The sequence below is a fragment of the Pantherophis guttatus genome, chromosome 2 (genome assembly GCF_059756535.1).
Source record: "Pantherophis guttatus breed Tessera chromosome 2, ASM5975653v1, whole genome shotgun sequence".
NCBI lineage: Eukaryota > Metazoa > Chordata > Lepidosauria > Squamata > Colubridae > Pantherophis > Pantherophis guttatus.
In genome coordinates, this window is record NC_142064.1 from 223,302,356 (window position 1) to 223,546,148 (window position 243,793).

The window sequence follows — 243,793 nt, forward strand, 5'->3', positions numbered from 1 at the left end:
TATGTTTATACTTTTACCTGGTATCTTATATATGCTTGACAAATAAACTTAAACAAACTCCCTGGGAAAGTGCTATAACTGGTCCAGAGTGCTTCAGGGCTGCTGCTGCTGCTAGTGGCCTGTGCAATGTTTGTCCAGCGCGAGTGGAAATGGTCCCAAGCAATTTCTCCTTTACAGCTGCCACCTTGCCTGATTTGGCCAGCACAAGCACCGGGGAGAGACCATTCAGTAGAAACATGACTGCAGCTTTGCACAGCCTGTGATCCTGATGGGGCTAATTAAAGCTTCCAGCCTCTCTCTTGACTCGGCTGGCTGGCAAGGCTGAGCAGGGTAGTTCAGGAATCTGCCTCATTATTCAGGGATTGAACCTGGTCATATATTTCCATGCAATTGTTTTGAAATTAATCTTGGAGATCACTGTGGTGGTGGTATGTAAGAGCAAAAACAATCTCCCAATCCACACATGAATGAATGTGCTCTCTGGATATGGGAGGCCTCCAAAGGAAAGAAAATCAATTGAAGAGCCACAATTGGAGCTACCGATTTATTTTTCCGTATTTTGTGTTTTCGCGAGAAAATTATGTAAAAAAAAAAACGTGATTTCTGTTGATGCAGAAGGCTGCTCTTCGTAGGGACACCTTTTGTCATCTGCTGCACAACTGAAATCTGTTTTCCATTTTCCTGGATACTCTTTAATACGTGTGCAAGGAAGCTACAAGAAAATATGTGCAGGGACATTTATTTGAAAAACCAGAAAGGTCATATGTGAGCATGAGATATAGAAATGGTGACAAGGGATGCTGAGATTTGCAAGGCACTATATGATCAAATGTAGAGAGAGAGAGAGATGGAGTTAGCTTATGATCAAACTAAAACCTGGGTCACAGATGTTTTTATATTTCTTGATAATTCACCGTTAAAGGTGTGAATGGAATCCACCAGAAGGCAATGCTTTGGGGAGTATAATTTTATTTTATAATAACTTATTCTTACTTGCAAATCAACATTTAGTGCCAATGTTGGATGGCTATCCTATGTAAATTGAACCCAAATAAACTTTGCCCTATAATCTAGAGAAACAAACAGAAGGAGTTTTGTTTAATAGGTAGCAATAACACATAAAAATCAGACATGGGGATAGCATAATATTGGTTATAATTAATAGAAAGACAGTATTACTCTTTTTATTCATAAAAAAACTATGTGCAAAAGCAAAACATTTGTAAGATCTCACGTTGTGAACTACAACCAGTAAATATAATCATTATATCAGTGGTGGGTTCCTCCCGGTTCGGTCCGGTTCGGCCTAGCCGGTAGCGGTGATGATATGACATCACCGAACCGGTTCTCCCCCCCGCCCTCCCACCTCCCCCCACCCACGTTATTCTTACCTTTTATTTGGTCCCACCCCCAATCTATTGCTGCCTCCTGAGTCCCAGCTGATGACTAGAGGGAAAAAAACTGTTTAAACTCTTGCCCCGGGGCTTCAAAGGGCCATCCTACAGCTGATCAGTGTTAAAAGCAAACAAATTGCTTAATGCATTGTAAGCTGCCCTGAGTCTCCAGGAGAAGGGCGGCATATAAATCAAACCAAATAAATAAAATAAATAAATGAGTCAGGTCGTAAGTGCGAGGACTGGTCGTAAATGTGAGGACCTTTCAGAAATGACTCTGCCCAGCTAGCCACGCCCATCTAGTCACATGACCCCCCCAGCCACACCCACAAAATAAGCCACACCCACAGAGCCGGTAGTAAAAAAATTTAGAACCCACCCCTGCATTATATGATTCTGAAGATAATAAATCGCCGTGGCTTGGTTTATGCATCATGCTAAGCTGTGGTTAGTTTAACCATGATTTATTGAATAAACCACAAATAGGGAGTTCACTCATGCTGAGCCATAATGTATGCTAAACCATAACTCCTGGTTTGCAAAGCACAATAGTAAATGACAAGAAAGCCATCGCATCTGGTCCAATCTGTGCCCCACAAACGTTTTATTTTAGTCACCAAGCCCTGATCAGTTTGCTTGTCACTAACAACTGATATAGCTGATATGAAAGTTTCACATGATCCATATCTATAGATCATTTCTTAAGACGGAAAGAGGAAAGATGACCATATTGTACTTCTCACACATTCTTTAAAGATAAAAAAAAAAACAAGCACAGGGCCACTGAAGGCAGCTGACAGCAAAGGGCGATATGGCAGAACCACATAACACTTTGGTCATTTTAAGTATTGTAAACTTCCTATTTCTAGGTGATTGTTTATGCGTTGCCACTATGAAAAAGTTAAATAAACCATTAACATTTTTTTTAAAAAAAAAGGCTGACACAGAGTAGAGGCATCTAAATGTTTTTGGCTCTGGAAAAAGCAGATGAGAACAGAGATTTCGGTAACTTGAGAAAGAGTAAAGTCGATGTCAAACTGCAACAACATGCCACCGTTAAACCAAGAAGCAAAAAAAATTAATCTAACTTTTGCTGTCCCCAGAGCCCGCCAGAGCAGACAGTGGCCTTGTGTGTACAGAGAATTTTAGGAGCAAAATGGTTAATCATGCCTGCTAAGATTAAAAAAGATGGATTCATATGTGTTTTTTGTGGTCTACATATGTTTTTTGGTCACTTTTCCAAAAGCAAACTAATCAAAATGGAATTTTAATATCTTCCTTGCTTGGCTCAGTGTTTTGACTGAGAAGATTATGGATTTGAGTGTTTCTCAAACAAAAATCCTAGCTCAGAGCACATTCACATTTTTAATTTCCCCTGAAACTTTATAATTCCTATTAAATAGGAGCCAATCAATCTAATTTTTCTCATAAGTCCTACTATGCACTATTGATCCAAGGAGATAAATCTCTGAGATACTTTACTCCTCCCCCTATAAGCTGAATAATTCCAATTCATTCTGAATGTCAGAATGCAATATGCAAGAAAATAGACTGATAACCCTACACTCTCACCACAAGGGTCACCGACGAGTAGTCTTGTCAATAAAATTGATTTTAATTCTTAATTCTATTTTTGGAATAGAATTAGAATGAAAACATGAACATTTAAAATGGCCCAGCTTTTCTTTAAAATCTGTTGTTGTTTTTCTTGAAATAAGGCTATTTTGCCACTTTATCTTATATATGGAATACAGCTTGAACATTTGATTTCATGAAAGCATGCTTGTTGGTTACTTTCAATGATAAGTTTATAGATACCATAATTTTAAAATTCTGGAAGAATAGGTGGGCAAGACAACTTCAGCAAAGACCAGGAATAAATTCTATAGCGGTATAAAGAAGTAGCAACTGTAAAAGAACGGAGAGGGACATAGGAAACTTTGACTTCCACTGTAATCTTGAGACCCGCCAACTCTCAAGTAATCTGTCTCAAACACAGAGCATAATTACTGAGTGACCAACACTGTCTGCTTGGCCCTAAAGTGAAGCATCCCACAGGCACCTGTTACGTTCCAGCTAGACTATAGAGTCACAATTGTGATCTCAAAACCAATTACCCCAATCAGCTTGTGCATTTGGCATGGAAGTTGTACAACCTATCTCCCCTTTTCCTGCTTCTGTAATTACTCATGCTGGTGGCTCTTTCTCTTCCATATTAAGTCATTACTTGATTATGTCTAGCCTTTTCCTCAGATTCATTGATCCGAGAATGAATTTGCCTCTTTTGCTGGTTAACCCAGATGACTGGTTTTGCTGGTTAACCCAGATGTATATTGACTTTTAGAAATATGGTTTATTTTTTATATTTTGGGCTTTGTATTTTGCATGAGTATTAAGCATGGAGTTAAATGTTCGTTAAAGATTTTTAAAATAATGCTAATTATCGTAATGTTTTACATTATTGTCTTTTAATACTGTATTTCCTATAATGATATATGTTGTGTTTTGTAGATTATTTTAGAATAGAATAGAATAGAATAGAATAGAATAGAATAGAATAGAATAGAATAGAATAGAATAGAATAGAATAGAATTTTTTATTGGCCAAGTGTGATTGGACACACAAGGAATTTTTTTAAAGGAAAAAGCAGGGAATAATAACTGAAGACAATTATTTTTTGTAGAGATTAGCAAAGATCTTAGAGATTAATACTTAGAGTATTAATTTATAATGTAATAGTCAGCCCTCATCTGGATCACTGAAATATGTTCTACATGAAGCTGTAAAGATCTCTCAGAAAAATATATCTGGTTCAGAAAGCAGTGGTGCAAATAGGTTATGAGGTGACACTTCTATTTTGCATGTTGCCCCAGTTACCAATTAGTCTCTAGGAGCTGAGTTTAGGGCCTGGGTATTTGCAGGACTATTTTTCTTCAATTGTTTCTGCAATCTTATAAGATCAAGCAGGGTTGATATGTTCCAGGTGCCATCAACCAAATGGTGTCATCTTATGGGACCAGAAGCAGCCCTGCTATCTGGAACAGCGTCCCTCATCTCTTTCCCTAAAGCCTATATAACCCTAATCTTACTACCATTCGGCTTTTAGAATCTGGTTCTTCTGACAGGCACTCAGACAGGCACTCAGACAGGCACTCAGGTGATTTGTGAAGCAATGGTAACATCATGTTCTTGGAGTATCAACCTTCCTCCATGTGGTTATCTGCTTGATTATTTGTCATTATATGTTTACACCATCTTATATTAATTTGCAACTTGGCAGCCTAGAAATCAAATGAATGAAAAAATAAATGAATGATACTCTTGTTTAAAATTGCTACCATCCATCCATCCATCCATTATCTATCATCCATCCATCCATCCATCCATCCATCCATGTATCTATCTATCTATCTATCTATCTATCTATCTATCTATCTATCTATCTATCTATCCAGTGGTGGGATTCAGCCAGTTTGCACCACTTCGGGAGAACCGGTTGTTAACTTTCTGAGCATTTTGGAAAACTGGTTGTTGGAAGAAATAATTGGGGCAGAGAACCGGTTGTTAAATTACTTGAATCCCACCACTGTATCTATCTATCTATCATCTATCTACCAGTACTTATCTATCTATCGACTTGTATGTGACTTCAGTAAACAAAGTAACTCTTGGTTAGGATTTAAAAATAGCAAAAGGCTAAGAAAGAAAACAAGAGCCAAGAAAACAATAATACACAGGAACATTTTGGGGAAAGTGTAAGTCAAAGTTGATAAAGGAAAAACAAGATTTACTATCAAGGAGTAATCACCTCATTCTATCCCAAGCGTGATAAAGTTGAATAAATATTTTCTAAACTGTTCTTTAGTGTGCTGGGTAGAAAACAGCTTTCTACAACATTCTATATTTCTGATACATTTTTAGAGACAACATGGTGAAGTTCTCAGTAGAGATGTACATTCCACCATCAGTGATAAACATGCTTGACCAGCACAATGAGAGCAGAATAAGCAATGGAGTATTGGTGGAACCCACAGCATTGATTATGATAAAATCAGTTTTCCAGGAGCTGTACAAATTGGCAAATTTCAGAATGCAAGGGAGCCAGGATTAAGGATGAAATATCTGGCTTCAAGTTAGGAGTGTAGCATATGCCTATAGCTTTTATCACTGTCCTTCAAGAATTGCCTTCCTTCTCTGCCTCATAGTTCTGGTGGCAGCTTAAAACAGAGATGATAACTGTACACTTTTATGCTGTCTTGTGACTGGTATATTAAACTGATTAAACAAAGGACAGAAACCAATAGAACGTTGCCATTCTAAAGACATGAGTTCCTCCCACCCTCACTCAGAGACTAAGTGAATTGGCCATCTGAAACATTCAAAGGCTGCTGGTGTCTCCTGTCTATTCTTAGTTGGTATCTTGATTTGAACAGAAGCAAGGCAATGGATGGTGGCATCTGTCATTTTGAATGGCGTGTAGAGAGAGATTTTTATCTTGGATGGCTCCTTCTTATTACAGGGTGCAGACACTGCAAACACCCAGGGCGAAATAATTTATACATATATATTAAACACACACACACACACACACATATTGGGAAAAAGTTTTTTTCTATGTTTATTTTCTCCGATACAGTAGACTTTCCTGCTCACTCTATTTTATTCTCATTTATCTATCAAACTGTATTAACCTCAGAGCCTGTTTTCCATCAAGGTCTCCATTCCACGAACATTGAAAGATAAGGCTTATCTTATTACTGGTACATTAACCACAGAAATCTGAAGGGCTCCTGCCAATCATTTGTGTTTCACAGGTTCTTTCCTTCTCAGGAACGATTTTGCATGGTGCAGACCTCCCAGGAATGGAGATGGGATTACCCGTGTACTGAGTGGGTTACCAATTCTGGTGAGAATAAATATTACTGGAAGGGCACAAACTTCATGGAAAGCAGCCGTCCTCTTGCTTCTCTCCCCCACACTCCTCCCTCCCAAGCACAGGGCGGCAATGGAGGAGCTGGATATACAGTATTTTTATTTGAATTCCTGCTTTGCTTTTATATCTGAGAGCTGAGAACCAGGCATTAGACTTACCTATTTCAGAAGGTTGTTGTAGAGACAAAACAACTGCAATTCCCTGAAATTCATGATGAAAGAGTAAAAAGCAATTGCAATTAGATAAGAGTCTCTCTGTGTTTTTTTTTCTTTGTGCCATGTGTGTTTTATTAATCTCTATGTAAGAAAGACTTGGGTCTGACTCTGACCATGAAAACATGCTGGTTAAATCAAATCAGTTCCTGAAATAGGAATAATGATATTATGAGTCAAGTAAAAAAAGAAATTATAGATGCTTTCAGCTGAGGTACACAGACAAATATATCAAATTATGCCATACTTTTTAAAGTTATCTGCCAATTGTCCATGGAAACAATTCAAATTCCAATCAGAAATCAGGGCAATACACATTGTTCTGCAGAGAATCAATTCAACAGTTACCCTGTTAGGATTTTAAAATTAAAGCAGAAGGTGGTCAAAATGTAGCGCAAGAAATATATAGGCATTCAGATCAGGATAAAGCCTAGGATTAGCTATATAAAATAAAATCATCAATCAGGAGAAGCACTCCAGGTTTAATAGCCAGGGAGAGGAATTAAAATAGACCTGAACTCTAGCCTTTTCTCATGTAGATCTGAAAGCAGTAAAATCCTATATAAGCATATGTATAGCAGGTGTTTATTTTTCAGTGGGATATTTATGTCCAGATAATGACAGAATGTTTGAAAAGAGTATGTCAGGCCTTTGCACACTGCTTATATTCGTGTCACTCACTATCAGAAGATAAACAGATAAATGGGAGATGAGGAAGAATCTCAGTTCTGAGGCACTTTTACGCTGTGTTTATTTTCAGCTTCCTTTAGAAAAGCATTCATAAGTTAAGGGTGAATGAATGGATAGATATGGGGAGGGGCTGATCTGCCTGGAAACAATAGGTGATAAATATAGGGACTTCCCACCGAGCCACCCACCTCTCAAAAGGGTCTTGGAAATGGGACAATAAAAATTCCGTGGCAGAATAGTTCATGCTATTTTTCACAGCTTAAGAATGACAGCCACACAAAGTAATTGAAGCTGCTTAGGCCAAAAAAGGACAGATGATCCACTTACCTGGCAGGCAATGTGGAGGAAGCCTGCCAGAGAATTTCGAACTCAAGGGATTGTTGGACCGCCAAATCCTCTCTAATGTCCTCATCATTGGACTTGCACTCTATAAACACATTGGAAGACAGAAGCCAAAAGGTAACCGAGGACCTACATAGAAGAAGCTGGGAAAGGCAGGCTAAAAGGACAATATATGTTCTTTCACATCAGTTTTTAGCATTACAGTTCCACTGAGCATCATAAACATTTAACACCTCAGTATGGTAATACGTATCTCTGGGATACCGTATGTCCTACAATATGCTGTGCCACCTCATCATTGGGAGTGGGGTCTGAGCATCATTGGGAGGGATGACAAAGAATGTCAGGAGTCGATAGTTCCTTCAGGGCCACCCCAGATGTGAATAGCAATAGCACTTAGATTTATCTATTGCCCCATAGTCTTTACAGTACTTTCTGAGTGGTTTATAAAGTCAGCATATTGCCCTCAAAATCTGGCTACTCATTTTACTGCCCTCACAATAATGAAAGGCTGAGTCAATCTCGAGCCCTGTCAGGATCGAACTCCAGGCTGTGGGCAAAGTTTGCCTGCAATACTGCATTCTAACCACTGTGCCACCAGGGCCCCTGTGAAGTCAACACAACTGTCCAGTTTAGGCAAATAGGCACCTACAGTAGGCAGTAGCAATATAGGAAGATGCTGAAGGTGGGTGATCATATTATGGACAAGGGCAAATATTTTATTACATAATACTCAGGAGAAGGCAATGATAAATGACCCTTGTATTTTACCAGAAAATCAGTTGTATAGACAGTATGAAGCAATTGATGATATAGTGCTAGGTAATGGGGCCCTCAGGTCAGAGAGCAATCAATATGCTAGTGAGAAAGAGCTGAGGATCTTTGGGAGTACTGATGGTATATAACACATGGCTTGATTAAAGTTTTCTAGATGTCTAGTTCCTGATGATGTTGGACAGGAAAAGCGGCAAAGATAGAATTACAGTGGAACATCATTGCTTGAAAACTCAACACAGTGAAAGATGAAATGAATCAACTATATATCGACATTTTAGGCATCAGTAAATTTAGATGGATTAGAATTGGACAGTTCCAGTCAGAAGATCACAGTGATTTTTTCTCAGGTCACAAAATCGAAAAGATAATAGTTTTCATAACCAAAAAAGACATAGCAAAGGCAGTACTTAAGTACCATGCAATTAATGGCTGAATAATATCAATTAGACTTTATGAACAACCTTTTAATATGACATTAATATCCATATCTATACTGCATAGAGGAAGTTGACAAATTATATGGTGAAATTGACAACATGCAAATGGCATGTGCTGTTTGTAGTTGGAGACTAGAACAGCAAAAGAAATAAGAAGGAAGGAAAGGTTGTTGAACTGTATGACCTGAGAAACAAAAAATGAATCAGGAGAATGAATTGTCAGTTTCTGCCAATCCAAGGATATCTTCATTGCTAATACAGTCTTTGAAGAACAAAAACTATGCATATATATGGACGTCATCAGATGGAGTAGTACAAAGAAATCAAATGCACAGGAATATGAAAAAAAATATAACAGCAAGTGTCACCCAAAATCACTCCGTGAGTGAGATAGGTGAACTTTAAATTGGATAAATAAATAACTAAATGGTCAGCAGCTGACTCTGGAATAGATCAAAAACTGCTCATGTATAAATTCCAAGGCTAGCAAAAGTGGAAGAACAAAGCTAACCAGTTTTCACAATATGATCTTAAGCATATACCTTTTATTTTCAAGGAGAACAACAGGAATTTAATTTAAAGCCCTGAACCTCATGAATAAGAAATGGGAATGTGGAATGAAATCCAAGAAGTTGTTAAAGTCAATGTGAAAAGTGACTAACAAAGACCAAGAAACAGAAGGAAGTAAAGTGAAACAGTGGAAATTGCCAAACAGAGGAATAAAAGCCAAGATAAATAAAGATCTCAGGAAGATACTTATCCAAAAATTTCAGAAAACTGTTAGAAGAGACAAGAAGCAGTATAACAAGGATTTCTGTAAAGACATCAAAGATGGAAACAGACATATCAAAAGAAAGGAAAGTCTTCCAAAATAACTCCAATCTCTGAACTCAAATTGGTATGCTGAAGGACACAGATGGTGAGATAGCAATTGATTAAAAAACAAAAATGGAAGGAGTATTCTGAAATTCGGTACAGTAAAGATGTTAATTAGAAAAACCTCTAGTATAGATGATGCAGAAAATCAGTACTATGGGGAAAATTAAGTAAAAGGTTTTAATGAAACTATGCCAGTAAATCTGGAGAATGAGAAAATGGCCAGTAAATTGAAAGAGGTCAGCTTACATAAGAATACTAAAAAAGGTAGACTTAATTGGCTGTACAAACTGGCATACAGGCACCTTAATTTCACATCCTAGCAAAATAATCATTAACCAGCACATATTATATGGAAAGGAATATGCCATGCACTGCAGATGGTTTTAGAAAAAGGTGAGGAACAAGGGATATTATTATTGCTGCTTGTGGGATAATTAAGAAAGCCAAAGGCAGCTTTGGTTATGTTTGTTGATGTAGGAGCCTCTAGTCAAAAGAGGAATCATCCTAGAGTCACTATGTAGCAACAAACGGACTAAGTGCAACCCTTCTTGAATTGTGTTAACTCTTATCTAGCTCCAAAACAGTGCTACCTGTTAGTTAATTAGATTCCTGTGCATAGGCAATGAATCAGTTTAATTGGAAATTAACATGTGGTCCTGATCTTTCACATCTGACATTTGATGACTTGTAGCAGAGCTGAGATGCCAGTGGTGCATCCATTCTCCTCCTTGACCTCCTAGTGACAGACACGATATCCTTCTGAGCTGGCTGGGTGGGTTGGGGGCACCTTTTTATGACGTCTCTCTTCCTTTCTCCAGGGCTGGTTCCAGTCAGGGTTGGCTGGCAGGGAGAGATAGTTCCCCAGTCCGTTCCTTTGTAGGGTGCTTCAGGGTTCTAATTCTTTCTCCCCTCCTATACAATAACAGAGACGGATGCGGTGGCTCAGTGGCTAAGACGCTGAGGTCAGCAGTTCAGCAGTTCAAATCCCTAGTGCCGCGTAATGGGGTGAGCTCCCATTACTTGTCCCAGCTTCTGCCTGGGACCTAGCAATTCGAAAGCACATAAAAAATGCAAGTAGAAAAATAAGGACCACCTTTGGTGGGAAAGTAACAGCATTCCTTGCGCCTTCAGCATTTAGTCATGCCGGCCACATGACCACGGAGATGTCTTTGGACAGACTGGCTCTTCGGCTTTGAAACGGAGATGAGCACCGCCCCCTAGAGTCGGGAACGACTAGCACATATGTGTGAGGGGAATCTTTACCTTTATACAACAATCACATGAAACTGCTGGCTGATGTCATTTGTGGTTTGGGATTAATAATACTATTAGTCAACGTAATAATATTTATAAAATTATTTTATAATTTTATAAAATTGACTGATGGGGTAGTATATTTTAAATTTTTTTTAAAAAAACTTTCTTGATTTTTTTATGTATATTCGTTGTTTTTAACAGTCGCTTGGTCGACTGTCGTTGTGAGCCGCCCTGGGTCCTTGGAGATAGGGCGGCATACAAATTTTATAAAATAAATAAACAAATAAATTTTCATATACTAACAAAATATTCGGGGGTCAATGAACAATCTAAAACTTCATGAAGAGATTGATGAGTGGAAGAGTTTGGGTTACTCTGGCCTAGAATGTCAACAGTTTCCCAACTGAAATTAGAACTGAATTTGACTATATTTAGAGAAATTATGGAATTTTCAAAATATCATCTGACAGGGAGTTGATGTTCATGGGTGAATTCTTCTACCTATCTATTCTAATGGGTCCTTACTTTGATTCTGTAGATTACTCCTGTTTTTTCTTCTTTGCTTATTTAGCTTGCGAGTTTGTTTAAAATGTTCGGAAGGAATTTTGTTGATTTGTGTGCTATTACACACAATACCAAAATGTTGTAGTAGTCTGTTGGATGTTTCCCAACAGCTTTTGATGTGAAGGAAAGTTCTCCTTTTAATAGGTTGTGATGATTGTGTTCCCATAGCTTCTGTAGCTAAACACTGTTTAATAAAGCTGTGTGGATATTTATTGCATTGGAAGTAATCTGTCTGTCTCCTTGGTATTCTGATCTTGCAGCTCCTCTTGTGGGCAGTTGGATTGTTGCTTTGGTAGTAAAGCATGTAGTGTGGGTTGTTTTCTACAAATTTAGTTTTGTAGTCTTATCGTTATATCTTCTGCTGATTAGAATAACCAGGAAATATAGTTTTTTCTTCTTTCTTTGTATGTTGTGTTCTTATTTCTTACAAGCAAGATGTTGGTTGTCTTATTTGTCTTCTCCAACAGTTCCCCTTTTATTGTGACAGTGGTATTATCTATGTAACAGAGCCATATTTTGGCTGTATGTGGAGGAGTGCTGTTATTTCTAGAGTTGATTCACTGTCTCAACTATGGATCCTGGCATGGATGTTCCTGTGATCGGTTTGTATATTAATCATCCTTAATATTAATAAACCTTGCTTTATTCTAAATTTTTAATTTTTACATACTATTTTTATATTTTAAGCTTCATTGTACATCCCTCTGTGAGGGAAATTGGTGGTTTAAAAATGTAATAAATAAATAAATAAATAAATAAATAAATAAATAAAATTTGTCCTTTGAATTGGAAATAAGTACTGAGGCAAAGCTCAATAGGTTCCATAAGCCTGAGTATTTCAATGTTTGGTCTGGTGGGTTGTGTAGTACTTTTGCAAAGGATTATTTTCCTAATTTTGGATCTAAGGATGAGAAAAGATGCTGGAACATCAACTGAAACTATAATTTCACTTTCAATTGTTAGATCTTCTGGTAGTCTTGAATTGATAGTGTCTTGAGCTTGCCATCTATGAAGTATCCACAATTTTTGACAAATTCTTTGGCTAGATTGTAAAATTGTAACATTTATAATAGTTCTCACCCAAAGCAACCTTGATATGACAAGTGAATAAGGCAATGGTGAAATCCATTTTTTTTTACTACTGGTTCGGTGGGCGTGGCTTGGTGGGTGTGGTGTGGCTTGGTGGGCGTGGCTTGGTGGGCGTGGCAGGGGGAGGATATTGCAAAATCTCCATTCCCACCCCACTCTGGGACCAGCCAGAGGTGGTATTTGCTGGTTCTCCGAACAACTCAAAATTTCCGCTACCGGTTCTCCGAACTGCTCAAAATTTCTGCTACCAGTTCTCCATAACCTGTCAGAACCTGCTGGATTTCATCCCTGGAATAAGGTGACAAATGCAAAAAAGAAAGTAAGCAGCAGGATTAGTACTGTTGTGTGAGAAATCTCACATCCAGTGCCTTGCTTCCTTGCAAAGATATCCCAGTTCAGATCACCTGATATGCAACCCCATATGGCATGTCAGCTGTACGGTATATGCCCCTGGCTTCATGGAATCATTTAGTTGGCAATCAGAGTGATACAGTGTATAGCATAGCCTGACATTTTAATTTTAACTGAAAGTACCTCAAAAAGTGAGGGAACACAGTTCAAATTCTAAAAATAAGTTTTTCATAAACAGCAAGCCTGTATAATTCTATAGAAAACAGTTGGATGCTAATATGGTAAGTATACTCCTATAGTAAAGAAATGATGAACAGTAATTAATTTACTGAAGGTCATTACAGACTATATAAAAAAATAATAACTTCATTGAGACCGGAAAATTGAAAGCCCACATGTTCATTGCATTAATAGAACAGCAACACAAATATGCCAGCTTCCCAACATTACTTGTAAAATTAAGTTTACCTAAGAGCACACACTGACCTTCATAACTAGGCAGGGATTTGAATAACCTTCGGTGTCCCTGTTTCAAATTTGAGGCCATTTTGCTACATGTGAATTATCATAATTGTTTATGATAATTCACACAATTGCAGAAAATTGCTACTACCAATATATCTAAGTGAATGTTGATGGTATAGCATCATATATTGAATGTGTTCTATTCAGTTATTTTAACTACTAAGATACCTCTTTAGCAGGCTGTGTAATTAAATAAGTAAATCATAACTCAAATTACTATGTTTACAGTCAGACATACAGCATTGATAGGATGTCAAGTTAAATAGGACAAGCCGATCGCCTGAACTCAAGCCATGATATCCGTACAGTACTCTATTCAGATACTAGTACAAGGAAGGAAAAATGTTTTTGTTTTTTTGGCTAGGTTTGAATGCTGTGGGGTCCTTGGTACACTCTGAGCTTGGTTGTTTCTTACAGATGTTTCATTACCCAACTAAGTAACATCATCATCAGAATGCTGCCTTCTCACCCCTTTTAAATAATAATTATTAGCCCTTCATCTGCTAGCAGTCGGGAGCTGGGGGGAAGTCTGGGGAGAAACAGGCTGCCTGGTTTTTTTAGTGCAATTGCAAAAAATACCCAGTGTTACATGCATTGTCTGCTTGTACTTTTACACTGCTAACAAAGGACTTTGTGAATGCACAGATCTTTTTCTCATTAGCACAACAGGTGTAGGATGCTAGGAACAAGTCCAACTTTCAAGGAGTTTTTTTCCCCCCAGCCTTGTCATTTGTTCCCTATGACTTGGAATGGGGGGATGGGCATTGAATAGGAAAGATTCAGTCTGTCAATCTCATGAACAACCTCTGTTCACAAAGGGCCTTCAGAAACAGAGGGCAAGGAGCTTTAATGGAGTGCTCAGGTTTCCTTCAATGCTAGTTGCAGATAGAGTAGCCTGGTTGCAAACAAACTCTGGTCCCCAAAGATTGCTCAGATTTTCTTCTCATTTGTTAGTTGATGTGTAAAATATAGCCAGGCTAATTCCTGCTTTGAGATATGGCTTTCCAGCTTATGGGTTTCATAAAAAGGAGGCAGGATTATTAATGGCTATTTTCCAAGTCTTGGATAGCATATCCTACCGAGATTCCTCAGACAGAACAGCCATTAAGATGAACTTGTATGTAAGATGTAAAAATAATTGGACAAACCCTTTAAATATTATGATCGCATGGAGAGGAATGTGCTTAGAATAGTAGGTACATTCAACATCTTATGGATAGTTTTTAAGGTTCTTGAACCTTATTTGAATACTGTGTTTCCTGTTTATTGAAATTACCGTGGAAACAAAATAATCATCATCTTGTGATTTCCCGTGCGGTAGTGCTGCTAAAATTTGACCACCACTATCCTGATCTTAATGTCATACTTCTAAAAAGAGTCAGCAATGGGTACCACAACTTGGTAAGTGGGGAGAAGGACGAAAAGAACCGGGAGAAAAGAGGTGGCAAAAGGAAGGATAAGAGGACAGAAATTAAGCAGTGGAGCACTGGGAGGGCTGACTCCCATCCTCAAAAAGCATCTTTCCCTGGACCACCTCAACACTGTTTTCAGCAACACTGTTGTTTCCATCACATGACAAGGGAGAAATGAAGGGGAAAAAAGGAATAAAATATTTAATAGAAACATCAACTTTAATAAAAAAAAACAACCTCCTACCTAGCATATCATTGGACATCTCATTGAGGTCTACTGGAGTCTTTCACAGTTGCCTGACCACAGAGAAGGAATGAGAAAGACTCTTTCTCACAGGCACATTAAGATACATACATCTTTCCAGTCCATGAATCAGCAGAAAAGCACTAAACTTCATTGTCATTGCCTATTTTGCCAGAGGAGGATGGGGCTTTCTTTATAATTTTAATATAAAGGGAAACTTTAGGTAATATTTGCAGATTCCCCTGACTGCCTTTCTCCACCCACCTTCCAGCACCACTGGAAGGAGAAACCCCAATTGTTGTCTTTAAGTGTGGAGGGGCAATTGGGCCATCGTGGGAGGTTGCCTACAAGCTGCCCCAGTGCAAGTAACCTAAGGGGTGATGAGGTTCATTGGACAATCTCTTTCCCATTCATCCTATACCCCTCCACATTGCTTTTGACCTGACTTCAGGTAAAAGTGAAACAGAACAGACTCTCAGTTTTATTCCCACTCTCATATATTGCAAGTTCGTAAGGGCTGTCTGGAATGGTGGTGCCTGCTTAAATTCCTTTTCCAAGCACAAGACTCACAGAGTCCATTTTGTAAGGATTTGCTAAGGAAGGGATAAGGTCAGAATTTCAGCAACTGCAATATTTATCATAGGACTGACAATGTCTTCAATGTGTTAAGGCATTGTTTGAGAGAGCTGGTGCCCATGTAGGGAAACTGGTTTGATGGACTGAAGCAGCAGTTTCCCGGAAAAAGGGAGCACATTCCAGAAAGTGGGAGTGGGGGGATAAGAAGCAGCATAACCCTGAGATGGATAGGAGATAGACAAAGAAAGTTCAAACAGCCACTTCTTAGAATCTCCCAAGGAAAATCCACTAGGGTGAGAGTAGTAAGGGTTTAGTCTGGCAAGATTCTGTCTCTTGTGTGTAATAATAAAGAACTGAACTGGTTGAATAGTGCTCTTCATTGTTCTTGGCTTAGCCTGATAGTATTTTCCTCTTTTTCTTTTTTAACTGCTTTTCTATGAACCTACAAATTGGTGAATCTCTTCACTGATTTTTTTAAAAAAAGATAAGCTGTCTCTTGAATCCTCATCAGTCTTGAGGACATTACAGTACTGTATGTGGCTGTGGCTGGCAGCATCCGAAAGTAGCAAATGGAACATGCAAAATGTGTAATAGTAGGCAAAATACCTCTCCCACAAAGTGAGAGCCAAAAGAATAGATGTAAGAATTCTTTTGTCAACAGAAGCAGTTAATAGCAATAGCACTTAGACTTATATACTTTACTTTGCACCTTGCCCTAAGCCATTTGCAGAGTCAGCCTATTGTCCCCAACAATCTCATTTTACTGATCTTGGGAGGATGGAAGGCTGAGTCAACCGTGAGCCAGTCAAAACTGAACTGCTGGCAGTTGGCAGAGTTAGCCTGTAATGCTGCTTTCTAACCGCTGCACCACCATGGCTAAGGAATTGTAATGCATTTATTTGGGACAGAATAATCAACATAGAGTTGGCAGAATCCAGCTGTCTTTCTTATTTTAAATCATCTGTCTATGCAGGACTAGGGCTCTTTTTAAAAATACAGATTTATCCCTCTGCGTGAATCAGAGGTTTGGTCTCTCCAGCAGTCCAAGCCAAAATTTCTGTGGAAGACAATGCCCAGCAGCTAGCAGAATGGGGGCATATCTGAAATACTTCAAGTAGCCAAAAACAGCTGGACAGATTCCAGCCCCTGACCACATGGCCACCCACATTGCCAATGAGGAAATGCACGTCATTGATATGGCAAGGCTTGTGTTGAGAAGGGAAGGAAAACATTACTTTAAAACTGGAATAATTAAGAATGAATTTATACTGCATGTTTGACTAGGGATAAAATGAAGATGATGGGGATTTGGATTTGGTCTTTTCAAGTGTTTAGTGGACATTTTCATGAGTGGAATAATTCCAGATTTTGAGAAGCTACAATCGGTAACCAAGTACCATGCATTTAGGTATAGAGTTTCCTGTCTGAGCAGGGGGTTGAACTAGAAGACCTCCAAGGTCCCTTCCAACTCTAGTTATTCTATTCTATTTACTAAGTTACTAAGAATGCATTACTATTAATCTTCTCATCGTTCCTATCACCCATCTCCTCCCACTTATGACTGTATGACTGTAACCTTGTTGCTGGTATCCTTAAGATTTATATTGACTGTTTCCCTATGACTATCATTAAGTGTTGTACCTTATGATTCTTGATTAACGTATCTTTTCTTTTATGTACACCGAGAGCGTATGCACCAAGACAAATTCCTTGTGTGTCCAATCACACTTGGCCAATAAAAAATTCTATTTTATTCTATTCTATTTGTAAGTATCAACTCTTTTCTCATCATAAGTTTATACATCAGCTGCTCAATTTCTGTTCTAGAAATAAAGCTTTCTCTCATTATGATGCCAAGGCAGATCCCAGCGATGGAATTTTAGTCATTTGCACTGAAAAATGACTAAATGAGGACCAGGATTGTGAGGGCAATAAGCTGACTTTGTATAAAAAAAAGAACACCACTTGGGGGGGGGGCGAAAGCCCTACTAAGCAGGTATATACAAAAGTATAAAGGCTATTGCTTAATGCATTGTAAGCCTCCCTGAGTCTCTGGAGAAGGGCGGCATATAAATTGAACTAATAAATAAAATAATAAATAAATAAATAAATAAATAAAAGCCCACCTTCCCAGCCAGGGAACAAGGGAAGACAAGGATGTAAGAATTTGACCTCAGCTTGCTAGGTTTGTAGTGTCCAACTTTCCAGTTTCTCATTAATCCGTCTTTCCTAGCAAAGTAGAAAATGGGAGATGGCAAGAATTATTGTTTTCTTTGGTTTTTATAAATGACACTTTTATATAACATGACCAAAGAAAACAAAGGTTTGTGGCTCTTGTTTCTGCCTTACTAGGAAGAACCACGGGAAACATATGGCGGCAGGTGGGGCGGGGGAGAAGTGATACGCATGGAGCAAGACGTGGCTCCCCTTCCCAGGCATGACAGGGCTCCTGCCCCTTGCTTAGCCACCCCCCCTTCTCCCCCCCCTTGCTGGGCATGACAGGGCTCCTGCCCCTCGCTTAGCCACCCGTCTCCTTTAGGGATGCAATTTGAGGGTGGCAGGTAGGTGGGTGAGAAGCGGGACGCACGTCTTACCTTTCCAGTTCTGTCGCGTTTCTCGCCATTGTGTCCAGGGAAACATGCTGTAAAAGAAAGCCTTCTCATGAGTTCATCAAACTTCTCGAACTCGCAAGGTTTTCTTTTACAGCGTGTTTCCCTGGACACAACGGTGAGGAAAGCGATGGAGCTTGAAAGGTAAGATGCGCGTCTTGCAGCCCAACACATCCCAACCCACCCCAATGGCAACAGCAGCCTGGCTGCTTCCCTTCCCCACCGTCTTTTTATCAAAGGGGGGGGAGCAGCAAGATGCGTGGAGCGAGACGTGGCTCCTCTTGCCTTCTCACAAGTTCAATCAAACCTCTCAAACAATGTACAAAGTCTTCCTTGCTTAAATTGCCAAAGTGTGCCATAATGTTTGGATTTAGGGAGGTGGGGTTATGTTGAATTTTAATGGTGTAAACCAATCAGAGTCACCGTGTGTGAGTTGGGCAGCCACATAAATGTGTTTAACAAATAAATTTCCAGTTTAAGTTGTCATTCTCAGGCAGTCAATGTGTCCAGCATTCTGAACAATTTGTATTCATTCTCTCTGCTTTCAGATTGATGTGCCATGTAATAAAGGCTTAGGTGTCCATTTTCATCTTATGTATGCTAACTTCAAGTAATAAAAATAATGTGGAACAGAAAGAAAATTCTCCTTACTGTTTCTAATCTAAAATCCACCAATCAAGCTAGAAGAGATTTATATTCATTATTCAGAGAATAGATGATCTGGCAGAGAGAATGAAAGATGCCCACAGGTAGAAGGGACATGCCAAAGCCCAGTGAAGGGGCAGGCCTGGAGAGAGATAGATGATCCTTCCATCACTACAGTTCCAACATCTTAATATACAGCATGTCCTGATTAAAATTCCTAATTAAAGAAAGACAACTAGCCAGCAAAACTAATGCTGTAAATTAGCAAGCTTTATGTACCAACTGAAGAAGTCTTTGTTGCTTTTTCAAAGAGCATGCTGTGTTAGCATTTGAAGTAAATGATTCTGGACAAAGCTACTGTGCCTCCCACTCCCAGTACCCATTTCAGTAATATGAGACAGATAGTTCTTTCCGAACAAATCTCTTTTGTCAGAGGGCAAGGTATCTCATAAAGCCTCCTCTTTCAGGCTGCCTAAAAACAACTCAACCACACATCAAATCAATCAGGAACAAAACCTGGATACCAGACATATTGCCCTCACTTCTAGCTTTCACTGGCTAACCATTAGTAGTCAGTTTGTGTGTGTGTGTGAAATCTAGCCAGGTATCTACTTGTAAGATTTATTATACACATTTTTCCAGTCTCCCATTGCCCCACATTTTTGACCAGGAATGAGTTCATGATAACAATTATCCCAATATCACACACCACACACACACTTTCTCAGAGTGACATTTATGTCTTCAAATGCAACAATTAAGTCAGATTTCTAGAAATTGTGACTTTATCTTGGAGCTACTTCATAGTCCCTGCTCCTGCTTGGCTTTTTTTAGAAAGGAGCAATTAAACACATTATGTTTGCTCAAACTGCAGTTCACTTAAACTGTAGGAGATGGCCAAGCTGAGCCCGAGGTAGGAGTCAAACACATCATCAGTCATGAGTCCCTTTGCTCTTGCAAGAGATCTAAGTCCTTCCCACCTTGAATGCCTTCTTAATTCCCATTTATTTCCCTTGACCGCTAGTAGTTCAGATTTTGTAGAGAGGTTAAACTTGCAATAAATCTTTATACTCATTTGAACTGCCCGAATCTCCTGGTTTCTCCAGCATTTGACATAGACATGGATAAGAAATTCTGGTTTGTTTCTCTTTTAATAAACCAATTTGAGAGAAATTTCATACATTCAAGGTCTTCCTTTATTCATTTTGAAGTTTGTCAGTGGTTTCCAATGTTCCCAGAACATAGGCAAATATTATTGATTCAATACAGTTACCTCATTAATACATAAATTTGTTATTAATTTTTGCTGGATTTTTTTGAATATAAGTGTTATGATAGGAAATCATACTGCAAAGATTTTCCCTAAATCGACAACTGGGATCACAAAATGTGATCTTCCAAAGACTGAACATTATTTTTAAGATATCCTTTGAGAGAGATGGGTGATTCAGAAATGCAATATATTTCTGCAATATATATGTGTGTGTGTGTGTGTGTGTGTGTGTGTTAATGACATTGTAATATCACTATATTAAATAAATAATAGGGGCCAATGCACCAATGTTTATATTGTTAAAAATAATCAATATTCATATTAATATAAATATTGGAATCTGATGACGTGCTTCAGCTTTCATTACATGCCCTCTATGCACTTATTTGAAAGAATAGTTGCCATTATTTGCTTTATGAATAGAAACATTTCTTCTCCTTCATTTCAGACTTGCACTCAAGCATTTCATGCAAATAATACCAAACACTTAAGATGGTGCCTCCAAGAGAAAGAATATAACACCTAGAGTTTCTAATGTTTCTAATATTACAGTACTCAGTTTAATCCATTCTTTTGTAAAAACAGACTCTTCAATGTTTTTAATTGTATTGTAGGAAAGAGAGAAACAGAGAAATATGGACATAATGACATGAGCTCCATTTCTCTCAAAAATGGGTAAATGAGTTCCTCAGTATAATCCCCAGGACATAGTTCCCCATCTAACTAGGCAAATATCAACTGTGCTTTACATTCAGAACTTCTTCATTTATGGCTCGTGCTCAAGGAATAGAAATATTGGCAAAGGGGAAAAAATAATCCTAGATTATGCATTAAATGGGAACTTCAGGAACAGTTAGTATTTGCATCATAACTTGCTATTAGAATAATTTTTAAAATAACATTTTCCATTTCAAAAGAGAGAAAAACTTTAGCAATCATCATGAACAAAAACAATAGAATAAGGACAAGCCCCTTATTCTCTTATTTTTTTCACTATAAATTCACAAATGTATGGTCATAGCATGGCATCTACAGGAGGAACAAGGGGAAAAATGACAAAATGTGTATCATGGTGTTGGCAGTGTAAACTCCATTCATTTTGTAATTGCATGTAACATCCAAGTAGTGTGAATACCCATAGTCATAATATAAAGTGAGTTCTATTTATAGAACTCTATAAACCTAGTGAAAATTGGTCAAGAGGAAGATTTTTAAACATGTTCAGAACTATTATTGTCACAGGCTGCCCAGAGCTATTGAGTGTCAGGTAGTGTGCAACTGTAAATAAATCTATATATTACTAAAACTCACCTGGTTGATTGTTTGTAACTTTCAATTGAGAAAAAAGTTGCATCATAGGGCAACAATTTTTGAATCAATTTACCTTAAATGGACTAATTTACAGAAAATCATCCAAAATCCTGGATCCTTGACTCCCACAGGATTGAAGTTTGGCAAAGCTGTGGCCGCTTAGTGCTGTCCACATTGTCATGTCACCACAGTCAGCCATGGTCATGTGATCATCATTTCGAACACTCCCTGCCAGCTTGATACAAGGAAAGTCAGTGGGGAAGCTGTCGGAAAGTTGGTAGTTCCTCCCACTCCTCTTTTGCCCACCCATGATCGTTCTATTTCTCTGTTTAGGTCAGGAAATACCTCTGAAATGATGACCAACAGGTAATGGGGTTGTCTATTATTATTAAACAATAATACATATGGCATTAAACACAGTAAAGAGGTTAACAGTGGATTCACTTCAGCATGCCCCATCGGAAATGGATAAATAGTGAAAACTTCTCCATCGGTTTGAGGCTTCTTCCTAATGTAGGGGTCTGCAACCTTAAACACTCAAAGAGCCATTTGGACCCATTTCCCACAGAAAAGAAAACATCGGGAGCCACAAAATCTGGGTGGGCGTGGCCAACTCGATGTCACTCACTTCCACAAGTCACATGACCCCCCCCAGCCACGCCTACCCAGCCGGTCATTAGGGCAGAGAACCAGTTGTTAAAAACACCAGAAACCACAAAATCCTTTTGACATCTCTCTCTCTCCCCTCCCTTCCCCCTCCCTCTCTCTATATCTCTCTGTCTCTGCCCTGGCAGCTTCTCCCATCCCCCGCCATAGCCCTTCTCAGGCCAGGAGTGACTGGAAGAGGAGGACGAGGGGCAGGGGCAGCCAGTGGTGCGATCATCTGACAGGGAGCCACAGCAGAGGGCCCAAAGAGCCGCATGCTGCTCCGGAGCCACAGGTTGCTGACCCCTGTCCTAATGTATAATGCTTGCAACAACATTAATTTTTGTATTTGGTTCTGCTTATGTTTTGAGGAAAAAAACTTGTTTTTTTGCTTGCTTGCATTTGACAACCATATATGCACAGTGCATATTTCTGCATTGAGTAACTCACCTGAAAAGAAAAAGATGGGGGAATACATGCAATGTTCTGTTACATCTCATGAACTCTAATTTTCCTTTAGCAAAGATGACTATAAACATATCTGTCAGCATTCTTCTTATCTCCTGTATAGTTCCCAGTCTTTGATTTTCCTTCAGCCCCAGCAAGAATTACAAGAAGAATAGAATTTTTCCTTGCTCTTTTATTGGCCCATTACTGTAGATCCATTGTTTAGGGGCAAGTTCTTTGACATTTCCTTGTCCCCAATCTACATTTTTCTGGCACTGCGTGGGGATACCAAAAAAACTTTCTGTACAGGATTGGAATTGATTGGCAGTTCTTGCCTAGAGATTCCAAATTTGCCTCTCTTCTGCTTGACAGAACATGGATACCCGCTCTGTTCTAGAGTAGGATAAACTCCCACGAGATGTGGGCATTTTCCTTGTGTTGCTGGGATCTGTTTATTACACCTCAGAATTTAATTCTTGGAGTAGTGATTTCATTATCTGTTGATTGTATGGGAGGGAGAAACATTTACTGTAAATAAATAAGTAAGTAAGTAAGTAAGTGTTTATTTGGATGGTTGCTACCCAAATGTAGCACTCATTCCATATTCCACATGGAAAAGAACATGAAAATGAGAATCCCAATTACCCTCCACCTTAGAACAACCAAGCCCCCATGATTGTTTTATTTATATTAGAGAGTTTGCTCCACAGAAAAGAAGAGTTTTTTTATGTGAATAAATTAATTGTGATTGGAGGGACAAGATTTCATCATTTATTTATTTTGTTCTTTTAGATGGGGAAGGTCCAAAAAGCTAGACAACAATGTACTGGAGGAAGGAACAATTTAACATAAATAAATTAGTTACACATTTTGAAAGCAAGGAGGAGGGTGTGATTTTTCTTGTATTTAATTTGAGAGGTTGGTGGGTAAGAGGAATCACTTTTTAATAAGGTGGAGGAAGGTGGGGGGTTTTTTGCAGTGGGTGTACAAGAATAAAATGCAATAATAAGATAACTGAATGCAGCACCAGTTTCTGTATGGCAAATTTTCTCTCTGACTCCCAAGTCTTTGGAGCTAACAATGCACCTGTGACAAATACACTGTACACATATTCAGGCTTGGAAAAATTAAAAAAACAAGAAGGTAAGCAGTTGAGACATGCTAGAACAGCACATTTTGAAATATTCAATTTTCCTAAGTTTGGAGAACATTTTAGAACCCAAAGTGTGTAGCTCTGTGCTCAGAACCCTTCAAATAGCCACTTCAGTTCATACACCCCCTTCTGAATGGCTTTAAGAGTGACAATTAGGAGTCTGCTCTCATACCACTGTCAGTGATAACCAACACCTGACCACTCCAGCCTTTCCTTTTCCCTCACAAGTACAACCCAAGACTTGGGTTTTGTTACAAACGCAGTGCCGCCCCCCCCCCCCCCAGGCACCATGTTAATCACATCTTGTTTTCCAAGTGCAATTGTGGTGGCTCAGATATGGAAGAGGCATCTTGCCTGGGCAGAAGGGAACTGCCACATCCTATCCTTTGATCTAACTGTATTACACTTTCAGCTGATAAAGAGAACAATTTGTCCCTTGAGGATCTTGAAGGGATCCTAGATGAGGAAGCAACTCTGCTAACAGACTTGCTGTTAAATATTTAAACTAAAGGAGCTGGGCATAAAAGGTCACAAAATGGTAGATTTGGATTTCCTTTCCATCCCGATGCTTCACTGGTAAAACTGTGGCAAAACAAACACAATTCCTGGCTGTGTTGTTAAAAGTCCCATTCTATTTGCTGCAAATTACTCAGTGTTACAAACACAACTGCAGCTCCAGCTTAAACTTGACTACCATGATTGCCATCAACCAGCTGGGACAAAGAGAGCTGGCAACCGAACTCTTTGGGATCAAGCTCTAAATGAAGCCAAAATAAATTCCACCAGAAGGGAGAAACTCCCTTCCTAGAAGTCTATGGAGATTCTCAGTCATCCAGGTCATGGTTGTCACAAAGGTGATTTTTTTTTAAAGTGGCAACTGGACTTTCTGGTTTTTCTTTGAAGACGTTTCGCTTCTCATCCAAGAAGCTTCTTCAACTCTGACTGGGTGGTGGGAATGGAAGGATTTATACTCCTTGCAGGCAGCTGGTCATTTGCATTCTTTTAAAGAGTTGTTGAGGGCAACACAAAAAATACCATTAAAACCGGAAACATACTTATTAGGTATATTTACACGTAACTATGAAAAAGAAACTATATATTTAATTACACACATTCTGACTGTGGCAAGGATTATGTATGCACAACATTGGAAACTGGCAGAAGTCCCAACACAAGAGAAAATAATATCCAAAGTCATGGAATGTGCCGAGATGGACAAACTCACCAAGGAAATCCAAGAAAAGTCTGGTTTGGCAAAAGTGGTATCAATGGCTGGAGACAAGGAACACCAAACAAAAGAGGATCTTAAAAGAATGAAACAAAATTCTGTACCAAATGAGACATAACAACAAATAACTAAATTTTAATTAAAAATAATATCGTTATATAAGGCGAGAGGAGGATGTATATAGAGAGGAATATAGGTCACCGATGTCGTAAGAAATCAGACATTACACTTAAATGTTTTTAAAGTTGTGTATTGTTTTATGTGTACTTGTATGTGTATGTATATGTGTACTTTGTGTGAATAAAAGTTTTAAAAAAATAGTTGAGTATTAGTAGAGATTAGTAGAATAGTAGAGTTGTTGAGGGCACTTGGAGGTCTGTCTGTGCCCTCAGGGTCACCCTACCCGACCCCATTCAACAGGCACCTTCTGCAACCAAGATGCTGCATTAAGCCCTGGATATCGGCATCAATTTCTCATTTTCTGGCTTTGCTTAGTGTCTGCTTCAAACCTTTTACTTTTGCAGTAATTACGGGTATTGTCTCCTGCAGCAGATGCTAGCGGTACGACATGTTCCACAACATTTAATCCTTTCCCTTGCTGCCATTCTGGAGCTTCACGGCTTAATGAAACAGAGTCAGTAGATCACAATATGACCCTGTTAATATTTTTAATGCCATTTTTACAAATTACACCATAATGCACCGATTACCAGGATGAAAGCAAAATCTCAGCTGCGTCTGTCTGGAGCCCAAATAAAAGAACATTTGAACATCTGTTCATTCTACAAATGTCTTTAAAAGCTTTGATTTTCTTGTAATCATTTGGTTCCACCATTTCACTTATTTTCTGAATGTATATCCAACAGCCTCAGGACAGTAGCCAGAGATCAGGGTAATAGTACATTATAATCAAAGTTCCTGGGTGCACTTCTGTTTTTCTTTCAGAATTAACTACTGTAGATGGGGGCAGGGGGGCTTGGGGGGGAAGAGAGAAACGGCTTCCTCTCCTTTATTAATTCAGAGTTCATAGTGAAATACTGAAAGAATTCAAAAGCAAAGCTGTCTTTTTAAGGTAATTTAATGTATACTGTTTGTCTAGAACTATTCCTGTTGCCCACAGTCCATTCTAAATGAGATTAGGTAGGGAGACACTACAAATAATAAATTGAAATATGCCTAAAATGCCTTCTTTCCAGAAGTTTGCACCATAGTACCAAATATGGCGTTTTAAACATTGTCAGTTACAGGGTCTTCATTCGTATTGGGAGAAAAGTTTCCAACAGAGCCAAACAAAGCAGCGATTATTAAATCCCAGACCATCTAGAAGAGCAAAGGAGTGTGATGAAAGCAAGAAAGAAAAGTAAGGGAAATAGAAAAAAAGGTTTTGTACCTTCAGCACAAAATGATCTTGAACATCACATGCTATAAAATGAGAGGAAGCAAACCTGAATTAACTGTTTTAACCTGCATTCATATGCATAGTTAAATAAAAACATTTGACTTCCTGAGGCCAACTCACCACAGGGCAACTCGCTATGGGACAAGAGTTACACTCTAATATTAAAGAAATGGTGGAATAGAATAATTAAACTTGACTGAAAAAATACAACTTTTGTAATAGAGTTGTCGAAGTCTGGAATGTTCTACCTGATTCAGTTGTCTCAGCTACAAATTTTCACAGTTTTAGTCACAAATTGACTTCCGTGGACCTCACTTCATACTTCGGAACAGAACAGAAAAGAATAACAGAGGTCTGTTATTCAGAACAGAGAGTGTGCATAAGTGCACTAATGTGCCTATTGTCCCTGTCATTGTATTTTTATATTATTCCTATTTTTGTTTCTGTTTGACAAATTATAATAAATAAAAAATAAATAAAATTTTAAAAAGGATGCCAAAGGAAGGACAAAATGAAACGTGAATGACAAAATTAAAATATTTTTCAAAATATTTTAAATAATTAAATTGAATTATTGATTTGTTGCGCAGCAAGCTGTCCATGGAGAGTTGGCCATGTCGATTTTTCCCGTGGTAAGTTGGCAGCGGCGAATTGGCCGTGACAGCTTGACCATGGCAAGTTGGCCATGGTGAGTTGGCTGTGGTGAGTTGTCCCATTCTGCTTTTGTTATGTGTGAGCATCCATTCATGTTCGGAAATGTTTGATACATTTTCTCTAGAACTGGTCCACTTTTAAACATATACAAAAGTGAGAGGAATATAACTTTAGACCTTTTGGACTTTGAAAGCAAATATAGCAGTAAGAAAAGAAGTGGCATGCAAAACAATTTAACTTTCTTGATGGAGTAGCTGAATACCTTTGTAGGCCCAATCCAACAACTGGAGAGAAACTGAGAGGTCTCAGGAAAGGGTTAGCTGTTTTGAAACCAGAGGCTTTTCTTTTGGGACTGACTGATAAAAACATTGGAAAAAATTCATGGGGTTTTTTTGTGGGGGGAACAAGATTACTTCAGCAAAATTATTGCAGGCACAATGATGGAAAGATTCAGCATTACCTATAATAGAGGAATGGATGGTGAAAATGATGGACAAAATGAGATCATTGAACAGAGAAAAGATATTATCTAAAGTTCCTCTAATGCAATGTTCTGCAATTTAATTGCTCAGTGGTTTCTTTTTCAGCACTCTGTTTATGTTCAAGAGCACATCTTTTAACAAGAGCTCCTGCTTAATTCAAATCTCCAACATTTATAAACAATAGCAACTAATGGATTCATATCTACTTAGCTGAATGGTGAACAGTAAATGAAAAAAACAGCCTACTTTTATATTTTTATGTAGTTTGTTTTTCAGGGCCCTGAATGGCAAATCAAGCACCTATTATTGAGATTTTTACTGAAAATTGTACCATTTCATATTGTCATTTTTGTATAAATGTTATGGATGAACATACATGTGTCAGATCTTCTCTCTCCTACACTTGAAGGGGCTGCTAAGCAGGAATCCAAATTAAAGCTTCCTGACAGTCTCCATTTGAGCACATTCCAGGAAGAGCAGTCCACCATCTCTCTCAGCAATTCTGTAATCGTTTTTCTATTATTCGTACATTGGAAGCACTGTAAAACATACTAAGCAAATAAATTGCAAATAATAACTGAGACTGTAGTAGGGAGATTACAGTTTTAATGAAACACTGGGGGTCAGTAGAGTGTAACACACTAATTATAAATAAAGGCTGGATGTCCAGAGTTCACATTCAGATCAGCTCATTTATGTTGCACAGTTTATGCTACTATTTATTTTGGAATCTGTACCTGGAATACTTGATTCTCTTCAGTTCCTTCTATCCTTATTTTATAATTGCCAGGTAGGTTAGCAACTATTTTCCACAACTAGGCTACAATTGGATAAGGGTTTCCATGGTCAGAGACTTACATTAGGAGATTTAAACGATTGTTGCCCCAGAACATGTTTTAAAATATATACTTTACCGCCCACTAACATGTGTTCTCTGAGCAACATATAATGAAATACTGTATAAGTAGTCTTCAACTTACAACAGGTTGTTTAGTGATTATTCAAATTACAACGGCACTGAAAAAAGTGACTTATGACTATTTTCACACCTATGACTCTCCATGGGTCACATGATCGAAAGCCAGATGCTTGGCGACTAACTCATATTTATGACGGTTGCAGTGCCCTAGGGACATGTAATCGCTTTTTGCGATCGTCTGACAGACAAAGTCAATGGGGAAGCCAGATTCGCTTAACAACCACGTTACTAACTTAACAATTGCAGTGATTCACTTAAGAGCTGTGGGAACAAAGGTCATAAAATGGGGGAAAACTCACTTAATAACTCTCTTGCTTAGCAACAATAATTTTGGGCTCATTTGTGGTCATAAATCAAGGACAACTTTTTTATGATTTAATATGTAAATAAAGATACTGCCATGGAGAAAAAAAAGGTTGCAGGTATTATTGACAATACATGCACATGCTCACTTTTCTATGCTCATGGATATGCATGTATGAAAACTTTATTACAAAGACTATTTATGCATTTTGGGGAAAAAAAGATTAGAAGTCGTGGGGTGATGGAAATTATACTCTCATAATCCCATCTGGATCACCTGCTAAACAATGAAGATTGCTAGGAAAACTTCTGACATGAAAATAAAATGTCTATTTTCCTCTACAATCTTTTTTCCTGTGCATCTGAATAGCAGAAGTTACTCATTCAATAACTAAATGTTGAATTACTTATAGTTTATCCTGAAAGTAATCCTAGGAGTTGTAACTAAAGCTTCAGCAGAAAGCACCCAAGTTTATCACTCAAGCTCTAGGAAATGATTTAAAGGTGCTCACTGCTTTAAAGGAATCAAATCCAAGCTAAGTTAGATAGCAAATCTGTCATGCTATAAGGCTACTGTTACGTTCGAAGCGCGGGAAAAGAAGAGACGGACTCCAGAACCTTTTCTTATCGTTTAATCAGGTCATCACAGAATAAGAACTGCGGGCTCGGCAGCCGCGGCTCGACTTTTAAAGCCATTCGGCTTGCCAGCTGGCCACTGACAGCTATTCATTTTTCCCGCCGCGAATTTCACCCAATCCGCGGCAGGCATGCAAATTCCTACATACGTCCATACGTAACACCCCTCCCCTCCTAGCTGAATGATTGTCCAATCGGTGACCTATGAAGGTGACATAGTCACACAAGTAGGCGGGGCGCCGTATTATCCTACTGGGCCTGTGCAGCTCATTTTGTGCTGGGATTTCAGCTGACTCGGTCGGCCCTACTGTTGCTCCGGCTGGCTGAGATGGAACCTCCTGGAACTCTTTGCTGCTCGTGGTGGTTTCTGGCCTCATGTCCCCGGCGGGCATGCAAATTCCTACGTCCGTCCGTATGTAACAGCTACAATAGGGAAATCCTTATTTCAAGATTTTTTTTCCTATAGAACTCCCTACCAAATCTTTCATCATGTACATCATGTACATCAATACTAGACAACACAGTATCAACAGTAGAGACCTTCACATTTCTAGGTTCTTTCATATCTCAAGACTTAAAATGGACGCCTAACATCAAAAACGTCATCAAAAAAGCACAACAAAGAATGTTCTTTCTGCGCCAACTCAGAAAGCTCAAACTGCCCCAAGAGCTGCTGATTCAGTTCTACAGAGGAATTATTGAGTCTGTCATCTACACTTCCATAACTGTCTGGTTTGGCTCTGCAACCAAATAAGACAGACACAGACTTCAACGGATAATTAGAACTGCAGAAAAAACAATTGCTAGCAACCTGCCTTCCATTGAGGACCTGTATACTGCACTAGTCAAAAAGAGGGCTGTGAAAATATCTACAGACCCATCACATCCTGGACATAAATTGTTTCAACTTCTACCCTCAAAACGACGCTATAGTGCACTGCACATCAGAACAACTAGACACAAAGACAGTTTTTCCCTCAAATGCCATCACTCTGCTAACACTGTCAAACTATTTACTAAGACTGTATTACTATTATTATTCTCATCCTTCCTATTATCTATCTCCTCCAACTTATGACTATAACCATGTTGCTTGTATTTTTATGATTTATATTGTTCTGTTTGTTTCCTAGTATGACTTGATTGCTTATTAGTAACCTATGACTATCACTAAGTGTTGTATCTTATGATTCTTGATTAATGTATTTTTTTCTTTTTTTCCTTTTATGTACACTGAGAGCATATGCACCAAAGACAAATTCCTTGTGTGTCCAATCACACTTGGCCAATAAAGAATTCTATTTGAGCAATTGAAAATAGAATAGTTCTTAAGATTCGCGAGCACTTTATTTTATCTGAAATTCATCCTTGTCTCTATTAATATTTTATTTATGTATTATATTTATACCTTACTTTACTTTTTGAAACAGTCCAGTCAACTTATGACAATATCTTATATAATTTTAAGTTTAGGTTAAGTTTTTAAGATTATGTCATCAGAGGAATAAATACAGGATTGTGACCTTTTGAATAAAAGGTGGAGTAAAAGTGGAAAAAAAGACCACTCTATACATTCCTCCCCCCCCCAAAAAAAACCCCAGAAAAAAAATCACAATAAATAGCAACCATACAAACATTCCCAAACTGTCTTTATTGCTCCTAGGAAATTTTATCTGTTTATTGGCACCAGGCACAGAGGAAAAAGAAATTGGGAATTTATTTCCTGACCATTATGCTCATTTGCAAAATTTGTTCAACAAATAATGGTTAGAAAGAAAATTTGCTTAAGGTCTGTGACACAAATCTCCATTCATCAAGTAAAATTATTTTTGAACAAACATGAAAGAAACACCAACCTTGCTCCACTTCCTAAATATGGTTGATTTTGGGTTTACCCTTCCGATTTTTGGTTTTGCTAGAGAATGAGTGATTTTGTATGGGGAGAGAAAAAGATGCTGAAACTGGGCCTTAATAAGTTTTAGAAATACAGTTTACTATTGTTTCACCAAAATAAAATTAATAAACAACTAAAAAAACTTTTAATAAATTGTTATTTTGGTAATAAAAGTGAAGATGTTTTTGTGATGTTGAATAGTATTTATTTTATTCAGGGAAATGAGCAGGGAGATTTTATTCTTTTTCTAGAATGGTGGAGAGAAAAAAAGAAAGATTCATTTCACATTTAGATAGGTGTACACGCAAAAATTATACGAAAGCCATTATAAACATGAAACAGCAAAGTTAATAATATGCCATGAAAATTATGTACATCCCTGAACATGTTTTGAAACTGAAGCCAGTTAAAATGATACTCAAAATACAAACCTCACTCACAAAATAATCCCTGCCCTATAACTAGTGTATTTGTATTCTTGAACATATAAGAATGTAAACAATTTAATTTCAGATGTATTTGCATTTCACTTTTCATCAAATTTTCCAATAGTTTTGTTTATTGATTCAATTATAATATCTGATTATCAAAAATATGAAAAAGTTTAAATTGTATATATTAATATGGAAACATTTCTACTACTGGCAAAAAAATATCATGTATCTGTATCTATATCACAGCAGGCTGGAACTGGAAGGGGGAGGGAGGGAGGGAGGGAGGGAGAGAGAGAGAGAGAGAGAGGGAGGGAGGGAGGGAGAGAGAGAGAAGACAATGTGAACAGTTTATGGAACCCGCCATCAAGTCATTTTGGTGTTCAGTCTTTTAAGACTTCAAACATGGCTCAAGACTGAATCATTTTCTTCTGTGAATCAAAGACATATCTTTTAAAAAGAAGAGTGATATGAACAGGTTGGGCAGAGTCCATCTTGTTACTTTCATCCTCTTTTGCTGAATCTCCCTTCCCTGCCTTTGGCTTCTTCTTAGAAATGGCAGTCAGAAGTCCCTTTGTTTCTGGCTTCACCCCATCTGAAAAGATATTTTTTAAAAAAAACTATTAGAAAGGAAACATCTCCAGGCAACCATCTCCAAATCTTGTAGACTATAACCTACTACTAGATAAAATAGAAAAATGTGGGTTAGACAGCATCACCACCGGATGGATTCGTAACTGGCTGACCAACCGCAGTCAACATATAGTCCTCAATGGAACTGCATCTACATGGGGAACTCATCAAATTTGGAGACAACACCAAGCTAGCAGGAATAGCCAACACTCCGGAACATAGGCTTAAGATACAGAAGGCTCTTGACAGACCTGAACATTGGGCGCTATCTAACAAAATGAAATTTAATGGTGAAAAAAGTAAGGTTCTACATTTAGGGAAGAAAAACAAAATGCACAGGTACCGTATATGTGGTACCTTGCTCAATAGTAGTAACTGTGAGAGGGATCTTAGAGTCCTAGTGGACAACCATTTAGATATGAGCCAGCAGTGTGCAGCAGCTGCCAAACAAGCCAACACAGTTCTAGGCTGCATAAACAGAGGGATAGAATCAAGATCTCGTGAAGTGTTAATACCACTTTATATGCCTTGGAAAGGCCACACTTGGAATACTTGGCATTCAGTTTTGATCGCCACAATGTAAAAAAGATGTTGAGACTCTAGAATGACTGCAGAGAAGAGTAACAAAGATGATTAGAGGACTGGAGGCTAAAACATATGAAGAACGGTTGCAGGAACTGGGTATGTCTCGTTTAATGAAAAGAAGGACCAGGGGTGACATGATAGCAGTGTTCCAATATCTCAGGGGCTGCCACAAAGAAGAGGGAGTCAAGCTATTCTCCAAAGCACCTGATGGCAGGACAAGAAGCAATGGGTGGAAACTAATCAAGGAGAGAAGCAACCTAGAACTAAGGAGAAATTTCCTGACAGTTAGAACAATTAATCAGTGGAACAACTTTCCTCCAGAAGTTGTGAATGTTCTAACACTGGAAGTGTTTAAGAAGATATTGGATAATCATTTGTCTGAAGTGGTATAGGGTTTCCTGCCTAAGCAGGAGGTTGGACTAGAAGACCTCCAAGGTCCCTTCCAACTCTGTTAATCTGTACTGTTCTGGATATGAGCTCCATATCCAAATTGTTTGCAGGGTTCCACAGCAAGAACAGCACTGCAGAAAACCCAGCAAAATAGGCAAATCTACCATCTATTACCATGGACCTGTAGGATAAATATATCAATTTCCTGAATACAGGTTACCTATCTTGTATATGGGATAGGTTATATTTAAGCGGTGACAATAAGGAGAATTAATTTTTTAAGTTCAAATGTTTTATTGGCAAATAAAAATTAAAATAACATATATTACTCAAGAACCTTTCTTTTATATGTCTTTATTTAACTTGTTACATATGAGATTAATATGTGAGGACCCTGGGTAATCTAAATCAAAACAAAAACAGTAACTGCTATTCAGGGCTCAGCAATGTTTTGGCAAAGTTGCTAGCAGAGATCTCCTTAAAAGCATATTCAGTCCCACCTAGCTGAATATTCTGCAAATGTAGGTATTGGGCAATAAGCCAATTTCAGCTCAGGTATTTCTAACCTGTGGTGTCACATAACCTTATCTCAAACACTTAATCAGTTTCTCTCCTCTCATATTGAAATACAGAGACAGATTCTTATATCATGGCCCAACAATAAGATTGAGATGTTTATGATTTACTGGAGACAGGTCGTCTACAAGCACAGGTGATCTGTTCCATTGCAGACAAACTAAAGGGCCATTCACAGTTAATTGTGTTGATTCAGCACCAGAATATATATATTCAAGAAAAGATATGTCCACCATGAGGTGGAAGAAGAAACAGAACAAGAAATGTAGTTCCTTTTCTTCCTAATATTTAAGTCATTTTTTCAGATATAATCCAACACTTACTCATAGTTCCCCTATCCTATGAAATATGATAATGTAAGTCAAACTCCCACCTCTTTCAAGCATGATCTTGCAATAGGAAAAGTAAACATTACTAGAAAAGTTGAATAGCCAATCAACATAGTGAGTTTTAATGTGGACATCTAAGATATGGTTCTGAGTTAATTTGAAAAAAGGCAAAACTAATTATTGAAAATGTAAAATGTGAATACAGCAAGCTTAGTACAGTATAAGGAATTATTGGTCTGATCACTATAAATGGCTGCTGCTCTAGTTTGTGGGTATTATCAGTGTAACTTGTGAAAGAATTTTCAAATCAGCTGTTAAGTAAGATCCTTTTTTTTTCATTTTTACAAGCTTTTTCAAATTCCAGTATTTCAAAGTCACCAAGTTTTTTTAAAATCATATCAGATTCAATATGTTTACTGATGAAAATGAGGTAAACAATTCTATATGTACCATGTTTTTCTGTCAAGAGGACAGATAATGCGTTATGTCCATATTCAGAAGTGTGAAAGCTAAAAAATACATGTTTATAAGAGTTGGGAAAAATATTTCATCCCAACAATGTAAGAGATAATGTTTTTATAGATTGTTGTATACTCCAAAGAAGTTGTTCAATATTTGAACAGGGTTTCATAATCATGCATACTCTTATTTTGACTATCCAAAAGTTTTCTCCGGGCATTTTAACACTTCAACTGTAATATTTATCGATAATGTTTTGTAGGTTTCTTTTTGTATTTTTTAAAGAACAAACAGTAGAGATTTTAGCGCTTAGCTCAGAGATTTAAATTATTAGTAAGTAATTTAATATATTTAGATGTAATTTAATGTTTTGTAAGGCTAATTTCTAATCAAAAATACACTGAACGCTAACTCTTGGTAAACTCCTCTGTCCACTTATAAATACCATATTTCTCCCTTTAGATGTTTGTTCAATCTTTTTTCTCTGTTTTAGAAATTCATCCATCCATTAATTCATCCATCCATCCATCCATTAATAATTATTAGTATAACGAAATTATAATGTTTGCTTGAAATGTGAACAGTTATGTACATTACTGACACTAATCTGATTGTGATGGGGAGAATTTGACTGAATAAATAAATAAATGTATATGGTGATGTTTATATACTTTTTGCTTTTCCAGTTATTCAAAGCAGTTTGCAACAAAATCTATTGATCAAATCCTCCCTAAAGTAAACCTGCTCTTTCTTAACAGTAAATTAAAAAAACTAATTGCCCCAGTTTATACCTCCATTATACTGTATTTATTTTTGTCTAATATGATTCCTGGCTATTGACTTACACTGGTGAATATTTTTTGTGTGAAGAAAAACCTTTATAGGAAGGAGATGCTCAGCTTTGTAAGGATGGTTACAAGGAAGCTCTGTAAGCCTTAAAATAGGACTGGCAGAGTACTTTCTACTCAGTTCCAAACAAGTGCTTCAGAGCATGCAAAAGCACAAACATAGCACCTGCCTCCATCTCATTAAAGCAGCAGTGTCTTCTCACAGAACTGTAGAACAATTTGGGAAAAAGACAGTGGTGCATTAAAGAACTATGCAGAGGCATTACATTCCTGCCTTGTGCACCCTAATGCAACTTTTGGAAACAGAAACTAAAGCACTGTACCACCGTATTTAAACTTTAAAAAACAGAAACTGGAATTGTTCCCAGCAGTAACCATTGCAGCAGCATCAGAACAATTATACAATTATAATCACTCATTCAACACTGCTTTTACATGGAGAAGGAGCAGACAGAGCAAAGAAAAAGAAGAAGAAAAAAAGTCAGGGAACTAAGCTTTACAAAAGCATAATCATATTAAACTTTGGAGGGGGAAAAAAGGGAAGAAATAGAAGCTAAAGAGCATTTTGCTTGCAAATTTGTATCGTTTTTAGCAGAGAATTATCTCCAAGGCATTTTGAAGCTGGGAAATAGGGGGGAAAAAGGGGTAGGTAGTTAACCAAGTGGAATCATGGGCTGCCAGCCAAAAGCAGCTCAGGTATTACAGCTAGGTATTTAAATTACTTAATCAAATCCCAAGGCCCTTATTCTGCAAACTGATTAGCTAGTTGCTGGCATCACACCCTGACAAATGGCATGGTGGGTTTTTTTTCACTCTGGTGCCAGGAGGTCTATGGGCTGAAGAGGCTCTGTGACACAGGCAGCACAAAGAGGGAAAGCACAAGCAGACAGGTTGGGAGCCACAATCTAGGTTTCATCTACCTCGGTGGATTTCTCGTATTACACACAATGCATACTTTACATTTTACAAGACCAAGGAAATGAAGGAAAATATATCTTTCACCAAATAAGACATCAGCCACTTAATAACTGAAATGTCTGATATTTTTAGATGGAGGTCTAGTTTAACTTACTTACATTAAGAGTCTAATCTCTTCTGAACAATGACTGTGTAAGCTTGAATAAATAGTAAGAAATCTGTTCCATTAATTAAGTGCTGCCTGTACTACTCGGATTTGTAACAAATGTTAATAGATTTCTCTCCCTTTTCTCTGTTGGACAATTACTTTATTTTGCCAACTTGCTAATGGATTAAATTGAAAAGGTCCGTGTGTTTAAAAAGAAAGGGATTGTGTGTGAGAAAGAGAAGACATTAGCTTCAAAGTTACAATAGGCAAGTGGCCCAGTGGCCCACTTTGCTCAGAAATACCTACACTTTGTGTGTGTGTGTGTGTGTGTGTGTGTGTGTGTGTGTGTGTGTAATGGGTAGCACTCTAGGGCCAAGGGAAGAACAGGAGGTTTAACTAATTCAATTTGTGCCATCCATCACCTACATCTCACTTAACAGGTTTATTGTAGTGTTCCCCATTCTTTTATTAACTAGATATAAAAACAAAAAGAATACACAAAATTATAAAAGGAAAAATAAATTTTATTCTAGCTTTATGGCATAAATTGTTTATACATAGATAGAAATGTTAATACCTGTCACTCCTAACATCAACCTACTTGCTCATGGTCTGCTCACTTATAATGTTTTCCTCACATTAGTTGTGCATTAGCTTTGAACTAATTTGCAAATACAAATATACTTTTAAATTGAAGTAATATTTATGTTTCCTACAAGCCATCGTTTATATTTTGCAATGATCCTCCTACCATTGTATTGTATCCAAAGCAACTAAACATAATGGCTTTGTGCGGTAAATACCATTTGTAGTTTGAACATCTGAAAGCAGAAGAACCCACCTAAGATACCAATTAGTATATATTATTACATAGTCTATTTCAGTGTAAGATTTACTTATTTCAATGGGAAAAGCAAACCTCCACAGAAAAAAATAATGCCAATCAGGGGATTAATGTAAGAAAATAGTTCAAGTTGTATAACTTTTTCCCAATACCAGCAAACTAAATTTAATTCAACAGTTAATTTCTTCTCTGAAAATCAGTTGAAGCATAGATTTTTATAGTGGCAATTCCAATTTTCTTCTCTAACTTGACTGTACAACTGAACATAAACATATGCAATCAGTAATTTGGTATTCAAATAACACACAACAAAGAATAGGCTTTTATTTCTTTGGGGGAACAAACTGAAAGAAAGGCAGAGGTAAAATTTTAATAATTTTACTGTTCTACCTGCTACAACCTACTGCCAATTTGTTCATATCTTCCGAATCAAGTCTAGAAAAAAAATCCAACATCAGCTAACATTGGGCATCAATTGAGTCTTGATACTTTACTGGGCAGGGAATCTTTCATCCAGAATCTAAACATGTGCGCAAGTGTATATATACACACACACAAACACAAAGTTTATTTAAGCAAATAGATTTTATCTGTAACATGGGGAAGGCAACCTTTTGGCAATCAGGGATCTGAAGATCACTGATAGCATCAGAAAAGGCTATAACCAAATTTTTCTGGGGTTTTTTTTCACCCTTACTGTCGCAGAGAAGAAGAATTGGAGAATTGAATTTTATAAGCACATTCCCAATTGCTTAAATAGGATGCAAAGCTACTTTTTAAAAAGTAGCTTGTAAGGTTTGTGACTTGCCAAGTGCCTGATGACTCATTATAATTTTACACAACCTATGGCAAGCTGCAAAACACTTATACCCATCAAGGGATAGCCTAGCCATCCAACTGAAGAGCAACTGGGCTGTGCATGCTTCAAAACTGATTTGAAAGAGGTGTTTTGCATTGCCTGCAAGTGGAAGCAGTGCTGTAGATACATTTTTTCCCCAGCCTCTTGTAGAGTCCTGAGAAAAAGAGTGTTGGTATGGGTGAGTTTCAGGGGTGAAATCCAGCAGGTTCTGACAGGTTCTGGAGAACCGGTAGTGGAAATTTTGAGCAGTTCGGAAAATCGGCAAATACCACTTCTGACTGGCCCCAGAGTGGGGTGGGAATGGAGATTTTGCAATATCTTTTCCCCAGGAGTGGGGTGGGAATGGGGATTTTGCAGTATCCTTCCCCTGCCACGCCCACCAAGCCACACCACGCCCACCAAGCCATGCCCACAGAACTGTTAGTAAAAAAAATTGGATTTCATCACTGGTGAGGATTAACATATACAACTGAATTCTACAAAAAACTGTTAGAAAAACAGCTCTTTGCATTGGCCATATCATGTATCGGAGAATAAAAAACACTATTTTTAAATGTGATAATTCAGATTCAATGCTACTCGTTTAAGAAAAGGTTTTTCATATCTAATGACTCCAAGCAAATGTGTAAGTACAAAATTCCATGAACTTTGTTGCATTCATACACCCAGGGGTGGGTTGTAAAAATTTTTACTACCGGTTCTGTGGGCGTGGCTTACTTTGTGGGCGTGGTTTGATGGTCATGTGACAATTCCTTAGGATTTAGCAGAGGTACTGGTCTACCAGGCTTTTAACTGCTTGCAGAGCTGTACCGGTCTACCCATTTGTTTTTGGAGGGTTCCGGTCTACCCATTTGTTTTTGGAGCGCACTGGTCCACACTGCCTTTTACCGCTGATCAGCTGTAGGGCGGCCTTTTGAAGTGCCAGAGTTTAAACAGTTTTTTTTCTTCTAGCCAATCAGCTGGGACTCGGGAGGCAGTGAATAGATTGGGGGCGGGGCCAGGCAGAGGTGGTATTTACCGGTTTTCCAAACTACTCAAAATTTCCACTACCGGCTCGCAAGAACCGAGGAGAACTGGTAGCAACCAACCACTGCATACACTCCACTTATAGAAACAACAAAACGATATGTGGAACTATAGAAAACCAACAAAAGAACCAAGTTGTAAATTGCAAAATGCAAATGGCGGACAGATGTATGAACCAAAAGAGGAAACAGAGATAAAATCTTAATACAGATGGGGATGCTATTTTTTAACCATTTATCTTGAAAAGCTGCATGTGTAAATACAGGGTTTTTTTTGTACAGAGCACTTATGTTCAGTCTTGATGATTTGTTGAAAAACCACAGAATCTATTGAAAGATATCTAGTCCATCTCCTTCTTTCTTGTTTAACATGACGGCATTATCAAATGTCACCTAGGCTTTTGAAAACCTCTAGTTTCCTTATGATCTATTTATATTCAGCTTATTATACTGGTGTTTGCATGATCTACAGATGCTAGTTTGCCACAGCAAAACAACACTGAAGACATGGACTGCAGGACAGATGTGCAAAATGTTCAAACTCCATGGTTTCAAGTTTGAAATGGCTGTTTCATATGTCCCATGACTGAAAATGGAATATAGCATGCTTTATTCTGTTATGTTTCATTCCATTTTCAAAATAGCCATTTCAAGCACTTCAAAATCCAAGCATTTATTTATTATTATTATTATTTATTATTATTATTTTATTATTCCAATTTATATACCGCCCTTCTCCTGAAGGACTCAGGGCGGTGTACAGCCAAAAGTAAAAGCACACAAATATAAAATTTAAAAACGATTTAAAAGCATATTAAATAATTTGGCCCAGCTATTCAAATAAAACACGCGTTTGAAATTTAAAATTTAAAATTTAAATGCACATTTTTCTTCACTAATGCTACTCTCTCAAAGGAGATCTGCTTGCTTATTTGAAATTTTTAATTTTTCCAGTTAGGTGATATGTATGTATTACTACTCCCATTGCATACTAGTTATGCAAATATTTTCTTTTTCCTTTGCTTTTAAGCTTTTCTGCTGCTTCTCCAGAGGTGATATTCAGCAGGTTCTGACCAGTTCTGGAGAACTGGTAGCGGAAATTTTGAGTAGATTGGAGAACTGGTAAATACCACTTCTGACTGGCCCCACCCCCATCTATTCTCTGCTTCCCGTGTCCCAGCTGATCGGGAGGAAATGGGGATTTTGCAGTAACTTTCCCCTGGAGTGGGGTGGGATGGAGATTTTATAGTATCCTTCCCCTGCCACACCCACCAAGCCATGCCATGCCCACCAAGCCATGCCCACAGAATCGGTAGTAAAAAAAATTAATCCCACCACTGTGCTTCCAGTTTAGGGCTAGCTGCATCTATCCTAGTCCACTATTAAAACCCTCTTCCAGAATAAACTAGGCTATGGCTAAATTTAGGCTAGACTATGACTAGGAAAGGTAGTGAAATTGTTAGAGAAAAGTAAGGTAAAGGCCTACTAGCTAATAGTGGAAGGGTAACTTCTGTAGAAAGTTAAATTGTAGAAATATTTCTACTTGTCCTGCAAAAGCAGTGAGGTATAACCCAGCAATGCAGTAAAATGAAGCTGAGGCCAGGCCCACTGCTGAGAAAAAAGGACTCTTCTCTACCTAAAGAGAAGTGATGGGGCTCCTTTTCATTTAGTCAGCCAACTCCTCTCGAGGACCTAAGAGTAATGGAAAAGAGCTGATCTTGAACTTCCGGTTGGCACCGCGGGGACACAGACGGGGAAATGGCAAGCTCCGCTGAGCCCTGCCAAATCCCCTCTGCTAAGCTGCCGCCGATAGGTCTGCGGACCTCCCCTGTCTTGTAGGGACAGGGGGACAAGAAGGAACGCCTTGGGCAGCCGAGAGGAACAGGCAGGTTCCTCGGGGCCGGAGGCTTCTCCTTCACGCCGGCGGCAGCGGGACAGCAGCCATGGTGGCTGCCCTGAAACTGCGGCAACTGGGAACAAGGATTGTGCTGGAGGAAGAAGATGAAGAAAAAGCAAAAATCAAGAAACCGGGTGAGTGACACCAACCCAGGCAATAACGTACCTATTTGGAATTATTGGAAAATAAGACCCCAAAATTAAAAGCGGCTGTTGGACTGCAGGGCTTAAAGATTGAAAAGGAAAAAAAAAATGGGTAAAAGACCCAATTTGAATTTTGTTGCAGTAAACTTAAACTGGATGATTTGGTATTAATAAATTTCTGAAATTTGACTGTGCCTTTAACTGGAGTGGAGAGGAGAAATGGATATTCCTGAGAATTAATGCCTCTAAAAGAAAATGAAGCTAATGAAGATAGAGAAATAGCCATGGAGTCTGCAGTGATTAAGCAGGGAAGTGGATTGAAGAGATTTCCCTTTCTGGGTGGAAAAGAAACAAGTTAATTGGCTTTTTACCTTGGATTACTTGAAATTAATATTGGATATAAGGATTTTGGAGATTCCTACTCTGTCCCAGATGATTTTAAGAAGAAAGAAAGAACATTTTGGATTTTAACAATGGAGACTGACAAAAACTAGGTGTGACGTAGTTACAAAAACAGGAAGCTGATGCACTACGCTTGGATCAGATATTTTAAAAGTTTTAAAGGGACATACAGAAATTCTTTACTTTGAACTGATGAAGCTTGAAATAGAGCACTTTGGACAGAGAGGAAAAGGAAGAAAAGGAAGAATTAAAGTGGATAAATTTAAATGTGACTAACTGAAATGTAAAGTTTAAAAGCCTATGTATATATGATAAAGTTTAAAAGCCTAGGTATATATGATTTTTGGATAAAAACAGGAAGGGTTGTGAAATAATAAAAATAGAAAATAAGAGGTGGCTATTAAAATAGTGGATGATATCAAGGGGATAAAAATAATAAAGAAGAATATATTTTGAGACAGGAAAATTTTAAGAAAATGTACTGTTTGATGTAATACGTTTTAATTTTAATTTGCAAACATGTTAAACTGATGAATAAGGATTGATTGAACAAAATACAAGATACACAGATGCTAGTGATTAGTCTTGAATTAAGGTAATACAAGTTGGAAATGATGACTATTATGAAATATACTGAGACTTAAATTGAAAGAGCAGGATGGAAAAATGATATAAAACAGATAATTATATTACAGTTAAAATGTGTGGGATGGATACCAACTAGATAAGAGTTTGAGACTCGGTGGAAATACATTAGAATTTAATTCAAAATGCTGGAAACAGCCAAACAAATAGGAGGAGAGTTGGAGGAGACTATGCTGGTAATCAGCCAAACAATGGAGGGAGTCAAGGAGGAGACTATGCTGGAAATCAGCCCATAAAATGCTGGAAACAGCCAAACAAATAGGAGGAGAGTTGGAGGAGACTATGCTGGAAATCAGCCAAACAATGGAGGGAGTTAAGGAGGAGACTATCCTAGAAATCAGCCCACAAAATGCTGGAAACAGTCAAACAAATAGGAGGAGAGTTGGAGGAGATTGAGGAACTATTCTAAAATCAACTAAATAGTTGGTGTTTTGGAGGGGATCAAGCTGAGAATTAATTAAATAGAACAAGCTGGAAGATAGTTAAATATTAGAGGGAGATATAGTGGAAAATATATTAGAAATTGGAGTATATAAAATATGCCTTTGAGAGAAATCTGTGTAATATGTAAACTGGGAGAAAAAAAAAACCTAAGTAAACTGATTTGAGGATAAGGGTTAAAGGATTAAAATTAGATAAAATGTTGTTTTATAAAATATAATAAAAATGGAGTGGTATTGAATTGAAACTAAGAATAAATGGTGATAAAATTGTAAGGTAATCACTTAACAAGAGGTTAGAATATTGTAAAAATTATTTTGATATGACTTGTATAAGATATAAGGTAAAGAAGAATAAAGATATGTTTAGAATTGTTATGCAGATGTAAAAATAAGTGAAAGTGAATTTGAAACTAATTTTGGATAGATATAATGGATTTATATAGATGAAAATGTGAAATTTGAGGTAAAATAGTTTTTTTCTTAAGTTTTGAATTTCTTTTTTATCTTCTTTTTTTTCTTTTTTTGTTTATTTATAAAAGATGTAATGGAAATTGTGAATTGAGCTTATGAAAGGAATGTAAGCATGGTAACCATCTATGACCGGATCGAGATTTTTGCTCTTGAAAGTTATGTTTTTATGTTTAAATTTTAAAAAAAAAATAAAAAATATTTACAAAAAAAAAAAGAAAAAAAGAAAAGAGCTGATCTCTTTTGAATCTGAGTCCAATGGATAGTAGACCCAGAATAATCAGCAGATAACCCATGACTATTAACACTGACATGTTGTGACCTAAGAGCAGCATATTATGGGAACACTACACACTGTACTTTAATGAGCCATGTTATTTGCCAACAACTACTATATTTGACATGGATAGCCTAGAGAGCATCTTCCTATAAAATCGCCAAGAGTTCGACAGACTGAACAGTTAAAACTAACTAATTATAATATATAAGTAGCAGGGGTGAAATTCAGCAGGTTCTGACAGATTCTGGAGAACCGGTAGCGGAAATTTTGGACTGTTCGGAGAACTGGCAAATACCATCTCTGGCTGGCCCCAGAGTGGGGTGGGAATAGAGATTTTGCAATATCCTTCCCCCAGGAGTGGGGAGGGAATGGGGATTTTGCAGTATCCTTCCCCTGGAGTGGGGTGGAAATGGAGATTTTGTAGTATCCTGCCCCTGTCATGCCCACCAAGCCACGCCTACCACGCCACACCATGCCCAAGCACGCCCACAAAACTGGTAGTAAAAATTTTTGAATTCCACCACTGATAAGTAGTAATGAAAGAATAGCAAGAATCTTTCAGCAGCAAGGTGCATACTCTCATATGGAATGAACTGCCTGCACAATGGTTGAACCAGGCTGAGAATCAGCTGCCTTGTCAACTACTCTTTTCGGATGTCCTCATTCATTAGAACTCCACCTCCCTACAGTTTAAACACCTGCTTGAAAGCAAATAACCATGCATGGCATGACAAGACATGTGACTGCATATCTTCTTGATCCTTGAGACAAGAATTCATGACCAAGGCAATTCTTGTGCCTGACCCATTTTTGTCATGAGAAACTTCTTCAGTTGCATAGTCAGCTGCACTGAGTCAGGTTCTGCCCTTGGTTCTTTTTGTACAGGAAAATTCCAACTTTTACAAGAATAATTTTGATATATGTACACTAGCTGCAAAAAAAAATGCTACTTATCCCTATGGTAGAGACTATGTTGATTAAAATTGACATGTACCAGCTTTGTGCACTGCTATTCATTCTATTAATTGTAATAACAGGGATAAGTATACCCTGATTTCTGTAAAAGCCCTGGAGTCCACCACATATAGATCTTAGGTCTTTATCACAATATGGCAATCTGCCACACAGCAGTCTTCTTTACCTTAACTGCTTACACTCACTATGCATAAAGACTTGGCTGAAATGAGGCCACTGTTCTTTCTATCTTAGACCTACTCAACAGTGTAAAAATATATATATATCTGAAGCCCACTCTTAATTCCCTGCAAGCCTCCGCATGTGCGTTATCTGACTCGTTTCTGGAATACAAACTTGTAATACTTAAAGTACTAGAGGTCCATGAAGACTGTCACTATCTGTTGCTATTGTAACTGGGACGCCCAATTAACTTCTTTTGTATACCTTGGCTGGAAGAACTCTGTCAAAAGCAGCTTCTTGCTTCCCATCTCCATTTACACATGACAGGAAACAAACTAGAAAGCATAAAACTCATTAATAAGTAATGATTATATGAGGCAATTGTATTGCATTTCAAATGGGAAAATGGACTTTCATTTTTTTCTCTCTCTCTCTACCTAGGAGCAGTAAAACTGATCAGTCCCATCACCCCCAAGGAAAATGTTAGACAACATCTCTTCATTTATTCATTTATAATAGAGCATTCACTGCAATTTTCTGTAAGATATAAGATTTCCAGTCATAAATGACTATACTAAGCCTAGAAAATATGAAACTATAACTACCGTAAGTGGGAATATTCATTCTATTCCTGAAGGGAGAGAGCAAATGTTAAAAAAACTAGGAAAACTTTTATTTAGGATATCTTAATTCAAAAATACCTGTAACTTAGCATAACTGTAACTCAAGGTTGGGGAAGGTATAGTTATTGATATGTTACAGGACTCCAAACCTCATCGTCCTGAACTACCAATGACTGCCATGTCCAATCATATTAGGAAGGCTACAGAGTCCACATCCTTCTCTTAAGGATTCAGAATAATCCACCAGTTTTAGAATCCAACTATTATAACATTAGATATGGACCTCATTTAGATGTTGGAAAAATTCTGAAGGAGTTAAAATTCTAATGAATATTCTATTATGATTCAGGTACTGATTCTGTTCAGGTATCAAATTTCATAATTTAAATAGCTCAAAGATAGATTGTTGATCTCCATCCATCAATGAATGAATGTGAACTATATATTGGTATATATTACAACACAGTTATCTAACCCAGAGAGGTTTAGAACTGGAAGAGTTTTTTTTCTCAATTCACTGTCAGCATTTAATCTGAGCTTTTCCCAAGCAGTGGAGTAGGATTTTCCCCATTTGCCTTTTTGTTAAGATAAAAATGGGAACTATCATTCCCAGCCTGAGAAATTCAGTATCTAAACTCAATATCTAAATTTAGTGTTGTGAGTATATAACTTAGTGTCTGGATCTTTGATATATTTTTACCTCAGATTCAAGTCATGTTTTTTAAATAAACCATAATATTTAGATACTGCAAATATCAACTTCTTGCTGTATTTTGATGAAAAAAATTTGCACACGTTTAAAATAAATTTGAGACTGCTTCAAGATTGATTTGGGGATGTACATATATTAGGAGTGCTAAAACATTGCTGCAATATTAAGATTCTTATAAGAATAGTTTAAATTCTGAAGGTTGCCTTTATGCGAGTGACAATAAGGAAAGAAAAGGATGGCTTCTTGTATAATACCTCACTCTGTGGAAGTTGTAGAGGCATTAATAGTACTTACGTGCTTCTTACTAAGCGTGATATAGATACAGAATAAAACAATTGAAACATAATATATTAAGAGATATAATATACTGATAGATGCTAATGCCACAACTTGAGGATTTTTTGTTGTTGTTATTCCAGAACAACAACAAAAAACACTTTAATATTCAACAACACAAGGTAATATCGCTATTGTTATTACTGGGTGAATATTAATTCATCTTAGCCATAATGGATATACGAAACAACGTTTCAACTTATTTTAAATTATAGTAATAGCTGGTAATATATATCTGAAAAGGCATCTCTGAAAGTCTTTCACAAATTTAAAAAGCAGACAGAACTCATAGAGAAGTCCTGTGCAATGATCAGCTTCCTCCACTCCAGCTGAAGACAATGGAAGTTTTTCCTCCATTTTGTGTGTGTTGTCCGTGTGTGTCTGTGTGACAATGAGGCATCTGCATGTATATAGAATGTGCATCTACACAAGCAAGAGACCATATTCCAAAAAAGCAGAACTAGGAAAAATAATATTAGCCTTACAGAGTTAATAGCTACTAATTAAAATTACTCTCTATAAGAGTCCTTCTTGTAAAATATACTGTCACCCATCTGTGTTTGTGTGTGTGTGTGTGTGTATATACATACACACAAACATAATTATCTCTTCTGCACAAACCTTCTCTGTCAGACACAAATGCAGGCACCTTCTTTCCTCCTTCCAAGAAAAACGGAGAAGAAGAAATAATATGATGAAGGATAGCTGCACTTGGAAGGGAAAGGAAGAAAAGCATGAAGCATAATGAAAAATGGGCAGGAATACTTTATCCACCATAAACTCTACATAGCCAGACTAGGTAAGAAATCTGAAAAAACTCTTAAAGGCAATGGCAAAATGTCCATATTGTTGCCAATACTGTATGCAGTCTAGGAAAATACCATATTGGCTTAAGCTAAAGAAGAGAGATGCTTTTCCACAAGATTCCGTCTTAGGCCCAGTACTCTTTAATATTTTCATAAATGACTTAGATGAGGGAATAGAAGGGGAACTCATTAAATTTGTAGATGATACAAAGCTGGCAGGAATAGCTAACACCTTAGAAGATAGGCTCAAGGTCCAGATAGATCTCGACAGACTTGAACATTGGGCTCTATCTAACAAAATGAAATTCAATGTAAAGTAAAGTCTTATACTTAGGCAAGAAAAACCAAAAGCACACATATACTGTAGACTGGGTGAAACCAGGCTTAATAGCAGTTAACTGTGAGAGGGATCTTGGAGTCTTAGTGGACAATCAATTAAATATGAGTCAGCAGTGTGCGGCGGCAGCCAAAAAATCCAACGCAATCCTAAATTGCATTAACAGAAGGTTCAATCAAGATCACATGAGGTACTAATACCACTCTATAAAGCCTTGATAAGACCACACCTAGAATACTGCATCCAGTTTTGGTCACCACACTATAAAAAAGATGTTGAGACTCTAGAAAGAGTGCAGAGAAGAGCAACAAAGATGATTAGGGGGCTGGAGGCTAAAACATACAATGAATGGTTGCAGGAACTGGCCACGGCTAGTCTAGTGAAGAAAAGCACCAGGGGTGACCAGAGGTGACATGATAGCAGTGTCCCAATATTTGAGGGGCTGTCACAGAGAGCAAGCACCTATTTTCCAAAGCACCTGAAGGCCAGACAAAGAATAATGGATGGAAAGTGATCAAGGAGATATTCAACCTAGAAATAAGGAGAAATTTTCTGACAGTGAGAAAATCAACCAATGGAACTGCTTGCCTCCAGAAGTTGCAGGTGCTTCATCACTGGAAACTTTCAAGAAGAGACTGGACAGCCATCTGTCAGAAGTGATATAGTCCAACTCCTGCTTAAGCAGGGAGTTGGACTAGATGACCTACAAGGTCCCTTATAGAGTATATATTTGACAGAGTATGGTGATAGATGTAGGGTTAGTTTTTGAAATTAAGCATGCTGTCCCGAGACACTCTTCTGAAATTTTCATTCCAAAATCTCAACAATCAAAGGCAATATTGTACTCATTTTTTAAAAAAGTATCTTCTTGGATTTTTGAAAACAGGTGCAGAGGATGATATTGGTTTTGTCTTTAAAAATACAGAAATTTATCTGAGTATTTATTATTCTACCTCAAAACAACCTTACATGTTTTTCTAGTTTGTGCGCACATATCTGTGAGCATGAAGTTGGAGTTTCCTTTTTTAATTTCAGCCAGTTGACCTGAATAGGTAAACCTAACTTTCATTCCAATGCCATTCAAACACAAAAGGAAGAATTGTATCCTGAATGAATGGCTACCAAATTTCATTCCAGTATCTCAATGCTCGACAGAGTTATCAGATGACAAGCTGACAAATCAAAATGGAATAGGCAGTAGTTAAACCAAGAGCCTTATTTTTCTTTGTCAAATATGACTAAGTCAATAGTAAATTAGAGGAGCTTAGGGGCAAGGCAAAAAAGGTATTAAAACAATGTTTGCTTGAAAATTTATGAAAACAAAATGTGAAATAGCACCATAAGAAATGTGTTTAAAAACCACAAAGCTGCTAGAAAGGAAAGTGTGAAAGATTTTCCTCTGCTTAGAAGGAATATGAGAGAAAGCTATTTCTATTTTTGTCTACATCAAATTATATGAGCTGAATAGGATTGTGTTGTTGTTGTTGGAGGGGAAAGAACAAGGACTTGTTTTAAAATGTCTTCACAGCAGAAGTAGATGTAGCTATTGTTATTAATTTATAACAGACAGTCTCTTAGAAAACATATTTTCAGTAATTAAAATTACACTTCACATACTGTATACCTAACTCAATATAAATTCTGATGCCTTGCTAAGCAGAAAATTAAAGAAAAATCTGTTATATATTCTACACATCTTATATAATGTTCTACATAGGTCTACTTTAATATTATGGCTAGTATGGAATCTACTCTAAGTTTCAGGCTACCAAGGGATAACAGAACCTATTTGAGAGCAAGAACAAAAGAACAGGTAGATTCAGGCTGAAGCTGTCTGGCGTATCCTCACATCAAGAAGGGAAATAACTCTTTCATGCACCCTGCCAATTTTAAACAATAACACTTTCTGGTAGTCCTGAAATGGACATTTGTATCTTGGCTTTCAGTGCTAGCAATCCAGAAAGAATGCAAGAAAACAAAACTGTTTCCCAAAGTCCTGTTTGCTGGTGCCATAATTAATGTAATCAAACAATTCCACAAATTGCTTCCAATTGCTGGCGTCACTTTCATGTGCAAAGCCAGACGTTCAAAAAAAGGGACCTTCTTTCCCTAAACCTTTTCAGTGAGAACAAATCTTTGTTAAACAGTTTAGGATAATTTGTACTGTAACAGGTCCCCAGGCACTCTTGACACAATTTCAATTGCCATCTAATGTTTCTGTGTAATTGAAAGGCAGCAACTAGTACTTAAATAATTACAACACTAAACAGTTCAGAAGGGTCAGTTCAGAAGTTCTCACAACCGAAATAGAAAATTTGGGGGAAAGTAATTTTAAAGGAGTTTAACAGCCGATAATGTAATATCCTTCTTTTCAATTAAATCCTCTACTTTCATCTACTGCACATAACAGAGTTTAAATTTCAAAGCTAAAGGAGCCTGAAGACTATAAACATGTAAAAGTTTACTAATACACTGTTTCTGCTTGGCTCAAACAATGCAAAGCAGCAGTGAGCAAAAAGATTCTTTCTTCCTGATACCGTAAATTTCCTTATGGAGAGAAATTTATTTGAATAAGAGTTGCCGTTAGTAACTATCCTGTACCTTACTTCTGGATTATACAAAGTGTATATAATGGGACTAAAGTAAAAAGATATAAGGCATATACACTTATGGAATCAATGGCACATTCGCCACCATCTCAGACTAATATTAGAGTAGCATGGACAGAGATACACCGTATAGCCAAACTAGCCTTGAGGCATTGTAGCTTAGTAACTCTGGTATCCATTCATCTTTCACAGCCATCAAATACTATTTTCATTCTTTCAAGTATCATAATGCTTTGACAACTGTTACTAATAGTGTATCATTTCCAGCAGAAGTCATTATTCCAACATTGCTATCCCTCACCTGCTTAGCAACTGTTTCTATAGCATATACTGTAGATACACATTTTGGTAATCCTTCAGATTAAAAAGCTAGGCTACGCACACTTTGAAAATAATTCAGAACTGCTTTGGACCGCACACAAGCAGAAGGCACCGCTCTTCCTTTCATTAAAACCACCCACCATTTTGCAAGCTTCTATGCAAGCCTGAATAAAAAAGATGTAAACTCAGTTAATACAACTCATAAAGCAACTGCTTCTTTTTCACTCTCATGTGAGAGTCTGAAATGCAACTTTAAAGTGAAAGGCCACCAATGGTGAAAAATGGTTTCCCCAGCTGGCTGGGGAATTCTGGGAGTTGAAGTCCACAAGTCTTAAAGGTTCCAAGTTTGGCGATCCCTGCCCTAAACGTAAGCAGCTATAGCCATAACTGTGCCTATAACCTTCAATGAGTTTGTGTGTGTAAGTACTTCTAGTTGGTGGATGCCAGGAATAAAATGTTAGCTTACAATTCATTCACCACTACATCCATCGAACAATACATAGTCTCCTGCAAAGCCCTGACCAACCGGGAGGAAAGGATTTAAAACACAAGTAGCAAAGCTCAAAGACTCTGACAAGACTAACAGGCTCAATGACTTTGCAGATAACCGAACACAATGGGGTCTGTCAGTTCCATGGGATCTGTAGAAGTGAAATCCAAATTCCAAGTGCCTAAAATAATATTTTTGGACTTCTCCTGTAACAGTTCCTCTGGCCCCTCTTTACCCAAAAAGTTACCTTAAAATTGCCAACTATCTGCAGATGTGATGAATAATTATGTGTTGCCATTCTTATTGACACAAGTATCTGCAGATGTGATAAATAATTATGTGTTGCCATTTTTATTTACACAAGTAATCCTTCATAAAGGGTCTTACTTTTATTAAGTTCTAGTATTCTCTGAGAGAAAGGACTGTGACTGATCTCCAACTTCCTGATAAGATGACAAGAGCAAAGGTTGCCTGATGTTGATGATGATGACAACGACAATTTGTATGGCTGCCCACCTCATCTAAGTGATTCTGGGTGGGCTCACAAGTAAAGAATAAAGAAGAAGAGTCAGAATAGTCATCATTTACTTTTGAAAGACGAGACATAGATTGCCTTGAGTAGATGGAATATGTGGAGATCTAACATCAGAATCTGACAGGTTTCCTTTCTGAACTAGAGGTGTATTAGGCTTTTGCAAAGGTGGCCATTGACACAGAGAAATGGATCTGTAGAGACCTTTATCCTTTTAATATATAAAGTAATGCTGTTTTCAGTAGATATTTACAACATATATATAAAATACTGTGTTTACCTGGTGTCAAGTTATCTACCAAGTCCAATAAGACAGGTAGGTTATGGGTTTCATTTGCTAAGGAGTTCTTTCTAATGGACCTAGGAGATTCTTTTCTTTTGTGGCATCCATCCTTTGGAACATCATCCACCTGAGATGAGGCTACTCCAAACCTTAATGACCTTCTAAAAATCCCTCTTAAAAGTGTTTTCTTAACAAATCTGAGGATCCCCTGGCAACAAGAAGCCCACATGATAGTTGCATCACATATAGCATTCTCTCTTGCAATCCTTTTTTTAATGTTTGTTAAGCAGTTCTGTAGAATGTTTTAACTCTTATTTATTGTATGCCACTCAGAATCACTTTGTATGAGATGGGCTGCCATATAAAATGCATTCATTCATTCATTCATTCATTCATTCATTCATTCATTCATACATACATACATACATACACAAACAAATGGACTGGGATTTACTTCAGTGTGCTCAGGGTGGATTGACCTCCTCCTGGAACTGTTCTGCCAAATACTTCAATGCTTCTCTGCTCAGGAACTTCTGCCCAGTCTTTCCTTAGAGTCCACAGCTTCTCCTCTGACAGTTGATCCTCTCCTCCCCCTCTGGAGTCTTGAATGAAGCTGCCAGCCAGTTTTGTCCTTCTTACTCTTGGCCCCGTTGGAGCTCTTGCCCCTTTGGGTCTCTTCTTCTTCCATGGAAGCTATCTCTGGACTGTTCTTCTTTCTTCTGGACCAGGATTTGACAATTGTTCTTCATACTTAACTTCTCTCTCCAACCTTTATCTCCAGCCACTCCTCTCCTTTGCTCTCTCTTCAGAAGCTTTTTATCTCCTCTCCTTTGCTCTCTCTTCAAATTTTAGGTTAGATTAGCAGCATGTCCCCAGCTGCTGAGAAAGATGGTGTTGCCCCCCCCACCCCCACCCCCAGATCCTAATCCTTATCACCTATATACCAGTCTTGACCAATAGGGCTGCTGCTTAAAAATTTCATGGTCACATGAGTCCTAGCTAACAACCAGGTTATCTCATCAGCACTTGTGACAGCACAGGTGCTCTTCAAGCCCAAAAGTCAGCTTTTTTTCCCTTTACCTTACTCCAGTGGTTGGTTCATGCCACCAGAACAGCAGCCATGCCAAGCCATTAAAACTCATATCCTGCACCTAGAAAGACATTGAATTTGCTGGAATCAGGGCGGGTATTGATAAGGAAGCCATGAGAGGAACGATTTCTAAGGTAAAATTGAAAGTGGCACTAGCACTAATTGTTCAGGATGTGATTCCTAGTCCAAGAACTAGGATGCTATAATGTATCAGTGTATTTATATGTGTGGATCCAAACAGTGTAGCTTTTTATAATCAACAAATGGAATGCAAAGATTTTCCAAATGTCATCCAAGGCATTTTGGTAAGGTATCCAGTATGTTGATAATGACTAAGATCACCACTGCTGCAAAGGTGCTATTGCTTAGCACATTGTAAGCCGCCCTGAGTCTCCAGAGAAGGGCGGCATATAAATCAAATTTAAAAAAAAAAAAAAGTGGGCTTCATATAATTTAACAACCGGTTTGCCTAGTGCAGAATTGAAAAAGTGAGCGTGTGTGCGGGGCTTCAAACACACGCCAATTTTATGTGTGCGGCTTCCAGCATACTTTCTCAGGCAGCCGCACTGAGTAGAGTGGGCAAGGCAGGGAAATCAGCTGGGCTGTGTGGGCGGGGCAAGCGAGCCAGAGAGTGAGATATATAGGACAGGGGAAGGTGGGTGGGCTCAGCTGGTGGTCAGAACTACCGATATGGGTGAAACGGTCCGAACCGGCAGCAGCCCACCTCTGCACTGCTGGTTTATTATTATTATAGTTGGTCACATTGTCAGCCAAATGTTTAGACTTGGTTTAGCCTTTTTATTCACCTAGCAAATCTTTTCCAAGGATCTGGCATAAGTAGATCTTGATGTTTGATGGTATTAAAGATACTGTTGCAGGATGTAAGCTGTTGCCTTTTGCAGTTGACTGATGGTGATTTTGTCAATGCCAATGGTATACAAGTTATGATTATGATTATTTCTAGGCATTTCATTAGAAAGGAAGAGATACTGGATAGAAGACTTTTATGTTATGAAAATTATGTGTAAACAAATGTGTAATTTGCTTTAAAAAGATAAGGCGATTAAATTTTTATCAGACTTGTACTCTGCCGTCACCACAACAAAGGGAATTAGGGAGAGAAAAGAAAGGGCTTTTAATTTGAATTGTGCTCTTAGCAGAGGTTCTCTACCACACAGCTGTAAAGCCACTCAATGTTCTCCAAATAGGCCCTTTGATTACATTTTATTCAACATGTTTTTATTTGGAGCATCCAGAGGAGGAAAAAAAAAGAGTGTTCTACATTTTGATGTCTTAATGTTCCTTAATACCTTCTTTAATTTATATTAAGCTTCTTAACTACAGTAAGGAATTCTTCAAAAACAATAAAGACCTAGTGTAGAAATCTTTCACACTATGAAAATTGAAATTATAATATATTCATGGCTTTTGTCATTAAAAAATCCCTTACTTTAAATAAAGACTGAAAGAAAAAAATAAAGCAATCCTAAAGACTCTTGGAAATGCTTTGTTCCATATAAGTACACAAAAATTTAAACATAACTTCAGCGAAAGCATTGGGAAAGAACAATGTTTATGTAATAACACATTGAATACTGCAAAATTTTGTGTTTCAAAATTCTATAAATTCCTTCTCTATATCTTTCTAGCCCAATAAGGCTATTTAGCACCTGAAGTAGCTTCTTCACTTGCTGAAATAATCTCACAAAATAGTTTTGCCTTCTGCGCCTCTATTCCTATTTTATGTTTTCATAACATAATGGCCTATTTATAACATATAGAGCATGCCAACCCAAGGACATGCATATTGATGCTGGAATACTTAGCAACATATTCAATTCTTTCTTTCAATTTCAGCCATTGTAATGTGGTTAAGATTTTTGAAGTCATTTTTCCAAAATAAGTAGCCATGCACAATGATGTTCAGACAAAAAGCAACCTAAATCACATGCAACACAGGTAATGAACCCCTACCTTTCTACTGTATCTTGTCTACATATTGGAATTATCTAATTGTCTGCCAATTGTTTACTACAGATATATTATAATAGCAAAAATATTTATAGGTAATATTTTCCTTGATTTGAGCAAAACTCCTGATGATAGCATGGACGCAAACATACTGTTTTCTAGGTCACAACATGGAAATGGTTTGGCAGGGCTTTCTTTAGAGAGTGTGTGTGTGTGTGTGTGTGTGTGTGTGTGTGTGTGTGTGTGTGATAATTGAATCTAGCTGCAACTAATCTTCCTTCCATCCAATAACCAAATATGATATTGTCTCATCTTTCTTTCAGCCAATTTAGTTAGGTGCTGCCACCTGCTATGAAAGAGTACATATTTTTTTCACAAAAGTAAGTTCTGTTTAACAAATTAAACAAGGGCTTACATTATGAAAGGAATAATGTATGCACCTTTCTTCCATCATTTATTGAATACACTAAACGTATTTTTGGGAAAATATATTTTAGTTATAATTATCAGTTTTAAAAGTGCTCACAGAACCTTAAGAGCAGCCTACTGACTTGCCATAAAGGTAAGTATGCTTAGCAATTTTGAATTAAAATAGAAAGACTATCCCATTCTTACCTTTTGTTGTGGCCTATTTTAATATTTCAAATGTACCCTGCCTAAATTTGTATACTCTTTAACAGTAGTTAATCTTCAATTAAAATACTTAGAGCAGAAACTAAGATAACTGGTTTAAAGGGTAAAGGCTTATTGACAAGGAAAAAAGTATTTTTCATATTGCCTTTTTTTAATTCTACATATTAAGAATGTCATTTTTGTGACTTAAAAATCTTCAGGAATAATGAAGGTTAACAAAGAAGTGAGGAGCAGTAATTTAAAAAGCTCCATATGTAGCATCCTGATTACTCTATCAGTCTTATTTCCATAACGAAGGGAGAAGTCACTGAACTGCCACTCGTCCTTTCTAGTGGCAAGAAAAGGGCAAAAAGGACAGTGTGTTCCTCAAAAATCATTCTTTATTCTAGAAGTAGTAGTTGCCTGCCTCTACGCGACTATAATATATGAGGCTTGGTATCTAAGACTTCTAAACTATACAGAAAGTCCCAGCTCTGATAGTCCTCACACATGCACTTACTGTAGTTCAAAAATGACCAAGTTCAAAAGTTTATCCTCCCTTTTTGCTGAAAGGGTTTAGGATGTGGTTAGGCATACCACACACAATCTTTTGGATTATGGAACCTCAGATATATATCTGGAGATCCAGCATTTAATACTTCTCCATTGTGGCACCCATTCCAATTTTGTGAAAGGTTCCATTATCTATTTGACTACTTCCGTTAATGACACATAGAACTTCTGGAAGAAATAATAAAACAGACATGGAAAAAATTCCACACGGACATCCTTAATTTACCAGCTATGATAATTTAAGTATCATTGGTCATTAGATATATTGGACATATAAGCTATATACCTATAGTGAAAGAAAGCATACCACAAAAGACAATTACAATGAAGCTCAAATAACTAAGGGACTTCCACTAGACTAGCGAATAGAGAGAGAACCTCCTCAGATACACTGAACTGAATCTCAAGATTTTTTTACATAAATTCTTCTCCAGTACGATGAAAGTTTAACAATGAAAAGGTAGCCTCTGAACTGTGGAATATCCATCCTAAAGAGTTACTTGCCCCTCCGAATTACTTCAGCAGCAAGCAGACCTATCCCTTAATTCATTTTCAGTGTTTATGTAATGCTACCATTATGTATCTGTAGTGAGTTTATAAATGAGAATATAAAAATATGAATATTATAGCAAATCTCAAAAACAATAAATTTAAATAGTATTATACTAGTATTAGAATAGTGTTTTTATTATTACAGATATTATAGAACCAGCCAGAGATTGGTTCCTTTAATGCTCCTGCAAGAGTCTCAAAATATCATTTTATTTCTGAAAATATTTAGTGTTTAATTCATTTTAGTTTCATACTTCTGTTTTTGAGTTTTAGGCTATCTTATAATTCACTGCAAACTTTAAGCTATTTTGATAATTTCCTGTTAAGAATAGCCTGCAAGTGTGGCTGTATGGAATAAACAAAAACTTTGCCATTGTTCATAATACAGCATAAACTCAGTAAAAACAGTAATTATTAGGTTTCAAATCTTTTAGTCTATTACATAGCAAAGTTATATTTTACTACCTCAAATATAAAATTAAACAGATAATACAATTAGTTATAGTGCGAAGTATAATAAATTGCCCTAAAACCAACAAAATGGTACAAGAAGGAAAGTTGTTTAATAAAATAGCCCATACATTAGCAACTAAACAAATAGCAATTAAGACACTAGCTGGTATCCTGGGAAAAAGCAATCTGCACAAAGACACTACAGAAGACAAATCTATGAAAACCAGACTATTTGATTGATGTAAAAAAAAATGCAAGAAAAAAAAGTGCAAGTCTTGACCCTTATAAGTCTGGGCCATACAGAATAATGTTATTGATCATTAATGTCTATGAACATCTTAGCTCTGTGAAAGAAGTTTCAAAGAGAAACATTTTACTTCTGTCAATACTACAAATAAATTATTATTTGCTTTTAAGCAACAGGATGATTTTATGTACTTGCAAACAAGGGGGAAAAAGAAATTTAAAAAATAATTAAGTGTAGTTCTAACTATGATAATGATCAACATGATCAACTGTATTCATGGAAATTCTTTTGGGCACCAAGACTTCAGAATAACTATGGACTGGAAATATTCAGATAACTACTATACTATCATCTGCTCAGGTTGGGGCGTGTGTGTGTGTGTGTGTGTGTGTGTACACAATGAATTCATCAAGTGCTTATGGACAAGTTCCTGTTTACCATCATTAGTTAACCATCAGTAAAGTAGGCAGTAGTAATATCTTACTAAGTGGAATAAATTGATTATTATAAATAAAGCAGTCTCTCATCTTGATATGAGGACAAATTTGTTCTTCTATGGTTACTACTTCAGATTGTGTGGCTATAGTAGTTCTATTATGACAGAAATTGTTTTTGCATGTGATATAATAGGATATTGATTCTGCCTTTGCACTAATTTAACACTAACAGCACACTAGCAAAAATATTATTTTCTAACGAATCAGCACAAATATATGCTGCAGAAAAGTTATAGGATTATAGGGGGCAAAACAGCATTAGTTTGTACATTTACATCATTCTTTTGGTACATTGAGAGATTTATTGTTCATCCCCACCTGTTTTTTCAAGAACAGAAAAGTTTCCTTTCCAGCATAAGAAAAATAATTTAGGGACCACACTCCAGAGAACTCTTCATTCTGACAGGGTATTTTATTTTCATTGCAAGGAGAAAAGAATAATAGTGAAATCTTTCTGTGTGATGCTTTTTTGTCATGCTACTTTTAAAGTTAAGACCGTCATGTCTCCATTGATGTCGTTTAATTTCTAGATTTAACAATATATTAAAGGAACATTTTGTTCTTGGAGGGGGATTTGAAAGTCTAATGTTACATCAAATGTGCTTTTGTTAAGTGCTGTCAAACAAGAACATAGCTCAAGGTCATAACAAACTTTAAAGTCAAATCATAGGCAGCCTGTGCAGCTCATGCCCTCTTTCTGAGGCCTCCATGCATGCTACAGAAGGTCAATTATGCTAGAACAAGATGTAAAGAACATTCTCTTCCCTGAAGCCATATTTGCATTCATTAATTTGCTTCTGTTTGTGCTTCCTGAGTCTCAATTATTTTCAACAGTTTTTATATTCCCACCACAAACTGGAACTTGTATAGCGACATCCCACCCCATATTAATATAGCACCAAATTAGATGTGTGGGTAGTTCCTGTTTAATTATAGTAATTGAGACCAGAATACGAGCAATGTGATCGTAAAGTTCAATGTCACATGACCACACTACTTAACGATGCCCTCCTAGCAGCCCTTGTTCCTATCATTAAGTGAGGATCACAGGTCATTAAACAAGGACCTCACGTGACTGCGACTTGCAACTTCCTGCGGACTTCCCACAAATCAAGTCAATGTTTTCTGGAAGGTGCAAGCATGTGGGCTGGGGAGAGGTGCTGCTGCAAGATGCAAGCATGGCTGCACAGCGCTGTGCTCCAGACTACAAGATTCCTGGGATCTCATACTCCATAATCGAGCTCTTTGAGAGAAAAACTGGCAGGAGAGACTTGCAAACCTTCCCTGCTGGCTTCCCCACTGATTTTGCTAGTGGGACCGGTTGTAAGCACCATTCATTCAGCATCATTGTAACTTCAAATGGTTGCTGAATGAGTGGTCACTACCCAAGGACTCCCTGCACTTAGATAGGCCCTCGAGACCATTCTTTTTGGGGGCAAGTAACATTATGGAATCTTCAGCAAAGAGTAAAAAATATTAAAACAAAGAAATGAAAGGCATGAAATAGGAAAAGAAAACATAGCTGACCGTTCCAGTCAGGTTTCAGACCTGGATACAGCACAGAAACGGCATTGGTCGCATTGGTTGATGATCTCTGGAGGGCTCGGGCAGGGGTTTTACCTCTGTCCTGGTCCTATTAGATCGCTCAGCGGCTTTTGATACCATCGACCATGGTATCATGCTGCGCCGGTTAGAGGGGTTAGGAGTGGGAGGCACCGTGTTGCGGTGATTCTCCTCCTTTCTCTCTGACCGGTCGCAGTTTGTGTTGACAGGGGCCAGAGGTCGACCTCAAGGCACCTCATGTGTGGGGTGCCACAAGGGTCAGTCCTCTAGCCCCTTCTGTTCAACATTTATGTGAAGCCGCTGGGTGAGATCATCCGTGGTTTCGGGGTGCAGTTCCACCAGTATGCTGATGACACCCAGCTGTACATCTCCACCTTGGACCACCCCAATGATGCCCTTGACGTGATGTCCCGGTGTCTGGAGGCCGTGCAGATCTGGATGGGGAGAAACAGGCTCAAGCTCAACCCGTCCAGGACTGAGTGGCTGTGGCTTCCGGTGTCCCGATATAGTCAGTTGGTGCCATCGCTGGCTATTGGGGGCGAGTCACTGGCCCCCACAGAGAGGGCTTGCAACTTAGGTGTCCTCCTGGATGCACAGCTGTCCTTGGAAGAACATGTGACGGCCGTGGCCAGGGGGGCTTTTTATCAGGTTTGCCTGATCCGCCAGTTGCGTCCATTTCTGGATCGGGACTCCCTACGCACGGTCACTCATGCCCTCGTCACTTCGCACCTAGACTATTGTAATGCTCTCTACATGGGGCTCCCCTTGAGGAGCACCAGGAGGCTCCAACTGGTCCAGAATGCGGCTGCACGGGTGGTTATGGGAGCGTCATGGCGCTCCCATGTAACACCTCTCCTGTGCGAGCTGCGCTGGCTGCCGGTGGTCCTCCGGGTGCGATTCAAGGTATTGGTTACCACCTTCAGAGCGCTCCATGGCTTAGGACCTGGGTATTTACAAGACTGTCTCCTGCTACCTATAGCCTCCCACTGGCCAATTCGCTCCCACAGAGAAGGGCTCCTCTGGGTGCCGTCAGCCAAGCAATGTCAGCTGGCGACCCCCAGGGGGAGACCCTTCTCTGTGGGGGCTCCTGCCCTCTGGAACGAATTGCCCGCCGAGATGCGGAGGATTCCTGATTTACGCACCTTCCACCGGGCCCTCAAGATGCTTTTATTTCAACAAGCCGGGCTGGTCTAATTTTAATTTTTTAATCGTTAATTCTTAATTTTAAATGTCTAAATTGGGTATTTTAATTAGATATGGGCCGAACTATTTAATATTTTTAAATTGTTTTTAAATTTTATGTTTGTGTGTTTTATGCTGGCTGTACACCGCCCTGAGTCCCTTTGGGAGAAGGGCGGTATATAAATTTAATTAATTAATTAATTAATTAATTAATTAATTAATTAATTAATTAATTGCTAAAACTAATTTACACTAGTATCATTTATTATGCCTTTCCATAATTATCTTTTCACAACCATCCTTCGGGTTGTTCATGAATACCAGAATGGGGTTCTGTTACAATCCCTGTGACCTATGGAAAAACAATATCTGTACACATATCTGAGCCTATTGTGCAGTTTCTGTTATATATACATACTTATCAGTGGTGGGTTGTTCCCGGTTCACACCAGTTCTATAGAACCAGTAGTAAAACCGGTGGGAGGCTCTGCCCACCGACCCAGACATCATCAAAATGCTTCTGCATTCCCTACAGGAACTTGATAAGATCTTGTTGGGGAAGGATGAGAAGGTATTATCCAAACTGTATCAATTCCTCTTAATGGATTGGATTGGAGAGGAGGTTATCAAGGATTAATGATTGCCTGGGGGAGAAATTTGGGATATTCGATTGAACTTGAAAAATGGGAAGAAATTTGGGGGAAAACCTTAAAATTAACAATGTCGGTTTCCTATAAGGAAAATATATACAAAATGCTGTATAAATGGCACTGCCTCCGGCTAGATTATCGAAGATGTTCCCGGGAACCTCTCTGGTTTGTTGGAAATGCAACGCCGCGATGGGAACTTATTTTCATAGTTGGTGGACCTGTCCCAGAGCAAAAGAATATTGGTCTAGAATTCAAAAATGGATTTTAGAAATCATAGGATGTAGGATAGAATTGAACCCGGAAACGTTTTTATTAGGCATGAAACCAGAGAACTTAAACAAATCTAATTGGTATCTCGCTCTCCACATCATCATTGCAGCCAGGATCTCGTTTGTGCAAGAATGGAAATCCAAAAATACGCCATCGGAGGCTACGTTAACCGCAAAGATCTAGGATTGTGCAGAAGCAGACAAGCTTACTGGACTTTTGCGAGATAGACAAGAATCGGGGTTATATAGGAGCTGAGACAGGTGGTATGCTTGGCTGCAAAAAAAGAAATCTTAAGAAAAATGGAAATATTAACCTTAGTGTGAACGTGGGTAAATATTTATAGGAGTATTGCATGGCAATTGAGAATCTTTTTTTTTCTGGATAAACTTTTCTTTCTTCTGATGAGTGGGTTTAATGGAGCTTTGTACTATCTCTAGGCGAAAATTGATACTTTAAAACTCTATATGTATTATATTACTCTCTGCAATTCTATCCATATTGTTATGCTTTTTTTTCTGTAAATTTTAATAATTTTCAATAAAAAACTTTTTTTAAAAAAAATGCTTCTGCGCATGCGCAGAAGAGCATGCACACAAGTGAGCGAAGCGCGTGCGCGCGGCCCAGTTGCAGACCAATAGTAAAGGTAAGTAGAATCCACCCCTGATACATATGTACATTCCAATCACACTATTCTCCTTTGGGGTGCAGAGTGTTGAACATGAGTAAGAAATAATCATAATAATGTATCAAAGAAATTAAAGGCATGCAATAGGAAAGGAAATGCAGTTTAACTTAGTTTACACAACAGCACTCACTGTACATCTCTGTGGATTTCAATCATAGTAAATCATCTTTGCTTCCATATTTACACATCATTGCATGCACTGCACTTCATTCCTGAGAATTCTCACTTCTCTCTTTTTTAGGATGTCATCAATTTCACCCAAACATAACTTTATTTCCCTCCATTTCAACCCTTCACTTTTTCTTCATATATTTGTTTTGCAATCTGACCCTCATTCATTCTCTCCATATGACAAACTATCTTAATATATTTCTTTCATATTTGCTAGTCACTTGTGTATTCAATTCAATCATTCATCACTCACTCATTCTTGTTCCTATTTTTTCTTGTTTTATGACACATACTTACGTATCTGATTTCAATTACATGCTTCTTATTTTTATGTTTCTTTTGACCTGCACTAAACTTCTTCCATATAAAAATGTGTGCAGAAGCACACTATTATATGCACCATTTTTATTTAAAAACAAAAACAACTCATTCCTTGCAACCACATAATACAACCTTCTAGCTTTTTGCTAGCATGTACAAGTTTTAAAATTTCTCCATGTATTTTCAGATCTTTACTAAGCATTCTACCAAAGTACACAAATTTACTACTTGGTCTAGGTTTTTTCTATTTATTATAACTTGTTATTGTTTATGCAATTTCCCTACCAAATATAAGAACCTTGGACTTTGATATATTAATGCAAATATTCAGAGCCGTACTCTTTGTTGCATACAGTCTATCTCTGCAAATCATTTGGGTTCTCAGCCGATAGCCAGAATCATTTACCTACAAAAGTACACATAAATTCATTCATTTTATTTATTTATTTTCTGCCTTTATGTTCCTAGTCAAATCACCTCAAACGTCACCAGAGGAATTACTTATACATTTATCCATAAATACATTAACCACCCAACAGAACATCACACTTCTTACTCCCTGCTCAATAGTGAACCATTCATTAAGCATTCTACTCTAATGTTGCCTACCATTCTTATTGTTATTCTGGAATCAATCCTCAATGTTATATTCATGCAAACTGTTCCAAAATTCAACCCTACTCACTTTACTTTATTCTATCTCTAAAAGGAACAAGCATGCAATAAATGTTCTCATATTTATACATTTCTCAATGAACCACACTGAAATATTTTAATTACATTGTAAAGTATTAAGCTTTTAGTCAAGGCCCAAACATGAGGTATCAGTCAAAATAAACTTATGTTCAATTATTTATGCATGTCTAAAATGTGAATATATTTTTTTGTTTTGAAAAGATAATGATCTGTCTACATAAGTTAAAAACATATACAATGATAGTTAACAATTCTAATTCATTTTGTATCATCTTCATTGATCATAGGTAGGTGGTAAATTATCTCACATGCCTCCTTTTATTAACTAACAAATTAAATTCACCTCTGTGTCCCAATTATATAATTTCAGGAATGAAGCTGTGACTACATTAATTAAGTAAAGTACTGTTTTGTAATTTCATATACATAAAATTGGACACTTGATCCTGGATCCAGAGTGATTACAATTTAATGGGGTAAATTCATATCAAGAATTTTAAATGATAAACTTGTAATATGAAACCTACAATTGAAAAAACTGTATCAAATGGATAAGAAAATATATATATAACATTATCCAAAAATAAGCTAATGTAACGTAAATCACTAAAGTTTGAATATCTTGGATGATATAATGCAGATCTGCCCTGCATTTTACCACAAGCATAAAACATAATGCCCAGATATTTAAAGATTTTAACATATTCTTGGATGTCCATTCAGCTGCTAAGAACTCTAGGATGCTTAGCAAAAAAAGAAGCTTTTAGTGTTACTCTGGTTGATTTTCAGAATCTCCTCATTACAATATGCAGCTAAGGCAATTTATTGTTGTCCAAGATATCAAATCAGTGTCATCTGCATACAAAAGGATCACAATATGTTTATTTGTCAACTTTTGGGAATACATAAATTAAATAACAAAGGGACCTATCAATCTCCTATTCAAATTGAAATTAAATTTAAATATAATAAAATAATTACAATCAAGAAGGGAGAAGTGTCTAGTACAGAGAAAAATGGCAGACTTTTGGTTTTACCACAGTTAAATTTAAATAAATTGTATCTTCTTTGCCTTTTTATATGAAATTTGTATGCATCTTCTTTAGCAAAAAGACAGTCATTTTAATGTATTCTCCATGTATCATTGAACATAATATTTTAATGTATTAAAATATGTATGTTCAATAATAAGTCTAATCAAGAAATTATTTTTATAAAGCTAGATAAGAATAAAGAATAATATTACAACCAGAGTATATTTATTAGAACTTTACTGTTTATTGGCTTCATTTCCTATTCAACTTTTATCCAAATCATGTCACACAGGTGCTTAGAAACCCAAAACATCACCCATTGCTTCAGGCCAACAAAGATGGCACTGTCATTCATTTTTGTTCCATAGTAGGAATAACAGTGTATTGGGAAGAGGAAAGGTTCACTATAAAACACTCTAACACTCTGGTCTTTAGAAAAACCCATAGACATAAAAGACAGATTTCGGCCATCCTATTGATCAAGAGAGGCAATATCAATACTGGAATATAATATTCCAGGATTTATTTATTTTATTTATTAAATTTGTTTGCCATCCATCTTGCCGCAATGTATAAAATCACATTAAAATTGCAATAAAATAAAAGTCATAAATAAAGATGGGGAGGAGGGGAGCAGCATTCAGGATTTAGGAATACAGAATATTTAAACTCTTCATGCCATCGTAAATCAGAAGTCAGTATTTTCTACTTCAAGGATTTTTTATCAAATGAATAGCCAATTTATATACTGTATAATCCTGGAAGAGAAAATGATGCCATATAACAGTGATGGAGAACCTATGGCACACATACCACAGGTGGTACACGGAGCCCTCTCTGCAGGCACGCAAGCCATCACCTAGCTCAGCTCCACTGTGCATGCGCATCCCACCGGCCAGCTGATTTTCGGGTCTGCCCTGCAAGCGGCATACTGGGGGAGTCCTACCTTTCTCCTCACTTTCTGATGCCTGTGCCTTCCCAGATCTCCGGAGATTCCCCTCCCAGCGATGTTTTGGGAGGCGAGGCTTTTTTCCCTCCCTCCCCAGCTGTTTTGGGAGGCAAAGGCTTTTTTTCCCCCTTCCCAGCCGTTTTGGAAGCTTCCCCCCTCCCACTCCCAGCCGTTTTGGGAGGCAAAGGCTTTTTTCCCTCCTCCCAGCCATTTTTGAAGCTTCCCCCCCCACTCCCAGCCATTTTGGGAGGCAAAGGCTTTTCCCCCTCCCTCCCAGCCGTTTTGGAAGCTTCCCCCCCCACTCCCAGCCGTTTTGGGAGGCAAAGGCTTTTTTCCCCTCTCCCAGCCGTTTTGGAAGTTCCCCCCCCCACTCCCAGCCGTTTTGGGAGGCAAAGGCTTTTCCCCCCCTCCCAGCCATTTTGGAAGCGTACCCCCCCCAGCTGTTTTGGGAGGCAAAGGCTTTTTTTTCCTCCCCCCCCCCATCCGTTTTGGGAGGCAAAGGCTTTTTTTTCCTCTCCCAGTCATTTTGGAAGCTCCCCCCCCACTCCCAGCCATTTAAGAAGCTTTCTCCCCCCACAGCCGTTTTGGGAGGCAAATGCTTTTTTTCCCCTCCCAGCCGTTTGGAAGCTTTCTCCCCCCACCCCAGCCGTTTTGGGAGGTAAAGGCTTTCCCCCCCAGTGCTGTTTTGGGATGTGAGGCCAAAAGGGGGGGTTGTGCATGCATGTAGGGGTCGCGTGCGCATGTGGGGGGTCACGTGCATGTGCAGAGGGTGGGGCATGCGGGAGGGGCATTGCATTATAGGTGTGGGCATGTGCGTGCGCACGATAGTGTGCGCGCGCACGCTTTTGGCACCAAAGGAAAAAAGGTTAGCCATCACTGCCATATAAGGTAGAAATGTGCAGAAAAAAAGGATTTCTCTACAGATTCTCCCAGTGGTCAGACCCTCAATAGCAAAGCACAAATTCTCCAAGTACAAAAAAGGAACAATGTGGAAGCTTGCTTGGCTGACACTGATATAAAATTTCTAATAAAAAAATTAATACACGAATTGTTTGAGAGCACACCTGAGGAAATGCTACTTGCAGAGGCCACAAAAATTGAGAGAGTCATAGACAAATACAACACGTTCCAGAAATCAGAAAACACCCACTGAAAGTTTTACTATCCAAAAAAGAAGTTCAGTGATGCCGACTCAACATTTGCCTGTCAGATAAGGAATTACCCCTAGAACAGTGATGGTGAACCGGAACGTGGGTGTGGGCGTGCACACACGAGTCAGAAACCGGATGACCAGCTGGTCTTTGGGTTTCAGGTGCGCGCATGCATGCCAACCAGCTGGCCTTTGTGTGCACCAGAGCGCCAGAAACCCGAAGACCACCTGGCGACAGCACGCGTGCCCACAGAGAGGACTCTGTGTGCCACCTCTGGCACGCGTGCCATAGGTTCACCATCACAGCCCTAGAAGATATTTCTTCCAAGGGAAAACTGAAAATAGGGTGCAAAGCACAGGTCAGTCCACCGTAGGTTTGCATATCTTCTGTGGGACAAGGAGAACCCAATCCATAAGCAGCTGCACCTATGAGAAGTGAACATAGGGCTTCCAGAGTTTCTGACTACAATTCTTTCTGATCTGTGAGAGCAACTGTGGTGAAGCCACTTCATAACTCCTCTAGAACCAGATCAGATTTTGAGACAGATTGACAAGAAAGCTGAGATGCTGCTGCAGTAAGGAAACCTTCTAGGAGGTACATGAGCTACTCACAACCTAGTAACTGGAAGAAAGTGACTGCTAACACCCAGAAGCTGCAAATGTGAGACCAATCCATATTGGTTTATATTGTCTGATAGCCAGAATTAGTGGTTCAGAGCCAGATGGATACCGCTTGGATGAATCAGAACTTAATGAATCTGTTCATTAGGGTAAGGTGGTTAACAGAAGTTTTCACAGATCCTGGCATGAAATTCACATCAAGGTGTTAAGTATTTGATATCTGTCCATCTCCTACAACACATGGACTACTGAAAAGTCTGAACTTCAAGAACTTTGATTGAGAAATGTGTTAATGAAGAATCTAACAACTGGGACTTGGTATTGCTTCAGTTCCTGTTGTCTATCAGGTAGTATCACCTCCAAGTCTCTGAGATGCAATCATAGCACTGAAACCGTATCATTCGAAAAGAAAAGGGCTTCTTGGCAAAATGAATATCATGTACTTTGCAGATCAACTTCATGTGCAGCTTGCCTATGAAATTGTATGTAGGGCACAAAGCAAACAGAAGGTATTGTTCAATGATCACACTAGGGATTAGGGTGGTATAGTCAGGGAGTCCATTTTCAGCCCTCCAGCCTTGTCTATAAGATCAGGCAGAACGACAATTGCCAACCTACCACAAGGAGAAACTGGGGCATGTAAATTATGTAGTGAAACTTCCAAGAAAAAACCCTCTACCCTAGCTTTTCTGAAACCTTATTATATCCATGAAAAGGTGGCTCATCCAGAGTCCATTATATTATCTATTTGATTCCATGCAGACCATTTTATTTTACAATGTCTTTTAAAACAGTAATTAAGATAATTTTATTTTGCCTCTCTGAACCTTATCTTGTTACTATTCTGTTTTATTGTAATGCTTCATTATATCTCTTAAGTAATTTGTTGTTAATTAAGCATTACTAAATAGCAGCTACATGAATACATACATACACACACACAGAGTACATGCATATAATTTACAATAAACATATATAGAAAGGAAGTTTGTACTCAAAATCAAACTGATTTTATTATCAAAGCACAAATAATTTACAGCCTGCATATGCTGCTTCTTCATACTTTACACCTTATATTTATCACTCCAGAGCTTCTTATTAAAGAAGGTATGAACTGGGTATGTTTTAAACAAGATTTCCATTCTATTGCAACTTAATTAACATATTCTGTACTCTCTTTTCAGTAAGTTCACAATTCTATGAAAAAGCTTCAATGCTTTTAAATCCATTTTATCATTAAAATATTTCACAGAATATCGGCAACTGGTGTACATTTCCACCTATCATGTAATACTTCATTTCAATCACTGCTCTCAACACTTGGCTGCATATGAATAGCACAAGCTGCTATAAGGCTGTAGATATGTGTATCATTATATTAGGTATTGTCAATATAGAACATCAATGGAACAGTTCTGATAATACTTCTAAAACACTATTCAATTCATTGACAACTAAAATGAAGCAAATAGGAAGTCTGAGACATCTTACCTGTCATAGCCAGCATTCTACATTGTTATAGAATCATAGATTTGGAAGCAACCACAGTCAAACTCTCCGCACAAAATTTAAGATCCACTTTGCTGAACACCTAATTGTCACAGTGCTGTCTAATATCTATGTATACTTACCCATGTAGTATGGCTGTATTATTTATCCTTATTATCTTCTTTACTATCCCTCTTATTGGTATGATTATGATTATGATTACACTGAGAGCTTCTGCACCGGACATAAATTCCCTGTGTGCCTAATCACGTTTGGCCAAATAAAGTATTCAATTTTAGAACATCACAGACAGATTATCATCCAGCCTCTATTACAACAAAGGAGAATTTACTACTGCACGTAGCAGTCTGTTCTATTAACTGACAGCTCATACAGTCAGGAAATTCCTCCTGAAGTCTAGCCGGAAACTACTTGCATGTAGCTTTAACTAAATGGTTTTGGTCCTGGCCTTAGGGGCAATAGAGAATAAGTCCTCTCCTGTATGAAACCTCTTCAGATATTTGAAAATGAGATTATTCATCTAGTCTCTAGACTAAATATATCCAGGAAGTTTAATAATCCTTGTAGAGCTTGGTTTCTAGATACCTGACTAAATTTGGTAACCCACCTCTGAACTTATTCCAGTGTGGTTGTCCTTTTTCAGGTGTGGACTGAGATGAAGAGTAACGTAAAACAATTATTTTTTGTGGCCTGAACTTTATATTCCTATTATTGTACCTCAAGATAGCACTTCTCTTTTAAGCAGCTATATCACTGCTGACTCATATTTAATTTGTGACTCACAGGGATATCTTGATTCTTTTTCATACACACTAACATGCTAATTTGGAATTCTGGAGCCTGTAGTCTCAATCTGAAAATTGTTTCAAGATATAATTACATTGGAAGCAGCAAAACAACCAACATTAAATGAATAATGGCCCTAGCAGCTGCATCACACTACTAGCTCATGTTTAACTTGGGATCAACAAGGAGATCCTGTCCTTTTCAGATGCATTACAGGCCTTCCCTGTCTTAAATCTTTTATTTTTGCTATTCAGATGTAAAACTTTTTTGCTTTACAATTCCATCCTATTTGATTTAGACTAAGCTTGTCTAGATCTTTTTAAATCTTCTCTTACATGTAAGTTATTATTTACTCCTCCTAATTTAGTATTATCTACAAACATGATGTACCTCCTCAACTCTCTCAGGAAAGCCCTGTGGCACTCCATTCAATACTTTCCTCCTAACTAAAATCTACCCTTTGGATATGGTATTCAGTCAATTGTGAGACAACCATAACATCATTAGCCATATTTAATCATTTTATTAAAGAGACTATTATGAGAAACTTGTTAAAAGTTTTGCTGATGTCCAAGTACACAAAGTCTACGTCATTCCCCTGATCTGCTAAGCTAATATGCAGCTTCAACCATATTGCAGCATTCAACAGTGAAGGATGTCAACTGATAGCTCGAAGTCTCTAGTTTTAATTTCACATGGCAACCGTCTGTTCTATTCCTTTTAAACAGACCTTCACTACCCCAGACAGATTGAGACAATCACAGAAGGCTCCATCTATTTTCACTGTAATTAGACACTATTACTAGCAAACTGCGCTTACAAAAAAAAAACTCTGGTATTATGTGAGATTAAGTAAGAATAAGACTACAAATGAATCACTCCCTTGCAGAAATGGATTGAACAAAATGTAAGAAAACTAAAGGCCCATTCAGTTTTTATTGTTGAATCTGGTTGATATTTTTAATTTCTTCCTCAGGTTTATCATGGGACAAGTGATTTTGTATGGAAGGCACAAAGTTTTCTTCATCACAACTGTTGCCTTCTATTGATGTTTGACAGAAGTGGGTGATTATTTCTGCTCTAGCTTTTTTGGTTGTTGTTGTTTTTTGCCTGATCTTGCTAATGAAAGGCATACTGTACTATTGGATATTTTATAATAATTAGTTATTTTGCTTTAGTTAAAAATGTATAGCATAGAGTTCTGAAAATTGCTAATTTTGCTAAAGATTGAAGTCAGTCAACTCCCATTAAGGTTTATGTTATTAATACTTTCAGTAAGAAACTTAAGACCTACAGATGTCACAAAACTTAATTAATTTAGATTTTCTGCATGGTATGTATTCATGGTTGGAGGCTGAAGCATTCTGATTAGTAATGCAGGTTTTATAACTATAACAGAGAAGAGATTTACAGGAAATACATCACAGAGACAAGGAAAGCCTAATAACTAGCTAGCTACTCCTATTAGGAGGAGAGTCCAAGTACTCTGTGTGTGTCTGTCTCTGTCTGTTGGTATTCTTGGGAAGAAATGCAGAAAGAAGGGATCTTTGATTAGCAAAGTCTTAGACCAAGAATAGGCAGAGTAAAAGGGGTAAATCTCTAATTCTTTATCTACACCTTACTGCCCCCTTGTGGCCTGTAGGTCAGGAAGTATTAAAGTGTTATGTACTTAGGATATGGGCATTCACAAAAGTAGCCAATGAAATCTATGTTCCTATATTTTAATGAGTTTTGTGTAGTACAGTTTTTGTGCAATAATGAATCAGTGGATGCATTATGGACTACAAACAAATCCTGGATTTTGCATTTACGGGGACATAACCAACAACAATAGAATTTTCATCTAAACGAACAATTATCATCATAGATAGAGTAGAAAGGATATTTATTTATTTTCTTGAAAAGCTTTCAAAATCAAACAGAAAATAGCAATCCACATTAATATTCGTATAAAAAAGTGGCAGGTGTGTTAGAGAAGGAAGGGATTTAAGACTTTTCTAAACATCAGACTTAAGGCCATCACAATTGTCTCCAGGTGTGTTTAAGATGTTGTTTGTCACTTTTTAAAGGCCTACATCAGGGCTGTCAAACTCCCTGCCTGCAGACTGGATGCGTCATGTGCTGGCCACACCCACAACCAATTTAGCAAAGGGGAAAAAAGTCCCGATACATCAGGTGATGCCGCTGTGACAACATGAGTTTGACACTTCTGGCCTACATGGCTCAGAGCCTGGGTATCAGTAGCAATACCTTATATCAGTAACCTATCTGCCTGCCTCATAAAATTTAGTTGGGCACCTCTTCAAGTGTCCCCTTGATCAGAGACTGCTATTTTCATCGTCCACAGAAGCATGTCCTTTCAGTTGCTGCCCCCTTTCCACAAAATAGTAACCTGACATTGAAATAAACACCTCCCTCCCAGCCTTCAGGAAATTGGTGAAAACTTGGTGATTTCATCGAAGTATGCAAACTATGTAAAATAAACATAAACTTAACTCCCTGGACTAAAATTCTGTTTTGAATTTTTTGAATAGAGTACTAGAGAATCTAATTTTTATTTTACTGTACTTCTATTTATTTCACAGATAATGTGGTTGAACAGTGTATTTTTTTTAAAAGAAGGAAGCTAGATGGCTTATTTCAGTGGAAGACATACTGTTTCCAATTTCACCAAAAGCGTTTTAAAAAGGGAGATCTATGTTCACAAAGTATAACCAAGGAGATCATGATGATAATAAGCATATTATTACATTTCTTCTGAACAAATATGAAAGTTAACAGTAATGTGTAACACTAAATACTTCCTTGAGTAGATCCTGATGATTAATACAGAGCATATCCATGGAGTTTTCTTCAGAAATCATACTTTTGTTTTTGCCTTCTTTTGCCATTTTTTAAAAAAGTTTCCTGCCTAGGTTACAGCTCTAGGATTTCCCGATGGTCTCCCATTCAATATATAAGTATGTCTGATTCTGCTTAGCTTTTGGAGATTAGTAAAACAACAAAAACTCTAAATTCCGAGGGATTCGCTGAAGAGGCTATTCTCTTGTCCTACTAATCTCTTTTAACTTTTTTTTTTTTTGTAACATGTTTTATTTCATTTTGAAAACAAATTTGTCTTCAGTCCAGCTGGACTTGTGAGGGAGCAGAAATTGAAACCCAACAGAAACACAACAGTAAGTAAGGAGCATAAAGATTTAGAGGGGACTAACCCCAGCTACAGAAGGAATGGTCAATTTGTTAAGACAACAAGAATACAGAATATAGAATAACAGAGTTGGAAGGAACCTTGGAGATCTTCTAGTCCAATCCCCTACCTAGGCAGGAAACCCTACACCACTTCAGACAAATGGTTATCTAATCTCTTCTTAAAAACTTCCAGTGTTGGAGCATTTACAACTTCTGGAGGCAAGTTGTTCCACTGATTAATTGTTCTGTCAGGAAATTTCTCCTTAGTTCTAGGTTGCTTCTCTCCTTGATTAGTTTCCACCCATTGCTTCTTGTCTTGCCCTCAGGTGCTTTGGAGAATAGCTTGACTCCCTCTTCTTTGTGGCAGCCCCTGAGATATTGGAACACTGCTATCATGTCACCCCTGGTCCTTCTTTTCATTAAACTAGACATACTCAGTTCCTGCAACCATTCTTCATATGTTTTAGCCTCCAGTCCCCTAATCATCTTTGTTGCTCTTCTCTGCACTCTTTCTAGAGTCTCAACATCTTTTTTACATCGTGGCAACCAAAACTGGATGCCAAGTATTCCAAGTGTGGCCTTACCAAGGCATTATAAAGTGGTATTAACACTTCACGTGATCTTGATTCTATCCCTCTGTTTATGCAGCCTAGAACTGTGTTGGCTTTTTTGGCAGCTGCTGCACACTGCTGGCTCATGACTCCACTAGGACTCCAAAATCCCTCTCACAGTTACTACTATTGAGCCACCTGTGCATTTTGTTTTTCTGGCCTAAATGTAGAATCTTACTTTTTCCCTCATTCAATTTCATTTTGTTAGATAGCGCCCAATGTTCAAGTCTGTCAAGATCCTTCTGTATCTTAAGCCTATCTTCCAGCGTGTTAGCTATTCCTGCTAGCTTGGTGTTGTCTACAAATCTGATAAGTTTCCCATCTGTCCCCTCGTCCAAATCATTGATGAAGATGTTGAAGAGTACTGGGCCTAAAACAGAGCCCTGGGGTACCCCATTGCATACTTCCCTCCATGTAGATGTAGTTCCATTGAGGATACACGTTGAGTGCATTTGGTCAGTATGTTATGAATCCATCTGGTGGTGATGCTGTCTAACGCACATTTTTCTACTTTATCTAGTAGTAGGTCATGCTCTACTTTATCAAATGCCTTACTGAAGTCCAAGTAAATTATATCGATTGCATTTCTCTGGTCCACTAATTTTGTCACTTTGTAAAGGAATGCAATAAGATTAGTCTGGCATGATCTGTTTTTGACAAACACATGTTGGCTTTTGGTTATTACTTTGTTTGCTTCTAGGTGTTCGCTGATTCGTTGCTTGATTATATTTTCCAGAATCTTCCCTGGTATTAAGGTCAGGCTGATAGGTCTGTAGTTTCCTGGATCTATGTTTTTCCTTTTCTGAAGATGGGAACTACATCAGCTCTACATCATCAGAATGTTATTTCATATCTCCACAATCAGAGATGATTATCTTCTTGGTTTGCCATTCTTTGAGCCAAAACTCTCTGTTTTCCTCCCAACGTCCATTCCCACTCTGACTTGGCCAAAGACCACATGTTTCCCATCCAACCATTCAGTTTTCTCAGTGCAGATGAAGAACTGAGACCCATTTGTATTGGGACAAGCATTCACCATAGATAAACTGCCAGAGCCTGTGTGTTTGAGCATGAAAATCTCATCAACAAACTTCTCACCATAAATAGATTTACCGCTTGTTCCATTATGGCGGGTAAAGTCACCACCCTGACACATGAATCCAGGAATGACTTTGTGAAAGCATGATCCCTTGTAACCGAATCTTTTCCCCCCAATGCTCAACACACGGAAATTTTCTGCTGTCTTTGGAACTGTGTCTGCAAACAGCTCTAAGTTGATGCACCCAAGGGGCTGTCTGTCAGCAGTAACATCGAAAAACACGAGAGGGTTAGGCATAGCTGAGGGAAATGCACTGTGTGAATGAAATGTAAGAGTTTTTTAAAAAAAGTGTGGCACTAGCCACAGACAAGGACCAGCAACCACAGCTCCACACCAGCTAATGCGGTGCAGCGGGAAACTCTTTTAACTCTTATTCAAACCTGAATATTGGAGATTCACCAACTACTGCTTTATGTTCTGCTTAAAAAAGAGCTGCCAGAGAAAAACCCCACCCACTTGATATTTATTTATATCCTCCCTTTATTATTTTTATAAATAACTCCAGGCAGCGAACATACCTAATACTCTATCTTCCTTCTATTTCCCCATGACAACAATCGTATAAGGGTAAAAAGTCACCCAGTTTTCCTCATGCCGAAGATGGGACCACAACTCAGAGTCCCTTGATTTCTAGCCAGATGCCTTAACCACTAAATCAAACTGGTTATACACTAGACCAAGCTATATTAACTTATAAAACTGTGTATACACTAGACCAAAACACATTATGTATATAATTCTTTATTTCTTAAAAAGTAAAGATTTCTCCAATATAGTACTGCAGCAAGGGTCATTCTTGGTAATTTATTGTCAAGACAGATGCTTCCCATCTACAATCTTGCATTAAACAACAGATATTTTAACATATTGCATTACACTATCTATCTTAGTGAACTGCCCATCTTGTAAAATCATTTTAATTATGTTATTTTCTCTGTGCAATCTTCCACATCTACAATTATTTATAGTATTATTGTCTTGGTTCCTTTTTAGTCACAGCTTTTAACATTGTTGCAACAGTTCCTAAATGGAGAGATTTATTTGATTTATTGTTTAATGACTAGATGGAAATGCTTCAATGGAGGTCCCCCCCACTTCCCGCGCTTTCATAAAGTTCCCTCCCTTTGCTTTCTTCCAAAAGTTTAGGACATTAGTTTGGTCAAGGAACAGGACTGATTTTTTCTAGTCAATGGTGAATTTTTGTTCTGAAACTGCCACTTATTTCTGGATAATCACATTAGTATAATCTCTGAATTCTGCAAGATTCAATTTCAGCATCAATAAAGTGCACCAGGAGGGTAAAATGCCAACCTATCAAGATGGATGATTTCTTTTTATTTTCATAGAGATTTCCTCAACTTTAACTTTGCCCTTGCTCTCCCCTTCATCTCAGCCTTTCCTGCTCTCTTCCACAGCTACCTCCAAATGCCCATCTGTCAGTTTCATTTAATAGAAACCTATAATTCCAAGGTAATGGATGCACTTGGCTAAGGAAAGATAATCTCTTTGGGCTCGCTTCAGTTGTTTCATCCCTGTTATCATATTAATACTGATTAAATGCAAAGCACAACATTTAAGTGAGACTGCACATATTATTTAAGGACGACAAAAGCAGACAATGTTGGGCCCGCACACTGATTTGCATAAAGAAACAGTCCGTTTCAAAAAATGACTGAGTCGTACTTGAAGGATGCATGAGACCAACACTATACATTATCAACTTCAGCAACCATAATACACTGCTTCAAAAGGCATGGGTCTCTATAAAGTAACATGAATGGACAGAGTATGATTACATGTTGTTGCTGCAGATCGCATTGCCTGTTCAGACTTAATGATTGGCTCAAGCTGATATTTCAACTAAAATCTGTGTCATTAATAAACCTCTAATATGTATGGAGTCCAAGGGGCCACCAGGATTTCTTTTAATTGGAATAGTTTTTTGAAGTAATACAAAGATGTATCTTGGGTTTCATCATTCAGAAAAATGAATAAAATGGGCATGAGGCTAGATTTTGAAATAAAGCTTATACTTAAATGGAAAACACTATTCTCAAATAAAACACAAAACAAGGCATGCTATTAAACTTTAAAAAATCCATTTATCCTAAGCAAAATAATATATGTTTTAAGAAATATGTGAATTTGTTATACTGAAGTAATGAAGTTATCATAACTTTTTAACTGTAAAAAGTCAACAGCAAAATTCAGAAAATATATTAAAATTGTTTGTGATTCAGAATATTGGTAGGAGAATTATTAAAGACTCCTGCCACGTTAACTTTTAATTGTAATGGGAGAATTTGGAAAACTAAGAACTGATCCTAAAGGCATCAGAGCTATAACAGGCAACAGTTTTACTAAGGACAAATAGAAAGGGAAAGGGTTCAAACTGCTACATTCAACAAATGGGAAGTTCATGGAAAAGAAAAACATAGCGTTATGTGAAAGTGTCACAGATGAGTCTGGTGAAACACAACTAACACAACTACCTCTCAGTTTTTGACGCCTTAGGAAGAGATTTCCCAAAGCTTTATTGCACAATGCCCACCACTGGATCATGTCTTAAACTTATACCCTTGCCTGAAGATGTGACGCTCCAGAACAATGGAACAAATAAGACAGACACCTACCCACAAACACACCTGGGGGGAAAAACTGGGTTATTACCCCAATTCCTTGGCAACAGCATCTTTTCTAGACTGTAGCATAGTAAAGGGAAGAAACCAGGTCAAAAAAATTCATAGTTATGTCAGATTTTCTCCTTCAACTAACCATGCTACCTCCTTAAATGCCAAGTTATTTGCATTTAACTCACCCTTCTAAATAGAGCAGAATAAGCTACAAATTATGGATGTAATCATTTCATCCTCCTGTTCCCAAATATTTGCAGGGTATCATTCAGGAAACAGCAAGTTAACATTAACACCCATAACACAAAAATCTACTCAGTTTACCCAATTTCAGATATCAAATACATCAAGAGAAAGAAATTGAAAAACAATATTCACAATCTACAGCCTGAGCTCTAGTCAACCTGATAGAATGATTCCTGCATTTATATTTGTAAAATGGGGATTACAAGCCAGTTTAAAAATGGAAGGATATGAATCTTAAAAGAGAATACAATAAATAGTACCTAAAATTATGTGCGGGCTTACACACACACTCACATACTTAGTAGAAATGAGCAAAATTACAACACAATTACTGCAAACAATATGTATACATTAGGAAAAGTTACAATAAATATATTTTAGCACATTTTGGCATATGTACAAAAACAGCTAAAGGGTTTATGGTATGATACCTACACAAAACTATTACAAGTAGCAAATACAGGCCACTGCACTTTAAATCAAATCAAGCTAACCACAGTTCATATTTAATTTAATTAACTAAAAATTACAATGAATTCCTGAGTTAATCAAGTAAAGCAAATGAGATTTGCCCATTCTCACTGTTAGGATTAAAGCACGCATGTTCGATATAACACCTCTTTTTAAAGAAGTTAAATATATCTTTTTAAAAAAAAAAAACACCTGACATGTTTCTGAGTTCCAGCCAGGCATGAGGATGCTATTCTAATTTATTTTATTATGTTTTATACCTCTATTGCTACTATTATCATTTTGTCATTTGGGAATACTCTTAGGATAGCATACAACACAATAATGGAAAAAGATCATTCCTGCAGGGAATAGTAATGATCATGCATACAATTTCAAAATAAATAAAAAGATGTGCACTACAACAACACCCAAAAGGGAGGGCCTCTTCAAGCTGATCTGGGGTGAGAAGGCAGCCACGGAAGGCTGTGTGCGGGCTTTCGGGGCTGTTTTCTCGGTGCCGGAATGGATCTGGGGTGAAAAAGCAGCTGTGGAAGCCGTACGCGGCCTAACAGGGCTGCTTTCTCAGCGCCAGAGGTCTCATCAAACTGATCTGGGGCGAGAAAGCAGCTGCGGAAGACCATATGCGGCCTTACAGGGCTGCTTTCTCGGTGCTGGAGGCCTCATCAAGCCCTTTGCTGATGAGAAAGGAGGGAGCAGGCAAAGAAACAGGCTGGAGAGGAGACAGATCTTTGGCGTGGCAGGATGGGGGGGAAGCAATTGTGGGGACCCCAGGGGAGGGAGAATGATGTATCTGTGGGTTGGGGGAGGCCTTGGGTGGTCTAAAGTAGTTGGCCTGTTCCCTCACTAGGCTCCCCCATGGCCTTCCCCACCCCAAGATACCTCATGTGCACTGAACGAGCCACACATTAGATTAGTGAATGCATGGGCGAAAGGAGGAAATGATGTCGTTCAAGGTATGAGATTCACTCCCACTAATTCTCGAATTACAGATGGAATGGGCAGGCTCCATTGCATTCGTAACCCAAGGACTACCTGTAAGGTACTACCTTGTAATACCTGTAAGGTATTACAAGATGCAAAAGGGAAAAAAAAGAATTGAATTTACCTTGTTTGATAATCCAATAGCTGTCATCTTGTGTTTTTTTTTTAGAGAAGGATATCGGAAATGTTGTCTGCTTGCAGCTCCAGTGGGCCCCAAAAGAAAAGGATTGTTCAGATCCCTTTCAGTTGGTTTAAAGCCAGGATGTAGTACTCAGAACTCCATTGATTGTGACTTCCAGGGAAGAAATGGCAGACTGAAGACACCTCTGTGAGAAGCAAAGCTGATGATTGTGGCTAAGAACAAGGAACTAATGAGTAAATTTGCTCCTTCGTCCCTCTCTGGAAAAAGAGAGCATGTGAGATTAAGCACATGATGTTCTATATGTAGAGGTTGCTCCTCACAAAGAGGCTGCAAGGCAGTGGTTGCCAAAGGATGGGAGAATCAGGAGCCAAGGGAATTTGTCATTCTTGCTCCAGCTATAGTCAAAGCTATGAAAGGACATTAAGTTCATACTTCCTTTCCTAAGGAAGCTTTGCAAAATTGCCTGACTGCTTTAAAAAAGCTAGACACCTTCAAAATGACAAGGCTGGAAACAGGTTAGTGCCTTCAATTCTTAATATATAAAAAAATGAAACTGTATCTTCATAAACTTTAGGAATTCAAAATAAACAGCAAAAAGCAAGACAAAGTTTTGGCTATAAAAAAACTTAAATGGATTAAGGAAGGGCTCAAAAATATTAGAATATTTAATTTTCAATATTAATACTTTGAAGTTAATGTTTAAAAATGTATTTTCACAGGAAAGAAAAATGTATTTTCTATATTGGAGACATAACAAGATAAGCAACTTAAAATGGATTCAGAGATATTGTTGAGGAATGGGGACTCTGAATCAACAATATCATGTACATAATGTGTTTTTAAGAACACCCTGTTCCCAGAAGAAACTGTTATACCAGAAGACGAATGCTTATATATTTAAATCTTTAAAGTCTGTTTGATCATTGTAATTAGCATTTAAACCTTCCTAAACAAAAATGCTGGGAGTTTACTGTGAATTGTAAGTTGTAGGGGAGTTTAACCTAACCTTCTGAGATCCCTACAGACAAGTAACTGAACATGGAAACCAGTGAAGCATGGGGCTCTTGTTTACCTAACCTCTGCACTGTAAGAGACATCAATCCCTGCCTTATTAAAGAAATGCATACACCAACCTGGCATGCTGGCTGAAACAGCTCTCTCAAATTCACAGTTTCTCAGAGGTCGAAGGAAGTTCTGGAGAGGCCTGTTCCATAAATAAAATCCTTCTGCTTGGCGATAACTAAATTGTATTAAGGCTGGCTCAGACAGCTCCAATTAAAACTCTTTGGTGGGGTTGGACTAAAAAACTCTACCCTAGATTGCTCACAGATAGGAGCTTTCTCTTTATTTTCTTCTTTACCTTGTTTGTAAAAGAGAAATAGAAGAAAATCTGCAACCTATGCCCCCAAGTGCACTAATAACCTTAAGCACAGCAACTTGCTTTCAAAACTGAACTTTTGCCCAAAACGTGTAGGAGACATAGACGGTTATTAAATCACACAGGTTTCAAACAGTCCTCAATAAATCAAGTCCATCATTAGATTTGAGGGATCTTAGCTCCACACGTTATATTTTTAATAAAAGAAAGGGCAGAATACAAACAGGAGAGGTACAGCCAGCATATTGCTTGCAGCAATATTGCTATTGCAACTTCAAAGTTCTGTATATCATGAATTTTTTTTAAGGATCACAAATAGACAAATTCATAAGCAATGACCAGCTTGCTGACTTTAGTATCTAAAGTTACCAAGCATAGCTGAGATCAATCTTGGAGAGGCTCTCACTTCAATAAATGTGACACAATCACATATGCATACACATAGTTATGTGTGTATATATTAGATACCAATAAATTCTCAAAGACTTTCTTGCTAACTTTATGCAGGACGTTCAACTATACTGAAGAGTGAAAGAAATTCTGTAATGTTACCTGCAATCTCTGCTAAAATGAAGATTTTGAATAAAAAGTTTTCTATATAAATTAGTATGTTCTATTACCTTCCACTTGTCCATGAAGATGTTGTTTTAAAATGAAATAGTCTGTCATGATATTAGGGAAAATATTGCCAGCAGCTTGAGACAGCAATGTAATAAGCTGTCATAACAAATGAGGGTTGAATTTGAGAAATCTACTGTCTATTACCAAAACAAAGAAAAGTTCAGAAAAATATGTTACATTTCATATTGGTATGGAAGAAGATAAAATTGATATACTAAGATGTCAATGGAAATGAGGCTATCGTTGAACAGGTGATTTGCAACAAGCAGTGAATACAGAGAAATCCCACTTCAACAGGTTCAGATGCCGAAAGAAGTAAAGAATAGCAGTGACCTGTCAAGGTAATAGGAACAGAAAATTAAAGCTCCAGGAAATTAAATATAAGGAGTCAGTCAAGAAAGTGAATACTTGCTCTTAGGCAAGTTTTACACAAACGGAAGACATTTTGCCTTTGCCTTTTGTTTTGATTTGATGTTTTCTCTTTTCCAATTGTCATGGAAAAAGTCTAGCTATGAGGTCACTAAAAACTGATACCAACTTGATGGCACATGATCAAGCAATGAATCTTCTCCAATGTTGATTGGAAGCCAGTATGAGTAAAATCACAGCTAACACGACAGGGTTGGGAGCTAGCAATTTGGATAGCAAGCTATAGTTAGTGAAGGTACTTGAAGTACAGATCATGTTGTATTTTATGGGCTGATATCTGAGCCATATAAGTATGTTCTGTGGTTGTGCTTAGATCCTTTACTAGCAGGAGTAGCTGACTGAGATCAACCTGCTCAGAACAACTGTTCATTTCTTTTCTCTTATCGTATTCAACTGTCTTCTAATGTCTGACTTGGCTACATATAAAAGGTTTAGAATTCTTAATGAACCAGTCAATATTCATTTTGAGAAGGACCTAGCCTTAAACGTATACTTTCACCAGCAAAAGCTATAGAGGAAGAGTGTGCCATTTCTTTCTAGTAAAAAGGTACTAGTGGAGTTGTGGGGAAGGTGCCACAAGATTGTAAAAGAAAAATCTGAAGCCCTCTCATGAGCATCCGGGAGGCCCAAGCAATCACATCCTGTCTTTTACATCCATGCCCCGTTACACCTCAGCTCCTTAATCTCTGCTCCTGAAAATAACAGTTCATGCAACAATACCTACACTGAAAGGTATCTGCAGTAAAGATGGATATTAAGGGATTAATTTAGCTTCTTTGCAATCTCTTTCTCCTCTTTGTCATATAGTGCTTCAAGTTCTCCCCCAGCTATTTTCCTGTTTCTGATATAACAAATTTTAAACTATAACTAGCTGATTTAATGTCATAAACAACATACTCTTCAAAAACTACACCACCTACCGTATTTTTTTGTTTGCAACTTGAGTTTTTTTCCTTGTTTGTATCATTTAAGCAAGCTTTTCATTTCCTAAAAAAAGTATTTTTTTACTCTTCTTCTTAAATATGTTGCTGGTCAGGTAATGGTGTTTTTGTTGATTTTTCCACAGACTTTCTAGCTGTGTTTTTAGTGTTTTTGGTACTTTCCAAACATTTTGGAGAGTTCCGATTATTATTCTTATGATGGCTCAATGTTTAGAATGCAGTATTGCAGGCTAACTCACTGCTTACTGCCAGAAGTTCAATTCTGACTGGCTCAAGGTTGACTCAGCCTTCCATCTTTCCGAGGTCGGTAAAATGGGGACCCCGATCACTGGGGGCAATAGGCTGACTCTGTAAACCACTTAGAGAGAGCTGTAAAGCACTGTAAAGCAGTATATAAGTGTAAGTACTATTGCTATTATTCTCTCCAACTCCTTAACTCTTTTATATAAAGTTCTTCTTTTGAACAATACAGAGGATTTAATACATTTTCATTTATGCTTTTGGTTAACACAGTTTATTTACTTTTGGGAACATCCCTCTCTTTCCCACTGGTTAATGATGGCTAATTTAAAGCAAGCTGAATTGCTTTAAAAGCCATGTTTTTCTAGAGAAAGCTAGTTTAAAATTATCATTGTTATATTAATCAGTTCTCAATATGGGCAATACAGTAGTTATCTCAGAGCAAACAGGGATTAGATAAAAGAGGCAGCAAAAACTATTTTCCTAGCTATGAAGAAATAACACAGAGAAACACGGACATGTCAACATAGAAGGAAACTCATATTATACATCTCCTGTAACTAAGACCTAAATGCTGCTAGAGAAAAATAAGATATACGTATTTCACATAATTTTCCAGTTTTAGGAAACTTTCTGGGTTTTCTAAAACAGCAGAGCAGCTTGGTATTCCAAAACAGAAATGCACATACATGTGCTGTTTGAAGAGCACAAAAAATAAACCTTGATCCAGAAATCAAGAAAATAAGTCTTGATGTGGAAATCAAGTCAGCTAATCACCTGAAAATGTTATAAAGCCAACTCACCACCTACTTATAAAACAGACATTTTTATTATATGTGCTGCTGAAGTGAGCACAAGACTCTGGTTCCTCTTCAGATCGTATAAATCTTTTGCCTTTTACTAGAAGGCAGACTTTTTTCTTTGGGTGAGTGCTACCATAATCAATATAATCCAGATTTCCCCATATTATCCTTCCATAGTTTAATTTGTTCAAAAAAGATTTATAAAAGGAAAGTGATGCATCCCTAGTTATCACCCTTTGATGGCTTTTGTCTATAATATAGCAAAAAAAAAAAAAAAAGGTTTATGCTTCAAATACATAAGGATTTTCATTTTTGTTTATTTCAGAGAATGGGAATTATAAAAGAGCCTTGGTAGTACAGTGATTTAATGCACCCTGTTATTAACACAGCTGCCTGCAATTTCTGCAGGTTCGAATCTTACCAGGCTCAAGGTCGACTCAGCCTTCCATCCTTTCTAAGGTAGGTTAAATGATGACTCAGTTTGTGGGGGCAATAAGCTGACTTTGTATAAATATACAAAAATATGAAGGCTTTTGCTTAATGCATTGTAAGCCGCCCTGAGTCTCCGGAGAAGGGCGGCATATAAATCAAAATTAAAATAAATAAATAAATAAAAAATAAAAAAAAATTTAAAAAAAGTTTATCTACACCTTTTTAAATAAAATACAATTTACTGGCTTACAGTTATAGCAATTTGCCCTTGGAATTTTTCATTCATTTCTTGCTGAAATCCAGCTCAGTTCAGCTTCAGCTTCAGTTCAACATAGCAAACCTATATTGGCCACTGGTTCTGATTTTTCTTCAAATAAATGGAAGGCAAGATGCTAGGAAACTCACCTAAATTCCATTTGCCCTAAAGACTAAGATTATCCTGTCTTATTGCAACACACAAGCAAAAATTGCAAACAGTAGGAAGTCTCACAAAATTTCGGTGATAAGCCATTCTCTGTTGGATTCTTTGAACATGTCAACTCATCTCTGGAGAACCAAAACAATCTAATTCTACTTACTTAACTGAAATTGCACTGTCTCATTAACCTTAGAAACCACCATATGTTATTAATTGTGAATAGAAAGATCAACTTACCTGTTGCTATTGATTTGGCAGCAGATCAACAATTGATTAAAAATCTCAATAGAATTTCCTTCATATAAAACTCTCTAATTATAACAAGCATCTTCACCCACATTAACATAATTATGTACTTCTTTGTCTTCCAAACTATTTTTTCTATATAAATTTATATTAAAAAATCAAATTGCATGATCCATTGAGCAGTAATAAAACAGAAAAATCAACTTGCTAGGGTCTCTGCTCAGCAGAGTAAACCCATATAGAAAAGGTTTTCTTGTCCTCTTTGAGAAAGCAGTCCAAAATAGATTTCTGCATCTCATGCACAGAATATGACTTCACCTGGGAAAGTTAATCATAGAATTTTAGTAATTTACAACTAAATGTAGAGAAAATAGGGGGAAATAATGGGGAAAATTATGAATGGATGTGTAATTCTTGGATCAATTGACACCTTTATCTGAAGTCTTGAGTAGGGTATTAGCATCCAAAGCTGAAAAAAGTTGAATGTTTCATAATATCCAATGGAACCACATGACTTTTGAAATGGGTATTTAGAACTATGGATTCCCTGATTCATCTGCTTATCTCAAACGTCTTTCCTATGTCCCATAATATAGGGTACAAATACATAATTAGACCAGTTGATGTTCGAAGACTTTATGAACACTGGTCCTAAGAGCCAAATGAATATTGAACACAGAAGGATTGGTATAAAAACTGGTCTAATTATGTATTGGTATAAAAAGGATAACCTGTGATCATGACAGGCAACATTCACCTTTGGGATAAAAGCTAGATCTGGACAAAAATTCCTCTATTCAGATGGAACTAGCAAACTGGCAAAAAATAATCAAGTTTAATCTATTTTCTCAGACAAGATAATCATCTACTGGAGAACAACTTTCAAAATCAGTTCCCAAAGACAACCAGAAGGATTCAAAATTGGGTTAAAAAGCATTTGTTTTGGTTGACAGTGAAGTTTGTGGTATATAATACATAATTTCTCCTTCTATTGCACCTAGAAAGCATTCTAAATTTCACAGCAATCATCAATTTGATGTAAACTCAGGAGTTTGGAAAGAAGAAGGGCACAAATTTCAAATTGTACTGTGACAGATTGTAAGAGAATTCCTGGAAATTTCTGTGAGATGCCCAAATGGATATAAGACAGATTTCTAAGCTGAATAACTGCCATGGGCTTCAACATCTCCATTCTAAATGTTTTCTTCTGATTTATTGACTCATGCAGCTTATAAGAACTGTCCTACGTCTTTGTTCAAAACCAAAAGAAATATTAGGTGGTACTCTGACAATTGAATTATCTGGATATGGAAATAATTCAGATTGAAGCCATTGTCATAACAAGTCTTTAAACTTCTAGTTACCAGATCTTCATCTTCTTCCGTGTTTAGATCAAATTTTAAACTGACAGAATGAAACCACCTTCTTGGGTTTGTCGTTAGCCAAAAATAAGTAATTATTGGTACATGTCTCTGGTAATAGCCGACATATCAGCAGATGGGCTAGGCTCTGTATCTCTCCACTTGCACATAGTGTGTTGTTATCCAATAAGAGCCTCCACTTGAGTATATTGGTTTTACATTTAGGCACTCCAACTCCCAACCTATTTGGGATCCTCCAAGTAGTATAATGGAGGTCAGATATCTGGTTAGTTACCAGATGTCCTCTTGGGTTAGTAGATGAATAAAAAGATAGCAGTAGCTGTAATCAGCCAGGCAAACATTTGCATGTACTGCATCTTCTACTCCTTTTCAATGCTAGAAGTACATGAATAAGTAAACTGTTATGTCTCTGCATTTTTCTGTGGCATTATTCTTAGCAGTCATCTAATCAGCTCTGCAGGGTTTTTTCCTGACAAAATGCTAAAGGAAACCAAGGTATAAGGTACAACTGCATACAAATAAGGAGTGTACACATACAAAAAGTCAGCAAGACAATATTAGATACAATCGGAGTCTTCATTTTTAGGCAGCAGTTGGAGTGCTTTAAAAAACAGCAGAACACACATATGTGCATTTAAATTCCTGGTGTTTAAAGCAACTCCTTCTGGATTTATAGATGCCAAATAGCTTGTTCCCATGCATGTAAATGCACACACATGGGCTCAAAATGTAAGTGCTCTGCTTCCATTTCCCCCCATAATTGCCTTTCCAGATAGCAAGTGTTGCTGAATGTGTTTGAACTGCATATTTTCTATAACTAGATCCATCCAGAGATTATACCATCTATTAAGCATTTTTTTTTTAAAAAAAACATTCTTAAGAGCTATGATGCTAAATTTTAGGAATGGGCAAGAGTCTGAGCTCTATTAAGCCCTCAAAGGCCTATATTTCTGTTGAACGTAGTGAACATGGGATAATGATGAAGCATTCAGAAATAGGTGAACTTTAATAAAGATAGGTAGCTTTTCTTAGCAGAAAATTTTAGTTAGGCTATGCAAATGAACTCCAAAGACCATGATGCCTAGTAATACACTCAAAGGTGTTATCCATCAGAAGAAAAATCCTCAGCTACATGTTTGTTTGTAAAATACCTAATCTCAGAAATCAGGGCTGAACAAACTATTTCTGAATAAATGTTTCTTTTACCACTTTAGAGTAAGTTTACTTTGAAAAATCATACCTGTATCTTGAGTCTAGAAGCAAAATATCCTCTCCCATCTCTCTCTGTGTGTACTTTGTGTTGAGAGCAATGGCAAACATTTTCATTTTAAAAAGAAGAGGGTGCTTTAACTTTTTAAAGATTGAACAAAATAATAGTAATAATACCTTATTGAGAGAAAGTAAATATGCAAATAAAATATAGCACTGGAAAATCAAAGATAATGCATAATGAAAAATAACCATATTTTTGGTTTGTCTAGCTCCCCCAAGAAAATGGCGTAGACTACTGGAATTAATACCAAACCATAGCTGATATTCCTCTCGGTGCATCTCATTTGTTCTTGCATAGTAAAAGAAAGATGTTTTATGTTTAAAGTCAGACTAACTCAGAAGCATTCACGGAATAGTTAAGAATATGTTGGATATGCATGGCTTCTTCTGAATGAAAAACACTGCTGGCTTTAAACAACACATACATACAGCAATATCTCATTATTCAGTTCAGAAAGAGTAGAGAAAACCCCTGCAGACAAAAGGGCCACAGAGCAACAGGAAGGACAAATCTTTTCCTAACAGCTACCTGATTAGGTCCATTTCAGGACAATGAAAACCAGCTTGAAACCTGGGAAGTATAACAAAATCAAAACATAAAGAAGTGTGTTTGTGTGTGAATTTAGATAAAATATGCAATCATTCTATGGCAAATAGCAGTAATTGATACAATAAGAAAAATGAAATGAAAGTAAACCTGATTATTAATTTCTTAACTACAAAAGAGAGGGCTCTGTTTCTCAATTGCTCCATAAGAGAAGCACAAATAATGGAATTTTCCCCCCCATCCAAACATTTATCTTCCTCCTGACTGGATAGACATTTGCACAGAAGTGAGTCTTGTCTCTGATTAAGCATGTTGAAGATTACTGCAAAACTGAAAGAGAAGAGGCTACTGGCAAGTCTAAATGAATACAATTATGTCAAATTATGGATGTTATACACACTGGCTGTGAAAAGCTTGCTCTACGAACTTACTTGTGCATCAAAATGAATGTTGTCATACTTTTTTGGATGACTGAATTTGTATATGCATAATAATGCCTAATTTTAAAATTCAGAGTTTTCCACCATGCAAAAAACTATACCTATTTTTATCTTTCCAAAACAAAACAATTCTTAGTCCTTTCAACCTTTTTCTAGTCCTCTTTTCATTTTCTTAGGCACAATTACATGGATGTTAAATGTTAAGAGGAAAGCAGAAGAAATAGGAAATGCCATAAAGAAAAAGCAGGAAGCCAAAGACATTCTTTGACAACCAAAGGATCTATCCAATTCTCTGCAAATTTTTAAAATTGCCAGCCATTGCTCACACAGTACAAAATTTCTCTTTCCAGCATTAAGATTCCAGTATTTTGAAAATGCAAGTTTTAGAAAAATTATATATGTCCACTCAGAAATAAACTCTGTAAAATAAAATAGGACTCACCCAGTAAAGCATACTTAAGATTACAATCTGACTATGTGAATAGGCTAGCTGAAAGCAAATATAGTCCTAATATTATTAGGACTAATTATCCAAAACATCTTCATAACAAGTTGAATGTAACTTTTTCTATTTACAGACACTGTAGGAGGAAAGCTGTATTAGTCTATGGTGGCAAAAAAAAAAAGGAGTCCACTTAACACCTTTTTCAAGTAGCAAGTTTTATTAAAAAGCACAAGCTTTCATAAGCATATGCCTTTTAATTAATCTGTTAGTTGGAAAAGGTACTATTGGATTCCTCCTGATTTTTTGCTTCCTTTTTGTGCATTCTATTCACATATAGCAAGTAATTTATTCATATTGCCTCAATTTCTTCCTTCCTTCCTTCCTTCCTTCCTTCCTTCCTTCCTTCCTTCCTTCCTTCCTTCCTTTCTTTTTCTTTTTTGCCACTGCCTCTAAGAACTCAAATACACACATATATCCAGGTGGCTTTTGTTTTTGTATCTCTTATTGTTAGGTCACTTTTAACAAATTACACTTTCCAGTTGTCTCAGAAATAAGAGGTGTATTACATAGGCATCCTTAGTATCTTTAGGAGTCCTTAAGAATTTTCTAAACTAGCTTTTAATGGCTACGTGAGTACATTTTTATGAAATTTAACTTTTATGAAATAACAAAACAAAAGAGGTAAGAATAGACAAAAAGAAAATGGAATAAGACTAGCTAGACTTAATTAAAGAACTTTTTAAAAAACCCACAAACAGAATAAGGTAAAGGCTCCCCTCGCACATATGTGCTAGTCGTTCCCGACTCTAGGGGCGGTGCTCATCTCCGTTTCAAAGCTGAAGAGCCAGCGCTGTCCGAAGACGTCTCCATGGTCATTTGGCCAGCATGACTAAATGCCAAAATCTTCCCACCAAAGGTAGTCCCTATTTTTCTACTTGCATTTTTTACATACTTTCAAACTGCTAGGTTGGCAGAAGCTGGGACAAGTAACGGGAGCTCACCCCATTACGCAGCACTAGAAATTCAAACCGCTGAACTGCCGACCTTTCGATCTTAGTCACTGAGTCACTGAGTCCCTATACAAACAGGATACAAACATATAAAAAAGCAACACTGGTCTAACACTGGAATGTGAACTATATTTGACTTAAACAACGTCAAATACATTACTATTCTCTGTATGAAATGTTGGTTGCTCTTAAAAAAACAGACATTTAGCAATCTTCTTAACCTGCTTTTTATTTTCCACAGAACATAATGTTTTGATTCTACAAACTGTCTTATTTATGTTACCGTTGCTATATAATGGGGAGAAAAACATGTAAGCTTGTTTTCAGCAAGAAGATGGGTGAGAAGAAATTTGTTGTACAAAATTATTATTCATTTCACAAGCCATTTAATGAAAAGAGAAAGGCTAATGTATATTTTATTGTTTAACCTCTAATGTAATATTGAACAATCCTACCAAACTGAGGGGAAGGGAGAGGGGAGGGGAGGGAAGGAGACAAGAGGAGAGGAAAAAAGTTTAGTATAAGTTATAGATACAATCATAGTACATTATCAGATAATGTCAAGGATCATTTGGTATGAGAACATGCCACCTCCAATATAATAAAACTCAAATACAACATTACTGTTTCTGTTATTTGAAAAATATTTGTTTTGGCTAAGGTTCCACTGAACGAGATATTAACTGCCAATATAAAATCTCTTTATTAAAACCAAAGTACGTTTAGATGTTAATTCTCATAATCTACATAAAACTGCACAGCTCACTGACTGGAATGTTAAATCTCCTTATTAATTGGAATTCCTAAAGGTTATCTCCCACATAAAATAAGCTATCCTCTTTTTTGCTGCCCAATTAAAAGAAAATCAGTACAAATGTCGACAAAAACATTTATCAACAACTGTTACAAGCTAGGCATAGATTTGTCATTGCAATGTTGTATAATAATTATCTCCCATTGCTAAGTATCCCTAGTAGCAGATACATTAATATTTTCTATATTATAGACTTCTTTTAATTTTTTTCTGAAAACAATATTGCATGAATTTCAGACTAACATGTTGCAACAGTATGAAAACCCAAGCTCTGAGAATTAATATACTGATTACTAAATTAAGTTTCTATCATCAAGGAAACTGAAAGCATTTATTATAAAATATGACCTGAGAAGTCTAGTAAATTATTTTCTGTTACTATATTAAATGCATCTTAAAGTCAAAAGAAATTTCTTTTAGTTTTTAAAACAATTTGACATTAATTTAAAAGAGTACAAAATTCAACCTAATTATCCCAAAAGTTTGAGGTACATTAATTAGTCCCCTACTCTGAGGATAAAAGGCAGGGGGTGGAGATGAATAGGTGTGGCAGACAACTATTTATCTCCCTGCTGGACAGACCTGTTAGTTTGCAGTGAGAGAGAGAGAGACTTTTTGCCAGGGCTGTTGGCGCTCCTAATAAAGGAATCATTTATTTAACTACCGAGGGTTTGTCGTGTTTGGGAGCCGGGTCAGAACATGTCCATAGTGGAAGGGGGACAAATTACCTTCTTCCCTATATAATCATGACAATTGTGTGATTACATAATTGAGTGTGTGCTATCAATTTGGTGTCAATTTGGTTTTTTGCACATGTATCTGTCTGAAGTCTTTAAATCATGCCCTGCAGTATGTAAATGGAGTAATATCTTCTTCCTGAAATAAACTACACTGAGAAATTGTACCAGGCTGTTTTTCACTGTATTAGGTAAGTGGTATTGAAGTACCTGATATAAGCTTACTAAGCTAGAAGTTTCTTTTGAAGTTAATCACATGCTATCTACTATATTATATTCCTACATGCACAGGAATCTAAATTCCTTCTTCTCGATGTAGAAAAGTGGCAAAAATAAATACTTACCCAAAATGCGGACTTTAAATTTTCCACTTTGTCCAAAGCCTCCTTCTATTACACCTTCTTCTCCTGTAGACAGCTTGACCTTCAAACCCACAAACATTTGGATGTTTGTTTCTTTTTTAAATAATGAACGACCAATCACGCTATAATCATCACACAGCTGCAAATTAAACAAATGAAAAAATGGAAACAAAATTATTTTGTATAATATATATATATATATATATATATATATATATATATATATATATATATATATATATATATGTTAGTTCTACATTGCATTCCTATGCTATCAGTAGCATTATAATTTTCTAAACTACATATAAAAACAATTCAGCATTTAGTACATTATGATAATTACTCTAAAGATTATGCACCATTATTCTAGCATCATTTTTTTAAATAAATCAATATATCTGATATATCAGCTGAAGGGAATAAAAAGAATCTCTAACCACTGGTTTATCTGAGATACAGAGCATGTCTTGAATGAAGAAACAGTTCAAAACTGCATAATTTTTCCATCTACAGAAAAATAGCTCTATCTAGAACAAAATATCTACCATGTCTCTAAATTTATTACCCTTCACACTCAGCAAACACTTCAATCTTGTTTAAATTCCATTTCAGTTTATTAACCATCATTCAGCCCATTATCACTTACAGGCAGGCTTTCAGGAGAACTAATTTGGGGTATCATCCGCATATTGATATTGCCCAGCACCAAATTCCCAATTCATTCACATATTGGAATTGTGTTTTAAGATGTTAAATAGTAAAGAAGACGGGATGAAATCTTCAGATATGCCACCAAAAGCTCCCACTTTGAATAGTAAGTGTCTATAAGGATGCCATCCTCAGACAAGATACAAGTTCATAGCAGTAAAAAAAAAAAAAAAAATCACAGCAGCTCTAACAATCAACCGTAACAATTTCTAAATGAACACTGTTTATGAGTTTACAGAGCGATTGTCAAACTGAAAACAAGGAGTCCAGATAATGACCTTCTTCCAGGGGCTGTGTGAATTAGAAAGGCCAGAACTTTCTAAACCATCTTGTTTAATCAAGTTTACATGTCACTTTAGCAGTTGACAATCTGAGAGATGTAACACATGCTAAAAGGTGTAATAATTGCCTCTTTAAATGAGTTTTTTCTGGCAACATTAAAACTTCAGTCAGATTCAACTAATGGTGACTAAATTCATATGGCAACCATATATAAGTGGTATGACATCTTCCAAGTTTGCCTGCAACTCTGGAACGTCTTGGCCATTTTGTATCCAAGTAACTAGTAACAAGCCTTGACGTCTCTTAGTTGTTTTGGGATCAGAACAGTATAGTCTTCGATGTATGACCCTATTGAGGCCAAAATTTATGTTGCTAAGTGAGACATTTGTTATGTGAGTTTTGGCCCATTTTATAACCTTTCTTGCCCCTGTTGTTAAGTGAATTTGTTAAGTTATTCACACAGTTGTTAAGTGAATCTGGCTTCCCCCACTGACTGCTTGTGAGAAGGTCACAAAGGGTGATCACATGATCCAAGAACACTGTAACCGTCAGAATTTTAGTCAGTTGCCAAGCATCTGGATTTTGATCATGTGACCATGGGAATGCAGCAATGGTCGTAAGTGTGAAAAACCTTTTTCAGTGCAACTGTAATTTTGAATGGTCACTAAACAAACAGTTGTCTGTCGAGGATTACCTGTACAATGTGTGGAGGGGTAAGAGAAACACCTGAAGCGCTATCTCCAGCCTTACTGTGTAGCATTTGTGAACATCCTACTGAGTTTCTTATTCCCAACGTCTAATAGAAAAGAATAACAAGATCGCTGACAGTGCCAACATTAGAGCTTCTCCAAAGCTTCTAGGACACTACAGACTCTATCAGCCTTTTCGATTGAAATATTTAATTATTTAAATCCAACCATTGGTAGCTGGTAGTCTATCCATGAGAGGGGAAAAAGCCTCACAGGAATCCCCAAGCTTGGAATGTCTCATGAAACCAAAAGCTAAATTACTGTATATTTATGGCAAGAAACATATGTTGCTCCTAATTGGAATATGCCCACAGCTGTCCTAGTTAGATTGAATGTCTAAGCCATACCCAACAGACCAACCCTGAACTAAAATCAAACACCAAAGGATTGGAATACCGTGTCATAATTGGTCTGTCAATTCTGTTAGTTAGTCTGTTGGTAGTGAGGTCTTAATAAGACATGCCAGGTTGGCACCCTCCTCCAAGATAATCATAAATTAGGGTAACCTAATACTGACCTAGTATTCAAAAGCAGAAGCCAAATGTTCAAGGATCTGGGTGCCTGGCAGAGAGGGTAGATTGCAAGAGCTGGACAGCAGGACTTCTTTGAAACAGAAGACCTGGTATGGCAGAGTGCAGCCTGCATCAGATTCCCACCATATCTCCCTCTGCCTGTCACCATTGATGTGGTCCAGGCGGTTCCCTCAGCACCCCCAGTCCACTCCCACAGCTGACATCCTTCTCCCAGGCCCAAAGACACATAATCAATGTACCCAACCACCAGACACTAAACCAAATCCAAAGCCCTCCAAGCCCACCCCGACCAACACACAAGGGGCTCAATACCCTGGCCCTAAGCGCTCCATGGCTTAGGGCCAGGGTATTTGCGAGACCGCCTGCTGCTACCGATAACCTCCCACCGGCCAATACGCTCTCACAGAGAGGGCCTCCTCGGGGTGCCGTCGGTCGGGCAATGTCGGCTGGCGGCCCCCAGGGGGCGAGCCTTCTCTGTGGGGGCACCCGCCCTGTGGAATGAGCTGCCTCCTGGAATACAATTGATCCCGGACCTCCGGACCTTCCGTAAAGCCCTGAAGACGTTTTTATTTCATCAAGCCGGCCTAGCCTAAATGGTTTTTAATTGGGATTTTAAATTTTATGGATTTGGGGTTTTAAATTTGGGTAGCCAATGATTTAATTCTTTTAATTATCTTAACTTTTGCATTTGTATGTTTTTTAATTTTGGCTGTTCACCGCCCTGAGTCCCTTCTGGGAGAAGGGCGGTATACAAATTAAATTAATAAAAATAATAATAATAATTATCTCTAACTATGGACTCAGTTGAAACAAGCTCTGCAGAGCTCTGCAGAGGAAGAAAAAAAGAAAGAAGAAAACACTCCGGTCCTACTTACCTCCTCCCAGTTAAGTAGTAGGGCAAATAACCCTCTAGGTTAAGAAAAGGTTCAGCACCTGTGAACCTCCACTCTACCCAAAACATCCAGAGGGCTGGAGTTAGCCACCCTTCCATAAGTTGAATTGTTGGTGAGCTGAAAACTTTGCTGCTTTGAGCCTTCACATGGGTGTGTCTCAGGCCTCCACAGCCTTCACAAGCCCCAAGGCCAACACCATGATCTTCTAGGCTTCCAAGGTCACTACTATGATCACTGTGGCTTCTGTAGCCCTCCAGGCTCCATAGCCAGAATTCCTGTGTCTCCATGCCCTCCGCATTTCTGCCAAATGAAATCCCTGTACCTATCCTTTGTCAATTTTATCCTGTCTCTATTCATATTGACACATTTATCTCCACCCCACCTTCATATTTTGAAAATATTTTGCCTGCATGAATAAGACAAAATATTTCAGTCCAACTTTCAAAACTTTAAGTTTGAAGTTAAAATATAATCATGTTTATTTCAGTTAATGTTTTAAAGCAGCTGCATTGAATTTAATTTAAAGATTATTAAACCAGTGGGAGTCAAGTTTGGATTCATAATTAAGTAATCATATATAAGAGGCAGCAAGCTTGTTGCACAGGGAAAGATAAACATGCTTCCTTGGGCATTGGCAAAGCAAAGATGCAACCAAGTGAGCCTAATTCCCAAGGTATGAATATTTCTGATTACCACTAACCCCTGAAGATACTAGGTCTTCGTGTTATGTCAAAGAGTTCTGATATGAAAAAGAAAAGAAAATGTTGAAAAAATAAGAGCAAGTGTTGTTTGCTTTAAAGAAAATTGGTTTTTGATTCTTCATTAAAATAAGTATACATCACACTGATCAATTGGAATAAAAAGCAGACCAAACCTTGTATGTATGACAGTGTTTTTCAAACTTGGCAAGTTTAAGATGTGTGGACTTCAAATTGCAAAATTCTCCAGCCAGCATGTTGAACTCCATACAATTTAAACTTGCCAAGTTTGAAAAACCCTGATGCACATCAAGACTACTATTTAAAATGCGAGCCACAAATTTTAAGATTGCACAGAATTACTCTTAGAATTTCTGTAACTATTTCAGAATTTTGTTAGCATTAGTCTTAAAACATGTTATGGAAGTCATCAAACAATAATGGCTTTGGATCCAAGAAGCCTTTTTAAAGTGCTGATTTAGCAACTAGGTAATGCTATCATATATTGTGATTATTACAATATAATCTTCTAACAGAATTATCAACAATATACAGTCAGCCGCCTAGAAGGTAGCTGCTTATAATCTAGCAGTTGAGAATTTTTTTTCCAGAATATCATTTTGCCTATCCATAACATTACCAAGCTAATGATCAATAGTCATTCTTATTTCTGTTCTAAATGTGTACATTTGTTAAACGGATCCCAGCTTTTCCTGAAGAAGCTCAAGGCCACATATATAGTACTTTCTCCTGTAATATTTCCCACAATAATTACCATGTGAGGTAGGTTGGACTGAGAGAGCACAATTGCCCCAAATTGTGCCCTCTGTGACTGAAGGTAGACTTGAACCAGGGTTTCTCTGGTACCAATCCAGTATCTTAACCAATATGCCACACACTGGCTGTAAATATCCTTTTAAAATATGTTCGTTAGTTATTATACCTGATTTAGTAGAGACAGCTATACTTGATGACAGTGGTCAGGCAGCACTATTTCATTCAAAATGCCTTTTTTTTTTACATACCCTCCCATACACTTCTTTAATGTTTATAAAATGTTATTCTTTACTCATACTGACATTCAATTCTAATTATTTTATCAGCAATTAAGGATTCTGCCTTAAATCCTGCGTTCTCAGAACTTCTACCAGGGCTATCATTTTGCCATTAGCTGAAAAGTCTTTGGGGCTTTGCTTCTCTCTCAGATTCTCATTTCTACTGGTTATAAAATATGAAGTTGAAAAATACTGCGGACAACAACGGATACACACTCTTCTTCTGATCCTGTAGACAGAGGCCTCACAGTGAGGGCAGACTAATTTTATTAACTTCAGGGGAACTTCAAAAAGCTTAAGGCCTTTAATGCCAGACAGAGACGACCCCAAAAGTCAGTTTAAGTGCTGCGTAAACAAAGGATTAGGTCAAGAAAAAGCTAAAGGCTCCTTGCATTTCTTGTTTATATTGTCATATGACCTAGTGGGAGTGGAAGCGGGTTGACTTTCTGATTTTAATCCGCCATGGTGTACAGTGGCGCTTCAGTTCATTGACCTACATTATAATAATATTTTTTTTAAATTTATGGGCAGAGTTGCAGCATCAAACTCGCTTAAGGAGTTAAAATAGGAAAATGGAAAGGGGGCAAAGAACAAATGTTTCTGACTAGTAAATTCTCCTTCTCTTGCTTAGGTTAGATCAGCAGCTTAGAAAGGGATTTCCAGTTCAAAGAGACTGTTTCTGCTGCTCTTGTTTTATGGCTTAGAGTAAAGGGCACACTAGCATTGCATTTTATTAAATATTCCCTCCCTCTTGACTTTTCTGTTTGCAGAGGAAAAATATTATTGTATTAACACAGGTGAAGCATCAGTCATCTCTCTCTCTCTCTCCTCCTTGCACAAACTTTAATATAAAGTACACAGTTTTAAAATCCTTTTGATTTAATTTAATTTATTTGCACTGCATTATTATGTTTGCAAAGAGCTGCCTTTTGTGTTGTGACATTCAACACAAACACATGGTTTAATTCTGCATGAAAAAAGGACATTTAAACAGAATTTGATTTGATTTTGATTTTGATTTTATTTTATTAGATTGTTATTAGATTGTTATATCTCCTGAAGGACTCAGGGCAGGGAACAGCCATAATAAAACAATAAACAAGAGAAATTTAAAAACCATATTAAAAAAATTCAATTTTTGGCTGAATTTAAAATTCCCATTCTATAACCCTTATAAAACCATGTTAAAAACCCATATTTAAAACCCGATTAAAATTATTGTCCCATCAGACCGGCTTGCTGGAATAACAGGGTCTTTGGAACGACACGACGGAAGGCACGGAGGTCGGGGATCCTTCGTATATCCGGGGGCAATTTGTTCCATAAGGCAAGAGCCCCCACAGACAAGGCTCTCCCCCTGGGAGTCGCCAGTCGACATTGTTTGGCCGACAGCACCCTGAGGAGGCCCTCTCTGTGGGAGCGTATCGGTCGGTGGGAGGCAGTCAGTGGCAGCAGGCGGTCCTATAAATATCCAGGCCCTAAGCCATGGAGCGCTTTAAAGGTAGTAACCAACACCTTGAAACGCACCTGGAAGACCACCGGGAGCCAGTGCAGCCCGCGCAAGAGAGGTGTTACATGGGAGCGACAAGTTGCCCCCATTATCACTCACGCGGCTGCATTCTGGACCAGTTGGAGCCTCCGGGTGCTTCTCAAGGGGAGCCCCATGTAGAGAGCATTGCAGTAGTCCAGACGGGAAGTGACGAGGGCGTGGGTGACTATGAAAGGGACGCAACTGGGAGATCAGGCAAACCTGATAAAAAGCCCCCTGGCTACGGCCATCATATGATCATCCAACGACAGCCGTGAGTCCAGGAGGACGCCAAAGTTGCAAACCCTCTCTGAGGGGGGTAAGATCTCATCCCCAATAGCCAGTGATGGTTCTAGCTGGCTATATCGGGACGTCGGAAACCACAGCCACTCAGTCTTGGAGGGGATGAGTCTGAGCCTGTTCCTCCCCATCCAGATCCACACGGCCTCCAGGCAACGGGACATCACGTCAAGGGCATCATTGGGGTGGCCTGGGGTTGAAATGTACAACTGCATGTCATCGGCATACAGTTGACACTTCACTCCAAAGCCACGGATGATCTCACCCAGCGGCTTCACATAAATATTGAACAGAAGATGCGAGAGGACTGACCCTTGCAGCACCCCACAAGTGAGGGGCCTCAAGGTTGACATCTGTCCCCCCCGTCAACACAGACTGTGTACGGTCAGAGAGGAAGGAGGAGAACCACCGCAACACGGTACCCACCCCACTCCCATCCCCTCCAGCCGACGCAGCATGATACCATAATCGATGGTATCAAAAGCCGCTGAGAGGACCAGGAGGACCAGGACAGAGGAACAACCCCTGTCCCGAGCCCTCCAGAGATCATCAACCAATGCGATCAATGCCGTTTCCGTGCTGTAGCCTGTCCTGAAGCCCGACTGGCACGGATCTAGATAGACAGCTTCATCCAGGAATCGAGGAAGTTGTTGCACCACCACACTCTCAACAACCTTCGCCGCGAAGCGGAGATTGGAGACAGGACGGTAATTAGGTAATACAGCCGGGTCCAGGGAAGGCTTCTTGAGGAGGGGCCTCACCATTGCCTCTTTCAAGGCGGATGGGAAGACACTCTCACTCAACGAAGCGTTAATAATCTCCTGAAACCAGCCTCGTATAACCTCCCGGGAGGCCAGCACCAACCAGGAGGGACACGGGTCCAATAAACATGTGGTAGCGTTGAGCCTCCCCAAAATCTTGTCCACGTCCTCAGGAGCCACAGGGTCAAACTCCTCCCAGATAACACTCTCAAGACTCACCCCCATCATCCCGTCCGAAGCTACCCAGTCGGAGTCCAGGCCATCATGAATCTGAGCGATTTTATCATGCAGATATTGCACAAAATCCTCAGCTCTACCCTGCAAAGGGTCCTCCCTCGCTCCCACCTGAAGTAGGGAGAGGGTCACCCTAAACTGGGCGGCTGGGCGGTTCTCTGCAGATGCAATAAGAGTGGAAAAATAATTAATTTTGCCACTCTTATTGCCACTAGGTAGGTCTTGATATAAGACCTCACCAGTGTTCGGTCAGATTCAGTGCGGCTGGCTCTCCAATCGCTGTCTAGGCTTCTTTTCCGGCGCTTCATCTCCCTCAGCTCCTTGGAGAACCAAGGAGCTGATTGAGGTTGGCACCAAGTCAGAGGCCGCAAAGGCGCGATGTGGTCCAAGGCTCCAGCGGCCGCCCTATCCCAGGCGGCCACCAGTTCCTCAGCCGAGTCATGAGTCAGAGCCTCTGGGAATGGGCCAAGCTCCGTCAGGAACCTCTCAGGGTCCATCAGGCGCCTGGGACGGAACCACCTGGTTCCGTCCACATTTAAACAGAACTTCATCCTCTACCTTCTCCAAGTTTTTACGAGTCAGTTCTTACTTAGTGTTGCTCACTTTGTTTATTAACTGATTGGGTTTCTATGCCTCCAAATCCTGTTTTATAGTATGTTGCCAAAAAACTAATACAGATAGTCTTCGATTTACAACAGTTCACTTAGTAACTGTTAAAAGTAACAATGGCATTGAAAAAAAGTGACTTATGATCATTTTTCACACTTTATGACCATTTGGGGCGTTCATAAATTGGGCATTTCACTCCTAACAGACTAGGTATAAAGTTGTTTCATTAGAAACCATTCATTATAATGTCCTGGCTTGAATAAAAGAAAAAAAATATAGTAATTGAAGAATTTATTTTTTAGTGGCAGTTCAAAGGGAGTTCAAGTCAACTTTCTGCATCTAAAAGGATTTTTAATATAATTGTCAAAAACCAGCTCAAACTTGATAGCTATTTTAATCAACTGTCATTAAGTTTAAAGCCAGGATTCCTAAACTTTTTGCCATTACACCTCCCTTTACTGTTAGCTCAATGTATATTCCCCCCACCAAAAAAAATAAATAAATTCCAAACACCAAAAGAAATGGAAATGAAGAATGAAAACAATGAAATTCTTGGAAAAGTCTGGATTCATGGTAACAATGTAACAAACATTCCTCATGCCTTCCCTGGAGGAACGCCTCACAGTTTGAGAAACCCTGGTTTAGAGCTTAAATAAATTATTGTTAATTTGGCTATGTCATGAAGGTTTAAAAGCATAGAAGCATATAAACCCAAGGCTCATATCCTTGCAGCAAGTTTCAGCTAGTTGCTGTGTTGGAATGAGATTGATAAACGTAGAAGACATACGAACAATTTGCCTCAACTCACTCCTTTCAGAGAAGCCAGGAAGTTCCCTATAGTGCTAGGTCAGAGGTTGGGGGCGAACTGAAGGGATATGTAGACACCACACTCTGTAGGCATATTTATCTTGAAAGCTCTCTCGGAGATTTAAAAGATTTCCAAAGAGGGCTCTGCAGAGACACAGAAAAGCACTGTGATCCTAAGAGCCCACGAAGAACACAACTTTAGTGCCTAGGAATAACTGTATTTCCTAAAAGGTGACACAGGAAGTTGTATGCTGACCATATGTGGAATCTGTGGTAATTTCAACTTTGTTTCACTGAGGGCAATTCATGCTCATATACTGTTTCATTTCCCACTAGTACAGTTACTTCAAGCATGCATATTGCAGCCACGAATGGAATCATGGCATGAAATGAAGTTTATAAGGGCCTTATAAGCAGAGTTGTCAAACTCGCAGCCGCCGGGCCAGATGCGTCACATGCTGGCCACACCCATGCCCAGTTTAGTGGAAGGGAAAAAAATCCCGATACATCACGTGATGCTGCCGTAATGACGCAAGTTTGACACCCCTGGCCTACAGCTAAGCTAAGAAAGTTTGTTTTCTAAAAACCAAGTTGTTGCAATTACAACTTCATTAAAAGGTATTGTAAATATATGAGCAACCTTCAGAATTGACTAATTATTACCTTTGTTTATGCTACTGGTATATTTATACCGGTATAAAACATTTAATAACTTTTTATTATTTAACTTATTATTATTTCTTATCACATTTTACAGAAAGAAATGAATCCCACCAAAAACAAGCTGCCTCCACAGGAAAGAACCACATGAAAAACTACAAAAACAAAGCAAAACTCACAAGGAAACAAATTACCAGTATATTTCTAATTTTAAGTTACTAAGAAAGAATCAAACAAAAAGAAATTTACTGGCGTTAAATTACTATTTTGCCATCTGGCAGGATATTTAGGCTTGATGAGATTTACAGAGACATTTAATATTAGGAAAATGCTGGACAACCACACTCTTTCTCAATCTTTGTTAATTATCCTACTTTGCAAATGTTATGTTTGTGAGAGCAGAAAACCTAAGCTCACAGAGATAAAATGTTAAAAATACTGTGAGAATTACCAGAAGCTTTGGGGGGAGGGGGGAGTCTGTGGATATTCATTTTTTACCTGTATCTGGAATTCATCAACAGACATTTCCATCTACTTTAATTTGAAATTATGTTTGTTGCACATATCCATTAATTCCTTGCATGAGTCTAAACTGAAATTGATTTGATAAAAGCGTTTCTCAAGCAATTATATTTTCTCTGGATATATGTGGAAAATAATACAGAATTTTCTTTTCCAATTCTTCAGGTTGCTTGGCAATTAATGGTTGGACTACATTATTGTTGATTGAAGCACATTTGGGGATCATGTCCACATTGTCCACCTTCACTTTTACAGTCCAAGTTGAAAATCATTAATTTAATCTGAACAAAAAACAGGAGGACTGAGACATGGAGGACAAATGAACAAACAAAATGTTAAAAAGTAATGATATTTATATAGTTACTTACCAAGCATATCTAAATTATATTAAATTAACCAACTATCTTTACAACCCCCAAGGCATGTCACAACTTTTGAGCATCCCTAATGTTTGGAAATTGAAAGTTGAAAATTTTTGACACATCCTAACATTGGGAAATGACCTTAAAGGTCATAAGGAAGAGCTACAACCCAGGAATCAGTCAGATAAGTGGTACTTGAGCCCAGGCTACAAAATTAATTTGAGAAAACATCTCAGACAAGCTCTTTTATTGTCAAGTTTACGTGACAATAAAAGAGACAATATTCAGTTTTGTACGATTCTGTTACTGAGGCTATTACAGTAAAAATTGTCCTTGCATATATGGCACTGGTTTCTAAGTCTGGTCTCCCAGATAGGGCTGATACTGGGGAAGAAAAACAAGGCAGTGTATTGGCCAATACTTTCAGTAACTATACCCCAAATTCCATAATCTCAGGTGTCCTCCAGATCAGGGGTCTCAGCAAAGATGGCTGGGAAATTCTGGGAGTTGAAGTCCTCCAGGCTTAAAGTTGCCATGGTTGGAGACCCTTGCTCCAGATGACTAGTTTTCAAATCTGCATCTTGCATGGCTATTGAAGAAAATTCTGAGAACTGAAGCTCAATCTTGACAACACTAAGCAATTAAGACAACACTTAGCAATTAAGATGCAAAATATAGAATAAAAGCAAGCAAAGAAGATATCTTTTCCCAGACTTTCATGGCTACTTTACCAGGTACTAGTCTGAGGCATATTTCTTGACTGTTTGTGTTTTTAATGTTGATTATTGATCCTAAAAGGCAGAAGTTATCTACATCTCTGATATTTTCATTGTCAATTCCAAGGTTAGTTGTTCTACATGTTTTTAATTTGAGCTTCTTTATATTTATATCATATTTTTAGTCCTGTTTGTTCACTGTGCTTCTTTTTATTACTAGAGCTTGGAGATCCTTTGCATTTTTACCTATCGGAAGGTTATTGACATTTTTTCTTCCAATTTTAAAACCATGCTCATCTTCTAATCTAGCTTCCCTTTATATATATTCAGCATATAGGTAGAATAAATAAACGGAGAATATACAGTCTTGTCACATCCCTTTGCCAACATAGAGCCAGTCCATTTTTCCATGTTTTCTCCATATTGTGTCTCCCTTCCTTCTACATAGATTTCTCATTAAGGTATTGAGATGTACTAGTATTCCCATTTTCTAAGCATATTCCACAGATTGACATGATTGACACAATTAAACTTTCTCTAGTTAATGGAGCCCATACTGACATATTTCTTTTAGTATTCCTTGACTCTCTAATTTCACAGCATTTCTCAGTCTTTTCTAAAGCCAGCTTGAACATCTGGCATCTCCCTTTCCAGTAGGGTTTTTATTTTGCCAGCTTGTAAAGTTAAGGATATTATACAATAGTTCGTAGGCTAAGTTCTTTTTGGTGCCAGATGGCGATACACACCTGCACAGGGATCACTTTGGTTGTTTGAACACAATTTTAGCTATGAGGAAATAATTAGAGTGGCAGAAATTCTAAGTCATTCTCCTGCTTCATTTTCCTAAGTCATAAAACCTTATTATCCGCAACATTTCCAATTTTGTCATGCCAGTCTCCAATGACAAACAGGACATCTTGTTTACATATTTAATTGATTTCAGACTGAACTTGCTCATAAAACTCAAAAGCCTCCTCTTCTTCTGTATCAGTAGCTGGAACATAAACATGAATGATCATTATGTTAAATGATTGTCCACAAAGTCAACTGACTGCATTGTAGCCAAACACCGTTCTCAGTATATACTTCCTAACTATAAAAGCAATGCCACTTCTTCTTTGGTTTTCATGTCCTTAGTAAATAATGTGATCTTTTCACTGAAAGTACTCCTAGTCCATCTGATGCCTAAGGTCAATTTGTAGACCTTTCATTTCACCTTTTACTGTGTTGGGCTTTCCTGTGTTCATGCTTCTTATGTTCCATGTTCCCAATGTAATTCTGTCTTTGTAGCTTTGGATTTTCTTTTCCTGTATATCAACATCAGCAACTAGATATCCCAGAGCTTTTTTTTTTTTTAATTTTTAAACTTTTATTAATTTAAGAAACCACATAATACATTAGCCATGCATTAACACTATTTTGTACTTCAAAAGATCCTCAGCTCTTCCTCAGTAGTATATTAAAGCCCTCTGACCTATATTGTCAATTATTTTATATTTTCTATACAGGTGGTTTTCTCGGGAAAAATATAGGATTGGTTGCTTCTTCCAATGCAATATGAAGTGATGTTTTCAGTTGTCATTGTCACCGAAGTGATCATCTATCTCCAACATTTTTCTATATCGTTTCTGCCCAATATAGCTGCTATTTCTCCCCAATATTGCTTCAGCTGGGTGACTTCATGTTTTGGGTAACCCTGATGGGAAAATATACTCTTGACAAATACTCCCAGTATTCTTTGTTCATTCCTCCCAGAAACATCTCCTCCTCCTACCATAATGAAGCAGCACAGCAGAACCTGAAGTACTATTACATATGAACTAAGTGACTATTACATTATTTCGTTACTTAATACAACTGTCCAAACAGTTCTGCAAACCAAAATTTGGAAGAGTATATAAATAGCCTTATAATAATCCCAACAATGTTTATACAACAATTTTGATACGCCAAATTCAGTCTTGCCATCCAAAGAAGCAATTTTAATACTACTATTTTTTTAAAAAATGTGGCATTTTTATTTTCTTACAGCTACTTTATTAGAAAATTTGGTGACAGATTAGCCAAAGCCATATTAATGCATGTTTGTTAATGCCTATATCTTTTATTCTTCTACCGGTACAGCTGAAATTTCCCCATGTTGTCTGCATTTTTAAATACAATGGTATTTCAAATGAGAATACAATTATCTCCACATTCCTAAGCTGTACAAAATTGCTCAATTGCAAACAAAATAGCAGCCAAAAAATAAATATCTCTCTTATGTTCTTACTTTACTGTGGGTTTTAACTAGTGAAAGCATTGTGCATTCAGTGATTGCCCTCATTGAAGTGTTATCATCATTATTTAGCATGCCATCAGCAGCCAAGCACAACCAGGCAAACCTGTGTTCAGATTTTAAAGCAGCTGAAACATAATTGTGGCAAAAGCAGATTCTGCCAAGCATTGAGTTTACTGTTAAAGTGTTGACATCACAGTGGCACATACATACTAGATGGCACAAAGTAAATACATATATGTTTGTTCATATACATAGAGTAAATTTTATAATTCTAAAATGTTAAAACAAAGAAAGAATCAGATAATTCTACAATTCATTGTACAATGTCCAAAGTAAGATACTGAGATGAGAGGTGAGAAAGCCAGTTTGGTCTACAGGTTAAGGCACCAAACCAGAAACCAAAAAAACTCTGCGAGTTCTAGTCCTGCCTTAGGCATGAAAGCCAACTGTGTTACTCCTCTCAGCCAGTTACTCTCTCTCAGCCCAACCCAATTTACAAACTTTTTGTGGGAAAAATAGGAGGGGGAAGGAATATTAGGTATGTTTGCCTTCTTGAGTTATCTATAAAAATAATAAAAGTGGAATAAAAATACATAAGGCATAGATAATACAAATTCTACAAGGATAATTGTGTTGCCTAGAGACCATTTTTAAAATGACAACTCCCTCTTTTTACTAAAAAACCGAAACTGTATGATTACCGATGTGTATGATAGCAATGTATTCAGAAAATAACTATAGAGATCAGAGGTACAGCGGTGGTTTATGAGCTGTGCATTATGATGAATGCCTGAGCATTTCTAAACATTATCTATATGCAGACTATAATGTTAAACCTAGAATAACTCGGTTGTTTGTTTTTTTAAAAAAAAATCTTACTAAGAATTTAAGTTCAGCCAGAGTACAGTAACTACTGTTGCCAAGAAATGCAGTTCTTTATGTTTTAGCCAGGTAAAGTCATTACAACTGGAGCGGCATATAAGCCAGAATAAATAAATACTGCACTCAAAGTTGCCTATTAAAATAATACCTTGCTGACCAATGGACTTTGAGCAAGTCTTTCACATGTCAAAGCCTTTGCCTATGGTTTCACTAGGAAGCAATTCTCCTTGAGGCATTGAACAGGCCCCAAACAACAAAGAAGCAGTGATGTTTTCACTTCACAAATAAAACTAAGAAAAGTTTCTTCCTCTTCTTATTCTACTATCATATTACTTATTAACCAGGATCCCCCCTCACCAAAACATTTTGAGGATTTAAAGTTCTTTGTGCAGACATCTGTAAAATAGAGGCATGCAAGAAGTCCACAATTCAATTGCTAGAGTCCATCTTTGGGGAGGTGTTTATAATTCGTAGATCATATTTCGACTGACGCGGTCAAGGAAGAGGACCTTCTCTGCTGTTGTCTCTGAGGAAAGCCATCAATCTCTTCACCTTCTGCAAAGGGGTCGAAACGTGGGTGTGCAGTTTTGCATAGGGACACATAGGGGGCCATAGGGCTGCTTGGTTCCATGAGAACTACTTTCCTCCCTGTATTAACAACTCCTAGTCTTCGGAACTTTTCATTTTTTGTAATTTTATAATGTTAATGTAATAACATTACAAAATGTTAATCCTAAATTATTCGGTTTTAGAGAACTCATTGACAAAGAAATATATGAAATTATATTGTTCTTCCATGGTTAATTGATGATTCCCACTTCAAGGGGGACAAAATCAGGAAGAAGAGAATTTACATTTGTTTATTATATTTAAACACCATTCTTGATGACTTTATCCATAAAAAAATAAACATTTAAAACCAATACATAATCATAAAACTGTAATCCCTTTCAAGTCCCTAACGACAGCTTTACCAAGGAAGCAACACAGAATCCCATTAGTCAGGTTTAAGGCAAGAAAAAGGGGTTAGGTTATAGAAGTGTAATTATATTCCAGTTCTCAGTTATTATTATGTACCTCGAAGTACTGTTATCTGTGAGCCATTTAAATTTCTTTCTTTCAATTATTCTAAGGGATGGACTAATTCTTAAGAGGAGCTTAGACATGGTCTTATGAAGTTATCTGGGATGAGCCTGAGTCTTCCAGACTGTGAGTTTGGTCATCTACCTATTAGATTCAGGTCCCTCTTGAGTTGTTAACCCTGCTCAGCAAAGAACGTATCAATGATTCCATGCAGTGGTGTTAGCTTCATTGAGTGATGGGGTGGTTTCTTCTGCCTTGAAGAAGATGGTGGTGCACTGTCTCCTCAGGAAGCCATACTTGGGTCTAATGATTTTGAATAATAGTCAACACATCTCCAACTTTCCCTTTTTAGGAAGATCAATTGATAAAGTGGTTGGACAGCTATTTCAGGGGATCCTGAAGGAAATGTATCATCATTTCACTCAAATGTTAGGCCAGGATCCAGTACTGGAGATAGCATTGGTAGTACTTGATGACTTCTGTCAGTCAGGATGGGGATGGGGTGTCCAGCTTTGTGCACCTTGATGTCACAATGACTTTTATACCAATCATGGATCAGCTGCAGGGTTGGAAGTTGGGAGCAGTTATATTCTAGTGGTTCTCCCCATTTCTCAGTGACTGTTTTCAGTTGATGTTTGGCAGGGGGATGGCTAGTACACTTAGTCCTTTAAGTGCACAGTACCTCAGGGCTCTACACTCTCTTCTTCCTGATTAATATCTACAGGAAATCACATCTATCAGTTCAGGATCCACTATCACCAATATACAAATGATGCCCAGTTGTACATCTTGACCCTGGGCCAGCCAAGTGATACTGTTGATGTCCAATCTTAGAATCCAGAAGCTGCATGGATTGGGATGGAGAGAAATAAATTCAGGCTCAATCCTACCATAATTAAGTGGCTGTGGATTTTTTTACCACCATCCTGCCCCCCCCCCCCATCTGAGGACTTTCTATCATTAGTCTTAGATGGAGTTGCATTTCCCACTCAAAACTATACAATCTATGGGTCATCTTGGACTCACTTCTCTTGCTGAAGGAACAGGTGATAGCCGTGCCAAAAGGGCCTTTGATCAGCTATACCTGCTGTATCAGTCGTAGCTGTTCCTAAGTTAGAAGGTCACTCAAGTTCTAGTCACCTTTCAGTTGGACTATTGAAAAGCAATCTATATGGGGCCAGGGTCACTTATTCCAAATAAAATCATAACTGTCACACTAACTGAAGCTGAGTAATGATTGTCTGCCTATCAGTAACTAGGAATCTAGAAGGATATCTTAGTTACATACCTGCTCTCTTTCTGGGGAGTGTCAACTCATCCTGTATTATCAGTGGAGCTGACAGAAAGCCCTTCCGAACAATGAAAAATACATTTTTTCCACAGTTCAACCTCAAGTTTGTTCCCCTCACCCAGTCCTCAACATCTTCTAAATTATGTCAAGACTTGTACAACTCCAGCTTGTCTGGAGTGGGAATATAAACCTGTATATCATCTGCATCCGGATACCTTATACTAACAGATAATTTCTCCCAGCAATTTCAAATATATTAAACAGCATGAGGGAAAACACTGACTCCTGTTGCACATCAAATTAATGCTCACTGGGCTGACTCCTTTTCCTCTATCATCCCAGCTAAACTGCTCACATAGGGCACTGCAACAAACCACCCTCATTTCCAACCCAAGAAGGCTACTATGGCCAATGGTATAAACCAGGGGTGTCAAACCCGCGGCATATAGGCCAGATTCATCACACGCTAGCCACGCCCACCCCCATTTTAGCAAAGGGGGGGAAAGTTGTGATACGTCACATGATGACGTGTCGTCACGAGTTTGACACCCCTGGTATAAACTATTGCTGCTGAGAAGCCCAATAGGACCAGGAGAAGTATCTCAATGACTTCTAGGCCTTGAAAATAGAAGCCTTGATAGTACAGTGGTTTAGTGTACCCTGTTATTAACACAGCTGCCTGCAATTTCTGCTGGTTCGAATCTCTCCAAGGCTCAAGGTTGACTCAGCCTTCCATCCTTTCTAAGGTGGGTAAATTGAGGACCCAGTTTGTGGGGGCAATAAGCTGACTTTGTATAAAATATACAAAAGAATGAAGGCTATTGCTTAACGCATTGTAAGCCGCCCTGAGTCTCCGGAGAAGGGCGGCATATAAATCAAATTTTAAAAAAAAATGGTTATCCACCAGAGCAATCAATGCTAATTTATGTCCAGATCTCAATTCAGACTGAAATTATTCAGCTAGTCTTCCAGCGCATTCTGTAAAGACTCCCTATCAGTTTAGCAATGGCTTTCTTAATAAAAGGGAAGATTGGGGACAGGGCAAGTTCAAAACAGCTAAGTTTTTTTGAAAATGTGGCACAATAGTCTCTCTTTTAAGGCAGACAATAAAGATTTGTCCCCAAAGGATTAAACCCAACTTTTCATGATGCCCCAACAATTTGAAGGAGCCAGAAAGAGCAAGAATGATTTTTTTTTCATTTCATGGAGTTCAGAGGCTAAAGAGAGTCCCAGATAATGCTTCAACACATTGTGCAGATTCTGCCCATGATGAGTATACCTACTGAATATGAGCAATTTCATCAGCAAAAGCCCCAGTAGCCAGGTAACAACACTTCCTGCCTATCTTTTTCAAAAAAGCAATCTTAAACAAAGCTGATGGACAACATGACAAAATGAGAAAGGAGAAGTATGAATGCTTTACTCTTTTACCAGCCATGGTATAGGTTCAAATAAAAATTCATTCCCATGTTCAGGCAGATTACAACCCACGCTCACAGACTGTTACCATATTCCATCCTAGAAGAAAGCACTGACAGATTATTGGCATACTGTTACCAAGTAATTTATAAAGGTGTAAAATATATGTAACCATCAAGTTTAATGCAAAGGAATCTTTGCTCCTTTATGTGAAGATACATATGCAGTAATATGTGGAAAACAGATTACCGTATTTTCCGGCGTATAAGACGACTTTTTAACCCAGGAAAATCATCTCAAAAGTCGGGGGTCGTCTTATACGCCGGGTACCCGAATCTGAGTTGCTGGCGCTGACTGATGACACTTTGGGAGCGCCGGCAACATTGAGGGGAAGCTGTACTCTGAATTAGTTCCAACCTACAAGAGGTGCCAGGCAGTGCGCGGCCCACGAGAAAGGAACGCGTCCCCACTCTACCCCGGAATTCGGGTCACCTTCCTTCCTTTCCCAGCAGTCCACGGTGAAAGCGGCGGCGCGGTCGACCTGGGCCAGCGCCTTGCACACCTGGCTCTGCGTCTCCATTATGAGAAGCTCCATGCGACTTCGCATGTCTCCGCCCCAGTCGCGCAGCTCTCGCAATCCGCTCACCGGAGGAGCCATGAAGTGCTCGCACCGCCTTGCCAGATCTTCCTCGTCCTCCTTTCCCCACGGCTTTTCCCGTTGTAATTGCTGCTGCTGCTGCCGCCGAGGCTGCTCCTTCATCTCCGCCCACCGCACCAGACCCAGCCCGGCCAGCACCGCCGTGGCTCCCGCAGTCCAAGAAGATCGGCACCTGGGCTCGCAGGCGAAGGGTGGGAGTGCGCAGCGATCGACGCTGATCGCAGCCACCCACCATCGCCCCAACGGGAAGAACCGCCCGGCAGCGATTCCAAGGAGCCCGAAGCGAACATCCTGGAGCAGCACGGGCTGGCCCAGAGGCTTAAACCCTGGGAGCCCAGATGCCGAACCCCGCACAGCAGAAAAGACATGACAGCCGGTGCCCAGTTCCTTCTGCAGCCATCCGTATCAGCGTCCGGGCTCGCAGGCAAAGGGTGGGAGTGCGCAGCGCATTTTCCTGGCTTGGCGCCGATCCGGACGGCTGCAGAACGAACTGGGCACCGGCTGTCATGTCTTTTCTGCTGTGCGGGGTTCGGCACCTATGCTCCCAGGGTTTAAGCCTCCGGGCCAGCCCGTGCTGCTCCAGGATGTTAGCTTCAGGCTCCTTGGAATCGCTGCTGGGTGGTTCTTCCCGTTGGGGCGATGGTGGGTGGCTGCGAGCCTGGAAGAGGTGGTGAAATGCAGAGCAATACCTCGTGGGGAAGGAGTCCGCCGTGGCTCCCGCAGTCCAAGCGACGCCGATCGCTGCCACCCACCATCGCCCCAACGGGAAGAACTGCCCGGCAGCGATTCCAAGGAGCCCGAAGTGAACATCCTGGAGCAGCACGGGCTGGCCCAGAGGCTTAAACCCCGGGAGCCCAGGTGCCGAACCCCGCACAGCAGAAAAGACATGACAGCCGGTGCCCAGTTCGTTCTGCAGCCGTCCGGATCAGCGTCCGGGCTCGCAGGCAAAGGGTGGGAGTGCGCAGCGCATTTTCCTGGCTTGCTTACCTTAGCTCAGTGGTTGGGGGGGTCAAACAACCCTTTCACAGGGGTTTTGATGGTGGTGCAATACAGAAAAACGAGCGCAGCCCTCGCCATCCGGAATGAATGGTGCTGTTGTGGCGGTGGGGGAGGGGGCGGCAGAAGCGGGAAGAAGCGGCGTTTGCGATGGCTGGAAGCTGTGGGAGTGAAGCACAACTTTCATTTGTATGGCAGCAGCATTCCGCCTTGGTATATTTGTGTCAGGAGTGGCGCAAGGCAGCCTTTGTTTCCTGCTGCCTGGGACTCAGAGTGGTAAATGGCGTCTGATCCGGAGAGCTGCTGGATTTTGCTCTCTAATCCGGATGCCAAATCGGCCCCCTGCAAACTCTCGTCTCTCAAGGAGCGCTCCCTGAAGCGGGGCTGGAAACTTTGGTTGGACTGCTTGAGAGGAGAGCTTGCAGGGGGGCGATCTGATGTCTGCAATGGAGAGCGGCATCCGGCTTTTTCTCTCCGCTGTAAGAGCGCTGTAAGAGTGGCAGCCCTCATCTCCTAATGCTTGGGACTGCAAAATCCAGCTGCTCCCTGGACCAGTCACCATTTACCGCTCCGAGTCCCAAACATTAGGAGATGAGGGCTGCCGTTCTTACAGCGCTCTTACAGCGGAGAGAAAAAGCCGGATGCCGCTCTCCATTGCAGACACCAGATCGCCCCCCTGCAAGCTCTCCTCTCAAGCAGTCCAACCAAAGTTTCCAGCCCCGCTTCAGGGAGCGCTCCTCGAGAGACGAGAGTTTGCAGGGGGCCGATTTGGCATCCGGATTAGAGAGCAAAATCCAGCAGCTCTCCGGATCAGACGCTATTTACCGCTCTGAGTCCCAAGCAGCAGGAAACAAAGGCTGCCTTGCGCCGCAAATATAGCAAGGCAGAATCCTGATGCTGCACTTTCAGCAGACAGATGAGGGCTGCCTTGGCCATCGGCTGGCGCAAATATACCAAGGCGAATGCTCATGCCGCACAAGTTCAAGTAGTGCTTCGCTCCCACACTTCTTCCGGCCCTCAGTCTCTCAGGGAGATGCTTGACTTCCTCTCAGCCCCAAGACACTGGCTGGCCCATGAGATGAGAGAGAGAGAGAATGAGAGAGAAAGAGAGAATCAGAATAAGACAGAGAGAGAAAGAGACAAAGAATGAAAGAGAGAGAAAGACAGAATGAAAGAGAATGAGAGAAAGAGACAGAGAGAATCAGAGAGAGAGAGTGAGAGAGAGAGAATGAGAGACAGAGAAAGAGACAGAATCAAAGAGAACCAAAGAATCAGAGAGAGAATGAGAGAGAGGGAGAGAAAATGAAAGAGAATCAGAGTGAGAGAATCAGAATGAGAGGGAGAGAGTGGGGAGAGAGAGAAAGAGGGGGAGAGAGAAAGAGAATGAGAGAGAAAGAGAAAGAGCGGGAGGGAGAAAGAGAAAGGGGGACAGAGAGAAAGAGAGAATGAGAGAGAGTGGGGGGGAGAGAAAGAGAGTGGGAGAAAGAGAGAGAGAAAGGGGGGAGAAAGAGAATGAGAGAGAAAGAGTGGGAGAGAGAGAGAAAGAATGAGAAAGAGGGGAGAGAAAGGGAAAGAGTGGGGGAAAGAAAGAATGAGAAAGAGAGGGGGAGAGAGAAAGAGAATGAGAGAGGGGGAGAGAGAAAGAGAGAATGAGAAAGAGTGGGAGAGAAAGAAAGAGAGGGAGAGAGAGAGAAAGCGAAAATGAGAGAGAGAGAAAGAGAGAATGAGAGAGAAAGAGTGGGAGACAGAGAGAGAGAGAGACAGAGAGGATGGAGAGTGCCTGAAGGACCCCATCCCGTACTGGGAGTCCAGGTGCTTCAGCAAGCGGGGCACTGGATTCGTATTAGTGGTCTGCGAAATTTAAAATTATGAAGTTGGTGGTCCCTGAGGTCCAAAAGGTTGGGGACCCCTGGCCTAAGACCATCGGAAAACAAATATTTTTGATGGTTTTAGGAATAACTTTATCGTTGGGGGTCACCACAACATGAGGAACTGTATTAAAGGGTCGCGGCATTAGGAAGGTTGAGAACCACTGCCTTAGCTGCTTGCCTTGCTTCGCTTGCCTGAATCCATTCCATCAGCAAGCAACTCCCTGCCTACAACCAAGCAGGCAGGGAGTTGTGGACTTCAACTCCCAGAATTCCTCAGCCAGCAAAACAAAGCTGGCTGAGGAATTGTGGGAGTTGAAGTCTACAAGTCTTAAAGTTGCCAAGGTGGGAGACCCCTGTTCTATTGGGTACGTAAGTTTTTTTCCCCTTTGGGATCTTTAAAAAAAAATAGTTAATTGGGTTTTTTTTAAGTTCTTTTTTAGACCTAGCCATTTAAAGTTTAGGAAGTTTTAAATTTAGCTTTCATATAAAAATAAAATAAAATAAAATAAAATAATATTTGTGCAGCTTTCTGAGATTTAGTGTGTTTCTGTAGTGTTTCACTCTAACTACACAAACACACAAAATCTCACAAAGCTGTATGTGGAATTTTGTGTGTGTAAAGTGTGAAAGTTGGGTTTTGGGGCTTTTTGTGGCTGTGTGAAGTTCCTGCTTGTTGCAGGGGCCATTTTGGGTCTAGCACAGCTACTTTTACATTGTGGATGAGCCAGTTGTGTTGTGTTGTGTTGTGTTTTGTGTGTGTGTAAAGCGTGAAAGTTGTTTTTTGGGGCTTTTTGGGGCTGTGTGAGGTTCCTGCTTGTTTCAGGGGCCATTTTGGGTCAAGCACAGCTGCTTTTACATTGTGGGTGAGCCAGTTGATGTTTTTTTAATTTTTATTTGGTGTGCGTTGGAAGAGGGATAGTCTTATACGGCGAGTATAGCCCAAACCCTATATTTTAACAGGAAAAGTAGGGGGTCGTCTTATACGCCCAGTCGTCTTATACGCCGGAAAATACGGTAGATCAATTGTGTTAGTCCTTACTTGCTGAGGACCTATTTGGGTAAGAGAAAGCTAGGAATTATTGTCATAGCTAATATAGTCTCTCTCTCTCTCTCTCTCTCTCTCTCTCTCTCTCTCTCTCTCTCTCTCTCACACACACACACACACACACACACACACACACACACACACACAACCCTATGGGACAGCACTGGGCAGGAGTATAGTTAATAGGCTTCATTACAGTACTTCATTACAGTACCAGCTACTACTGAAAGAAATGAGATTCTAAGCAGTTCTAAGAATTGTTTCATGTGATTTCCAGGACACTGAGTATGGATGGAATGTTTACAACTAGGTTTCTTAGCTGCTGATAGTTCTATAGCTTTGTGACTAGCAGGAGATCTTGCTGAGAGCAGTAGTTATAGCAGTAGAATAAAAAGTGTCTGAAGCCATTTCTTTACTATAACCTAACTTATGCTACCTAAACCATTATATTTTCTGAAAACAAACAACTGAGCAAAAATCTGTTAATTGCCTGGTGAGTGCCATAACAATCTTTGGCAAGTTCTGTTTGTAGAAAAGTAGAACAAAGCCATGGATATTGAGGGAACAATGGAAGTAGTGTGGTAACCTAATAATCAAGAGGAAATTCTTATCCATCATTGCCTGATTTGAGTTTCATGATGAATTGGCCATTAAATAATGAAGAAGTTGCATACATTTTATCATTAAGGGTGAAGAACTAGGTCAATTAAAATTACATGAAATGAGTTTTCCTCATTTTTTTCCCCAGAAACAGAACCCTATAAAACTGGCAAGCTACAGAAAGTAAGTCTGATATTTTTTTATTTGAACTCTCCTAGATGTTTTGAAGCTAAACTGTCCCCCCTCTTTTAATATGTTAATAGGAACACCAATTCCTGGGGGCGGGAGATATATGTGTGCATATATAAAAGACATTATTATTTAGTGCCTTTCTACAGCATTGAGAGAAAGTCAACCATCCACTTCCTTCCTTGACAAAGAGAACATAGTTTTTCTCCATCAATGTCAAGAATAGACACTGTAAATTCAGTTGTTCTAATCTCCAGACATCTATCAGCAATAGGGTGGGACCGTCTGAATTAGTATTTCTATGAAACCAGAGGCTGGACATTTCTTAAAGCACTCAATGATTTCATCAGCCATTTGTTCATACTTTTCCCCATGGGGACCAAGTTGCTGTTTTCTCCAAGCCATCTATCTATTATATTATACTCTGCGTAAACACAAATTATGTTTGTTAGAAAATTAAACATAATATTAATAATGATATACGTCTATGTCTCCATAATCACTTTTATGTTAAAGAAATACTCCAGCAAAAGGAAGAAAGTAATAGCAGGATGCTAAATCTTACTTTTCTATTATTCTGAGCTTTTCAGACTAAGCTTCCTGCAGAATTTCCAGTAAAAGTTTAGCCCTATTTGAAATATGTGGAGGTTTAGCCAAGAAATTCAGCTCTGGGTCTAACTCACAATACTAACTTAGTTCATTTCAGCTGTAAAATAGTTTGTCACACAGTCAGCCAAACGTTTAGACTAGGTTTGGAGTTTTTAATCTACCTATCAAGTCCTTCCCAGTGACCTGGGATAGACAGACGTTGTTTGAAAGTGTTAAAGGTATCATCACAGGATGAAAGCTGTTCCAAGTAAAGCTTCCTTTTGCAATTGATTGATGTGAATTTTGTCAGTGCCAATGGTGTTCAAGTGGTGCTCCACGTGTTTTGGGATTGTAACTCAGGCACCTATTACTATTAGTACAATCTTTGCTTTCTTTGCAATAGTTTTTCAACTTTTATTTGCAAGTCCTTGTATTTGTTACTTTCTCCAGTTCTTTCTCTCTTCTTCTGCTGTTTCCAGGTACTGCCATGTCCACCATGCAGACTTTGGTAAAGAAGAGGTAGTCATGTTACCTTCACAACAGTCATCTGATTGCATGATCAGTTTGAAGCCAGGAGGCCAAATTCTAGCAAAGAAATCGTATTTCATGTCTAGATACAATTTAGCCATTCTCAAGAAATATTTGCATACCGATATCAAAAAAGGATTTATTACCCTTCCAACTCACCAGCACTGGCAGCCAAAAACAAGGAAAATACCAACCACTCTAAAGGATGATTCTAATTCATGATTATAAAGATCTAAACAGGTTAAAAATTAGAAGCTATCATCCACTCCCCCTTATCTCAGATCTTTTAGATCAGCTACAAAAAACACAGATCTTTATAAAACTAGACTTCAGGAGTGCTCAAACAGAATGAAAAAAAGGACATGAATATTTAATAACCTTCAATATAAGATGCGGTAAGTTTGAATACACAGCGATACCTTTCAGTCTGGTTAACTATGGAGCTGCTTTTTTTCTAGATCTAATATTTTCAAAAATGGTACTGTACTAATATGTACTTAGATGACATATTAGTTTATTCTGAAGATCCCCTCTTGTATGTCACCCATGTCAGAAATGTATTGCAAAAATTACAGGACAATAAACTTTGCCAAACTAGAAAAATGCACTTTTGATTTGCCTCAATTGTACTATTTGGGCTACAGAATCTCCACAGAAGGATACAGGTATATCCATCAAAGCTACAGACTATTTTATCATGGCATCTTCTCCTCCCCCATAATGTGAAAGATGTCCAGCACTTTCTGGGCTTTGCTAACTTCTATAGGAAAGTTATCCCTAATTTTGCTGACTGTGTAAAACCATTGTCCCAGCTCCTAAGATAGGGTTGAACCCAAGAGTAATTGGCTGGCAGCTGGAAACTGGATGAAAGTTGTCCAGTAGAATTGGATCTAGTGATGGTTTCCTGAGAAGGGGAAAACCAACACTTTCTCAATAAACGAAGGGAATCCGCTTTTCTTATAATCTGTTCCTAATTACCCTTTCCCATATTAAGATCCTTGCACATCCAAGGGAACCTTATATTATATCATGCAAGCTTACCCGTTCTACTTGTCCTTCTTTATGTTTCATCTTGTAAACCTTGAGTTTTGGCAGACATTCCTCTGTATAATTCTTCTCTTCCATTCCATAGAGAAGTATCCCATGAAATGCCAGTCTGCAAGTATTTGCATGAATATCAGTGTCCAATTTTGAGCCAATTACAAGACAAAATTTAGGACAGGTAACTGGTTTTTCAAATTCAAGTAAGGCCCACTGTTGTTTTGGGACCTGTCTTTCTTCAACTTGGCCATTTTCCTTGTTTTCTTCGGAGGACTTTGAATCATTGGAAAGGTATTCCTCCTCATAAAGGTATTCCTTTTCAAAATCAAAATAATTTTCCAGAGGCTCTTTACTGAAGTCATCAGGAGTTGGGCTGAAGAACATCACTCTTCCCATAACAGTCTCATGGCCAACTGTAATATGAAACTTCGCCTTGGTTTGAAGAGTCCCTCGAAAATATGGGATTTTCTTTATAGAGATAATGGCAGCATGGATCGTCTGGAGAGATTCAGGTGTACAAATGAGGCCTCGTTCCAACAGCTTTGGATCAAACTGGGTTACACAAATTCCAACCCTATCCCCTTGCATGGCATAAGTTACTGGTGTATGAAACATCTGCATTGACTTTACTTTCTTTGTCACCTATTTATGGGAAAAAGTATAACAAAAATAACCTGTTAGCATTTTTCTTGTATTTTAAAATAGTAATTTAAAATATTTGTACTCTATGCATATACTTTTACAATAGTAAGATATTATTTTTGCTGTTTTATAACATTCTCATTAATTATCCAGAAAATGTATCTTAAATTACCTAAAAGAATGCTTAATTTTTTAATTCAAGAAAATAGTATCAACCCTTATTCTTTTGAATTTAGTAACTTCCATAGTAGCCAAAATTATGCAGATGAGTTTGAACCAGCATAAATAATTAGCCCATTTATTTTTTTTAAAAAAGGCAAATGAGTTAAATAGTTTAAAACACTATCTTTTCTGTTCATTTCCCCTACACATTTGCTGCTGCTTCTTAAGCAGGCTGTGTTATCTCCAATGGTAAGTATTTTCCCTTTCTGATTGTTCTGTGATAGTATATCTCAGTGTATTAAGACAATGTATATACATGTTTTTTTTAATTCATACAATAATGTAAGACTAAAGAATAATCTTTTCATTTATTTTATATAATTTCCAATCCTTTTTATCACATTTGGTCTTTTCCCTAAATCTGTCAAATAATAATGAAATATATTGCATAATGTGTAAAAAATACTTTATAATCTCATTTTCATTGACTTGTAAAGAATAAACATAAATATGATTTAGTGATTTCAGGACTATTTTATGATTATGAACTATATTCTATTGTATATGATTATTGTTATTATCTGGTTATGACTCTAATCTTTCCATAATATATGAGACAGTGTAACACCGCACACAAAAATAAAGTTTGGTGCTAATACACTTGGAATCTTCTTAGTTATTCTATTTCAGAAACATCTTAGAATAGAAACAGTAGCAGGAAAATAAGCTTTTTAAAACTATCAAAGTTGGTTCAGCTTGATTAAGACAAACCAGTTGGTTTAATATGGTTTGATTCTCTTTTCTTTTTTTCTTTTGTTCTACATTTATTCTTTAAGCCAGGGATGGGCAAAAGAGAAATTTCTATCTACTGGTAGGTCCCTAGTTGATGTGCAATAAACTGCAAAATTTCTGACATCCAATTATCCAGCAATAGCAAGAACTAAGGAGATTTACTTGACTAAATTATGTTGCAGGAAAGGATTCTGAAGGGGTAATGGGATTAATTGCGACAAAATTGTAAATGGAATGTATGCGAAAAGACTTATAATCTTAGTTCTGGTACCAATCACACTTCCCTCAATTGAGCATGTTGCCAGAAACAAAGTTTCCTTAATTCTTAGTACTTGTTTATCCTCCTGAATTCCTATTTTGTACTCCATTTGTTGGGCAGCAGTTTAAAAAGCTTATAATCCTGAAAACTGACTACTCCAACCTTAAGAGTTATAATTCATCTGTGATCAGTTTCCCCTCCCTCTGTGCTAACTATTCTCTGAAGTAGCCTTTAATACCTTTGGAGAATGTCTAGGGAATACAGAGTCTGTAGAGGGAAAGAGGAAGAGGGGAGACGGACGGAGGGAGGGAGGGAGTGGGGAGGGGAGAGAGAGAAAGAGAGAGAGAGGGAACACTTAATATCATGTCCTTCCCTCTTCAGCTAATGCTAGTTGCTTTTTCCGCTAGCACAGTGACCACAACTCAATATTTTTTTCATTCATTCATTACCCATGCATATTGCACTCATCTTTATAACCCTGAAAAATCTTTAAAATGTAGCATTTTATAGGAACTCAAAAGATTCAATGTGTTTTCACATTATGAAACTTTTTTAAAAAAATATAGAACACATCTCTTTTCTAAAAAAAATTTACAGTCTGTATCAAAAAAATTCAGTATATTTAAAATGAAGTATCTTGTATAGATAATAATTCCAAGTTTGAAATTCTATCTCTCCATATGATTTATAAGCCATAAACATAAGAGGATGTGAAATATACAAATACTATGGATACGAAAATCATAGCCATTAAAAATTAATAAAAAATGAACCGTGTAAGTCCAAAAACAAACATCAGACTACACTTCTAGAAGAAATTATTACCGTATTTTTGGAGTATAAGACACACTTTCCCCCCACCCCCCTAAAAGAGACTGAAAATTTGGGTGCATCTTATACTCGGGCTTCAGGCCTGGATACAGCACGGAAACGGCATTGGTTGCATTGGTTGATGATCTCTGGAGGGCTCGGGACAGGGGTTGCTCCTCTGTCCTGGTCCTATTAGACCTCTCAGCGGCTTTTGATACCATCGACCATGGTATCATGCTGCATCGGTTGGAAGAGTTAGGGGTGGGGGGTACCGTGTTGTGGTGGTTCTCCTCCTTTCTCTCTGACCAGTCGCAGTCTGTGTTGACAGGGGGGCAGAGGTCGACCCCGAGGCCCCTTGTATGTGGGGTGCCACAGGGGTCGATCCTCTCGCCCCTTCTGTTCAACATTTATGTGAAACCACTGGGTGAGATCATCTGTGGTTTCAGGGTGAAGCACCATCAGTACACTGATGACACTCAGCTGTACATCTTCACCCCGGATCACCCCAATGATGCCCTTGAAGTGATGTCCCGGTGCCTGGAGGCTGTACGGATCTGGATGGGGAGAAACAGATTCAGACTCAACCCATCCAAGACCAAGTGGCTGTGGTTTCCGACGTCCCGATATAGTCAATTGGTGCCATCACTGACTATTGGGGGCGAATTGTTGGCCCCCACGGAGAGGGCTTGCAACTTGGGTGTCCTCCTGGACTCACGGCTGTCTTTAGAAGAGCATTTGACGGCTGTGGCTGGGAGGACTTTTTATCAGGTTCGCCTGATTCGCAAGTTGCGTCCCTTTCTGGATCGGGACTCGTTACGTACAGTCACTTCCCACCTGGACTACTGTAATGCTCTCTACATGGGGCTTCCCTTGAGGAGCACCCGGAGGCTCCAGCTGGTCCAGAATGCGGCCGTGCAGGTGGTTACGGGAGTGACGTGGCATTCCCATGTGACTCCCCTCCTGCGCGAGCTGTACTGCCTCCCGGTGGTCTTCCAGGTGCGCTTCAAGGTTTTGGTTACCACCTTTAGAGCGCTCTATGGCTTAGGACCGGGGTACCTACGAGACCGCCTTCTGCCACCAGTAGCCTCTCATCGACCAGTACACTCCCATAGAGAGGGTCTTCTCAGGGTGCCATTGGTCAAACAATGTCGACTGGCAGCCCCCAGAGGGAGAGCCTTCTCTGTGGGGACACCTGCCATCTGGAACAAGCCTGCCCCCGGAGATATGGAGGATCCCGGATTTGCGCACTTTCCGCCGTGCCCTCAAAACATTCTTATTCTAGCAGGCTGGTCTGGCCTAACCTCCCTTTTAATTGCTTTTAAATTTGTTTTATAAATTGGGGTGTTTTAAATTTGTTTTGGGCCAAAGTATTTAATGTATTTTTAAATGGTTTTTTAACGTTTGTACTATGTGTATTTTATCTTTTGGCTGTTCACCACCCTGAGTCCTTCGGGAGTAGGGCGGTATATAAATTTAATTAATAATAATAATAATAATAATAATAATAATAATAATAATAATACTCCGAATGTAGCTTTTTTGAAGCTTTTTTTCAGCCCTAATGAGGCGCTAGTGAGTGAAGCGATATTCCGAGATTTGCCTGCTTTTCTCATTGCTGCTCCCTCTCAGCTGTGCTTTAGAAGCTGTTTTTTATCCCCAAGCAGGGGATAAAAAGTGTGTGCACGCTTAAAACCATCAAACTAATGTGTTAAAGCTGACCAGACTAAGGATGCTAGCCAGATGAATACCTGGTAGGCAGATTTTTTTCCACATATTTTCCTCCCCAAAAACTAAGCTGCATCTTCTACTCCAGTGTGTCTTATTGTTGTGACTCCAACCCCCGAGCCCCTCTTATCGGAGGGAGAAGACTCTGAAAGTGAAGGAGAGGCCTCCCGCTCCAGGACCCTCCTCTCTGGCAATGCCTCAGGTGTCTTCCGAAGGAGAAGAGATAGGCCAGGAGCCAGGCACTTCCGAGCAGCTGCAGTTAGACAGCGACGGAGAGAAATCTTGGCTGGATCCCCGACAACATCGGAAAGACAAGCGCATGCAGCAGGGAAGGAGGCATGCCAGAGATTAAGCTGAGTCACTGGACCACACCCCACAGGGGATAAAAGGGGGTGTGGTGGCCATTCAGGCTTTGTGATGGACAAAACTGAAAGCCGCCCTGAGTCTCCGGAGAAGGACGGCATATAAATCAAATTAAAAAAAAAAAAAAAGCTAGCAAGTCATTCTGCATTTCTGGAACTTCGTTATATGCTCTGCTTGGATTGATTTTTGGACTGGACTTCACTATTCTTTGGCTTTTGTGGACTTACTTTGATGTTTTTGGTCGGAGGAGATAAACCTCCCTTTGTAAGTAAAAACTTTTGGCAAGCAGCCACTGGGTTGCTGCCAATTCTGTTATCAAACGAAATTCTTGTCTGCTGGTTTATTTTAACTCTTGGTCGACTGCTGGTGTGCATGTGTGAGACGGGGACACAACACTTATACTCCGAAAAATACGGTAGCTGAATTTATACTATTGCATTATCATGGCACAGAAGCCAAACAGAAATTTAGAGAGGAATTTATTACTGGCAACTAGGTATAATACTACTTTTAAAATTTCAATTAACTAGCATACCATGCATAAAATCTCTCGTTCTGCCTTTCTCTGGTGTTTTTAGTTTTCGCTGAAAAGTCTCTTTATAAAAAATAAAATTTAAAAACTTGATTCCCCCATCAACTCTAAAGTAAATCATTCCAGAGCTTGTCTATTTAATTTTGCATATACAGAAATACTTCTATCTGCATTAAACTTTCAGAAGTCTCCACAAAAGAGAAAATAGTTCTTCTACGAGCAACTGCCAATATATTCGTTGGATGTTTACAATGTTTCAATATTCCTTTCAAGTAAATTAATACTTTTAAAAAGATTCAGTGTATTTTATAAAAGAAAATCAGGGGCATCTAATAGTGCAGGGGTGTCAAACTGAAGGCCCGGGGGCCAGATGCGGCCCATGGTGTGCTTAGATCTGGCCCTTGGGGCCACCCTGGAAACAGCAAAGGATTGGATCGCAGTGCCTCTACCAGCAAAAATGGAGCTTGGGAGGGCATGCCAGGGTGGGTGTGGCCAACTCAACCTCATTCATATCAGGGGCACCTGTGGTGGTCCAAGCGCTCAGCCAATAAAAATGGGCTCCGAAGCTCCGTTTTTTCTGGCAGAGGGTTGCAGGAAGCTGTCACAGTCGAAAATGGAGCTCGGGAGCCCATTTTCACTGGCAGAGTGCTTGCCCCACCACAGGCGCCCCTGATACATGTGAGGTTGAGTGGCTACGCCCCCCTGTCCCCCCAAGGTCAACACAACCTGGTGCGGTCTTCAATGAAATCTAGTTTGACACCCTTGCAATAGTGGAGACTGTGCACATAGTATTTGCATATCACTCCACAGTCAGTGGAATGGTGTACATAGTTTTTAAAGGCTGATTTATCCTAAGAATTCTATGATATGAACTGAGCAATAAAACTAATTCTGAGCAATAAAACTAGTCCTGAGAAAGCCCAGAAAGTTTTCTGAATTAACCTTTGGAAAACTAAGCTTCCTCATCTCCATGATTTATATATCATCTAGGATCTAAAAATCAATAGAGCTATCTTGAATAAGGAGCTAATTTCCCTTTCTCAAGAATGAATAATAACATAGCTAAACATAAATGCATATTTATAAATGTCACAAAACCATCGGTCATCACAATGTCTGGATTTCAACTACTTCCACCCTACCTGCCTTCCTAATTTTATGTCACTCAAATATATTGTCAAATGGCATGTCTGGCATCAATTTGGGGCAACAACTTCAGCAGAAAATTACTCTGTCTATCCAAAACCAATCATATTCTGAGTTCATCAGAATCAATGAAGTAACATCTTTAAATTTTGCAACAAACAGTGCCAGAATAGTAAACTGCTCAGAGAGGCTTCATGTGAACAGGGGTAGGGAAGCGAGGGGTGGGGGGGTGGGGGTGGGGGGGCATCTTGTAATGCCTGAAAATAAATCAGGAAAGAATGTTTAATATTTTTATCTTCATGATCACATTAATATTTCTAAGAATGATGTAGAGGTTTGTGAAACTGCTTTGGTGGAGGAGGAAGACTGGGAAGTCCATGTGTTCATACACAGATAAAAAATGCAAAAAGGAGAGATAAATTAAAAGCACCCAAACTGTTCAGGCCCTTAAGATAAACAAATGTGTTCAATATAAGAAAAGAACCTGTTATTTGAAGACCAAAGGAAAAGCTCACTAAGATTTTCAAAGCAGTTTAACTAATAGAAAACAGCATACAAAACCTCACTAATGGATTTTTTTTCTGATACAATGAAGCTTCTTTTCCTTTATTTATCAAACTTTCATTAAGTTATCAGTACTCCATATGCTATAGCTCTTAGGTTTTCAGATAAGAGTCCAAGCATCCTCCTACCTCCAGTGCTGTCACTGCATCTTATTGTTACAAGATATAAACACAACCAGCCCTTTCTGATAAGTAGAATCACAGCAAATTCAGCTAACTAGTAATTATAAAGTAAGAACCAAAAAAACCCAAAACAAAACACTGTAGTTTAAGTGTTAAACAAGTTTATACCATTTATTCTACAGTTTCAATTCATCCATCCACCCATCCATCCATCCGTCAGTCCGTCCTTCCGTCCGTCCATCCATCCATCCATCCATCCATCCATCCATCCATCCATCCATCTATTGCTTACTTTAATTAGGTTATTAACATCTAGCCCAATTTAAATGGGAAGGCTGCCATCTGTTTAAGTGAGACATAGATTACATACAACAGACATAAAATGGAGTGGACACACAGGAACAAAAGAAAAATACACTCTTAACTTTCTTTGTTTTCTAAGTGGAATCTTTTCTCTTTAGACAAGAGAGAAAAAAGAGACTGCTTAAGAGAAGAGAGAGACTGCTAAAAATGAAAAAGAACATCAGATTTGTCTAAAGATGTTTGCTGCCAATCACAGATTCTGTCCAAAGAAATATTTTAACATCTCTTTGTCAGAAAATGGAAAAAATTCAGATCATTTATTTGATAGACAACAATAATCCAAAATTATAAGTATGGAATATTATTGCCATTCCAATACTTTAGAGAAAATCTTTTTGCTGACTCCTTAATCAGTGTATTCATAATTCTTCCTATATTTAAAATATTTTATATAAAATTCAGAAGTACCTTCACATCATATTAATCTTTTAACACTATGTTTATAAAATACGATTGATAAACAGAACTAGGCAACAATTGGACAAGACCATATCATATAGATTGTTGTGAGCTAAATAGAATTGTTAAATACATAATTATACTTATTCTGTATAAATAAATAAGTCATGTAATTATATTTATTTATAATATTTATAGCTGCCTGCAAATACCATAAATTAAACCATTTTACATTGCCAATATAAACAGCATACTTTGGAGAGGTCAGGAATTGTGAAAAACAATATTTTGTCCAATTAATCTCAGTTTAAGATAAGAAACATAATACTGCAAGAATAAGAATTTAATATTCTTTATTTGATAATATGAGATATTGAAAATCTTTAATCCAGAGTTCTTATAAATAACTAATATATGCTTTAAAATATTCTATAACTGTCTATATTACAGATTTGGAATTACCCAAAACTCATTCTGATACTAATAGTAAAACTGAGTTTAATATACTATTAATTCATCTGAAGTATTTAACGGAATATAGAGCCATTTTAAAATTTTAGGTAATCTATCTGTCATGGACATTCAGATGCTTTGAAAACTAGATTGCTAATCTAAATCAGTTATGTTCAAACTTGTTCAGGCTGTGCAACCTGTTAATTTTAAAAAAAATCCCGGAATCCCTGTTTTAAAAAAATATATTGTAATAGCAAATTGGCTATATTCAAATTAAGCTCTTTTATTCCCTTTGTCTGCAATGGATGAGTTCTTGTGGCACCCCTGGATTTTCTGAAATAGTTTAAGCAATCCTGATTTAAAGAGATATAGTATCTCTACTTATTCACAACATCAATAAATGAATAAATGAAAATGCAACTGTCAAATTGGGATTATCCCATAATATTATATTTGTAGCAATAATGATTAGACTTATATACTGATTCAGTGTTTTGTAGTGCTTTACAACACTCTCTAAGCAGTTTACAGAGTCAGCAAATTGCCCCCAACAATCTGGGTCCTCATTTTATCCACCTCAGAAGAATGGATGGATGGATGGATGGATGGATGGATGGATGGAAGGAAGGAAGGAAGGAAGGAAGGAAGGAAGGAAGGAAGGAAGGCTGAGTCAATTTTGAGCTGGTCAGGATTGAACTGCTGGCAGTGGAATGCAGAGTTAGCCTGCAATACTGCATTTAACCACTGTGCCACCACAGCTCTGTATGTGAATAAAAGGCTGAAATTATACTTTTGTTTTAACATTTTCCAAATTGACCTTGACTCTTAATGCAGGAAATACAACAAAAGTATGAGTGGGTGACTTTGAGTCCATCATTCACTCTCAGCCCAATTCACCTCAGAGGGTTGTTGTTATGGGGGCAAATAGAAGGAGAAAGGTGTGTTGGATATGTTTGCCATCTTGAATTATTTATAAAAATAATAAAGGTGGGAGATGGATGGATGGATGGATGGATGGATGGATGGAGAGAAAGAGAGAGAAAAGAGGGAGGAGAGTGGGAGAGAGAAAGGAATCACACTTCTTCGATGACAATTATAGAACAATGCAATTATAATTATAGTCTAGAAGATTTTGAAATCTATAAAGTTTCATGAAACTGTATGAGTTATAGTGCCCATTCTAAACATAGAAAACATTAAACCTTTACAGAACTTTTCTAGGGAAGGCGCTCCATACATTGGGTTCAACTATAGAAAATGTCCTGTTCTATGAAGCCATGGATCACCTTCAGCGTAAAATAATTGAAGACAAAGCTGGGGAAGAACTGAACTAAAGTCACCAAGTAATTCCAACAGACTTGTAAATAAAATACTTTTAAATCAAATTCTTAAAATGATTGTAGAGATTATTCATTCAGAACAATTCCACAGACTAAGCAACCACATACAGAGACTTCAGGAAGACATGGTTTAGCAGCACCTTTTTATGGAGTCTATTGAATCACTCTCTTATTCTGCTATTGTGCTTCTATTATTTTATTACACTATTGTGCTTCTATTGTAACAGGTCCTCATCATTACTAATTATTCTAGCTCTTATTCAAAATGAAGCAAGCCCAGAGCACCTAATCAACTGGAAGTTCTTTATTCACTTGCAACCTCTTCAACCCCTGGATAATCTCCTAAAGAACATAAGCAAATTAAGAGTTGATTTCTCAGGATAAATGAGCCATGAATCTGCATAAAGAAACTATGAATCTTCATAAAAGAATTAGTTTTTCTGGGAAAAAAACCAAGCAAAAGAGGTTTGTGACATTTTAAAGACTAACCCATTTATTATCAGACAGTGCTGATGTTTATGGATTAAGACTATCCATCAGATCCAGCTGTACTTTCTTAATGTTAACATTCTGGATATTGTTTTGTTGATCACAAATGTAACAACATGAGACTTGTAATTTTTTGGCAGCTAGATTTAGCGCTTTTAGTAAAAAATTTCCAAAATAACTATAAATTGAGCTATGCTTAGCTGGACTGGTTCACAGGACAGGACAATAAAATTAAAAAATAAAAATCAGTTTCTCAATTAAGCAAAATGGAAAAACATTAACTGTTGAGAAACCCTCAGTTATAACCATGATTCAGTTTGAACCAAGAGACATTAGCTTTGCAGACTGCAACTTTAAAACAGAAATGTTATTAATTCTCTCTGGTAATCATTCTACCTTTTTTCACTGTACCCTCATTTTTAAAAGGGGTGTCAGAAATATCCTCATATGCAGAGAAAATATAAAGAAAGCCAGCATAACATATTTGTTAAATTGTTGGAAACATGCCAGAGAGATACAGTTCAAGTCCTTCCTCAGCTAAGAACTTGCAGGGTAGCAGGTGCCTTTGGACTGGTCACTCTGAACTCAATTTGCCTCACAGGATTTTTGTTATAAAGAAAATAGTCCTCCTAGGAGGAAGGTATCTATATTATTTCCAGGGAAGGTAAGATATAAATAAAATTAATAAATTTGTTTGTTTGTTACATTTGTGTGCCACCCATCCCATCTAGAGGCAGCTCTACGTGGCTTACAAACATTACAATTAGTAAACATTAAAAGGGACAAAACAATTTTTTTTTCTTTAATTTATATGCCGCCCTTCTCCGGAGACTCAGGGTGGCTTACAATGCGTTAAGCAATAGCCTTCATACTTTTGTATATTTATACAAAGTCAGCTTATTGCCCCCACAATCTGGATCCTCATTTTACCTACCTTTGAAAGAATGGAAGGCTGAGTCAACCTTGAGCCTGGTGAGATTTGAACTTGCAGTAATTGCAAGCAGCAGATGTTGATAACAGTGCTTTAGTCCACTGTACTATCAGGCTTTATTGTGATTGTAATGATTATTATCATTATTATTTAATGATAATAATTTATCATTAAAAGATGGGGAGAAGGGAGCACGAAGAACACGGGGAGCAATGGGGTCTTCTCTTACTTCAATAGACAATTCCAGAGTGATACCCACTCATCCTGTTGTGGCTCCAGGCTAACTGGCAGAGCAAGATCTTTAGGCTCTTACAGAAGGTCAGGAGGGTTGGCATGATTCTCACTTGGGGGGGGCACAAGACGTTTCAAAGGGCAGGAGCCATGAATAAATGGTAAAGAATTGTAAACTAGTTCAAGTCTCTCTATATACAATGTAATACATAACTATTAAGCCAGAGCAAATCTTTCAGACATATTTTGATAGTAGCAACACCAGAAGCAAAGTGCCATTTCTTGACTGGATCCTCTGGTGATTCAAAATGGCCTTCTCAGATGCATCACACAAGTTTCCAAGATGGTCACCATATATTTTTCTTCAACTACTTCCATGGCTATATTTTTGGGGAAGATGTGATTGTCATACACCCTGATCAATAGCGTATTGCTTGTGGCTTTGCTGCAAAGATTTGCACAGTCCTACTAAATATGAAAAATTAGTTTTTGTTGGAATAATCTGATCAAATAATCTAAAGTACCATGCAGAATAAAAGATGCCACGTCTGTTCTTCAGCAATTGTACATACAGTATTATAAAATAAGCATTTAATTAATACCTATTTAAATAACCAAATTGTTGGCAAGTTACTATTTTCTTCCCAGCTGTCTTTCAGATAAACAAAGAAAACACCAGGTAAGAAAACAAAATGCTGAGAAATTAATTATTCCGTAGAAATAAACCAAATTACCCTTTTTCACTCAAGTCTTCTATTTGAAACAATAGCAGCACTTTCATCCTAAAACTTCAAAGTGCATAACAAAATATTACATCAGAGTAAACATAGGGCTGAAAGATTTATAGAACATCCACAGGAATGGATTTTCCCTCCCCTCTTTTAACAAAATTGTTTTGTTTATTACTAACCTTTGAAAAGCCTAAAAGAAGGGAAAGTATAGGCTACAGAAGTAAAACTTTTTATGTGTAAGCAACGTTGGAGCTTTGTCAGGCAGCTGGTTTGGGTAGAATGTGTTACATGTAGCCCAATGTGAGTAATAATATATCTCAAATAAAAATCAGCCCATGAATATACATAATCCAAAAGGTAATTCTCCCAATCTCTGAAATGTAATGGAGCTACTCTAGATCACTGAGGCATGAATATTTACCGTATTCAGGCTTTACTGCTCTCGATCTGGGTTCAATTTTGCAAATTAAAATGAGAGCTGTGTGGATAGAGAGATTAAAGTGCATCCCAACGCTTGCCTGTTTCCTTGGTGTGGCAGTGGTGATCTGGTTACCGCTCTGTTAGGTTATTTCTTTTTACTTAGCAGAGTAAGTCAGAAGCAATTGAGAATGGTGGATAGAGGTCACAATTAGTTCACCATCTTGTAATAAAAAGAGCAATTAAAAATAAAACAATACCAAAACCACACTGCCATCATAACACAGAAATCAGGAGTTAAAATAAATTCAGTTCTTTAGAAATAACATTTTTAAATGCTTTCAAAATTACTGGGAGGGGAAAGCAATTTTTGTATTAATTTCTCTATGGAAATAAATTTCTATTTTTTATCAAACTGTAATATTATTTTAATGTAAGAAATTTGGTGTCAATTAACACATCCCAATGAAAGGAGCCAGCAAAATAAAGAATCAAAACAATTCCACGTAAGTTTGCTTTCCTTAATGTTTACCTATGGCAGATTTTGTTTGAAATCTGGGCCACTTTGAATGTGAAGCTAAGCCAAATTATTCAAATATCAGATGCTTTTAAAAGATACTGAAAAATATAGTGTAGTATCTCAGTGCTGCTTTTTGTGAATAGAAAACAGCTTTTTATATATCTTGGCCAAAAGAAACCAAAATTAAAAGGAAGCATTTTTTAAACAATACAATCTGAAAATGCAAGAAATTAATCTTTCAAAAATATGTGAAAAACTAGTTTTCAGAATAATAAAACACCTGCAACTTTGCCTTTTTGAAATTCTGGAATACAGAATATAAAGATTTTATTATCAGTATTTCTATTGTGGTCATTTGTATTTCTACAAATGAGTAATGATGCACTTGCACAGACAAGCCACTGTAATAGAAAAAATAGGCTCATCCTGTTAAGTTTTTCTAAACTCAAATACAGAAAAATATTAAAGGAGGCTTAAAAGAGGCTCAAAACAAAAATGACTTTAACATAGCTAACATTTTCAGCACAAAAGAAAAATTCATTCAGGCAGGAACCCCAAAACTGTATTTATCATGGTGAAGCATCATGTAGAGTAGCCCTACAGTGAGATAGGTGGCAAATAAATTTAACAAATAATATTAGTACAGTCTGAACATCTGGCTGACTGTGCAATAAACCATAATAATATACCGTATTTTTCAGAGTGTAAGACGCTCCGAAGTATAAGACACACCTAGCTTTGGGGGAGGAAAACAAGAAAAACAAATCTGCCTCTGCCTCCCAGCAATTTGCCTCCTTGCAGCAACAGCAAAAAGTACAGATGATATACACTGTTTGTGGTGTATTTCTGTGCATGTGTGCCTGACCCATAGAAATAGCAAAGAATTGGAGAAATGTACATTATGGCAGTAAATTAATGCCAGAACATTTTCTTAAATGTAGTCACATTAACTCCTTCCAATTATTTAAATAGATCTACTCCAAATATGACTAAGTCAGGGTCTAACTCAGCTGCCTTATCTTAATGCTACAACAGGACACTGTTACATTTCAGACTATACCTGTACAGATGCTGTTAAAATTGATGTGGCTTTCTGGAAGTATACGTTACTCTCTGCTATTTAAAAGAAGATACAATAGCACTGGGCCTCTTCAGATCAAGCATTTATTTTAAAAAGCTTCTTCATTTTCTTAAGTTGTCTAGAACAATAATAAAGCAGTCTTTAAAAAATAAGTCTAATAATTTGAACATTCCATAGGCATTTATAGTTATTGATTTACCTCCCTGCAGCAAACAGCAAACAGCCAGTTTCAGTTTCAGCACAGCCTGATTAGCACAAGAAAATTAAAATCTGCCTCTGCCTCCAAGCAGTTTGCCTCCTTGCATCAAACAGCCCGCTTCAGTTTCAGTTTTAGTACAGCCTGATTAGCACAAGCAGCTAATAATTTCAGGTTGCAGGGATTGCCATAACATATTGCCACCTGCCTGCAGCCTGAGTCAGCTGATGGTCGGGAGGATAATCAGTTGCTTGTGCTAATCAGACTGTGCGCAGTTTGCTGCAAGAAGTCAAATTGCTGGGAGGCAAAGGCCAAAGGGTGGGGGTGGATGGGCGGGGCTACATTTAGACGCACCCAAGTTTTCACCCTCTTATACTCCGAAAAATAGGGTAGTATATTTTGATACACAGTATGCCAATTGGCCATTTTTAGCCCATAAGCAACATTCTGGAACCAAAGGGATACTGTCATTTGAAAACTTTCACCGGCAGTCTTGATAAACAATTCAATAATTTTCTTTCTACTTTCTTAAAAGCCCCAGATGTGTTCCACACATCAAAAGTGCCTAATTTATAAAGTTAAAAGTAAATCAAGGGCTTTTGTTCCAAGTCATCATTGATGAACTAATTATTCCTGGATGTTGCTTAATGAAATATTATTTTTACACATTAAAATATTTTACAGAATGAGTTCTTTGAGTAATAGGAAAGGTCTGATCCTGGCTAATAAATTTTAACATTTTCTTCAAAACACATTAAATATTACTCAGAACTCTCTACCACCAGCAATGGGTGATAATAGTAACTAAACTAATTTACATGGTAACTAAAATAAATTGCTCTGTTTTTCTTTCATGGAAGTGAAGAGGGGGGTGGGTGAGAGATGACAAGTTCTGTAGACTTCATCTCAATGCCAAAACAACAGCTTTCTCTTAGGTTGCTCACTGTATTTAATTGTTGTCAAACATTTCACTTGAAATATGCAAACTTGGATTATGTAAGAGAGAACACCATTAATATATTATGAACTCTTATAAACCCTCCTAAAAAGCATCATTTTCTGCTAATGAACATTTGGCTTTTAATTATAACATAATGGAAAGAAAAAGTTATTTTAACCACATTAATTTTGTGTTCTTTCTCTCAAAGAAATATGAAAATCCAGAGAATACATTAAAATGCAGTAACTTTTTTAGTACCACCACTGAACACAAAACGTTCTGAAAATAATGATTTCTAAAAAACAAACATTTCCCTTTCCTTCATTTTAAATATGAACATATTATAACTTGACCAAGAAGAATTAATACTGTAATTAATCAAGACTTAAGACACCAAACTGGTAAAAATGGCATTCCAGTATAATCCTGTTTAGTACAGTGGACTAAAGCACTGTTATTAACATCTGTTGCTTGCAATTACTGCAAGTTCAAATCTCACCAGGCTCAAGGTTGACTCAGCCTTCCATCCTTTCAAAGGTAGGTAAAATGAGGACCCAGATCGTGGGGGCAATAAACTGACTTTGTATAAATATACAAAAGTATAAAGGCTTAACGCATTGTAAGCCACCCTGAGTCTCCGGAGAAGGGCAGCATATAAATTAAAGCAAAAATAAAAATAAAAAATGAAATCTCTATGTTTACCAATCATGAGAATAAAGAATGTCAGAACATCAATTTTCTTCCTGTTTCAGAACATCTAACTTTAATGTGAATTTGAAAATGAATTTGAATTTGAAAATGACATTATAATCCCATTAAATTGGTCAGGAATAAACCCACTGGGGTTCAGTTGGATATTTCCAAATGTGTACAGATTTTTCAATCTAAGTTATTTCCAATGCTTAGTCTCAGTATTACAAGTCTTTAAAAGAGGACGGGGAAAACCCAACAGTTCAGTGAGTAATCCTTCTCTAAGTTAAGTCCTAGATATCATGGGTTCCAGCCAACAATGTCACTTCTCCAAATCTACAAACCAGGATTGTTCACTCTTCAGAAAAGATATAGAAGGCATTCTGGAAATTAAATGAAGAAGGAAAATCTGTTCTGCCAAAATTATCAGTTCTATATTACTTATGAATGGACAAAGTTGGATATAACCCCATATCAAAAATTAAGCAGATCCCCCAAGCAATATAAACTGACTCATTGACTTTTCAGCTTGATCCAACCCTTGCAATCTGATTAACAGATATAAACAAACTTATTGATAACAGTAGTTAAAATTAAATTGTCACATTGCTTAGTTTATGTATATTGTTTTGTTTACATAAGCCTCCTTTAAAGCACAAAAGTAGACTTGTTATAATAGTTGGTCTTTTTAAAAAAGGACCATTTTTTTTATAATACTGAATATACCGTATATAATAAGCATGGAGATTTATCAAACTTGCAGAAGAAAAGTTGTCCAGAGTTAGTCCGAATAGTTAAACAGGACAAATTGCTTATTACATTCTGTTCCTGCTATTTTAAGAGCATGTAAATGCTAATATTTACTCTAAAATTATTATGTTTTAATATATCATCCATATGCCTAACCTCTTACATTATGCTGGGAAAATACCACATTTTTCTATGTACATTTTGGAAATCTTGGTAAAAATCTGTATCTCAGTCAAGTTATAATATTTGCCAACCATAGGAGAAAAGAATTTGTCCCTGAATCCAAAGATCCAGGGAGCTCTTACACCTAGCCTGCATGTTGAACCACATGAGAACCTGTATTTAAGGATGCTTACGCAAATGTATTTTGTTATTGCTACACATGGAAAAATAATTTAATTATCAAAAGCAACGTTAACAACAACGTTCAGATTTAGGTCATTCTCTAGAGTAGAGAAAAAATACTTATATAGTAGACTCTATGGACTTGTAATTAGAGAGGCAATAGTGGAATTCATATATATTCTAAATGTTTTGATTTCAACTCCAATCAGCCTACCCAAAACCAAGGGAATATGTGTATCGCAACACCTCTGGAGAATACTCAGTTGCCTGTGTTAAGTCCAATATTGATACAGCCCTGGGCAAGGTCCCCTTATTATTTTGTAACATCTAATATCCATCCAAAACAAAAAATAAATAGTAAAATGTAAAAAATGTTTTTACTGAAAAGAAAAAGCAAGTAAAACAGGTATAGCATACCTTTACTGACCTTAAAACACATATTTAAAAAAAAAAACTCTCTCAAAAGTCTAAAAACATTAAGGACCCATATTTTTTCATCATCACATGTCTACTCTGCCTGTATTACTCTGGCTAATAAAAAAACATATCATAGCATAAAACCATGAATAACAAAAATGTTGGAAACAGAATTTAAAATGTAAGGGAACGATATTAGAATTTAAACAGTTAACAAGGTGGAGAGAAAAAGCAACAGGTGTCATCATTCTACCCAAGTTAAGTTTAGAAAAACACTCAGGATTGCATTCTCTTGCACACTTCTCCCTCCCTCCCTCCCGTGTGGATGGAAGGACTTGACCAATCTGAGTTCAATCATTCTTTGTCAGTTCATCAAACCATAAATAGATTTATAATGAACTCTGGTTAATTTAACAAGTTTAGATTTATAATTATGGTTTATTGATTGATTGATCATATTTATTCCATTTATCCCATCTCAAAAGAAGCAACTTGGTTTGAAGTGAACTTGTGAACTTAATAGAGTAAGAAAGATGAAGGGAAACCAGAGATTTAAGAATCCAGAATTCCCAGGACAATGAGAGACAGTCTCACTGAGATAATTTCCAATATAAAATTTTAATGTCCAAAAAATCAACTAAATCTAGAGAATATGAACAAATTCTTATCTACCATATACTGTACACTCATATATTTCATGCTTTTATATCTGCCCATAATTAACATCAGGCAGCCAGATATATAAGATGATCAAAGTTAACCATAAAAACCTACAGGACATCAATCTATACTACATTTTTTTTCAAAACACGCTAGGAATTAAGATTAAAGATTAAGCAATGCTTTATTCATCTATGCCAATTTGTTTCAAATATTTCTGTTTAAAAACACATGTCCTCTCTGCAATGGCAGAAGAGCATTTTAGAACAAATAAAACTAGAAACTAGGAAAGGTGGAAAGAAAGGATTGTAGTACTGATCTTTTTCCTCATTTGCAGACAATTACTTCGAAACAGTTAATAGGCACAAAAATAATTCCAAAAATGAGATATGTTAGCATCAATTAATTTAACTCACATAGCAAAATGTTTTTTCAGAGTTGAGAGATCTAGGCCACACATGGGGCATCATGATTTGTACAATGATTTAATAGACTTTAAAATTTACAGTTACACTTACAACAACAGTATGGTCTGTCAGTGCGCATTTTTTGTGGAGAAATATCCTACAAGTGCAGATTAGCAAGAACGGATGCAAAATCTAAACAATATAATATACTTTTTTTAAAGATAAAGCAAACTGGTCATGCTTATTTTTAATTCTGACTTGTTCTTATTTATCACTTGTCAAAATTACCTTGGCAGAGATAGAAAAATTCCATTTAAAATTTGGAAGAACCATGTGAGCTACACAATAATGGGAGATATAAATAAACTATCTAAATCAATGTAAGACAGCTTTGTTCATATATTAAAAGCATTACAATTCAACAATTTGAAATTCCAAATGAGCAAGAGGCTGCAACACATTCCAGCACATGCAACTAGCATGTCTTTATTATGGAAAGAATTAAAATGGGACATTTGGGAATCTTTTTGTGAAAACCTGAATCTCAAAATATGCTCCAAACAGTTAATACAATTGAAGGAGAAATGGAATTCATTATTTGCAGGAGCTAAATAGACACATTACCACAAAATCTGCAGGGAAATATTTGTACTTATATCACACAAAAGCTACAAAGGGAAACATATTTTTACTTCTAAGATCAGCATTAGAGATAAGTAAACACACAATTCCATGTGATGCAAATCCACCCTGTAGGACTGCAACACAGAATAATGTAATCGCATAAAAAACAGCAGCAAGTACACATTTGGTCACAAAATGTGTACTTTCATAATGGGGAACCAACTGAATGGGAAATATTTTAAGATAAATGCAGGTGTTCTCATCCAAATACATTTCTTACAATATAGGAAAATGGCTCCTATACTGCAAGTTCTGCCCATATCAGACAGTGTAAATTCAACTGTTTCTTCGTACATCAGAAGAGGATTTGGAGATGAAGCATACCTGACTATAAGTCAGGAAATAACAGACTTAAAATGTGAAAAATTCACATACATGCTTTAAAAAGTGATTATATGCTTCAATTCCTTGAAGAGAGATTGTGCTAACAAAGTCCTCTCTCGGTTTTAAAAGGTTGTAATAAGCCTCAATTTTCCTTTCTTAAAATTATTCTGAACTATGCTTGTTATTCTTCTGTTCATAAAATATTCAAATATATATTTATCCTAGAAAAGTGCAAAAACTTAATGCACAGACTTATCAAACCAATGTCTTTTGTATTTTGATTGTTCTTATTTATAAACTGAAGAATGTTAGAAATGAAAGAATGTTGGTAGAAACAAGCAAATTAACCAATTAACCTTGCACATCTCACTTATACTCTTATATGTTGTGAAAACACCAAGAACAGAGCACCAGTTGCACCAGTTAAGCTATCCACATTCATTAACTTAGTACACTAAGTACACTACATTTTTCATAATATTTAACCCTGAATGAAGAAATAAGTGCTTCTCTGATTCCTTAGTGCTCTTTTCCCTTGAATTACGAGGGAGGGAAAAAAGACATTTTCGGGTGTCTTTACAAAGTTGCAGTACTCTATTATCAGAGCTCAAAATAAGAATAAAAAATACTACTTCCCAGTTTGAATTGATCGCATAATAGCAACTGCCAGGATCCTCAAAAATAATAGCTGCTACAAAATAGTATTAGGTAGTTTAAAGGCTTTTATAATTTACCTTTAGTAATAATTTATATGCCTTTTGACCAAAACAGAAAAAAGTAACTTCAGCAACAGTTTTATTCCTTTCTAAATTCCTACTATCTTTGTATATAAAATGGCTAAGGGGCATTCTGTATATGTTCATTTTTCTTGTCTAAATATTTGTTGCTCTGGAACTACAGAGAAAGGAAATCACTTCGTAATTTAACATTCATTCAGCTCTAGTAATTTTTCTATAAGTCTTTGGCTCCATCTGCTGACTTTTAATGTTCAAAATAATAATTGACAGCTGAAGCATTAGTCTTAGAATCTTAATTTGAAGGTCATTCCTTTTAGTCATGAGGAGCACTTCAGATCAGGATCATCACTGAAGTGGCTTGAAACAATTAAAGAGCAATTTCAGATTAATACTACTCCCTGAAGCTAATCCAGGAACACAGCCTAGGTACCAGTTTTCAGAACTTTTAAGATGAATCAGGTTAAACTAAAAAAAAAAAAAAACCCTAAACTAAAAGAAAAGCAACAAGTGGCAGCACACAGAGATCTGTATCAATCCAAGCCATGATTTGTAGTCTTACTGAATAAATCACATTTTTAACTTATAAAATACACAAAACAAATCAAATAAAATTATGGATTACTGTGGTATATGAATCCAGTCACCATATTATAATTACTGACATATTATTTCATTGTTATATTGCTTGTAAATTAAAAATAAAAACTGGAAATCTTTGTTACTGCAGATAATTTTCTCTAATAAACGTTTTTGCACAGAATTTGTAGAGAGTCAGACAAACTATGCAAAAATGGTTACAAAAACAGAAGTAAGCTCTAAGCCTGGGAAGGAGAATCTACAGATAACCTTAACCTGTACCGAGTGCCAAATAGGTACACGCTTTGCGTGCTTCGAGCGTGTGCTATCTGCGCAGCTTCTTCCCCATGCACTGTGTGCACAACCACACCATCTGTGCTTGCACATGGCTTTCGCATAACCCCCGTGCGCTGCGTGCACAATCACACCATCTGCACATGCACACAGGTTTCACGTGGCTTCCCATGGGCTGTGCATGCAATTGCACCATCTGCGCATCAGTTTTTGCACACACAATGCATGCTTGTGAACACTGTCTACACATGGCGCACTGCGCACAAGTACTCTCTTGTGCATGCGGAAGCGCACATGCATGAGAGCTCCAAAGGCCAGCTGGGTCCCCTGAATTACGCACATGCGCACCGGAGGCCCAAACACCAGCTGGGGCATGCACACATGCACAGCTGCAGGTGAGTTGAACGACAACTTGTGTACCTGGAAAGATGGCTCTGTGTACCACCTCAGGTACGCATGCCATAGGTTCACCATCACGGGCCTATATCAATAGAGTTCTAGTCATTCTTGTGGGATCTGTTTTCTGCCCTGTTTTCTGCCCAAGCCGAGACCCTGGCCTTCTTTCAAGGGCTGATCGAACTTTCCGTAATGTACACTAAAAAGTAATGTCTCTAATATTTATATATATATATATATATGAAATACATTATTTATGAAAATATATTACTTCAATGATATATTACTCCAATGATACTTTTTAATGCAACAACCTCTGATATATATTCTCATTATAACTTTACTTCTAGTATCTTTTGGATGACTTATTTTCAAAATAATTTTTGCTCTGAACAATTTTAACACAAAATTAGGGGCACAACAAAAATATGTGCATTGACGCCTATCTTTCTTGACAGATTATATCATTTTGATCTACAAGAATTTCATGGTATCTTTTTGCTATTATTTTTACACATTTCCTCTTGAAGAAGCCCCTAATTAGTTCACAGAAATTATAAAAATAATCTTCTATAAAACAATGTTGTAAAAGAAAGCAATATTGAAACACATTTCCAGAATGTACAAATGTTTACATCCTAAATCATCTCACCCTATTAAGTTATTTAAATTTACTTATTTAAAATGTATTTAATTAGTTATTTAAATTATGTTATACCCTATTTAAATCAGTTCAGTTTTGTGAACTCCGTTACTGATTGTTTTAACGCAGTCTTGGAGATAAAAATGCAAAAGCCAATTCAAGGATGACCAGCTTTTTTAGAAGCAGAATTTCACACATCCCAAGCTCAAATATTAATTCTTCTTTCTATATCACTTAAATTGCCTTTCTTAAATATATAAAAACATGACCTATATGACTAGACTGCATGGTTTTAGTTTATTTTAGTTCATATAATAACCTGGCTGAGTGATTATATTCAGAACATGACTGCTCATCACAACCAAAGATTAAATATCCTGATTGGATTATCCAAAGCATTCTACCTGGGATTGCCCTTCAAGACCTTCTGGAAGTTGCAACCAGTCCAGAATGCAGTGATGTGCACAATTTGAGTGTCCCACAGTTCACACCAATTACAGAGCTTTTTTTTTTGTGCTACATTGGTTCCCATTTGTTTTCCAGGAACAATGTACAAAGGTGACATGATAGCAATGTCCCAATATCTAAGGGGCTGCCATAAAGAAGAGGGGTGAACTTAATATCCTGAATGCACCACAATAAACAATGCTTAGGAACAAATCAAGGGGAGAACCAACCTTGAACTAAGGAGAAATTTTCTGACATTTAGAACAGTTAATCATTGGTACAACTTGTCTCCAGAAGTTGTAGGTGCTCCAACACTGGAAATTTTTAAGAAAAGTTTAGTCAACCATTTGCTGAAATGGTATAAGGCCGTAATGGCGAACCTATGGCACGCGTGCCACAGGTGGCACGCAGCTCCCTCTCTGTGGGCACGCGAGTCGTCACCCCAGTTCAGCTCTGTCGTGCATGCGCACACGCCTTCTGCTGGCCAGCTGGCTGTCGGGTCTGTGCCGTGCATTCGTGGAGTGTGGCATATAGGGGGGGTGCATGTATGCGTGGGGGTTGGGTGCGTGCGGGGGCTGCATGTGCATGTGTGGGGGCCAGGGGCGTGCGGGGGACGTGTGCGTGCACGTGAGGGCAGGGTGCATACAGGGCGCCACACACACATAGCATTTTGGGGTTCGGGCATGTGCACATTCACACGTGCAGTTTGGGCACTCGGTCCAGAAAAGGTTAGCCATCACTGGTATAGGGTTTCCTGCTTGAGCAGAGGGTTGGACTAAAAGACTTCCAAGGTCCCTTCCAACTCTGTTATTCTGATAATCATCTTTAAAGCCCTACATGGCACAGGGCTAGATTATCTGCAGGACTGCCTCTTCCTAAGGATATCTGCCCATCTCATTGTCAGATAGGATGGCTGCACTGTAAGACCCTTCCCTTAAATATTGTCTGAAGGGACCTGATACTTTCACTGTAGCCAGCCCAGTCCCTCGCAATAGCTTCCCATCTGAAACTCAAGGGGTTCCCCGCCATTTTAGCCTATAGAACAGGGGTGTCAAACTCATGGCCCGCAGGCCGGATGTGTTACGCTATGCCCACCCGTTTTAGCGAAGAGGGAAAAAAGTCTCAATATATCCCTGCACCCCTGATATAGAAGGCCTTAAAGACCTGGTTCTTCCCCAAACATTGGGCTGGGGAGACAGTCAAGTCAGGAGGTCAATAATTTGCTTGGTCTGGCATTTGATGGGAGGGCTTGTTTTGTTTTTATTGGTTTTTGTGAACCACCTACGATCACTATGTGAGATAGGCAGTCATATACAGTTAAGTTCTTTAAATAAAATAAAACATTTAACTCACTTTATTTGTCACAGCAATATTTCACATTGTCACCTCCCTTGTGAAAAAGAAGACCTTCCCTCACCTCCACTATCCCATCTAATTATCTGAACTGATAGGGGTATCTCACATTCACTGATAACCGAAGAAGAAAATCAAAGAAATGAGTAAGAAGTAGAAAAGGTTGCAAACTTAGCTGTGGAAAAGAACAAATGCCTTTGAAGGTTAGACTGAGGGTAAGCTATTGATTCGGAGTCAGAGTCACTGTTTTCCTGGTGAATTTAACCCTTTTCCTATTGCTAATGTAGAGCTTTTTCCTCTTTTTCTCTCCATTTCTCCTTACCTTCATTCAGTTTTGTTCCTCTTTGTCTTCTCCTCCTTTTCTAGTACTTTTGCTCCATTGTTATCCTCTTTTCTTTTTTGTTTCTTCTGGAAAGTAGGAAATTGGTGCTTGTGTGTGTGAATAATAGATAGGATATGCAGGTGGGGATTCGTTTTATAAAAGGGATTTCTTATTCTGCTTTCAACTAATTCTAATAAATAACTATTTTTCAGGGAGGCATGGCCCTGCCTTTGGGTGGCTTTGTGTTTGTGCATGCACAAGTGACATATGGACACATTTATCAGAAAGAGGGAAATCTTTTAAAAGAGTTTCAGCTGAAGCTGACAGCCCTAGGAGTCTTGTCTCTATGGTTTTTGTTCCACGTATAACATACTTGGGAGTGGAAGAGACCCATTTTAAATTCAGGGTTAAACTTCTTTTCGTTATATAATGGCAGTTCTTATAAATATTTGCAAACCTCAACCTGAATTTTAAAGTGAAACTCAAATACTACATCTAGAAAAATGGGATCAATATTGAAAATATAAAGTAAAACATCTTTTGGAAATTAGACCATAAAACAAGCTGCGCAGGATTACAATAAAGCTTTACCTAACCCAAGCTTTTTCTTCTCCCAACAACTCATAAGGTGTTTATGAGATGCTCAGAACTACAACATCATCTTTAAGCATAGAAGCCAGCAAGTCCAGGCTGGATGAAGAGCTCACTATCTCCAACAGCAGATCTACACTGATCAATCTACATATCATGTCAGTTGTCTGCTCGACAACAGTAGCTTCTATTGGGGTGCAGTGCTGCAACTTAAGAATGAGGCAGCCCTATTCCCTGCTAAGCAAGTCCAGGACAAAAGTTCAGTAGGTCAGTCAACACGATATAAGAGCTGGAGCCAGGGAAGAAACTGATGCTGTCTAATTTAGCCAAGACCCAACATGTAGCAAAGATGACTAATGTGCAGCATAACCCATTTGGAGTAGAGACCCTGATGGAAATAATGCGGCCATTAATGTTTATCCAAGATAATAGATATGGAATCTTTTAAAATGTTAATGATCGAAGTCTGCCAGGAATTAGATGTGCATACTATACATACATATATGTATATAATTTCCTTAATTTATATACTTTTTCATTGAATGAAAGTATTCCATTTGTTTATACTAAATTTATATTCATTTTTTAGATAATGACATAAGGTAGAAAAATATATAAAGTCAAAACAGTCAAAATGATCAAATTAATAATTCAATAAATTCATATGATCTCAACATTCCCAAAACACTTAAACCACAGAAATCATTAAAGAAATCATGATTCCTTATAACTTAAATTACATATGAAAATTAAAAAAATAAAAGTCAGAGTTAACATTTTACAATACAACCATTACGAATTAATACAAAAATAGAAATTAATTCTAAATTGAATTAAAAATTCAATTAAGAGCCTTGATAGTACAGTGGTTTAGTGCACCCTGTTATTAACACAGCTGCCTGCAATTTCTGCTGGTTCAAATCTCTCCAAGGCTCAAGGTTGACTCAGCCTTCCATCCTTTCTAAGGTAGGTGAAATGAGGACCCAGTTTGTGGGGGCAATAAGCTGACTTTGTATAAAATATACAAAAGAATGAAGGCTATTGCTTAACGCATTGTAAGCCGCCCTGAGTCTCCGGAGAAGGGCGGCATATAAATCAAATTTTAAAAAAAAAATGGCAAATAAAAAGGCAGAGCTATATACATATTTTGAATTTAGTATTTCAATTTGTTTTCCAACTTTCAAGATTTCTAAAAATTTTGGTTCTACTATATTTTTATTTTGATCTTATTTGGTAGAACACCAGAACAATGAGTTTTCCTTCATAAATATATTTTATTGAAAAGGATTTTTTTTTAGAAACAGCAGTATAACTTATGTTAATTCCAAAGCAGATTCCAATCAGATATTTGGCAGATTAAAGCAAACAAAATAATCCAAATTTTTTAATTTATCACATATAGACTTTTTAAAAAAGCAGTAATCAGGCTCTTTCCTGGTCAGTATGACTGCATTAACTACACAAACAGAGGAGATTAACTACACAAACAGAGGAGATCTCTGATTAATGTAAACATTAATGCTACCAAACTTTGCAGCATTCCTTCCACTATTTTTTCCTTCTGTCCCAACCAAGAAAAAAATGAACCGTGTGTCTATTCAGTAGCTCTCTTATTCCATATTATAAACTGATCCCATATGAAATAAATCTATTAAACCAGCCTATGTTCCTACATAACATCGATTAAGCCAAACATCTCTCAGATATAATCATCAGTGGAAAACGATATACCATGACTAAATTACAAGATTCAGATGTTCAAACTCGAATCAGAAATTATTTGTGTTTTCCAAAAACATGCAATGCATTAAGTTTGGATTTTATTATTACTTCTATTTCACATGCAAGATAAATGCATATTACAGTAAGTCAGGATCAGTTTTTAGTGTTACATAACATTGAAGAATGGTTGTAGCAGTGAAGAAGTTGAGTTACGATTTAGAAAACTCAGGTTCAGATGCCTAAGCCATGAAAGTTCATTGGGTGACTTTTGGCTTGTGGACCCCCAACTGACCTGTGATAGAAAGTTGCTTTGACTGAGAGAAGGTAAAGGAGAATGTCAAGATTACAGAAAAGATATCTGAGTCCTAAGAAAGTAGAAAAGATATGAAAGAAACTCAAAACAACTCCACTTTGTTTGTGCTAAGTATAAAATGAGGTAGAATGAAGCTTTAATGGGCTTTCAAGATTCTGTGAGAATAGCCTAATCATGTTAGGGAACATTCCAAGCCTCCCAAGCCTCTTAAAAACTCCTATTTGCTAAGCTTGTCTATTTCAGAGGGTGATAGCATCAGTGCAATGTACAAGGACCGTATGATGCCACGACTGGCAGATTTGCACTGGTCATCAATTGCTCACAAGCACAATTTAAGGCATTGATGTTGAGCTTTAATGTCCAACTGTTTGAGAGCTGAAAGAAATACAAAGGTGGGGCATAAACTCAGCACATAAATAAACTCAAAACATTCAGATTTCTACTTACATTCCAACACAAGTCTATGAACAAGGTATGAATTTAAAAAAGCAGATCAAAATGAACATGATAAACCTGAATACAAAACAGTGTACCTTATAAACTCGTCAGCCTATTGAACAATCACGTGTACTGTCAGGAACAACTTAGGACAATTATTCCTTTAAAAATGAAAACTTTATACGCAGTTCAACAAGAGTCAATTTGAAGGGATATTTTAGTTAAAAGAAGAGAGAGGACGATGAGGACTGAGTTTGCCTTACTAAACCATCTATTAGAAATTTGCAAACACTTGCAAATGTGTACAACTACTATTATTCATAGGCTTTAAAAAATTTAGCGTATTCTACTGTAACACAATTAAAAATTTTAATCACCCCTTTGATGTGGATTAAAGAATGGATAACGCTAAGAAACATTAGATTATTGACTTTAGAAGGAATGACTTGTTGGGATGGCATGCTTTTTTATGGTACAAGGGAACAAAAACACAGGGGTACTTTAGAAGACATTATATACGAGAGGCTTTGTTACTAAACTGGGAGAAGATTAAAAAAAACAACACTATTTAAAAATTCCAGTCTGGTTATCAACGATTGAAGCATTTTCATACTCAATAATATTTAGAAGGGAACAAATTATTAGATATAGTGAAATATTGAATGAAAAGGGTGAACTCAAATCGAAACAAGAACTGGAGGAACAAGGTTTAAAGATGAACTGGTTTTCTTATATGCAAATACATTCTAGATATGATAAAGATTGTAAGACAGAAGGTTTTTATAATAATTTGACTAACTTAGACAAAATTTTAACAGGTTCTGATGATATGTAATTAAAAAACTGTATGGTTATTTATTAGAGGTAAAGTTGGAAGAAGAACAAGTTAAAGAAACAATGATTGCATGGGGGGGGAAATTTGGTTATGGAATTGATTTAGAGAAATGGCAAAAATTGTGGTTGCAAAATTACAAAATGACAATGTTAAGAGCATATAAGGAAAATTTGTATAAGATGTTTTACAGGTGGCATCTACCACCAACGAGAATAGCCAGAATGTTCAAGAACAAATCCGAAAAGTGTTGGAAATGTCATCAGACACCGGGCTCATATTACAATATATGGTGGACATGTGTAGAAGCTAAAAGATACTGGACTAAAATCCACACATGGTTGGAAAAAATGACATCTCTGGCTTAGAGATTTTTTTATTCGGGAATGTGCCAGAAATATACAATAGAGAATTGAGATATTTGATTGTGAATATTTTAACAGCGGCTAGAATTGTGTTTGCTAAAAACTGGAAAAATGAGAAAATACCAACACAAGATGAAGTTATTAAGAAAATCATGGAATGTGCTGAAATGAGTAAATTGACATTTGAAATTAGAGAACAAGAAGATAAACAATATTATAAAATATGGGACTTATTTTATCAATGGCTAGATAATAAAACATGGAAATGAAATATGAAATGAATGATGTAAATATAATATTTGAAAATAATTTTTATGAAGCAATAAAGCCATAGTTAATATGAGAAATTAGATAATTAGTAAATTTTGAATATGGGGATGAAGCACAAAAGACTTGTAACCGACCGACACACTGTTTGCAATTGTAATGGATGATGGATTTATGTTTTTTGTTTTGTTTAAAAATAAAAATTCAAAAAAAAAATTAATCACCCCTACCCAAACCTTTTGGAGAGGTCTGTTCTCAATAAAACTATTTCCTGCACTTATACAAATGATTTAAGAATCTTAAACTTAAGAAATGCATTACATTCAAAAACTGTACTGTAAGGCAAGAAACAAGACTAAAGAAGTTTGAAGTTTCTTCATCTCCAACTCAAAATGTATTCCCTGATGTACCTATCTATAAGTTTATATCACATCATAATTGAAAACAACTTTCAGTGAAGAAAAGTACAACAGACAAATTATAATATAATATAATAATAAGCAAATATACAACTACGTTAAGAAAAATAACAAAAAGGTACCAACCCAACTTAAGCATAACAATAATAAACTCCAGAAACCATACTGAAAAAATGTATCATAATGGTCTTCCAAAGCTATCTGAACTGGATTGCAGGGGCACACAGCACTCATTTCAAATATATGAGTATACTATTTATCATAGCAAATATATGAGTATACTATTTATCATAGCAAAAGAATGCTTCCTGTGAAGTGCTTATCATAGATTGTGTCAACTGTAGATCACCTACTTCCAACTAATAAATTCAGTTTTAGAAAAAATTAGGACCTAGAGAAAGTGAAGGTATCAGATTTGATGAAGGGTACTTTCAATTAATCACAAATCAATTTGTATAATATGGCATACAACTATTTTAACAGGACAACCCAGCCTATAAAATATAGTGATTACCCAGTCATCAAGCTAAGAGATTATTTCAGTGTTTTTGAATTGAGTGATTGTATGTCTTCAAGTTGTTGTTGGCTCTTAGTGACCACATAGACAGACTTTTCCTGACAAAAATCTGTCCCTAACCTGGTCTTTCACCTGATCTTCTAATGGTGTACATACTGGAATATTAGGAAAACACAAATCCCAATTGTATTAAATCACTTCCCATCTAAGAAAGAGAGAAAACGTCCTATTGGATATTAGCACTCAGAAATGTTACTCCTAAAATGGAAATGGCAACAGACATATCACATGCATGGAGCTTTTAAAAATGTACATAGTACCAGAGGGCTAGTATAACTTTGTATTATCACTACATTTTTAAACAATCAATAAGGGATTCATATGCTTCAGCATGGATGTTAAATACCATTGAGTAAGTAGTATTAAACTGCTTCATTGAAGAATTGTTTGCTAGTATAACTTTGTATTATCACTACATTTTTAAACAATCAATAAGGGATTCATATGCTTCAGCATGGATGTTAAATACCATTGAGTAAGTAGTATTAAACTGCTTCATTGAAGAATTGTTTGCTACGTCAGAGATTTCTCACACACACACACACAGCACACAACATTCTCTCACTGCAGTTCAAATAATCAACCCCAGATGGCAATTTACATAGTCAACACTGTAAAGGAATCTGTGTGCTGCTAGCATTCTCAACCTCAATCAGAGAGTATGGGCGTTTGAGAATGTCACTGTTTATTTTTAATTGCTCTGTCCCTCCTTTCGGCAAGTTCAGGCGGTCACACACGTCGAAGTCTATTAGTAGAATAGGTATGAGATGCCACTTTATTTGCTGGGAGGGTTCCTTGCGCTTGGAAAGCAGCTGTTTTGCAATGTCCCCAATGCCCAGTGGGCATCAGCTGTCAATCTCAGTTAGCAAAAGGTCAGGGCAAAGAAAGGTCAAGGAATGTCATAATCCACAATGTGTTATAAGATCTTTCTCCTCTATTGCTTTGTAGGATTGAGAATTGGTAAAACTTCCCACAGGTAACCTAGTTAAACACTTCATGAAATAGATAACAGGAAAACAAATTTAATCTCCAATTGTAACTTCAACTGTCTATATCCATATATATGCAGTAGGGAGATGCATTCTTACTTAAAATTACTATGCCAAATGATGAATTATAGTGCCATTCTATCTGGCAATCACTCTCAGTTTACTTCTGAGACTCAAATGCTTTATCTTTATTGCTTTATTAAAAGGTACTGAAAATAGTTCTCTTCCGTGGAACATTTGGACACTATGATGGTATCTCTGTGGGTGAGGGAGACAATCTGTTGTTGTCCCTTCCACATGATGCCATCTTTTGGGGTTTATTTTGAGTTGTTACAGCTTTTATATGCGAAACTGTTCAGACTCAATGGAGTTGGGTGGCCTAAAATTTTGAAATACAAATAAATCAGACTGCCTCTTTGGTTCATTTTTTCTTGTTTTTTTTTGGGGGGGGAGGCTTTTTATCTGGGTGCTGCCTTTATTTTGTGGAAAGTGGGAAGATTAATAGGTTTGGTATTTATGGTGGTTTTATATTTTTGATTCCTATAAAAGCCTTGCTTTATTTCAATGATGCAATCTATATAAATAAAAATGTAAATGTCTGTTTGTACATAACCGCACATCTCCAAAAGTTCTTCACCGATTGCTTTCAAATTTTGACACAACGTTGCATTCGACTATGGACATGTTTTTATATACCTATATTATATACATGTCACACCTGTGACAGGTAAAACATGAAAAACATTGGAAAACATTGAAAGACATTGAAAAACAGCGCCATCTGCTGGACGTAAAACCAACATGGCAGCCTCCCAGCTCTGATTACGCTCAACAGATTTCTGCTCGTTATATTTAGACTCTCCATATTGCTTCCAAGAAACTGCACATTTGGAAGGCAGAGACGCCCGAGGGCCATATCCTGTCACCAGGCTCGGCAAGTAGGCAGCCGGCTCCCTGCCGGGAAGCCCTCGCAGCCAGCGCTTCTAGGGCTGGGCAGGGCCTGCCTGAGCCTGGCTCTGACCTCCCCCTCCCCGGCCACCCCACGAACTAGCCTCACCCGCCGCTGCTGCCCATCCCCCTCGCCAGCCACTCTCAGGGCTCCCTCCAAAGAACACCTGTCAACGAGGCTGCCTGGGTCCGCCAAGCGGGAACCCTCCGTCCCTCACCTGGCCCGAATCGTGCCTGGCCCAGTGCTACCACGGGCCCTGAGGTCAGAAAGACCAGCTGCTAACTGGCGCTATGCGAATCTGGTCGGTGAGTGGGAGATGGAGGCAACTGGAGCCTCAGGGTCATCTTTGACCAGCGCCACCTTTGATTCCCAGGTGGGCGCTCTGGCAGTTCACGGAGCCTACACGAAAATTTCAGCCTCTGGCAGAAAAGGGGCTCCAGGGAGGCTTCGGGAGGCAGAAACGGGCAGGAGGGAGGATGGCTGGCCCTCCTTCATTTCGCCTGGAAGAGCGGGGGATTTAATCATTCTCCTGCCCTTGGCAGGCGGGGGAGGAGAACTGCACAGCAGGGGTCCAGTGAGGTGTGCGTAGCTCCTGGCTTTGCTGCTTTGTTCCTTCGGACAGGAAACCCCAAACCCGCCTTGAACCCCCACCACACCCCCTCCTTCCCTCCCTCCCCTTCCCTTCCCTGCTATGCGTCTCCCCGTTGAGCCCCGGAGGAGGCCCCCGAGTTTCTTCTGTGGTGCGGAGAGCTGCGAAGACCTGGCCTGAAAAGGTAAGGGCGATGGCGGGGGATGCAGAAGAGGCCGGGCCAGAGACAGAGATAAACAGAGAGAGAGGGAGAGAGAGACATAGAGACATACAGAGAAACAGGGGGGGGGGAGACACACATACAGAGATACAGAGAGAGAGGGTGGGAGAGAGAGAGACAGAGAGATACAGAGAGAGGGGGAGAGAGAGATACATAGAGAGATACAGAGGGGGGAGAGAGACATAGAGAGATGCAGAGGGGAGAGACAGAGAGAGATACAGAGAGAGGGGGAGAGAGAGACACATAGAGAGATACGGGGGGAGAGAGAGACATAGAGAGATATAGACGGGGGAGAGAGAGAGACATAGAGAGATACAAAGAGAGAGGAGGAGACAGAGAGGGAGGATTTTGTGGTTCCCATTGTTTTTTAGCAACCGGTTCTCTGCCCTAATCACCAGTTGGGTAGGCGTGGCTCGGGGGCTGTCATGTGACTGATGAAAGTGAGTGACGTCGAGTTGGCCACACCCACCAAATGTTCATAGAGAGTTTGGAATGTCAGCCTCGCTCTTTTAGCCCAGCGGAAGCACCAGACTGGGCCACAGCAACACGTGGCCGGGTACAGCTAGTATATAAATAAAATGATATTCCTACGTAATGAGCAGTGTGTGCTCTGAAAGCATCACCATAGAAATAATTTTATTAACTGGTCCTCTTAGATATCTCCATAGTGTTTGTGTTACATCTCTTCAGCTTCATTTCATACATGATCCCATAATATATCTCTCTTCAACAGTTAAGATCATTTATTTCCAATCCAGAAGTAGTTCAGCAGGATACTGTATGTACTGAACCTGGTTTTCCAGTACAAAGCATTAGAAAACTCCTGCTTCACCCAACCAACTCCTAGACAATCCTGCCCCACAGAGGTTAATAAACTGAACAGATGAATGGTAATATGACACTTCATAGCTCACCTTTTGAGCTACGGGGGGGAGGGGGGAGGAATAGAGGATGGGCATTTTTGAATCAAGTAGTGATTTCTACATGTAGAAGTCAGCAGAGCGATGACAACAAAAAATTAGTTTGGGTGCAAAAATGGTATCAGTACAGAAGGACCTTGCTTAAAGTTAATAATGAGTCTGACCTATTCATAAAGTAATTATACTAATTCTCTATTTCAAGACTAAATCTTGATGGATTTTCCATTTTTTAAAAAAATTAGGATTGGATTCTTCTTTTTCTATTATGCTAATCAATTGGCCAACTGAAAAGATTAGGTTGCAGTTAACATACAAGAATGAAACATTAAGATAAAACTGAATTCTTTCATCAAGTCCAACTGGTTGGTAACTGAACTTAGCTGCCAGACTCAACACTGAAAATAGGCTTTTTCTGGACCTAGAAATTTCTTATTTATCCTTTAATTTAATATTTTTTCATTTACATGTCTTTGTTTGCTGGTCATTTTCTTCATTATTATTTTTATGTGATAATAAGATTTTCTTGAATGTTTTTTTTGTATCAACATTTATTCCCGGAAGGACCAAACTAGATTCTTGGACACTTTTCATTGCAACCAAATACAGTGTTAATCTGTTGTTTTTTATTTCATTAAAATATCCTGAATTTGGTCTCTTCTCATTTTTCTGCACCAGTAAAATCAGATGAGATGTTTTCTCTATTTAAGTGCCTTGAAAGAGTTTTTTTCTCTTTTTTACTTTTTAAATTTTTTATTTTCTTCGTTTCTGGGGTCTCCCCTTTTGAAGACTCAGCTTCAGGCATCCATTTTGCTTGCAAAGTACATAGTTTGCGAATCAGGCCAACATTATTGTATTAAAAATTACCCAATTCTGTACAGTATTCCCTAAAGGATTTTTAAAAGTTCCTACTAAGCAAGCCAAATGAAGTTAATTAGGTAAATGGAATAGTATAGCAGCAGCAAACTTTCTGGCCTTTTCTCTCTTTGATAAAGATGTTAGAACCAAAAATGATATACTCACCTTCAAGGCAGGAATTTCCACATTGTCCCCAATATTAACTGAGCCTGAAAGAATAGTTCCTGTCATCACAGTGCCTTGGCCCTTGATGGAAAAACAGTGGTCAATGGCCATAAGGAATGATCCTGAAGGATCTCTTGTTGGTATATAAGCCTCTGACTTTAGGACCTAAAAGCAAGAGAAAATAAGACCTGTATATTGACAAAATGTCACATAAGACACAAAGAAATGAAGAGAAAAGGTATGTGATTGATTTTACCACGGCATAGCTTTCTGTTGCAACAAGACTGGAATAGTCCAAGGTCAAATAAATTATTTGCACTGCCCAGGAGGTGCAGATTTAGCAGCAGCAACTGGATTTGATTTTCTGCCTTAAAGTTTTGATGCAGCACAATCAGCCTGATTAGCAAAATATGTCACAGAAAAGTTTCTGCCAACACCTATGCAAATACAGCGGCAATAACTATTTGTAATTTTGGGGAAGAAAGGATACGTACTAGTTCTCAGAATGCACATACATAATTAAAAGGTCAAAATGCAGAATTTTTTTTTACTCTCCTTTATTTTTACAACTTTGTCTAATAGAAAAATTATGGCAAGGTTTTGAAGAACAATAAAGGCACACTGGCAATTGAAGTTTCATTTTCCACTAGCTCTATCCAGAAATACATCACTAAGAATAAGCAGCTGGAGAAGAAAGGAAGTTTCAGGAAGAAGGGGTATGAGAAACTCAAAATCTGTCAGAAAGACTATGAGAAGCTGGAGGAGTACCAAGGCCTGAAGGAGGAACTGGAGAACATGTAGAAAGTAAAGGCCAAAGTGGCCCCAGTGGTGACAGGAGCACCCAGAGCTGTAGATGACATCATGACTGGCTGTAAACTGAGCACATACACTGATCCAGTATCTGATTTTTTTTTAATATAAACAATGCTGTGCTTCAATAGTTAGATGGCCTAGACATTGGTATTTGCTAATCTAGATAATCTAGATGAAATGTTAATATATATTGCTAGTCCATGTATGATATGCCATACGCTAAACAAATAATAATAATAGAGCTGCAATCCCAGGAACAACATCAGAACTCTCTGTCCAGAAGAGTGCAGTGCTAGGAATAGCTAAAACACTGCACAGAATCCACAAACTCCCAGGTCTCTGATAGAGGAGCCGGGATTGAGGAAGATACATACCAGCCACCCACTTTCTTCCTTTGGGCCCTGTATTTCTCTGGCTTCTCACACACTTTCTTCCTGATGTTGCTGTCACTTGGCACAGCTACATCTATTGCCACCAGATGTTACTGCACATAATGCCAGCTGCGTGGTTGTGCCGTTCAGTATATGTGTTCCTGACTGCATCTTACACCCTGTCACACCTTGACAGTGCTGGACTGTCTCTGAGGCATCTCTGCTTCTATGGATCTGGTAGTGCCTGTTGTTATGCTGATATGATCAGTGCCTCAGTGCACTGAATGGTATTTAGTTCCATAAACCTGTTGTAAATGCATCAAGCCATGATGCATTTATCAGTCTCGGCTCTTACTCAAGAAATGGGAATATAGAAGACTCACATGCAAAACTGTTAATGAACGAAGAAAAGTTCAATTCCATACATACTTAGCTGAGAGTAAGTACTACTAGAATCAGTGGAGCTTATTTCCAAATAAATTGCATGGGCTTCTACCACTCTATTATCAAAGGAATGTTTACCAGTCCATTGAACTAGGATTTTGATTATACCTACAGCCTTGAGCCATCACATAATATTAATAATATTAGCATTTTTAAGATACATACCTCAATTAATTCCGAAACTCCTATTGGAGTCAGAGTTTCTGGGGCTTCTGGACCACCAGGTTTTGCTGCAGCAGAAACTATAGGACATCCATGGAACCTGGTCCAAAAAAAGAATCCATCTATGAGACCAGTTGTATAATAAAGTTACAATTCAGACATTTATTATTTATTATTTGGACTTATATGCCGCCCTATCTCCGAAAGGACTCAGGGCAGCTCACAACAATAAAACACACAAAGTTCAATTTTTTTATATAAAAATACCCAATAAAACTATAAAAACCATTAAAATCCCCTCTAAAACCCCTTCATTCCAAGTCGGCCAGGCGAAATAGCCATGTTTTAAGGCCACGGCGGAAAGAGCGAAGGTCAGGGGCCACCCGGAGCCCCCGGGGAGCTGATTCCACAGGGTAGGCGCGCCCACAGAGAAGGCCCGCTCCCTAGGGGTCGCCAGCCAACATTGTCTGGCCGACGGCACCCCAAGGAGGCCCTCCCTGTGGGAACGCACCGGGCGATGGGGAGCTGTCGCTGGCCGCAGATGGTCCACCAAATACCCCGGGCCTACGCCATGTAGGGCTTTATAGGTGATTACCAGCACCTTGAATCTCACCGGAGGGCAACTGGTAGCCAATGCAGATCCCGCAGAAGGGGTGTAACATGAGAGTGTCGGGACACTCCCATCACTACCCGCGCGGCCGCATTCTGCACCAGCTGAAGCCTCTGAGTGGTCTTCAGGGGCAGCCCCATGTAGAAAGCATTGTAGTAGTTGATCCGGGAGGCGACAAGCGCATGAGTGACTGTGTGTAGGGTATCACGGTCCAGGTAGGACATCACGGTCCACATTTCCCAGTGTGGTTTGCATAACATCACTATTCTATTTAATTTCAATCTATCCCTAGCTATAATTTAACAAAAACAATAATCTAGCTAGTTTCTAAATTGTTTTAAAAATGAAAGAGGCATAACTGGAATTAATACAGCTTTGAATAGCCCCCAACCACTAAGGATCTGCTCATCTGAGCTCTGAAAGGCTCAGATGAAGCCTTCATGTGAAGACTGTCATATTTCTTCTGCACAGACTAGTAGCCTCCTGTAATACTGGCTCTGAAATAATAGAAGGATAATCTAATTTCCTGTAGCATCTCAGATTGCTTTTTTACTTTCACCAGCATAATTAAGCTATCACCTAGACAAGTTTGTTACTTTCCTATTTTCTTCATGGTGCAGAAGAAATTCAGCTATAGGAACTCAATCATTTCAATATTGAAAAAATGTTCTTAATGCTAAACTAACATTTATTCTAGGCATATTTTGTTAAACAAACCAGAGTCAAATTACCAACAAGCCAAGTAAATTACGGCTTATCTGATCAATACCTGCCTTACCATTCATCTTTTAGGCCAATATCATAATGTATCTCAGATGCCCCAGCAGAAATAAAGGAATAGAAAGGCATAGAAGTCACCTCATAAATCTTCAACAGCTCTAACATATCCATAGAGGTTTTCTATTTCTATATTGTTCCCTAATAACTGAATCTTTTGAATGAAATATTAGACAAATACTGTAATTTCCCTACATACCTTTCCAAAACAGTGTTTTGTTTTGTTTTTAAAAATACATTTGAAGAATATATGGAAAAATATCATATATGGTATAAATTTCCCCAGCGAAACATTGTTTTTAAAAATAATTTTAACCGAACTACTTAGTTTAAGTATTGCTATTTCTAACAGTAATATATTTAAATTCAGTTTATTCATCTAAAATACATCATTAAGTATTATCAACAGTAGATAAGGTATTGATTTGTGCACATTATTGAAACTGCAGAAAAACTGATGTTGGCATTGTTATAAGTACTATCAAAGTGCTTTAAGTATATGCTCAACAAGAAGTCCAGAAAAATGTTTAATTGGTAAACCAAATCACATTTATGAGTTGAAAAGAGGAGATGGACAGAGAAAGAAGTCTATTGTCAGGCAGAATTAGAAGAAAGAAGAAATTCAGACAAAATAAGTGTCTTTTAACCCGAGAAGGGGCCTTCTTAAGGCACAATATCCTTACACCTCTGTGAAATAGATATGGGATTGAAGGGGGGCCAGAAAAGAAATCTGGAAGAATCCAGAATTTCAAGTCAAACACAAGTCTATAAGTAGCTAAACCTTTATTTAAAAAGAAAACATTTTAGCAGAATTTAGTAATGACTATTTTCCAGACCTTGTTAAGAATGTCACTACTATTAGTTGACAAAAATGAACCATACATACAACTGAATATATTCAAGACTGATCAAAGCCAATGTCACTGATATGAAAAACTGAATGACAACACATGGTATGAAACAGAATGCTGCAGAGGTCAACTCTAAGGTTGCAGCTACATTCCAATTGAATTGAAATTATTTTCTAAATCTATCAAAACTGGCATAAACATCTGCCAATCAGATACATTGTTTTGGGTCAGGGAGCAAATTAGGGCACTAAAGTAATAAGGGGTTAAACCTTATTGTAACACTGCCCACACGGAGCCTGTAGTTGAGGCATCTATAATCTCCATTAGTCTTATAAATGTAAATTTCTTCACATCCTACAAATTTTGTTTCCCAGCACAGTCATGGTTCTCCCACATCTCTGTCCCTTGGGGTTCTATTTGGATGGTAATTGTGCTGTTACACCCTGGACTTCAAAGGGAACAGACACTATTTGTATAATGGATTCTTCCTTCTTGCATCCCCCATTCCACCCAAAATCTGCTGTAGAATGTTGAGGGATCCTTGGGTAGATCCAAAATCCATGATTGATACAAACGGTGGAGAATTCTTGCTGCATACACAATAGAATATAGATAGTCCCTGAACTTACGACCAGTTGCTTTATGACTGTGTGAAATTATGATGGGCCCAGAACAGGCACTTTATTGCCCGTAAAACACTTCCACGTGTCATAAAATGTCATATCACCCTCCCCACAGTCATGTGACCGCATTTCAGCTGCTGTGAGAAAAAATATTTTCTTTTCCTTATGGAATGGAGCGGAGCAGAACAGAACAGAATAGAATAACAGAGTTGGAAAGGACCTTGGAGGTCTTCTAGTCAAACCCCCCGGTTTAGGCAGGAAACGCTATACCATTTCAGACAAATGGTTATCCAATCTCTTCTTAAAACCTTCCAGTGTTGGAACACTTCTGGAGGCAAGTTGTTCCACTGATTAATTGTTCTAACTTTCAGGAAATTTCTCTTTAGTTCTGGGTTACTTCTCTCCTTGATTAGTTTCCACCCATTGCTTCTTGTCCTCAGGTGCTTTGGAGAATAACTTGACTCCCTCTTCTTTATGGCAATTATTCCTATTCTTTATTTTCTGATTTTTAACCACTTAGCAATAGAGGTGGTCCTCATTTAACAACCGTTCGTTCAGCAACCATTCAAACTTGCAATGGTGCAGAACAAGTGGTACTTATGACAGTCCTCAAAGTTCCAGCCATCAGTATGACACATCCACATAGTGATCCAGGTGCTCAGCAAATGGGCTGGCTTTCTGAACATACCAATGTCCGGTAGTCACATTCTCACAATTTGTGACCTTCCCCGCTGGCTTTCCAAAAAATCAATGGGGAAGTCAGCAGGCAGTCAGAATTTGCAATCACATGAAGTCCTCGCTTAAACAATGGAAACCAGGAATTCCTGTACGGCTGTTGTTATGCAGCATAGTCACTGGACATTGCACTTTACATCAGCATAACTTGATGACAGAAATTCCAAAATCCCGATTATCACTGCTAAGCAAGAAGTAACAGTACACAAAAGAACAGCTTATTCCTTGATCACAAAGTTTATTTAAGCATCTTTTATGAATAACTTCAGTAATAAACTTTAGAAAGTGTAAGTATAGGTCAACCTTCATTTCTATTTCAGTTGACAATCTCAAAAAAGAAACCAACCACCCTCTAGAATGTGAAGAGAGTTAACCTTTGCAGAATCCATGCTGATTTTCTTTCATCAAGACTTATTCCTCTATTCTGCCTGATAAAAGCTATCTTACTCCTTTGTGGCAGAGGAGCGGGTGTCAAGATACAGCACAAAAGAGGAGTGTCAGAAAGACAACAGGTGTCTTCCTCCCCCCCTCACTTTTACCTATGTTCCAAACCACAATTGATTCAACTTCTAACAGATTATCTTTGAGCAACTATGGCTCTCAACAACAACAAAATGTCTACCACCTTATCTAACTAACATATTCAATTTAAAGATTTATTCTAAGGAAGTACACTCGGTTCAAGGAATTTCATCAAAAACTCCTAAAGTAGCATAGAAAAAAGAAAATGAAAGTAATGCAACTCCTATTATGTAAGCAAGTTGGGCAGGTTACTTACTTAGTGTTTTCCAGGGTCTTATGCATTTTCTTCACCATCTTGTCGATGGCAGCTTGTCGCTTACCCTCGGGAAGAAGGTCAATTTTGTTCAAAACTACTATCATCTTTTGGCAGGCAATCTGTCCAATCACCAAGCACTCTGCTGACTGAGTCTGCATTCCTTTTGTTATATCTATCACAAGCATCATCAAGTCAATAATCTGAGCACCTGAAAGAAAGTAACAAATTTGTAGGAATCAAAACACCATTAACATGTAATCGTGAATGTGGTAGTGAATGTTTCTTATGTCTCTTATATTTTTATTTAGAAAAAGATGGTTTGGAAAACACTGTATAGGTAACGATTCGAGGTGTTTGGACATTCAGAACTGAATGGAACTTTCCAAAATTAGGACAAAAAATAATCAAAATAAAAAAGCAAAAGTCAAAGTCAAAACTCTAAAAGTCAAGATTCTAAATTTGACATAAAGGTCTAGTCTGCAAAGGAAACATCAGAAATGCAAGCTTTTGAAAAATACCTTATTACATATCAGAATCTATTTTTCTATGTTAATTTTATTAAAACATTTTAATTCATATGGACATATTAGAATTAGTGATCAGATTTAGCAGACCATGGATGTAAGTATTTTCATAACTTATGCAAGAAACCTATGCTACTCTGTTCCAAACTCACGTTGTGCCTTTGCTCCTTAGCAGGCTATAATTAATTAGGAAGTCTTCAATTAACAACAGCTTATTATTTTATCCACAATGGAAAATTATGAACAGATTCAAAATAGACCATAATTTTAAATCAATCTGAAACTCAGAAACAGTTAGAAACGATGGTAAATTCAAAAGTTCCTGTCATGAGAGCTTTATGAGTTCATTGGGCAAAATCCAATACACAGCACATCAAAAATCTAAACTATGATAAATCCAGCTTGGTATTTGGCTTCATGTGAGAACTCTGAGTTGATTTGTTCGATGATCCATTTGTTATTTTTCTTGACTATCAAGAGTCTTGATTCTCTTCATGTCATGATCCAGATTCATACTCTGAAGAAGCTGCCCCAGTTGAACCAGTGGAATGTCAGCCTCAGAAGATAGCAAGCCAGGAGTTTATCTGGAAGCTATCCGGAAGTTATCAATCTATCAAGGGAAATATATCATCTCCCAAAGTGCAAAGATCAAAGACATGACAGAGAGGCTTGGCACAGGTGGCGCAGTAGTGGTGCAGTGGTTAGAATGCAGTATTGCAGGCTAACTCACTGTTCACTGCCAGGAGTTCAATTCTGACTGACTCAAGGTTGACTCAGCCTTCCATCCTTCTGAGGTTGGTAAAATGAAGACCCTGATTGTTGGGGACAATATGTTGACTCTGTCAACTGCTTAGAGAAGGCTGTAAAAGTACTATGAAGTGGTATATAAGTCTAAGTGCTATCCAACTATCCAACTATTGGATATTATGCTATTATCCAACTAATCAAGGCCACTGATTATTATATCTTTCTCCTCTTTCATGTTAAAATAACAGTACCACAAAAAACAGCCTGGGAAAAAAATCAAATGGTTAGGGTTAGGGTTAGGACAAAAGAGTTAAGAACACGGGTGGGGTTTTCATCCATACTTCTGATGCATGGTCAATATCCAATGAAGTAATGAAGGATTTCAGAGGTAAATTGCTGGTTTAAGAGATGGTGCTGTCAAGAAAAAATTTTTATTTGTGGACCATTGTCTACACTATCTCCATTTTGGCATTTGCCAAGAAATCACTGCTGGGTTGCTCCCGGTTCGCACCGGTTCTATAGAACCGGTAGTAAAACTGGCTGGAGGCTCCACCCACCGACCCCAACGTCATGAAAACACTTCTGCACATGTGCAGAAGCTTCTGCGCTTGCGCAGAGGAGCGTGCGTGCGAGCAACGCTAGTGCGCGGCCCTGCTGCAAACCGGTAGTAAAGGTAAATAGAACCCACCCCTGCAAGAGATGGGCTCCATCTCACAAGGACTGGGAAGAATGTGTTTGGAAGACATTTCACTTCGGTCTATTTCTCTGACAAGCTGAGGGACAAAAAGGACAAGTATAAAAATATCTTCAAATAACCCAAAACTTCAAGACATAGTCAGAAAAAGCTAAGGCTCATAATTCAAAATCAAATGAGTTAACAATATCAAAAACAATATTAATCAAAAAGCATCTAGTTTAATAGACTGAAATATTCCTTCCACATACCAAACAGAAAAACAATTTTTCATTCAACAATTATTCAGAGAATAGAAGTAACTTCTCTTCTTCATCATGGTCCCATGTTTCTGGATCTGCGCCAATGTGAGATTCATTGGCCTGGTATATCTCCATAAGCTGGAGAGTGGATAGCCACTTTGTGACTGTACATATTCACAAAATTGGATGGCTGTATCATTACGATATTATGCTTGAAGATAATGAGGTGTGGGATAACTTGGCTTTGAACATAAGCAGGGGAACAGAATGCACAAATGACTTGCACTTCATTCTCTATGCTTCTTTGTTATGTCTGAAATGTAATCTGTGCTTTTCCCTCCACACTTATATGTGCAAGCTCCCGCAGAAAAGGAGCCTGCACATCTCAGATATCCAAGGCAATCTAAAGAAGCACAGAGACTATGAAATATAAAGCATATGGGCTTCCGGTACTTCTCCCACGCTACTAGAAGAAATTCAAAATTAGTTTTAATATTTCATATTTCCATCCCATCAATTTATTTGGCTGAAAGAACTGATACATTTGGCAATTAGTAGTGTGTAGAAATTTCTTAAGACATACTTTTATGATTTTTTTTCTTCAGACCATTTAAGGAAAGTGCAAAATCTGATTCCAATTTACATATTAAATTGGGAAGGATTAATTAGTTCATATTAAAACACTAATCAAATGGCCTATCTAGGTCCACAACATAATAAACTTTAGAAGCCGTCAAACACAAAGATTCTGACTTCTGACATTGTACTTCATAAGCACTTCCTGATATTCGTGCTATATGTGGTTACTTAAATCAACCTGTGGATCCTGTACTTCCCCAGGCACTCCAGAAGAGTTAGCCACTCTGTTTGCTCTTAATTTTCTTCAATTTTTTAAATGTTTTCTGACGTTCATTTTAATCCAACTATTAACTGAAACTTATCGCAAACTGAAGCAAAAATAAAAGATGAAATTTGTAAATTAAGGCAAGCAGATTGAAGTGTTATGGAGCTGAATTCTTAGAACAAGGAACAAAAATTAATTGATTCCACGACTCTCTTCTTAGCATGTAATACCTGTTGATGTTTTGTCTTGAAAGGCAGGAGATCCTGGCTTGATTAAGAACAAGGATCTTTTTTATATTCCTTAAAGCAAGAAAGCAGTTGTTTCTTGGCAGCATGGCGTTTGCTATCAAGTCAAGGATGGTTAAAAGAAGATTTCTGTTAACACCAAGTGGACAAGTAAAGAGAATTGGCTGAAGGAGCTGAACAAGTTGAGGATTCCAAAGGCACTGATAAGGGCAGACTCATCCATAACAAACTTAGCCTCATTTATTTAATTGTCATTCTTCTATGTTCTGGCTTAGTTAAGGACAAACAGGAAGATACTATTATTAACAACAGGGTTAACATTTGGCAATCTGTGGGTATCAAAGACAGCAGAGCTGAGCAAAGGAGTTACCCTTCCATAATGGAAAACTGATTGGGATTTCAAATCCTTTTAAAATGAAAAGGATTTCATTTTATGCAACACGTGTGGTATATAGATTGCTTAAAAGGCAGTAAAATTCATTAAATGCCAGGCATGCTTGAGAGTCATTCAACCATGCACAAATCTATTTGCCAGTGGCAGCAATGGGAAAACTGCCCCAAAGAAAGTTACAATTGCTCTTCTATAGACCCAGTGACTGGAATTGAGGCCAGACAAAGATAAATGAAGAGAAACCTGATTTAATTGCAAGGAACAGGTCAGCTTTGATGAGCTAACTTCTTTGAGTACTTACACACTCCCATCAATAATTAGACCTTTATTGGCTTATAATTTACTGTTCTTTTGCCCTAAGGGATGTCACTTCACTAGATTGTCTATTTGAACATGAGCTTCAGTAAAGGCAGGGGACTCTCTGTGTGCTTTTGTGCAGAGACTTCCAGATCACTTTTAACAGGTCTAAATTATTTTTATGGACGCTAATTGCTCAAACATTGAAATAACAGTTTCAGTTACAGCAAACATTGTTTTGCCGTAAATTTGGTTGTGCCATCTCATACTGGCAGTTTTTCCCAGTCCTTGCCCTCTGCAATCATGTTATTTAGAAGAAACTGGAGAGTGAATAAAATCCACTGAAGATTTATTTGCTTGTTTGTTTATGTGTTATGTAATTATTTGTTTATTTATTATTTTATACATAGGCCACCTCACCATCGATTGGGGGGGAGCAGCAAAGAATCTAACGAATGTATTAATTCCTCACCAAGGGATGAAGAAAGGTCCAGTAATTGCTGTTTTTCTATTTCAGTTTGTAAATCCCATTCAAGAGCCTTGAATTTGGCAGATGGGAATCGGGAAACGGTTACTTACTGTTTCTTTCTGCAGAAAAAGCTCGTCAATATGCAGCTATTTAGCTGTCTTGGAAGAGTGCTGTGAGCTAGGACTGGCTCCATCATGCTTCTTCCTTTTCCCCCATTTCCCCAAATTAGAAGCCTCTTTTCTTTCCTTCTTGCTGCCTGACTTTTGTCTTTTCCTCCCAGGGAGTTGCTAATGTATAAGAAAAGCTACTGAATTAATTTGATGGGTCTTGACCCATTCTAAACCGAAGGGCACCTCCCAAAAGACATCCTATCCCATCAGACAGCTATCACACACCCCATTGCCAGAACTTGCATCCTCTCTGCAAACATCTGCTCAGGAAGAACAAGGCAAAATCTGACAGGCAAAATCAACCTGCTTGTACCAGCCAGATTCCAACAACTAGGCTACACTCATGTGCTCACATATACTGCCCTGTTTGCACCCATTCCATCCCAAACAGTGATCAGGACTTCCAGGGAAGCAGTAGAGAACTAAAGACAGCTCCACAGGAAGCAGAACCAATGGCTGTGGCAGAAAGAGGAGCCGGTGAATGAAGCAATTCCCTGAATTCCTCTCCTCCATATAAAGGAGGGGGCTTGGGGTTGATTCCCCAAGCGGCTCCCCATGATGAGACCATAAAATAGCAGTCTCCTCCAGGTTTCAGAACTCTGGAAGTCAGGAGAGACTGTTTTGTCCAAGCCACGGCTGCGAAGCCTTTGAAGCGATACTGGGTTCACCCACTCCCTTTCTCAACCACTTTTACTGTAAATGACTTGTAGATTGTTTTTTGGTATTAGGAACTTTTAGAAGGATCAGTTTTATTACCCTACGTGATTTTCCCTATAACGCAAGTGAAAGAGGTTTTATGCAAGTTTAAAACTTTAAAAAAAACCTTTTTTATTTGGAAATAAAGAGCAAAAGGGTGAATGGAATGTTGATTTTGGAAAGCTTTGAAATGATATAGGAGATCGGATTGACTAGAAATAAGGTTCTGAAACAATTATAAAACTTCCTATGGTTTGTTTAAAATATTAATATTATTAAAAATATATGACAATTTTGAATTTAAGTGTAAAATATTTCCCTAGGAAAATGTTTGGGATGAGAGAAAAACAAGACAAGAGGATACCTTGAAGGCTGGTTACTAGAGGCAACCAGAAAGAATTAAAGATTGTAATTAAAAGAGAAGACCACTAATATAATATAGAATGGAGAAAAGTATTTTAACTCTGGAAGAATTCAAAGATACTTGGCAACAATGTACCCAAAACTTTCTCTTAGACTGTCTGATACTATAAAAATAGACTTAAAAGAAGAGGCAGAAGAGGATATAACTAAAAATCATGTTGTTTTGAATATGGGTTTAAAACTGACAGGATACAATTCAGTTAAGAACTGTCTCTCTTAGCAACAGAAATCTGGGGCTCAATTGTGGATGTAAGTCGAGGACTATCTGTATCAGGAGAGCAGAAAGCTTTTGGCATTGGGTTCATGAGACTGGTACTATCTGAGCATATCCTAAAATCATTTCAATATTCCTACATATGCCAGATGCTGGCTGCCCGAGTTATATGCCTCTCTTCAGAATCTCTACCACCTCCACCCTGGTAAAAGAGAAGCCGGGAGGAAAAGCAAAGAGCAAAGAGAGCCAGTTTGGTCTACAAAATAACAGAGTTAGAAGGGACTTTCGAGATCTTGTGTCTCATGATGGCGAACCTATGGCATGCAGAGCCATATCTGTGGGCACACGAGTGCTGCCCTAGCTCAGCTCCAGCGTGCATGCACACACTGGCCAACTGATTTTCAGGGCTTCCGGGCCCATCGGAAGGTGGAAAACAGACTGTTTCCTGGCTCCAGAGGGCCTCCGGGGAAGTGGGAAAGGCTGTTTTCACCCTCCCCAGGCTCCAAGAAAGCCTCTGGAGCCTGGGGAGAATGAAAAGTGGGCCTTCTGAGCCCACTGGAAGTCGGGAAACGGGCCATTTCCAGCCTCTGGAGGGCCTCGTGGGGGGGGTGGGGAAGACCGCTTTTGCCCTCCCCATGCTCCAAGAAAGCCTCTGGAGCCTGGGGAGGGCGAAAAACGGGCCTTCCAGACCCACCAGTAACCTTTTTGCCGTTGCATGCCAAAAGTGGGGGGAGCATGGGTGTCGTCGTGTGACATGCACGGGGGCGGGGGGCATTGAATTATGGGTGTGGGCACGTGCGCACATGACCCCCCGCGCTCTCCCCACTTTTGGCACATGATGGCAAAAAGGTTAGCCATCACTGTTCTAGTCCAATCCCCTCCTCAAGCAGGAAATCCTATATCATTTCAGACAAATGGTTGTCCAAAATCTTCTTACTCCAGTGTTGGAGGACCCACAACTTCTGGAGGCAAATCATTCCACTGATTACTTGTTCTGTCAGGAAATTTCTCCTTAATTATAGGTTGGTTCTCTCCTTGATTAATTTCCATCCATTGCTTCTTGTTCTGCCTTCCGGTGCTTTGGAGAATAGGTTGACCCCCTCTTCTTTGTGGCAGCCCCTTTAGATATTGGAACACTGCTATCATGTCACCTTCTTTTCATTAAATGGTTCTAATGGTTAAGGCACAAGGCTAGAAGTAGGATACCTTGAGTTCTAGTCCTGCCTTAGGCATGCAAGCTGGAAGGATGTCCTTGGCTCAATCACTCTCTCTCGGCCAACTCACCTCACAGTGTTATTGTTGTGGGGGAAATGGGAGAAAATATTTGCTGCCTTGAGTTGATGATAAAAATAATAAAGGCAGGATATAAGTAATAAATAAATAGCACTGTTTTTTATTACTCCCCCATACATGTTACACTTGGACTTTGGGGGTATGAAATCACTCTGTAAAATAATAGTCCCTTCCACGCATACAATAGAGAAGAAACATCTTTTAACCACAGAACTAGGACATGTCTTTATGAAACAGATTCCAGTATAATTTGGAAGTTCCCTATTAGAAGGACAGTTAGGTAAGCAGATTCTTTCTGCAAAGTAAAGGCAAGAAAGTGACACAATGGAACCACTATTGGCACAAAACAGGCTACAATGATCGAGACTGGGTTCTTCTCCAAAGAATGAGAAAGAAGAAAAATACTTGGTCATTCATCCTTTGCTTCGAGCAAAAAAAATCAGGAATGTGATCTTAGACATTGACCAAAGCTTCCCTTTGATAATCTGCAGGGGATAACCTTTGACCATTCTGATGACTGTGATCTTTCGAGTCCAGCATTCCGCACCCTTATCCAGATGGGCTGGTACTGCCAAGAGTTGCAATTCAGCAACTGCTGGAGGGCCACAGATCCATTATATTGAAAGGTTATATAAATGTGTTACCTCATTTGGAATTAGAAGCTAGGCTTCTCTTCTAGAAACTGCTTTTCCAAAATCTCCAAATCAGTCTTGCTAATGCATTAGATAAATGCTTTTAAATGTATTAAATGAATCAACTCTATGCTTTCACCTTCATTCTTCTAGCAACAGATTCTATACCTCAGTAATGATCCTAGTCCTAGCCCTGATATATTCTCTTCCCTTCTTATCTCAGATTTCATCCTTCAACCCATTGCTTCTAAAATGTAACGTACAATGAATCATAGTTTCTGTATGATTGGAAGAAATAGTCATAGTGTTTTTATAACAATGGCCTCAGAATTGGAAATAACAATGCCACTTTGAAATATTAAAATTATCCATAAAATACTGCATCATACTGTATATAGAAAATATAGTAAGCAATAGTACTTTCCAAAAAAGCAACTGAGTAAAAAAATACATAAATGTACATCTTTATAAGTAAATGGTAGGTTTACTGATGTAAACTTCAACAGCCGATATTTCTTGGACAGTGTTGGGCTTCAGGATTTAGGACCGTAATCTACAGAACAGAGTTCTTGATGTTTCTTTATCATCTGTGGTTGAAGATGCCAGTTGTTGGTGAAACATCAGGAAATCTGTTCTCTAGACTATAGTCCTGAAGCTCAAAACTGCCCAAATGGTGGGTCATTTTAATGAAATAAACAGCTCAAGAATATAAGATTAACTCAGAAGCAAATTATTCCCTAAGATTTATTCCTTGGGAGGAATGTGAAAGATAGGCTTATTCTTAGCAAGGTGTGCATAGTCTAACTGCCTTACATTATATGTAGATGTCAAGGCAGAGCTTGACAAAAAGCTGAATCAGGCCTGACAGTCCCAGAAGAAGCCTATTTCCTCTGTCAAACCCTTGTCCCAGTGCACCCCGTCTCCCTGTGCACTGAGAATAGTCTTTTCTTCAAGATTAAGTCAGGAAGCTATCACTCTGTACATTGTTCAACAAAATTAATCCACTTTTTTTTTTCTCAGTACACAGAAATATACCGACTCCATAACCCACTGAAGATGAGAAATCATCTGATCAGAGATAGAAAAACTCTGCTTTCTCAGAAGTAAATGCGGAAATATTTGCATATTTCATCATTGGCCCATAGGTTCCTGATGCATGCTTTAAGAGTTTCAAAAAAATAAAAGCTTCTAAGAAATTCCAAACAAGGTGACTGATTTCTCAGTACCTATCGGTATGTTTCTCAAGGAAAGTGGTACATATTTATCAGATAATTTGCTTATGAGGCAAATTAGCTTGTTTTGCTCTAGACTAAAATATGGCAACATTAACCCTGGCAGAATGTTTATGTTTAAATTTCTGTATACAAAAGGAGTCAATCCTAGGAATTTACTTTTAAATCAGGATTTTCACTTAAAAGACTATCTAATCAACATCAAATAAAAATGACACAATCACATTATTTCAGTACATAAACTGAAACTTTTTTACAATCACTGTGGGCTATACATTTTAACAGTCTCTTATAACACTTCTTTTATTTCTCACAATTCAAGAACTCTTAATAATTCTATAAGCTCGCTGCACACAATTTAAACAGTTAAATTATAAATTCTAGGCATGAGTTGTGTGCTCAGGTATTTTTATAAGTGAATACGAACACCAAAGATGAATTTTCAGCTACTCAGTTCAAAGCTTCTGAACTTTTGCCCCCTAAAAAATAAAAAGAAAACCAAAAAGGTGCCTTGAGCTTGGCACATGATCATACTATTCCATCAGTATCTATCAATATCAAAAACTGTAAAGGCCTTGATCTTGAAACACAATAAAATCTTAGCAAGAAGAGGAAAAAGGAAGAAGGTCCAAATGAGAATGAGTTAAGAGGTTACACATGTCATAAGAGAATAGTAAATACGGCATTTTATTTGTCTCTTTAAACTACTGCTACCAGTTAAGTTTAATTCTTTGGATCACTTCACAGAAATAGCCCAACTCATCTTTCTCTGAATTAAAGAAAAAGAAATTTAGTATATAGACGCAAAGTAATGTTGAACCATGGGCTACAATGAGTTACCATGTTTTAGAAAACTAAATAACATTTCATCAAATATATTTAAAATATTTGTGTTCACATTTGTTTGTGTGCTTGTGTGATTTTTACTATGTTAGGATTTCCTCTTAGCCCAGAAGAGAAAAATCTGCTGTTCTCAAGTATCACTGCTATTTGGGGGCAGAGCTGTTTTAATATGTACTTCCCATTCTGGGGAAGAGGAAATTCTTCAATTAATAAACCGGGTGGACTGAGGCGAGTTTTAAAAGGTTTAATCAATTTCATCTGCACTTAGGATAAAAAGACTGATTATTCTCTTCTTTTCCCCCTCCACACTAAACTTTTTTTTAAAAAAAAATCATAAAATAAATATTTTATTTTAAATTCTTTGAGATTAATATCTCCTGTTTCAGGAAATATTGTCTGTTTCATGCAGTGAGTATGAAACTTCCTCCGGTGACCCCACTCTTAACATTTTTTTTTTTTTGTACTTTTTAAAATTCTTACTCTGAAGCATGTAAATTATTCTCCACTTCTTATATAGTAACACCTTGGGAGAAACTATAAGCAATTCAGGATTTTTGTAGGTATCTCTAGGGAAATGACGGGGTGAACACTGAAGTTTTTTCCTGACTATGCAAACCTTCAAAATCCCACATTAAAGAGAAAGGACCAAAAGTGCACGAACTATACAAGAGAAAGAAAAAAAACCTCTATAAACCAATGCAAATCATGTGTCAGAACCGGATACCCGAGCTTTAGGCAGACAATATTTTAAAAAGAAACAGGAATTCCCAATGTGATTCCAACATCCCATAAGTATTTTGAGATATGCTGTTCCATCTGGAAGGTGTCACTAAACCCTAAAGGACAGAAGTCTTGGATAAGCAACAGGGAATCAACCACTCTTTAATTTTTCATTTGCTTCCTCTAAAAATCCAACACAGATATTTATAAAAATGGTTGGAACGTATTTTATGTATTTATTACACAGGATTTATCCGCAGTGTCTTTAAGCAATGTGTAATTACAGTAAACTCTAGCTCACTGAACCTTGTTTTGAATAAAAGGGGGCTAATTTTTAATAAACAAGAATGAAACTAAGATTCCATGACTTCTGATTGATTTGCAACTATAAATCCCTATTGACTCACTTTAAGTGTCATAGAGGTCACTACATTCTTTAAACCTCATTATCATTTTCCTCATCTGTCAATCTATTTATAGTACGGTATAGTGGCTACCACTATATTTATCAGACTAAACCAGAGATCACCGATTTCTCCCAACCAGCTCAGAGGTGTAAAGCAGAGTGACATTTTTTTCTGGTTGAAATACATAGCTTCTAAGTGGACTCTAGATCTCTTCCTGAGCTTACTCTGCTTAGATGTATCTATTGTAATAATTTTGTCTTTAAATTCATATTTTCATTTTGCACAACAGAATATTTTAAAGCTTTAAGTTAAATTGTGTAGCTTCACTCATATATTGGTAGCTGAATTTCATAAATTAAATATGAAATCCAACACGATGACTATCAGAGTTGAAACAAATGCTATTAAATGAAACAGCTGAAAACAGAGGCACTGCTAGCTACTACAAACATTAGTCTAATGGGAAAGTATGCAGTAGTGCACCTCAGGGTTCTGTCCTGGGTCCAGTGATGTTCAACATTTTCATAAATGGTATAAACAAGAGGGTAGAAGAGATGTCCATCAAATTTGCAGATGTTATAAAGATGAGAGACAGGGGAGAGGACACTATTAATATCACAGGAAACAGAATCTCATGGTTGAAAAGATTCTTAATAGACTTGAATATTATAGGCACAACAATATGCAATATGCAATTTAATGGCAAGAAATATAAGGTTCTACACTTTATTTACATTTCTTTTAGTAAGAAATAGTAAGAAATGTTCTATGTGAATCAGGCCAATGAAAGAATATTGTGAATAGAATTCAGAGTTAAAAAGCTATTGAAAGGTATGTACATATCCCCGGCCAAAATGCAGTAGCAACACATATCTTACCCATGCAACTATCAAAACAACCTGAGACTTCACAATAAAATACCTCTTACAAATATGTTGGTCAAATTAAAAGGATACATTGACTATTTTTTTATATAATAAATATCCAAGTCCATCATCCGGAGCATTCAAATCCTCCTTGAAAAAAGCTATATTTTTAATTCTCAGCTACAAGCTTAAATACCTTTGATTAACACCTAAATAAAGTTTTCTAATAAATGCACCCTGATAAATAGAACTGAATATATCTAATCAATAACTCCTAAATAAACTAAGAAAAACATTGTGGTCCCAAGACCTTACATTAAAAGACCACACAACATCACTATTAGTTCAAAAGCAAGATAATTTCAGGATAAGATATTGAATGAAGTTCTATATGTCCTGAACATGTCTATGGAAAGGTTTTAAGGGGATGCCAACATTAATAAATGGATAGGGCGTTGGTCCTACCTGATACGCCCGTTCTCTCCCGCGGGAGGGAACGGCAGGCAGCGCGGGTAAACTCAGTCAGTAGACCAATCAGGACCGGGTCTGCAATGACGTTTAGCCCCGCCCTTCCTGCTGCTCTCTTCAGTTTATCGGCGAGGTAATCACTGCAGACTGTTGCGTGTCTCCTGCTGATAGAAAGGAAAGGTGAGTACGACCCACCCCACCCCGACACCCGAAGGCGCAGCCCCAATAGGGAGGGGGCTGCCTGCCGTTCCCTCCCGCGGGAGAGAACGGGCGTATCAGGTAGGACCAACGCCCTTTCTCCTCCCTGGTTGGGAACGGCAGGCAGCGCGGGACATACCAAAGCTTGATGTCCAACGGGAGGGCAGTACTCGGGCGAGCCGCAGATCAGGAAACATGGACCCGTTGTAGGACCCGTCTGCCGAACGCCGCATCAGCTGACGCGTAGGCATCCAGACGGTAGTGTCTAATAAAAGGTGTCGGGGTAGACCAAGTCGCCGCTTTGCAGACTTCTTCCAAGGACGCTTGAGTAGCCCAAGCCGCGGAGGTGGCTGCACTCCTGGTGGAATGTGCAGTCACCCTGTTGGGGACCGCAAGCGACTGTGACTCATAAGAGAAGGCAATTGTGGCCCGGATCCATCGGCCCAAGGTCGGAGCAGACACCTTGATCCCCATCGTGGTAGGTTGGAACGAGACGAATAAAGCCTCGGTTTTGCGAAAGGAGGCAGAACGAGAAAGGTATATCCGCAAAGCCCTACGGACGTCGAGCTTGTGCCACTGTTCCTCGAGCCGGTGAGACGGGCGAGGGCAAAAATTGGGCAAGGCGACCTCCTGTGATCGATGGTATACAGAATTCACTTTGGGAAGGAACGTGGGGTCCAAACGGAGGACCACCTTGTCGTGATGGAAAACACATAAGTCTTGTCGGATCGACAAGGCGGCCAGTTCGGAAATGCGACGAGCGGATGTAATCGCCACCAAAAACGAAACTTTAAAGGAGAGAAATTTCAGGGAAGTCGTCCGGAGAGGTTCGAAGGGCGATTGAGTGAGAGAGGACAAGACCTTTGAGAGATCCCAGGTAGGGAAACGGTGAATGACCGGGGGGCTCAAGTTGGAAGCGCCCCGCAGAAATTGGCGGATCAGAGGATCCTTGGTAACAGTTGTCAGAGAAGCACATGCGGAGATGGAAGCCAAGGCCGCTACCTGCCGCCTCAGGGTAGAAGGGGCAAGGCCAGAGTCGAAGCCTTCCTGGAGAAAACCGATGACGTGCTCAACCGAGGGCGAAGTCGGACAAACCTGGCGGGCCGAGCACCATGATGAAAAGGAGCGCCAGGTAGACTCGTAGATACGAGCTGTGGAGGGGCGCCGCGCCGCCTGGATGGTTTTGATGGCGGCAGGGGGGATGTTGGCCCTCGTCAAGAATCCCCGCTCAGTCTCCAGGCGGTTAACTGTAGCCATTGGGGCTCTGGGTGGACCAGAGCCCCCTGCAGAAGGCAAATTCGCTCGTCCGGTATTCGCCATGGACTGGCCGTGGACAGGGAGACCAGGTCCGAAAACCAGGGCCGGCGAGGCCAATGAGGAGCTATGAGGATCAGCTCCGACTTCTCCTGTAGGAGTTTCCTGAGGACCCGTGCGATGAGAGGTAGGGGGGGGAAGGCATAAAGAAGCACCCCCCGGGGCCAGGGAGAGCGAAGGGCATCCACCGCCTCTGCTCCTGGTGACGGGAATCTGGAAAGGAAACGAGGGACCTGATGGTTGGAGTGGGAAGCGAACAAGTCAACCTCGGGAAGGCCAAAGCGGTGAGAAAGGTCCAGAAAGAGGTCAGGGTGAAGCTGCCATTCAGAATGGTCCACCCAATTGCGGCTAAGAGAATCAGCCTGAACGTTAGATTTGCCAGAAATGTGAGAAGCCGTCAGAGAGGCCAAGTGAGTCTCGGCCCAGAGGCCGAGTTGTAAGGATTCGTGAAAGAGGGATCTAGAGCGGGTGCCACCCTGCCTGCTAACGTGGGCCTTGGCGGAAACATTATCGGTTAACACAAGAACGTGCTTGCCCTGAAGAAGGGGAAGGAAATGACGTAAGGCGAGGAAAATCGCCCGTAATTCCAGAAAATTAATAGAGGAGTCCTTTTCCGCTTCGGTCCAAAGGCCCTGAACCATATGGGAATCTAAGTGCGCCCCCCAGCCGGAAAGGCTCGCATCAGTCGTAAGAATAGACCGATGAGGTTCTCGAAACAGGGTGCCATTGGCAATAGCCGAAGAAGACCACCATTTTAGAGAGTCCAAAACCTTCGAAGGAAGGGAGACTTTGCGCAACGAGGAAACAGATAGAGAACGCTGAAAGGGAAGAAGGAACCATTGGAGGCGCCTGCTATGTAAGCGGGACCAGGGGACGATGTCGAAGGAGGACACCATTTTCCCCAGAAGACGGGAGAGAGCAAGAACAGACATGGGCCGGCCGTCCAGACATTGAGAAGCCAGGTCAGATAAGCTGACCTGACGCGCCGGGGAAAGAAACACCATGGATGACACCGTGTCGATGACAGCCCCTAAATGCTGGAGACGGGTCGAAGGCGTTAGAGAACTCTTGGCCCAATTGATTAGGAAACCATGAGCTTGAAATAAACGGATAGAAGTAGAGACATCCTGCTGAGCCCCGGGAAGGGAGGAGGAAAGGATGAGAATGTCATCCAAGTAAAATAAAATACGAATGGGAAGGGACCGAATATGAGCGACAAGGGCCGCCATCAATTTAGTGAAGACTCTGGGCGCAGAGGAAAGGCCGAAAGGGAGAGCCCTATATTGATAGTGAGAGCCCCTAAAGTAAAAACGGAGAAATTTACGGTGGGGTGGAAAAATGGGGACATGCAAATAGGCCTCGGTCAGGTCGACCGAGGCAAGGAAATCACCTTCACGAATGCACTCCAAGATGGTGTGAAGGGAGTGCATTTTGAACCGGCGGTATTTTATGAACCGGTTCAAAGATTTCAGGTCCAGTATGGCCCGCCAGCCCCCCGAGGATTTGGGGACAAGAAAGAGGCGAGAGTAAAAACCGGACCTGCGTTCTGATGGAGGAACGGGCTCGATGGCTTTAATTTTAAGAAGGTGAGCAACAGCAGCCTCCATACGGGCACGGGAAGGAGGATCGCGAGAGAGAGAACAGGGGACGAAAACCCGAGGAGGAGGTGAACTAAACTCCAAACGAAGACCCTCCCGAACAGTAGAACAAACCCAAAGATCAGAGGTAGTGGCGTCCCAGGAACTGGAAAAAAAGGAAAGACGGCCCCCTACCAAGTAGTCTGGAATTCCTTTAACGAGATTTGCGGAAGGGGCGGCCTCTGCCGCCGCGGGGAAACCGTCTCGGGGGGAATCTGGGATGGGATCTGACCTGAAAGTCCTGGTTCTGCATCCCTCTGGAGGGGAAGCTGCGCGAGGAGCGGTTGTAGGAGGTGCCGCTGTCAGATGGACGAAAGGACTGGGCCCGATAATAAGGCTGTTGACGAAAATCCGATCTACGGGAAACAACTGGAAAAATTTTCTTGTGATCCCTGGTTTCCACCAAAATAGGGTCGAGGGCGGAGCCAAAGAGGGACCTACCCTCGTAAGGAGAAGCTGCCAGACGCCATTTACTCCTGGCATCAGCCTGCCAATGGCGGAGCCAGAGGAGCCTCCTGGAGGAGACGGAAGACCCCATGGCCTTGGCTGAAAAGCGAGCCGTGTTGAGGGTGGCGTCAGCCGAAAATTCCATTGCGGCCAGAATTTTATTAATGTCTTGGTGGGAGCGTGTGTCAGAGGCCGGGAGGCGGTCCTGCAGCTGCTTCAACCACAAAATGGATGCCCTGTTGAAGAATGATGCCGCCGAAGCGGTTCTTACCGCCCATGCAGAAGCTTGATGATTTTTGATCAGAGTCCGCTCGGCACGTTTATCCTCAGGACGCAATGACTCCTCAGGGGGGCCAGCAAGATGGGAAGAGGAGGCTAAGGCCACAACAGGAGCATCCACAACCGGCACCTGCAACAAGTCAGAAAAGTCAGTAGGAATAGCATAGAGCTTTTTGTCCTGAGAATTGGGCAAGGGGCCAGTGCCCGGAGAGGCCCATTGTCTCTTTACCACATCCGTGAATAATTTCGGTGCAGGCAAGGTATCCACTCTGCTAGGTTGTTCTGAAAAGAGAGAAGCAGATGGGTCATCAGAGGAGGAAGCCGCTCCCTGGGAAGTGGGAGCAGGCAACATTTTGGTGACAGATAGGGCCTTAAAGAGCAAGGAGCGGAATAGGTGGGGTTTGAAAAGGCCAACGAAAGCTGGTTGATCGGGCTCCAGACCCTCATCATCAGACCATTCTTGGTCCAGGGCAAGGTCCTCAGCGGACAGAGAGGCCTGGCTAGCAGAAGCTGGAGAGCAAGGTCTGTCCAGGTGGGGAGAAGCTGCTCCCCTGTGGGAAAAACCACTGACTTGACTGGCGTAGTCTGCCACCTCCGATTCCGCACGCTGGTTGAGGCCCTCAGAGATCCCCTGGCGTATAGCTGATGATATAAGAGAAGCCAGGGCAGGAGAAATAGAAGAAGGCAAGGAGTCCAAGGTAGCAGGGAGGGGAGGTGGTGGAAGGACAGAAGATGGGGGGGGAGGGGGGGGGAGGGGGGGCTGGCAGACAGAAGAAACAGCAGGTAATGGAGCTTGAATGGTGGATTCATGAGAGAGACCCTCCTGGGGTAGGGTGGCAAACAGAATGGCCGCTGCACTGGAAGAGGGAGAAGCCCCCATTTCAAGGCGATCCGGTGAAAGGGAAGATCTGTGCGTGGCCTGGGGTTGAACATGAATAAGGGCAGCCTGGGAATTAGCATCCAGAGTAGAGGCCTGAGGGGTTTGAACAACAATCTCCTTGGCGGCCTGCAGCTGCGCTTTCTGAACGGCCCGTTCCAACGCCCTGTGCCTACGCTGTTCATCCTTCTTAAGCTGAGATGATTTATGGGGCTTTTTATGGCTCTTCTGAAGCCCTGAAGTGCCCTCCCCAGGATCGCTGTTATGGCGCTTCCTTGAATTATTAGGGACAGTCCCACGGCCAGCTCTGGATGAACGGGAGTCCGCCATCTTGCAATTCAAGTTTTGGCGCGAAGGAGAAAATGGAGGGAAGGCCCCAGTACTCACTGCGCACCACACACGACAAATCTGCGAAAATTCGAAGCGCCAGGAGGCTCGCCAAAAGCTGCTAAGCAAAGGCTTGATAAATAGCAGCGAAAACGTCAGCAAGGGCGAGAGGGGGCGAGCGCGTTGCAGGACAGGGCTCCGGAGCGAACTCGTGGGCCCAGCCTGATAAGGAGCCAGCCGGCAACCTGATTGACGCTAGGAGCCGTCCAGGGAACAGGAGGAGATTCCAAGCCGAAAGGCCTCTCGATCGCCCAGATAGCTCTTAAAAGAGCTGTTTGTTTGTTTTACTCTTTTTTTTTTTTTTTTTTTGTGAAGAACAGCAGGAGACTAAACCGTCCAGGTCGACCGAGTCGATAAACTGAAGAGAGCAGCAGGAAGGGCGGGGCTAAACGTCATTGCAGACCCGGTCCTGATTGGTCTACTGACTGAGTTTACCCGCGCTGCCTGCCGTTCCCAACCAGGGAGGAGAACTTCTAAATACATTTGGGGACGTGGTGGCTCAGTGACTAAGATGGTGAGCTTGTCGATCAGAAAGGTCGGCAGTTCGAATCCATAGTGCTGCGTAATGGGGTGAGCTCCCGTTACTTGTCCCAGCTTCTGCCAACCTAGCAGTTCGAAAACATGTAAAAAATGCAAGTAGAAAAATAGGGACCACCTTTGGTGGGAAGGTAACAGCGTTCTGTGAGCCTTTGGCCACATGACTATGGAGACGTCTTCGGACAGTGCTGGCTCTTTGGCTTTGAAACGGAGATGAACAATGCCCCCTAGAGTCGGGAACGACTAGCACGTATGTGCGAGGAGAACCTTTACCTTTACCTATAAATAAGTTCAGCATATTCAGATAATACAGAATCTACACCACAATTAAACTGTTAGCCATCCTTTTCCAAGCTCTTAGGATTCTGCATTCATTAGCCTTTACCTCATGCTACTCCAGAAAGAGGAGTGGTCTAGCAGCAGCAGCAGCCGCCACCGCCTTATAACTAACCTTAGCCCAACCAGTTGGCTACCTGCAACAGTCAGTGCCTGAGGCCTCTTACACCACTGCTCAATGATAAGCACTGATTCAGAGGTAGTATAAAACTCTGCAGTGGGCGGAGTCTTGGCAAGTGAAAATGATGGACTGGGAAGTTGAGGCTGCCTAAAGGAGGGAATGAGAAAACAACCAAACATATCTGGCCTGAAGATCTCTTAGATGGAGAAAGCAAGCAAGATCTCTGTGCTTACCAAGAAAGAAAAAGAAAAGCAAGATTTGGGCAGCTCTTATTGGGATGAATTTTCCAGATTATATCATAGGATTCTAGAAAACAGTATTATTTATTAACACTATGATGAAACCAAATACTGGCATTATGGTTAATTAAAAAACTCGGCAAGCTAAGTGGTAAACATCAGATATTTCAGAGCTGTGCTGCAAGAGTCTCTATGTTTAATGGTATATTCTTCATTTTCTTCATTTTTTAACTCACTAAAGTCTTTTGTATCGTTGCATGAAAAGGCTTCAGTGTTGGGGCCCTCAGGCTAACAAACTAGTTCTCATGCAGCACTCGTGACAGTTAAGTTTGAAACTCCTGCATTATATTGTGTTAGATCTACAAAGGGAGAGTAATTGATACTGAATTCCTGGGTTCTAGTATTAAGCCTTGTGTATGTAAGAGCCCATTGGATTGCTTTGCTTCTAGCTTCTTCGTTTCTGATTCAGTTCTATTACTTACCTGTCATTAACCAGGTTCCAAATGCTATTCCCTAATACTTTCAAGTACTGACTTTTAAGGGGTTGAGAAGACTGCATTCTTATTTACCCGTTTCCAGAAGAATATCTACAGCTGTAATACCAATAACCAAAAATAGTATAGTATAATTTCTTCCAACTTAGCAAAATTATATAAATATTTCTTATAAATAATTACTAATTATGTACATGCTGTTCAAGAACAACTTCCAAAATTATACAATAAACTGAAACCACCAAGTATTCTACACCTACATTTTTTTTTTTTTTGTATTTCCCACATATAAGTAAATTTAAAACTATGAGATTATCATTTTGGGAAACCACAATAAAATATGATAAATCTATCAAGTCCTTTACATGCAAGCAGAGAAGATTGAAAACATGTAGTTTTAGTTTCAAATAAAACACATTTTTATACCACATCCCAATACAGAAAAGTGTTTTTATTTTATTCTAAATAGTAAATACCAAATATGGGCTTTTAGAATAGAATAACAGAGTTGGAAGGGACCTTGGAGGTCTTCTAATTCAGAGTAGTTAGGCAGGAAACCCTACACCACTTCAGACAAATGGTTATCCAACATCTTCTTAAAAACTTCCAGTGTTGGAGCATTCACAACTTCTGGAGGCCAGTTGTTCCACTGATTAATTGTTCTTAGATGCTTGTTTTTAGATGCTTACTTCTTAAATTATTACACAAATTAGTAATAATTTAACTAAAAACTAATTGTTTTTAGTTGCTTACTTCTTAAAATACTACACATAGAGCACAAACCAATTTCTCTAAGTCAGATATGAATGCAAGGTGCAATTTACTAAAAATTAGAAGAGGAAGCTTTCAGTTTCCAGTCTTCTCAAATACAAAGAAAGGGAAGAAGTGTATCAACCAAAGTAGTTGAGAGTTACATCTCAAAAAGTCATTTTTAGAGCAATCTTTTACAATAGATCAATAATGTCATCATTATTAGGAGAATTAGAGCCAGGAGACACTTCACTGAAAGCCACATTGTATGTTTATGGCAAATAATTAAGGCAGGAAATTTCAAACTCAAGTTTAACAGAGTCCTAATTTTATATATGATAATACTTCAAGCGGTATCGTCAGTCATATGATATTTTTATCTAAAACATGAACAATGAGAAGTATAACTTTTATTTCCTTCGCACAGAAAAAGTTCAATTTGTCTTATGCCTATAGTTCGATATACAGTCTACACAGAGAGGAACATTCATTCATTCATTCATTTATTTCAACCCATCTCATTAAAGAGATTCTGGATGGAGCACAACAATCACATCTAAGCATACCATGCATCTATTTTCTATTATTTCAATTAAAAATACATTCGTCATATACATTCAGCATTATGCAATAGAAATATATGTGCAATGCCTCCAATTTTTTTTTAAATCAAGAGACATTGTTAAAAAAAAGTTTCCTTGGGTGATACAGATAAGATTTAAAAATGGTGTGGCTGTTCATTATTGATGTCAAGCTCTTGGCCACACGTTGAAGCAAAGTCCAGATAATGTTGACAATAATGTTGTATGATTTATTTGGAAGGAATATAGTCTCTCAGATAAAATTATTTGTACTTTCCAAGTTCAATTCAATTTTACATGTGGCACATAGGACTGGAAATCTCCCAAACTGAAGACACAACTTTAAAGGACATGCGACAGTAGTGGGTTTCAATTTAGTTTGCTACTGTTTTGTTTGTGTGCACAGGGCGTGTGATGCTTCTGCACATGCACAGAAGCGTCCGGGCGGATGGGCGGAGCCTCCCGCCACCGCTGCTACTGGTTCACCCGACATGCGACCTATTGCCAGCATACAAAACTGATTATGTCCAAAGCCTCCAATAATAATAATAATAATAATAATAATAATAATAATAATAATAATAATAATAATAAAGTTTTACACTGAAAAGTGTTCATGTTTTTAATACTTTAAACAATTGTTTCGTGAAGTGAACATTCCCAAGTACATACTAGCTGATCTTCAAAATTCTCACAGATCTTTTAAATAAGAATGAAAAATCAAAAAATGCCACTTAAGAGTGGCAAGTTTGCTAGCTTTCTCCCACCATCACCAACCCTGGAATAACATCACTCATAGTTACAAACATCTGTACTTACAGAAGGAATGTACAATACAGTGAAGAAAAAAAAAAAAGCTCAAGGCCCACATATCCTGTAGCTCCGCATTTCACAAACAAAAGGTTGGGGGAAGAAAGAGGGGGTGGGGTACAGGGAATAAAGGCTTAAAGATTAAAGTCACAGGCAGAGACAGACGGCTCTGTTTTTTAATAACTGAAAACATGAGTTGTGCCTGAATGTGTTCATTGTTTTACCAGCGGGGGGAGAGTCTATGCATGCAGGACTTACTGGCGACAGGGCTGCCTTTCCATCAAAAGTAAGATTTACAAAAGAAAAAAAAAATGACGCCAACCCAATGCCTTAATTTCCCCTCTTGTAATGTTTAATGATGCAAGTCAGGTACCTCTTCTGACTCGCCAACCTCTCCTCATTAAACTGGAGAAAATTCAGGTACGGACACCCTAACAACAAATGCAGGACATTCAGATCCGTTTATAAAGCAAAAAAAAAAAAAAAGCATGCATATAAGCAAAATATACATATAATTATTTTATGAAAGCAAATAAGTTATTGACCATCCTACTTTAATGTTTAAGAAGTATTTTATAATCTGCACAAATATCAGGTTATGCTCTTATGGATAGTCTTAATTATTTCATGCATACTCAACATACTGAAATTCCTATCATTTTCCTTCAGGTTTACTTTCATATTTCTTAAATTTGGTTCATCCAAAGGAAAAAACAAAACAATTTACAAATGCAGAATTTTACCAGGAAAGTGATGGAAATGCTCATATAGGTGCCTCTATTATTAAAGAAAACCCTGGATATCGGATATAAAGCCAAAAGAGATGAAATCACTTTCTTATGAAGTAAAATTGAAAAGAATTCCACAATCTAGATTTATAAAAATCTACTTCACAATGACAAGGCATTAATATAAACATATTTTAACTAATCTTGAATTTGAAGAAATGTTTTCAGTTTCATATTACTTTAAATGATGAAGAGGAAAGGAAATTAAAAGAGATAGAAACGTGCCATTCACAGATTCACCAATAATTTAATAACTACTGAAAACATCAGATAAAAATTAACTACAATAATAATATTATTCTTTCTATCTTTATAATTTGGGGAGGGCTTAATGAAGAAAAAGATGAACCCTGCAATTAAGACATTAAAACCAGATGCAGCAATAAACATGCATATAGTACAATGAAACAATCATACTCAATTAAAGTAAAATAATGTAAAAAAAACCTTTTAACCACCATTATGTAAATGAATCCTTCGGAGTCCTAAGTCCATAGAATCTTTTCAGGAAGGGGAACAAAACATTGTTTATTATTAAATGTGCATAGCTATATATTGCTAAAACAGTGTATAACCATCACAAGCAACTTGAGTTGCCTTACCTATTAGATGACATTGATTGATTACTCTCTTCTCCCACTATCATTTCATAATACATTTAAAGTTTCAGAGTTAGGAAAACCATTACAGAATTAATACCAATATTATTGTGTACAAAGTTACTCCCTAAAACAAAAAAATTGTTTGGCTGCAATTCAGCTTCAGGGCAAACCAGTAAAAGACTGGTTAGGACGAATCTTAAGTCTGTACTCTGTTGTTCCTTAGTACTAGTACAATATAATCAGGGTGGTAAATTACCTTGTACAACCAAATTGTACATTAAAGTTTTGAAACAGTCCATTAAACGTAACATTATGAACAAGACTGAAGGTCCGAGTGGAAGACATTAGACATGCATTCCAAATCAAGGTTACGAAACTCAGTCTACCAGGCAGGCAATTGTCAGCAGGCATTGCAAATGGTCAACTGTTTCCACCAACAAGGGAGCATAATTAGCCCACAGGCTATACTGGCAACTTACCAAGATACAAAACGACATTGCTAATTTGTAGAATGAACCACCCACGGTTGAACTGGAGAAGGCTAGTCCATGATAAAAAGATCCAGAAAAATTGTCCTGATATAGTAAAAGCTGATAAGATCTTAGAATACAAGAAAACTAATCAAATTATTTCTACCTACCGAAGGCACATTTGACAAATAGAGCACTGAAAAAATACTACTTAAATGCTCTGGAGTCTAACATAGGATCGTATGCTATCCTCTGTTTTCCCTTCTTAAATACAGATGTTAATATTTCTATGTTTAGGATTATTTTGATGGATCAGTATAACTCAGGGACAAGATACTTTCTTTACACCTTTTTTAACCTTTCAATCAATCTTCGAGGACCGAAAGGGAAACAGGATGACATAATGATGCTTTTATAGGAAGCAGAACTGAAAATTATCAGAAAAATCTTTTAAATGGCAAACTCCCTCACAAACCCTTCTTTGTTTTCCCAATTCACTTACAGGTAGTCCTCGACTTACAACCAAAGTTGGGGTCAGAACATAGTTCACTAAGCAATGTGATCATTAATTGAGTCACAATTTTACCTTTTTAACTGTAGTTGTTAAGCAAATCACATGGTCGTTAATGGCGATTATGTGACCCCAGGATATGGCAATCATTTTAAAATATGTGCCAGTTGCCATGCACCTAAATTTTGATCACATGGAGATGCTGCAGTGCTCATAAGCATGAGGACAGCCCATAGATGACTTTTTTCAATGTCTTTATAACACTGAAGAGCCATTAGACAAATGGTTGTACCACCTGTATTCAGTAAGCCTGCTTTATAAATCCTAGTTGCCTTATATTCCTCCTATAGTCTCTGTTTTACAGGAAATCCCAGGAAATAGTGATTTAATCCTCAATAATAGACAATGAGCATCCCTCACAATCAGCAGCTATTCAGATTACTTTTTCATGACTAAGTAAACAATCCCTCAGAACATACCACTTCTCATTCCCCATGTTCTTTTGTCTTTGCTTCTTATTTAGCTGCCCTCGTGTCCATGTAGATATAGATGTCAACATCTGAATTGCTTAAAATCATTTACCTAGGCACACAACTGGCATAGCATTTTTCTCCTCTTGCTTTTATTACAAAATGTAAATATAAACTTAAGCTATTGCAAACATTTTATTATGAAAGAATAATGGTGGTTCCCTACTTTTGGACATACCTGGGACCAAAGCACACAGGAACTGCCTTTCTATAAACAGTGCCGTTTTTTGGAACAGCCACCCCTGGAAACTAGACTAGCCCCTGACTTTAGAAGCAAAAGAAGTTGAGCTAATTTTAGAAGTAAATTGAGAGCCTATGACTAACTATTAGTTTGTTTTGCTAGATGGTTTTTCGTTTATGTGTTTTACCTTGCTGGATTTTATTAGTTTCTGAATGTCTTAATGATTATATTAAAATGAAATCGCAAATTTCATTCTAATGTAATATAATATTTAATTATATTTAATTAAATTTATATTTAATATAATAAATTAATATAATCAGGGGCCTGGTGGCTCAGCAGACTAAAAGCATTGTGATTAACACCAGCTGTCTGCAATTACTGTAAGTTCGAATCTCACCAGGCTCAAGGTTGACTCAGCCTTCCATCCTTTCTAAGGTAGGTAAACTGAGGACCCAGTTTGTGGGGGCAATAAGCTGACTTTGTATAAATATACAAAAGTATGAAGGGTATTGCTTAACGCATTGTAAGCCGCCCTGAGTCTCCGGAGAAGGGCGGCATATAAATCAAATTTTATATATATACATACATATATATATATCCTGGGTCAGTACAATAGAACCCAAAAGTAATTGATTGATTGAATGATTGATTAACCGGCTGGCTGACTGACTGACTAATAAAAGATACATTGATCCAGCTTTGCTAAAAGTTATACTCTATGAAAATATAGCCTTAAAAATCTGTGGTCATATTACACATTGTAAAATTATATCAAATACACATGATAAAGATATTTTCATGCGGATTCATGCTGATTTCAGAATGCTGATTCATTGTCTAAAAAATCTAGTACCGTCACAATTATATTCAACATCAGTTACTAATCGTACTATAAATATACCAGTTATAAAACAGCTCAGCTCTGTCATCACTAATCTTATATAATTGTTTTCTCTATCATAATTTTTCCATCTTTGTCAATCTAGTAGCATGAATGAAAGACAAGATAAATAAAGCTTTCCAAAATTCAGCCATTAACACATTTATATGTTCAAAAATCCCCTACTATCTGTAAACAAACTACTTCAGGTGGTTGTTCAGGTCTTTTCATTACAGTGCAAATTCTCTAACTGGTGAAATGCCTAGAGTCAATCAGCAAAAGAGTTCTCCCATATCTAAATAAAATACATCCTCATCTCATGTGGCTTTCTAACCTTGAAAGAAGAGATCAAATGTGATCACAAGTAGCCCAACGTATGAGATAAAAGTTACCACTCACAATTTAAAATAAAACTATCTCTTTTATTTTCTTTTTTTAATCTTGTCTAGGTATATCAAATATAGATAATTCCAATAAACTAGAATCAAAAAGTAATTGCACAGTTCTCATTACTATTTTAGTTGTTAACACTGATTTTTCTCCCCAAGTTTCTCTTAAATATCTTTGGTTTTGTGTTGGGGAAGGAAAGCCCTAACAGCCTTGTGAGGAGACCAGAATGGTCTTGTCTGACCATTGTCTAGGCTGCAGCTCTTCCTCCTGTCTAGCAAGGTTATTCTCACAGCCTATTTACATCAGGCTACTCGCGATCACATTTGTTTTCATCTTCATTCAAAAACTTTTTTTCAGAAAGTAGGTTTATTGAGCTCTAACACATTTTTTACATACCACTAACCAGTTAAAGGCATATAATTAATAAATTAAAAGATCTCACAAAGGCCCTAATTTTCTTGCTTGCATTAATTTTATGGTACCACACATCTTTCCTCATCCACAATTTGCATACCTCTGTTAGAAATCCCATTCTCTCCTATTTTCCCACTTAAATGTATATCCTATCAAAGATAATGTTAGAGTGACAAACTTAAGACCTTGGGGCTAGGGCAGATAACAAGAGTAATGATCTACTTGTCAAGATGGAATTGACATAACACTTAATAAAAGTAACCAAAATAATAGATAAATGTTCAGAAAATAAAGGAGCACATTTTTTAGACTATAAGATGCTCTGGACTATAAGATGCACATTAGCTTTAGAGGAGGAAAACAAGAAAAAAAAATTCCCTCTGCCTCCCTGCATCCATCTGGTATTCATCTGGCTAATGTCTTTGCAGCAAACAGCAAACAGCCTGGTCAGCTTCAGCACATTATCGCAGCCCCAGCACATGGCTCGTAAGGGCTCCACTCTACTGCGCCCACCACCGGTCAACTGAGCTGAGCTGCTGCCGCCAGCGGAGAACGCTGCAGCCTTTGCTGCCGAGCAGCTAATTGGTGATTGGATTTTCCTCCTGGAATGCCGACAATCAGCTGTTCTAGATGGCGGGGATCGCTGCCGCCCATTCGCCACCGCCACTGCCCATTCGCCACCGCCCGATCACTGGCGAACGGGCAGCGGTGGCAGTAATGGGCGGTGGTGGCGATCCCCACCGTCTAGAACAGCTGATTGGTGCCACACAAACCCCCCTCCCCCCCACCGCAATATTTGCTCTATAACACGCACAGGCATGTCCACCCACTTTTGGGGGGCAAGTTCGTTTTATAGTCCAAAAAATATGGTACATTATTTTAATTTCTGAGCTCTGCACAAAGTTTTGTAAGCTTTGTTAATATTAGAAGAACATGACAAAACTGTGCAAGGCTGCCATACATCAAAAAATGAACTACCAAGAAGCAATGTAAATGAGGCCACTGTGATGAAGAACTCTTTTGTATCATCAGTTGGCAAAAGGAATTTAAGGCTAGAACTCAAGGCTATGACTTTAGGAGTTAAATGCCACAATGAAAGACTTTAAAACTCACATATACGTTTCACAATGTTATACGCATGTATAAAATTCACAAATGAATGGATATATGAATTCATAATTCCAATCCAGGCATAATTTATAATTAAATTTTGTACTAAAGAAATATGCCAAAATCTGCCACATGTATTAAATATTGAAACAATCCTAATGTGAGCTTACTTGACCCATTCAAGATACCAGTTTAAGTATATAGAAGGTACAATGAACCACCTAAGCCACTTGTACTGATGAGTCGGAGATGCAACAAAAATTAACCTAAACAATGAACTGGCTGCTATCACTGAGGGCTCCAGAAGATAACATGCAGGTTATTTATTTTATTTATTTACATTTAGTTTCCTTCAGTTACATTTTCCCATTTCTATTCAACAATATAATCTTACAAAGTAATCAAGACAGTTTTAGTGGCAAAATTAGACCCAGCCCAAAGTGAAGTTAAATTGTCCTAATTAAGTTTGTGTATTATGGAACTGCCCATTAACCCTGTTACCCAAGAAATGGGTATTGCACATAAAGAAATTTAAAGCATTGTGGAGGGTGAAATTTGTCATGCATTTTCTTCATATCTTCAAGCTCTAAAATTTCAAACTAATCTAATGAAGTAAGACAAAACAGTATGGTGGACACCTCCATTCAGTTTGATACTTTAAATGAAAGGTAGCAACAAAGGAAGCTAAAGAGTGGTGGATTTGAGGTTTATGTTTTGAAACTGTTGACTTAATGAGTGAAATGGCATTTCTGCAGATGTTTTATAAAAAAGCAACTGTAATTATCTAAGTTACAGTTTTACATCCATGCAACCAACGTGAGATACCAATGGAACTGGTTAAAGATCTTACTGCAAGAAGCTCTTTGAAATCCCAGAGACTGTTAAAAGGGACAGGTAAGTGAGAGAAAATACTAATTTAGCATGTTTCTTGTTTTTTCAATTCACTTGAACATTAATTGTTTTCAGCTAAAAACCTACTGAAACAGCTGTCAGACACATTCAATAACCCCACAGCAGCCCCTAACTACAAAATACATTGATAAGATGCAATTATACTTAATTAAAAGACTACTGATCATGTTTTAATGAAATGCTGAAATTACTAAATGAGCCTGGGCACATAGCAACAAGAGCAACTTAAGCTCAAATTTTTGATACATAAAAGCGCAGAGAGCAAAAGAAAAACAATCTTATTTACATAATAGAGCCAAAATATGCCCATGAATTAATTCATTTGGGGAAATAATCTGTTAACTGTTTTCCACTTAAAAAGAAATAGACATTTCTATTGAAGTGGATTGCATCACCAAGATTTTACAGCTGATTACTACAAATCATTCTATCAATTTTTTACATTATTTATTAGCAGAGATTGGTTACATTTTATAACATTACTATGTTCTATGTTGACCACTAAATTTTACTTAAATTAGTTAACTTTCTAAATGCTATACCTTTAACAACCATCCTACCTACATTTGTTCTACAACCAAGTATATGAAGATCTTTGAAAAGATCAAACATGTTTCATTCATGTTAGAAAAACCTAAAATACAGAACGTAAAAATACCCCGCCTCCACCACCATTAGTATTAAGCTGGGGAAAGTGTCTTAAAGGTGATGAGGAGAGTTTCATGGGAAATAAAAACTGCTTTGGTGATTCAGATAAAATTGTAATATAGAATATATTAGAATATATTCTATGTTTAACATTGATCAAGTTCTCATTTGTATTATCAATATCACCTAAAATTAATTTTACTGATTGGAATTGAGAGTGATTGCTCCAAATTACCCAGTTACCTTCATGATATTTCTGGTTTAAGTTCAGCAATTTAATTATACAATACTGACTCCTTTAAGTTCACATTAAGACTTCCGTAAATGAGGAAGCTAACTCTTTAATATAGAATCAAATTGGTGTAGTGGTTAAGACACCAGGCTAAAATCCAGGTCATGAGTTCTAACCACACTTTAGACGTGAAGCTACCTGGGTGACTTAAGGCCAGTAGCTCTCTCTCAGCCCTAGGCAAAGAAAAGAGCAAGCAACTTCTGAACATCTTGTCAAGATAACTGCAGAGACTTAATATCTATTAAAGTCATGTACACTTAGGTGTATGTAAGCATCTTTTTGTTGTAATAGGCCTTTATCATCATCATCATCAAAACTGAAATTACAAGATAGCACATCCATCTTGATTAATACAACTCAGTAATCCATTTTTGCAGTAAGCATTTATAAGTGCCATGGAGGAAGACTTTTTGAAATGTCAAGAGGTGCTAACTAAAGCATCAAAGTAGTTGTATTAATGGCCAAGTAGTCCTCATTTAGCAACTACCTCATTTAGCAATTGTTCAAAGTTTTGATGGTAATGAAAACTTCATGGGCACACTTCTCATTCTCAATTTTTGCAGATCTGTAAAGCAAAGGAAAGCTGAAATAGGATTCATAAGCACAGTTGCTTAACAACCGAGTTGCCAGTCTCAATTGCGGCCACTAAGTAGGTAGAGAAATGAAGGAACCTGGAATCACAAGTTCACTGGAAATGCTAAGTGTGTTAATGGTAAATATCAAGAAGAGAAAAATAATGTCTGACTAAATGATTAATAAACCTACATTTGATGGTGAAGATGGGAATCAAATATATAATCATGTTTTCCTAAACTCAAGAATACAGATGGACCATATGCTGGAGAAGAAGAAATTAATCCTTGGGAGGAAGGAAATGAAAAATTTATAAAGTTCATGAATTTTAATGAATGTAAGGATCAGTTAAAGCAATGTTTTTCCTGTGGAAGTAGCTGTAAATTGAGCTACTGACATTGAGAAAAAGCAAAAAAGGGAATGTATCTTTAGCTTATGGATTTGCTGACAGATATAAAGAATACCAGGGATCACAAGATTCATTTCTGGACCAAATAAACAGTGACTTCTTCACATGAGCCAATAATTAGCAAGAGAGAAATTCACATATTATGGCTATGAGTGAATAATGGAGTAGATTATGCTTGGTAAGATTGAAAAAAGTAGAAGAGAAAGACAATGGACGAAAATAGTCAGCTGAGATTAGAGATGTTAGTGGAACTTTCTGGGGAGCATTATAAATAGTTACTTGACCAAAGTCAGGTCAAGATAGCAACCATCTGTACATACCGTACCACCTTTAGAAGATAAACCCATAACTAGCTTAATAAATACTGCCTAAGACTGGATTACATTTCACAGGTTTGATTAGGAACTGCAACTCTCATATTGATGATACAAGTAGTCAATCAACTTTTATCAAAATGTCATTAAATATTATAATTCCTTGTTACATGCCTTAGCTATTATGATGGTTTTCTAACTTTCAAAATTATAATGGACTGGCTTTTATGATACCAACTTTCATTGTTAAATTTACAGTACATAATTTTTGTTTATATTACTTGAATTAATACATTATCGTGTGTACATTATGTGCTTGTTGATGTCCTTTGTTGGAACTGAGATAGAGATGGTGCATCCATCCTTGCATTCCTTGATATTTCAACAGCTTTTGATACTACTGGTATCAACCGCAGTATTCTTCTGAGTCAGTTCTAGGGAACGGAGATAGGAGGCACTGTTATATGGTGGTTCTCTTCCTTTCTCCAGGACCAGCTTTGGTTGATGTTGGTTGGGGAAGGGAAAGAGGTTTTATTCCTATCCCTGGAAGGTGTACAAGTTTTGATGGGGAGGAATCACCTCCAACTCAGTTTTACATCAAGTGAATGTGTCTATTGGAGCCACTTAGATCTGGAGATATTCCATTCTTAATCTTAGATGGATTGCATTTCTTCATTCAAAAGTGGTGTGCAATCTGGAAGTACTCAATGAGCAGGTGTTAGCTGTGGCCGGGAAGTCTTTGCACAATTTTATCTAGTATACCTATTGCACCCTTTCCTAAATCATAAGGCTATTCAGGGTGTCACTTGTGCCCTAGTGTCACAGCTCAAATATTACAATGCATTTCCTTTGGTGTTGCCCTTGAAGACCACTCGGAAGTTTTAATTGGTTCAAAAAGCAGCACAGCAGACAGTTATGAATATTATGCTCATGTGACACTATGCCTCTGCTCCACAAGCTGCACCAGTTACCACAATTTATTTATTTTATTTATTAGGAAATGTATTTGCCACCCATCTTGTATCCAACTCTGGGCAGCTTACAATATAAAAGTGTTGCAGTTACCACTACGCTTCAAGGTGTGGACCAAAGTGCTGATTATAATTTATAAATCTCTACCTGGCGTAGGATCTGGTTATTTGACAGATTGCTTAGCTTTTGTGGAACTAGCCTACCAAGTGTAATCTGGTAAGTGTTTGGATGCTCTGGATCCTTTAGTAAAGCACTGTCATCTATCAGGACCACTGAAGCATGGTTTCTTTGTTGTAGTACCCACCATCTGGAATGAGATTTCCCCTGATATCTGTGTGGCTCCCACCTCCTGGTGTTCTGGAAAAACTTAAAGACTGGCTGTTCCCCCAGGCTTTGGTTTAGGATATTTGGGCCCTTCCTGATTTGTGTGCTTGTGTAGTTAGCCAAATCCACCATTGGGTATTTTATTTTTATAATTATTGTATTCAGTTTTTATTACACATTTCTTTACAGTTTTATTAGAACAAGTAGCATACTGATACAAATTTGTTGATTATCCCTGTTTATCCCTTACCCTAAAAAGGCACTTAAACCCCAGAAGATCGTTCTATGGCAAGTTTACAAGCCAGAAATGTGTCCTTGTTCTTCGCCAAAGGAAATTTGGAAGCCTTGGCTTATTATTTTTTTTAAAAAAATAGCTTGTCTTTATTATTTTTATAAATAAGGCAACAAACATATCTAATACATCTTCCTTCTATTTTCCACACAACAAACCTTGGAGATGGGTTGGGCTGAGAGAGAGTGACTGCTCCAAAATTATCCAACCAGGAGACTAGGACTTCCACTCCCACTTTTCATAGTCTCCTGGTTTCTAGCCTGGAGCCTTAACCACTAGATCAAGCTGGCACTCTTTTCCTCCTGTTTCCTCCTGTTTTGAAGGGAGTATGCCAATTATCGTGTTTCTCCAAAAAGACAACCCACCTTGAAAAGAAGCCCTATCACGTTTTTGAGCACATGCGATCAAATTAAGCCCCACCTACAAAATGAGCCCTAATTAATACCCCACCCACCCTGGGGGGTGGATCAAGGCACACAGGTTAAAAAAAAAAGCTAGGATGGAGATGGGGGGTGGAGCTGCCCTACTTACCAGGCCTCGCACACCCTGACACCTGCCTCACCTTCTTCTGAGCCGCTTTCTGCCACTCGCACGCATCGCCCTGGCCTCTGTTTTGCCTTCAGATGCCTGCTGGCATCTGTTATCTGCTGCCAATAACAGAGCTCCGGATCGGTCCGGAGCTCTATTATCGGCTGCAGAGGGCTTTCCGGAAGGCAACTGAAGACAAAACAGAGGCTAGGACGATGCGTGCGAGTGGCAGCAAGCGGCTGCAGAAGAAGTGGGCAAGCAGCAGGCTCCTGCTGGTCGGGGCTGTTGGTGCCACTGCCGCGAGATGAGTAAATATAGAACCCTCCAAAAAGAAGGCCTAGCCATTTTTTTCGGGGGTCATAAGAAAATAAGACCCGGCCTTCTTTTTGGAGAAACACGGTACTAATTCACACTTTATTGTAAATGAACCACAGAAAGGCCATTTATGATAGAAGAAAAAATAAGTGGAAGTATTCATTTCATTTTTTTCATTTTATTAGATTTCTATACCGCCCTACTCCCGAAGGACTCAGGGCGGTGCACAGCCAAACAATAACAACACATACAATACAAAATTTAAAAAATAGAATAAAATCAAATTAAATAATTTTGGCCCCGACAAATTTAAAACCCCAAACTTTTAAAACCAATTTAAAATTGAATATATAAATACTAAAAGATATTTAAAATTTAAAAAATCTTTTATAAAAGAGGGGGAAAATTAAGCCAGGCCGGCCTGGTGAAATAGTAAGGTCTTTAAGGCGCGGCGGAAGGTGCGCAGATCCGGGATCCTCCGTATCTCTGGGGGGAGCTTGTTCCAGATAGTAGGTGCCCCCACAGAGAAGGTTCTCCCCCTGGGGGCTGCCAGTCGGCATTGTTTGGCTGACAGCACCTGGAGGAGCCCCTCTCTATGGGAGCGTACTGGCCGGTGGGAGGCTATTGGTGGTAGTAGGCGGTCCCGCAAGTACCCGGGTCCTAAGCCATGGAGCGCTTTAAAGGTGGTAACTAAAACCTTGAAGCGCACCCGGAAGACCACCGGGAACCAGTGCAGCTCGCGCAGGAGGGGTGTTACATGGGAACGCCATGTCGCTCCCATTACCACCCGCGCGGCCGCACTCTGCGCCAGTTGGAGCCTCCGGGTGCTCCTCAAGGGGAGCCCCATGTAGAGAGCATTGCAATAGTCCAGGCAGGAGGTGACAAGGGCATGAGTGACCGTGCGTAACGAGTCCCGATCCAGAAAGGGACGCAACTGGACGCACATTCCAGCAATGTGCTCAATAACCTGTTTATCATCATCATTCAAGTTCTTCCTGAAAGGATATTTTAACTAACTGTCTGGAAGTCAGCGTAGAAAAAATCTAAAACTGCTTAATATGGAACATTTTCACAGTCTTTGTAGAACTGCTGTAAAATAAATAATTTTTGTGGATCATGCTTAATATTCTCAAAGATCAATCTAATAAGCACAATATGCATATCAAGATAAAAGTATCATTTACAACTTTCTTGGAAAAAATTGAAAATTTCTCCTGTGAAAACTAATAATGTCTCTCATAGCCTTAACAGGGCAGAGCTAATTAATATGACAAAAATATTACAGCATGTGTGATTTAAGGATACTAGGATGCTAAGGCAATTAAATTCTTCACAGAATACTGCACACAAACTTTTTAATATCAATTATTGTGTAGGAAGCCACCTATATCTATCTGAAATTAGAGAAACTGAACAGAGAATATATGTATGATTAATTGCTGTAGGCATTTTATCAGAATTAAATATTATGGGTCATAATCCAACACCAAGTTAAACGTAATAATTTCATAGATTTCAGAGACAAATATGCTTGCACTGCAACCCAAATTAATTTTCCCCATCCAAAATTACTAAATATATACTTCCAAAGATGTATATCTTCTCTATAAAATAAAAAGTTTCTCTAGAAAATTGGTACAAGAATCATTGTGCATGGAACTGGCAAGAGGGAAATTACATAGAATTAAGCAAATCTCTGCTTGCACACGTCACCTCAAAGGAGTTGTAAGCATTTTTTTAAAGGTCTTTTAATGCTGTTTCAGAAACTAGTCATAAATATTTCTCATATATGCAGCTAACAAACTATTATGTAATACTGTATAATTATTAATGATGGTCAACAAAAAATATACAATTGGGTATTATGATCACATTGCATCTCTCTTTAAAACATCACTGAACTCAGTTTATATCCAGCCTCTATTTATATTGTTATTTCATTCTAAAGCCATCAAACCTGAATATCTGAAGTATTTTGCTATATCTAATTGCCAGTATAAGATCTCCAAGGAAACTTTTTTCGTTCATATACGACAGGTTGCAATACGAAATGTCAGGCCTCGAATTAACAACGTGGTTGTGGCATGCTGTTCCACATTTTCCATTTTTCCAGACTTCTTTTACCTCTACTTTGGCTTTCATTCCTTTCACTTCTACACCAGGAGTGGGCAATTAATTTTTCCAAGGGGCCATGTGAGAAACGGGGACTGTAGTGAAGGGCCATCGCCATTGGCCCGCCCCTGCCACAGATGCTGCTCCACGCCCTGCCACAGATGCCCCGCCCCTTGTCAGAGACCACCCTAGTCCCTGTCGATGCAACCCCACCCCCCACTGATGCTGTCCCGCCTCTCACTGCTGATACCTTCTCCCACTGCCAATGCTGCTACAGCAGGGGTGGGTTCTACTTACCTTTACTACCGGTTCGCAGTGGGGCCGCGCATGTGCAGAAGCGTTTTGATGACATCGGGGTTGGTGGGCGGGGCCTCCCGCCGGTTTTACTACCGGTTCTATAGAACCAGTGCAAACCGGGGGCAACCCACCACTGTGCTACAGGCTGAACAGGGACAGCAGAAAGGCCAAATGTTACCCACAGGCTGTAAAATGCCCAGGTTTGTTCTAAACATTACTTTTTAAATTTCTGCAGTCTTTATGCTATCCTTAGTATTATCATTAAGGCTTTTTAATAGTTTTGTTCTACTTTAGCTAATGGTATTTGGGATTTTTGTAATCCACCTCGAGATCCTATTGAATAAGAAGGTAGAGGGTATTTATTTGTTTGTTTGTTTGTTTGTTTGTTTATGAAAATTTGTACGCCTGCCCAAATCACTCTCAGTGATTCCAAGCAATGCAAGAATAAAAAAGCAGTAACTTTCCACCAGCACCCCTGGCAACAATAATCAAATGAGCCGCTTGATAGGTTCCATCTCACTCTGGGGTACCCACGCCCATTGGAAAAACCATATCTTCAGGATATTGCAAAAGAGTGTCAAAGTGGGGGCTAAGCTTATCTCCACAGGGATGATGTTCCACAAAGAGGGAGCAGCCACAGAGAATGCCCTTCTTCTTGGTCTCCCTAGATGGATCTCCTTAGGAGTGGGCCTATAACATTCCCTGCCTCTCCACTCTGGTAGGACAAGTAGATGTGACTGGGAAAAGTAAAAACTAAAAGGTTTTTTTTAAAGTTTGGACAAATTCTCTATAATACACATCTTTTTCAATATATTTGAGGTTGTCCAATCTACACATTTTATTCTTTATTTATAAATTTTATGTACCCCTATCTAGCTATCCATTTTCTTTATTCCGTTATCTATCTACCCATTTTCTTCTGTTAAGTCATTACATAGGTCTGCCAAACTATGATCACAGTGAATATTAACTGGACTAACCGTGAGAAGGGTCTTGTTCATCACAATCAGTGGTGGGTTGCTACCGGTTCGCCCCAATTTGGGCGAACTGGTAGTGGCGGCGGTGGGAGGCTCCGCCCACTTGCCTGGATGTCATCACGGATGCTCTGCGCATGCGCAGAAGTGCCGCACGCGAGCAAAGAGAGCGTGCGCACATGCACGCTCACAGTTCCGAACCTGTAGCAAAGGTAAGTGGAACCCACTACTGATCACAATGTATGAACGCCTGCAAAAATTGATGGAGTTAGCAGAGATGGCTGAATTAACTGTTCTGATCAAAGAAAAAAATACAAATACTTTTATTTCGACTTGGAAACCGCTTCTGGGCTTTGTGCTTGAGGTGGAAAAAAATAAAACTTTGATTTTGGGTTTAACTAATTAGATAGATTTGTTGTTATAGAAATGCCTAGTTTATACTATTATTTAAGGTAAAAAGTGGAGGTTTGATATTAAGACCTTATTCTACTGCACCAAAGGGAGTCAGAAGTCAATGCCCTTTTTTTTTCTTTTTCCTCTTTTCTTTCCCTTACTTTTCCCTTTCCTATTTTCCTTACTATTTACTATTTATATCCAAAACATAGTAAATAAATTGGAATCATTATTCATTAATAATATTTATCTTCCCAGTTCCCACAACTATGAAGTGAACTCAAACGAGTGCTGCAGGATATTTTACTATTTAATAAACCGTTAGTGTTTTGTTAAAATAGTTAAATATTCCTTGGCATCCCTGTAACAGCCTGGGGTGCCTCAGCACACTGTTTGAGTATGCAGTTAAATATTGCTTTGGCCTAGGACCACTGTGAAAAATTTACTGAAGCACTAAGGGCACTATGAATGAGGAAAGTTTAAAAATCTCTGATTTATCTATATAATAGATGTACCACTCAGTTACTTTCAGTGCTGTTGTTTATCATTTAAGAAAGACATTGAAAATATTTTTCACCAGGCCCCGAGACAGGGCTATTTGTGACTTTGCACTGATGCTGTATTTTTTTATTCCTTGATTCTTGGAATTACCTTGCCCAATACATTAATTTATATTATTTTTTGTTTATTTATTACAGTTTTCTATTTATTATTGTTTCAGTATTTTCTAATCACCTAGAGTTGTTCAGGCAATTGAGGTGGCTTACAAACTGAGCAATAAAACAAATAAGGGGGAGTGACTGGCCCAAAGTCAGCCAGTGAAACTTTATGGGCAACGGTGGACTTAAGGCCAGGTTTTTCTTCTTCTGGATCATCATACAACATTGCACAAACAGCGATGTAGGTTTAGGAAAAGGCAAAGCAGGTAAAGCTAATATCACAGTGCAGAAAGTCAGTGTCACTCAGAAGTTTTTTTTCAACTTATCATTTATATATTTTACTTATTTGTTATTTATTTAAATTTATTTGCCACCCATCTCGCCATGGGGCTACTCTGGCTATATACACTCACGCTCATCTTTTTATTTATTTATGAGATTTATGTATCACCTGAAACCAAAAGGACTCTAGGCAGCTTCCAGAATTTACATATAAATAAAATGCCACTTGATATAATACTAATTAAATCAGTCATCCAATTAAGTTTGGATTTAATTAAAGTTAAAAGTAGTAAGTTGAATTTATTGTATTTATTAAATGAGGCACCACTGGTATAATTAATCCCTGGAGCCCTTCTGGAAGAGCCTAGTTTTCAGCTGTCCCCAGAAGCCCACAAACCTACGGGCTATTATTGCCTCAAGGGCAAGCTATTCCAAAGGTTTCAGCATTACCAGGTAGACCAGATAAGAAACATGAACAGATAATTCTACTTTATTTTAAGGTTACATTAAAGGAATTGCAAGTCTGAAAGTACAAATCTCTCCCACGTTCCCCTTTATAACCTACAGCCAAACTACAGAGGGTTCCTTCTGAGCCTCTTGTTCCACCCCCTATCCAGCTATAGACTATGCTTTCTCTTACTTGACCATTCCCTAGACAGCATCTCTTCAGCCCATCTCCCAAGATCTTTCCCATATACCTTTACCAAGATATCTGAGGAGTCATCTCACCCCAATGGGACTAGCTTGCCCCACTCACTCCAGAAGAAGGGGCCAGCTGAAGATCCCATCTGCTAAGGAATTCCAACAGGCGGGATCAAAGAGAAGAGCCTTGTCTACTGTGTTCACAGCCCTGTGAAACACTCTAGCACTGTAGGTGAGAACTGTTCCTATCCTTTTGGCCTTCCTGAAAGGTATTAAAATTTGGTTTTCCCTGTTGACTTGGGGCCCCAAGGGGAGGGGCTCACTGCTGGAGGTAGTTGTTGGGGTAAATAGATCTCATTCCTGTGCTATCCATCTCCTTGGTTCTAATTTTTTACATTGTTCTTATATATTTATTTATTTATTTATTTTATTTTATTTATATACCGCCCTTCTCCCGAAGGACTCAGGGTGGTGAACAGCCATAATAAAAACAATGTATAAAAATAGAATTTAAAAGCAGATTAAAATAATTAAATCATAGGCCGAATTTAAAACTCTCAGTTTAAAACCAATTTTTAAAACCCCATTAAAACCAAATTAAAATCATTTATCCCATCAGAGCGGTTTGCTGGAATAACAGGGTTTTCACTGCACGACGGAAGGCACGGAGGTTGGGGATCCTTCGTATGTCCGGGGGTAATTCATTCCAGAGGGCAGGGGTCCCCACAGAGAAGGCTCTCCCCCTGGGGGTCGCCAGTCTACATTGTTTGGCTGACGGCACCCTGAGGAGGCCCTCTCTGTGTGAGCGCACCGGTCGGTGGGAGGCAATCGGTGGCAGAATGCGGTCTTGTAGATAACCAGATCCTAAGCCATGGAGCGCTTTAAAGGTGGTAACCAACACCTTGAAGCACACCCGGAAGACCACCGGGAGCCAGTGCAGCTCGCACAAGAGGGATGGGTTTTTGTTTGTTTGTTTGTTTGTTTTTTTAATTTGATTTATATGTCGCCCTTCTCCGGAGACTCAGGGCAGCTTACAATGTGCTCAGCAATAGCCTTCATCCTTTTGTATATTTATACAAAGTCAGCTTATTGCCCCCACAACTGGGTCCTCAATTTACCTACCTTAGAAAGGATGGAAGGCTGAGTCAACCTTGAGCCTGGCGAGATTCGAACCTGCAGTAATTGCAGGCAGCTGGTTTTAATAACAGGGTACAGGGACGGGTCGCCCCCATTATTACTCGCGTGGCTGCATTCTGGACCAGTTGGAGCCTCCGGTTGTCCTCAAGGGGAGCTCCATGTAGAGAGCGTTACAATAGTCCAGACGGGAAGTGACGAGGGCGTGAGTGACAGTGCGCAAGGCATCCCGATCCAGAAAGGGGCGCAACTGGGAAATCAGGCGAACCTGATAAAAAGCCCCCCTGGCCACGGCCATTATATGATCATCCAAAGACAGCTGTGAGTCCAGGAGGACGCCCAAGTTGCGAGCCCTCTCTGAGGGGGGTAAGATCTCATCCCCAATAGTCAGCGATGGTGTGAGCTGGCTATATCGGGATGCCAGAAACCACAGCCACTCAGTCTTGGAGGGGTTGAGTCTGAGCCTGTTCCTCCCAATCCAGATCCGCACGGCCTCCAGGCAACAGGACATGCCAATCCATAAGCCCAGATTAAATTTAGTTGTTTTTCTATTTATCTTTTTACTGTTTGTAAGCCAGTCAGAATCATCTTATCAGTGAGATAGCTAGCATATAAATTTAATAAAACAAACAAGCCTCCTCTTCAGACTCATTACTCCCTCCTTCCAAGTTCACAGGGCAAATTAACATTTGAAATGCCACTTGCTCTTGGGTCAAACAGGAGAGATACCAGTTCATTCTTAGGAATTATTAGAGATGAATTTCCTGTAAAAGTTAGCAAAGCCCAGAAAGCGCTGTATCTCTTTCATATTATCACGTTTGTGTGTGTGTGTGTTTGTTCCATGATGGAATAGCCTCTACCTTTGCTGCATCCATCTGTATGCCTTCCATGAGGATTCTGTAGTCCAACTGAGGCAAATCAAATGCATGTTTTCCCAGTTTGGCAAGGAGTTGGAAAGGAAATAAGGCCATTACTGAAATCCTTCTCTTTGGAATGGAGTATGAGACATGCAAGATTGATGTCATCCTTATCAGGTAGACAGGAAACACTAATTCTGTTTAATTCTAAGAGCTAATTCTACTTTATTGTAAGGCTACCTTAAGAAAATCTTGCAAGTGTGAAAGTACAACTCTCCCTTTTCATCCTGATAAATTAGGGAGGGTCCCTTCTGAGCCGTGCTTTGCCCACTATTCAGCTGCTGATATACCCTCTTTTATCGGACCATTACCTAGACACCATTCCTTCACCCTGTCTCCCAAGGTTTTTTCCGCATACCTTTATAAATGGAGGGGGGCTGCTGTAGAGAATACTCATAACCAAGCCCTTCATAGGATAAAGATTAGAGGGAAAATATCAAAGTGCATCTGTGTCCAACACTTCTATCCACAGATGCAACAAAGGTGAAATAATTTCACATTGCCTTCCTTATTGCTAGAGAATAGGCTCAAATCTGGATTCTTACTTGTGTCTAGTCACATTCACTTCCTATTCAAGAGTCACTTCATATCACAGAAGCTCTCAATAAATCAAGGGACTGCAGAGGATCAGTGAGTTAAAAGAGACTGCTTAAGGGTTAATCTGTTGAGAATCCTAGTTGTCCATATTCCAGAAGTTAAAAGACACCCAACAGAATCACCCAGATCTCTGGGAAACTCCATGAATGCCATCAGAATTATTTTTAAATCCATCAGTTATTTGTGGCACACCATCTTAATGGGTCCTCCTCCTTGCAGATATTGGTAGCTTCAGTTAACTCCATCACAAAGAAGTGATTTGTTGATTACAATGGGCTAATAGAAAAATTTCCTTGAAGCAGATTGTGACACATCTGCTCTGAATTAAACACCAGATCTAAAAGTGCCAATCATGTGAATTGAACCAGTGACGGTCTAGGACATCTTAGTGGTTGCTGAGATGATCATGAAGTCTCAAGCCACCCCCACCCCCATCCCAGGGAGGAGAGACTGAACTTACTCAGCACTATGTAAAATAATCAAACAACCCATTAAAGATGCTGCCATGCAGTTGGCAGGATGGCACAAAATTAATTGGTTTTTTTATTGTGCAAACTCCATGCAACAATTAAAGTTTTGGAAAAGTATTCAACTGAGAATGTAAACTGCATCACAAAAAGGAAAGCAGATTCTAAATTCACTAATCCTTGTCAATGGAAGCATATTTGAAGGTTACTTGCATTGCAGGTGATCATTAGGATGTTCTTCCCAATATTTAATAAAAATTACTCCTTCTAATTGAACCAGTGGAATTAGTGATGGTTCCAATTTAATGTTCACTAAATATTTTGAACCACAGCTGCCATTATGGCTTGTCATTAGCCAAGCTGGTGATATTCAATAAGAAGTGAGATTTAAATTGTCTGGAAGTTGTCATAAATTTACACTGGAACAATAGAAAACAATCACTGGCATGATAAGATTATCATATTGCATTTAATATGAGCCTTCCCCAGTTTAAACACATCTTCATAAGTTATGATTTGCAGGCCTCTCATCATTTTCATTACTCTGCACTCTATACTTTCCATTTTGCCATAATCTTTCTACAAAATACAATGCCCAGAATTTGGTAGAGCACACACCACATGAGGTCTTACGAAAGCAGAATTGAACAATATTATTATTAAATGTCAATTCTTTTCCCCCTTTTTAGCAACTAGCTTCCAGTGGACTTCTATTACATTTAAAATCTCAGCTAACTCCCTATTGTCAGTTGTTCCTCAATTGCTGAAGGAAGGTAAGCTACTCTGATGCAGAGGTGAAATCCAGCAGGTTCTAACGGGTTCTGGACAACCGGTAACGGAAATTTTGAGTAGTTCGCAGAACCGGCAAATACCACCTCTGGCTGGCTCCAGAGTAGGGTGGGAATGGAGATTTTGCAATATCCTTCCCATAGGAGGGGAGAGAACGGAGATTTTGCAGTATCTTTCCCCTGCCATGCTCACCAAGCCACGCCCATAGAACCAGTAGGGAAAATTTTTGGATTTCACCCCTGCTCTGATGTAACAGATTAGACTTAACACTTTCAGAAATATAAGCTATTGAATGTTTCTATTCATATCCATGATCAGGTTGAATTTCACTCTGGGTTACAGTTTTTAGGGTTCCTCTTAAAGCACTGATTTATCCTAGAAAGGTACAATCTAACATAAGAAAATATGAAATATTGGTATTACAGTGGCCATCAAAATCAAACAGAAAATGAGCTTAAAAACCACATTAGCTTAGTTTTAAGGCCATTAAAATTCCTACCCATTTTTACACGACAACACTGTTCTAACTTCTTATATATGTATATTATATGTATATTTTTCTGTACTTTTTATTTTTTCTAAATGAATAACTTTTAACATAATGTAAAAGATTATATATATATATATATATATATATATATATATATATATATATATATATATATATATTTTCTCAGGTTTTCGCGGGTGTTTTTGGTTATTCGGGTCTTCTCCCACGTAAAATTGTAAGTGTCTTGGCGACGTTTCGACGAAGTCTCATTCGTCATCTTCAGGCTGGTATTCTCCAACACTAGCCTGAAGATGACGAATGAGACTTCGTCAAAACGTCGCCAAGACACTTCCAATTTTATGTGGGAGAAGACCCGAATAACCAAAGACCTATATATAATTATATATATATATTATATATATATAATCTTTTAATCAAACTTTTTAAGAGTTTTTTCCCCCAGGAAAAAGAAAGATATTTATCTCAGTCAAGCCTAAAATGAAACCAAATTAGTCAGCCGAAGTGTTGACACACTTTTTCATTTAATCAAATAAAGTAATTTTAACAATCATTGAAAAGAAAAATAGAAATTCATGCCTGAACTCCAGGTTATCCAGATTCTAAATTTTATTTTGTCCTAATTCAAATTCAAGGATCTCTCACTACATGTGTTTATCATAAAGATCTTACTTTGCAAGCAAACACTGCCCTCTTGTGCACTAGAATTTCCAACAGAGGATCTTGTCAAATTTTTAAAGATAAATGTTAAATAAAGGAGGGAACTAGCTTTACAAATTAAAAACAATAAAATACTTCATAAAACTTTCTGATCCAATAGAAGAGTGATTAACTGGGAAACACAACCTAAGGACTGACTGCTTTACAGTAAGTCTCAACAGTTCAGTGGAGACAGAGCTCAGTTGAGACAGACAGAATGTGTAACCAGTTTTACTCAAAAGTCACTTGGCTTGAGATTGCAACACAGAGCTAACCTAAAATGTTTACTCTGAAGATTAAATCCAACTGGGCTCTACATTTAGTTTATTTTCTTGGAAGGTCAAAGTCCTTCATTACAAAAAGGATTGAACTGGAGGTTGCAATTTTCATCATGTGGAGGAATAGAAAAGATGTTTTACCCTGCTCTTGCCGGCTACTTTCTTCCTGACGGCTATCCAATTTTGTTTTCCAGTTTAATATCACAAAGACTGAGTTAGAAACAAAGCAACCCAGCAAAAGTGCACATGCAGGGGAAATGCAAAAGGTGGGTAATGTATTAAAAATATGACCACCACAAATTCTCTGAATATCACACATTCTGCATAACAATGATCAAGAGGCAAACAGCATCTCAGGTTCTACATATACATGGCTATATAATAAAAACCATATGACCTCATTTCAAATAAATTCCTCCAAATCACTGCAAAATATTACAGAGATAATAGATTATTTTTAAAAATAATTTCCCCAAGAAAGTATCTTTTTCGAAAACATATTTTGGGGTGAATGATTATACTAGTATGTAAGAAATTCTTAGTGTAAAAATATAGTGTATCCTGAAGGCTAAAAAAAATAAACAGTCTTGTTTTCATCATGATGCTTATAGTAGGAAAATGTCTCATTCTTTCACTACCAATCAGGAAATATGAAATTAAAATGCTTGAGATGTAAGCCAACAATAAGTTTTTAAAAACAATGACAGAGATAACATGCAACAATTATTGAAGAGGGGAGAAATCTTCTATGGTAATCTTAAATTCAATTTTCTCGTCAGTTTTAATTCTTTGTCCTTCCAAGATGCTTATTTCATTAATATAAACAGCAAAGCTCACTGTTGTTATATTCAGTACCCACTTCCTTCCCCCAACTCCTTGCAAGAGTTCAAAAGTCTTGGCCCTTTCAGTATAGCAGGTATAAATTAATACCCTTCCTTAAAAGAACATAGCAACAAAGTAGAAACAGACATTTGCAGGCAACAGCCTTTGAAAAGAACTGCAGGGACAAATGGTGACAATGAAGCTACGGTCAAGAGTAAAAAGGTCAAAGGTACAGACAAGTTTAAGGAATTACAAAACTACACATTTGTCTGTGATCCTCCCCTGAGTTCAGACAATCTGTGTCAAGCCAGATTCTGAATAGAATATTGTTAAGAATTCGCTTTTTTTTTTTGCTTCCATAAAAATAAATTGGAGAGACATAACAGAACAGACTTATAAAAGTTTGCTCAAATTCAGCTAGATAAACAGCATCTTAAAAACAGATAGCTTAAAACAAACAGTTCAGCAGCTAGTGCTCTGTGTGTGGGGGGCAGAGGGGGGAGTCTAAGGTGAAGTAATCATGTTCTTCTATATTAGTGTGCTGACCCTTTGTAGGGCATGAAATTAACTATCAGCAAGTAAAAAATCTGCTACTTGTTAAACTACTTTGCTACACAGAGTGGTCTTAAAGTAAAATAGGGGATTGAATTTCTTCTGAAAGATTAACTTGTATAACCTCTCAGCAGGCTTTCCCTATCAATGAACTCTAGCAAAAACCACTCAGGGTTAATTGGAAATATAGACATTTTGCAGGCATTTATAGAATAATTCTGAAAACCGGACTGGCTAAAAAGCCTTACCTTGACAGCTGTCCTTGAATAACGTATTTTAGCATTGGCCATTCTGAAGTGCATCTCAAAAAACAAAACAAAAACCCTGGGATTTATGCAATGGGAACAGAAATGGAGGCTAAATTTAACATGTAAATCAAACTTGACTATAAACTTAATCTTACCACCCAACCTCTTTAAAATGTCAGGGATGGAATCTATCTGTAGCATTCTCTATTCCAGCATATAAGTAAAAAATTATTTTGATTTAATGCATGATATGCTTTGTTTCAAGGGCAAAATCTCTAAGAAAAATGCAAGCATGGAGAATGAAATATGACTTCCATCTTCCATTTCTCTTCAATTTTGTTCAGCCCAAATATTCTGCATTTATTTAAAGCTAAAGTTTTATCCCTAAGGAAGTATCTTTCTGATATCTTGAAAAGTTATCTGCAAGGTCAAGTACTGCCCAGCATAATGGAATAATGGTATCTAGAGACAACATGATTTTGAAAACTGGAGCTTTTAATCACATATGTAAACAAAGAAACTTCTATCTTAAACAAGTCTGGGTCTTAAATATGAAAATATTATTAGAAACATGTGCAAAAATCAATTTAGTCCAAAAATCTTTAGTTCTATAGGTGTAACAACAAGATATCTAGATATCACGATAAGAACTAAAAGTGTAACTCCACTAACTTAAGAATTAAAAATAGTAATATTTAAATAGATTTTCCAACAATGAAGTAACAATGATACATATTTAAAGAAATATAAATCAAAAAGGTTTCCTCAACATACAGGTATTCTCAAGGTTAAGAGTATCAGAACTTATGGACAATGCATATTTACAAACAGGCTACCTATTACTTAAAATGGCAGACAGCTGACCAGCAACATGTTCCAACTCAAAATGGCGGATCGCATTCTCCTTCCTCAAGTTGATGAACTGCTGAAGCCACTCAATGCTTTCATGGGTGTCATGAAGCAATGTGTGTGTTTTTAATATACAGCCTATTTTCAACAGTTTTTAGCAGTTCATGAAAGCACTGTGCAGCTTCATCGCCCCAAGGAAGAACACCATTTGTTGTTTTGAGTCAGATTTAGAACAGTGAGAGATGAATTTTGTGAATTTAATTCAGTTGGGACCAACCATGAGATTGAATTTTAACTGAAGCAGTTTTAATACAAGCACTCATAGACCTTCAAATTTCCACAAAATACAGGCAGTCTCTTTTTATGAAATTATTCAAACAGAGGTCTCTATATCCATGTTCTTTCTTTCTAGAATTTTTGCAATTCCAGTTTGATATTAGAAGAACCATCTTCAACTGTACAACTAGATTATAGCCCGAAAGTGTTGTTGATCTCGATTTTTCAGTATATTTTTTTTACACTGAAGAAATATCTGTCAAACAAATTGGAACTCAACACAGACATTTGACTAAATAACCTGCTTTGATTTACATAAAAAATTTACTTAGATTGAATAACATCTCATTCTTAATCTGGGGACTGCCTGTAGATTGGTCTGATAAATAGAGAACATTCTGAATCTGATAGAAAAGGAATATAATTATTAATATTTCTTTCACTTGTACCCTGCCTTTCTCAAAGCAGTTTTCAAGTATTCAAAGCAGATTTTTAAAATCCTTCTTTAATATTTGATCCACAACTGTGATATGAAAGTGTCAACATATTACTTATAATGGAAACATTCATATTTTCTTCCTTTAAAAAAAGTTCTGTAATCCAGGCAAAATCCTGGAAAAAATTAATTTAATTCTTTCGCTCTACTTTTAATGAAATATTTCAATTAGGAAATATAAAAAGTAAGTCTGCTTCCTGAATGTTCTCCATATTATCTTACACTTCCCAAAATCCAGAAATTGAAAATGCAGTTTCCAATTTTAGAATTATTAAATATTTTTAGTAACCTATTATAAAAAAGCTGCTTTACACCATGAATTTAAAAGTGCAAAAATTAGTGATCCACTTACTGTCTTTTAGATGCTTGGAATACTGAAGTTAATTTCAAATGCTACAAGCTACCTGGACTTTGCAATCAGGAAGAGGCTGCAACATAACAATTATCAGAAATGTGAAAAGAAACATTTAAAGTCTATGTGTTGTAATCTCCATTGACTTTGTTCACAGAACAGTAATACATGTGATTGTGTGTTTGAAAGATGTGTATTTATTTAAAGTTGTGTCCATTTTTCCAGTATTTCTTTAAATAGTGATTAAAAATAAATGAACATAATCACATAATCAATATATGGCAGAAATATGAAAATAAGTAAATATGGAAATAGATAACAATAACAAAGAAATCCTCAGCTAGTCAGAATAAAATAACCTTAATACAATGACAAAGAGTAAGGGAAGGAATCTACCAACACAAGACGTTCTATTATCAAAAGACAAGTAGTACTTTTCTCTCAATCAATAACACAAGGTTCGAGATCAATGCTTATTGCAGCAGAGTCTCAGTAATTCAGATCCAATTTGTGGTAGTGAGCACATTCTTACTGCCCTGATAAATTAATACTTATTCTATTTAAAAGCCATCCAATTCAAAAAATGATTCAGGGCAGTATCACAAAATTTCAAAAGGGAATTCAAAACAAAAGCATGAAAACAGGAGATAGAGGGAATTACACTGTAATATGAAACAACATTTGAGAAAAATAGTGCAAGGAAAAATCCCTAATATTTTGGTCACCTGTTTCCTATTTATATCTTTGGAAGGGAATCAGGCATACTCTACAAACATGCTCAATTCCTCCTCTTTTTCTAATGCCAAAGTGGGATTACTATACTAACCCACCAATCCTTTCATGTTGCAGCAGGATGATACATTGTGAATTGATCTCAACACTTTTCAACCTGGAAAAAAAAAGCTGCTGATGGATTTGGGCCTCCAGAAAACAGGATGTATGTTGCAGATAGACTGCCTTAGCACCTTTCCCTTTGAAATTCCCCATGCCATTCATGGGGAAGAAAATATGAATAGATTACATATCCTGCCCACCTTCTTTGTCACTAGTGGTTGCAGGAAAATACTTCAAATGGGAGATTATGTGTGATTTACAGACTGCCCATATACAAAATGCTAGACTGTAGCCCTGCTCTAGTTGTTTCTAAACTCAAGACAGTAATATTTAATAAGATTTTACACGGAGTAGTTTCTATTAAAGTTATCCACTTCTTAATAAACACACTTAGAAGTTTTTTTTTCCCTACAAAAGCAATGCTACTTGTTCAACAAAGGAACTGGAGTCCCTGCTGGGATGATTCACTAATACAGGGTGTCTGACCATCATCACAATCCCAGGATTGGGGATTTAAGCTCTCTCATACTTATATCACTCACACTTTGTCATCCACCAACAGCAAGATTCGTGCACTGGGCCTGTATCCCAATGCTAAACTTGCCAGAGAAAAAATATTATCAAGTGAATGAAAAAGAGTGGTGTGCTCTTTTTCTGAATAGACATTAAAAACCTGTTGCCACCACTTCTCTTTTGCTTGCTCTCTGATGCAACTAGGGGGCTGGGCTTGTTGGATCAAATCTTTTATTTTATTTTTTATTCTATTTATTTATTTGTCAAGCATATATAAGATAACAGATAAAAGTATAAACATGGTTATGAATACATGAAATGGGATACAATAAAAAGGGACATTAGGACATGGACAGTAGGCACGCTGGTGCGCTTATGCACGCCCCTTACAGACCTCTGTAGTGGAGTGGGGTGAGGTCAACAGTAGACAGTCCAAGGTTAAAGTTTTGGGGGTTTGGGGAAGAAACCACAGAGTCAGGTAATGCATTCCAGGCATTGACCTGAAGTCATATTTTCTGCAACTGAGTTTGGAGCGGTTTACCTTGAGATGGCCAGGAAAATCATCGGAAGTCAGAACATCTTTGATTCTTGTAAAAATAACTGACCCTCCTTTCCAAGAATTTGTTGACATTTTCTCTTTGGAAAGCACAATAGGAACCATTGGACCCTACTTTGGGCAATAAAGAATTCAGCACGTGAGCAAGAACTCACCATAGAGCAATAACAGCTCCTGGAGAACATTAATTAAGTTTTGCATGGACTTTAAATCTAAGGGCAGTACAAGACTTACAGCTCCCTACAACATCTTCCCTGGGCTGAGTAGGGGTGGGGGGTGGGGATTTTGCCCAAGCAAATCCTACGGCTGAAGGTGGACTAAAGGCTGCGTTCTCCTATTCCTAATCCATCATTTTGACCACTACCATCATGCTGGTGGTTAGTTGCTTTTACTCGGGAGTGGGGGGGGGGCGTGAAAAGACCTGCAATGATCTCTCGGCGAGAGCAAAGTAGATGGCAATTGAGCCCAAGCAGAAGAAATGGGGGCTAAAACCTGACCCGACTGCGAACCATTTCGGCGGCCTCCATTCCTTACCTCCGATAATCGTACGGATAAGGGAGGCGTGTCCCGGGCAGTCCACCAGGGTCAGCTGGAGCAGCCCAGGCTCGGGCCCCAGGTGCGGAGGCAGCTCGGTGCAGAGACAAGAGAAGCCCAGGTCCAGGGTGATGCCCCGAGCTCGGCTCTGCGGCGCCCTGTCGAAAGCGGCCGTGGAGCCGATGGTGCTGAGAGCCCGGGCCAAGGCGGTTTTGCCGCTGTCGATATGGCCCAGGACGCCCACGTTGACATTCAGGCGGCGAGGGTCGCCCGACTTGGGGGCAGCAGAAGCGGCGCTCGCACCGGCCATAAATGCCTCTCTCTCGCTCGCTCTCTCTCTACTCACTTCGCTTCCCAACTGGTCCGTTTCCCAACAGCACCCCCGCGGCAACACGGTCCGTGTTAAAGCAGTTCCAGTAAAGCGGCAGGCGCAGGGGAAAAGCTCTTTCGAGAAGTCAGCAATAGACCCCCAAGGAAAGCCTGAAGTTGTGCCTGGTTTGGTCAAACCATCTTTGGCTTCCGAATAAAGCTCGGCTATACGCTTAGGTTGTGTTCAAAATTAAAGGCACACATAAATATTCAAGACACTATCCATAACGTTCTTATAAAATGTCCCTCAGTCATGACCTGGATGACTGAGAATCTCCGCAGACTTCTTATAAAATGCATTTTGAAGAAACACCTATATAACTATATACTTTCTCATACTTCTTCACACATTTCAATTCAATTTTGGCACAAGCACTTAAGGAAATGCCAAGAAAAGCATACAATAAAAATTGAGTGTTACTCAATTTTGGGCTTATTAAAAATGAGATTAACTTAGAAAGTGAATAGAAACATATAACCCATTTCTCATTTCATCAGCTTGCACAACTGCAAATTGTCTTTTTTAACTGATGAAGGATTTCCCATTTGTACAAATACAAAAATTATCTGTTGATTAATGACATACTATCTAAACTAGTCTGGTTTCAGAACTATTCAGCTATTTCATGAATGTACAAAGCTGAAAAATAAAGCACAAATAGGAGCTGATAATATATTCCTTTTTTTCTTATTGCTGTTTAATTATCAATAAAATCATTCTATATTATATAGACTGTGTTATATTATAGCCTGAGAAATTGCTAGTTTTTTCCATCCTAGACCCTCCAAAATCGACCTCCAGCAAAAGAAATGGAAGAGACCAAGGAAAAAAAAACTTGGTAAGATTTAAAAAGTACAATCCTTATAAATCACAAATAAAGAAACAAAAGAAATCACAAAAACATTTTTTTTCTTTTGTTAATTTGATGTAATGTCTACCTCTACCTCTCCAATTTCCTTGTATGTTTTGTAAAATACTGCTATTGCTAACTTTTTCAAAATCTCATGGGAGAAAGGGCAGGAAGTCAGACCTTTGGGATAAGTTAAAAATGTGAAGATCACTCACACAATCTTCTTTCTCCAAAAATAATATACTGTTTGACAGTTTCAGAGTTCAGTATGTCCCACTGAAATTTGGAAGCTTATGTGACTCTAGGCTATGTCCTGTAACCTCAAACCTTTAGTCTAGTAAAAATTGAAGTTTCCAGTCCCTCCTTGGCTATCACATGACATCTGTGCTCAGTAACAGGTGGGTTGTTCAGACACACATGTACCATAAGTGAGTTAGCTTGCAGGGAGAATAGCAGAAGATACATTGACTAAATAAATTGATTAAAGCTATAGAGCAAGGGTCACATTTTTTTATACCATTACTTTTCTTTTTATTTTAGTAGTAAAATACTAAAATAACCACTATCATCATCATTTTAATAAAATTTTGTTAAGAGATAAATGCTTACATTTGATTATTCTTTTTCAGAAATATTGTCCCTGGTTCCTTCCAATGTAAATTTTATTCACAACCAATATTTAGAAGTAAAGTAGGTGGTATTTCAGGTTTTTTCCTAATAATGCTGATTTATATCAGATGCCAGGAGGTTTGTTTGAAGTTCTTGCCTAAGCATTGCTGTAGCTATTTCTCAACCTAGTAAATGAACAATAATCCTTGTATGGTCTGAAATATGTTTTAAAAAACAACATATGAAAACTATGAAATGAAACAATAAGCTATTATTGTAAAATGGATTCCTCTTTGACACAGTGAGTCAAATTAATAGTGTTTAGGATAAGAAATGAACAATGTATGCAACATAGTTTAAATTTATGATTTGAAACATATTTTCTGCTGCTATTTTAATTTATGATGCCACTCTCTCCATTCATGGTATTCTTACAGAGTGCATTACAGGGAGGAGCCAGTTTAGAAAGTACACTGAGTACTTTTTTAATTCCTGAAAACTACTCAGTATGGCTGCAGTGCATTCAAACATGAGACCAACTCTAAAGGTAAAGGTTTCCTATTTCCGGTCATGTCCAACTCTAGGGGATAGTGTTCATCTCTGTTTCTTAGTCAAAGGAGACAGCATTGTCTGAAGACATTTCCATGATAATGAGGCCAGCATGAGCATATGCTGAGTAATACTGTTACCTACTCATTGAAGGGGTACCTATTTATCCACTCACACTTACATGCTTTCAAACTTCTAGGTGGACAGGAACTGTGACAAGTAATAGGAGCTCATCCCGTCACGTAGCGCTCAGGTCTCGAACCTGGACTGTCAGCTTTCCAGCTGACAAACTCAATGTCTTTAACCACTGAGCAACTGCCAAAGCAACTCTGAATTACTTTAAATCTTTCAGTTTAAAAAGAATGTTAAACATTATTCTTCTATCTATTTTTTGGTATCTTGATAGGTTATTTTTATTTTTGTAAAAGCATTTGATTATGTGTCATCAAGTCACGTCAACTTCAGAATGATCTGTTCCCAAACTGGCCTTTCAGATCTCCCAATAGCATACCCATCACCACTGTATTAGGTCTGTCCTTCTTGCTGCTATGTACCCTCTTTTTCTCTTTTCATCCATTTTCCCCAACATTGTAGACTTCTCAAGGGAGCTAAGTCTTGATAGAATGTGTCCAAAATATGATAATTAGAGCATCAGTTTCGTCTTGATTGAGAACTGTGAATTGATTTGTTCTGTGATCCATTTGTTTGTTTTCTTGTCTATATATTGTATTCCCAAGAGACTTCTCCAACAGTAAAACTAAAAAATGTTGATGCTCTTTCTAGTCTGCTTCAGTGTGGAACTTCTGCTTCTATAGAGTGTCACAGGGAAAACCATTGCCTGCACAATTCTGATCTTTATAGGTACAGACATGTCACAGTATTTAACTATCTTTTCCAAGGCCTCCATTGCCATCCAACCAATTGCTGTACTTGTTGTCACTGGTATGGTCGTCTTTCATTTCAATTCCATTTTTTTCACTGTACTCGACTTTCACTACTAGAGCTTCTAGATCAGTGATGGCTAACCTTTTTACCATCGCGTGCCAGGAAAGGGGGGGTGGGGCAGGTTCGCGTGTACGCATGCCTGCACCCATAATTCTATGCACTCTGTGCATGCGACCCCCCCTCCCCCCATTCCTGGCACGCGATGGCCCAGTAGGTCTATTTTTCTATCTCACCTGGCTCCAGATCCTTTCTATGCATCTAGGGAGGGCAAAAACAGCCTTCCCCACCCCTCAGAAGCCCTCCAGAAGCCCAAAACGGCCCGTTTTCCAAGTTTCGGTTGGACAGGAAGTGACTTTTTTGCTGTCCCCAGCCTCCAGAGACTCTTGGAGAGGCTGAGAGCTGAGCTGGTGTGCTAGGCGACATGGCTCCATGTGTCACCTGTGGCACACGTGCCATAGGTTCGCCATCATGGTTCTAGATCATTGTGCTTTTTCAGTTATCAGTCCATGGTCACCAACATAGTACATGTTATTCACGTTTCTTCTTTCAGTTTTAAAGCCATGCTCATATTCTTTCAATCCAGCCTTCTTCAATATCTACTCAGTATTTAAGTTGAATAGATAAGGAACAACTATAAAGCCTTGTCTCACCTCTTTGTCAACCCAGAGGTAGTCTTTTTCATCACATTTCCTCTGGACTGTGGCTTCCTGTCCTATGAATACACTTCTTTTTGTTACTCTTTGGCTTTCTCCATTATCCACCATGCATTGACATTAATGTTTCTTATTTGTCAACTTTTTCTAAAACCAGGTTGAATATATGTCATCTCCCATTTCATGTAGGGCTCTACATTTAAGGATAATCCAAAGCATTTTTATACTACCATGTTAAGCATATTGTGAGATAATATTCAATTAAGTCTCCTTTTTTCATACCGGAGTATAGACTTACAATCTGTTTGCCAGTGGGTCATTCTTTAAATTTGCGGGTTTAGTTTTGGAATCTTTATAGGTTCCTCTTCGATTGCTTATTTTATTTCTGTAGATATTCCATAATTCCTGTGTCTTTCCAATTTGGTAATGATCACAGTCCTGATCCAACTTCTTCTATTCTAGAAGTTCTTGTAAATAAAATTATCTTGTAAGGTATCTTGAATATTGCTCTACTATGAAAAAATTGTCATAACATTTACATTCTTTCAATTTAACACCTATAGAGATAAATATCTAATTGTAGATGCTATGTAGAAATCTGCCTGATTAGAAAAATCAAACAGTATAATTACACTTGAACCTGTATCTAAGATACAAATCCAACTGAGTTCTTAAAGACATTCAGTACTTCCTAGAAATATGCTTTGCTTAAAATGAATTTAAAAATGAATAGTCTGTAGCAAGGTTAAGTAATTGTGCCTTTTGATTTTTAATTTATTAACTTAACAAAGATATCAGCTCTGCCTAGGAAGTAAAATAAATCTTCTGCTAAAAATAATTAATACATGGTACAATCAAATTTTAAATGTTATTTACATTGGTGCAGCACTGAAAGTGAAAATAGCCAGGCCAGGGATGAAATCCAGCAGGTTCTGACAGGTTCTGGAGAACCAGTAGCGGAAATTTTGAGCAGTTCAGAGAACCGGTAGCGGAAATTTTGAGTACTTCAGAGAACCGGCAAACACCACCTCTGGCTGGCCCCAGAGTGGGGTGGGAATGGAGATTTTGCAATATCCTTCCCCCAAGAGTGGGGAGGGAATGGGGATTTTGCAGTATCCTTTCCCTGGAGTGGGGTGGGAATGGAGATTTTGTAGTATCCTTCCCCTGGAGTGGGGTGGGAATGGAGATTTTGCAGTATCCTTCCCCTGCCACGCCCACCACACCAAGCCACACCATGCCAATCAAGCCATACCCACAGAACCAGTAGTAAAAAAATTTGGATTTCACCACTGAGCCAGGCATTGGTACTACAGGGGTTTAAGGCACCCTGTTATTAAGCTTATTAAGACCAGCTGCCTGCAATTACTGCAGGGTTCGAATCTCGCCAAGGCTCAAGGTTGACTCAGCCTTCCATCCTTTCTAAGGTAGGTGAAATGAGGACCCAGTTTGTGGGGGCAATAAGCTGACTTTGTATAAATATACAAAAAGGATGAAGGCTATTGCTTAACACATTGTAAGCCGCCCTGAGTCTTCGGAGAAGGGCGGCATATAAATCAAATTTAAAAAAAAAAAAATTATGTTTCTTCTATGAAGTCTTTTCTGCTCTCAGCTTGGTAGATTGCTTGCAGATATTTCATTACCAAGCTAGATAACATCATCAGAGGAACTGAAGGTGGGTTGTTCCCAGTTATATCATCTATTTCAGTTGAAATCATTACATCTCTATTTTTAAAAATAATATTTAAACCTTAAAATGGAGCCTTGGAATGATATAATTTAAATTAAAATATGTAATACTGACAAATTATTTTACTAACTCTTGCCCTTGCATGTCCAAGATTTTCTGAATAATCACTATAGGCAAAGATAATATAAAAACTGTCATCTTGCATAAAATAATTCAGAACATTTTATGCAGTCTTCTTTCTTATACTATCATGTATTTATGATAGATAAGACAAAACTTTGAAATTATGAACATTTTTACTTTATATTTTAGATATATATGGACTTTGCATAAATGAACTGTAAAAGGTAAGCCAAGGAACGTTTTTGAGAGGGTTAAAAAGAGTGAAAACTGCTTGGAAAAATGGTTTAATGGTGGACAGGACCACGTGGGTTTTTTGGGTCCTGGACAAAAAAAAGCACATGGAGTGGAGAGAGGGATATATTTATACACTCTCTTGGGCCCTGCCTTAGTGTTTCCTGTTCCTGTACAAGAAATGTATCCCATTAGCTGTCAGACTCCCAGGGGGCGGGGGGTCTTAGCTAACTTTGTAGGCTGTCTGTGTCCTAGACCTGGTTGAATCTTGCTGGGTGATGATGTAATGAAGGGGCTTTGGGCAATTGCTATTATGGCTTAATAGCTTTGTCCTGGTTTGGATCTTGAGTGAGGGCTATCCCAATCATGTCCTGAGGGTCATGTCTTTTGTGTTGTAGATAAGCTGGCTCAGCCTTTTGTCTTGTAAATAGCCAAAGTATCTGTTGGGGGCAGGGAGCTGGGGCTGAGTTTCTATCTTAAGATTTCTATTTCTCTTTTAGGGGCAATATTCTGCCTTTTTAATATTTCCTAGAATATTTCATTTTCCTAGGAGAGGGGTGGGTGCTAACATCCTACAGATCCTTGGTTTACCTTTTAGAGTTCATTTGTGCAAAGTTTAAATATCTAAACCAATTACTGTAAGCATTATTAAAGATCTCCTTTGCATACGAATAATTTTTGTAAATAACAAGAGTTATAATATGAAAATCAGAGACAGCATGTTGTAATGCTTTTAATAAAACTCCCGCCATCCAGTCAGGAACATCACTGTGTAATTTAGCCTAATTTCCACAAAACCCCTTCAATTTCCACTAGTTTTGTTTTAAAACAAAGAAACTATACGCTTCATACTTTTAATCTACTGAGTTTGGGACAGTCAACTATCAATAAAGACCGTATTCATCTTTAAAGTCCATCTTCATTGTTTTTGCAATCGCCAAAAACTCTTATCTAAACGTAACTTTATTTTTCAATCAAAAGATTCCTACCCTGTAAATGCTACTAACATATCTAGTAATATTGTTGTTATAATGTGCTAGAATTACAGCGTAGCAAATAAGCGCTGCACGAAAGCGCTTTCCAAATACGTTTTCGCCACTTCTTATGCGGTACTTTTCTTCTACGGTTAATGGCGAAACCGGAGCATCTTCTAAAGTGCGCAACGCCGAATTGCCCGCCCAGAGCCTAAATTTATACCACCTGAGTGACAAACAATTTGCCCAAAGACAAGAGAGATTTCTCGAACTCTAGCCAATAGGCAGCAAAGGGCGGGCATGAAACGGTTAGGCGCCGGGAACCTTGGCAACACGCGAGTGCTGGCGTTAACTCGGCGAGGGCGACTGAGAGGGGAGGACTGAGTCTGCCGGGCCTTCCTTGGCTTCTTAATCGCCGCCGGCGGGATGAAGATCGAGGAGGTGAAAAGCACTTCGAAGACTCAGCGCATCGCGGCCCACAGCCATGTCAAGGGCCTGGGGCTGGACGAGAGCGGGGCGGCCAAGCCAGCGGCAGCCGGGCTGGTGGGGCAAGAGAACGCGCGGGAGGTAAGAGGGTTTCGGTTCCCTGGGAAAAATTTCCGCAAAGGACCCGGTTCTCCCCATCACTAAGCGCCGGTTTCACGTCTCATCATCCTCATTCCAGCCTCGTGTTCCGTAGCTGCCTTGATGAGTCTCCTTAGCAGCAGCAGCAGCCCACCCCCACCCCCACAATATTATCATCATCATCATCATCATCATCATTATTATTATTATTATTATTATTATTATTATTATTAAATTTTTATACCGCCCTTCTCCCGAAGGACTCAGGGCGGTGTACAGCCAAGATAAAAACCAACAAGATAAAAGTTAAAAACAATTTAAAATTATTAAATAGTTTGGCCAATAATCTAAAATAAAATAACCCATTAAAATAATATTTTAGGCCAGCCCTGCTTGATGGAATAATAGTGTTTTAAGGGCGTGGCAAAAAGTACGAAGGTCTGGAATCCGACGAATCTCCGGGGACAGCTCGTTCCAGAGGGCAGGTGCCCCCACAGAGAAGGCTCTCCCCCTGGGGGTCGCCAGTCGACACTGTCTAACCGATGGCAGCCTGAGGAGACCCTCTCTGTGGGAGCGTACCGGTCGATGGGAGACTAGGCAGAAGGCAGTCTCGTAAGTACCCAGGTCCTATGCCATGGAGCACTTCAAAGGTGGCGACCAACACCTTGAATTAGATCAGAACACCCCCCCCCCACTTGATCCTTATGCTGCATCGAACTCGGATAAATTTCCAACTAACTGCAATTTTATTTGAAGGCTTGTGGTATTATTGTGGAATTAATCAAAAGTAAGAAGATGGCTGGCAGAGCTGTATTATTGGCGGGACCTCCTGGAACAGGCAAGGTAAGGTATATTTTCCCTAATTTCTTTCTTAGCAGATTTCTAAAATACATAAATTCCTGCTGTGATGATATTTAAGTACATTTCTTTTCAAGTATTATACCATTTAGTGATATTGTTAACGTTTGGCACTGATAATAGCTTGCTTGCTTGCTTTTTTCATTTATTTCTCTTACTACATTTTTATGCCACCCATCTCACTGATACAGCAACTCTGGACAACTTACAATGTAATAAAAAGGCTTTTAAAAAGTGATACAAAGCAATTAAAAGTATCTTAATTGGGGAAAAGACACCATGAGATACTAGAGATCATAAAGCAATAACAAAATGAATGTAATATCTTCCAAATTTTAACATAAAACATCTGTTTTAAGGATAAATGATTTAGAATACTGAGTGTAGGTATCTGAGTTCAATACCCTTTTATCCACAGAGGTATAGGCCAACTCCTTGTAGTTTATAAACATAATATGCTAAAATAATTGGGAAAAAAGCCTTAACTTGAAAGTAGTAATAAAGAAATTGTAATCATTATAGTGCTGTCTTTTTTTCTCTCCATTCAATTATGTCTGATTCTTGGAGATTCTAAGCCAGTGGTTCTCAACCTTCCTAATGCCCCGACCCTTTAATACAGTTTCTCATGTTGTGGTGACCCCCAACCAGGGGTGGGTTCTAAATTTTTTTACTACCGGTTCTGTGGGTGTGGCTTATTTTGTGGATGTGGCTTGGAGGTCATGTGACTGAGTGGACATGGCTAGCTGGTCATGTGACCGGGTGGCCATGGCTATGTGTATAGGGACTACTCAGAGGGCTGAAAAAAGTCATTTCTGACAGGTCCTCGCACTTTTGACTGGTCCTCACACTTATGACATTTATGCCTGTGCAGCATTCTTAACAACCATGTCACTCATTTCACTACTGCTTCTCTTCAACATGGTATAAGATAGGGCAAAAAACGTAAAATGTGAGGACAGTCGTAAGTTCGAGGACTGGTCAAAAGTGCGAGGACCAGTCAAAAATAACTTTTTCAGCCCTCTGAGTAGTCCATATGCATAAAAGGATACAGCAATAGAGAGGGATGAAGGAAGGGAAGGGAAATTAGAGTAGGAGTGAAGGTAAGAGAGGGAGGAAGAGAGGAGGAGAAGGAGAAAGAAAGAGGAAGTAGGGAGAAGAAGAAGGGGGAAGAGAAAGTAAGAAAGAAAGAAAAGACAGAGGTGGTAGGTTTGAGGAGAAAGATTGCTATACAATAAAAGAGATGAAAGGGAAGAAAGCCAACCCCAAACAAATATAAAGATATTAAGATAAAGAATGAATTGTTAAACTTTAAAGAATAAAAGAGAACAAATAGCAATAAATAGCAATAATTAGAAACACACATACAAACATACAACGTATTTTCTTTGAACAGAGTATTTGGCCGGTTCACAAATTTAAACAGTTGTAGGAGGTTAGCACCCATCCCTTTCCTAGAAGAATGAAATATTTTGGGAAATATTAAAAAGGCAGAATATTATATTTTCCTGTATGAGAAATGGAGAAGCATATTTTACAGACAAAGCAACTCCCACCTTCCTGCCCCCCACCCTTTGTTAATGGGCCAGAGGCAGAAACTCAATCCTTTGTCAAAGGACATTTGCAACACAATAGCAACAGAAACTAACACAATGGGCCCCATCAAGCCATGTGATCCTGTCCACCATTAAACCATCTTTCCAAGCAGTCTCCATGTTTCCGGTGTCTTTTTCCCCACTTGGAGCAGAACCCAGAAGGATATTTCTTCCAACATAGTATTTAGTCATTTCAATTAAATTTACAATTTTTATATTTCCTTTTTACCATATTTATTCCTCATCTATTTTTTTAAAAAACCAATATTACCCTTCATCCTCATCTCTAATCTTAATCAAATTCAATTTTTCCCTTCTATTCTATATTATACCCCTTCCCATTGTCATCTATTTTTATATCCATCCTCACATTGGTTAATTATGTAATACAGTTGTTTAATACAAATTCAACATTTTAATATAAATCAATTAGTTATATAACTACCTTTTTTGTATATTAATCAATATGAACATGAATATTCCAATTATTTGCATGCAATCCAATTTCTTACAAATCAATTAATTATATTTACCAATAATAAACCAGATAATTTCCCCCATATATTCCTCCAAACCACAACTTAACCATTTCTGCTTTCAACACAATATGCAATTAATAGTATCTCAATTATTACAATTCCCTAGTTAAATAGAGCTTTTTTTCTTCTGTGTTTTAAAATCTTGAACCTCCTCTTGCCCTAAATTTCCCATTGTTTGCAGTTTGCACCTACCTTTTTTGGTGAGAAAAAAGAAAAAGAAATCTCTGCCTCATTTTGTCACGTTGCAGCCAAGACCCTGCTTACTTTCAATTTTGCTTTTTCAGCATAGCTAGGGGGAAAAAAATCTGCTTCAGGAATTTACCTCTTTGCAGCTAGCTAGCAACAGAGCCCTCCGCAAAACAGCTGAGAGTAGGGCGGCTCTTTGAAGCCCTGCGGCAAGAATTTAAAGTTTTTTTCCCCTCTAGCCATCAGCTGGGACTCCGGAGGCAGCAATAGATTGGGAGTGGGCGGGGTAAGCGAATGGCAACCGGGCGATCCAGCAGAGGCAGTGAGTGAGGGTGAGTGAAGGCATGGGGGGGTGAGAGGGCTTTGGCGACCCCCGTGAAATGGCCGTTCAACCCCCAAAGGGGTCGCGACCCCCAGTTGAGAACCGCTGTTCTAAGCTTTGTAGTCTGCATTTTCCAGGCAAGATTTTTCAGAAATTTGTCATTGCTTCCTTCCTGGAGCTGAGAGAAAGTGACTGGCATAAGGCTATCCAGTTGACTTTCTGCCTAAGGTGGCACTGGAACTAACTGTCTCCTAGTTTTTAGCCTAATGATTTAACCACTACACCAAACTGCTCTCTATTCACTTTCAGATTGCTCTCTGGAGTAGCTCAAGAATTACCATAGTTTCTGGAGCTGCAACATCCAAAAGTCCCAGCTAGAAAGATTAAATGTTAAGACATAACAAAATTTGGTTTAACAGCCTACTGTATGTAAACCAAGTCCCATAATACCCTATATAAACATGCATACACACACACATAAATCTTGCCATAATATTTCTTTTTAGTTCTTATAACAACACATGAATCTTCTTAAAAATTGATAATTTTAAGACAGTTTATAAAATTCTTTTCTCTAAGACATATGTCAAGCTGAGTTATAAAAGTGTATGATGAAAATGCTTTTTTCCTAATCCTTTTATTTCTCAGAAGAATTTTAGAGCCACAATGGAATTAGCAGATTACTAGTACTTACCAATGACTTTTACAAATCAGATGCATTATATTAAAACTAAAGGCTATGTGCAATCCCTTGAAATCAGTAAAATAATTTTTATATTGTAAAAGTGAAAAATAATTAAATGCATTAAGGAGTAATCCTAATTTATTTTTTATTTATTATGTGCCATCAGGCTGGTGCCAGCTTTTAAGTAACTGCCTAGATTTTCTCCAGCCAATCTATTTCCAAACTAGTCCTTTAGATCTTCCAGTGGCACACCCATTGTCTCTTTAATTGAGTCAATCCACTTGTGTTGTCCTCTTTTTTCTGTTTTCCCTCCATTTTTCTCAACCCAGTATGCTAAATTTCTCCAGGGAGCTAAATCTTTGCATAATATATGCAAAATATGATATTTGAACTGATTATTGGTGCCTAGAGTGAGAACTCCAGCTTATTTTTTTTTTCTATGATCTATTTGTTAGTTTCTTTGGCTGTCCATGATAGTCTCTGAAGTCTTCTGTAACGCCAAAAAATGAATATTTTTTCTGTCCTGTTTTCCAAAGCCTAGGTTTCATTTCCAAAGAGTGTCGCAGACTACAACTTTGCTGCATGGTTGGTTTTTGTATTGCAGACATATGGCATCTAAATATATTTTTCCAAGGCCTTCACCATTACCGTGTACTCTGTGAAGTATTACTTGGTTCCTTTATAGTGGATAGTCAGTCATAAAGGCAGGAGCTATCTATTTCTTCAATATCTCCACTGGTTGATGTACCTTGTGTTATTTACCTTAGCTTCTTTTTTTCAATGTATTCCACGACTTTCATTACTAGGGCTTGCAGATCATTGGCATTTTCAGCAGTCAGAGTAGCATCAGCAGCATAAGGTAGTTAGTACTGTTTTCTTCCTTCAGTTTTGAAACCACACTCCTTTTCCAATCCAGCTTCCTTTGCTATGTATATATCATATATAAATTGAATAACTAAGAGAAAAATGTGTAGCTTTGTCTCAATAGCTCTTAGACTTATATACAGCCCCATAGTGCTTTACAGCATTCTCTGGGCTGTTTACAATGTCAGCATATTGCTTCCAAGAATCTGGGTCCTCATTTTACCAACCTCAGAAGGATGGAAGCTGAGTCAACCTTGAACCTATCAGGATCAAACTACAGGCTGTGAATAGAGTTTGCCTGCAATGCTGCATTATAACCACTGCACCACCAGGGTTCCTATTCTGTCCTGACTGGCTTCTTGATTTGGGGATAGATTTCACATGAGAACTGTGATATTCTGAGATTTCCATTTTCGTAAACACATTTCACAGCTTGATGTGACTGACACAATATAATTCCTTTCTATAATCAATGAAGCAGACATGTACTTGTTTTTGGAATTCTTTGGCTTTCTCAATTATCCAAGGTGCATCCTATGTTTTGTTCCTCGGCCTTTTGTAAAGCCAAGTTGAACATGTGGCATCTCCTTTTCCATGTAGGACTTTCATCTGTGTTGGATGATTCTAAATGTTAGTGTGAAATTAAGAGTATTATGAAATAGCTACACATTCATTAAGTCTCCTTTTTTGATACTTATGTGAAGACTGGTTTCTTCCTATTTGTTGACCATTGAGTCATTCTTAAGATTTGCTGACATACTGGTAGTTTGGTTAGAATTCTTGCAGATGCTTCTTTGGAATTCTTGTTGCCCTCCAACTTGGTAATGATGAAATGATTTAACTTTACCTTCTAATCCGAGTAATGTTATTTAGATAGTTTAACTTTATATGTAACAGCATTTCTCCTATTCTCACCCATTTATTATCCTAGCTTTGTCTCCTTGGATTTGTCTCCTTCTTCCTCCTTTTGGAGGAATGGCATGCCACTCAAAATCCAAATGCATCCTGATACAAATATTGTGCAGTCTTACCCCTACAAGTATTAGGGACATTAAAAATTACATATGTTCATTGCTCCTTTCCTTATGATAAATCAGTAATATCATATTTCAAACACTAGCTTTCAAAGGCTAAATTGCTGCCAACTACTGTGTTTCCCCAAAAAATAAGAGCTCCCCGGATAATAAGCCCTCCCTTGAAAATAAGCCCTCGCCCGAAAATAAGTCCTCCCCAAAAATATTCAAGCACATGCGCAGCCAGTTCCTGCCATTTCCTCTGGTTAGGGTTAGGGAGACAGAGCTGGAAATCAGGTAAGACGGCAAGAGGATCCCCGTCTTGCTCCACATGCCCCAAAATAATAAGACCTCCCCAAAAATAGGGCCAAGCACTTATTTCGGGGTTCAAAAAAATATAAGGCAGGGTCTTATTTTCGGGGAAACATGGTAACCTCAGAACCTTTTGTCCTAACAGCCCCAGAGAAAAGAAAGGGTCTCTTTTCTCTGAGGTCAGAATAAAAATGATTAAAATCCAGGGCTTTTTTCTTTATTATAAATAGAATGGCTCCTTCTGTTTTCAGGAAGCACTGGGATCAGCAGTTTCCCACTAGAAGAACAGGCAAAGATACATTCATTATTTGTCAGTTCTAATGTAGGGGTCCAAAAGTGCTCAGACTCTCGCTTAGGCTTTATTGAGCTGCTATAGAAGATATTCTGTAGGAGAATTCAATTCTGGATTCAAGAATATTTATTCTATAGAAATTAAACTAAAATCAGACTTTTTCTGCACTAATTTAAATTATTTTTAGTTGGGTAATTTAAATGTATTTATGTATATGTGTGATTTTTTTTTTCTTGTCTTCAGACTGCTTTGGCTCTAGCTATTGCTCAGGAGCTGGGAAGTAAGGTTCCCTTTTGTCCTATGGTTGGAAGTGAGGTATATTCTACTGAAATAAAGAAAACGGAAGTCTTGATGGAAAATTTCAGAAGAGCAATTGGTAAGAGACGTAAAGCAAAAAACAAATTTGTGAGTGTGTGTAAGAATGTATTTATTTATTAAATCCATGTGCCATCTAACATTTTTATATTCAGTGCATAGCATTAATTCATTTGATTGGAAGGACACATTTGTTTGCTTCTCTTCAGTGTTCTTGCACAGTGACTGCTAGTGTCTTTTTACAAACTCTGGTGTTTCCTATATTATGATATGTTAGCTAAAACCAGTCAAAAGTAGTACAAATGATACTTTTTCAATCTAATTGAGTATGTTGTCAAAGAAATTTGATTAAGCGGTTTACAGGTAGAATAGCTTGTACCCGGGATTAAATTTCTCTTTATTAATTGAATTTATTAGCTGAAATATTTCAGTTTCAATTTATACATCCAGTTACTCCTTTTGACGAACAAACATTTGCACCTAAAATCTTAAATTACTTTCTGCTGACAGTTGATATCATTATTCCTTTTAGACTTTTGTATTGCTTAAATATAGCTTAATTGTTTTTATTATTGTGTCCGACATCTGTTAATTTCCCCTGGGCTCCCTATGATTTAACACAGACCATCATCTAAGTATTCGGTAGCATTAAAGTGAAGAAATGTTTCCATCAGTCCTTGCAACTGAAAAAAGTGACTCATTGATTTCTCTAAGAAAGAGACTTTCAATCATCTATGGTCTTTAAGTTACAATTAAATTGGCAGGGTTCATGGAGAGAGAGTTCAAAGATGGAGAGAGCACCGTCTGCAATATTTCCTTGATGTGATGAAGAGTTACCTGTCAGATTTGGAAATTTGAACCAACAGTTGAAACCTGTGTCAAACACATTTGTCATTCCTAGAGATAGCAATAATTTAACAGCCAGCTACATTGTTGATGCTTCGTATTTTCTGGATGTTAGGATGGAGATGCTTCTAAACAAGTATTTGATGTTAGTGACAGAAATTTTTCCACATCTGTTGAATTGGGATGATTTCTCTTTCAGAAGTTATTAATGTTTTAAAATAACATTAGTAATCCAAACATTCTTTTAGTGCCAGCAATGTAATTTAAAAAAAAAAACTAATTCTTATACGGTCATATATATTTTCACTCTTAAATTAAGAATTTCTTAAATGATACAGTGGGATAAGCAATAGCAATTAATTTTGACAAATATTACAAAACGACTTATAATTTTAGCTCTTACCAGTTGAACCTGTGTTTAGAAGCACTGAAAAATACAAGATAAGTATCAGAAATAGCAATGGAAATGGAAAACAATGTGGTGTTGCATCCAGGAATAGCGTTATAAAGATGTTATACCTTTTCATGACTTGCCCCAATGCTTGGGATGGTTGCCAAACTAAGTTTGATTATTTTGTGAACAGAGTGGACATACAGAGAAACAGAACTTTTTTTTCTTTTTCCTTGTCCTAAACTTCTTTATAGTTACTTGAATTTTTACTATTATGAATACATTATTTATTTTCCATAAAGTTTTCCATTGAATTGACAAGTCTATCTGGAGATGTTGACCATCTGGAACAATCCAATAAAAATGGCAGCCTGTAACTTGTATATTTAATATTTACAGGACTAAGAATTAAAGAAACCAAGGAAGTTTATGAAGGAGAAGTCACAGAATTAACTCCCTGTGAAACCGAGAATCCTATGGGAGGATACGGCAAAACCATTAGTCATGTCATTATTGGACTCAAAACAGCAAAAGGAACTAAACAGCTAAAGGTAACTAGGTCATTTTTCAAATGTTCCTCAGCTTCTTAATAGTTCTGCCTTTTGAATATAAAAGAAAGGGAAACAGGAGATTCAAGGAATTTTTTATTTACTTGTCTCTTTTTATAGGTTTATTCTGCAAATGGATATAAGCTCCAGTTAGAAATTTTAATTATCTTTCAGTTAGCTTGGCACGTTCACTTAGTTTATAAATGCTGTCTATCCCCCATTGATAGAAGCAGTTGAAATAAACATTTCTTCTGCTGGATGAAATAAACGTGACCTTTTAAATTACTAAATAATTTCTTAAGAACTGTATAATTCATGTAAACTGAAATCGTATTCATACTTACTTGGGAGTGAGCCTGTTAAGGGGCTTTTTCTAAGTATTTTTGTTCAATATTGCCAGGGACTTAAAATATTGGTTACCATCGCTCCTACTGTACACCAAGTTACCTCTTCCCATCTTTTCCTTTTGGGGAAAAAAAAAAGGAAACAAAACACAATGCTATATGCCTAGAACATATTGACTAATATTCCAAACAGGGCAAGAATGCACTGGATTTTGTAAACTGAAGTTTTTCTGTGCACTGTAAAGCAGCATATCCCAGGGTTTCTTTCTGCAATTTAGACTTTCCCATGGACATGAGGAAAGTCTAAATTGCCTCTCTGGCTGCTTTTCTTATTTTCTTATTTTGGGGCAAGGAAGGCTAGTCTCAGTGCTTTACTTGACAGATATTAAACACCCCGGCCTTCTTCCTAGTCTGCGGCCTGGGATAATGGTGATCACCATGCCTTATTTGTACCCTTTTTCCCCCTGCAAAGCCTAATAATTTGACAGCCACCAAAATTACACAATAATTTACAATAAAACATAATAAGAATGTTAATTCCCCCCCCCCCCCCAAAATGTTAAATATCAGTCATTAACAATCAAGTGAAAAGTCCATTTAAAAAGGTGTTTTGGCAAGAGTTAAAAAATAGACATAGTTTTTAGGCTAGCATTTTGTGTAAATTTAGCTAGTGTGTTTAATACATTGTTATGGCTTATGTGACTGTGGCTTTGAATCAGTAATAGCCAATTAATCAGAAGGGTTTAAATGATATGTCAGCAACAGTTGTATCTTGGAGTTTTACCTCTCCAGAGTATCTGATGTTTAAATGATGGCATAAGAATAATATGTAAAAGTAACTGAAATACCATCTGAATGCTACATATAAAGTTGAATTTAAAATATTTATATTGTAATTACAGAATGCATTAAATCAATCTAAATAGTAGTTGAATTTGACAAATTAGCTCATTCTAAATGTAGATAAATCTAAATTCCCAGAGCATGTTCTTCCAGTACTATAAATATTGCTTCTTGGATGGCTTTTTGTAGAATCAAACATGATTTTTGTAAAACCAGGTTGTCTGTTTTTGATGTTAATGTAGTTAATCATTGTTTATTTTCTCTAACTCCAGTTGGATCCCAGCATATTTGAAAGTTTGCAAAAGGAAAGAGTAGAAGCTGGCGATGTAATTTATATTGAAGCAAACAGTGGAGCTGTCAAGGTAAAGCAAAAACATAGCCGTAAAGTTCTGTGTATTTTGACCTGCCTTCCTGTCTCCTTTGGTAAAAAGTCTTCTGTCCTAACAACCTTAATCCCTTCTAGTATATGTTACCTTTTTCTCGAAGTCTAAGATCTCTTTTTCTTACATGAATGCCACCGCTAAAGAAAGTAGCAGTGCAATTCATAAATAAGGTAATTTTATCTGAGACCCCGGGTTACAATTGCAATGAATTTCCTCATCGATTTTTAATGCTTGACTTTGAAACTTGTGTGTTTTTTATTCGTAAAAGTAAGGCAAGAAGATTTAAAGTAACTTCAGTCACGCTCATAAGAAATGCATAGAGCTTTTAATCTTTATCCCTGTAGATTACTTTTGTCATAAGATATATTCATCTAAAAGGAAATGCTGCATTAGTTAGCATGCTGCTCTTATCTGATTTAAAATGTAGCATAAAGAGCTACTTGCTGTTTAATGGACAAACATAATATTTTGTATCAAACAATAAATCATCCATGTCCATGTAGAAATCTAAAACAATTTCTACACTTTCTACCAAATCAGTTGGATTTGTCCATTTTCTTCATTTCCAGAAAAGTGGAGGAAAAAAATCAAAGTCCTGACAGTAGAATTTCATAGCTTTTCATTTTCAAGGACAAGTCTGGCATTTTCAAAACTGTCAACCAGAGCTTGTGTGCATAACTATAAAACAAGACCTTTGTTTATCAGCCTATATGTCACTCTCTGAATATTTGTAATAACACTAGCTATAAATATAGTGTGTATGATTTCTAAATTCTCCACAGAGGCAAGGTAGGTGTGACACCTATGCTACTGAATTTGACCTTGAGGCTGAAGAATATGTTCCCTTGCCAAAGGGTGATGTGCACAAGAAGAAAGAAATTATCCAGGATGTCACGCTGCATGATTTGGATGTAGCCAATGCTCGACCTCAGGTACGAATGTCAAACTGTATGCACAACTGTATGCAAATAGTTAACGGCAGGGTGGATTTGATTTAAATCAAGTCAATTTAAATCTTGATTTAAATCAACTCTATTTAAATCACAATTTTTAAAGAGCAACTGTCATCTCTGTCCCGCAGCAGCTCCTCCTCTGACCCACTGTTGACTCACCAACAGTCCTAATATTGCAGAATATACAGCCTCATGCAACATAGGACCTGGGTACCTACGAGACCGTCTTTTGCCACCAATAGCCTCCCACCGACCAGTTCGTTCTCACAGGGAGGGACTACTCAGGGTACCGTCAGTCAAATTATGCCGACTGGCGACTCCCAGGGGGAGGGCCTTCTCTGTGAGGGCTCCAACCCTTTGGAATGAACTGCCCCCTGAGATACGAAATATCCCTGATCTCCGTGCTTTCCGCCGTGCCCTCAAAACCCTGATGTTCCAACAGGCGGGGCTAAACATATGAACATGTGAATGTTTTTAAAATGTTATCTAATTTTAGGTTCTATTTAATTGGGCCAAACTATGTTATAATAATAATTTTAATTAGCAATTTTATGATGTTTGTGTATCTATATTTTTCTTGACTGTACACCTCCTTGAGTCCTACGGGAGAAAGGCGGTATAGAAATATAATAAATAAAATAAATAAATAAATAAAGATAACTAAGCTCCATTTCATGTTTCATGCTAAATTTTTAATGTATCTTAAAATTAAAGATTAATATAGTCTTAAAGACTATATTTAGATAGATTTTTACTCCAAAAGCATTTTATTAAAATTAATTTGATAAAAATAAAAAAATCATCGATTTTTATCCACCCTGGTTAACGGTAAATTCATTTGGGGACTGATAAAACAGCCAGGCTGCTACAACAAAACTGTTAAGAACACTCACCTTTATTAATATAAGTCAGTTTTGCTTCAACCATGTGGTTCTGCCAAGGAGCTATTTTCTGGGTGTGTTTGTCTCCTAAAAAAGTTTGCTGCCCATTACTTCCTGAGAGAGAGAGAGAATATTTGGGCCCTGCAAATTCTTGGAAAAAGATGTTTTGTAACTTATGAAAGTGTATGTATCTCCGGTTCAGAGAAATACTTAAAGTAATCCTAACTTTCTCCCAAGTGCACAAAACAGCTGCTCTGTAAGTTTTTCCTGGTTGTTTTTGCAAGATGTCTTTGAAATATAGACTGTTCATGCACAAGCATATTTATTCCCTGTTTTAATACAAATTCTATAAAATAGTAAACAGGATTAAAGTCTCAACAAAACAGTTTTTTATTCGTAATCAAACCTGAATACGAGCAATTTTTTCCAACCTTCAGCATTTTAATGGAAACTGCTAAGTCTTTTGAATGCCAGATCCATTACTCTACAATATAGTTGTGTGGACAGCACACACAAACTTTAACTTTTTAATCATACTCTGATGTAAGATTAACATGTTCACCTCATGATCACATCAAGGTTTACTGTGCAGAGGTACTAGTTACATAAATCAATATTTATCAATATAGACCTGAAAAAGGGGGTGCTGTGGTAATGAGTGACAGTCTGATGCGCTGTTTTTTCTCCCAACGTCAGCTCATATTGTTGTTTCATAGTATTGAGATAATTTAAAGGATTCAGATCATTTGATCTATATATGGTACTTTGTTGCATAATGAAAAATTATACAAATAAAATTAAAAGGACCATAGAGCTTTGGTGGCGCAGCAGACTAAAGTGCTGTTAAGTAGCACCAGCTTCTTGCAATTACTGCAAGTTCAAATCTCACGAGGCTCAAGGTTGACTGAGCCATCCTTTCGAGGTAGGTAAAATGAGGACCCGGATTGTGGGGGCAATAAGCTGACTTTATATAAAAAAGAACCACTTTTTTTGGGGGGGGGAGGGGGGGCAAAGCCCTACTAAGCAGGTATATACAAAAGTATGAAGGCTATTGCTTAACGCATTGTAAGCCGCCCTGATTCTCCAGAGAAGGGCGGCATATAAATCAAACAAACAAACAAACAAATAAATAAATAAAACGTCCTAGTAACACTGATTAAATTTCCATTATATTTGGATGCTATATGTTCCAAAACAAATTAGTTCCATTACATTCTGAACACAATTACATGGGTGGATTTTCATATAGGCTATCAATTTTAAAATAATTATGAGTTACTAGAAATTGGTTGATATAAAGAACTTGAAAACTTGATTTTTAGTTCAACATTCTTATATCCTCAATAAATCTTTCTGTACAAGCAGTCCTTTATTAGAATTTTAAAAAGTTTCATTAATTTACAAATCAATTTTCTGTAGGGTGGACAAGACATCCTCTCCATGATGGGACAACTAATGAAACCAAAGAAAACTGAAATCACAGGTACTCCAAATACCTCTTTTATCTTTTTCTTATTGAAGTAATTCCATTTAATTTGGTGATAGATTACATATAATATACATTATATATAATATACATCACGTTACGTTTTTAAAATAGGCAATGAAAAAATAATCTTTATGCATAGAGGAAGCAAGGTCTATATTGCTTGAGATCATTAAAATTGAATGAGATTTAATCATTAAAGTGTAATTGTTAGAAATCACAATCTAATACAATGTGGGTGCACTTAATGAAACTGTAGCATAAGGTAGTTTGTCACAATATTGATACATTATAGAATTTTGCATTCTTTCTGAAATGGCCACCTGTAGAGGATGTTTTAATACAGGTAATGCTCAGTTAACAACCGCTTGTTCAGTAACCATTCAAAAGTGCAGTGACATTGAACATGTGGTTGTTAACTGAGCATTACCTGTATTTAATTCTTGAGGTTCTTGCTATTCCAGCACTCCCACAGTCACATTTTTACAATCTGGACACTTGGTAACCGGTTCAAACTAAAAATGGTTGCAGCACCCATCGTCCTACAAATAAAGACAATGGGGAAGTCAGCACAGGAAGTTGCAAGTCTCCCCCACCTGTGCACTACCCCGGATTCTCTTAACTTATGTTACCCTTGCCAGCCAGCAACACATCCTCCCTAAGCCTCATTGCACTCACTGTGCCTCCTCAGCCACTTGTGCGATGGGGCCAAACTTTGCTGCTTGTCAAGTGTAGGAAATCAGAAGCCAAGGCAGTTCAAATTAATACAAGCTTATTGCATGCTAATACTCCCTATAAGAATCTGAACCATTTATGGTCAAAGAAAATTGGCAGTAGATAAGAGTCAACAGAATGAAAGAGGGCTGGATCTCTTGTGGGCACGAAGGGACTCAAGACTGATGACGTGTTTGACCCTTCCCTTGGGCTCAGCCTAGCCATCTCTTACACTGCTCTTGTGCCATGCCTCCCTGGCCACTTGCATACTATCCTGAAGCCCCATCGCACTCTGCCATGCCTCTTCAGTCACATGCACATCCCTCATTCACTCTCCCACTCACCAGCAGCCATTTAGCTGCCTGCCGACTGCACACCCCACTGACTTCTTGTTGGAAGGCGACAAGGAAGTTGCAAGGAGGTGCTTGCTTAACAATGCATGATCCTCCCTTAACAGTGGCAATGGAGACTGCAAGGATTGCCATCACTAAATGATATGGTCACATGATAGCCTACTTTACAACTACATTGTGTTAGTGTTGGAAATTCCAGTCCCAATTCCAATCATAACTCAAGGACTACTTTTAATAAATATTTATTTGACTTGGTTTATTTGGTATATACATATTATCTGGTCATGAACATTTCTGACCATGACCAAATCGGGTTCTGACCTAAAAATTCACAAAATTTTTGAATCTGGTCACGATCACATACTCAGGTGGTGATCAAACACTTCCTCGGGAAGAGCTCAGTTCCCCACCACATACACATGTTTAAACTTAGTGAAAAGACAGGAATCTTGATGCACAGGAATCAAGAGGCTTTCTCTCTCTTCTCCCACACCCAGCACTCTAAAGCCAGTTGCCTTGAAAAGGAAACTGGTGCACGTTCGTCCGCCCTCCGTAAGCCCTCACTACCGGTAATAAGCTCTCTGTGAAGAAGAGGAGGAAGATCCTCAGAATCCTGCCGTGTGCCAAAAATGCAGCATCTGAGGAATTTAAAAGTGCTGCTTCTGCGGGCTGGGGGGGTGTGTCAGCTTGCCTGGTGCACAAGCCTGGCTGGGGGGAGTGATGCCTACGCCCCTCAAGCACAGCCACCTTAACAGGAGGTGGGAAAGGTCTTGCAGGTGCTGCGTGCAACTCCGCCTTCCTGGCCAGGTTCCACAGCTGAGGGGCGATGGAGCAAACCGCGCGCAGCTGACAGCATGACTTTTGCACATCTCTTTCTGTTTTCTCATGGGAGGCTCGCGGGAAGCTTGTGCGGTGGCACATAGTGGGATGGAGTGGGCAGCCCATTGGGATCACTTTGCCTCCCCCATGCCTCTGGAAAAAGCAAAGCGGCTGGCCACGGAGTGCCGGCTTGGGGACGTGGCCCAACAAGCAGAAGCCCCACGCCCAGAAAGAGATGGGCAAAAGTAATTCTGCATTGAGGCAGAGGCATGGGGAAGGCAGAGGCGATCCGAACACGCCGCCTACTCATCCCACTGTCTCTCAGCTTGCCTGCTTTCCAGCTCTGTTCTCCATTGTGCGTGCAGAGCAAGAAAAGTAGGTTTTCTCAGTGTTATTAAAGGATTTTACTATTATAGTACACTGTGAGTTATATGGCATAATTAATTATTTTTGTATATATATATACATTGTCATTTAAAAGAGAACATTACAAGAGGTTATTGAAAATTGTAATACTTCAAAAATGAGAAGCTTAAGAAAGTGTCATTCAGTGATAATTTACTTAGCCTGTTTTAAAGTTTTTCACCAAAATTAGAAAGAATCTGATCCTGTATGAAACTGTTGGGAATAGTACAGATAAATGAAAGAATCCTGAATTTTTGGCATGTAACAAATAACATCAACTCAGGGCTTATCTGTGGGTTAGCAAATTTACTATATAAATGTTTATTTTGCTGCCAGAAGTCTTGAGCCAAACAAGTTTCTCACAGAATACCTTTTATAATAGTGAAAGTGAAGAAACTAGATTCATTAAAACGATTGGAGTTGGGTTTTTTTGGTCCAAAAGTTAACACTTGACCATTAATTGGATTGCATCATATTTATGAAAAAATCCTTGACATCATTTATTTAAATGTATTTTAAAGAAATTGTCTTGTACCTTAGATAAACTTCTACACATTATTTGTATCTGTATATTTTTTGGAAAAGAATACTGATGAAATGATATCTAGAAGTCTGCTGTTTCTTTTCCACTCAGACAAGCTTCGAGGTGAGATCAACAAGGTGGTGAATAAATACATCGATCAAGGCATTGCAGAGTTAGTCCCCGGCGTACTTTTTGTGGATGAAGTTCATATGCTGGATATTGAGTGCTTCACATATTTGCATCGAGCATTGGAATCTTCTATTGCTCCGATAGTCATCTTTGCCTCCAACCGGGGAAACTGCATAATCAGGTATGGTGCTTAAAGCTTAGTCCTTCCCCGTAGGGGAGACAGATTTCATGTTGCAGTGATCAAGATTTAGTGGGTTTCTTGAAGAATCGGCAGGGGGAGGGGGTTTCCACCTCTCATGTGACACACACACACACACAGCTATCCAAATTTACTCTGTTTATTTGCCTTATGCTGTTTAGTAATTTTCAACACTGACGCTATCGGACATTTCTGCTTCTGTACTCGCTTGTTTCTGTTTTTCAGTTTTTGACTTGCTTGTTTTTCATAGCCTGAAATAGATAATATTTTGATCTTGACAGCTTTTGTCTTTGCTTCTCAAATTATTTTACATTGAAATAAGTTTGGGGGTTGCATTATGCAACATACAGGTTATGAAATATCAGTGCATATTTAACTATAGCATGTCTTGGCATTGCACTTTTTAATGTGTAATTACAACAACAGTTAATGCTAATTTTAGCATTATCAGAGGGGGGTTTTTTTCCCCCAGGATTTAACTGTATGCTATACTGCTAACGGCTAAATACCAGACATGGTTTTTAGCCATCATTTTTTATATTGCTTAAATTTATCTAAAATCTCTTGAGGGTTCATCTAATATATTTAAATTTTGCCTTTTCTGCATATTCATTGTATATGATACAAACCAAGAAAAATTATTTGGTGTCTTTGGGGTGTCATGATCTAATTTTCAAAAACACAATTATGCTTCCTTGATTACTAAGCTCATTAGTGATTTGATTTGATTTTAGGATGGAAATGCTTTTATATCCCTATTGCTTCAAGAGCTTGTAAATTCTGACCTATTCCATGATTCATATGGGCCCATGTTAGTGATACCCCAAAGCTTGTAAATGTCTCCCAGATGATAAGCGTGGTTTGCTTGAATATTTTCACAGCTCATCATGTTTTCTACAGGTATAGCAACAGTAATGAATATGAAGCAAAGACATTAAAGGATGCCTTTCTTCTTTTTACTGTGTTTCTCTTGAACGCTTAGTTAATTTTATTCAATTTCTGTTCATGATAGAAGAAAAATAATATTCACAAAGCAACATATAAGTAGTATAATAAAATTACATCAAGAAGGAAAGGTCGGGAATGCAAGAAAAAAAGAATAAAATCCTTCACAGGTGCCTTTCCTGTGAACATATCTGCCTTTTCCTTCTCTTTGACATTGTTCTATATGCTGTACATATTATGCTTTCTCTAATTTTTTGTTTTTAAAAATATAAATGTTGTTACAACTGTGTTAACTCCAAATATTAGGAATAGGCAGCAGCAGTTGCCCTAACAATAGCTAAAGCAAAATGTTAATAACAGTTCAATTTTTGTCCTGTCTTTGTTGTTCTTAAAATTATGTGATCATTCAAAAATTGAGTTGCACACTAAATACAAACAAAAAATCCTACAGTTACCATGATACAGAAAATAAATATGGCATTTCAGAAATGATAACCGTATTATCCTTTTTTGTCTCTATTAGGCATATAGCCTTGTTTTTTCTCTAAATTCTGTGAATTAGGTATTTCACTTACTTTTTTGGAATATATTTTGGCCTCATATAGTGGAGACTATTACAATCTGAAATTTCCTATGTATCAGCCAATTATGATATATTATCATATATTATCATAAAATATATATCATTTTATGAAAAGAATATGCACTCTTAATTCCATTTTTAGAAATAAATTCCTCTTCATATTAAGGAAGGAAAGATACATTATTGCACTTGAGCGCTAGTCACTTTCTCATTCCTTATCCCATCCTGTCATATCAATCCCAAATAGAATCAAGGTTTTTAAGTAATAATCTGAAATGAAAGATGTTTCGTATGAAACTGGGGTGCCCTCTAATGGAGAAATGAAGTTTTCCAATTTTTTTTCTTAGGCTATGTAAATAATTGTCTGGCAGGAAGTAAGTCAATAGTTAAATTGCATGCTGATGTTATATAGAAGCCTAAACTTTCCTTTATACTTTTTCAGAGGGACAGAAGATATTATCTCTCCACATGGGATACCTCTGGACCTTCTGGACCGGGTAATGATAATTAGAACCATGTTATATACACCACAAGAAATGAAACAGGTAATTCTTTCATATATAACATCTGGGTAACGGGCAGCAAATGACTTTATGGAACTTCACTTAGGTAGTTAAAGTGTAAAATGAAGCAACCCACTCTTATCAAAACGTGACTACCATTTTTGAAAGTTATTTTTCAAAAAAAATTTTATTTGTTAGCATACTATACTGCCAGTCACATGCATGAACAAGTCAGTGTGTTGGCTGAAAATTATACTATATTTGAACTTCATATTTGCTTTTTTTATGAAACCAGTTCAATCACCACAGCAACTCTAGGTGATGTACAATACTAAACTAATAACAATTTAAAACAACAGAAAAGAGAAAAAATACAAAAAGTATTAAGGGCCACTGTCAGGGAAACTTTGCTACAGTTACAGAATGTATAAACATTGGTCACTCAAAATCAAGTCAATATTAGAAGTGGGATAACTCACTTTATTCCCAAGGTCTGCTGAAATGGCCAGGTCTTCAGTCGTTTAATAAAGGACATTATGGTGGGTATTGTGTTGCCCTCGGGAATGTTGTCCCAGGTAGGGTGGAGGCAGAGAGATGGCCCATCTCCAAAGTCCCATGAGATGACATTACTTTAGCAGTGGGTCTTGGAGTTTTCCAGTGCTGCCAGATCTTACCAGATGGGCACTAGTAGACCGTCTGCCTTGGAGATATCCAGGTTTTGAGCTGTAAAGGTTTATACTCAGTCCCTTAAGTTGCACCCAGATAACTAATTGATAACCGAGGTGGCGCAGTGGTTAGAGTGCAGTATTGCAGGCTACTTCAGCTGACTGCTAGCTGCAGTTCAGCAGTTCAAATCTCACCGGATCAAGGTTGACTCAACCTTCCATCCTTCCAAGGTGGGTAAATTTTTTCTTTAGGGAAGAAAAACAAAATGCACAGGTACCGTATATGTGGTACCTTGCTCAATAGTAGTAACTGTGAGAGGGATCTTGGAGTCCTAGTGGACAACCATTTAGATATGAACCAGCAGTGTGCAGCAGCTGCCAAAAAAGCCAACACAGTTCTGGGCTGCATAAACAGAGGGATAGAATGAAGATCGTGAAGTGTTAAATGCCTTGGTAAGGCCACACTTGGAATATTGCATTCAGTTTTGGTCGCCATGATGTAAAAAAGATGTTGAGACTCTAGAAAGACTGCAGAGAAGAGCAACAAAGATGATTAGGGGATTGGAGGCTAAAACATGAAGAACAGTTGCAAAAAGTGGGTATGTCTAGTTTAATGAAGAGAAGGACTAGAGGTGACATAGCAGTGTTCCAATATCTCAGGGGTTGCCACAAAGAAGAGGGAATCAAACTATTCTTCAAAGCACCTGAGGGTAGAACAAGAAGCAATGGGTGGAAATTAATCAAGGAGAGAAGCAACTTAGAACTAAGGAGAAATTTCCTGACAGAACAATTAATAAGTGAAACAATTTTCCTGCAGAAGTTGTGAATGCCCCAACACTGGAAATTTTTAAGAAGATGTTGGATAACCATTTGTCTGAAGTGGTGTAGGATTTCCTGCCCGGCCAGGGGGTTGGACTAGAAGACCTCCAAGGTCCCTTCCAACTCTGTTATTCTATTCTATTCCATTCCATTCCATTCCATTCTATTCTAAAATGAGGACCCAGCTTCTTGGGGCAATATCCTGATTCTGTAAACCGCTTAGAGAGGGCTATAAAAGCACTATGAAGTGGTATATAAATCTAAGTGCTATGCTAAGTACTGATAACCAGTGCAGTTCATGAGGTAGAGGAGTCACATGGGCACAGTGAGGCATACTGATACATTACTCCATTGTGCACCTGTTGTAGCTTCCAAGTAGTCTTCAAGGGCAATCTCATGCAGAGTGCATTGCAGTAGTCACACCAAGAAACAGTGTAGGTAACGATTAGCAATAGGGCCTCCTGATGCAGAAAAGGGCCAAATTGGCACATCAGCTGAATATGTGCAAAGGCCTCCAGTTTGTTTTTTATTTTTACTTCCATTAACAGTGGGCGAGTTACGTTAACAAAGCAATTGCTAATTATTATCTTCAACTGTATTTTCCTAGGCACACAAATATGGAATACGGGTGTTTAAGGCTTCATCTTTCTTAAGATTGGAAAAGCACTTATATGCTAAAATGTTTAGTGTCTTGAAGAGTGTGAACGTGTAAATTCCTAGAGTTCATTTTCTGCCATTAGTTCCTTACAGTACTCATGTATCCATCATTCAATTGATCTAAAGAGAATAGGACAACCTTTGTTAATGCTTTCCAAGAGAAATCTGGCCTTCACAGTTTTTCAACATGCAAAATAATATTTCTGAAATCCTCAGAGCCATCTGAGTGCGTGCAACATTGATTATAATTCTTGAATGTTATTATGAAATATCTGGTCAAAGATTCCCCTCATTAGTGTCTCTGTACTATGGATTGACACATAAAGAAGCTACTGCAGTTTATCATGTCAATTCTTTGTATTATTTAAGAGATAGTGTCAGTGGTGGAAAGCATTGTCACCAGATAATAGTCTCTCTTGCTGGATAAGTGCCAAGGAGGAACAGAAGCATTTATTGAACGTAAATATACCAGTACAGCCTCATTTCCTTTAGTATGAGGAGGCTTTTGTGTATTGCTTTTTTTAAAAAAAAATAGCATTGATATTTGGGGTGGTTTTCTATATATGACAGAATAATGTAGATTATAGTAGAAATGATCACAGGGTACAGATGGTGTCAAAGAGGCTTTAATCTGTATATAAAGATAATTCAGAAGTTGTGTCATTGTCGAGAAAATCAATTCAAGTGTTCCTATATTGCATTCCACATTGTGACTTGCTTTTTCAGAGGCATGAAGGATGATAAAGATACTGTTGCATAACTTCAAGCAGCTTTGATTTGGATAGAATTTGTCAGTCTTCTCTGTGAACATTTATAAATTATATACCATATTAAGTTGCCACTGAATCTTCCCCCTGTGGGTTGTTAAATGATTAAAAGTCTATTTTATGAACTGACTTTTGAAAGAATTTGGAAGATGAGTTTGATTAAATTAAATTTTGATTAAAGTCACAAAGGAGATGCGATGGAGAAATTTACTTCATGAAAGCAATAAATTCTTACTTTAAATTAAATATAATGTTCTATGCATTCTTCCTAAACATTTTTAAATGGAAACTTGGATGGACTCGTTCTATTTAGTACAAAGGACAAAAAAGTAGATTGTTTCAGTTGAAAGCAAAATTTCTGTAACTAATGTGTCAACCTCTACCTCAGGTAGTGTGCTGGGTTCTGGGCGTCATATTTCAGAAGCATTCAAAAGAATTGGAAGAGTGTTTTACAAAGGACATTAAATATGTTCAAAGGACTAGAAATGACATTTCTAGTCCTTTGACTAGAGACACTGAAATTGCTTTACTCTTGTGGAAAAAAAACACCAAGTGGAGATACTAGATTAATACCATTTTAAAAGGCAAAGTATTAATTACTGTACAATCTAAATTCTTATTTTATTTTTCAGAGTTAGATATTGGATATTTATTTATATACTGCTCCCCATATACTTTTATTATGTTTTGAAACAGTTTACAGTTTAAAACCTCTGTTAAAATGTAATAGATTAACAGTAAATTAAAACTCTTGGAAGAGCTATGCAAATTGAATGTGGAAAGGATGAAAGCAAAAGCCATTCATATTGAGAAGTCCTGGCTGAGAAAGTAGATCTTCAAGACAGATCTAAGCAATACAGTTGTGGTCCCTTTTTAATTTTGAGAGTGGAGAAACCTTTCAGAGGGCAGATAAGAAGTTGTGCCTCTTTTTCCTGATTTGCTACTCTCTGCGAGACTTCTCAGTGATGTTGATGATCATCCCCAGATTTGTAACAGCAGAAGTGATACAAAGTTGTTTAAAACTGTATGTCAAAGTCCAAACTTGGAACATGATTTGATGGCTAATTGGCAGCCAGTTCACTGGCTTTGACAGAAAAGTTATGTGTTTAGGTGCCTCACTATTGATCTCAGCAGCGAATGTGTTATTTACTATATGGAAATTATTTGCTGGATTTATTTGTCATTTTTTCAAAGAACCTGTATGTGCCAAAATTGTAGTCTGTATTTAAACCTTCAAACAACTTTAGACAGGTGAGCAAGTCAAGCTACATTTTGCGCTTTTATATTCCATTCTGATCCCTCTTCCAAAATTTGTCATCTTTTTCTAATATTTGAGGTTGAAGGAACTAAAACGTTGTGCAAATCTTTAAAATGTATGTGAAGGCCCAACTGTTTTATGAGGCATGACTCCATTCTCTCTACTATGAAACAAAAGCCAAAAAAAAAAAAAAGTGCAGCTTTTAGCCAATGAAGGGTTACCCTCTGGCTTTAAGAATTAGAATCTGAAGAAGAAAGAGTTGTTTCAGTTCAAATAAATCCAAGAATTGTGAAACGGTACATCACATGCCCTTTTTGAAACTTCTGTAAACTTGCCTTAAGATGTTTTGGACTATGGATCAAAAAACCCAAACAAAACCAACGTGATCACTGTGGTTGGAATTGCAAAGTCCATCTGCTTTGGTTTTTTCTTTAAAGAACTGAGTTCAGTTTTGAATTAGAGATATTAACTCTTCACAAAGCAAGCAAAAGTCTAGATATAGAAAGATGATTTCATAATCTTTATTCGTCAGTGATGAACACTCTAAAAAGAAACCTCAATAAGATACCTTATATTCCAGATATCTTTTACATCAATTCCCAATTTCATGCTCATCCCCCTCTTCTCCTCTTCCACGTTCTGATTCTCTTGGTATTGCATTTTTATGGCTTTAATTTAAACGAGTGCTTCTTGATATCTTGTTTACAAAACTGCCAAAGTGAAAAATACCTGTATTATATGAGACTCACAGTTCCAGAGTTATCTCAACACTATAACACAACATCATTATCCAGTCTGCCCCTTATCACTCAGCTGGTAATACGGGCTGCAGGGAGTCTAGTGCCACTTTTTTGTTAAAGCTCTCCATACTCAGACTTATTGGTGATATCTTCTTTTTCAACTTTATAAAGATCTTCAAACCAGTACAAGTTGGAGACTGTTCATGATAGATTAGATTTATCTGAATGGTTTTGTGGGAGTAGGTGACGCTAACATACAAAATTTCTTACATCTTTAACCATCTTATTTATCAGGATGCTAAAAACTTTGATATGCATTTGAGGATTGAAAGAGCAATTGTGACTTTCCGAAGAAATTAAGCTGCTCAGTACTCCCCAGTGGGAATTGGTGTGCTGTAGTTCTTTTGGTCAATCTGTACATTTTCTTTCATGTTTTAGAAATACAAAGAGTTATCACTGAATTCCCCCTAGCATTTTTCCAATTATAAGTTTAAAGGAACTGAGACTGTATATTTCAAATTGGATATAAAGTCAGAATTAAAATAAACTGCCCCCTAAAACATATATGAAAGATTTTATAAACCCAGGATGCTATAATATGCCATATACTCAAATGTAAGATATTTTTTCCCAAAGGCCATTTGTATTATAAATGCATTTTTATCCTGTTTTCCCTCCCCCTCATTAGATCATAAAACTTCGAGCCCAAACTGAGAGCATAAATATTAGTGAGGAAGCATTGAATCATCTTGGGGAAATTGGCACCAAAACCACATTAAGGTAAGCATGAAAAATATAAATATATAATGATATTCAGTTTGGAAGTGGGATAAAGTTGGACAGGAAGAGACAGCTCGTATTCATCTAACTGTCATAGGACATCTGGTGAAATATTTCATCCACAATAATGACCAAGTTTAGAGCTTCTCCCTCTCTGATATTTCACGTTTAGTCCTCCTCTTCCCCAATCCAGCAATTCTTAGGCAAACAGCTACTTACAACTGAAAAGTAGTAGAAATAATAATTAAAGAAACTAATATCCTATAAAAATAGGCCATATAATTAATAAAAGGGAATCCTGCTTTTTTTCACACTGCATTTTACAATTATTTCATTAAGTAATCAGAATCAATTGCTAAGTCTGTTGTAGCTTCCAGTGATTGCTGAAGACTTTAACTTCCAAATGATACGGAACTATTGAAATGTTTGCAGCCCTTGATAAGTGTTATGCGAAATCAAAATACTTCTTGGCAATTGATTTATTGCACAGAGTTTAACTGATTCAGCTAGATTAAACTAATTTTTGTTATATCGTCTTTCTAAAACTTTCTTTTAGTAACACAGCCATTGCACATAACATACAATCTGCATTAGGGCTAGAATGTTTGGAACATAAATCATTGGTTACAGTAAAATGTCATAATTGTGAACATGGATTCTGTAGTTCAGCAGTTATTTATCTGCAGTAAAGGAAAGAGTTTTTTAAATTGCGTTTCACAGGTTATCGCATCACTGTCTACTGCAAATTGTTTTTGTAACTCTTAATTCCATAATTAGTGCTTTGCCTAAGTCTTTGATATTTCCAACCACAAAATATATTGGTAACATCTGGAGACCAAGCTGCTGCATTTATAATAAATATTTTGATATGTCTCTTGAGAAATTTTCTGTTTTGTTTGTAATTATAACTGGCATGTTTATTTGATCATTGCTCTTATTATTTGGCTATAGGTATGCTGTGCAGTTGCTCACCCCAGCCAATCTGCTAGGCAAAATAAATGGGAAAGATAGCATAGAAAAAGAACATATTGAAGAAATAAATGAACTCTTCTATGATGCCAAATCCTCAGCAAAAATCCTGGCTGATCAACAGGAAAAATACATGAAGTAAAAGACATTTGTTCAGCTTTCTAGCATTCAGAACTGATTTATACATTCTCCAAGTTCTTCAAAGAAAGAGGCAGAAGAAATTATCTCAAAGAACTGAAAACTTCAAATATCAAATTACTTGTTTACAGTAGGATCAAATCTTTGTTCCTAATTATTTAGAGGGAATGTGGTGATATCTTGGCTTGTGGTAACATGATATCTCTTATGTTTGTGCTATATGAAGTGGATGCATCTGGCAAATTCTTCTGTGTTTTAGATTTGATTGCTCATGTATTCATATCTAAACAGAATATATTACTTTTTAAATATTGTGTTAAAATTGTGGAGATGTTTAATTAAAAAAAATCACTAATTTTGTTTTGTAACTCAAATGTTCATTTTTCTCAAGAAGAACGTTTACCCAGTAAAAGTTACCTATTTCGACATTCTCTGTAAGTAAAATTGAGATGGATGATAATTTTTTTTCCAAGCTGATACAGTTGGGGAAGGAGGCAGCATTCTTAATTCAAAACAGGAATTAGTCTTGCTTGTAAGTACATCAAGAATGCTCTCACTGTTGATATTCTTTTTGCAATTTGGATGGAGAACGCTGCAGCTAAGAGATCTAAACCTGGATGATTTATGATCTCTTGCAAATACATACACTTCAACAACTTTGGGAGATTTGATGCCACTCTATGAAGTTCAAATGAGGCTTTTTTATAATAGTCTCTAGTGAAAGGACATTTGATTGAAAATAATAGTTTTTCCCACTCACAGCTGCTTCTATTTAACATTATTATGCAAGCTTAAACCCAATTACAGTATATTTTTACAAACCTGGGAATTGATGGGAACATAATTCTTCTATAAATGTTTATTGTTACATTTGGGAAATTACCTAGAAAAATAAAGTACAACACATAAAACTCACAGGTATAACAACATATTACAACCTCTGAATTTTTAATTTCTCCATAGTAAATGCCAATATATATCCCTTCTGGCAGGTAGCATGGATTTTTATTTCCAAAATATTTCTGCTTCAGAAGTATACTAAATTGGGTTGTCTTTCCCTACTGCAGCTTTACTACCTCTGGCAAATGGCAGTAGAAATGTGTGCCTTTTGGTTTAGTGATTAATACTCTTCCATGAATGGGTTATTTTAAAACATAATACAGTATTTTTTTTTCGAGCTTGGTATAAAATGCAGGGTGTTTTGTTCCAACAAGCACATAATGTAAAAAAGCTGCTTTGACCTCAATGTTTTCCGCAAACCTTTGTATATCTCTATAAACCTAAGCTTCAATTGGTGAAATTGAATTAGTATTTTAGAAGAACTAAAAATGCATAGTTTATTGCAATACTAAACCTTTTAAAGTACTTTCAACTTCTGAAACTATCAAATCATGGTCTGTATATGATCTTTGTTATACAGCCAATATTTCCAGTTAGGTTATGCCAGCTAAATCCTTTGAGGTCCTAATGTATTATTTTAAAGTAATAGTTTGTTCATGTAACGCTAATGGTTTCTTATAATTAAGATTAGTAGCCTAATTATTAGTATAATTAAGATAAGTAACTTAAGAGACAGCAGGTCAAGTTGGTTATGAGTAATAGTTGGAATTGATCTTTGTTTAAAAGGAAATAGTTCCACCCTATTATTAAATATAATTTGTTGGAAATATTGGTGCAAATAATTAATCTCTGGAACTTTTATAAACTTGGAACATACTACATTTTTAATAGTGTGCCCGAACCTGAGAACATAATGCAGATCACATAATTACTTGCTGTTTGGATGCTTTAACTTTAGTTTTGTTTGCAAAACTGTTCATTTTCTAAGATTATTCAACACCTGCTTATAGCTTTATGTATTATGTAAAAAGGAATTGATGTATATTTCCTCTTCAACACTGGTGTGTGCAAATAAGAATTTCAGACTGAAGGCTCAAGCTGAATCTGAAGAAAAGAACAGATTTTGGTTGAGGAGCTAGATAGGAAAATACTTGTCGGTTGGTAGCTTTTGACTTCCCAATAGTATTCAGTTCCATTTGCCAAGATATCCCTTGGACTTTGTTTACAATAGGTCTAGTCTTAATCTCTAAATGATGGTGCTAAAGACTATTATGTAGTTGACAAGCACTGCCCTCAGAATGTTTCTCTTGACAATTGACATCTGCGTAAAGTCATCAGGAGAAGTCATCCGAATTATTAGTTTTCTTGGCTTAGAACCTTCACGTTGATATAATATGGAGAATTGAACTGGCAGCTTTCATGTCTAAAATAAGAATCGCTAGTTAAAGTAATGTGTAGCTGGATTGCTTTAGTGCTATTTTCCCAGAAGACCCAAATACTAACCATAGTTTCTGTCTTCTGCTAAATGTGACCTAATTCAAATTATATTATTAAGAAACAGCAATTTTGGGAGAATAGTGGTGCCTTCTTCCACAGATAGTTAATAGCTGTAAAATGTCGAGACAAAAATGAATGATAATAAACGGTTAAAAATTGTCAAATACGAAATGATATCAAAAACTATCTGGTCTACAGGTAGTCCTCAATTAATGACTGTTCAAAATTATGATATACCCCATTAGGTGCTTTACAACCTGTAAAGTACTTCTGGCTGTGTTTTATTGTATCACATGCACTGCGATCACATGATTGCATTTTAGCACTTGGCAACTGGCTTGCTTTTACGACTGGTTGTAGCATCCTGTAGTCACGTAACTGCAATTTGCAACTCTTTTGCCAGTTTCCCATTCAGAAGAATGGATTTACACTACCACAGCATTCACTTAACTATCAAAAACTATGGTGATTTGCTTAACAATTGCCATTTTAAAAAAAAATCTTAAAATTGGGTTATATGGATAAAATTCTTTACCAATTGTGGCTGCAAGTTGAGGATTCCTGTGTATTGAGACCCATCATAATTACTGATATCAGATGCCCATGAAAGTGGCTATCGTATAACTGATATTCAGAGCCGTGGTGGCTTAGTGTTTACAATGTAGTATTGCAGGCTAATTCTGCAGACTGCCAGCAGTTCGGCAGTTCAATTCAAAGTTCTCAAAGTTGACTCACTCTTCCATCCTTCCGCGGTGGGTAAAATGAGGACCCAGATTGTT

General features: G+C 38.1%; 3 protein-coding genes, 1 long non-coding RNA gene and 1 pseudogene across 8 annotated transcripts; 2 read left to right on the forward strand and 3 right to left on the reverse strand.

The window, feature by feature from the left end:
- Nucleotides 1-31,523: 31,523 nt before the first annotated feature.
- On the reverse strand, nt 31,524-207,941 carry EEFSEC (eukaryotic elongation factor, selenocysteine-tRNA specific). Of its 4 annotated transcripts, none has more exons than XM_034431502.3 (8): nt 207,504-207,878; nt 159,801-159,885; nt 157,842-158,049; nt 153,471-153,567; nt 151,678-151,842; nt 117,214-117,855; nt 91,307-91,463; nt 31,524-32,367 (listed from the first exon to the last, which is right to left on the reverse strand). In XM_034431502.3, the coding sequence occupies exons 2-8, from the start codon at nt 159,856-159,858 to the stop codon at nt 32,183-32,185; spliced, it is 1,512 nt and encodes a 503-aa protein (XP_034287393.2). In that variant the 5' UTR covers nt 159,859-159,885; nt 207,504-207,878; the 3' UTR covers nt 31,524-32,182. The 4 variants fall into 4 exon arrangements, with proteins under 4 accessions (XP_034287393.2, XP_034287394.2, XP_034287392.2 ...); XM_034431503.3 differs by lacking the exon at nt 159,801-159,885 and adding an exon at nt 205,067-205,142 and having other exon boundaries at nt 207,504-207,862; XM_034431501.3 differs by lacking the exon at nt 159,801-159,885 and having other exon boundaries at nt 207,504-207,941.
- Nucleotides 74,060-74,583, reverse strand: LOC117673849 (peptidyl-prolyl cis-trans isomerase A pseudogene; annotated as a pseudogene).
- Nucleotides 114,619-116,779, forward strand: LOC117673850 (uncharacterized). Its single transcript, XR_004593590.3, has 3 exons — nt 114,619-114,760; nt 115,016-115,050; nt 116,124-116,779. It is a non-coding gene; the product is annotated as an uncharacterized LOC117673850 (long non-coding RNA).
- LOC148115535 (uncharacterized) lies at nt 170,261-172,245 on the reverse strand. Of its 2 annotated transcripts, none has more exons than XM_087887874.1 (2): nt 170,596-172,245; nt 170,261-170,419 (listed from the first exon to the last, which is right to left on the reverse strand). In XM_087887874.1, the coding sequence occupies exon 1, from the start codon at nt 171,774-171,776 to the stop codon at nt 170,643-170,645; it is 1,134 nt and encodes a 377-aa protein (XP_087744000.1). In that variant the 5' UTR covers nt 171,777-172,245; the 3' UTR covers nt 170,261-170,419; nt 170,596-170,642. The 2 variants fall into 2 exon arrangements, with proteins under 2 accessions (XP_087744000.1, XP_087744001.1); XM_087887875.1 differs by having other exon boundaries at nt 170,261-170,422.
- A 6,690-nt stretch (nt 207,942-214,631) lies between the features above and the next one.
- On the forward strand, nt 214,632-241,123 carry RUVBL1 (RuvB like AAA ATPase 1). Its single transcript, XM_034431506.3, has 11 exons — nt 214,632-215,061; nt 215,815-215,901; nt 221,965-222,097; nt 223,673-223,824; nt 225,281-225,370; nt 226,174-226,323; nt 228,645-228,708; nt 231,637-231,835; nt 233,824-233,926; nt 239,479-239,570; nt 240,522-241,123. Exons 1-11 carry the CDS (start codon nt 214,921-214,923, stop codon nt 240,679-240,681), a joined length of 1,371 nt encoding a protein of 456 aa, XP_034287397.1. The 5' UTR covers nt 214,632-214,920; the 3' UTR covers nt 240,682-241,123.
- The last annotated feature ends 2,670 nt before the right edge of the window (nt 241,124-243,793 follow it).

What these genes read in the sequence shown, in the direction of transcription:
- LOC148115535 (XM_087887874.1), bottom strand. Translation starts at nt 171,776, where the DNA reads ATGGCGAATACCGGACGAGCGAATTTGCCTTCTGCAGGGGGCTCTGGT.
- RUVBL1 (XM_034431506.3), top strand. Translation starts at nt 214,921, where the DNA reads ATGAAGATCGAGGAGGTGAAAAGCACTTCGAAGACTCAGCGCATCGCG. An exon ending in GGCAAGAGAACGCGCGGGAG is followed by an intron (nt 215,062 to 215,814) that starts GTAAGAGGGTTT and finishes TTTTATTTGAAG; the next exon opens with GCTTGTGGTATTATTGTGGA. An exon ending in AAATTTCAGAAGAGCAATTG is followed by an intron (nt 222,098 to 223,672) that starts GTAAGAGACGTA and finishes TAATATTTACAG; the next exon opens with GACTAAGAATTAAAGAAACC.
- EEFSEC (XM_034431501.3), bottom strand. Translation starts at nt 207,813, where the DNA reads ATGGCCGGTGCGAGCGCCGCTTCTGCTGCCCCCAAGTCGGGCGACCCT. An exon ending in GAGTTTCGGAATTAATTGAG is followed by an intron (nt 151,843 to 153,470) that starts GTATGTATCTTA and finishes TCTTGCTTTTAG; the next exon opens with GTCCTAAAGTCAGAGGCTTA. An exon ending in ATTTAAAGTCCGCATTTTGG is followed by an intron (nt 32,368 to 91,306) that starts GTAAGTATTTAT and finishes ATATCTTTTCAG; the next exon opens with ATGGGGTGAAGCCAGAAACA.